Here is a 288,358-nt window from a genome sequence, read left to right on the forward strand (position 1 = left end):
GGGAGGACTGAAAGGTCAGTAACAAACAGAAGATGATAGATGGTGTGGATAGGCTGTAAGAGACCTTGAAAATAAAGACAAAGTATCTTATGTTTGTGATACAGGAGAGGAAGCTAGTGGAGGAATTCAAAGTAGTGTGAAATGGTCACAGTGATGGACTAGGAAACTGATGTTAGTAACAGCATTCTGAATGGATGTGAGTGGGGCAAGACTGCATTTGTCAAGGCCAGAGAGAAGGATGTGGTGTTAATTGAGACCTGAGATGCTGAGAGCCTGGATGAGAGTTTTAGTTGGGTGGATCGATAGGATTGCCTCTTTCTTGGAGGTGTTATGCAGAAATAATCTGCAAGATATAGACAGACTTCTCTCTAGGTTTTCACATCTAGGCTGAATCAAAGATGATGCCCAGTTTATGGGCCTGAGTGACAGGTGGGATGGTGGTGTTGTCCACAGTGATTGAGAAAGGAAGTAGCAGGGATGGCTTGTGGGTGGGGAGTGAGAGGGGAGATTAAGAACGGTTTTAGCTTTGAGCTTGAACTGATGGCTTGACATCCAGAAGACAGACAGGCCAAGAAAGTACAAGCAGAAATATGGATCTGGAGCAGAGAGGTAGATCCAAGAGTCACCAACCTAGAGATCAGAATTCATGTTTGCAGAAAAGATTCGGCAAATATATGCTTAGAGGAAGAAGAGGAGGTGACCAAGGAGAGAGCCCTTTTGAACGTTCACAGAAAGTTGGAGGGGGCTAAGAAGTATGCTTTCTGGAGGACACATTGGTACATCTATGCTTTGAGCTGGAGGTGCGATTCCCAACTTGAGGAGGCATACCCACATTAGCAGTCAAACAATTGTGCTAAAAATAGAACGTAGCAGCAGCCATCCTAAGTACGTGCCTAGTGTCTAAGATGGGTATGTTCTCAGGGTACCTAGTTCCTCTCACAGCTCACGCTGCCATCGTTACAGGCTGTTTAATGCACTAGGTCTATCAGAGCTAGTGCAAGTACATCTCCTCTAGCTGGAGGTAGAGAGGTAGGAAGAGAACATGGAGAGGACAGAGCCACAGAAGCCAAAGGAGGACAATTTCAAGAGCATAATCAGTGGTGCCAAAGGTGGCTGACCAATCAAGGATGAAGGTGGACTTCTGGTTCTGACCTTTGGAAAGGAAGCTATAATCAGGACTTTGGCAAGGGCAGGTTCCTTGGAGTGCAAGGGCACAAGCTGGATTGGATAAGACCTAGGATGGAATTGGAGGAGAGGAACTCCAGACAGTGATTAAACTCTAAGCTCATTGAATGCTGTCTAGATAAAAGGGAACTGGGGTGGTAGTTGGAGAGGCAAGGGGGGGTCCAGGATGGGTATTTTTTATATGGGAGAGGCTAAAGCATGCTTACATATTAAGGGGGGAAAGGACCAGAAGAGTGAAAGGTTAAGGCAAAGAGTAAGGGAGAGGATGAAAGGAGGCACAAGGAATATCAGGGGGAGGGAAGGGATCACTGGGAAGAAAGCAGATAAGCTTCTGTGACGGGGAAAGAAATCATGGAGAGGAGGAGTTTAAATTTTCTCACTTTTGAAGAAATTGGCAAGATTCTGTGTGAAGAAAAGTAGAAGCAAAAGAAGGGGAGAGTTTAAGGACTGAGACAAAGGTGTTTTGAAAAGGCAGCTGGGATTGTGGGTCTGAGATTCAGTTAAAATGGATATGTAGAGTAGTCTAGTTAGGTAAGTGGCAGAACTGAAGGAGGAGAAAACAAGTTTGTAGTGAAGGAAGTCAGTCTGGTCACAGGATTTCCACCAGAGATACTCCACAATGCAACAGCAGGAGCAGAGGGAGCAAATGTTGGAGATAAACCAGGGCTGGCAGGGCAGACTTTGCAATGGGAAAGAGGGGCAAAAGAGTCAAGGGTGGAAGAGGGCAAAGCAGGGAATCAATCAACAATACTGATGGAGAGAAGAGCTGGCAAGGAGGAGAGGGCCAACAGCAGCTGAGATGTCATCAACATTGAAGGACTAGAAGTCATAAGAAGGCCAAGATGCAGCAGATTAATGAGGGGGCTGATGCTCTGAAAGGGGGAGCTCAGCAACAGAGATCAGAGAGAGATCAGGCTTAGTAAAGACAAAGTCAAGTGAACAGCCTTCTCCTGCTGGGGACACTTCCTCACGGTTAGTGTGAATGCAGCAGACTCATCCAAGCCTTCCCCATCTGACCAGTGTCGAGATCTATTTCCTCAATAGGCTGAATGGGTGCAAATAGTTACTTAGACACCCAGATAGAGGATCAAGTAGGAGATGGGTGTGACCCTAAGAGCACCCCAGTGCCAGAGGGCTCCCTGGTACATAGCAGTGAGTCTCAGATGGCCTGACCAGCTCAGTGCACCCCACACATTGTTATCATGATAGTTATCTAAGACATGTCTTGTAATATAGCACTGGAAAACACTAGTCATTAATAGTCTTGTGTGATAGCATGTACAGCTAACATGCTGAGAACTATACAGATCTGCTGGAAATATGAAGAGCGTGTTTAAACAGGCATGTCAGGAAAAGGTGATAAGACAGGTTTTCCTTAGACCAAAGGTTGTGAATTCCTGCTGTCTACCTCATTGTAGAGGATGGAGATACCTCCACAGTAAATGAAGCAATCAGCTCCCAGGCAGGCAGAAGACTTGATTTGCATTATAAAATTGCAGCAGGAACCATCACATAGGAACTCATCAGAAGAGGAAACTGATGAAGATGGTGTAACCCCTTGGAGAAGTCTGAATCCCCCAGAAGACATTCCTGGCTTTTGACACCAGCATAATGAACTGCGGGGAATATATGGAACTGGAAAAGGACTTTGGGTTGTCCTTCACCTGTGGAGAAAAAGGAACCAAGCACTTTTGGCTCTCTGCTGGATCCTGGCTAAAGACAGACCAGCTTCAACTTGTTCTGCTTTTTCTATAAAGTAACTCGGTGCTGTGTATTGAAGTGAAGGTGTGTTACCCCATGTGGCGTTGCACTACATATGATTTTATGAAAATATGCTAATGAGTGGAAATATAATGTAACTGGAATATGCTTCATGCAAAAGGTGTCTTGTAAGATATCATTACAAAGTTTATAATCTACTGAATGTGGTCATCCTATTTGTATAAATGTATCATTCTTGTATATGAAACTAAAAATATGAAATATAACTCTGAGGTCCTATTGTAATTATGCGAAGTGTGGGCCACTGATTCCAGTGTTTGGAATTTTGATGGCTCCCATCAACAAGGACAATTGGTTGTAAATGGCTCTGTTTACTTGCAAGCCTTCCTCTGAGTCAGGCCAGGAAGAATGAAGGCTTGGGGTCTCACAGGGCATGTGACCATGTCACCTGGTACTGAAATCCATCTTAAACCTAGTGCTTTTCCATTTAGAAGGAGGGGTGGGGACCCAGAGCGACAAAACTATGTAAGGGGGTGGAAAAGAACAAAGCAGGTTCCATTCATGAGAAATCCCCTAGTTACTACCTGAGCTGGAGCTAACAAGAACTGTACGGGGGAAATGATTGGGCCCAGACTAGGAAGTCTGTGAAAGAAGCTTATTGGAACATCTCTGAGGGTGAGATTTACCTGTATTCAGTTTCTTACTGTATTAGGCTTAGACTTGCGTGTTTTGTTTTGTTTTTTTGCTTGCTAACTTACTTTATTCTGTCTGTTATTACTTGGAACCATTTAAATCCTATTCTTTATACTTAATAAAATCACTTTTGCTTATTAATTAACCCAGAGTGAGTAATTAATACCTGGGGGAGCAAACAGCTGTGCATCTCTCTCTATCAGTGTTATAAAGGGTGGACAATTTATGAGTTTACCCTGTATAAGCTATATACAGAGTAAAACGGATTTATTTGGGGTTTGGATCCCATTGGGAGCTGGGTGTCTGGGTGCTAGAGACAGGAACACTTGCTAAGCCATTTCCAGTTAAGTCTGCAGCTTTGGGGGCGTGGGTCAGACCACGAATCTGTGTTGCAGCAGATTAGCATATCTGGCTCAACCAGACAGGGTTCTGGAGGCCCAAATTGGCAGATAAAATGGGCTCAGAGGTAGTCTCAGCACATCAGGTGACAGTCCCAAGGGGGTCTCTGTGACCGAACCCGTCACACCCCAGTTAAGTAACAGGCTACTGCATGCTGTATCTTTAAAGGAGCAGGGAACTTGAGAAGGTTTGTGAGTGTTACAGTGAGAGGGGCTGAGCATGGCAGAGAAGTGGTTTTTGGGGAGAACTCGGGGCTTAAAGAGTTGTTGAGGTCTCCCTACAAAGAGTAACTGGGTGGTGAAAGCCAGGGTGAGACCCTCATGGTTGTATATGGGTTGTTGATGTCAGGGTTCTGAGCCACAGTAGCATAGCATTTAAGGCACCCAAGGTTACAAAGCATGTGTTGACTGAGCCTCTTACTGGCCTGAATGAACCCCAAAGTGTTACAATGGGCACCCAGGGAATTTACAAAGGTAGGTGTGACAGGGTGCACAAATCTCTCATGAGCACCCATGTCAGCCAGATGCAATCCTGCACTCATTTTTCCAGCTCTCGGCACCCTCCATAGTCTGTTGCTCTCATCAAGCAGGTCTTCAGTGGCTCAGCCCTCCAGCTAAATCACAGTCTAAAATGGTCAAATGGATGAACTCCTTCTAGGGTAACAAAAGGTCCAACAAAGACTATTGCTGTGCCCTGGCTGGTGGCTGCAGCCCTGCCTCTGGGCTCAGTTCTCAGCCCCTGCTGGGCTAGCTTTAAGTCTGCCCCCACCCTCCTATAGAGCACTGTCCCTCGGGCTTTCTCCCTGGAGACTTTGTCCTCAGCAGTTCTCACTACCCCAGCTCTCCAGCCAGGTCACTCCTTAAGTTCAAGCCCTTCCCAGCAGTGGTTAACCAAGTGGTCAGATGGTCTGTCTGCCCTTACCAGGGTCTTCGTCCCCATCCCTCAGTCCTTTAAATTCTAGCCCTTTGCTTGGGCTTCTAAATGAGCCTGATCCCTTTCTGCAGGCTTAGGCCACTTCCTCAGTAGCCAGTGAGGGGACCCAGGCCACCCACTACTCCAGGTCCCAACCTAGGGACCTAACACACAGCAGCCATGTCCCTGCTTCCCTTAATAATTGCTGCTACTACATTCTCTGGGCTGCTTCCTACTCAGTCCCATTACCTTACAGTCCATGGGTTCTCTCTATCTGTTCCCCTGCTGGAGCAGGGTCTCCCCAAACCTTCATACCCTTCCTCACCCTTCTGGCTCCAGCCAGGAACTGACCTGCTTACGCCTTGCAGCTCCTTTTAACTGAGCCTGTTGCACTCTGGCTGCTTCCCTGCAGCCTCTGAGGACCCACCTTTACTGCTCTTTCCCTGGGAGGGGGCATAGTAGCATGGTAAGGGGTCTGAAAGGGTCTGATACACCCCGTCACACTAGGTTCTAGACCTGCTGTTATCAGAGCACCTTGGGGACTATGTAATCTAAGAAGATGGGTCTGGGGAGTGTCCTGGGGGAGAGGCATACAAGCAACATTTTCATAAGTGGCCTGGCTGTGCTCATGAACTCCTTCTGTTGCTCAGAATTTAGGTCACATGCATGACTAAATGAGGATCGCTGCTTGAACACCTTAAGTTGCACCTCTAGGCTTAATGGCCTGTACCGCATTCACCCCTAAACATACCAAATTGGTATTGACAGAACCATGTCCACCAGCACAGATAGACCTAGTGCATTAAACAGCTTGTAACGATGGCAGCGTGAGCTGTGAGAGGAACTAGGTACCCTGAGAACGTACCCAGCACAGAGAACATGGCCCAGTGGCAGCTGGAGGGAAGAATGGGTCCAGTCAGCCATTTTAAGTTGTTAACCATTATTAAAAATGCATACATAATAAAAGCAAAAACCTGTAATAAGTTATGTTTAAATTAAACTTAAGACATATTGCATCTCAGCTGTTCAGATTTATTGTACACATGGGTGCTCAAATAACTGAATATGTGTCTATATGTATATTTTATTATAGATAGTGCAGGTAGCAATACACATAGTTAAGGATGCCTGACATTTTCCATTATATTCCCTATTTCCAGTTGCTTACAACTAGGGCCCTACCAAATTCACGGTCCATTTTGATCAATTTCACAGCTAGAGGATTTTTTAAATTGGTCAATTTTATGTTTTCAGCTGTTTACATCTGAAATTTCACAGTGTTGTAACCCTGGGGGTCCCAACCCAGAAGGTAACCTGAAGTAGGTCTGATCTCCTTCCTGCCGCTCCCGCCCTGAGCTGCCACGCAAGGAAAGGACAAGTCCTGTCCCTCCCCAGCTCACTAGCTGTAGCTCACGAAAGCTTATGCTCAAATAAATTTGTTAGTCTCTAAGGTGTCACAAGTCCTCCTTTTCTTTTTGTAATTAAAGACTATATCATAATGCAGAAACACAAGAAGGCTGAGTTAAGGTTATGTGGGCATCCTTATGTGGGAAATCCACTAGCATTTCCTAATCCTTGAGTGCTTGACTTTGAAACTTCATGTTCTTTTAAATTAGTTTTTTCTGTGTAATATTAACAGTATATCTTGTACATATTATTAACTCTATATCTATATAGATAGATTGGTAAGTTCTGGGGCCTGAAGCTCCAGAGGAAGGACCTCGCTGTCCCATCTATTGGTCAACAGGGGAAGTGTGGCTACAGAGTGCTTTGTTTGCATAAGCTTCCTACCCAGAATTCATCCTGTGACACTTTGGGAACCACCTTCACTGTATACAAACCCAGAATTGACCTTATCTTGTTGGAAGGACTCTGCTTAAATGTCTTGTGTTCTATTGATTTCCTCTACTATTCTATTTGGGAAGACTCTTTGAGGCAAGACAGCACCAGACCTGAGTGAACTCTGCTGAGGCCCCTCCAGCTACAAAATAAAATTGAAATCACTATAGCTGGTTACTGTGGTAGAGCCACAGGACAGGACAAGGGAGCACTTCCCAAGGGACTGGAGGAAGGCCTCCTCAAGGGCATCTCAGGACTCTGGGACTATGCTACCCACAGATCCCCAAACTGGGGCAGGAGTTAGCAGATAAGGAAGGAGAAAATGATGTAGTAAAGGGACATTTGCTATTGGACTTCAAACTAGTGAGTGAGGAACTGAGTTAGTGGATTACATATTGTGGGGGTGTGTTTTATTATTCATAGAGATAGATTGCTGCTGTGTTTTCCCAAGTTGACGCTATGTTCCCTTTTCCCCTAATCAAGTTTTCCTTGTTTCATACACAGATTCAGTGCTTGTGTATGGGGAAGTATTTCCTATTACAAGCACCTAGAGAAGTGATCACAGAAATCCTGGCTGGAGCCTCAACCTGGTGGTGTTTGTTAGTTACAAGAGTTTGAACTCAGCCTTTGTTGCTGACTACAATACCTGGGAGAATGGCTACATCCATATATTAGAAGAAACACTTCAGCTCTTCCCTTACTACCAAATGAGGCCTAGTTTAGTGTATTACATAATCTTGCGAAACTCACCAATTTACATACTTAATTATTCTTCTGCATCCTTTCGTTGTTAGCATGCATAAAAAATTTGACCCACCTGGAGATAGTGTGTCATAGCTAAGTCAGATATTAGTGTATAGTGAACCTTATTGTTACAGTTTAGACATTCATTTATTTATTATTCACGTGGGTGACATACTGGGGAATAAAATATGTTTTGTAAAAAAGTTAGATTAGATTTTTGGAAAGAAATTACAAAATCCAGAAAAAATGAGATTATATTCTTTTTAAATTTTATGTGTTCCTTGTGTAAGTATACACATCTATAGATGCACCCCCACAGCCTATATAGGATATGTACACACTGTGTCTTTATCATCCTTCTAGTATTAGGGCATGCAAGATAATAAACAGATCTGTTAAAGTACCAATGATGTCTCTATTGACAGACTTTAAAAAGAGCTCAGTGACCTTGGTTAATTAGCCATGTAATAAACCAGAACTGAAAGCCCCTATTCCCACAAACCATAGCACAGCACCACTCCATCCCCCGCTTGTCAGAAGCTCTATGAATAGGAAGTCAGCAGACTCGATGCAAAGTGCAGCCACTTAGCCTTACAGCCTTTTTGAATATATGCAAAGATTAACAAAGAACTCTTCTTCCAACCACTGATTAAGAAACATTCTTTAAAACAGAAAGAACAAGTTTTGTAAATACTTGTGATAGTGATTTCTCTTAGTTTACTGGCTGGTACAGTTTTAGAGGTACTGTCTTACTTTTATAGATAAAAAACTATCCTCCTTGATATTTGTAGAGCAGAAGAAAAGAAAGGAAAAAAAAAAACCTTTAAGAGTTGATTTTTATCCCCTTCAGAAAAAAAGTGCATGTAAATTAAGAATCTACTGTATTTATTTTTCCATTTCCTTCAGCTATTATTGGGATATGGACTATCTTAGTTAATTATTAATATGTATTCTTTAAATATTACATTTTGTTGCCATACTGGAAAACTCATTGTCAAGTGTAAATCATGCTGAACACAAACTGTTGTAAAACCATCTGTTTAAAAATTTCACCTGCTCTTCTCTGGAGTGAGCAAAAAAAAATTGAGCAATATACAATATGCAATGGATGCGTAGGCCTTTTAGGGGAGGGAATGAAGGGAAAGAGAAGAATTTAACAGACTCTTTGGTTCTGTTTTTAAGTATCCGACCAAAATGTTTAGAAATAAAGCAAAATGACTGTTTAAGTATAAATGAGTCATTGCTGTTTTAAAGTCTTCTAAGCGCCAGTTCATAACGAGCACATTCACTATTTGTAGCACAAACACTGTGTTAATATTTTGTGCATTTACAGTACTTTAATTGCCATACAATGTATGTTTTCTTCAGTAAACTTCCTTGAAGCACATGAATACTGTACTTTGATGGCATTCCATTCAGTGCTGGTATTAAACAGCAAAAAACAAACAAATATATCTCGAGTGACTAATGTCACTTTTCATATAGCATGCTTCCATTATCATATGGGACACTGAATGAAATTTAACACCAAGAACACCATCAAAATTAGAATTTTCTTTATTTGATTTTGTTTCCCACCCCCATCTGCTTCTGAATTTTTAAACTAAGAGTGCTATTTTATTCTCTGTATTCCTGTACAGGAAAACAAATGGATAGCATTCTAATTTTGATGTCTATAAATCTACTCACACATTTGGAATTATTCTTGCTGCAATCAAACAATCACAGTAAATATATATATATGAACAGAGACCCAGATACTGCCTTCCATTTCATTGGTGTATGTCAGACAGACTCTCTTTATTTCAAAGGAGTTTCAGAATATCACACACAGTAATTCCATTGCAGTATATGGAGTCCTATACAAATCACAGTGGTGTAACCAAGAGCAGAATATGACCTAGATATTCTTAATGACCCAATCCACGCAGAAAACATGAATGCATTTTGGCAAAGCATATTTGCTAACTCATTCGATTTGTATTGTCTGGGCGGATCAGGAAGATCCTCAGTGCACATACAGTCTACCCCAAATTTGATTTTTTTTTTTTTTGCATTTTTTAAATTGCAGAAATAGGCCCTGATCTGTAAAGACTTACATATGTGAGTATTACACACTTAGGCATGCGAGTAATTGCACTGACTTTAATGGGTCTAAAATTAAGCATATGCATAAATGTTTCAGGATTGGGTCCCTAGATTGCACTATTCTTTAGGTGTTCAGGTGGTATGGTGATTAGAGGAATATAAAAAACCTAGAAAGGTAGCTAAAGTATATGGCCTTACAAAGGACCAATATAAAGCGCTAGTTACAAAAAAAAAAAAAAAAACCACAAACAAGCAAGTAAACAAAAATAAAACCCAAGGGATTGTAAATTAATAGGATGTCAAGTCAATGGGATTTCTCACAGTAGTAAAGTTAAGCATGTGTGTTAACGTTTTCAAGATTGGGGCCTTAAGCCCACAAATTTAGAAGGTATTTAGTCACTGCAGTGCTCAGTATTGCGACACCTAACTGATTGAGGAGCCTAAAGCCTTGTCTACACTTGGGACAGCATGTAGGGTACGTGTAGCTACCTGCCACAGAGAATAGTAGGCTGCATTCTTACTCGCTGCAGTGTGTAGCTACATGCACCAGTGAAAGGCCCTGGCAGCAGGGCAAGCACTGCTGGAACCTTTCCCCGCTACTTACCCTCTGCCAGTCCCTTTCCCCTCTGCTCCGCGGAGCCTTTCACTGCAGTGAGGAAAGGCTCTAGCAGAGGGGAGGCAGCAGGACACTAGCCTGCTAAAAATAGCAGTGTAGACATGGGAGGCACGGCTTGGGTACGTAGAGAGTCACGTAAGGTATATACCCAAAGAGTGCAGGGCACTCAGCTCTACTCACTAAAGCCAGGCCACACTGCTGTTTATACCCATGCTAGCTGGGCATGCAGTGTCTCTACTCAACACACTGCCATGAGTGTAGATGTACCTATAGACTCAGGAACCTAAATCCCATTGGCTGTCAATGGGATTTAGTTTCTTACATGCCTAAATCCCTTTTGAAAATTAGATGTAGACTTCTAAATCAGTTAGGCATGGCAAAGCTGAGCACAGCAATGCCTAAATACCTTTTAAAACCAGGGCCATACCTGTTTAGTATTTTATCATATACTAAAATGTGGTTTGTTAAGTATCGCCCAGCCTACCAGGAAAAGTAGCTGATACCAAAAGAGCCTCAAATGAATTCTGATCTCCTATGAGAGGCCCAGATCCTGCAATTCACTTCACCTTTGTGAAACCCCACTAAAGCCAAAGGGGGTCTGCATAGGCAGCCACACACCATGATTTGCAGGCCTGGGGCCTTATAGGAGGTGTGAGAGGTTAGTACTGTATATCACTTGAGAAAGCCAAGGAATGTATACTTTGGCGTAACCTAACTTGCCATTGGATGTCACCGTTGCTGCATCAAAATATATCTAAGAGCATATTTTCCTGGTTAGAAATAATGTGTGCCCCAAAAGATAAAAGTTTGGAAATGTCAGAGTGAAGTATATCTCTCCTCTGATTTTCAGCTTCTGGAACATTTTTAGTTGCTAAGGATGGAGGATGCCGCCCTCCACTGGCTAAGCTTCCACTTTTCATCAATCATCAGACACTGAAGAGAAATCACTTTGAACACTGAGGCGGGGAGCTAGAGGCAATTACTTGTGATTGATAGCACTAAATATGAAACCGCATGTACCTCATCCATGAAGCATGGAATCAGAGGCATATTGTTAGTGGGGGAGATGAATGGAACTTGAGATAACCTTGGCAAATTAGGCATATGTTAGCATTAAGCTTTGTCAGTAAGCAGGCTATAAATTACAGACATATTGTAACGCCATAAACTCATCTAATGAATTGAATGACAGTGGTAATTTAATGCAGAATGTAACAGTTTAACCCTTTTAAGAATTTAGCTACATTTCTGTATTATGCAACAAGCCAAATTATATTAAAAGGTTGGTGTTTAATATACTATAGATACCACAATCATAAAAGGGAAATGATTACTTCACATTTCAGGGTACATTTTAACAAACAGTTAACCTGAGAATTACTTATGAGTTAATTAAAAAGTAATGGAATAACTGGGGGGAGGAGGTCTTCTATATTCTCTTAGTTTTGTCATTATTTTTCTGTATGATCCAGCTAAATATATTTAAGCAATAAGGCACAGCATGCAGTGCATTTCTGAACTATTACTGAACACCTCGGGTGGTGTTATGCTGCACAAGGCTAAAGGCCGAGTAACTTTAACCACAAGAGAAGTGCAATAATCCCTTCAAAATGCATGGCCTGCAGTGTTTTATTGCTATTATGAAATGCAATTTATAAATAAAAATAAGGGGAACAAAGTCAGGCTCGTGCATTTACTGGTGTTACTGACAGAATTATGGCACCTGTGACAGCTAATCCAGGATTTTGAAGCCATCTGCTAATTTATGGTATATTTCAGTCAGTTACAGAGGAAATCAGTGACAAATCAATGGGGAAAAAAAGTTTTAAAACCTAAATAGGAAAATTAAATGGAATGTCATTTCAAATGTGTGTTGACATATTAAAAAGTATATTTGTTCTTATTCAGATGGAAGTAATTCAAAAAACAGTGGCAATAGGTATAATTATTATACAACCAGTACAGGTATTTGCACTTAATGTTACTATAATAATTTAACAAATAAATTATTACCACTTAATTTTAGGAAAGCACACTCTAACGTACATAATCCTTTATTATAGTTGTTAGCAGAAGACACTGGTTTTGATACTTACATTATAGAGTATAGTGTGAAGTATAATATATTGACCTTTTAGTATAATGCACTACTCCTATGGTAATAAATGATAAGCACATACTGTAATTCTAAACAGGCATTCTTTCAGCATTTACCTAAACTGGTATAACATTTAGCATCCCACTTTTGTGACTTGTTCACCTTAATACACAGCATTCACTTCAAACTGACATTTCAAGTGAAATGAACCACAGCATTTGTTCAAATGGAAATTCAAGACAGAAATCACAGGCTCAATCCTGTGAGATGCAATGCCAAGACAGGGCCTCAGCAGAGGGGACAGGTACATATGAAATCATTAACATTCAGTACATTTTTTAAATTAAGTAAATAAGCATTACTTCAACTTTCAAACAGTAATAATTACCAATCAGGATCAACGTCCAGGGATTGGGAATGAGGCAGAACATGGTCAGAGCAATGGGCAAGGGTGAAGATTTGTGTTACAGCATTTGGGATTGAGGGGAAGGGGGAATGTTGAGGGAAGGAGGTTGCAGTAGTCAAGGTGAGAGATGATTAGGACTGAGAGTGGGTTTATAGATGTGGAAATGTGGAAGAAATGGCACATTTTTTAGATCTTATAGAAGAAAAATGGCAGGATTTAGTAACAGCTTGATGTGGGGGAAGGAGAGAGAGGAGTCAATTTTTTAAAAGTTTCCTGTAGTACTCATCACCGAGTATCTGAGCCCTTCTCACACACATTATAAAATGTTATTCTTCAAACAGTCCTATGAAGCATTATTAACCCAATTATTACACTACACTATAAGGATACTTACCTACTGGAACTGGTTACCAAGGGCAGTTGTGGGATCCCCCTCATTGGAGGTTTAAGAACATGTTAAACAAAAGCCTGTCAGGGACAGTCTAGGTTGACTTGGTCCTGTCTCAGTGCAGGGGGCTGGAGTAGATGACCTATTGAGGTCCCTTCCAGCCCTACATTTCCATGATTCTGTATTGCATTTGAGTGGGCAGCAAGCCATCCAGGAAGATTTATCTCGGGATGGCAGTCAGGGATGTGAGATGCCATCTGGGAGATCCCCAACCCAGCATGCCAACTGGCCAGAGGATTGTACCAGAGTTCTGGTTGCTGTCTGGTGTGAGTATAGCAAGAAACACGATTTTGGAAGATGCACCCAAAATCAGCACCCGTACTAGAGTATCTCCAAGAAGCTAGCAGAGGAGGAGATCAAGAAGACAGCTAACCGGTGTTGAGAGGGAATTAAAAGAACTCAAAGGGTGTCTACTGCAAGGCAAAGAAACCCAAGGCAAGTCTGGCAACTCCCAATCTACCCATCCCTGCTTCAAGGAGTTTGACTGATCAGCACGGCCCCAGGTACAGAGCCCACTGTGCATGGCCAGCTTTTGAGTGGAACAGCCTCCACTGCTATCCCTGCCTGAAATAGTGTTAAAACCAATACTGGCAACAGGCCACTGGTCTAAGTGCCTAAACACCTCAATCAGGCCCCACATTTCCCCCACCCCCTTTTTTTTAAATTTAATTAAATCTAAAATACTGATCATAGTTGCTCTGTAAGCTGGTACCTGCCATGCCACAGTGTCTGAACAGAGATGAACTACTAAAGGCAGACTGAGCAGATAAGCATCAGCTGGTGGTCTTGCCATGATGCGGACTATAAAAGGGGAAATATTTTTTTCTTTCCACAGACAAAAAAATACACTCTTTCATCCAATATATTTTGAATGGAAGTCGGAAGGGCTCGGTCAGCTTCAGCAATTATCTCCTCTCCTTCTGTTAGTATTGCCTGTTAAGCCATACCTTTATTGCTAATTTAAGGCTTGAGGGAAACAAATTCACTCTCTCTGCAATACAGTTTTCTTCCAGCAGGAGAAGGCAGACATTCAGTGGCTCAAATAATAATACGTGAACTGCGTATCTGTTTTATTGGTGTTCAGGGGTGCCAGTGGCATGGGGGTGGTGCTGCTGAAGACATAGTGTGGGATAAGATAAAGTACTAAGACATTTTAGTTATTTAAAAAAATCTGAGACGTATAACTGAATGAGGTAAAGACGCTTTATGTATATAGTGAAAGACCTTAAAGCAACAGAATGCAGGAAATCAGTATAATTCTTGTAGGAGGGGCAGAATAGGAGAAAGGAATTTACTCAGAAAATGATTCAGTTTTCCAACACAAATAGCAAATAATACTTTGCCCTAGATGGTGTGAACTTCACTCAGAAAAGCAATAAGGTAATCATTCAGCAGTGATTGACCTTTCCTCCAGTACCACAGCAAAAACAGGACTTCAGCATCTGTACATTCTGTTGTCAGCCATGTTTTATTTGGTCAGGGAGTGTCTATGTGGCTAGAGAACTGTGGTTACTGAAGAGAAAAAAATTAGAGTGCTGAGAAACAGATGATGGAAGTGCAGTGACCCAGGCTAGGTGAGGCAATGCTAGCTGTGAGGAGAGGCAGAGGCAAACCGAGACAAAAGGGATAATTTTGAAGTTTTAGAACCTGATAAGGGAAGCCCCAAAATTGTAGCAGGAGCATAAATAGACCATTTCCAAGTATTTATTACTTACAGTACTAAACTAAAAGTTACCAACACATTAACCTTTGTGAGCTGGTACACACTACTCTTCCCTACTTTGTGCTGTTAACACCAAATGCATCCTTGTCAACAAGAAAACAACAAATTACTCAACAGTATACTGTGTCACTTCAGAAAAGAGTCCACTTTTCCTCTCTTTGACTGTAAGTCCAATGTGATGTTGCACCCCGCAATGCTTTATAGAAATATGCTTATTAGTGTAAATATAACATAACTGGAATATGTTTTATGCTAAATATGCCATGTAACATATCTCTGCAAAGGTTATGATCTATTGGATATATTCATCCTATTTACATGCACATATCATTTTTGTATTCGAAGTTATGAATATTGGCTATGTACTTGTTTGATTTTAAGTAGCCTCAGTGAAGCAGTTGGTCAGCTTCTTGAGAAAAGACTATTCTCAGTAAGTGCCTGATCAAGAAACACTTAAGCTAACAATGAACTTTGAGAGATGCCAATCCACATCTGAGCTTCCCTGGGAATGTGGCATTGGCTGATAAAGTTCAGAGTCATGCATGGATATGTGACTTGCCCATGTGACTCCAAAACTCCCTCTTGCAGCTGGATTCTGCATAGGAGAGGAGAAGGGGTTTCCACCCACAAGAGAAAGTCTATTTAAGCCCCTGGAAACCCCTCCATTTTGTCTTCAACTGGCTCAAGAGGTAGCTTCTCCACCCCCAAAGGATACCTGAAAGAAACTGGAACAAAGGACAGTAACTACAGGGCCCTGAGTGATTGCTGGACCCAGACTAGAAGGAGACTAGTCTGTAAAAGAAGCTTACTGGAACATCTCTGAGGGTGAGATTTCTTCTGTAATCACTTTCTTACTGTATTAGCCTTAGACTTGCATGTTTTATTTTATTTTGCTTGGTAATTCACTTTGTTCTGTCTGTTATTACTTGGAACCACTTAAATCCTACCTTTTGTATTTAATAAAATCACTTTTTACTTATTAATTAACCCAGAGTATGTATTAATACCTGGGGGGACAAACAGTTGTGCATCTCTCTATCAGTGTTATAGAGGGTGAACAATCTATGAGTTTACCCTGTGTAAGCATTATTCAGGGTAAGACAAATTTATTTGGGATTTGGACCCCATTGGGAGTTGGGTATCTGAGTGCTGGAGACAGTAACACTTCTTAAGCCATTTTCAGTTAAGCCTGTTCTGGGGGACATGGTTCAGACCGGGTCTGTGTTTGCAGCAGGCTAGCGTATCTGGCACAACCAGGCAGGGCACTGAAGTCCCAAGCTTTCAGGGAAAACAGGCTCAGGGGTAGTCTCAGCACATCAGATGGCAGTCCCAAAGGGGGTTTCTGTGATCCAAGTTGCCACATCCAACTCTTCTCTTGCTGTCCTATCCATTGCTTCTCTTTGGCTTGTAGTGCTCCTTAGATTTCAGTGTTCCTGGGGCCCTTTTCAAGCGGGGTCTCTTCACTTAGTGACCCTCGCTTGACCGTTAGGTGCTTTTGAACTGTATTCCTTCTACTGATGTTCAAAAAGTCATTTTCTGTTCATTTACTTTAGGTCCTTTGCCGGTAGGCCTCTCATTCTCTGGTTTCAGGACCTATTGTAATCTAACACAGCTTTGCAATCAGTTACCTTTTTCAGCCACCCTGATTCTCTCTCTGGTACATCTGTAGATTTTATTTTCCTCTACTTCCCTTCTTCAATAGGGTCTGCTAACATACCCGGTCCTGTGTTTTTCTTCTCCTGACCTGAAACCTTTCCTATTTTCCTTCTCACTCCCTACTTTTATTCTCTTGTTCTTCTTTTATTGTATCACCTTACCTCCTACCTCAGCTCCACTTCATCTGCTAACAACATTTAGGTCCTTCTTCCCTCCTTCTCTAAAAACCCTTTTTCCAACAACCTCTCCTTCCAAGGTCGTCCAAGCCCCTTCTCCAGCTCAAGCTACTCTCCCATTGGCTGTTCCCTTCCCAGGATAGCATTTCATGCTGCTGCATCACAGCTTCAGGCCCTAATAGCACCTCAATAACTCTCAGCTGCAGCAGGGCCTAGTGCTGGGACCTGGGTTGCTACAGGAGACACAGCACCTTTCAGGAAAAAAAGCAGCTTTAGGAAACAACCTGGTCACGCTGAACCAAGCGTATTAAGTGCTATAAGCCCTGAAGCTGATAGCCAAGAATATAAAGGAACACTGAACATTACTGTTGGGTTAAAAAGGAGACTTCTCATCACAGCTACACTTTTTCAAGACTATGTATTTATAAACCATACTCATTCACTGTGGCTCTTTGTCCCCCTTTGTGGTGGATAGACTACATGAAGAGGTTCATAAGTCTGTTACCACCAGTAAGGCCTTGTCTTCACTGCACTATTAGCTTGAGGTGAAACTTGAGTGTTCCCCTCACCTGACTCCTGGCCCCACACACAAATCTCAAGCGAAGCAGAGCTTTAAACCCAAGCTAGCTGACTTGTCAGGGGTATAGGTTGAAGCTTGAGTGGTCCTAAGTCTTGAGACAGTCATGCAGTAGGGATGCAGCTACGGGCTACCCCTGGAGTCAGTACAGCCCATCAGCTGCTAATCCAATTACTCTGCTAAAACTATCGAGTCACTCTGTGCAGCAGGAGTGTTATGTCACAGTGTTGCCACTCTTATTTGAGATAGGCTAGCTCAAGTGGCGTAACTGCAGTGTACTAATTCCAGCTAGTGGTTGCAGTGAAGACAAGCCCTAAGTTAATGGAGCAGTAGAGGCATATGCTTTTAGATTCAAATGCCTTGGGTTAAATCACCACAGATCTCCCATCTAGGGATGTCATTACATTTATATGCTAGGGATTCTCAAGGTGTTGTTCGGCAGTCATTTTTTAAATAAAATCAGAAACCAGCCTCTTTCTTAGAGTGTCTCTCTCCAGTTTTTTGATATATTAAATTATGATCGATCTTAAATGTGAAATGGTCAGCTTCAAAAGCTTTGAATGCTTGACCCTGTGCTGCACGATGAAATTTAAAATCAATTACGTGTTACAGCATTCCGAGCTCATCTGAAACAGCACAAAGTGCTCTGACATCAGAGGCACAAAGGATTCTGGGATCAGGCATCACAGGAGAAAAGAATGGGTGTTTTTGGAGTCTATCCTAAAGTCATCCTCTCAGAGCATCCTCTTGTGACCCTTGTGACTCGGGTGGCCCTGCAGGAACCCCATCCTCAGTTTCCTCCACTCAAGAGCATTTCTCCACCACTCTCGTAGCCTAACAACACCCATGTCATGAGGTGATTCATTAATAAGGGCACCTCAACTCACAACATATAGTCCAGTGCCAGAACCCAAAGGTTTAGACTTTACCATCTTCTGTGACTCCACACTCTTCATCAGTCTCAATCATCCTTCAGGCTGGAGCATGCTCAGACTTCACCTCAAAGTCCTCTACTGGACTTCAAAAGCTCAAGCAAAGCAAAAGCGCAAACAATGGCCACCTGTCCTGGGCTTAATGAAAGTGACATCTCTCTCCTGTGCTTCTCCTCAGCCCCTTGTACAGGACAGTGGCACTCCCCTAGGCCTTCCTGTTGTTCCAGAGGCCCCCGCCCCCAGGTTTCCCAGCTTCTGGCCTGTCTCACAGGTAGCAGCCGCAGAGCTTTTTGCTCTCGACAGCATCTCTCAGGCCCTAAGAGCCCCACAGCTGATCTCTCTGCCCCTTTCCTAACTCACCCAGTCTCCTCCTCTCTAGGGTCCAGCTGCCCTCTCTTAAACCCAACTGGGGGTCAGCTGACCAGTCACAGGTGCACTGGCCTCTTTCCTCTTAAAGGGCCATTTTTCACAGAAGGAAAACTCCACAGTCCACTTCTCCCACCCCCCTCAGGGAACATTCGAGCCAGCACAGACACTTCCATACCATACGGATGTGTGAAGACTCCCTTGATATCCACTCTATGTTCACATATACTTCAGAGGCCCTCCATACTTGAAATTCACACAATATGCGTGTGTGGAGGGGACTATGCCATGTGCACAGTTTTCCATCTTCCAGCAAGCAATGTTCTTTTTCTAAAATAATGCATGTTTATGCAGCGTTGTGAGTTCTAACTTACACATCTAATGCTTAAACACTTAAATAATGGCATGACATGTGGATTTCAAAGCTTTTGGTACTTATGTGACCTCTGAATAAAATTGGTGCTTGCAGCTTCATTCTAGAAAAGATTGCTGTGACCTTCACCTTTCCATTTTTCTAATGGTTTCTTCACTACAAAGACAAATTGAATGACTAGCTCAGCCATCTGTAAGATTTAGAATTAAATTTGCCTAGGGCAAATCAATAGAATGGAAATCAAAACTAAAAACCTGAGGTTATTTTTGCAGTAGTCCATGTAATACAACTTCGCATTTATCCTCTGTACTAAACGGTGACTCCATAACGAAGTCACTCACTCAATGGATGTTTTACATACTTTAGAACAAATCAGGGTGAATTTTGCATCTCCAGTATAAAATTCCAGAGTTCTGGTTTTAGTCAGGTGAAGTACATGGAGGCTGAAGAATGAAATACATCCCTCAACACAGCACCATGATTCAAAGCTGCCAAAAGTGCGTGCCACTACTCTGCATCACTTGTGTGTGAAATTAGGGCCACTGTATCTGTGCAATGGCAGATTCTGTGGCCTTGTCCTGGCTCCTTCCATCTCTCCAATGCCATTCTCCACAATAGCTGAAACAAGATGTTGAAGAAATTCTTCTCTTCTCCACAGAAAAAAGGGGTACAGAGGCCACCCAGAACAAAATCTGCATCTGCAGTTCCCCACCACCACTCCCACTGCACTGCTGGAGCCAGTGATGCAAACAGCCAGTTCTGCACCAGAATTTCACACTCACTAATTAGACTTCAGTCTCAGTAAATACTATGATTTGTTCCTCGGTGTGTTTGTTGAAATTTTGGATCTGTTTATCACTGCCCTGGTCTGCTCCTTTTGTATTACTCATTTGGCTGGAAATTTTCCCAGTATCAGAGAGTCCACAGTGAGCATAGATCTAACTAACTTGCTCTTACATCACTGCAGCTCCTCATGCAAGGGAAGGGGAGAAGCAGCTTAAAATGCTGCATTTCCAGGGACCTTGTTTGCTGTACGTGGAATTTCTTGCACATCTTAGGTAGGTTATCATGGAGAATGACATTGGGGTGCTGAAAGTGGCCAGGAGAAGACCACAGAATTTGCAATTATGCAGATTCAGTGACCATATTCTCAGCTGGAAGCTGGTCCCTTGGGAATGTTGAAAGCTAGTGCAGGTTAAAGGAACTCATAGGGTGCTCTAGCTTGCATTGGGTAAGGTGCTGGGCAGAGAACTGAGGAGCTGTAACTGGCTCCTTAGCAGTCCCCCGCCTCTACTTTACCAAGCATAAATTTGGCCATGCAGTGAAACATCGACAGTGACCTACTGGAGCTAAAGGTTTGAATTAAGAGGAACAAACATTTTTACTGTTTACAGTGTTGGTGTAGGTCATTTTGGTCCAGGATATTAGAGCAGTATAGAAAAGACCTGAAGACCTGAAGAAGAGCTCTGTTTAAGCTCGAAAGCTTGTTTCTTTCACTAACAGAAACTGGTCCAATCAAAGATATTACCTCACCCATCTTGTCTCTCTAAACTTTTTTATTATTACTTTTAGAATATTCTCACTTAATTTTTACATTGATATCAATAACATGTGCAATACAAAATAATCCATTCAGTATGAATACTAATGGAGACTGGGAAAGAAAAAGAAATATAATTAATTTTCAATAATGTAAATGGGAACATGCTGAGAGACTTACATCAAATGGCAAAAGATCAAAAATATCTATCCAAATAAAGACCACAATTAAGATGGGGGATTCTAAAAACATTTTTTTAATAACATGTTGCCTACGGGATGAAACACTTGGGGCCAGATTCTGATGTGGCTCACTCTGGTGTTAGGGCCTGGTCCTATTCCTATGAAATCAGCCATTAGAAACAAGACGATCCAAGCTACTCTTTTCTTGGGAAATGAGTAGAAATGGAACTAAGTTTCTGACGTTTCAGCCAAAGCCCCAGGAAAACAGGAATATGAGGCACTTGCAAACATTGCTGATGGAGGGCTCAGTTTCTAAGCACAGTAACATTAGTGTAAATCCCAAATGACTTCATTGGCTGCAATTAACTGATTCCGATGGACAGCCCAATTCTCCTCCCATGACCTTGAACACCTAGTAATGGGAGTCAAATAGCAGCAAAGTACAAAGAGAGAGTTTGGATCTTTCTGGGAGTTAAGACCTGACTTATATGTCATCTTCAGTGATTATTTTGTATGCACTCATGAGACATACAATAGAGTTTAAGACTTAGGCCCTGGTCCACAAAAGTACTTAGGTGCTAGGCTTAAGGACCTAACTCCAAGTTTTAGGCTCCACTGTGACCCTCAAAACTCCAGCCGAATGCTGTAGGCATCTCAACTCACTTGGCACCTAAGTACCTGCCTGTGGGCATGCGCACTGATACCTCGCTCTTCGTGTCCAGAGGCCTGTCACCCACCTAAGCCCCCAAGCAAGCCACGAACCACAGTAAGGTAAGCGGCTGAATGCCTATCTCACTTGTGCAGGGCCCAATCTGGTAGGTGTGCTCAGAGGTCATTGGATTGGGTCCCATTTAAAATACTGGTGCAGGAGGAAGTGGTGCCATTACTTTATCTTAGTGGTTAAATGGCTCACCTGGAACAAGGAAGACCCAGGTTCACTTCCCCATCCCCTCTCTCCCTGACTGGGAGAAAGGATTTGAACAGGAATTCCCACCTCTCTCAGGAGCACATGCTAACCACTGAACTAGGGGATATTCTGATGTGCCACTCCCTCAGCCTTTCCTATTGAAGCTTTTGCACTCTGAATAATGAAAGAATGATGGGTGCAGAGGGACTGGACCCTGGGTTTCCTACCCCCGAGGTGGATACCCTAACCACCAGCTATACAGTTATTCTCACTCTCTCTCTTTCTCTGGCCCAGTGATAGCTGTGCCTTGGATAAATAGAAGCTACTTAGGCACCTAAGCAGCTCCCCACAGCATGCTAGCTTTTGCGGATTGCATTCTAAGGTGCCTGTCTCTCCCCATGCATTGCACAGGAGTTTGTGGATTGGAATGTTGTTCCTGTGATTTTCTAGGTGTCTAAATGTCTCAAGACTCCCATTGACTTTAATGGGGCCAAAATTTTACCCTCTGATTTCAGTGGGAACAGAGTTAGGACAACACTGAGCACTACTGAAAATCCCACCTGTTTTGTAAAGTGCAGTCATTTTGGCTGTCTCCACTAAGAAAGATTTAGGACTTAAATTGGAGAAACGCTTAAGGCGAGGATCAAAGTGACGCAACAACTGTACTAATAACTAAGGTTTCAGAGTAACAGCCGTGTTAGTCTGTATTCGCAAAAAGAAAAGGAGTACTTGTGGCACCTTAGAGACTAACCAATTTATTAGAGCATAAGCTTTCGTGAGCTACAGCTCACTTCATCAGATGCATATCGTGGAAACTGCAGCAGACTTTATATATACACAGAGAATATGAACCAATACCTCCTCCCACCCCACTGTCCTGCTGGTAATAGCTTATCTAAAGTGATCATCAGGTGGGCCATTTCCAGCACAAATCCAGGTTTTCTCACCCTCCACCCCCACACACAAATTCACTCTCCTGCTGGTGATAGCCCATCCAAAGTGACAACTCTTTACACAATGTGCATGACAATCAAGTTGGGCTATTTCCTGCACAAATCCAGGTTTTCTCACATCCCCCCTACCCCCATACACACACAAACTCACTCTCCTGCTGGTAATAGCTCATCCAAACTGACCACTCTTCAAGTTTAAATCCAAGTTAAACCAGAACATCTGGGGGGGGGGGGAGGAAAAAACAAGAGGAAACAGGCTACCTTGCATAATGACTTAGCCACTCCAAGTCTCTATTTAAGCCTAAATTAATAGTATCCAATTTGCAAATGAATTCCAATTCAGCAGTTTCTCGCTGGAGTCTGGATTTGAAGTTTTTTTGTTTTAAGATAGCGACCTTCATGTCTGTGATTGCGTGACCAGAGAGATTGAAGTGTTCTCCGACTGGTTTATGAATGTTATAATTCTTGACATCTGATTTGTGTCCATTTATTCTTTTACGTAGAGACTGTCCAGTTTGACCAATGTACATGGCAGAGGGGCATTGCTGGCACATGATGGCATATATCACATTGGTGGATGTGCAGGTGAACGAGCCTCTGATAGTGTGGCTGATGTTATTAGGCCCTGTGATGGTGTCCCCTGAATAGATATGTGGGCACAATTGGCAACGGGCTTTGTTGCAAGGATAAGTCCCTGGGTTAGTGGTTCTGTTGTGTGGTATGTGGTTGTTGGTGAGTATTTGCTTCAGGTTGCGGGGCTGTCTGTAGGCAAGGACTGGCCTGTCTCCCAAGATTTGTGAGAGTGTTGGGTCATCCTTTAGGATAGGTTGTAGATCCTTAATAATGCGTTGGAGGGGTTTTAGTTGGGGGCTGAAGTGACGGCTAGTGGCGTTCTGTTATTTTCTTTGTTAGGCCTGTCCTGTAGTAGGTAACTTCTGGGAACTCTTCTGGCTCTATCAATCTGTTTCTTTACTTCTGCAGGTGGGTATTGTAGTTGTAAGAAAGCTTGACAGAGATCTTGTAGGTGTTTGTCTCTGTCTGAGGGGTTGGAGCAAATGCGGTTGTATCGCAGAGCTTGGCTGTAGACGATGGATCGTGTGGTGTGGTCAGGGTGAAAGCTGGAGGCATGCAGGTAGGAATAGCGGTCAGTAGGTTTCCGGTATAGGGTGGTGTTTATGTGACCATTGTTTATTAGCACTGTAGTGTCCAGGAAGTGGATCTCTTGTGTGGACTGGACCAGGCTGAGGTTGGTGGTGGGATGGAAATTGTTGAAATCATGGTGGAATTCCTCAAGGGCTTCTTTTCCATGGGTCCAGATGATGAAGATGTCATCAATATAGCGCAAGTAGAGTAGGGGCTTTAGGGGACGAGAGCTGAGGAAGCGTTGTTCTAAATCAGCCATAAAAATGTTGGCATACTGTGGGGCCATAGCAGTGCCGCTGATCTGAAGGTATACATTGTCCCCAAATGTGAAGTAGTTATGGGTAAGGACAAAGTCACAAAGTTCAGCCACCAGGTTAGCCGTGACTGTCAAGCTTTCTTACAACTACAATACCCACCTGCAGAAGTAAAGAAACAGATTGATAGAGCCAGAAGAGTTCCCAGAAGTTACCTACTACAGGACAGGCCTAACAAAGAAAATAACAGAACGCCACTAGCCGTCACTTCAGCCCCCAACTAAAACCCCTCCAACGCATTATTAAGGATCTACAACCTATCCTAAAGGATGACCCAAAACTCTCACAAATCTTGGGAGACAGGCCAGTCCTTGCCTACAGACAGCCCCGCAACCTGAAGCAAATACTCACCAACAACCACATACCACACAACAGAACCACTAACCCAGGGACTTATCCTTGCAACAAAGCCCGTTGCCAATTGTGCCCACATATCTATTCAGGGGACACCATCACAGGGCCTAATAACATCAGCCACACTATCAGAGGCTCGTTCACCTGCACATCCACCAATGTGATATATGCCATCATGTGCCAGCAATGCCCCTCTGCCATGTACATTGGTCAAACTGGACAGTCTCTACGTAAAAGAATAAATGGACACAAATCAGATGTCAAGAATTATAACATTCATAAACCAGTCGGAGAACACTTCAATCTCTCTGGTCACGCAATCACAGACATGAAGGTCGCTATCTTAAAACAAAAAAACTTCAAATCCAGACTCCAGCGAGAAACTGCTGAATTGGAATTCATTTGCAAATTGGATACTATTAATTTAGGCTTAAATAGAGACTTGGAGTGGCTAAGTCATTATGCAAGGTAGCCTGTTTCCTCTTGTTTTTTCCTCCCCCCCCCCCCCAGATGTTCTGGTTTAACTTGGATTTAAACTTGAAGAGTGGTCAGTTTGGATGAGCTATTACCAGCAGGAGAGTGAGTTTGTGTGTGTATGGGGGTAGGGGGGATGTGAGAAAACCTGGATTTGTGCAGGAAATAGCCCAACTTGATTGTCATGCACATTGTGTAAAGAGTTGTCACTTTGGATGGGCTATCACCAGCAGGAGAGTGAATTTGTGTGTGGGGGTGGAGGGTGAGAAAACCTGGATTTGTGCTGGAAATGGCCCACCTGATGATCACTTTAGATAAGCTATTACCAGCAGGACAGTGGGGTGGGAGGAGGTATTGGTTCATATTCTCTGTGTATATATAAAGTCTGCTGCAGTTTCCACGATATGCATCTGATGAAGTGAGCTGTAGCTCACGAAAGCTTATGCTCTAATAAATTGGTTAGTCTCTAAGGTGCCACAAGTACTCCTTTTCTTTTTACTAATAATTAACACACTGTTTTTTGCATCTTCAAAGTGCTTCACAAATATTAAGACTGAACTATGGATGAAGTCAATGGCAAAGTCATTGACTTTAGTTGGGCTAGAATTTCACCCTATTTGAGGAAGCTTAAATACATGATCTACCTGCCATAAATCCAAATCTAGACAGTGCTTTCAGCCTTTCACGAGCACTGAAATGTACCAGACTTACACATACCCCCTTCCTAAAAGAAAAAAAATTATTAAAAAGAAAACACCATACAGCATCACAACTAATTCAAAGTATTTATTTTCAAGTGGACTAGTGAAAGATTGTTATTATTATTTATATTATCATAGTGCCACAGCTCAGGACTCCATTATGCCAGGCACTGTACAAACAGAACAAAAAACATGATCTCTGTCCTTCCAAAATTACAATCTAAGTATAAGACAAGAGACAACAGATAGATACAGCCAGCCAGCCCTTACAGAAAACAATGAGAAAATATGGTCAGCATGACAGGCAGTGGTCTCAGCACACCAGGAACCTTGTTATTTAAAATACTGGCTTTGTTTTTAAGAAAGAAAGAAAGAAAGAAAGAAAGAAAGAAAGAAAGAAAGAAAGAAAGAAAGAAAGAAAGAAAGAAAGAAAGAAAGAAAGAAAGAAAGAAAGAAACGCACACACAACTAGTAACTGGGTACAATGCTCATTAATTAAATTAGGGACTGGAGTTCTTGAAACAGCAGGTAAGGAATTAAGAATTGTGTCATAGTATGAAACATTATAACACAACTAGGATTTAATTTGAAAGGACAGAGTTCTAGGAAAAAGGGCTAATGTTTGTAAAGGGCTATATAAGTACATGCTATAGTTTTTAAAATGTCCTCACTTCAGTAGACATCTTAATGACAGGTAAATAGCTGTGAAAGATGGAACACTGACAGCTTAGAAATGACTGAGAGTCATAAAAAGGCAGTTTGAGAGTTTGCTTTATTTTGCTTTATTTTATTTCTTAAAATCTTTTCATGTTGGTATCAAACTTCTTACTGACAATAATTCCCTATAATAAGCAATAATTCTGATAACATGTTGTTGCCTTTTGGGCCTGGGCAATTAGCCAAAATTTGGAGCCTTGCAGGGTTGTTTCCATTAGTATGAGAAATTGATGGTATGTCAAGTGTAGTCTTGTGTAATATTGTTTATTTACAAAAAACATTCACAGTGTTGGGTTTCCCTGACACAGTAGAAATCAACAACAGCAGGCAGTTTCCTTGCTCAGGCATCCCCAAGTGTGCACGTAGGCAAGCTCTGGGCCCAAGAGGCAAAGCTAGTCAGAAATTTTCCAACCTGAGTGGTTTTCCACCAGAAAATGTCAATTCTTCAAAATAAAACAGTTCATGGAAACATGTTGCTTTCAGTGACTCCTTCAAATAAACAAAGGTAGGGTTCCATGAGGCAGGTTTTGAAACTTACCATGAAGGCTGTCCTGGGGCCAGGAACTGCAGAGCTTTGAGACTCCTGGGCCAGCTGGGTCCCTGGGCTGACCAAGTCCCCTAGTCTGGTCAATTTCAGGACTGCTATTCACCCCTGAACAGGGTGAAACTGACAAAAATCATGTTAATTTCAGACAGCAGCTGCAGGAATGCCAGGGAGCACATTTTATTTTAGAAACACCATGTTTCAACGTTTTGGAAACAAAAAAAAATAATTTAATTATCTGTTTCCCAGGAAATTTCAAAAATGAGGTTTTGTTCCAAATCGGAAATGTCAAACATTTCCGGCAAAACAGGAATTTTGAGTTTCAATCAGCTCTATTCAGATCTGTCCTTCTGCTGCCTCTCCAAATCCTTCTCCTGGCTTTTGTGTTTCTATCACATGCAGTCTGTAATCAATGTCCTAGCCCCTGTACCTGCAACTAAAAAAACCCTTGTAATGTACCTGGGTTAGTTCTGAAGCCTATTGCCTTGGGTGGTTGCCACCACAGACTGCAACTGTTTTTACTACATAAAGGATTCTTGATTGCACCTTCTGTGGAGCCTGAAAGAGTGTACGTGGCACAGTGACTAGCTTGGATCTAGGATCCAAGATCTAGGATAGTCTTTGGTTTCAAGACTCACCTGATGGCAGCCATTAGCATCTTTCAGCATAACAATATAACTGTAGTAACAATGCGTAGGTAATTATATGAGCCAGATATGGAAAATACATTGCATATTGTCTTTGAATTAATTGTCTGCCTCTAATTTGTTGCAGGTGTTTATCTCATAGTCTTGGTACTGTGGCTTCATATGGGGTTCCCTTTGTCTTCTCTCATTATCCATTTCATTATTTATGGTTTTCTGTATAACCTTTTATTGGTATAATCTTTTAATTTATATAAAATAATTAAAACACATCAGGGGAAATTATATATTACAATATAATTACTACTCCTACTTAATGATAATTACAATTTACAACCTCTGAAGGGGTATACAGAATATTTAAGAATCAGGAAGGAAGTGTTAGTAGATATGAAATAGTTAAGCGAATTACTACATAGATGTATGTTATACATTCACATTTCCAGGAAGATTGTACATTAGGTCTATGGAGTGCTTGTCCCATCTTCGGCTACTTATATATTCTTTTAGTAGATTCATAGATTTTAAGGCCAGAAGGGATCATCATGTTCCTCTAGATTGGTCTCCTGTATCACACAGGCCATAGAATTTCACCTGATTATCCCTGTAATGAGTCCGATAACTTGTGGTTGAACTAGCGTTTCTTTTTTAGAAGGCTATGTGATCTTGAAACTGGAATCTTCATTACCCATGTATGGTATAAAGTTGGATAGTTGAAAGTCCTGTCTGGTTTCCTCACAACAGCCTAGCCACAATGGGATTCTGTGCATCCTGCATGCAGGGATGCAAAAGTAAGTCCCTGCCCCTGCCTTCCCTCCCTCAAACACACAACCATCCAGAAGTTGGCCAGAATCCAGCACAAAGAAAACAACATCATACTGGCCAGTATCAATTAAATTAAACTCCAGCGCCATCTCAATGCATCCAATCTTCATGACTGGTCCCCTTGGAATCTGATCCAGTGAAACAAAGTTTACCTGAGAGACAAGATGGGCGAGGTACTATCTTTTATTGGATCAATTTCTATTGATGAGAGAGAGAAGCTTTTGAGCTACAGAGCTCTGTGCAGCTCGAAAGCTTGTCTCTCTCACCAACAGAAGTTGGTCCAGTAAAAGATACTACCTCCCCCACCTTGACTCTGTAATATCCTGGGATCGACATGGCTACAACGACAGTGCATACGAAGTTTACCTGATAAACTGACAAAGGAGATACTGAAAACCTTGCTGCCAGTTGGAGTTTTGCCTGAGTAAGGATTTCGGGATTAAACTAATAGCCAATGGTTAAAACAATTGTTCCTCAGAGTCTCAAAAGCTATAAACGTAAGGCCTTGTCTAGCAAGGTGCTCAGCAGCCTCAACTCAATAGGAGTGCAAATGCTCAGCACCTTGCAGGATTGAGCCTTAAAACTTTGCTAGCAAGTGCTCCTGCTGAACATTCAATCATATTCAGAGAAATCCTGGCCCCCATTGAAGTCAATGGGAATCATTCCATTGGCTTCAATGGGGTCAGGATTTCACCCTTAGGGTGTTTGTGAATTAATGTACATCTATTTTGATGTACCAATACCTCCACATATCCTCCATCACACTTGTTCTTTTTTTTAAATGAACTCTGACTTGTAGTCTAAATTTATTTTGGAATGAAGCTAATCTGAGACTACAGTTCTATGTATAAAAAAGTGGCAACTTCAAATGGCAAGAAAAATGAGCTAACAGAGTGGGAATCATTAAATACACATTAACTACATGTTGTCACACTAACTATAGGGTATAGCATCAATTTTCTCTTCTTTGTCATGAACTATCCCCTTTTTTTGGTACACATTGTACCCACCGTTCATGTGATATGATGTCCATGATCTGTCTCTGCTTTTGCACTTTTCTTGTGGATTATTTCTCTATTGTTATTTCTCTGTCACCAGCTTTATCGCTCACCCAAAATAAATATTGTTGATTACAATTACATAAAATTAGTACTAGTAGTAAAATAAATTCTCCAGTCTACTGGTAATTTGTAGTAATATTTAGGGATTAAATACTAGCTTGTTCACGTAGGGTGAAATGCATCCCTGCCTGCTTGATTATTTTGGCTTTGTGCAGGGCACTAAGGAAGGGTGGAGGAGAGGAAAACACCCCCTCTCCCATTCTTCCAACCTGCAAACAGATGCCAGGGCTTCAATTCAGCCCTTCTGTATGTTAGATTAGCAGCTGTCATCTGTCCACAAGTCCTCCATGGAAATTGTGGAGCTCTGGCTCTGTGTACATCCAGGTACTATGGCCCCTTCCATACCTCTGCAGCACTCCTTGCACTAGCCTATTCTAAACCTGAGCCAAGACTGCCTCCACAATGTGTTGGGTTTGCAGGGACTATTCTACCCACACACACACACAGCAGACATGCCAAGCCCATGAAAAAAAAACACAGAAATTGGGCTTGCTTTTGTCTTAATTGGCTTGTGAGTTGCTTGTTGGCTAGTTTTTGGCTTGTAGCTTGTTGCTTCTTTTCTTTGATTGGCTCCCGGCAAGCAGGGGCAAGGATGGGAGAGAGTCAGGAGTGCACAGTGGGCCTAACACAGTCCCAGACTGCATGCTGGGGGGATCTAGTCACCTAGAGTGTTGGAGTTCTTAGGTATTGGCTTGTTTTGGCCTTGTTTTGAAATGGGATGAGCTTGATTTTTGGCTTATTGTGAAAGTTGAGGGGCACATGAAAGTTAGCAACTGTGACACACATGATCAGCCCAACCCAAGGGCTTTAAGTAGGGCAGAGATCCTTGTGGTGTCTCTCTCACCCAAATAAATGTCACCTTTACTGAGTAATGTTCTGATTTATGGTGTTTATCATGGTCCTCACTTATAAATATTATTTTGTAACTAATATAAGTACGTTTAAAAAATGATTGATCTTAAGTCATCCTTACTAAATGCCAATAAACAATAAACAATTGTTTTACTTTGTATCAGTAATTAAAACAAGTAATTTTCTGCTTGGAGTGATGAACAGGCTGTAGTGTCAAATGGGAAGATAGTCTTTGTTACATTGTTCATAGAGGAAAATGTTGGACGTTAGGACCCTAAATAAAAGAAGGAAGGAAATGGGAACCAGAAAGTGGGAGGAGTGAGGCAGCATGCACAGTGAGATGAATTCTGAGAGAATTTGTGTTTGGCTGTAATAAAATGACAGATAGTTGTGTAGTAAAGTGGCTGTTTTGTTATGAGAAGCTGACTGTCTTTTCTTTCTGCACACTTAGCATATAAGAACTAAGGTTCCAACTCTGAAAACACACAAGCACTTAAAGTCAATGGGGCTACCCAGCTAAGTTACTTTACTCAGAAGGGTAAATGCTAGGAGGACTGCGCACCTACAGATCCCTCAAAATACACGTATGCCTATAACTCAGTGTTTCTAGAAATAGTGCTTACTTAATGTAAGTACTGGCACAATAGAACATTAGCTCTCCTTGTTGTCATATGCTACCTCTTGCCATTATTCTGTTCAGAAAATACCTGCATGTCTTCCAAACAGGTTGTGCCTGTGTAATCCATTTGCCTTCCATTAATGGCATTTTCTGCAGGGTGAGTCTTTTTCAATAGTTGTGACCAGAATTTCAATTATGTAAACCTCTCTAGCTTCTAGGGTCCCTCAACAATGTTGTCCTTCTTGGGTTCTATTCTTCTGCATATTGATATAGAATACAAAGCTTTCTATCCACACTGGGGGATATTTTCAACGGCATAAATGCGAGTTTATTACTGAGCCTCCCATTGAGCTTCAGTATGGTTTGGGTGCCAAACTGCCCTGAGAGACTTTGAAAAACACCACTATGTCTGTACTCTTTGGTGCATTTCATTTTGCTGTAATGTTACATTTGTCAGTCACATACAAAATGGCAGATGAAATTCAGTGTTGATAACTGCAAAGAAGTGAACATTGGAAAAAATAATCTAAACTATACATTTAAAATGACAGGAGTCTAAATTAGCTATTACCACTCAAGAAAGAGATCTTGGAATTATTGTGGATAGCTCTCTGAAAATGTCTGTTCAATGTGCAACAGCATTCAAAAAAGCAAACAGAATGTTGGGAACCATGAGGAAAGGGATAGATAATAAGACAGTAAATATCATAAATCCACTACATAAATCCATGCTATGCTCATACCTTGAATACTGCATCCAGTTCTGGTCACCCCATTTAAAAAAGATATATTAGAATTGGAAAAGCTACAGAGAAGAGCAACAAAAATGATCAAGGGTATGGAACAGATTCTGTATGAAAAGAGATTAAAAAGAATGGAACTGTTCAGCTTAGATGACTAAGGGGGAATATGACAAAGATCTTCACATGGAGAAAGTGAATACAAAGTGTTATTTACCCCTTCACATAACACAAGAGCCAGGTGTCACCTGATGAAATTAATAGGCAGAAGGTTTAAAACAAACAGAAGCAAGTACTTTTTCACATAACGCACAATCAACATGGAACTTGTTGCCAGGGGATGTTGTAAAGGCCAGCACTCATCTTCCAACTTGGGCCTCTTGACTGTCTCGTCCTCTCTCTATGTCTCCAGTGATGCCACCAACAACCCAAAAGGGGTTAAACAGAAGAAAAAGGGGTTAAACAGAAGAAAAAGGGGTTAAACAGAAGAAAGGTAAAGAAAAGCCTCCCTCCAGGCTAAGAGCCTCTCTGACTTCAGAGGGGCCCTGAGAGTGTCAGAGTTCACTGAGCTCCAGTGAAAGCCCCAATTCTTTCCCCCTTTTACTCAGGGGTTCTGCAGCCGCCTTCTGCAAGGGCAGGGGCTGTGCAGGCTGTTCAGTGCTCTCTCCAGGGCTGGAGAAACTCAACAATCTGTTCCCTTCCCAGGCTTGCCCTGTATGTTTTTAACTCCCCCTCCAGTCCAGGCATGACCTGCAGGTACACTGGGGAATGAATCCGATGCATCCGATGAAGTGAGCTGTAGCTCACGAAAGCTTATGCTCAAATAAATTTGTTAGTCTCTAAGGTGCCACAAGTACTCCTTTTTTTTAACAGTGAGAGTAATTAAATATTTGAACAATATACTAAGATTGTGGTGGGTTCTTCACCATTGACAAGTTTTATATCAAGTTTGGATGTTTCTCTAAAAGACAGGTTCTCCGAATTATTTTGGGGAAGTTCTATGACCTGTGTTATGCAGGAGGTCAGACAACATGACCACAATGGTCCCTTCTGGCCTTAGAATCTACGAATTCAGAAAAGCATTTAAGCTTATACTTAAATCCATCGCAATTCAGGAATGCACAATTAATTTTAGGCATGTGCCTAATTTCCGTTGACCCCATTGCTTACATGCTTTCTTCAATCGAGGCCCAAGTCCTGTACTCAGACCATTAAGGGTATGTCTACACTACAGTTAGACACTCGCAGCTGGCCCATGGGACCAGAGCTAAGGGTCTGTTTCATTGCGGTGTAGAAATTTGGGCTCAGGCTGGAGCCCAGACTCTAGGACCCTGCACGGTCCTACATAAATTGTTGGGCAAAAGTCAACATGGTTTCTGTAAAAGGAAATCATGTCTTACTAATATATTAGAGTTTTCTGTAGGGGCCAACAAACATGTGGACAAGGGGGATCCAGTGGACATAGTGTACTTAGATTTCCAGAAAGCCTTTGACAAGGTCCCTCACCAAAGGCTCTTATGTAAATTAAGTTGTCATGGGATAAGAGGGAAGATCCTTTCATGGATTGAGAACTGGTTAAAAGACAGAGAACAAAGCGTAGGAATAAATGGTAAATTTTCAGAATGGAGAGGGGTAACTAGTGGTGTTCCCCAAGGATCAGTCCTAGGACCAATCCTATTCAACTTATTCATAAATGATCTGGAGAAAGGGATAAACAGTGAGGTGGCAAAGTTTGCAGACGATACTAAACTGCTCAAGACAGTTAAGACCAAAGCAGACTGTGAAGAACTTCAAAAAGATCTAAAAAAACTAAGTGATTGGGCAACAAAATGGCAAATGAAATGTAATGTGGATAAATGTAAAGTAATGCACATTGGAAAAAATAACCCCAACTATACATACAATATGATGGGGGCTAATTTAGCTACAACTAATCAGGAAAGAGATCTTGGAGTCATCGTGGATAGTTCTCTGAAGATGTCCATGCAGTGTGCAGCGGCAGTCAAAACAGCAAACAGGATGTTGGGAATCATTAAAAAAGGGATAGAGAATAAGACAGAGAATATCTTATTGCCCTTATATAAATCCATGGTACACCCACATCTTGAATACTGCATACAGATGTGGTCCCCTCATCTCAAAAAAGATATACTGGCATTACAAAAGGTTCAGAAAAGGGCAACTAAAATGATTAGGGGTTTGGAACAGGTCCCCTATGCGGAGAGATTAAAGAGGCTAGGACTTTTCAGCTTGGAAAAGAGGAGACTAAGGCGGAGTATGATAGAGGTATATAAAATCATGAGTGGTGTGGAGAAAGTGAATAAGGAAAAGTTATTTACTTGTTCCCATAATATAAGAACTAGGGCCACAAAATGAAATTAATGGGCAGCAGGTTTAAAGCAAATAAAAGGAAGTTCTTCACACAGCACACAGTCAACCTGTGAAATTCCTTGCCTGAGGAAGTTGTGAAGGCTAGGACTATAACAGGGTTTAAAAGAGAACTAGATAAATTCATGGAGGTTAAGTCCATGAATGGCTATTAGCCAGGATGGGTAAGGAATGGTGTCTCTAGCCTCTGTTTGTCAGCGGGTGGAGCTGGTTGGCAGGAGAGAGATCACTTGACCATTACCTCTTTGGTTCATTCCCTCTGCGGCACCTGGCATTGGCCACTGTCGGCAGACAGGATACTGAGCTAGATGGACATGTGGTCTGACCCAGTATGGCCATTCTTATGTTCTTATGTTCTCATGCTCCTACCCAAGCCCAAACATCTACACTGAAATTAAATGGTCCCTTAGCCCAAGCCCAAGCAAGCCTGAGTCAGCTGGCAAAGGCCGTCCGCAGGTGTCTAACTGCAGTGTGGATATACCCCAAGACTAGGTTTTTCTGTCTTTACATTTAAATTGACAACATTTGTAACTTCCTATAGCTCTTCTTCCTGAGTTTCTGTCAAAAATTGCTTGAGATCAGCAGCAGGAACTGTACTTCATAAGAAATTTCCCACTAAAGGAAAGCATAGCATAGTCAAATGGCTGCAAAGGGCCACAAAACACACAATATTTTGTCTAACACTTCTCTCCACTTTTACTGCTAAACATTCTGAGGGTTTCTAGAGGTAGAATCACTGAGACAAGAGGTGCTATTATTACCTGTCTTTAGAGAAGTTGATGAAAGCTGAAAGGAGCATAGCACCTCCTTGCACTCCCACTTCTTTTCAGTAAAACAGGAAAGGAAAGAAGATTAATTTGTACAACAAATGAAAAAACTATGTGATTTTTGATATGGCTAATCTATCCTAGTTACACTTTACGAGAAAAGACAAAAGTAAAAAGGACAATTAAACAGACTGTGTAGAGACAAGCAACAAACTAAAAAGGCCAACAACAATATATCACAAACAGCTCGGTAAATAATAGTGCAATTTTCGTAGCTAATAGAATGGTTTAACACCTGAATACATTCACATGCCTGATTAAACAGGAACAACATAAACCCATAAAAGAAGATTATAAGTTGTAATATCTCTTTGCAAGTAGTCTCATATTAACCACTGTTGTATACTTCTCCAATTACATTCCTTTAATTCTTTTCATTAGGAAAGCAGTTCACATTATAATAGTCAACATCACTTTTGTTTTAAAACAACTGAGGACATTATATGTACAGTATATTGCCAAATTGCAGGTATACGTATTGGCCTTAGGGCTTGTCTAAACTTATAAATTAGATTGACCCTAGCTACATCACTCAGGGCTGTGAAAAATTTCACACCCTGACAAAAGTAGTGAGGTCGACCTAACACCAGTGTTGATGTGGCCAGATCGACAGAATCTGCCTCGGAGAAGTGGATTCAGTACAGGAACGGGAAAACCTTTTCTGTCGACGTAGGAAGTGTCGACACTATGGCATTACGATGGCACAACTGCAGCAGTGTAGCTGTGCTGCTGTAATGTAGACACAGCCGTCACACATTTTCAAAGTGAAATAAAACGGAAAATGTGTAATGAAGGTTTGAAAGTAAGAAATATGGAACAAACACATTCCGTTGGCAAACCAGAAGGAGGGTATGTTCAGGTTTCATAAAGAGGCTTTTTAAAAGCAAGGAGGGAAAAAACAAGAAGTAAAACCTATATAGAAATAATAAAAATAATAAAAATCCAGACTGCAGCATATAGACGTCCCCCAACCTCAGAAAACTATACCTAACTGAAATCTCTAAATATCTAGGCCTGGGAGCTCTATATAATATACTGGCAATCAATAAGGAAAACAGATGGGTGGCATTGGCACTAATTCACCCATTGCCATCCTAAAAGGAATTTGAATCTTAATCACCTGTCCCTCCTGAAGGATGTTTGTGGTTTGAGCATTGGCCTGCTAAATTCAGGGTTGTGAGTTCAATCCTTGAGGGGGCCATTTAGGGATGTGGGGCAAAAATTGGGGATTGGTCCTGCTTTGAGCAGGGGGTTGGACTAGATGACCTCCTGAGGTCCCTTCCAACCCTGATATTCTATGATTCTATGATAATGTTCAGGAAGGCAACAATCAAATCTTCACATGACCTTGAATCACAACTCTTCCCTCATCAGGTCTACCTAGACTAATTACTAATCGAGAGTATTTACTAGCTTGTGACAGGACGCCTTCTAAAGGGCATTTCGTGATGCTCTGACAGGCAGCGCCAGCCCTCACTTACTTGTTTGGGCCCAGTGTGCGCTAGGGCACCCTTGTCAACAAAAGGAAACAGAACTCTTGATGCTGATGTTCAGCACAAGAGCTACTTTGTCCCTTACCTCATCAGATGTATTTTCTCACTCAGCTGAACTACCTGCCTGTCACTGCCAATACAATCTCTCCTTTATACCTCAGTGCTATACCTATGGTGCTGTACAATAATAAATACAAGTGCAATAAATATCAGCTATTAGGAGTGAGAGAGAAAATACTATCCCCATTGTCTTCCTTTGTCATCATCCTCTTTCATCTCTTTCCGTTGCCCTCTTCCCTAGTTCTTCACTTGATATTTTTTCCATCATGCTGTGCAGAAGCAAGAGGGAAAGTGGGTCCACAGAGATTTCTTTAACACCAGACAGGAGTCAGGATAGGCACCCTCCTATTAATAAATTTGTATGGTGCTATTCAGAATTATAAAACATAATCCCTGCTATAAAGAGTTTACAAATTGGAAGAGATGAGGACAGGAAATGATGTGGGTGAAATTTATTTTTAGCAAAGAAAGTAATAATAAAAATTCCTTAATTTTGTTAAGATATGATTTAGAGTTTAGTATTATGAAAAATTTACCTATTTTAACCCCCAGCAATCTCACTGGAGCAATAAAGAATAACTTGCCATGAAATACACTGAGACAGTTAGCACATGGACTAGAGTCAAAATCTTGAGTCTCTAAATTACACATTTTGGGGGTAGGGGGAGGGGAGGAAAGCAGGGAAGAGGAAAGAGGTACAAATTTAAATAATTTAAACTTTCTTTATAAGAGACATAGAATTTGCTATAACAGAGCTGACCATTGGTCCAGGAAGTCCAAGTCCTACCTCTATGAATGGCCAATACCTTATGTTTTGGAAAACAGTGAAGTAAAACTCATAATACACCTAACTGACTCTGTAGTGGCCAGTAACAGATGCTTCAGAGGTAAGAACCCCAAAGTAGGCAGTGTGACAGATATGGCAATTTCCTGCAATATCCTTGAAAGATCTTATTCTATTAAGAGTTTTTATTATTGTGGGGTGGGATTGTATGTACCTTCTCTAAGGGGAAGTGTAGACAAATGTAAGAGTTATCAATAAATCAAAAAAGACATCAATAATAATGCAGAAAAGGCAGAAGTGTTCAATTAATATTTCTGTTCTGTATTTACGGAAAAAATAGATGATATAGTCTCTGATGATAAAATTCTTTCCAATCTACTAGTAGCTCTGGAGAATGTTAAACAGAAGCTATAAATCTAGACATTTTAAAATTAGCAGGTCCAAATAACTTGCACCCAAGAATTTTAAAAGAGCTGCCTGAGGAGAATGTTGACCAGTTAATGCTGATTTTCAATAAGTCTTGAAGCACTGGGGAAGTTTCAGATGACTTGCAGCTAGCAAGAGATGTTAAGAGTAACAAGAAGGGTTTCTTCAGGTATGTTAGCAACAAGAAGAAAGTCAAGGAAAGTGTGGGCCCCTTACTGAATGAGGGAGGCAACCTAGTGACAGAGGATGTGGAAAAAGCTAATGTACTCAATGCTTTTTTTGCCTCAGTCTTCATGAACAAGGTCAGCTCCCAGACTACTGCACTGGGCAGCACTGCATGGGGAGGAGGTGACCAGCCCTCTGTGGAGAAAGAAGTGGTTCGGGACTATTTAGAAAAGCTGGACGAGCACAAGTCCATGGGGCCGGATGCGCTGCATCCGAGAGTGCTAAAGGAGTTGGCGGATGTGATTGCAGAGCCATTGGCCATTATCTTTGAAAACTCATGGCGATCGGGGGAAGTCCTGGATGACTGGAAAAAGGCTAATGTCGTGCCCATCTTTAAAAAAGGGAAGGAGGATCCTGGGAACTACAGGCCAGTCAGCCTCACCTCACCCCACCTGGAAAAATCATGGAGCAGGTCCTCAAGGAATCAATTCTGAAGCACTTAGAGGAGAGGAAAGTGATCAGGAACAGTCAGCATGGATTTACCAAGGGTAAGTCATACCTGACTAATCTAATTGCCTTCTATGATGAGATAACTGCCTGTGGATGAGGGGAAAGCAGTGGATGTGTTGTTCCTTGACTTTAGCAAAGCTTTTGACACTGTCTCCCACAGTATTCTTGCCAGCAAGTTAAAGAAATATGGGCTGGATGAATGCACTATAAGGTGGATAGAAAGTTTGCTAGATTATTGGGCTCAACGCATAGTGATCAATGTCTCCATGTCTAGCTGGCAGCTGGTATCAAGTGGAGTGACCCAAGGGTCAGTCCTCGGGCCGGTTTTGTTCAATATCTTCATAAATGATCTGGAGGATGGCGTGGATTGCACCCTCAGCAAGTTTGCAGACGACACTAAACTGGGAGGAAAGGTAGATACATTGGAGGGTAGGGTTAAGATACAGAGGGACCTAGACAAATTAGAGGATTGGGCCAAAAGAAATCTGATGAGGTTCAACAAGGACAAGTGCAGACTCCTGCACTTAGGACGAAAGAATCCCATGCACCGCTACAGACTAGGGACCGAATGGCTCGGCAGCAGTTCTGCAGAAAAGGATCTAGGGGTTACAGTGGACGAGAAGCTGGATATGAGTCAACAGTGTGCCCTTGTTGCCAAGAAGGCCAATGGCATTTTGGGATGTGTACGTAGGGGCATTGCCAGCAGATTAAGGGACGTGACCGTTCCCCTCTATTCAACACTGGTGAGGTCTCATCTGGAGTACTGTGTCCAGTTTTGGGCCCCACACTACAAGAAGGATGTGGAAAAATTGGAAAACATCCAGCGGAGGGCAACAAAAATGATTAGGGGACTGGAACACATGACTTATGAGGAGAGGCTGAGGGAACTGGGATTGTTTAGTCTGCGGAAGAGAAGAATGTGGGGGGATTTGATAGCTGCTTTCAACTACCTGAAAGGGGGTTCTGAAGAGGATGGATCTAGACTGTTCTCAGTGGTAGCTGATGACAGAACAAAGAGTAATGGTCTCAAGTTGCAGTGAGGGAGGTTTAGGTTGGATATTAGGAAAAAAATTTTTCACTAGGAGGGTGGTGAAGTACTGGAATGTGTTACCTAGGGAGGTGGTGGAATCTCCTTCCTTAGATATTTTTAAGGTCAGGCTTGACAAAGCCCTGGCTGGGATGATTTAGTTGGGGATCGGTCCTGCTTTGAGCAGGGGTTTAGACTAGATGACCTCCTGAGGTCTCTTCCAACCCTGATATTCTATGATTCTATGATTCTATGACTGAAAGAAAGCTAATATGTGCCAATTTTTTAAAGGGCAAATGGGATGATCTGGGTAATTTTAGGCCTATCAGCCTGATATCAATCCCAGGCAAGATAATGGCGTAAATGATACAGGACTCAATTAATAAAGAACTAAAGGAGGGTAATATAATGAATATATTAATATAATTAATGCCAAGCAACAGGAGTTTATGGAAAACAGATCCTGTTAAACTAATTTGATATCTTTTTTTTTATTAGATTACAAGTTTGGTTGATAAGGGTAACCGTGTTCACATAATATACTTAGGTCTCTCTAAAGTGCTTGACTTGGTACAGCATGACATTTTGATTAAAAAACTAGAATGACTTAAAATGAACATGGCACACATTAAATGGATTAAAAACTGACTAATTGATAGGTCTCAAAATGTAATTGTAAATGGGGACTCATCACTGAAACCTATCAGAGCCCTAGCATGCATGTAGCAACTTCTATTGTTTTTAATGTTTTCTCTGTAACGCTTGTTTCTTAAGAATAAATTGGCTTGTTTAGAAAGAGCCATGTGGTAACTTGTAACTACAAATACAAAGTGCAGATGTTGACCGGCTTAGGCAGACTGGCTTCCTAGACCTACCACAGTGTAAGGCAGGGAACTGTAACTTTAAAGTCCTGGTCAGAAGTGAGTGACACACAGGTCTGCACCCAAGACAACTGGGAGCCAGAAGCAGGTACCCTTAGTAACCTTGGAAGGGGGAATACAGATGCAGTTACCCTGAAACTGACAGGCAAATGTGAAATAATCTGCCCCACACATTAGGTCTCATCCTGATCTCTAAGAGTTAAATTGTCTTAAACCCTGAAGCCTGACATTTAATATCCCTTTCAAAATTTCTGTTATAATTAAGGCTACATTTTAGTCACAGGTATTTTTAATAAAAGTCATGGACAGGTCACGGGCAGAAAACAAAAATTCACGGCCCATGACCTGTCCATGACTTGTACTATATACCCTTGACTAAATCTTGGGAGTGCAGTGGGTGCTGGGGGCTCCTGGGTGCTGGGGGGGGGGTGGCCTGGGGGCTCCGTGGGTGTGTAGGGGCCGCAGATGCTCGGGGGGAGGGGGGCATGAGTCCTCAGAGAGGGCGATCCGGGGGGCGCCGCAGATGCGCAGGGGCTGCACGTGCTTGGGCGGGGGGCATGAGTGCTCAGAGAGGGCGGTCTGGGGGGCGCCGTGGGTGCTCGGGTGGGAGCAGACCGGCGCCCCCACTGGTGCTGGGGGCGGGGGTTGGCAGAGCTGGCAGGATCCCTACCCAGCTTCTCAGAAGCAGCGACATATCCCTCCCTAAGCTCTAGCTCCATGCGCTACCAGCTCCGCAGCTCCCACTGGCCGAGAACTGCAGCCAATGGGAGCTGCAGGGGCACTGCCTGCAGTTGAAGGCAGCACACGGAGCTAGAAGCTGAGGGAGGGACATGTTGCCACTTCTGGGGAGCTCCCACTAGGTAAGCGCCGCCCAGAGCCCGCACTCCCTCCTGAGCCCCAACCCTGAGCCCCCTCCCACACCCAAATTGCTCTTGCTGCTGCTGGGGGAAGGAGTCACAGTATCCCAAGAATGCCCCAGCAGCGTCCAGTGAGACTGGCCTAGGGGCTGCCTGAGATGCTCGGGCAGCACCGGAGCCAGCTGCACCGGCTGCTGCAGAACTCATGGAATCCATGACTTCTGTGACAAACTCACAGCCTTAGTTATAATTATGATAATTGTGGATATTCTTTAAATCTATAGAAATATCCACTCTCTTTTTTGAATCTTGTTAACTTATTGGCCTGAGTGACTTCCTGTGGCAATTTACCTGGATTATGTAAATAAAATAAAGATGTCAAGAAATGGGTATTGAAAAAGGAAGTGTGTTTGGCACTAAAGATTAAAAACAAGTTTCTCACTGCCTTAATTCACTATGAAAATAAATCTACCTGGGGATCTTCACACACAGCTCTGGACTTCAGTGGCAATGTGGTGCTTGGTGGCAGAGATGCTCAAAGGTATCTTTCGGATTTGAAATTCTTTCCTTCACACCTGTAAATTCATCACATTGCTCCGAAAGCTGCTTGAAGGCTTCAGAACAAACAGGAAATAAAATGTTTACAACCCTACCACTAACAAAATACACAAATACATTTTGAATTTATTTAAATTTTATTGCAAAAATACATCAACAATGTTTTACAATTAAAAGGAAAATACTAGTAATACACTGTCTTGAGAATGAAATTCATCTGGGTACAAAGGACCTGTGCAAGGCACTCTACACCAGTAAAGAGCAGCATTTACCCTCTGTGGGCTGGGCAGAAGTGGAACCGCCATAAAGGGAGCTGTGTACACACCAAGCATCCCACAGAATGGAAAAATTCCATTTCTTGTATTTCTAATGATTTTTAAGCCACTTTGTTATTGATGGGTTATCTTTTATGAACCAAAGTATTATAATGTATTCCTTTGCTGGTACTGTCAGTAATTTAAGACTAAGTATCTCTTTGTTTAAAATATAGTGGTAATAACTCCCAAGATCATAATAGGGTGTGTGGGGTGGGGGGGAAACAGCATACATCATAGACTCATAAACTCTCAGGTCAGAAGGGACCATCATGATCATCTAGTCTGACCTCCTGCACACTGCAGGTCACAGAACCTTGCCTACCCACTTCTGTAATAGACCCCTAACCTCTGGTTGAGTTACTGAAGTCCTCAGATCATGATTTAAAGACTGAAAGTTCCAGAGAATCCACCATTTACACTAGTTTAAACCTGCAAGTCCCCACGCTGCAGATCAGTGGTCCCCAAATCATGGGGCATGCCTCCCTAGGAGGACACGGAGGAACATCCGGAGAGGCACGCAGTGGGGCCCAGGCCAGCCCCCACGGGGGGCAGGGGGCGAGCACCATCCAGCTCCAATCTGCCCCCAGGCCAGCGCCGCCTCTAGTCCCAGTTCTGTCCCCAGCTCTGCCGTCAGCCCAAGGAAGCTGTGGCTGTGTAGTAATGGAGTGGGGGGCACAGACAAAGTCCATTACTGGTAAGAGGGGGCGTGATGGGAAAAGTTTGGATCCCACGGCTGCAGAAGGTGGTGAAAACCCCCCAGGGTCTCTGCCAATCTGACCTGGGGGGAAAATTCCTTCATGACCCCAAATATGGCAATGAGTTAGACCCTAGGCATGTAGGCAAGACTTGGGAAACAATTCTCTGTAGTAACTCATATCCCTACCCATCTAATGTCCCATCACCAGCTGTTGGAGGTATCTGCAGCTAACAGATGCCACTGTAGGCAGTTCCATCATGTCATCCCCTCCATAAACTTATCGAGTCTTGAAGCCAGTTAGATTTATTGCCTCCACTGCTCCCCTTGGAAGGCTGTTTCAGAACTTCACCTCTCTGATGATTAGAAACCTTTGTCTAATTTCAAGCCTAAACTTGTTGATGGCCAGGTTATATCCATTTGTTCTTGTGTCCTCATTAGCATTTAACTTAATAACTCCTCTTTCTCCCTGGTATTTAGCCCTCTGATGTATTTATAGAGAGCAATCATATCTCCCCTCAGCCTTCTTTTGGTTAGGCCAGTGGTTCTCAACTCGTGGCCTGCAGGCCGCATGCAGCCCAATTAATACTCAGCTGTGGCCCAGCTGTGTGCTAAAGGCTACCCAGTTCCAGCTGCCCTGCCACCTGGTGCGGCAGGATCCAGGGTCCTGGCTGCACAGCACAGCAGGATCTGGGGTCAGGGTTGGGGTTGCTCAGCCCTGCGTGGCAGGGTCTGGGGTCGGGGTTGCCTGGCCCCGCACCCAGGGCTCTGCTCCTGGCCCCATTCTGTGGAGGGGTCTCTGGATGGGGGCTGGGGTGTTGGGCATAGGGGTCCATGGGAAGGGTTGAGGGAAGCTCTGCGGTTCTCACTGTGCAGCCCAGGTAGCACATTATGGGCCGCATATGCAGCCCATAATAATAAATAGGTTGAGAACCACTGGGTTAAGCTAAACAAGCCAAGCTCTTTGCGTCTTCTCTCATCAGGTAGGTTTTCCATTCCTCGCATCATAGAATCATAGAATATTAGGGTTGGAAGAGACCTCAGGAGGTCATCTAATCCAATCCCCTGCTCAAAGCAGGACCAACACCCACTAAATGATCCCAGACAGGGCTTTGTCAAGCCAGGCCTTAAAAACCTCTAAAGATGGAGATTCCACCACCTTCCTAGGTAACCCATTCCAGTGCTTCACCACCCTCCTAGTGAAATAGTGTTTCCTAATATCCAACCTAGACCTCCCCCACTGCAACTTGAGACCATTGCTTCTTGTTCTGTCATCTGTCACCACTGAGAACAGCCTAGCTCCATCCTCTTTGGAACCCCCCTTCAGGTAGTTGAAGGCTGCTATCAAATCTCCCCTCACTTTTCTGTTCTGTAGATTAAATAACCCCAGTTCCCTCAACCTCTCCTCGTAAATCATTTGCTCCAGCCCCCTAATCATCTTTGTTGCCCTCCGCTGGACTCTCTCCAATTTGTCCACATCCCTTCTGTAGTGGGGGGACCAAAACTGAACGCAATACTCCAGGTGTGGCCTCACCTGCCAGCTTTCTATCAACCTGATCATCCATTCATCCAATCCATACTTTTTTAACTTGCTGGCAAGAATACTCTGGGAGACGATATCAACAGCTTTGCTAAAGTCAAGGTATATCACATCCACCACTTTCCCCATATGCACAGTGACAGTTATCTCACCATAGAAGGCAATCAGGTTGGTCAGGCATGGCTTGCCCTTGGTGAATTTATGTTAACTGTTCCTGATCACCTTCCTCTCCTCCAAGTGCTTCAAAATGGATTCCTTGAGGACCTGCTCTGAGGCTGACCAGTCTGTAGTTCCCCGGGTTCTCTTTATTCCCTTTTAAAAATATGGGCACTATATTTGCCTTTTTCCAATCATCCGGGACCTCCCGCGATCACCATGAATTTTCAATGATAATGGCCAATGGCTCTGCAATCACATCAGCCAATTCCCTCAGTACTCTCGGATGCATTGCATCCTACCCCATGGACTTGTGCATGTCCAGCTTTTCTAAATAGCCCTTAATGTGTTCTTTCACCACTGAGAGCTGCTCACCTCCTCCCCATATTGTGTTGCCCAGTGCAGCAGTCTGGGAGCTGACCTTGTCTGTGAAGACCAAGGCAAAAAAAGCACTGAGTACTTCAGCTTCAGCATCATCTCTGCACCTGTTCCAGTTTGAAATGATCTGTCTTAGCCATGACAGACCAAAACTATACACAGTACTGCAGATGAGGTCTCACCAGTGCCTTGTATAACAGTACTAACACTTTCCTGTCTCTACTGAAAATACCTCGCCTGATACATCTTAGGACTGCGTTAGCCTTTTTCATGGCCACATCACATTGGCAGCTCAGTCATCCTGTGATCAACCAATACACCTTAGTCTGTCTCCTCTTCTGTCACTTCCAACTGATAAGTCCCCAGTTTATAGGAAAAAATCTTGTTGTTAGTCCCTAAGTGCATGACCTTGCAGTTTGCACTATTACATTTCATCCCATTTCTATTACTCCAGTTCTCAAGGTTCTCCAGCTCTTCTTGTATAATATTCCGGTCCTCTTCAGATTGGAACTACTTTCCAACTTTGTGTCATCTGCGAAATTTATTAGCACACTTTTTGTGCCAAGGGCATGAATGAAAATTTTAAATAACATTGGTCACAAGACCGATCCCTGAGGAACTCCGTTAACAAGCTCCAGCCAGCCTGACAGTTCACCTTTCTGTATGACCCAGTTGTAATCTCCCCTTTAACCAGTTTCTTATCCGCCTTTCAATTCTCATATTAATCCCCATCTTCTCCAATTTAACTAATAATTTCCCATGTGGAACTGTATCAAATGCCTTATTGAAGTCTAGGTAGATTAGATCTACTCATTATGTCTAAAAAGATCAGTTATCGTCTCAAAGAAGGAGACTAGGTTGATCTGGCATGATCTACCTTTTGTAAAACCATATTGTATTTTATCTCAATTACCATTGACCTCTATGTCCTTAATTACTTTCTCTTTCAAAATTTGTTCCACGACCTTGCATACAATTGAGGTCAAACTAACAGACCTGCAGTTGCCTGGATCACTTTTCTCCCTTTTTTAAAAATAGGTTCTATATTAGCAATTCTCCAGTCACAGCGTATGACCCGAGTTTACAGATTCATTAAAAATCCTTGCTATTGGGCTTCCAATCTCATGTGCCAGTTCCTTTAATATTCTTGGATGGAGATTATCTGGGGCCCCCAATTTAGTTCCATTAAGCTGTTTGGCTTCCACGTTGGCTGCAGTAATTTCTACTTCCATATCCTCATACCCATTAGCTACCCAGCCTCTAACCCTAAGTTTCTCACTACCCTTATTAAAAAATGAGGCAAAATATTCGTTTAGGTGTTGGGTCATACCTAATTATCTTTAATCTCCTTAGTGCTTAGAGATCCCACTCTTCCTTTCTTCAGGTACACAAATTCAGAACAAAGAGGTCCCATGTGTTTGTGTCATCTAATTCCCTCCAGCTACTAGATTATTAGTATTTATTATTTGCGTTATTGTAGTACCTAAGAACCTTAGTTATGGACCAGGGCTCCATTTTGCTATGCACTGCTTGGGTTGAATTTATTAATAATCAATTACATATAAAGAAAGTATGGGACTAATGTTCACTTAAAAGCTCACTAGGAAATTAGTAGTAATAATGTTAGAAAGTATAACTGTTCAGATACCCTGTCAAGGCTGATTCCCCACTCTGGCACCTCGAGTGCGGAAGGTGGGGGCCCACAAGGATTCTAAAAATTAATACTGGCCACTCCAAGCTTGTATTAAACTCCCAAGGTTACAGCTTCTCTCTGACCTTGCATGGGTAGATGCTACCACCATGCAAAAGCAGAACCCCTTTGAGAACCCAGGAAGGTGCACTTGGAAATTCCTTCCTGTGGGGTCCCCTCAAGCCCTTTCACCCCCAGCCCCCAACCCCTCCAGGGACGAGCTGAGAAAGAAAAAATCAGCTGTTGCCTCCAGCTAATTACACAACATGTGCACAAACCTCTTAAGACACAAAAATACAATTCTGTTCTTAAAAAAGGTAAATTATATTAATAAAAGAAAGAAAGAAAATACATCTGGGAATTTAGGCATTTGCTAGATTTAAAAAACAACCAACTACAAGGATTAAGCATCAAGAATAGCTTTCGTGAGGTCTAGCTTAAAGGTTACAAGCAAAACAAAAGCATCTGGGGTTAGCAGAGAGGAGTCCACAAGCCGTAAAGAAATAGAAAGAGATAAACCTAATCGCATCTTCCTAGACATTTCCTGATCTACTTACATATCTGGGATTTCAAATGAGTAGTTTCTAGGTATGATACTGATGATTTTTCATACCTGGTCCCAAGCTTCTTACAGCATAGTTGCTGCCCTATTCCCTCTTCCTGGGAGAACCACAACAGACAGACAAAAGGGGAGTCTTTTTTAAAAAGTTCTAGCCTTCCCATTGGCTCTTTTGGCCAGGTGCCCACTCCCTTCCTTTTACCTATGCACAGCAGTGAGACTTTTTAACCCTTTACAGGTAGAACAATTAGAGAACAGCTACTAAGAGGGATTTTATAGCTACTGGCTGGCTGGGTGTCCATAAAAGGGAGCTACTCTCCTCCCCTTCATTTATCACATACCCTCAATAATTGTTCAGTAATTCAAATTTCCATTGTGTATACTGTATAACTAGGGCTTCTGATTTTAGGTTTTAACTGATAAACACTGATACAAAAAATGAAATTGGTATTTATGCAATAAACACTGGAAAAAAATCAGAAATGGTCACTTGCCTCTACGGACTTGTCCACACGGAGCAGTAATGTGGACTACAGGGGTGTGATTTCTAAAGCGCACTCACATATTGCACATTAATTGGTGCATGTAGACCCTACTGGTGAGCCCTAAAGGTTCCCTAATTCACTTTAACATAGTGCTGTTCAAAACAGTACTGTTAACGTGCACTAGGGAACTGTACAAAGAGAAAAGGAGTACTTGTGGCAGCTTAGAGACTAACAAATTTATTTGAGCATAAGCTTTCGTGAGCTACAGCTCACTTCATCGGATGCATTCAGTGAAAAATACAATGGGGAGATTTATATACATAGAAAACATGAAACAATGGGTGTTATCATACACACTGTAACAAGAGTGATCACTTAAGGTGAGCTATTACCAGCAGGAGGGGGGGGGACCTTTTGTACTCATAATCAAGGTGGGCCATTTCCAGCAATTGACAAGAACGTCTGAGGAACAGTGGCTGGTGGGGGGCGGAATAAACAAGGGGAAATAGTTTTACTTTGTGTAATGACCCATCCACTCTCAGTCTCTATTCAAGCCTAAGTTAATTGTATCCAATTTGCAAATTAATTCCAATTCAGCAGTCTCTCGTTGGAGTCTGTTTTTGAAGTTTTTTTGTTGAAGAATTGCAACTTTTAGGTCTGTAATCGAGTGACCAAAGAGATTGAAGTGTTCTCCAATTGGTTTTTGAATGTTATAATTCTTGATGTCTGATTTGTGTCCATTTATTCTTTTACGTAGAGACTGTCCAGTTTGACCAATGTACATAGCAGAGGGGCATTGCTGGCACATGATGGCATATATCACATTGGTAGATGTGCAGGTGAACGAGCCTCTGACAGTGTGGCTGATGTGATTAGGCCCTATGATAGTGTCCCCTGAATAGATATGTGGACACAGTTGGCAATGGGCTTTGTTGCAAGGATAGGTTCCTGGGTTAGTGGTTCTGTTGTGTGGTGTGTGGTTGCTGGTGAGTATTTGCTTCAGGCTGGGGAAGCTGTCTGTAAGCAAGGACTGGCCTGTCTCCCAAGATCTGTGAGAGTGATGGGTCGTCCTTCAGGATAGGTTGTAGATCCTTGATGATGCGTTGGAGAGGTTTTACTTGGGGGCTTAAGGTGATGGCTAGTAGTGTTATTTTCTTTGTTGGGCCTGTCCTGTAGTAGGTGACTTCGGGGTACTCTTCTGGCTCTGTCAATCTTTTTCTTCACTTCAGCAGGTGGGTATTGTATTTGTAAGAATGCTTGATAGAGATCTTGTAGGTGTTTGTCTCTGTCTGAGGGGTTGAAGCAAATGCGGTTGTATCGTAGAGCTTGGCTGTAGACAATGGATCGTGTGGTGTGGTCTCGATGAAAGCTGGAGGCATGTAGGTAAGAATAGCGGTCAGTAGGAGACTGCTGAATTGGAATTAATTTGCAAACTGGATACAATGTCTAGACTGAACAAGAGGGTATGGAAAAACAACAAACTGACAGAACACACAAAGATCTGTGTCAGGTTTCAGAGTAACAGCCGTGTTAGTCTGTATTTGCAAAAAGAAAAGGAGGACTTGTGGCACCTTAGAGACTAACAAATTTATTTGAGCATAAGCTTTCGTGAGCTACAGCTCACTTCATCTTTTTTTAAAGATCTGTGTGTATCATGCATGTGTTATTAGCACACTTTTATATGGGAGCAAGACATGGACCTTATACTCTCATCAGGAAAAGAGGCTCAACAGCTTTCATATGCATTGCCTTTGTCGAATCTTTGGAATCTTCTGGAGGGAGAGAGAGAGTCACCAACATTCAGGTGCTCAAACAGGCCGGCATACCCAGCATGCACACTCCCCAGACAAAGATGCCTCTGTTGGCTTGGGCATGTGTGCTGAATGAATGATGGGTGCATCCCAAAGGACATTCTCTACGGCGAATTGGCATCTGGAAAAAGACCCAAAGAATTCCCCAAATTGCATTTCAAGGATGTGTGCAAGTGAGACCTCAAAGAAATAGACATGGATGTGGACAAATGGGAAGATCACACTCAAGACCGCAGCCTTTGGAAACAAAAGTTTAATAAAGGTCTCCAGAGTTACGAGAGAAAGCAGTCCAGATTCGCAGAAGAGAAAAGAGCTCACAGAAGGCAGAGCCCAAAGGGTCAAAACATCACCTTTAAATATGACAGATGAGGCAGAGATTGGATTGTCTCTCTCAAGTGGGTCTCTTCAGCCACCCTCTTGGCTGCCATAAAACCAACTGAGTAAATTCTTTACCTCTCAGGGAGGCATACCCATGGTCTCTTGAGACTGAAGGATGCCTACTACTATGATCTGAATCTATGCAGTGTGGTGGTGAGAAATATCTGAGATCAAGGCCAACAAACACTTTAAGTGAACTGCTTGACATTAATAAAGATGGGAGGAGAAAATCCCCACATTTTTCTTTCTGCCCTGAGCAATTTAAACTTAATTCTATTCCTTCTAATGTCCTCTTCCTTCCATCCTCTTTCCTCTCCACAAAAAACGAAGAAAAACAACATTACGCATTCTATTTAATAATGTAAAAAACATGTATCGACCAGAGTCTGCCTTACTCATGCTAACTAGCACTTTCCTCCACAAGTATGAGAATATAAAGGAAACATGAGAAGAAAGCCAAAAAAGTAGTAAAACATTCATTCTAACAATGTTTTTTTCCCTGCTGAAGACAAAGGAAGAACTTGAGCACCAATTCATCTCATATAATGTCTTCAAACTGTACGAGGAACATGTGAGGAAAACACTTACAAAATAAGGCCCCAATTCTGCAGACTGCTCCATGAGCCACATTGACTTTGTTGGATCATATTAAAGAAGTTCTGTATTAAAATCACAAATGAGTTTGATTCCCCACAGTTTAAATTCCAGGGTATTACTAATTAAGAGGTCTCTTGGTTTTTGGTACTGTTTCTCTCCCTCTATGTGTGAAACTTGCAAGCTGCTAATTGCGTTAGTACATTCTAAGACAGAGCCTGTTCTCAAAGCAATTCACACAGAGAGAGACTCAAAGCAATACTCTGTAACAACAGAAACAGCACCCAGAGACTCCCCGCCCCTTTGTTGTATTAACAATTTTGATTAAAATAGAGATAGAGGATGTATGTGGATGGATGCTTGGTGTGGATAATAACTGAATGATCAGGGAGGTACCAGCCTAAGAATCCAGTGTCCATCGGCTGAAGAAGGCGTCAAGTGGAAATAACCAGAGGACCTCCCGGAGGGCAGACTGGAATCCACCCAACAGCCTCAAGAATGGGAGAACCAAAGAACAAAATAGCATCTAGCAGCACACAGCCGTCAGAAATGTGCTATCTGCTGATTGATTCAGCAACAGCATGATGAAGCAATTCCCACAGACTGGCTTAGGAATAAATTCCTATAAAAATAGACTCTAGAAAGTGAGAACTTTGGAGGTCTGATTCTGCAAACCAACTTCCAGAAGCATCAGATGAGCACCTGACAAGGCCCTGCTCCCTCCTCATGTCCAGGCCACCTGGCCAGTGGCTTGGCATGAGCAACTCTAAGGCTGGTAACTATGATAACAACCTTGCAGAACCTGTGTGTGTGTGTGTTTGTGTGAATGAATGTGTGAATAAATATGAGATTGAATGGAATGTTATAACTATAACTAACTGCTTACTATGATTCTTTCTGTATTTACAGTAAATGTGGTATTTTGCCTTTTTCCCTTTAATAAGATCCTGATGGTTTTTAATTTATTGGTATAACAACTTCAGCTGCAGTTTGCAGTATCATGCCCTCAGGCTTGGATCCTCAAAGATATTTAGGCCCCTCAATGGAAGTTATGAGCCTAAATATCTTTGAGGATGTGGGCCTAAATCCCAAAGTAAGTTACACAGGCCATCCTATCCCTTCCTTCTTTTCCATTCACTCCTTATCTTCTCCTTTTCCCATCCACTTTTATTTTTTCCTGTTCTTTATCCTGTCTTTTCATGTATCTATTGTACACTGTATGAGCAGTTGACAATTTTTTTTAAACTACTCTGGACTAAACCCTCATGGACTTCAAAGCAAGCAATGCTGGGCCCTGTTTGCACAGGACCTACTCCAAAGTAATGTTTAATGTTCTTGTGCTCCTGTTTGTTCTGCAGAAGGTAACTAGAAAACAGTATTGCCAGAACTGTGCACATGCCTAGTGTCAACATAATCACTGATTAAATTTGTGCACAAAATAGGGAAGAAAACAATGGAATCAGGTTGGCTTCTCTTCCATTAAAAACAAAGGAAAAAGTTCTGAGAGTGCCAAGTGGATCTGGACAAGATCACTAAGATCAAGGTCAAATTCATCTTGGGTGTAACTGCAGAATGTAGTTCAGGACAGCTAGGATGAAATTGGACCATTTTATTTAAAAGCTTTTAACAACAGTAAAAAGTTCCATACTTCCAGTGCCCATTTACGATCATTTCATTTTGTAATAAGCAACAAAAAAACAATTATTTAGTGCTGATGCAATACATTAATTATGCGTTTGAATGCAAATACATATTGTATGCCCATCAAGCGTACTCACTTATTCAAACAACTACTACAGTAGTAGACTGAAATACTATACCTAGAAGGTGTTTGTTTAATTTAATGTCAGACTAAACTAAGGAAACTGAAAAGCTTAGTGGCACAGTCAGAGCTTTTGAAGGGATATTGTTTACAGGCATCTTCCTATTTGCATTGTGAGAAGATAAGGGTCCAGTCTGATCTAATCTGCTGACACTGTACAAATGCACAGGACAATGTGGTCCATATCCCAAAGAGGTTTACAATCTAATCTGTAGTATACTGATAATAAATCGTCCTTTTTTACCCCACCACCTTTAGGCACTTGGCAAACCTGGCCCTTCTTCTTAGATTTGACAGGGCATTTATAATACTGAAATACTTCTGAGCTTTCTTTAAGATCAGGCTTGACAAAGCCCTGGCTGGGATGATTTAACTGGGAATTGGTCCTGCTTCGAGCAGGGGGTTGGACTAGATGACCTTCTGGGGTCCCTTCCAACCCTGATAGTCTATCATTCTTTCTTATTTGTACCTCAGCGATGCCCAGAGACGCCAGGGGCTGATTCATTGTGGCAGAACCGCCCAAGCGAGTTTAGTTTTTCTGGGACGCGCCAGCACAGAGGAGCGCGGGGGGCTGCAGCCCCCAGCCTGTGGCGGGGGAAAGGGAAGGCGAGGGCCCCACGCAGCTCCACCGACTGGGCACGGCGCCCTCGGACGCTTTCAACCGTCTTCTGTTTCACAGCCCCGTCCATCGCTTGTCGGGGAGGCGCCTTTCCAATCCACCCCCAGCCCTGGACTAAGGGAAGGCTCTGCCCGGCCCCACACCCCGAGCCCCGCAGTCAGCCTCGCCGCTCTCCCAGACCCGCGGGGCACCAGGGCAGAGCTGCCCCCCCCCGCCCCCCCCGCTCCCGGCGCGGGGGTTGGCGGCGGAGCCAGGCAGGGGCTTCCCAGGCGGGCGCCGCACGACCCGGCGCCATTGTCCCGGGCGGGTGAGGTCACAGAGGGCCCCGCGTTCTGTGCCGCGCCGTGTCCTGGACACCGAGCCCCGCCGCGGGGCAGGGAGGTCGGAGGCGCCGCGGTGAGCATGGTGCGGGCCAGAGGGGCTGCGGCTCCCGCCTTCCTCCTCCTCCTCCTCCTCCGCTCCCTGTGCGGGGGCGACACGCAGGCGGGCCCCCGGGGGGAGCCTGGCCCAGGTAGGGAGCCGCCCCTGGCCCCGCGTGGGATCCGCAGCCCCTCGGGGAGCCCACCCTGGGCACCGCAAGACACTGAGCTGCCGCCCCACCAGTGCAGCCTGGGGGGAGGCTGAGCCTGGCTGGGAGCAGCTCCCCCCAGCGGCTGCGCCCTGCAAGGCCCGGCTTTCCACGGCAGCTGCCCCTGGAGGCAGCCTGGCCTGGCACTCAGCGCGCCCCCCGACCACAGGTGCTGATAGGCCCCTTGCCAGGGCTGCGGCTGCGGCTGCTGCTCCTCCGCCCTCAGGGCTTCACCTCCAGCTCAGCACAGGCTGGGGGCAGAGGATGCAGTGGGTTCACTTGATACAAACTGGGCGAGTGGCTAATGGAGTCCCCTCAGGTGGGCAGAGTGTTGAGACTCCCCTCTCATCTTGGGGGATCCTCTCCTTAAAGAGAGAGCAAGGCCGGGCATGGAAGCGTGAAGAAGCAAACTCTGAGTGGGCCTGTATATTGGGCGGGGCAGGGACTGTTTCCTCCAGGGATTTTGTGCAGCCTCCAGCCCAATAAAAAGGTCTGGGTGGTGGCCCCTGGCTTCTAGTGTAATACAGGCATGGCTACACGGCGAGGTGTGATTGCAGTATGTGTAGATACCAGAGTTAGCTTTAATCTAGCTAGCTCAGGTAACAGTAGCAGTGAAGCTTCAGCAGCACAGATGTCAGCACAGGTTAGCTTCCCAGAGTACGTTTCCAGGTGGGTTTGTACAGCCCCTGCTGAGGCAGCTTTGTTGATGTTGGTTCCCTGGGGTAGTTAAATTAATGCTAGCTCAGGTATGTCTACACAGGCTGCAGTCACACATCCTGACCGCAGTGTAGACATACCCACGATAACAACAACAGGCAAGACATTCGTGTTTTGTTTATCCGAGCAGCTCTTTATGGGAGAAACCCTGCCTAAATAGAAACCCTGATCAAACTCTAGTAATATTCCAGGGGTGTTCTACAAGTGTTCACACAGTACACTACTAAAGTAAAATTGTACAGTTTTTGTAGTTCTCTCAAAAAATGTAAAATTTACTTCCCAACAAGATTTTTCCTGCTGTTCTTTTCCACTGATACTTCCAAACTATTCAATGTGATTATTCATTATTTACTCTCTGATACCAGTTTCTTCAAAAAGTTTTATTTGAATAGTCTAGAAGGAAAGAGGAAATCTAGTCCTCTGGAAGTTGTGTGCAATATCAAAAGAGTACAAATATTGGAAATTAAGTGATTTATTACAGTAATTCACTGGCAGTGAATAGTATATTTCAAGTATAAGGTCTGCCAATAAATAATGGCAGCAGGAAAAGTAATAAAGTAACTGCATTCCGTAATGCACTGTTAAATACCATATAGTTATTGTAAAAATATAAATATTTTCCTGCATATGCTTGCTGACTGCTTTGCACAATATCTCTATTATAATTATGGGACAGACACAAAGTGAAAAGAATATTTTTAACAAGGGCTCATATGATGCAGCTGTATCCATTCTTAATCATTCATTAATGTCTCATCAAAAGAGTACTGTACTTTTTGTTTGTTTCATTTACCAAAGGTCAGCATACTTGGAAGCAATTGTCATACACCATTACAGACCTTTTTACATATTTTTCTGGTATTGTTCTAAGCCATCATGTGCGTAAATGAGTCAATTGGTATGCAGATTGTCTATCATTAAAACCATTTCAAAATCAGCTTTGTCACTGGTTTAGAGTTGGAACTTTAGATTCTTGCATATACTTCTTGAATATATTGTGGTGTTCATAATGGGTATGGTAGGTGGTTATGTCAAACTCTTAAGGGCCCAGTATTTTCAGTGGGAGTTTTGCTTGAGTGATATAGCCTTTATAATATAGATGAGATTACCAATGGTACTTTAAACTGCAGTAACCTGTGCCAAAGGTTCATGCTCCCTGAGCTACAGTATCAGAAATAGCAGGGTCAGAATCACTATTAGAAATATCATTAGGTTTGGAGACTCTAGGAGCATAGGAGGAACAATAGCAATGAGCACGACATTCTCAAGTTATCAATTGTCCTTTTATTAAGAATTTCGTTAAGCACATGAACAAAACCACAATTACTGGAGGCATAACGCAGAGATAGAAATAAACCACAAAAGATCTAACATCAAAGATTTTATACTCACATCCCCAAGGGTAGCACCGTAGAGATGAGTATGTCTCAGCAGGTGGTCATTTGCAGAGGATCTCCTTCCTGTTGGATTCTTCCTCCTTTATTCATGTTGGGGAACCCCTTTTCTTTTGCGTTTCAGTCATAACCCCTATGCATATACATGAGGGTTCCAACCCCTTTCCCCTTATCTGGACTTCCACACCCCATTAATGTTGTGGTGCTTCCTTTTCATAGACTATCCTCTTAGCTCTCCTTATCTTCATTAACATTTATATCAACATGTCCCAATGGTAACTTGCTGTCAGGGCAGTTTCCCATGATATTACAATCAGGCATCTTGCGGTAGTGATGGGCACATTGTGACGTATTTTCTTGAACATCACCCATTAGTACATCTTTTACGATAATCTTACAACTTTACTGGTACAGGGTTACCCTTGGGTCTGTAGTCATGTCAGCTTCTTTCGGGCCTAAAGCTTGATATGGCTAAGCTAAAATTTGTCAGCCTGTAGGCCATGCTTTATTTACAGCTTTTCCTTACTTATATACCTAACAAATTTTTACTAATAATATATGCTTATTAATCCTATACTGCTATAATACTATCCTGCATATTCCTACACTTCTACATACAACTTAAAATTGTTCATCACACATTGGTTACATATGAATTAACCACAACAACAGATAACACAATTATATAAGACGTTTAGCTACAGTAAAGCCTGCAGGATTAAATATGCACAACTTTCCTTTTCTGGCCTGATAGCTCTATAAACTTTATGTATGCAAATATCAATGAGTATTTACAGGGAACTGATGAAAGATATTCTGTAACTGTAGTAAAAGGGAGTTATATTGTGTTCTGAGAAATAATGTGGAAAGTAGTTTATTTATGGAGATATCTCATCACTACTGCCTTTGGAATTCTTAGATTGTTTAAATAATAAAGCAATGGAAATGGCCGCTGCCCCTCAGTTTGCCAGAGCTGTTGCTTTTGGCGCAGAGAAGCACCACAGCATTCCCACTGGATTGAGCACCTGCTAGCACAAGGGATTATGGAGCTGTCACATTGGCTTCATTGAAGGAGCCGACCCTTATTACTTGGTGTAATAGATACCATGGCAAGAGTTTTAGTATGACTAGTTATATTTTGGAAATAAAATCTTAATAATATTTATGATTTATATAATAGATTCTTATTGTAAAGTGTTTCATTTTCAGATGCACATGTTCCAGTCCTTTCCAAAAATAAAATTAAATCAATGATTAAGTTACTCAGTAAGTAGCATTTCTTTTATCTTAATTTACAATATTTATTAATTACTGTGTGCATGCAGTCTAGAACGTTAGGTCTTCTGTTATGCTTAAACTATAAATCCATCACAGAAGAGCACTCAGCGAAAGATTTCAACGATGACGTAAAAATGGGTCAAGACAATCCACAAAATAAAATATCCGTAATAGATCGGGCAACAATTTAAAAGTGTTTTTAATAATTCTGCTGCTTCTTGTAATGTCGGGCACATCCACAACATAGATGAAAGGTGTAATTCCGGCTCAGGTATATGTACACCACTAGCCCTGCTCAAGCTAGTGCACTGAAAACAGCTGTGTGGCCACAGCAGCTCAGCTTAGCTGCCCGAGTATATATGTATGATCTCAGCCGTGGCTGTCCTTGCGTGGTGAGCCCGAGCTGCCACCCATGCCACTGCAGTCATACTACTGTTTTCATTGTGCTAGCTCACGTACATGCCTGCCCAAGCTGGAAATCACACCTCTCTGCCACAGAGTAGACAAACCTACTATTCGTGGTTCTTTTATTTCCCTGTTGTTATTTTCCCCTTAGACTTCATCTCTCTTCAGAGACTGCTGTCGTTTACAATCTGAATATGAAACAGGCTCTGAGATTTTTGTACTGAAGAACTAAGTGTTTTAGAAAACCACTTTGGCTTTTCTTTACCCATGCAGAAAGGACAGCAGGGGGATATTTTAGCTCAGAGGCTGTCTAAATAGAGTACGGAATGCATTAATGCTCGTTATAAAGAAGTTGGTGTCCAAATACCAAAAAGGCAAAAGGTCTCAAGACCACTGGGCTCACTACCAAACAGACAGACAGATCACAGCAGTTTCTAAAATTCTCAATTGGAGCTCTTTGCATACCTCCACCCAATATAATTGTATAGATTCAAGGCCTAGCTCAGATGCCCACTTTGGGAAAATGCTTCTTCAGTCCCTCTTCCATTTTCCTATCATCTTCAGACTGAAAGTGTGTGTCATACCAGATGTTAGCTTCATCTGTGGGAGTAATTTTATGAAGGAGAAAACTAAAGTTACTCACTTAATAGCTGGAGTTTGATGAAAATCTTAATGTCACAGATTCACACTGTGCCTCCTTTCACCCTGTCACAGTTCCCAGGTAACAGCACCTCTGACCCCTCCTTGTCTCTTTGAACATTCCAACCTCTCAGGCCACCCTGCCTGGGGTGGAACCACACAGTTCTCTCACTCTCAAGCTGGGCCCTGGATGACAGTTCCCTGGTACTAATCATGGTTGACTCAGCAGGTCTGACTTACTGCCTGCAGTTCTGTTCCCTCTGGAAGCAATGACAATGGTAATTAGAGACCAAACAGCCTTCTTCAAGCAAAGTATTAGTTATTAGAACAAAGGCAGTTCAGAAAAAATACACCTTAAAAACAATAAACCAGCTTATATGCATGCCTGCTTTTTCCTAAGGTTTATCATTCCCTGCATCTGGAAAGGCCCAGCTCCTTCAGACAGTGCTACAGAGCCTGTGCTCTGGTCTACACTACAAACTTATGTCTGTATAACTACGTCAGTCAGGGGTGTGGAAAATCCATTCCCCTGTGCAATGCAGTTATACCGACCAAACCCCTGGCATAGACAGCATTATGCTGACAAGAGGGCTTCTCCTGTCCATATAGCTACTAGAGGCAGAGTACCTACACCAACGGGAGAAGTTCTCCCATCAGCATAGGTAGCGTCTTCACTAAGTGCTACAGCCGTGCAGTGGTGTAAGTGTAGACAAGTCTTGTCAGCATGTCTCCCTGTCAGAGCTCACTGACAACTGGCTCTCCTCCTTCTCCTGAAAAGTGCTTTTTAGCTGTTTACCGTCTAGTACCTAGCCTGGGGCTGGAAGTATACCATTGTCTTGTAATTGGCACCCTAAACCGGTTGTTCTCAACCAGGGGTACGCAGAGGTCTTCCAGGTGGTACATCAACACATCTAGATCAGTGTTACTCAACCTTGGGGTTGTGATTCCGGGGGGAAGGTCATGGGATGGGTTTAGGGGGGTTGCAAGTGCAGTGCCAGAGTTGGGGAGTGGCAAGCAGGGCAATTGACTGGGGCCCCATGCCACGGGGGGCCCCACAAAACTAAGTTACTGCTTCAGGCCTGGGCAGCAGGGTTGGGCTTTAGCCCTGGGTGGCGGGGCTCAGGCTTCAGCCCTGGGTGGCGGGGCTCAGGCTTCAGTAGTCTGGAAAGGTTGAGAACTCACAGCCCTAAATGTTTGGTCAGAGGTTGCTTATCCAGGAAGCCATTGTGTTCTCTTCCTGTTTTTACCTCCCACAGCCCCTATTACACTAGATGAATACATTTATACAGGAAAAAATTGTTACATCTCAGTATTTCCAGACTAATGCACAGCAACTCTGACAGTATTCATAAGATTATTACACATCAGCTCTACTTCTGTCATATATCCCAATTTGGAGTCTCCCTATTATGACTGGTTGATAGGAACTACAAGGGATTGAGCTGTAGTAACTCGTTTACAGACACAGTCTCAATGTGATTATACATCTGGGGTGTGCTTATTCTGTGTGTATGGTGCACAGCTCCAAGAGTTCAGTTCTGTAGAGGCAATAATTGCAGGAAACTAGTACCCGGTTAATGAGATACATTAGTTTTTCACCTCAATTTACATTTCATTTTGTAAGGTTACTCTTGACGTAAGGATTTTATACTCACGTTCTCGGTTTCTTTAAAGTCCTTGATAATCCACACCTTCCTCTCATGTACATTGTTTCTCTTATTAAATCCTTTTATATAAAAGTTTTGGGGTTGTTTATTTTTCTTCTCTCCTTCTGGATTAGAGATATATTTCATTGCTAAAAATTAGAAGAAATATTTTATGGTCAGTAATTCTCATTTACAATTTACTGTAGTATTTGACACTTTCAAAACAGTTTAAAATACTGTAAATATTTTCTCTCTTTCTTTCGCCTTTTCACAAGTAGTCATTCACCTATTTTATTTTAGATCATCGGATCCAAGTTCTGCACCAGAAGCATATGATGCATGAACATAAACTTTCAGAAAAACAAGATGAAGTGTTAAGCACACCTGTGAATATGACAGACATAAAAGGCAAGTATTCCCAGTTTTTAAATTTCTTATCTATCCTCTTCCGATAAAATTCATCCCTGTGCAGAGGGCCAGCACAAAGTCTGTGCATTACTTCAACTTTGGCACCAGCCTTGTGCTAGCCATCTGAATTTCATACATACAGAATTATGATTTTAATATGTACAATTATATAGTTTCAGGGCCATCTGTAAAAACACAGTTATTACCAAATGGAGTGCAGATTGATGTGCAAGAGATGCTATCTTCTAACAGCGTGACAACAGAAGCAGCTCAGGTATCTAACACTTCTTCAATGCTGATTATTAACAAGCTGCAGAAGATTTTCCCAAATATACTTTTGGACACTCGGACAAAATATAAGAAAGTGGATAATGAAAAAAAAGAAGAGGGTAAAAAGAAAAGGATGTTGTTTCCTGATTTGGAGCAAGATAAAAATACTGGTAATAACAAAGACAGATTAACAAGAACTAATATTACTATAAGATTCCATTCCAATGATAATTCAAGCCAAACTCAGATTGATATTTACAATTTAAAAAATTCAAGAGTGAATCCTGAGGTGCATATTGTCGCCAGCAATATTATTGACCAACAAAATAAAATAAATTCAGTAGTAGTACAAGATGATGTTTTGCAAGTGACCGTAAACAGTTCACTGGATAAGAAAATACAGAATAATAAAAAAGTAAGAGGAAAAAGTCTTGCAAAAATTGAGGCTGGAAATGTGGAAAGAAACTCCACAGGTAGCAACAGGAAAAAACTTCTTATAGCAGGTATGAAATTCTTTTCTCTTTTCAATAAAACATTAATTCCCTATGAAAAGCTATATCTACACTGTTGCAAAGTAAAATGATTTTTACTATTATATTATTTAAAGACAGATTGTAAACTCCTTACTCACACTGGTGAGTAATTACTCAGATGTAGTCTCATTGATTTTAATGGGACTACTCGTGAGTAAATGCTTACTGAATGCAAGTGGTTCTCAGTGTAATATTTAGATTGTAAATTCTTTAGGTCAGGGACTATCTTTTCATTATGTATGTGAAGAGAACTAGCACAAAGGGAGTCCTAAGCCTTGATTGGGTCTTCTAGTTGCTACTGCAATAAAAATATTCAATGCAAACAATAATATCCAAGGACGTGTACTTCATGAAAAGCTTGATGATTCAGCAAATCACCTGCGCAGCATACTGGAGATCAACTTCAGATAAATTTTAAATTTAAGCTTTTTTCTGAATTAAACTTGAAAATGAGTAGTCCAATCAGTGAGACAAGGTGGGTGAGGTAATATCTTTTATTGGACCAACTTCTGTTGGTGAGAGAGAGAATCTTTCGAGCTACGCAGAGCTCTTCTTAGGGTCTGGGAAACTAACATGGCTACAACAGCACTGCATACATAATACAATCAGTGTAATAGTCCATGTGTTATAAATTTGATATTAAATTCTATGTACGCTGGTCCAGATCTTCAAAGATCTTTAGGTGCCACACTCACCTAATTCCCATCAAAATCGATGCACCCAAATACCTTTGAGGATCTGGGCCTCTGTTCCTAAATTTGTAACACAGGAAAATTCTGCAGCACTCTGAATTTAAACCACAACTGCAATGTACAGGTTGTCAGAAGAAACTGGAGGTTTTGGCAGATGGGGTTTTGGCTCTCACAAAAGAGTGTAAAGATGATTTGGGATTTCCCATGTAAACATCTGAATGTGAAATTGATTAATTTTAAAACTCCCAAGTGGTGAAATTGACCAAAATGGACCATGAATTTGGTAGGGCCCTTGTAATAGTTAATATTGATATTTAATTGCCATCATGTTTCAGAGTTAACACCCCATTCAGATGAATGAGAGTTGTTCCAACTTTCCAGAGCTGCTATTTCAGGCTCTCTGCAGAATCAAGGATATAGAACTGCAACCATTTATGCTTGCCTCATGTTTGGAAGGTTTTCTTTGCAACCATAAACTCTAGAAATTCTCTTCTTTTTAATATAAGATTGCATGCTGAAGCACAATTCTGGAGTAGAGTAAGGATTCTACAGCATACGTCTGTAGAATTATAGAATACATAGGATCATAATATTATCTTGTATCTTGATTTCAGCTGAAGTTTTTGAGTTTGGATTAGTGGCAGTGTGTGGTCTTTATTTTGTAACTTCATAATATCAGGTAAAATTTCTCCCACAAAGGAACGTAAATGCAAATAGTATTACCCATGGAAAAGAAGCCCTTGAGGAATGAGGAACTCTGTCCACATATTTATTCAAGTGACACCACCATAGGACCTAATCACATTAGCCATGCCATCAAGGACTCGTTCACCTGCACATCCACAATGTGATATATGCCATCATGGGCCAGCAATGCCCCTCTGCCATGTACATTGGCCAAACCAGACAGTCTCTATGCAAAAGAATAAATGGACACAAATCTGACATCAGGAATCATAACATTCAAAAACTGGTAGGAGAACACTTCAACCTCTATGGCCACTCAGTTGAAAGATTTAAGGATGGCAATTTTGCAACAGAAAAGCTTCAAAACCAGACTCCAACGAGAAACTGCTGAGCTTGAATTAATATGCAAACTAGATACCATTAACTTGGGTTTGAATAGAGACTGGGAGTGGCTGGGTCATTACACATATTGAATCTATTTCCCTAAGTTAAGTATCCTCACCCTTCTTGTCAACTGTCTAAATGGGCCATCTTGATTATCACTAAAAAGTTTTTTTCTTCTGCTGATAATAACTCATCTTAACTAATTAGCCTCTCACAGTTTGTATGGCAACTTCCAAACTTATCTGTATGTATATATATATATATATCTTCCTACTATATGTTCCATTCTATGCATCCGATGAAGTGGGCTGTAGCCCACGAAAGCTTATGCTCTAATAAATTTGTTAGTCTCTAAGGTGCCACAAGTACTCCTGTTCTTTTTGCGGGTACAGACTAACATGGCTGCTACTCTGAAACCAGTATTTTTTTAATCTTTCAATTTTGTTTCAGAATTAAGTAAAGTTAAAGAAGTTGATATAACAAGTAATGCACAAGATTTTCCAGTGCTAATAAATAATTTCACTTTGAATAGTTTGTACAGTGTACAAAATCAAGGGCCTGGTAAGTAGAAAATGTTATGCTTGGTAAGGGTAAAATTATCCAAAAGGTCTAGATTTGTAAAACAGATTTTCCCATATAAGCAATATGATGGAGATATCATGAAAGTGATGCCATTAACTGGGGGTCAGTCTGAAAAAGCAGTTCTCTGTTGGCAGCAATAGTGGAAACCATTTTCTGCTATCAACTATATTAAAAACATTATGAAAGTTGTAAAGTCAAGCACTCAAAGATAGGAAATGCCGAAATAAGGGTTGCCTGTTTAGTGGGGTATTTGACAGCACAGGAGAGACAGTCTCTCTGCTCTCAGTTCCAGTGCCCAGCCCTGGGATCCACTGGGAGCAGCAATTACAGGGAGAGTCCCTCTGAGCCCTGGGCTGGTGCATGCTTAATTGCTCTGTGTGGATGGCAGATGCACAATCGGGTCAGCACTAGGAGCTGTGAGAGGCATAAGCATGGTCAGCAAAGATTGCATCTTCAGAGATTTTAGCTGCTAAAATATGTCTCTAATGAGCATGTGCAAACTGCAGTTTATCAAAGACTTATGATGTGATTAAACTTGGGGGAATTTCCCGAGGGATAGCAAAAGGCACGTTCCTGACACACAGGCCATCCCACTGCCAAATTTCAAGTCCCTACTCCAAAATATGGGGGTGCTACAGCATTTCAAAGAAAACGTCTCAAGAATTTTTTTTACATTTTTCCTAGTCTTATTCTCTGAAATGGCTGAACTGTTTTGGCTGAAACCTATAACTAAACTAACTAACCAGCCCAAATAATTAAAGTATCGCAAAGTTATAAGCAACTAAAACAGGAGCTAATAATAGGAAGCGTCAAGGCAACCTTAATAATAAGCAATGGTATCAGCCCTGCCTAAAATAATAATAATAAATAATAATGATGATGTTGAAGGGAGGGATGGAGGAAGAATTATGAAGGGAGGAAACATAGCTTTCAAGAAAGGTGTTTCACTCTTTTGTAACCTCCCCTCCTTCAATTTATCTCTTAGCAACTGAATTCCTAACTTAATAAATCTCAGCTGGTAGCTGGAGAGCTGCTTGATTGAGGTGAGCAAGCAATGGATAGGAGCAACAGCAGTAAAAACTGAAGTTCTATACGATCTCAAATCTTTGTGTATGGACACATGCACTTGCTGCTGCTCAGGGTACCCTTCAGTATTGCCTACTGGGGGAGGCTGATCTCGCTGGCTAGGTCCAAAACTTGGAAGGTGCTCAGTCCCTTCAATTCTAGTTGATGCCCGTGAAGGTCTGATGCTGCTTTGGAACTCCTGTTGCAAAGGGCATATGTAAAGTCTTTGAAAATGGAGCAGATGCGCCACACCAGTTTACACCAGCTGAGGATGTAGATTGATCAATTTTAATTAACAATTGTGAATGAAATTTATTCTCTCTCTGTTTTTCAACTTTTCTGAGTGGGATAGTGCTCCAGTAGTAGACCCTCTAGAGATTTGGGGACAGGGGAATGACCAGAATTTTCCTTTTGAAAAGTCTAATCCCTGGATAATCAAAATGTTTTTTTACACAGCAAATGATTTTTTGTTGATGTAAAGCCAATACATTAACCAAATCATAGCACTGATTTTCATTTTCACCAAATCAATTTTCAAAAATTTAATATTAAACATTGTACATTTACAGATTTGACAACGAATAGTATGAAACAAACAAGTAGTCATTCACCATTTTCTGAAGAAACTTACCCAACAGAGAGCAAACCAACAGGTTAGGAAAAAAGATATTTTAAAAAAAATTGTATGTGTTTTCCCCCTTCAGAAACATTGTATCATGAAGAGCTTGACTATTTAACAACATTTTCCATCCCTGAATATTTCCTACCACAGAAACTGTGAAAATTGGTTCTACTTCCAGTTAATCATCAGTCTGCTACAGGAAGCCTATTAAAACTTCTTGTACTTGGCTCAAAATTATCAAACTTTGCAGAGGGGACAGAGAAGGGTATCTCATTCATAGAGAAGCCCATATGTTCCCTTTTATGGCTACATATGTTTTTTTCAGCCTTAATTGCAGCTTAAAGTTTCCTCTGGGAATTTTGTAGAGATATGATTAAGTCACACAAGGAATTTTTGTGACAAAGGTGTTACTACAATTTGAGTAGGGTACCTATCTTTTGGGCCGCCACAGTGGGTGTAGGATAGAGATTTGGAAGCTGTTCTCCTAAAGCCTCCCTTTTTTGTCTCTCTTAAATACTGGTGTGTTGTTGAATTTGGTTATGAAGAGGAGCAATTTTCCCATTCATTGGAAGGAATTTTGCCCTCCAGAACCACCTCCTCCCATTGTTGCTCTGTAACCATAGTTGACGGAGAAGCCTGTTTCTGAGATCAGTGATGGAATATATAGCAATATAGAGATGCTTCCACCACCATCTCAGTGGTAGCAGACAGAGGCAAATTGCTAATAAATATAGCTTACTTTTCCCGAGACGTGTCAGCATCAAAAGTGTCAATAAATCAGGGAAGAGTTTATTTGTGTTTGGCATTTATTTAGTTTAGGATTCCTTCATTACTTCAAGCAGAAAACAACCTCAGTATGTTATCCAATTAGTGTACATGGTGTTAAAACATAAAGATAAATTTGCAAATTATACTAATGTAACCCAGAAAACCTAACATTAAGCCCTACCTAACATCATTGCGTTTACTGTAGTAAGTTGCCCACCATATGTACAGAAGTACAGTAGGCTGAATTAACGTTTAAATGGCAGTTTTACCTTTCACAGGCGAATGGGCGTTTGTACAACTGAAGTGCAATTTATTGTTTTTATCATCTTGTGCTGCATTCCCCCCCACCCTTTTTTCCCCTCTTTTCTTTCACGCATTTTAGAAGCCTTTTAATGAGAAAGGGATATGACAGGCAAGTTTAATTTTTCATCCCATTTTTACAATAGCAGTGGATGTCACATAAGAATTATAGCTTCAGATGGAGATTACAACACTTCCTTCAGGATGTCAAATCCCAACCTTATGGGCTTCCAGTTCCAACAGACAGCTTTGAAAATCTTAGCCTGAACACGTTCCCCATATATTTTACATATTTATATTCTAATAAGGGACAGTCCAGCTTTTCACTGAGCTCTGCAAGAAAGGAAAATTAAGATAATTGGACTCAGTAGAAATTATGACCAGTGCTTTTTAAATTCTGTTTTATTTTCTTTCCTATGAACTACTGGCAACTAGTGGTTTTATTACTCTCAAAACTAAGTAGAAAAGTGTTCTGCCTGAATGTTTACCACTGAGAAATCCTGACTGCCATCTCCAGAGTGTCTCTGACACTCTAGTGTGGCTTGTTCTGCCATCGTTGTAAGCTGCCAATCTAACAATCCTGTTTTTATTTCTGTCTACAGAACATTCTTCCACTGAGCCATTGCATTGGTGAAGCCATTTAAATTTTAGTTTTGTTATCACAGTGTTCTCGCAGAAGCCCTAAAATCCATTTGCAGCTACTCATTGTATAGCACCTACCACTTTACTAGCTACATAATTAAATCATTCCAAAAGATATTTTCATCCTCATTTTTGGTTGGCAAAAGATCTGTTCACTACAATTAAAGTATGGAAGAATTGACCACAAGTGTTTTCATATGTTTGTTTGCAGATCTGCCTGAATCGGCTACTTTTCCATTGCGTCAGTTGAACCATATTTTACAGACGCTGGAAGATCACATGGGTAAATCTAAATATTTATGGTATAACTTTTTAAATATAAAATTCAATCACTTTCTAGTAACTTAATGTTTTTTATAGGTGTTCAAACATATAATTTCCAAAGTGTAAAAGGAATCCATTCTCAAATGTCAGTGAGGATGCTGAAGAATGTATTACAGGATTTACAGAAAGAATATAGTATGTATATTTCACTCTCCATTAATCTTTATATTTTATATTATAGCATTGTTATTTTATGGATGAACACAGTTTAAAATACTGGAAACAGAGAGGATCAAATCCTCCACTGATGTAAATTGGTGAAGTGCCACTGAAGTCATTATCGATTTACATCAGCTGAAGATCTGGTACGAGACCTCTATCTTCAGTTCAGTTTTAACTTGGGCTACAGCCAGATGCTATATAAACTTCACACAGTGGAAGAGGTATTGGTAAATAACATTATTAAAATCCAGAAAATATGAAATAGTGTGCTGAATGCCTCCAATAACCAGGATAAGAGACAGGTTTCAGAGTAGCAGCCGTGTTAGTCTGTATTCGCAAAAAGAAAAGGAGTACTAGTGGCACCTTAGAGACTAACAAATTTATCTGAGCATAAGCTTTCGTGAGCTACAGCTCACTGCATCCGATGCTGTAGCTCACGAAAGCTTATGCTCAAATAAATTTGTTAGTCTCTAAGGTGCCACAAGTACTCCTTTTCTTTTTTCAGGGTAAGAGAGGCAAACGTTACCAGATAAGAAATGTAACTACGTTTACATTTCTTGAACAGAGAGAAAAAGGCATGCAAAACAAATAGCCATCCCCTCTTTTAAGAACTTACAAATAAAGGCCCTGATCCTGCAATTGCTTATGTACCTGCTTAAGCTCAAGCACATGAACAGTCCCATTGATTTTAATAATGATTTCAATAGATACAATCAATGGGACTTATTAATGGCTTAAAGTTAAGTAGATAAATAGGTGATTGCATGATCAGGGGCTTATTTATTACCCCTAAACTATGTACACAATGTAATTTAAAAAAAGAAAGCCTGCTGTAAAAAAGCTCCCTCAAATGCCATACCAAACGTATTGGTGGCTATAGTATGTACACACATAAAAACCCTGCCGCCACTGAACTTAGATCACAAGTACATTTCACATAGGCCTAGAGCTGGTGCTAGGGGCATGCAAAGAGTGCAGATGCATGCAGCACCCTATTTAGTAGCCCAAGCAATTAAACAAATAGGAAGGTGCTAGGAGGTGAAACCTCCTGTTAGGGAAGGGAGAGCAGTGGTAGTCAGGGAAGTGCCTGAAGAAACTGATGCCTCTCTCAGCAGTTCTCACACTTCCTCTGGAAAGAGGCAGAGCAAGCATTGTGTAGACCACTGAACAACCAGTCATCAGCTAGTATGCCGTGTTCAGTTTAGTGATAGAAGAGGCGCCATGCCCTGTTGCCATTGAGTTTACTGGCTTATCGATCCTACTATTATTTCTGCTTTTAGAATTGGATCTGAGAAGTCATTACAGTAGAACAATGGGTAAATGCTTTTCTTTTTCAAGTACCTTTTCCAACACTAGAAAGAATTCACCTCCTCATACACATTTGTGACATTGAAAAGTATAGTATAACCACGCTCTGCTCAGGGTAGCCCTTCTTAAATAAATATTATTAAATCCTGGGGAAAAACACTGAAAACAGACAATAAATACTGAGTAGAGAATGTTGCTTTAATGGATATTTTGCCTGAGTAAAGACTTCAGGAGTTGGCCCTGAGAATACAGAACAAAGACTCACTAGTAAAAAATAAAAATGAAAATACAAAGAAATATACAAAACCGAAGAATAAAAGAAAGGAAATAAAATATTCCTGGGCCTGATTTATTAATATCTTCAAAGGGTCGTTCGTTATGGATTAGGTTGAGAACACTAATTCCCCAAGTTGCACGTAAGCAATGAAATACAACAGTACTGCAACTTGTCAGTGCAATACTTTTGAGTTTACAGGAGTAAAAACATTTTTAAAATAAACATTTCCCCCCCACCCTTGTTGTTATAGAAACACAGGTGCCTGTATCAGTTAGTGAGAGTATGAACTCTTCAGTCATGGAAAGCATTCTTCAAAATTTAAAAAAACATAAAGGTAAGGGAAATGTGGATTGATTGGACATAGAAAGAAAATAGCAAACCAACATGCATGTTAATAGGGATGTAATTACAGTAGCCCTTGACTATTAGAAATCTGCTTCCAACAAGTTTCATTTTCAGATTCAAGGCTGACAAGTGTAAATGTCCTTCTAAGATAGTAAGTATTTTAAAAGCTACATAAGAGAAAAAACATGTTTTGAAGTTTTTACTGAAGCAAGTTAAGAATATACAGCATTCCTAACAAAAGCTCATCACATGTAATTTCCAAGGCCATCAGTTAAAATAGGCCCTGATACAGGAAGGTACTAAAACACTGGCTATCAGTTAGTTAGAGAGAGCCTTCTCAACCCCATCATTCAGAGGTATCAGAAGAGACACCACTTCCCCAGCATCACTCCCTGGCACCCCCACTACAGTGTTTATAGCAGTGGTGGTGGTTTAGGGTTGGGGGCAGAGTCCATAGGGCTGGGTGATCTCAGAACAAGTTTATTAATGTTCCTCAGGAAGCAAGTAGTGCCCACAACTATGGAGGCTGGCCAGGCATGGCTCTCACTTTGGCTTATTATGATCATACCAAAATTCATGGACTGTAAAGTATTCATTCACATAACTCTTGGGGTTTCAAGCAAAATTTGGTGTCTTCACAGCATATTTTACATTATGTATTATTTTAAAAGTGCGCTAGGAAAAGTAGCTTCACACAGGAGTAATGGTTTGTGTTTTTAATTTGGTTTTGAAACTTAATTGCGTAAGGGACAATGATTATTTACATTCAGAGAGCACTCTCAGCCCTGCTTAATCTCCTGCCACTTGTCACTTAAATTCATGTCACTTTAAGTATCCATGAATGAGTCTTTCTCCCAAGGGAAAATGGCTCAGAACTGCGTATGGGCATGTGCTGCCTGATGTGCACTCCCCTGATGGAAACCTCAGCAGTGAAGACAATGGAGAATGGACCCTGAATGTTAATAAACTAGTTAGTTAATCCCAAACCATCTATCTGCAAGAGGCAGAGAGTGAGCAAGGTGGGGCACTCCATCTTTTCTGCCCCATTCCCACCCAGCTGCTGAAAAGAGGGCTCTACCCTCTCATTCCTGGCTGCTGGGAGGAAAGGGAGGCTTTCTGCTACTGTACCCTGGCAGCTGTCTTCTGCCCTCTCTATGACTGGGGGCAGAGACGTTTTGGCAGTTATAGCATTGCTAGGCATTTTGACTGAATGCTGGAGCTGTCCATCTGCCTGATCTATGGGCATGGGGCAGAGCAGGGAGTGCTGCTGTGATTGTCACTGCTATAGCTCTGCCTAGATACGAGCAAGTGGAGTATCATTCAGTGATAGCAGCAGCAGGACTCAGGGTTTGCAAAAGCCAGCAGGTGGCAGACACAATGGGCCCTTTCAGAGTGCAGGCCCTAATTACAGGCCATCACTTCTAGCTTCCCTCCACTACTCGATATATCGTTAGCTACTATTTATTTTCTTAGAATTTTTACTATCATAGATTTAGTTTCTACTTTAAGGGACAGCTCCAGCATGACCCAATATGCTAAAAGAGTCACAATTGAAGACATTAACTTTTTTATGCAAGATGTTATACAATAGATCTCTAAAGACAGGAATCTGATGCCATTTGTAGTGAACATTGTAGAGTTGAATCAGCCTGGGGACAAAGAAAACAAAAAATGTTTTATGATAGATAGTTTATCGTATATACTGTAACTATTTGCCTTGTACAGTGTTTATCCTTCCTACTAGAAACAATCTGTTTTTAAAGGGGGTACCTAACTCAAGAGAGAGCTTTCATTCTGTGGAATTTCCTTAAATTAAGCAAATTTTAATTAACAGGGAACAACAGAAATATTTGTTGTGCTATCCTTCTGCTTGCAAATTATTCTGTATTTGAAACACTAGATGCTAGCAAGTCCTTCTGTGATTAGTATGTACAAAAAAAAAAATCTTTCAAGGGACAATTAATTTTCCCCCTAAAACATTTATACTAATCTAGTTCTCTCATTATTGGACCAAATTCATCCCTGGAGTAACTTCAATGATGTCAGTATTATTACTCTAGAAATAAATTTGACCCAAACATTTTTAAAAAGTCATTCTATAATGGTTTCTTTATGAACCAATTTTTTAAATTATCAAAGCTGAGATTTGAAGTTCTCCGTGTTGGACCTTTGTTCCTTAAGGCACCATAGTTGCCAAGCCATTCTCTCTCATTGCAGCTTCAGAGACAAAGTGCAATCCTACAAAGTTCCAGCAGGCTGCTGAACTGTTGGGCATTAAAACTAAGGCAGGATTAAGGCAATTCAGGGCCACACTTTTTGGCCAGGACCCTTCCTCCCACTTGAAGTGGTAGTGGTTGAGGGCCCGTCTCCCAGAGAGGCAGGGATATGGAGCCCCCTTCCTCCCATCCCTGCCCCCCCCGCGCAGGAGCAAGAATAGGGTTCTCCCCCTCCGCTTAGGAGTAACAGGATTGTTTTGATGGGTGGTCTTGCCCAGAACAGTAGGGCTTAGAGCTAACATCCTACGGTGGGTAATTTTAGACTGCAGGCACTGGCTGTGATTGCAGCTCAAGCAAACATATTTGAGCAAGCTTTATTCTAGCTAATGCAGGTCTTGGATCAGCAGGGCTGTGGCAGCACGAGCTGTATGAACTTGTCTAGAATGCTGGGTAATTACACATGGGGTTAGCCTGTGCTGAAGGTCATGCTGCCAGTTTCACTGTTCCAGGACCCGAGCTAGCTAGAATAAAGCTAGCTCACGTACGTCAGTTCACGATGCAGTTACACTCTACACTGCAATAAAAGACCTGTGAAACAGCTCCAGCTAGCCCGGATCATCTGACTCAGGCTCATGGGGCTTGGGCTGCAGGGCTACAAATTGTAGCATAGATGCTTAACTGGAAGCTGGGCTGTGAAACGCCGCAGTGGCAGTGGATTTCAGCACCCCAGCTCTAGCCTAAGCCGGAGCGTCTGCTATTCTGAGCCCCACAGCCCAAACCCAGTAAGCCTGAGTCAGTTGACCTGGGCTTTGAGACTTGCTGCTGGGGTTTTTTTTGTGTAGTTTAGACAGACCTGAGCTGTCTGGTGTAGTTCACACCTCTTAAGCTATTATTCCAAGCTGTCAGTTTACTTAGGCAGGCCTCACTGCATTGGTTACACACGACTAATGTTTTCAAGCTTTTTTCTTTGGAAGCAGGAGGGCTAGCCATTACTTTTTGGAAAAAAAAGAAAAAGAAAAGAAAAAGAAAAGAAAAGAAAGCTGAGATTGTGTTATCATAATGTGATTCCTGGAGCTGGGGTCCTAGGCGAGGGCTTTAAAAGTTCATTAATCCTGCCCTGATGAAGTCCTATTTTCAGTCATGACTGACACATTAAGCCTCTGGGTGGCTCATGTTTTCCACAGTTGGTTCTGGCCAAAGGTGAATTCTGTTTGGTTACTTTGAGCAAAAATAATCCAACCACTTTTTTTTTTTTTTTTAAGTGAGGGGAGAATGAGGAAAGCATATTTTTCTTACTTTGAAATTCTTGCAACTTTTGGTGTTCACTACCCAACAGTCAAAAATGCCGTGCTTTGAATATGGCAGTTTGTCATGGAAATAATCCTCATTGACAAATAGTACATATGTGGACTTACTCTGGAGGAAACTGGTTTGGATTTGGCAAGTTCTGAGTGTTTGAAAATTTCACAACGAGAAGATAGTAGTTTTTTTGCTAAGCTTGTTAAAGATGAACCTATTACATCTTGTGCAATCATAAGAGGACAGTGACCCTATCGTGTGGTGGTGCTTTTTTGGAATACTACCCCTATGCACATATAGTAGGTATCCACAGAAAGTGACTGACCAATGTTCTTGGGCTTGCTTTCACTCCTACAATGTAAGTAACTGGTCCCCAGATCTGCCTGAAGAGCACTTTCTGTTCCTGTCCCTCCCTCCCCAAAGAACCTGGAACCTGTGAGATAAACTCAGGGAAAAAGTGATCAGAAAGTCATATATCTAACTCAGGAACAATATGTATGATTGCTTCTTTCATTCATCTGAGAAGATCTAGGTATGCTAAAGACCAAATTGCAGATTTAATGAGGTGTTACTGTCCCAGTTATAGAGAGCAAAAACAGTTCAGGAGAATTCAAGATATTCTGGTGCTTTGGAACAAAACTATTTCTCTTTCAATACATGCAAGTTTGATTTTTGGCATATGCAATAACAGTTTCCTTCATATGCAGCCATCCTCTATTGAAGCCTGCAAATTCATTAATTGCATGATAAAAAAGCTTTATTTCACTTACTTATAATTGCTTAGTGAAGCTTTACCAGAGAAAGATTTGTTTTTACTTCCATACCTGGAAGAGAGATCAGACCATCAGACTGATTTTGATAAATGTGCCACTTGGCCTTTTGTTAGAGACTGCTGTTTCCAGTACAATTAGGGAAACCCAGGTAAAGATCTTATAAGTCAGAGTAGCTCATTTCCTAATTTAATGCTATTCATCTTCCCTCTCCTCCTTACAGGTCCCTCATAATTGGTGACTGTGTTCCCATTCATACGATTTTGGGCTCCCACAGAAAAGCTTACATACATAGAATCATAGAATATCAGGGTTGGAAAGGACCTCAGGTCGTCATCTAGTCCAACCCCCTGCTCAAAGCAGGACCAATCCCCAACTAAATCATCCCAGCCAGGGCTTTGTCAAGCTTGACCTTAAAAACTTCTAAGGAAGGAGATTCCACCACCTCCCTAGGTAACGCATTCCAGTGTTTCACCACCCTCCTAGTGAAAAAGTTTTTCCTAATATCCAACCTAAACCTCCCCCACTGCAACTTGAGACCATTACTCCTCATTCTGTCATCTGCTACCACTGAGAACAGTCTAGATCCATCCTCTTCAGAACCCCCTTTCAGGTAGTTGAAAGTAGCTATCAAATCCCCCCACATTCTTCTTTTCCACGGACTAAACAATCCCAGTTCCCTCAGCCTCTCCTCATAAGTCATGTGTTCCAGACCCCTAATCATTTTTGTTGCCCTCCGCTGGACATTTTCCAATTTTTCCACATCCTTCTTGTAGTGTGGGGCCCAAAACTGGACACACTACTCCAGATGAGACCTCACCAATGTCCAATAGAGGGGAATGATCACGTCCCTTGATCTGCTGGCAATGCCCCTACTTATACATCCCAAAATGTCACTGGCCTTCTTGGCAACAATGGCACATTGTTCACTCATATCCTTCTCGTCCACTGTAACCCCTAGATCCTTTTCTGCAGAACTGCTGCCAAGCCATTCGGTCCCTAGTCTGTAGCAGTGCATGGGATTCTTTCGTCCTAAGTGCAGGAGTCTGCACTTGTCCTTGTTGAACCGCATCAGATTTCTTTTGGCCCAATCCTCTATTTTGTCTAGGTCCCTCTGTATCCTATCCCTACCCTCCAGTGTATCTACCTCTCCTCCCAGTTTAGCGTCATCTGCAAACTTGCTGAGGGTGCAATCCACACCATCCTCCAGATCATTAATGAAGATATTGAACAAAACCGGCCCGAGGACCGACCTTTGGGGCACTCCACTTGATACCAGCTGCCAACTAGACATGGAGCCATTGGTCACTACCCATTGAGCCCGACAATCTAGCCAGCTTTCTATCCACCTTATAGTTCATTCATCCAGCCCATACTTCTTTAACTTGCTGGCAAGAATACTGTGGGAGACAGTGTCAAAAGCTTTGCTAAAGTCAAGGAACAACACATCCACTGCTTTCCCCTCATCCACAGAGCCAGTTATCTGATCATAGAAGGCAATTAGATTAGTCAGGCATGACTTGCCCTTGGTGAATCCATGCTGACTGTTCCTGATCACTGTCCTCTCCTCTAAGTGCTTCAGAATTGATTCCTTGAGGACCTGCTCCATGATTTTTCCAGGTGGGGTGAGGTGAGGCTGACTGGCCTGTAGTTCCCAGGATCCTCCTCTTTCCCTTTTTTAAAGATGGGCACATCATTAGTCTTTTTCCAGTCATCCGGGACCTCCCCCAATCACCATGAGTTTTCAAAGATAATGGCCAATGGCTCTGCAATCACATCCACCAACTCCTTTAGCACTCTCGGATGCAGCGCATCCAGCCCCATGGACTTGTGCTCGTCCAGCTTTTCTAAATAGTCCCGAACCGCTTCTTTCTCCACAGAGGGCTGGTCACCTCCTCCCCATGCTGTGCTGCCCAGTGCAGTTGTCTGGGAGCTGACCTTGTTTGTGAAGACTGAGGCAAAAAAAAGCATTGAGTACATTAGCTTTTTCCACATCCTCTGTCGCTAGGTTGCCTCCCTCATTCACTAAGGGGCCCACATTGAAGGAATTAATCTTGCTTCTATTTTGCAAGTTTTTTTAAAAAAAACCCTATTCCTGGGATTTCCCCACATAGAATATTCTAGGTAATTTATATGGGCCTCCAATCACACTGCTGAAGATCAGTCTGTACTCTCTTGCATGCGTTCATTCTTTCATCTACAAACAAACTGTTCCCAGCCTATCTGGGATGTCCTAGTTATGGAAAATTAGACACATGTGGAAACGATACTGTGGTTGCCATTAAAAAGAAATAACTTGCCAGTAGATATTAAGGCCATACATATAGACGATAGTGACAGGTACTTTAGAAATGTAGGTAGGTAGTTACCTATCTGCAGTAGGTACTACAGTGTCCCACTATTCTTGGAATAGGCAATATTTGTGGTAAAGGGTAGTACAGGTTGGCAAATATCAAATTTTTAAGTGGTGTCCACTGTCCATAAATAAGTTAGATTGCTGTTTAAACTCCTTTTCAGAGAGAAGGATGTTTGCTGGCCAGTACAGTGTGATCACTGCCGCTGCTATTTGATAACTGTTACCGATGGACTAAGAATTGCACACTACACTGCTCTGTACTAAAACTACTATTTTTTTGTCCCCCACTCACTTGTTTACCTCATTCACTTGTTATATCTTGTTCTTTTTTTTAGAGTGGAAGCTCTTTGGAGCAGGTGCTGTCATTCACCTTGTGTTTATACAGAGCTTAGAGCACAATGGTATCAAAGCCTCTAGGGTTCACAATAATAATGATCCACAAGGTCTTTAGAACCTTTCCCATGAGACCCTCCCATTACTCCACATCTTCCTCATGGCTCTTCTTTAATGTCACTTCTCCCCCAACCTTTTTGTGTCCCTGGCAGCATATGGAAGTTTGTAGTAGGAGCTGAGTCTAATAAATTGTTAGTTTTGTGTTGAATATTGCATTAGCGGTTATAAACTTTTCAGTTACATGACAAATGTTTTGTACTTTTACTTTGTTACCAGTGTTACTTTTAGCATTTATACTGATGTAACATGTTATGAGCGAATGTTTCAGTTATCCATTTCCTCTTTGGTACATTAATATTATGGGATTACAAACTTTTTGAAATATAAAACATTTTAAAATATTTTACCAGGGTGCCTTGAATATATGTGGGCAGTGATTTGGCTCTGTCCACTTTCTAGCGGGATATTGTGCCTATAGTGGCAGGAGTCTACATAACAGGACTTGCTTCTACAAAATTGTGGGGTGGCGGTTGTGTTTCTGTTAATAAAATATTCAGCTTCTTACTGTAATTTGCTAAAAATGCAGTAACTGGAATGTAAAGTAAAATATATGCAATGTGGAAGTCACCCAATGTGTCTGGTTTACCTATCTGCATCAGTTAACTGGATTTTAAAAACTATTATGTAGTTTAATTTCCTCCAGAAAAATAGGTGGTTTGTTTGTTTGGGGCTGGACGGGTGAGATGACTCACTCACAAAAATACAAAATGATCTTTAACTTTTAAAGCTGAGAAATATTACATCATTGATATGGTCATCATCAGCTAGTGAAGACTTAAATGCCATTTTAAAATGAATTGTTTTCTCTTATTAAAGAGAAGTCAGAATCCAGTGAAAAGGAAAACAAGACACAGACCCCTTTTGAGGGACATAGTCGCAGTCTACAAGTCTCAGATGAAAATCTAGAACAATTTAAAGCAACACCTGTGCCAGGTAATAAAACGGAGTACCAAATGAAAAGGTCTGCTGTACGTAATGGCTCCAGTTTTATCTCCTCGTATAACCACCACTCAATGGCTTTTCACTTCAGTTGTTTCCTGCTAAAGAGACCACTGCCTACACACCACTGGCTGATTTTATATTAAACTACAACAGACTGCACCCAAATCTGAGGGGTCAGTCTGTGCTTGCCTCAAACTGAACTTCAAAGTGGTACCTGAAAGTTTTGCATTCACAAAGCACGTAGTGAGACATGTAACTACCCCTGCAGGTGTACACAGTGTCAGAGGCCAGGCTTTAAAATATTAGTACTGTAACTGTCAAATTTTTCAAAATAAATCAGAAAAAGCTTTTCTAAGTTTATCTTCCTGACTTTAGTGTCCAGATATCCCTGCCATAGGTGCATTAGAAATGCCTGTACTGGCTCGCAACATCTCCACATATAACCTGTTAGCATGTCACAGTTATGGGCTGAATAAGTGATTGCTGAGACGCCATAATTTGCCTTAGTGGTTATTGTACTACTAATTACGACTCACACACTTTGAATTTACTCTTTTTTCCCCCCAAACAGAGCCTACAAGTGTCACAACAAAGGCAAACATGAAGGATGCCAAACGATTTGAATTTTTTAAAGAGCATGAAGGTAAAATATTGGCTGCTACTTATTTTAAAAAACAATAAAGCTGCACATTAAGACAAGGGTTTAGTGTAGGCAAACAGATAAAATACCAGTTTGCTCTTCCTGCCCATCTCAACAAAACGTACTGTAGTTTAGTTAAATGGAGTCTTACCTAATGCAACAGGGGTATAATTTCAGCTTTGTTGTCCTGTATTTATTGACTTAGTAAGCTACTGCTATTTTTAAACTCTTGATTTATGCCTTTCAGTAGAGTTTTATTCAGCTAAAATGTAGCGTGTGTGTTCAGCTGAAAGAGGGCAAACATTTTTCTATGGCTATGGCAATTTGTTTGCATAGACCTCAATTACAACATTAAAAGGGCAGATTGTGTTGTTGTTGGGCTGCTTAGATTACAATAAAAGCATCTAATAAAGTGAGACATGAGAAATCAGAACTAAATGCTATACAAAAAACTGTGGTCTACCTATTTACTACATTTACTTTTGTACTCAAGCTGCATGGCTTTGGTTTCAGAATTCATCAAACAAGTCACAAGAAAATAATTTACAGATGGTTCACCGATAAGGCTCTTGGTTAGCAGGACTTCATCTATGGAATAAAGTTCAGCTGACAGATAAAGAACAGTTAAATAAATGCAGTATTGCTATTTTTAATATGAATGCAACAAATAAATGGGTGTGGATGTATTTTCTCCTCAAGTAGCCAATCATCCAGTTGAAAACCTACAGCCTCCGATTCCTAGAAACTAGACCGAGGGAAGAAAGGACTACTAGTGCCATTTATTGGAGAGAATAAAGTGGAGTCCAGTAGCAGCACAGCTGGATGGTCGCGTCTCTCTAGACGCACTGAGAGATGTCTATTTACGTTCGTAGATTTTAGTACGAGATATATGCTAAATTACTGCTGTGAGTGCTGGCTTTTGGATTCCAAAGTACTGTGGCTGCAGATTAGGTTGCCAGAATTAAGGGTGCTGTTTCTAAGGAGTAGATTTAGTACAATATGTGTCCAGCTTCTATGCATACTGATTTTTCTGGGCTTCCAAAGATTCGTTCTGAAGCCAAATGTTTACTGGCAGAGCATCGGAGTTCAAGGTCAGATTATGGCAGAGGCAGTACATATAGCCCTGAGGGAAGAAAATCATCTCTCTGGGGACAACCTCAACTCAGCTGCAGGAGCAGCACTGATTGGCTTTGAAGGGGGAATCATCACAATGAATTATATTAAGAGTAGAGAGATTAAGTAAAATGTTGAAATGGGTCCTACAAGACACCCCTTGCTTTCCTTCTTCTCTCTAACAAAACAAAAAGGAAGAGCAACTAAGAAGGGGTGAAGGAAAGCAATACAGACACTAGAAGGGAGATGGAGACTAGTAGGAAAAGGGTCTGGGGAGAAGAAATAAATGAAAATCAGTGTGTGTATGGGGGGGCGGGCAGGGTGGAGATACAAGTCATGGAAGCAAATAGCTTACTTATAGAGGCAGGACTGTTTGACAGAAACTCAGAAATTTCTACCCCTAAATCTTACTCTTTGAAAGAGATAGAGGGGTGTTTCATTATTACACATAACCCCCTACAATAGGATCAGACATTTTAAACTATGGCTTGTTGCTATTATAAATATATTTATTAAGCATGACCATCTATTCACTCATCTCAGTTATTACGATGCTTCTATGCATTTTGATTACAAGAGAGGAGAGTTAGGAGGAGCTATTGTGTGACAGAGGCACATACAGAGTAGTGACGAGTCCTGTTTTAGATCTCACATAAACAAGGTTTAAAAGTATTTGGAGAGAAACAGAGGGCCACATTCAACATGAAGTAAATGGTGGTAAAGCCAAATTTAGCAGATATTTAAAGAGTGCTGTAAATTAAACATGTTTAGGGCATGAAAAAGTGAAAGTTGCAAGTTTGGCTTTCATTGCCTATGCAAAACAAGTGTAACTTCATGCTGATGGAGTGGAAGAGTGTTGTAATGAGCAGGGAAATGAAAGCTGCCCTCCCATTCCCACCCACCCACTCCCCATTCTAATTTACATCCACACCATCCTCAACACATCTGAGAGAAAGTCCAGGCCCAGCATAAGCCAGTGCAGCTACCATTAACTTCCACACAAGTTGTATCCACTTATGCTAGCCTTGAATTTGATCCGGAAATACCAAATCAATGGTTACACTCATTTTTACACACCCACTGAGGGTTTAGCTTAGCAAGATACATCACTGCTTGCCTAACTTTCAGCATATGAGTAATCCTAATTGTAAGTCAGACTCAGTATCTGTTTACACTTTAAATAGTGGTGTAAAATGCATGTCAGGTGTAAGAAGAAATATCAAACTTGCACGGTTTTGACATTTAGGCCTCAATTCATGAAGGTTCTTAAGTACATGCCGAACTTTAAGCATGAGTAGTCCCAGAAGTCTATAAGCTTAAAGTTAGGTACACGTGTAAGAGTATCTTGATGAATCAGGGCCAAAGTGTCACATCAGTGCAAGTTACAATACTTCACTTCTTGCACCTGACATCTAATTTACCCCATCATTTAAGTCGCTGATGAGTTGATCCACAATGTGTCGTTTGAAATGGTCCTTTGTTTGGATAGGTTATATGACAGCAAGATTCCAAGGCAAAGATAATTTGTATTTAAAATTGGTCCAACAATGTAAACACTAAATACAGTGCTTGGTTTAAATAAATAATAAAACTTTACAGCCTTCCTTAAATACTGAAATTACAGTTCACTTCCTGTTGAGATTTAAGGCCCAATACTGTAGTCCTCACTAGCAAAGCTTTACTGGCATGAATGGGAGAGAATGTATGCTTGTCTGTTAGCTGATCTGAGTGATTGGAAAGGGAGTAGAGACAGGAGGGAATTTGGCTGCATCCTTACTAGTCGATCTATACAAAATATTTAAATTGCCATAGTCATGAGAGCAATTCAAGAAAATACCAAAATATATCCCAAAGGGCATAAGTTGCATAACTTTAAAGAGCTCTGTTTGGTGCTACTTTAATGCAAAAATGTAACAGGATTTTTACTAATACAAAGAAATTACAAAAGGAGAAGAATGTTTTACTATTATTTGCAGCAATGTTTAGAACACATTGTTAAATTATTAATACTACACATTTTCCCCTCTAATGTGGAATTGTATAATTTCCTTTAGGTATTCATGACAAGAAAAAAGCAAAAGCTGCAGATCTTAAAGGCCTTCTCAAGCACATCATCATAGCCTGTGTAGCAGTCACTGGTTTGATATTGGCTGTAATAGTGTTGATGCACATATTTACTTCGATATTTCCGAAGAACAAACAGTGAGTTGTTGTTTTCCCCCCCATTATATAGTACATGGTTGCTATTGAATAATTAAGATGTTATGGTTAAATACACATCACGGTTTTTTGAATTCTGGAACATAAAGTGTTAATTCCTCAAAGTAAAAGACAACATCAGACTGTAAATTAGGTTTCTGCTGTAAGATCATTTTTAAATTGTTATCCAAATTCATAAAAATGTATATTGGTTTCTGAACTTATTTTTATTATTGCAGGGAACCAGTAATAACTAATACTTACAACATTTACAAAAGAGAAAACCCAACAAAAGATGAAGCCAAATCAATCTCGGAAATAGATTGCAAAGACCTGAAAAGAGACATTGCTGTAGTGAAAAATCAGTGTGAACATAGTAACCTGAATCAACTACCAGCGCATTTATCAACAGAAGAATCTAAAGAAAATGGTAAAGACTTAGAACCTTCAAAAAAACAACCAGGCCATAATCCTTCCTCCATTAACTCACCATCAAAAAGGACTGATGAAAGAAATAGAATTCTGTCAACGTCAACTGAACCTGTAAAATGTAACCACTCTTCACAAATGCCTCCCGACAATTGTTCGTCTTCCGAAATGAAAACATGCAAGAACCACAGAACTAGACCTAGAACTTTAAAAACAAATCAATCTTGTTGTCACAAACCAAGACAACATTGTACAGAACCAAAAGAACATGGCTATAAAAGACTACGGGATAAAGATATCGCTCTTCATAGAAAGCATTTAAACCATCAAAGATCATATAGGCATGACAAACATAGATCAAAGTCTACAAAATGTAATAGAACTCATGCAAATTGTTCACTCCTAGATGGATGTTGCAGTGACTCAAGTCCTAGCGATGACTCTTCATCAGATTTATTCATTTCTTCAGATACAACTGCAAACACACACCTGTCAGACACATCTCAACATGATGGTTCAAAGCGTACATGTTCTCAGCACAGAAAGGGTTCTTGTAGCTCTGATTCATACTCTGATTAGAACATTAGTAGCATTCAAAGGAGTAAACATGATCATTCTACATGATCAGTGAGAGCCAGCAGCATGTAGTACCAATCATTTTATCACGTGTGATCATGATAGTCCTGAGAGTCCTGGAGGTGGTTTTCTTTTGTAATCATGCTAATAAATAAATATTTTTATATTAGGCGTCAGTACTTGCTAATGTAGAGATTAGTTTCAGGTTTGTTCATGACATTTTATAAACTATTAAGCTAACATGCACATTTTCTTCATATGTTTGAGTTTTCACAATGCCCATAACTAACATTGCAATACTAATACCGTAAATGAGTGACACAGAAAAGACCCATACTGAATGTGAATCTCTCAAGCCTTTTGGATTTTTTTAATCAAACGTTTTTGTCTCAATTCCTCCAACCCCAGTGATCATCCTCTGTAGAGGTAAGGAATCTGAAGAGTTCAGTTTACTGATACCTGCGTTCTAACAAAATTAAATCCTTTATCCAGAACTGGTCCAGTTCCAACTAAGCAAGAAGAGATGGATGCTAGACATTAGAAGACATTTACCCCATCCCAACACCAGAACTGTAAATATGAGAGAGAGAGAGAGACCGCACATTGTAAAGGGCTTGATTCAGCAAAGCACCTTTGCACATGCGAAACTTTAAGCATGAGTGGTCCCACTGAAGTCAAGTGGACTGCTCAAGTGCTTTGCTGAATCAGGGCCTAAATAAAGAAACATTTTGAAAGATGAAGTCTAATCATACACAACAACAAATGTTGACATACAAATAAATATTAGAACAGATCATCAATTTAAGCTGTTCTGAAGAGGATAAAATTTTCAAACTTGTGCATAAATCTGTTTAGTTTTCTTAGTGCAGAGCAACAATTGAATGTTTACTTAAATACATAAAACATCTACGTAGTATTGGACTTTCAAAAGCTTTCTGTGTTGGCCTATGTGCTCCAACTGAAGTCTGAGTTAGGCCTGTGTTCTGAGGGCTTTTAAAATCCCACCCCTATTTTTTTTCCCCTTATGCATTACTTTAAACCAGTTCCATAGATATTAATCAAGGTTTGTGTTCATCTTTTGGATGAAACCAAGCATAAACTTCAGCCCAAAATACGGAGTTGGTTTTTTGTTCTGTTTTACATTATTTATAGATAGATAGATGATTAGATAGATAGATGATTAGATAGATAGATGATTAGATAGATAGATGATTAGATAGATAGATGATTAGATAGATAGATGGATTTTATGGCTGATAAGGATTTAGAACAGAAGCTCCAAACTTAACCTTCTACAACATTTGTACCAATGTTGTAGAAGGTTACGTTAAAACTGTACATAAAAAATTACCCATCACCTACACATGTGTACTTTTACCCCTCTCTAAAAATTATCATTGGTAAGAATATAGTCAGCTATTTTAGGGCATATAGGCCCCAATCCTGCAAAGACTTGCACCCATGCTTAACCTTAAGCATGAGTACACCTCCATGAAGTTAAGCATGTGTGTCAATCTTTGCAGGATTGGAGCCTTGCTGGTTAGGCCCCAATTCAGGACTGCACTTAAGTGCATACTTAACTTTAAGTACATGATTAAGTCCCATTGACTCATGTTTAAGTGCCGTCCTGAATAGGGATGTTTTCTGAAGCAGGCCTTAGAGTACTGCCGTGGGAGAAAAGTCTTAGTGAGAGCAGGTCTGACTAGAGAGCAAGACAACAGAAAAATAGGAAAAAGTAGGTTTATTTTATTTTTTATAGTCCCATTCTTTAAAAAAATGGTGCAATGGGGATGGCTAACAGTTTCAAGTAGAAGGAAAAGTGACAAATGAGTTTTAACTCAGAACAAAGTATCAACTTGTCAGAGTTTGCCAAGAGTCCAGTGAAATTTTCTAGGAAAACCACACTATTGGGCTGAAAGGATTAAAATATAAAGGGAATAGAAGGAGCTTGGATGGGAAAGAGAAAGACAGTGTAATATTAATTATTAGAAAAATTGAACGGAGAATAACAAATTAAAAATACCCATGGAAATAGCATTACTCAGTTCCATGCAGTCAATATATGAACACTGGAGATAAAACAGAAAAGCTAACAGCAGGCTGATAAAGAAATATTCAGAGGAAACCCTTGGAATCATATCCTCTCTCTAAAATGAACTAATGTTGACTGTTTCCTTTCCAGAGGAAATAAATAAAATACTTCCAGATTCTAAAAAACAAACAAAAACCCCCACAACACTCACTCATGTGAAATTACAAAGAAAAAAAGGAGGAATGAATTATCTAATGGAATCCAATTTCAATAGCGTATCAAGATATAACCCACCACCAGCAGACCCGCCAGGGAAATCCAGAAGGCCATAGAAGACCTATTGTTTGAGAAAAGCCAGGACTGGATGGGCTACCTATCAAATATTACAAGAACTCACTCTTCAGCTAGCCCGACATTACCACTCTGATGGGTCAGAAAGAACCAGACCACCCCTCCCCCTGCCACATTCCTCCCACCATACTTGACTGTTAAAATACAGGATTTAGCTTATCCACAAACCTCACACTCCACACACACACTACAACTAGTCTTCTCTCAGAAGAAGCAACAATAACACTGCTGTAGGGAGAACTCAGACTATCACATTACAAAAACAATGTCACTTATACAGGGCTTTTCCACGGAATAGCTTACAAAGCACTTTCAAAGGTGGGCAAATACAGTTATCCTCATTTTGTCACTGAGGTGCAAAGAAGATCAAATGACTTGACTCACCATGTAACAGAGCAATGACACTCTGCCAGACTTCCTGTGTGGCCTCGGGGCAATCACTTAGACTAGTGGTCCCCAAACTTTTCAGGGTCATGTCCCTCCCCATCCATGCCCCTGCGCGAGCCGCGGCTGGGAGCAGGGCTGCGGCTCCCGGAGGTAGTGGGGGATGCGGCCGGGGTAAGGGGGCCAAGGCTAGGGCCGGGAGCAGACCTGGCAATGGAGTCGCATCCAGGGGCTGAGGGCAGGGCCAGGTGAGGAGCTGCAGCCAGGCTGTGGCTGGGGGCAGGGCCAGGAGCCGCGGCTGAGGCAGAGCTAGGAGCGGAGTGGGGCCGAGTCGCATTCGCTCTCCTCATCCCCCAGGGGGGCTGGCCCAGGCCCTGCCACGCACCCCCAAACGTTCCTCCGTGCCCCACCGTTTGAGGACCTCTGACTTGGGCCCTATCCAACAGAGCACTTAAATCACTTACATGCAAGCAGTCCCTTTAAAGTCAATGGGACTATTCACATTGATTAGAATTACACAGGCCTTTGAGCTTTGCTGAACCTGTAGTTTTGTGTCTCCGTTCCCTACTTGTGGGAAACTGGGATAATAATGGTTCCATACATCCTAGGAGTGTTATGAAGATAACTTCGTTCACGCTTGTGTGGCAGTCTGATATGATGGTAACGGCGCAAAAACATTCAGAGAGAATAAGATACGGAATTTAAGTCTCCAGTTGTCTGCTATGTCCAGTTCCATAAGTCCATGTGATGTAACCTTTTCCAGGGTGGACTCTATCATGTAAACTCCTTTGAGAAGATGGAACAGGGGCACAGGGCCAGATGAAGGTAAACTGGGGACCTAGGCACGCTATGACTGGGATTGCCTGGGGTTCAACCCTGCAACCCATAGAATGGAAGTGGCAAAGGGGCTTCTTCTCTTCCAGGGAAGGAGGGGCAGCAGGATGGGGTCCCCAGGCCCACCAGGAACAGCAGGGGTGGTTGTGCAGGGGTCCCCCAGTACTTACCTTGGCTTCCAGGATACATTGGCATAGGTGGGGAGACCAGACTTCCTGCACACAATACTCTACTGGGATGGTGCTGATAGGTGTCTTGGAATTAATATTCCATTAAGATACTTGGGACAGTTCCCCTCTCTCAAAAACTTTTGTTCCATACTGTCTACAGACTCAGATCCTTGCATCAGTTACATTTTGGTCATGTTCTCAAGCCACAGATGTTAACTCAGTATATAACTTGTTAAGTATTTTATCTAATGGGGACTAGGTACCCACATTGTGAGCATGTTTAAACTCAAAATTCTAAGCAGCAAGCCTGAGTGGGTTTTAGACTGGCTTACTGGGGAGACAGGTGGAGATTTGACCTAAGTTGTCAGGGGAAGAGGTAGATTTGCAAGTCATTGTAAAGGTGGCAGTTGAAAATAAGTGAGTTAAATTGCAAAGGAGAAGAAGACTGTGAACATACCCAGAAGGGACATCACAGTGGGAGGAAGGGAGGAGGAAATAGGATCCTCCAAAGTCAACACAACAGGCTCAGTTAAGCAACATAGGAGAACCAGGAAAGCAGGGAGTGAATCAAGGAAGCCTATATAGGAGATGGCCTCAAGGAGGAAAGGAGCAACGGCCCACAGTGCTGAAGAAAAATAAAAGACATGAGTGTTTATATGGATGAAGTATATGCTGTTTTACACTTGGCAAAAAGATTGTCATTAGGGCAGTTTAGGTGCAGTGAAGGAACTGAAAACATTATTGGGGGGTGGGATTAAGGAGAAAGTTGAAGAAAATGCATCGACAAAATCCTTCCTAACACAGGAAGCCATTCAATTAACTTGAAAGGCAAAGCATTTAAAATTGATGAAGGGCAGTATTTTTTCACACAATGCACAGTTAGCATGTGGATCTTATTGCCACATTTAATTCAAGGGGCTAGTAGGATTTATTAAAAAAAAAAAATCAAATTTTTATATGGACAATAGCCAGAGTTGTGATAACAAGGATTTAAAAATCCCAAGAGTTTTGGAAGGGATATAACCCCTCAGACTTCAGGGCATAAACCAGCCGTTAGCTAATAGGGATTAGGAAGAAACTGTCACTGTGGGTAAATTGAGTACTCTATGGTTAGGGCACAGCTTTCCTGGCAGGGCAATGTACCTGTTTTGATGGTTTGCCCTCAGAGGTTAATTGAACCTGGACATTTCCAAACAAATTGAAGAACACTGTTCCATTCTCAGACCATTCTACTGATGATTGAGTATGACTTTATACTGTACCAGACTTGTTTTCCATCAGTGCACTGGCCCTTAGGCATCTTAATCCATAGCTTCATTCTCACAGATCACCTTGATCTGCAACAAATGAACCAAGAGGAAAAAACAACTAAAACATCCGTGGTGGAAGTCTCAGGATGAATCCGGCTGATTCTGTTGAAAATGCTTGACATCTTATATTGTGGCTGGGAGGGAGGCAAAAAAGTTTCTCTGTCTACTTTAGGAGCCACAAGGTCTTGGTCAATTGATTTGTTTCAAGTTGACATTCTGATTAATTCACTGTCTCCTCACTTCATTTCTATTTCAAGTGCCTCCTGTTGTGGGGCAAATTTATAGTTTTGAAGAAAAAAACTGATGATTCAGGCTGAACTGTGTTCATAGTACCAGGGCAATACTGAAAATGAAAAAACTTTGTCATCTTTGCTCAGTGCTTTAGCTGCCTTTTTCAGGTACTGGAGTTGAATGACCTTTGTACCACAACTTGTGATTTAGGCTCATGTTCCTCTTGGCTGATGACCTGAACGATCTCCTTATTTGAAGGACCTTTCCTCATTGATACCACTACACAGTCAGTGGGGGAGCTTGAACTGAAGCACCGATGTTTTAAAGTAGGCAAGGCTGTTGTGTGACAGGGTGTTCTCAAAAATGGAATTTTCCTCCCTCTTGATCCAAAGTAGCCCAAACTTGATAGACAAAGGGGCTTTACATCATGCAGTGTAGGCTGTTTTCCCCATATGTTCAGAGAGGTGAAGGGAAGGGGAAAGAGGCAAGCTTTGGAGTACTTGATCAAGTGCTCTGATCACATGGGTTGATTTATTATGGGACTGGGCTGTTGGGATTTCAGTGTAATTATGTTATAACTTTTTGTAGAATTGTGAACTTAGTTGATGTGAGCATACCAAGACCTGCTATGGATAGGGATTTTGTAATTAAAAAAGATCAATGCATATTGTTATGCAATTTACCCTTTTTCCACCTTCTCCAAAAATGTGTCATTTTCCAGTCACAAAAAACAGCAAAGTATTTGAAAGATAGTCGTGTTTTTATTTTTCTAAGCTTTTACTTGTGGAACATAATAAATGGATACTTAAATGACTTGATATAATGACATCTTTACAAAAACCATTTCCCCCTAACATCTGGACAGCAATATATAAATATTTACAATGGAAAAATAGGCAAGAAAGAAATAAGTAGTCTTCATTATCCAAGTCAATTCCTCTCTAATCATAGGATTTTGACCACAAAATACTTCATTCACTTCTATCCATATTTACACATTTCTTTACTTCACTTGGGCTAGCACTAAGGTTTTAACTTCAATTTTAGGATGCTATATTATGTGATACATGTCACACCTGTTATGGTCCTGTAATTTGCTTTTGTATAGTAGCAGAATTTGCCTGGAATAACAAATCAAAATTTTGAAAATGTTAGCTTTGAAGAGAGAAAAAAATTTAAAACGTATGTAAAGTTTACATACCAGGATACAAAGTTTCTCACACAAATACATCACAACACTGAAAATCAGTATAGTAAAATGTTTTTCTTAATATGGATATTAGGTCTCGATCCAAATCTCTTGGTTTTAACAAAAGCAATATCCCAATAGAACAAATATATATAGAAAAAATAACGCCCTCTTATTTTACTGTTAAAAAAGGAAATGGAGCCTTTTGAAACAAATTAAGATGTGATTTCCTGGAGACGAATGTAAGTTACAGTGAAGAGAGCTTAAAAAGCCCCAAATAAAATACGGTCTTCATTAAGAGGAAGATTTAGCAGATCAGTTGGAACAGTTTAAACCAGCCCATTTAATTTTGTAATATTACAAACGTTAATGTAAAAAACAAGACTTTTTTGCTCTCTGTCCTACAGTGTCACACAATCACGACTGAAAACATATTGCCTGCAGAAATCATAGACACCTACTGCATGCCATTTGGTTTTAGTATGTAGACACTGACTGCCTTGTCCAATACCAGGTTTAACATCCTTCAGAATTCCAGGAAGACTCATTAGAAGTTGCTTTACGTATGTGAGCTGCGTCTCCCTCTAGTGCCCAAAGACATACGAAGTCTTGGTTCTCTTGCTTTATAATGTTCATTGAAGTCCAATCTAAAGCTAAGAAATCGAAGGCTTTCATCGGAACTGGTTGTCAGTAAGATCAAAAACTGTTGCACAATGCCCTGAATGAAAAGGGAAAAAGAGGAGATTCACCAGAATGTACAGATGGTGTCATTTGTGTGCAATAGTATTTGTTGACAAACTGAGGATCTGAATGGTAGCACTGTATTAGAGGAACAGGGAACTCTGAAAGGAAAGGCAAGCAGAATGTTTATAATTAATAGTTCACAAATCAAGTGGAGATGGTCATACAAAAGTGCAAAACTAAGTATAACAAATCCACAGCTATATACAGGGACTTCATGACTGAAGTTAAAAATAGAAAACCTATAACCACAACAGCAGAAGCTCTACGCCAGTTGGGCACTGCTTATTCTGAGAAGCCTCTTCAGCTTTGTATCCCACACCAGAATCACTGCAGTATGAAAGCACTGATGTCGCAGCTGCACCATTGCAACTGGTTCTCCTGCAACCCCTTCAGCAGCTACTTTACAATGTTTATTACACTATCAATTACTTTTCTGTTTCAAGGTACTGCAGCTTATGTAATTATATGCACATAAATTGTGTTCTGTTAGCTGCAGTGCATGCACTCAAGATTTTGATTGTTTTAAAAATGTTTTATTTATAATCTCACAGAAAAATGGTTAAACTAGCTTTATTATGGTTGCAAAGTCACGCACTCAAAAGTTAGTAAATATCAGAACTAAGTTTACCTGTGAAACCTTAATTCACTCCCCTGTGCATATGCATTATATGATGCTAGCTTAATTACATGATCATATGCTATTTTTTACCCACAAGTCCCTGCCTCATTTGCACAGAGCAGACAGTGCCCACTTAATTCAACTGTCTGTTTTCTCCTCATAGTTCAATGGGTAACCCTAGGCCCTATTTACTACACACTATTCAAACTCTGTTCTGAAATCAATTATTAATTTCCTCCTGGGCTTTTCTCTGGTACACATCTCTACAGTGTCTGAGTGCTTCACAAACATTCAGTAACTTATTTTCATAACACCTCTGTGCAGTGAGGGAGTGATATTATCCCAATTTTACTGATGGGGAGCTAAAACAGAGAGATTAAGGTCAAAAATATCTAGTAAATGTAGGCGTCAGCCAACGCCTAGTAGCTGACTTTTCTATAGCAAATTTTATATGTTCAAAGCAGGGTTCCCACTGACTTCAATTGCAGCTGTGAGTGCTCAGCACTTCTGCAAATCAGACCCAGGGTCTCAAGTTGGGGACCCAGAAAATGAGGAATGCACTATTAGTGTCTACCAGTGAAAAGTCTGGATTACATGACTTGCCCAGCATTACACAGAAACTCCCTGACTGAGACAGGAATTAAAATCTAGTTCTCCAGGATGGTTTTCAACCACTTTCACCATCCAGAGACTGAGACCATTAATTTCTCTTCCAGCAATCCTCTGCCTCATTCTACTACACACCTTCCAAATTCTACAATAAATGAGGCAGGGGCCCTACAGCCAACAGTTTCCTTCACTATACAATCCTGATTCATCCCCAGATGACATCAACACATACCACAAAACTTGCAGTGAGTTGTAGCAGTGCCCCCATGGGATGTTACTGCGTGGCAAGCTGGTGCCTTCTAGATTCACAGACTGGGTTGTCTTTTTTGCAACACTAAGCCACCAGTAGTTCCACCATTACTGCTTGCAAGGATGCATCATGTCTACACTAGCCATTCTGGCTGTTATAAACCTGTTCAACATGTTCTTGCACAGCACTCCTCCATCTTTTGCAATACCAATTTGTGGGTATCTGGCTCATTTGTGAAATTCTGCACAAAAATTCACCCCAAGGCAGACAGCCAGCATGGAAATTTTCAGCCCAAAGGGTTAAAATTTCACGAAGTTATAAGCAACCAAAAACAGGGTCTTAGGAAGTGCCAGACAACCTTAGTAGCATCAGTATTTTAGGTGGAGCTGGTATTATTTAATTTTACAAAACGATTTCATACATTAGACATGCTAATTTACAAGATTCACATTTTAAAAGCATTTAGTACAGAACCTTGCCAGTTCTGGCAGTTACTATCACAAATCCAACTTTGGAGACCTGGGTCAGAAACGATGAGCCAGATACCCACAAATTGGTATTGCAAAAGATGGAGGAGTGCTGTGCAAGAACATGTTGAACAGGTTTATAACAGCCAGAATGGCTAGTGTAGACATGATGCATCCTTGCAAGCAGTAATGGTGGAACTACTGGTGGCTTAGTGTTGCAAAAAACAACCCCCTACACGTGTTTTATTGTCTAAGGCCTACATCAGTCCTGGTAACAACAATGCTGTATAAATGCAGAACGTGGTTCACTTAGAAGAAACCTCTGCTGTCTCCCTAACTCATTGATCTATTTTTATTTAATAGGTCTACATTTAACATCTTGTATTTTGTCTAATGTACTAAACATGTGGGAAATTATAAACAGCAAAACAGGAAGAGAACTGGCTCAACAAGTTTAGTTAGAAACATACATTAAAACATACATTATGAAGATGATATCACCGTAATCTTCAACATCTAATTTTATATTTTATTTACTGGCTTTTGAGTAGTTATCGCTAAAAAATACTGTCCTTATCCTACACAGTGCTCTTTGCAGGGGGTTTCAGAAAAGTACACGATGAGACATTTCAAATAAGCTTTGACAACTAGACACAACAGGGCAAGTTGAAACTGAAAATCCATCCTTGACAATCAATTTCCTGACCTTCGTAAATTGATAGAAGTGTGGCCCTAACGTTTTATGGTAGATTACAGTAACGTTAATTTCCTTAAAAAAAATCCTGTGGAATGCTTTGCTTGAAATGTAGCTAAGGGCTTCCATAGTGAATGGTGCATTTGGAATAAAATGTAACTAATTAAGAGTAAGCCTGAATAATTCTCTTTTCACAGCATGTGACTCTGCATGCTTTCACTTAGCTGCTCAGACACTACCCATTTCAACATCCCTAAAAGAAGAACAGAAAATGACTGTTTCTTTAAGAGAATTATTTGGGTAGTAATCATTTGCAAAGATTAGGAAGGTAAATGGAATGCAATTGGGATTATATGGATTAAGATTACTTTTAAAAGAGCTATTAAATCCATTATGAAACAAGTATGAGACTTAACACAAGAGGCTATCATGGTCCATCGTGTAAGTAAGTACTTGCTTTCAAAGCTCATTCAGAACAGCTACTAGAAGTTCCCAAATATCATCCACCTACAAACTATCAATTTTCCTACGGCTGATGTTTTCCATGGAGCCACTCTTGAATTAATTAAAACATATTTAAAAAGACAACACACTGTATTGAGGACTAGCTGACACGAATGCTTTAAAACAAAAAAAATTCAGATCATGGACAGACGAACATTCATATTGAAATTGCAGGTAGTTTTGATTTTTACAAATTCAAATTATACAAAACTGGCAAATTTATTTTTTTGGTACAGATTAAACAATCCTTATAAATCTGAAGGTCACCTGATAGAAATGTGTAAGTATTCGCAGCTGTGAACACATTTTTGGTATAGATTCTTGAAACTCTCTAATCCTTTTGTTCTCTTCTTCCTCTTCGGAAGTAGTTACTCCCCACTCACCCTACAGAACAAAGTGAGAGAGATGTTTAACCTCACATGTATAAACTATAGGTCCAGCAAACAACTGGACTAAACTGACATGTTCATACATCGAAATTCATCATAACAATCCACATATTCAGCTTCTCATATTGTGACTGTCAACCCCCTCACACTGGTTATGCAGCAAATATAACTAACTAGTTGTGTTAATCGACAAAAGGTGACAAGTTATAAAATGTACTGGCCAAGAATTATTATATGATAGACAACGGTAAATGAGAATTCCGTAAGTTTGTGTGTGTTTAGGAATGAGCTGGTTTCATCGCATATCCACTCTTCCAATTGAATGTATCTGTATGGTGGAAGGGAAAAGGATTCGACTTCTAGATTTAGGCAAGACATTTTCCAAGAGGGGTTCAGAGCTCTGAACCTACTCTCCACTCCTCAGTCTGAAACATCTCAAAAATGGCTGACTTTCAAGACCTGCTGCAAGACCTTCTATTTAACTTTCTATGGAGTATGTGGAAGCTGCTGATATACTCTCTCTCTGACTATATTTTTAACTTTTGGCAAAGGTACCTAACAACCTTGGATGTCTGTTTTGTCTTAAAAAGCACATCCACTTGAAATTAAAAAATACATTGTTCTTCCATCTGTTTCAAATAATTGCCACCCATAATTAAGGCTAAGATTATGTCAGAGAGGTCACTGAAGACACGGAATCCATGACTCCCAGAGACCTCCATGACATTTCCCATTTCAGGCCCAGGACGGCCAGGGCCGCCCCCCGCAGTTCCTAGCCCTTCCTCCCCCTTTTGTCAGTTATTTTAAAAAGAAAAAGTCAGGAACAGGTCACAGGCTTCTGTGTATTTTTGTTTATTACCTGCGACATGTCCGTGATTTTTTACTAAAAATAACTGTGATAAAATCTTAGCCGTACCCATAATACATTACACTGGCAGCCTTACTGTACCTCAAGTTCACGCTGCTTCTTTTTCTCTTCAAACTGCAACCTCAGCTGCAGCTCCTCCAAAGCAGCTCTGTACATTACATCTTGAGCACTCTGAAGCTCAATGATTTGATCAAAAATGGCTCGAAGCTGGTTAAGAAGTGTCTGTGAGAAGATTCAGAAAGAGTAAAAAAGAAGAAAATTCTGGATATAAAGAGGATTTTAAAGCTACTGTTACATTTGTTGAGATACTAAAGAATTATTTAGCTGGAAACAAATTGGTAACCTAGGGCACAACTGTGCAAAAAACCCTGATTCAGGAGAAACTTTAATACACTTCTTACCAGAACTAAAAAGGGCCAGTCCATATTGCAATAGCAACATGCTTCATCTCAAGCTCTGTGCCTGCATATGCACCCCAAATGCAAGCCAAGTGACCCACTTTTCTATCTGAAGATTATCACAATGGTTAAGAACATTAAGGGGAAGAGTGGAGTAAAACAGATGGCCAATAGTCCACTTCTAGGTCCAAAATAATTATGTTACTGCTACAGAAAGTCTGGAAAGAAAGAAAGAGCGAGAACATTTCGCAGTTCCTCTTTGTTCTCCTAAAAGATTCTTTTTAAATTCTTACCAGTTGTACAGCTCTTAGTAGCTGTGTAAAACAACTGAATTTTTAACATGAAGGGCTTTGCTCTGGTATTGCCCTTTTCCAACTCAAAAGCAGCTTTTTTGGCTAATTGGCCCATCAAGGAAATAATTATTTGTATTACAGTAGTGCTTGGAGGCTCTCAGTGTGTTATGTGTTATACAGAACAATATAGTACCCACCTCAAAGTGTTTACAATATAATCAAAGCAAGATGCAGAAAGTGGGTGGATTACACTATCGAAATAAATATGAGAGAGGAGATGAGGGCAATGGTAATGAGAACAGGCATTTACATAGGTCAAAAAGATAATAAACATCTGATGTCTCTACTGGCTATCTATCTAGTAGTTATCTGTTGGGAGATTCCCATAAGCATCGTGGAAGAACAAGTCTTGAGAAGGTATCTGAAGGAGAACAGGGTAGTGGTTTCACATTCTAGTCTGCAGAGGGTATTCCTCACATAAAAGGAGGCACGGAGGAAGGTGTGAAGATTCTTGTGGGAGAAGTCGACAAACATGCCACAAGGATGGAATCAGCATGTGGAGAAATGTGATAAGATACAGAGCATGTAAATATTTAGGGACTTAAAAGGTAAATGCTAGAAGTAAAGCTGGTCAAAGCCGGTCAACGTTTCAGAAAGAAAAAAATTTCAATACAAAATTTACAATTTCCTCCCTTTTTTCCAACCAGGTCTAATCTGAAGCTTGTATTTGGTGTGGGGGAGATGGTAGTGGAGGGACTCAAAGCTGTGTGTGTCATCAGACATGGTCAGAATGATGCTGGAGCAGGAGTTAGATGATACTCAATGGACACTATCTTCATTCTTCTCACTCAATCCTGTGATCAGTGACACAGAAAGACAGGGTTGGGGGGGCCACAAAGAGTTCAATTTTGGCCCTGCAAAGTTTAAGTTGATGGCAAGACATCCTGGAGGAGTTAGACGGGCTGAGATACAGGACTGGACAGAGGCAGACAAATTAGGGGTAGGGTGGTAGATTTGAGCCATCAGCCTAGAGTTGGTGGAAGCCATGTGAGCAGAGGAAGTCACTTCAAGAAAGGGGTAGCTGGAGAAGAGGATTCAGTGTAGGCATTGGGCATAGCACCGAGTCCAATAAGGCTCTGATCCCGGGGGGGAGGACTCTAGGTGCTACTGTAATATAAAAAAAATATTTTTATAATTTAAGCATGAGCTGACATAACAAAGTTATGATTTTATACAAAGAAAAAGGCTTACTCTGGAGTCGCTATCCAACAAACAGCGAGAGATGATTGTGTCCAAGAAAACTTCATGAGCAGCGATGATGTGATCTAAGTCCTGTGCTTGTTGGACCTTGTTCCAGAGCTCATCCCATGAACATTCAAGGACCTAGAAAACAAGGATTCAGGGCTAAGCTGTTCTATATTTGATAGATTATATAGTTACTCTTCTACTCTAAATAGAAGACACATAAGTCACCTTGGTTATTAAATGTGACTATTCTCCCTTTTTAACAGTAACAAATTAGATGGATAAAGTGTACCTCAAATGTAATGTAATACTGCATTTGATGAATGAAATGGACCATTTCTGATGCCAGCACGTGGCACTGATGCAGCACCCCAGAAAGCTCTGTAAAAAAACCCAGAGTTTATATATTAAAACAGAGGACACACACACCAGCCAGTGTACTAATATTGCTTTATCCAACATACTAAGTAAGCTATAGCAAGACAGTCATTGGTCTTCATCACTAGCTTTAATACTAGCTAGTAATACTTGAGTAAAGATCTTTCTCTAATGAATTTCTATGCAATATAAGACAAACAAGGAACCAGATGTCTAATCATATAGCATTTTATGGCTTTGCATTATGTAAAAGCCTTTTGCTTCTCAAATCCAAGAGACAGAAAGAAATGCATTATAACTGTACGCAATATTTAAATATGAAAATCTTACAACTCAATGTCTCGAATAAACACTTACTATCCTTCAGGGTTTTTGGTTTTTTTTTAAACACACAATTCTTCTGCATACTGTGCATGAAATATATGTGCTCTCTCAGATATTTTGAGGCAAAAGAGAAGGATGGTCCAGTGATTAGTGCATTAGCCTGGAACTAAGGAGCCATGGGTTCAACTCTCTGCTTCACCACAAATTTCCTGCATGACCTTATTAGGTAAATCACTAAGTGTCTCGCTGCCTCAGTTGTCCATCTGTAAAGCAGGGATAATAGCACCTCTTTACCATACCAGGTAGTTGTGAGAATAAAATACATAAAAGACTGTGAGATGCTCAGATACTACACTAATGGGATTATATAAGTAATGCAGATAGATTAAAGAAATAACATTTCATTAACTGCAAGGTAATCTTGCCACCCAAGAAAAATATGAAACTTTGAAATAGGTTAAGGACAAGTTAAGACTGTGGTGGTGGATTGTTGTTGTTTTGGTTTTTTTAAAACACTTTGTGAGTTTATAAAACCATCAAAAGATTTGAGGGTCTACCAATGAGTACCACCTCTGGTTCTTCACTCAATTTCTTTGTTCATAAGCCATTCCTAGCACATTACATTACATTGATGCATGTGAGGAGTCAAATAAAAAATAAATCTCTAGTTTCATAATAAATGGATGGGTCTGCTACTTTGTTTTTTAATACATATTGTATCAATTTGCTACCCTCCCTGTGACCAAAGTATGTGGGAGCACAAAGAGACAGGACAAATAAAGGTATATTCAGTTTCTTTGTTTGTGTAACTTGTTTTAGGCTGAAAATAGGCATTATGCTGGGAGCCAGTGTCGAAGTTCCAGCACAGACTGTGTGTGACAACAGGCATGTCATTTACCTTCTCCAATCATGAGGTTCTCCATCTGTAAACTGGGGATACTGATATGTACCCATATCATAGGGAATAGGAGCCAAAAGGCATAGCTAAGTGTTAGTCACTCACTATGTTAGAGAAAATTATTAATTTCTTCCCTCTGCAGCTTTTTAAGGAAACACTACTTTCTCTTGGATGAGGATCTGGCTATAGAAGTTGATGCATTGTGAATCTCCCAGACTGGATTATAATACATTGTGTCTAAAGCTGAAGATGGACAACACAACAGCATATCTTCATATCTTTTGTAAGGAATTACTTACACTTACAAAAATAAAATAATCCCAAAATCAAAAGACATGGTGAAGAAAGCTTTGGCAAATCAGGTAGAGACAAACAGCAGAACACACTAGGATGCCATTCAACGCCGGATTAACCTTTTGTAGGCCCGGCGCCAAACATAATTGTGGGCCCCCATGGGGACAATGGAGCATGGCGCAGGGGGGTCGGTCCCCAGAACAAGGGACCAGCCGGGGCAATGGGGCACAGCATGGCAGGGGTGGCCCTGCTCCACCCAGCCCAGTGTGAGGGCACTATTTACAAACTGGCAGTTGCCAGATGCACAATAGCCCACCCGGCTCTGTGCTGCCAGCATGCCCCTTCCCCTCGGGGGTGGGCCCATGCCGTGCCACGCAGCCTCCCTGCCAAACACCAGAACACGCCCCCTTTCCCCCGATTCCCTATGGCCAGAGCCCCCACCAGATCCTGCCACAAATGCATAGCGCCCTGCACACCACCATAACTGCCCAGCACCTCACACAGAACCCCCACTCCCTAGTGCCCCAACACACAGATCTTCCCCGCTCCCTCACAGCCATGCACCCACCCCCAGCCCTCCAGAGACCCACTCCCCCACCCCCCAGCCCCACTCACCAGCCCTGCTGGGATGTGACTGTGTCTGCTCGGCTGAGCCACCAGCGCAGCCAGGGCTGGTCCCGGGGTGGGGAATCGCTCCGGCCCCTTGCGAGTGGCAAGATCAGCCAGACCAGGGCCTGCCCCGTCCGGGCTCCCCCAGGACCCACTTGCCTGGAGGGGCCCAGTCAAGCCCCTCCCCCCACTCCACTGTTTCTCCCCACAACTGACCGAGACTGGCCAGGCTTCTGCACCAGACCCAGGTGGCTCAGCTCCAGGTAGACAGGTGGTGGGAAGCAGAGACTGACCGGAGCCGGAGGTGCACTAGGCTCAGGCCAGGAGGCAGAGAGAAGCGGGCAGGTGGGGCCAGGGGCTGGAGAGGAGCCCTCGGCCAGCCAGCGGGCAGGCCAACAGGAGCAAATGGTGGAGGGGGAGCCAGTGGGCTGTCAGGGTCTGAGGGCACAGTGAAAGCAGAGCAGGCCAGGGCCCCTTCTGAGCATGGGCCTGGCTCCATGGAGCCACTGATGCCATTTATGGACAGTGTTGCGTGACTCTATATTGCTGAGTAAAAACAACGAGGAGTACTTGTGGCACCTTAGAGACTAACAAATTTATTTGGGCATTTTATATTTTATATTGCTGAGTGTAGCACTTAGACACCAGAAGTGATACTATTCTAGAAATACATAAAGGGCAGCCAACGGCAGAGGTCAGTCTAGAACTCCGGTATATTTTGCTCCCAGCCATGTGCAGACTTTTTTAAGCTACGGTTTCATTCCTTTAGGGCCTTCTGGGTCTTTTCCCAAATCTTCTGAGAATGGTTAAACTAGATCACTAAACACCAGCACTGTACAAGACAAAATGAAGGTGGTCCTTGTCCTGAGGGACTTGCAACCCAAGAGAAACAAGAAAGTCAGGGAATCCTGGGAAGGCCAAAGGAAAAGGACTTGACAGACTCAACGTATTTGTTGGTTTAGATCGGGGTCGGCAACCTATGGCACACGTGCTAAAGACGGCGCACAAGCCCATTTTTAATGGCAGCTGCCAGCTCTCCTGCCTCTTCTCACAGTGTGCTGAGTTCCTGCCCCTCTTCCTCTTCATCCCTCCCTCCCTGTTGGCCCTTGCGAGGGAGGGGGTGGGGGAGGAGCGGAGTCAGCGTGCTCACTGCTCCCGACGACGGAGGCAGAAAAGAAGCAGGGGCAGGGGCAGGGCATATCCCCTCCAGCCCCCTGCTGTGAGCACCCCATAACCCCAGCCCTCTGCCCTGAGCCCTGCAGCCCCGCACACCCCCAAGGCCCCTGTCCTGAGCCTTGTACCCCCCTCACACACACCCAGCCCTCTGCTTGACTCCTTTACCCCCCGCCCCAAGACCCCAACCCTGACTCTGGCACCCCCACACATACCCAGGCCCCCGTGCCCTGACACCTGCACCCCCCTCACATGCCCCCAGCCCTCTGCCCTGACTCTTGCACCCCCCCACATCCCCAGCCCCCCCCCACCCCATGCACCCCCCACATCCCCACCCCCACCCCAAGCACCAAACAGGAGCTCCTGCACCTCCCCCCCCCACATTCCCACCTGCACCCCTCCCAGCAAATGGGAGCTGCCAACTACATCATCAACCAACTACACCATCCACCCTATAGCAACTTCATCTAGATCATATTTCCCTAATTTCTGTATGAGACTGGCAAGCCTTACTAAAAATTAAGGTCTCTCAAATCAAAAGCTTCCCTCCTTCCCCTCCACAAGGCCAGTAACCCTGTCAAAGAAGAAAATTAGGCTAGTCTGGCATAATTTGTTCTTGACAAATCCATGTTGGCTATTACTTATTACCCTAATTCTTTAGGTGCTTACAAACTGACCGTTTAATAATTTGTTCCATATCTTGCTGGGTGTCATAAAGTCAGGCTGATTGGTCTAGAATTTCCAAGGTCCTCTTTGTTATCCATTTTCAAGATAGTTACTATATTTATCTTCTCCATTCCCCTCATGAGTTCTCAAAGATAATCGCTAACGGTTCCAAGATTGCTTCAGCTAGTTGCTTAAGCACTCCAACTTGAATTTCATCAGACCCTGCCAACTTAATTACATCTAACCTATCTAAATATTCTTTAACCTGTTCTCTCTCTATTTTAACTTGTGTTCCTTCCTCCTTGTTGTTACTGTGAATTGTGTTAAGTATATGGTCAAAATTAACCTTTTTAAGTGAACACTAAAGCAAAATATGCATTGAATACCTCAGCCTTTTTGAAGTCACCTGTTATTAGCTCTCCTTCCCCACCAAACAGGAAGGGCCTATACATTCTCTCATCTCTCTCTTGCTCCTAGTATATGTATAAAGCCTTTTCTTATTGCTTTGGATATCTTTTGTTCGGTGTAACTCATTTTTTGCCTTAGCCTTTCTGATTCTGTCCCTACATGCTTCTGTTATTCTTTGGTATTCATGCTTAGCAAGTTGACCATGTTTCTACTTTTGTAGGATTCCTTTTGATTTTCAGGTCATTAAAGAACTCCTGATGGAGCCATATTGGCTTCTTTCTTCCTATCTTTCCCTCACATCAGGATAGTAGGCTACTGTGCCTTTAATATTGTCTCTGAGAAACTGCCAGATCTCCTGAACTCCTTTATACCTTAGATTTTCTTCTTACAGGACCGTACCTACCAGCTCTCTGAGTTTGTTAAAGCCTGCTTTTTGAATTCCATGGTGCTTATACTGCTGCTCTCACTCTTTCCTTAGAATCATAAAATCTATCATTTCATGATCACTTTAACCTAAATTGCTTCCACCTTCATATTCGCAACCAATTCCTCCCTGTTAGTCAGAATCAAGTCTAAAATGGCTGCCCTTCGGTTACTTCCTTAACTTTCTGAAACAAGAAGTTGTCCAGTACATTCCAAGAACTTTTTGGAGATTTTGTATTTTGCCATATTACTTTTCCAACAAATATCTGGGTAGTTCAAGTCCCACATAGGTACAAAGGTATGGGGACCTTTAACATTTCAACACTTTGTATAGGAAAGCTACCTTATGTAAATTTTATAGGTTTCTATAATTAGTAATAATCTAATTCCCCTTTCTAAATCTTGTACAGTTGGACACCTGATAATAACTTAGCCTGCCTTTTCAGGTGTATGGTGCAGGTGTGTGTGTGTGGGGGGAATATTAAAAAACCTCTAAAAATAAAGTTAAATTAATTTTTTTCTAAAAGTTCTCTATTTGTATTTGGCTCTTCTATGACTATGTGATATAAATGCCAGTGAAGACTTTCTAAGTCCCTCATACCTTTGCCAGTAGTAAGTATGTGGCCAGCATACTGACAAAAAGCCTTACACCGCAGCATACATACTTCTCTCTCATAGTATTATTATACAGCTTTGTTTACACTCAACTTTTATTACATACAAAGAAGCACCTATCCATTGTTCTAGGCAATCCTTCATATATTTTAGAACAATTAAAAAACCCAGACTCTTCCAGTACTCTCACTTTGTCCAATAATTAATACATTTATAACCAAGCTGCTACAATATGTAACCCATCTTTGTGATCTCCCGGTGTCTCAAAGCCAGAATACACACAGTGTTGGATCAGATAGGATGTAGGAGGGGGAGAAGCAACTTGGAAAGCGGAATGGCCCTCAAGGAGAACACCCCACCAGATGTCTCCCTCACTTTTATATGAGTGGAGCTCCAACTCAGACACCTCCACTGCTCACAACAGTGACTGCAAGCCATGGGGAGAGAGGTGTTCGGTCACACAGGTATCAGTCCATTTAGGGCTAGATCAAAATCAATAACAAATTTTAGCCAATACCTAGTAGGTCGCCAATATGGATCCAAAAAACACTGCTGTCGTGTGCTCCCAGAAAGATGTACACTATAAAAAGAGTACTAAAATTCAAAATCAGCTTCAAACTTCTGAATAGATTCAGGATCTAGCCACACAGAGCACAGTACAATGGTTTATTCTAGAAGTGACAAAGGTGTGACTAGTCCATTCATATCTGAAAAAAATGGCAGCTTCCTGGCTGTAAATAGATGAAATAAAGCTGTTCTGGCCACATCTGATATGTGCTCTTTTAACAGCTGGAAGTCCAGCCAGACTTCTAGATTGTTCACCTGCCCCACAAATGAAAAACTAAACCAACCAACCAGAGAGGGGCAAATTTGGATTCCTGCCAGCTAGCTGTCCCAAACAATATTTTCATTTTCTCTGGATCGAGTATTATTTTATATTTCTCTCTCTCTCTCTCTCACACACACACACAGCAGAAACACAATACTATGCCAAAGCAGCAATGAACTAAAATCAGACTTCTAAAGACTAACAAGTACCATCTTCTGTAAAATTAGACAAGAAAACTAGACTATATATTTGGCTCTGTAGATGGGAAACACACTCTGCTAAAACCCATTTGTAATTCTCTTCTGCCCTCTAAAGGCTGTTTCAAGATTTTCAACTTTGTAGTTTGGATGATTAAAAACAGGTGTATTACGTATATCTTTGGACTAGACATTATCAAAATAGCCACAAAAGGTTGATATTAATCTGAATAAGACAAAAGAGGTTTTTTTTGTTAATACTATAGATTTTTTACCTAACACATGCAGTGAAGCAGTCGTAGCTCAGAGTAAGGCTGTGGCCAGAACTCCATCTTTGGCATGAACTAGAATCCCCAAGTATTCCAGCACACAAAAATGTAAAACATAACCCAACAATTCCCCCCAAGCATAAATGATTAAGGTAAGTTTTCCACGTAATACTTAGTTTTGCTGTTAATTAACACAAACAAGGGCTTTAGTGTTACTTCCGGTTTTGCATGCTGTCAGGGTTCCCTCCCCACTCTGAACTCTAGGGTACAGATGTGGGGACCCGCATGAAAGACCCCCTAAGCTTATTTTTACCAGCTTAGGCTAAAAACTTTCCCAAGGCACAAATTTTGTCTTGTCCTTGAACAGTATGCTGCCACCACCAAGTGACTTAGACAAAGAACAGGGAAAGGACCACTTGGAGTTCCTATTTCCCCAAAATATCCCCCCAAGCCCTTACATCCCCTTTCCTGGGGAGGCTTGAAAATAAACAAGTTGAGCACAAATCAGCCTTGGATTTTTAAGACCCAAAAAACCCACTCAGATTCTTAAAAAAACAGAACTTTATTAGAAGAACAAAAAAAAGATAAGAGAACAACTCTGTAAGATCAGAATGGAAGATAATCTTACAGGCAGTCAGATTCAAAACATAGAGAATCCCTCTAGGCAAAACCTTAAATTACAAAAAGACACAAAACAGGAATACACATTTCCTCCAGCACAGCGAATTTCACAAGCCAAAACAAAGAAAACCTAATGCATTTTCTAGCTAGATTTCTTACTAACTGTAAAGGAGCTGGAGGGCTTGCATCCTTGATCTGTTCCCGGCAAAGGTATCGCACAGACAAAAGCCTTTCTCCCCCCTCCAAGATTTGAAAGTACCTTGATCCCTCATTGGTCATTTGGGTCAGGTGCCAGCCAGGTTACCTGAGTTAAACCCTTTACAGATAAAAGTACTTTGCCTCTGGTCAGGAGGGATTTTATAGCACTGTATGCAGAAAGGTGGTTACCCTTCCCTTTATATTTATGACACATGTGCATAACCCACAGGTCAAATTAAGAGGGAATGTAAGCAGGTGTCAAGTTAGGCCTACTTAAACTGATGTAGCCATTGAAGTAAGATGTGTTGAAATTGGCAATGTAATTTACAAACCAAAGAACTGGAAGAAGTCATGAGTTAAAGTAAGTGGCCATCTACTTTAATATAACCCTTCTTGCATCCTCTTGTTCGTTGCCTTGCTTGCTACACTCCTCTTCCAGCCCCTCAGCACATGCATTGCCACTAAATCAGACTTCACTTTACTGAAGGGACAGGAGGCGATATGTAAAATAGGATGCAAGTTAAAAAACTAGTAATGGAGCTACATCTGAAGTAAGTCTAAGGGGAGCTTCTGAGAGCCTAAGTTAGTGTAATGTACATATTTGTGGAGGGTGGGAGTTGGAGGGGAAGAACTGAAAGGTTTAAGATTCAACAGTTTCAGACTCTAAGACGCATATCTCAATTCATTACGCTGAGGCAGAGGAAGAGGAAAAAAGAGAAGGTTAATCACCTTGCAATAACTGAGATTTTTTGAGATGTGTGTCCCTGTGGGTGCTCCACTCCAGGTGACGGTGCGTCCTGGCGCCATTGATCGGAGATGTTTGGTAGCAGTGCCTAGTCGGGACACACACACCCAGCTGTTCTCGTGGCATCATTAGGGTCTATCTGCGTGTGCGCGTCCCGCAACCCCTCAGTTCCTTCTCTACCGTAGAGTCATCTGATTCATACTTCAAAGTAGAGGGGAGGAGGGTGGGTAGTGGAGCACCTCGAAAAACCTCAGTTACTGCAAGGTGAGTAACCTTCTATTCTTCTTCGAGTGCTGTCCCTGTGGGTGCTCCACTCCAGATGAATGTGAAGCAGTACCCACTATGGTTGCTGGGACTTTGGATTTGCGTCATTGATACCGGAAGACAGTACTGGATGTCCTACTATGGTGTCTGCTGTGGTGTCATAGAATCATAGAATATCAGGGTTGGAAGGGACCTCAGGAGGTCATCTAGTCCAACCCCCTGCTCAAAAGCAGGACCCATCCCCAATTAAATCATCCCAGCCAGGGCTTTGTCAAGCCTTACCTTAAAAACTTCTAAGGAAGGAGATTCCACCACCTCCCTAGGCAACGCATTCCAGTGTTTCACCACCCTCCTAGTGAAAAAGTTTTTCCTAATATCCAACCTAAACCTCCCCCACTGCAACTTGAGACCATTACTCCTTGTCCTGTCCTCTTCCACCACTGAGAATAGTCTAGAACCATCCTCTCTGGAACCACCTCTCAGGTAGTTGAAAGCAGCTATCAAATCCCCCCTCATTCTTCTCTTCTGCAGGCTAAACAATCCCAGTTCCCTCAGCCTCTCCTCATAACTCATGTGTTTCAGACCCCTAATCATTTTTGTTGCCCTTTGCTGGACTCTCTCCAATTTATCCACATCCTTCTTGTAGTGTGGGGCCCAAAACTGGACACAGTACTCCAGATGAGGCCTCACCAATGTCGAACAGAGGGGGACGATCACGTCCCGTGATCTGCTCGCTATGCCCCTACTTATACATCCCAAAATGCCATTGGCCTTCTTGGCAACAAGGACACACTGCTGGCTCATATCCAGCTTCTCGTCCACGGTCACCCCTAGGTCCTTTTCCGCAGAACTGCTGCCTAGCCATTCGGTCCCTAGTCTGTAGCTGTGCAGTGGGTTCTTCCGTCCTAAGTGCAGGACCCTGCACTTATCCTTATTGAACCTCATCAGATTTCTTTTGGCCCAATCCTCCAATTTGTCTAGGTCCCTCTGTATCCTGTCCCTGCCCTCCAGCGTATCTACCACTCCTCCCAGTTTAGTATCATCTGCAAATTTGCTGAGAGTGCAATCCACACCATCCTCCAGATCATTTATGAAGATATTGAACAAAACTGGCCCCAGGACCGACCCCTGGGGCACTCCACTTGACACCGGCTGCCAACTAGACATGGAGCCATTGATCACTACCCGTTGAGCCCGACAATCTAGCCAACTTTCTACCCACCTTATAGTGCATTCATCCAGCCCATACTACTTTAACTTGCTGACAAGAATACTGTGGGAGACCGTGTCAAAAGCTTTGCTAAAGTCAAGAAACAATACGTCCACTGCTTTCCCTTCATCCACAGAACCGGTAATCTCATCATAGAAGGCAATTAGATTAGTCAGGCATGACTTTCCCTTGGTGAATCCATGCTGACTGTTCCTGATCACTTTCCTCTCATGTAAGTGCTTCAGGATTGATTCTTTGAGGACCTGCTCCATGATTTTTCCGGGGACTGAAGTGAGGCTTACTGGCCTATAGTTCCCAGGATCCTCCTTCTTCCCTTTTTTAAAGATTGGCACTACATTAGCCTTTTTCCAGTCATCCGGGACTTCCCCCGTTCGCCACGAGTTTTCAAAGATAATGGCCAATGGCTCTGCAATCACAGCTGCCAGTTCCTTTAACACTCTCGGATGCAACTCATCCGGCCCCATGGACTTGTGCACGTCCAGTTTTTCTAAATAGTCCCTAACCACCTCTTTCTCCACAGAGGGCTGGCCATCTATTCCCCATGTTGTGATGCCCAGCAAAGCAGTCTGGGAGCTGACCTTGTTCGTGAAGACAGAGGCAAAAAAAGCATTGAGTACATTAGCTTTTTCCACATCCTCCGTCACTAGGTTGCCTCCCTCATTCATTAAGGGGCCCACACTTTCCTTGGCTTTCTTCTTGTTGCCAACATACCTGAAGTCCTGTGTGATAGCGTCATGTTTGGCAAACGTGTGGTCTGATGCCCATGTGGCCGCCTTGCATATGTCAGTAACAGTTAAGTTTTACAGGAATGCAACGGATATTGACATCGCTCTAGTAAAGTGTGTTCTGATGCCCTCGTGGGGTTGAGCATTCTGGGTCTGGTAGCAGGACCTAACACATTCAGATATCCACTTGGAGAGTCATTGCTTGGAAATAGCAGCACTCTTCGATTGCTCAGTAGTGGACACAAATAGTCTAGGGGGATTTACGGAATGCCTTAGTTCTGTCTAGATAAAAGGCAATTACACGTCTGACATCAAGAGTATGTAATGCCGCTTCTTGTGGGTTCTTATGAGGTTTGGGGTAGGATGCAAGTAAGTGTATTGGCTGATCGAGGTAGAAGGTAGAGGCTGCCTTGGGAAGGAATTTGGGGTAGGGTCACATCGTAATCTTGTCTTTAAAGAAAATCGTGTAGGGAGGGAAGGCCGTTAGTGTGCTTATTTCCACGACCCTTCTCACCAATGTTAGGGTGACCAAGAAAGCTACTTTCATGGACATGTGTAGTATGGAGGAAGTAGCCAGTTGTTCAAAGGGAGGTTTCATAAGACCCCGGAGAACTAGATTCAGATTCCAGGTAGCTGAATCTCAGGGTAAAGGTTTTGAAGGCCCGTGAGGAAGCATTTTATGGTGGGGTGGGTGAAAACTAAAAACCCATCCAGCATGTCATGGAAGGTATTAACTGCCGCAAGGTGTACTCTGATAGAGCTGAGCGATAGTCTCTTTTTTTTCAGTTGAAAGAGGTAGTCCAAGGTATCAGGGAAAAGCATGGTCTGGGTGGCAAGTTTCTGTGGGAGCACCATATGGAGAACTGTTTCCATTTTTGCAGGTAAGTCTTACGAGTGGATACTTGTCTACTGTGGAGGATGATGTGTTGGACCTGCTCCGAACAAGCTAGTTTGTGTGTTTGGAACCATGAAGGAACGACGCCATCAGATGGAGCTTCTGCAGTTGTGGATGGAGAATCTGACCATTGCCCTGGGAAAGCAGATCCAGACTCTTGGGAAGAGTTCTTGGAGGGCGGATGGACATGTGCAGCAGGTAAGGATACTATGTCTGTCTGGGCCAGGCTGGGGCAATAAGTATGACCCTGCCTTGTTCTCTTTGATCTTGCATAGGACTCTGTATCAGTGGGACTGGCAGAAAAGCGTACATAAGTGTTTTGTCCCACGGAATGAGGAACGCGTCTCCAAGGGACGCGGTCCCAAGTCCCGCTTTGGAGTGGAATAGATTGCATTTGTGCTTTTGTGTTGTGGCAAAACAGGTCTACGGACGGGGTGCCTCAGTAGGAGAAGAGCTGTCGTAGTAGCGTGGGATGCAATTCCCATTTGTGTTCTTGTGAGAAGTGTCTGCTGAGTGTGTTGGTGGTAGTGTTCTGACACCCAGGCAGGTAGGAAGCAGTAATCTCTATGGGACATTGTATGCACCAATTCCATAGTTGGATAGCTTCTGTGATAGGGAGTGCGACAGCGCCCCCCCATCTGTTGATGTAGAACTTACATACTATATTGTCTGTCAAGAGCTGAACAGATTTGTTCCTTATGATTGGGAGAAAGTGGAGGCAGGCATATCTGACTGCTCTGAGCTCTAGAAGATTTATGTGCAGACGTGTTTCTGATACGAACCATCAGCCCTGTGTTGTGAGAGCTCCTAGGTGCACTCCCCAGCATATCAGGGAAACGTCTGTCATGATCATGAGCACAGGGAATTTTGATGGAAGGGGACACCCGTGCACGTGTTTCCCGTTTTTGTCCACCATTGGAGGGAGGCGAATACCTTTGCTGGAGGAGTTAGCATCATGCGGTGGCTGTGCCTGCTGGGTTTGTATATGGAGCTGAGCCAACCCTGAAGGCATCTCATATGTAGTCTGGCATATTTGACCATGAAGGTGGTGGTTGCCATGTGACCAAGAAGCTGCAGGCATGTTTGTGCCTCTATTCTGCGGCAAATGGACAAGGAGTGTATAATGGCAAGGAATCCGGTGTGTGGGAGTGAGGCTCTGGTCAAAAGTTGAGTACAGATGAACCCCGATGAACTCGACTTGCTGTTGGTATCATGGTGGACTTTTGGAATTTTATTTGCAGGCCTAGACTGTGGAAGAGGGAGATGGTAAAACAAGTGGCCTCTAATGTCTCATCGTACGAACGGCCTTTGATAAGGCAGTCGTCCAGGTAGGGGAAAAGTATAATTCCAGGTCTGCATAGGTGGGCCACCATTACTCCAAGACTCTTGCAGAACGCTCTCAGTGCTGTGGAGAGTCCGAACGGTAGCACTCTCTATTGGAAGGGGTCATGCCCTACTGCGAATCGCAGAAAGCATCTGTGTGCTAGGTGAATAGATATATGAAAATAGGCATCCTGTAAGTCGAGGGCTGTGAACCAATCCCTTTGTTCCAGCGCATGTATTATTGTGCCTAATGTGACCATCTTGAATGTCTGTATGCGTACGAATTTGTTCAGTCTGCATAAGTCTAGTATAGATTGCCATCCTCCGGCTTTCTTCTGGGTCAGAAAATAGTGAGAGTAAAACCCTTTTCCCCGATGTTGCACTGATACAGGTTCCACTGCACCTACCTGTAGAAGATGAGTCACCTCTGCTCGAAGTCGGTGCTCGTGAGAGGGGTCCCTGAAGAGGGACGGGGAAGAGGGAAAGGTGGGTCGGCATGAAATGAAAGGGATGGAGTAGCTCAATTGTACTATTTCCAGGACCAGCGGTCCTGTGTGACCTGTTGCCAGACATGGTGGAAAAACTGGAGGCGGTGGCCAAATGGGCAAGTAAGCAGTGGTGCCAAGGGATGGTCGCGTAGACCCCTGACCAAGGCTTCAAAATTGTTTGTTTCCCAATGTGTGGGATGTAGTCGGTTGTGCACGGTTTTGTCTGCGCCGGGGAGGTCTGTTGTGGTTCCTCCCACTATCATACGGTCTCGACTGGGGCCGGTGATATTCTTGTGCATGGGGCCTCTGATAAGGCTGATACCATTGCCTCCTGGGGAAGCAGGGGTATATCCTCAGCTTGCGCAGAATGGCCCTAGAGAGTCTTTCATGGTGTGAACGACTTCATTATTTTTTGGAAAAAAAAAGTTTATCCTCATCAAAGGGAAGCTCCTCCACTTTGGTCTGCAGATCTTTAGGGATGCCAGATGCAGACAGCCAGGAAGATCAGCACATCACTACCACGGTGGCAGTAGTGCGGGCTGCTGTGTCCATGTCCAGGGATGCTTGTAGCGCCATCCTAGACACCAGCTGACCTTCGATGAGGACTGATTTAAAATCCGCTCTTCTGTCCTCTGGGATATGGGAGGTAAAGTCAAATAACTTCTTGTACTTGTCATAGTCGTAGCTTGCGAGGAGGGCGGAATAATTTGCAATTCTGAATTGCAGAGTGGAGGAGGTGTAAACCTTGTGGCCCAGGCAGTCAAGTCGTTTGAGGTCCTTATCTTGCAGAGTGGGCCGGTATTGTGGCTACTTTGTTCTGTGGGTCGCTGCATCCACCACAAGAGAGTTGTGCTGTGGGTGGGAAAATAAGAAATCTACGTCCTTAGCCGCTACATCATATTTCCATTCAGCCCTTTTACATATTGGTGGGATGGAGGCAGGGGTCTGCCATATAGCGTAAGTGGGTTCCAGGAGGGCCTCGTTTATGGATAGAGTGCAATCTTTGATGGAGCAGAGGGTTGGAGGATTTTCAGGAGTCTGTGTTGCGTCACCTGCACTTCCTCTAATGGAATGTCCTGGCTGATTGTCATCCCTTAAAAAGTTCCTGGAACTGCTTAAAATTGTCCACGTTCTGTGGTGGTGGTGGCATGAGAGCTTCATCTGCCGCTGACGGAGAGTTATGAGCAGATGATTCAGGGAAAGGTTCGTAGCCCACATCTTCAAGGGGGGGCTCAGGAGCTCTGGATGTAGATGGAGCTGGAGATAGAGGTGCAGAGCGGGTCTGCGGTCTGGTGGTCCGCAAGAAAGATTGCCGTCATGGGTAGACGAAGGGACCACTGAGGCCAGGAAATAGGATATGAAAAGTGGGGCCTCGCCCATGGTAGGTCAAAGTAGGGAAATTGGTGGGGAAAACTCTGCCTGCTGCGGCATGTCATTCTCACTGTCAGTGAGGGTGGCCAGGTCAGGTGGCGAGAGCGGCTGGTCAAAGAGTGAGCGCTCAGTGCCTAGGAGAGGGGAGTCAGGCTCTGGGGCCACGGAGATGTCAGCATGATTTAAGAATGGTTGCTGATCCTTGAGCTGCGATGCCACGGGTCTCGGAGCATCAGCAGATGTCCGCAACAATTTTTGCTTAGCCTCGGTGGGTGCCATCGGCCACCTATAGGTGCCCTGCGAGGATGGTGTGTCTGCAGCAGGGGTCATTGTCAGGCTTGGTGCCAACATTCTTAGTCAGCACCGGGATGGACAGCGCTGCTGGTACTGGGTCCATCTGTGGTGCCGGCAGGGCTGGTGCCGAGGAAAGCTGCCGGAGTTGGGGGGGGGGGGGGCGGGGGGCTCGAGTCCTGGTTTCTGCACCTCATGTGAGCCATGCCTACGGTGCTGGGGCATTCAGCTGTGCCGGTTTTTGGTGTGGTCAGCACTGGGGGAAAGTGATTTCACCAGAGACCTTTTTTGTTTCTGTAGGTCTCTGGGTGGAGAGGTTGGGGCTTCCTGCCTCTTCGCATGAGAGGGTGAAGCCAAGCTCCTGGTTGGTGCCGATCTGGCAGGGGAGTGTGAGGGAGAGGGTTTACTTGTGCCTGTCTCCGTTGGTGGCTGCAGAGATTTCTCCATAAAGAGCATTTTTAGCTGCAGGTCTCTAACTGCGAGCCCTGGTTTTCAGGCTAGTACAATGGACACACTTAGCAGGGACGTGTGTCTTGCCTAGACACTTCACACACAGTGAGTGTCCATCAGACCGCGGCACAGACTCATTGAAGGAGCCGCATTTTTTTAATCCAGGGGACTCCGGCATCATGAAGCTATGATTGCCTGAGGGGAAGTCTCAATGGGAGACAAATGTGAGAGAAAAAAAAGTGTTTGTTTTTTTTAAATCAACAAACAAGGAGTAACTATTTTAAAGGGAGGGAAAGAACTGGGATACATCTAACTATTGCTACTTATTTCCTTCAGTGACCAGGGAAGAGGTTCAGCACAGCCTCAAGTTCAGTCTTCAGCCGAGGATGGTTGAGAAGGAACTGAGGGGGTGCAGGTCATGTGTGCACAGACAGACCCTAACGACGCCATGAGACAACAGCTGGGCGGGTGCGCCCTGACCAGGCACTGCTACTGCAGATCTCTGATCAACAGCGCCAGGTTGCACCGTCACGTGGAGTGGAGCACCCACAGGGACAGCCCTCAAAGAAGAAGTAATGTTTATCAATGGAATAGCTCTGCCAAGCTGTGGCCAACAATTATTGCAAATGGAATCCTTTGAACTCCTATACAAGTGTTAATTCATTGATATAACTGTATGCCCTTTTTGTGGAACCTCTCTCTATAATATAATTGTTTTCCAGGTTGGACATCACCTGACTTTCCCAGACGTCATTTCACAGCACCTACATTGCAACAGTATTTCCACGTAAACTAAATCAAGAGTGCAATGATCTCTCACCTACACACTTTACAGATGGAAACCTATAATCTTGAATGTCCCATTGATAGAGCCCTGCACAGATATAAAATTTTTATCCCCATCTGATCTGCAAACATGGTCTGTGGATATAAAGTGGATATCCATGGATTTGCAGGGCTCTAGCAACTGTGTTTGTTGAGTCCTGCTGTACCAGCACTGAGTACTCAATACAGTATAATTATCTTAGTTTCGATCCAGTGTTAGGGTGCTTGATGAAATGGTAATGTTGTGTATGTATGGTTTATTGTTCACTTTACGTCCTATTTTGGCACTGCCTAGGACAGTGGGGAAGCGAACACTTCATAGGAGTTTAGTATAGATCAAGACTCTGACCATATATCTGTCAGTGTCTCAGTCTTGCCTTTCTGCAGTTCCTGGAATTACAAAGAATTGGAGAAGTCTGTCTAATCAGAAGATGGAACAACCTGATTTTATTTTAGAACTTGTGTTGCCCTATCACTACATTTGGCTCCATTCGCATAAGATGGAAATAATACAAAAGCAATATCTCCATCAATGGTTTTATGCCAGATGCAACTGAACCAATTTACAAGAATCCAGAGCGCATTCTGCAACATATCCTAAAAAATATTTCTAAGCAAGCTTACAGAAGCAGGAGACAAGTCCTGCTTTTCAAATGCGGGGTGCAGGCAACAAGAATATTAGAAAGCACTGTCAGATTCATCTCCATCTATGTTTTATTGGAGACTTCTCCCCACTATACTCATTGCAATAAGTGGAGTGACTTCACTCCACTTTCATGCATGTGAAAAGTGCACATTGTGCAGGCTCAGGTAATCCCTTACCTCAAGACCACACACAAATACATTTGGGTACAATCCTGACATGAAGAGCCTATAGCTCTCAAGCCACAGAGTTACAGCTTCCACACACAAATACATTTGGGTACAATCCTGACATGAAGAGCCTATAGCTCTCAAGCCACAGAGTTACAGCTTCCAATTTTAGATTGATATGGAAATGGTGTAAAGTTCCAGAGACTGCTGCCCCAATAGATAAAAGTATGTTGTACTGGGGTGGTCACCCAGCTCCGGCCCTGAAGGGGTGAAAGCAGCCCTGGAGAGGGCTGTGGCGGGGAATAGCTGGGCTGATTGGGGGAAGCAGACACAGCTGGAACCACGCCTCAGTCAGGCCACAGCTGGCCCTTATAAGAGGGCTGTGGGCCAAAAGCTGGAGGAGTCTCTTTAGCTGAAGGGAGAAAAGGACCTGGCTGCCTGGGAGCTGAGCAGGGTACCTAGAGTGGAGCAGGACTGGGGAAAGGCCAGAGGAGATGGGGAGCTCCAACCTGGGAAATACCTAGGCTGCAGGCCTTGGTAAAGGCCCAGAAAGGTACTGAGGCTGCAGAGGGGCAGCCTGGGAATAGGCAGAGGCACCTGGTCCTAACTCTTTGCTGTTGATGAGTGGCCATTACAGACTGCAGTCTGCCCCAGGGAAAGGGGGCTGGATGACGATTGGCAGTAGCCACTGAGGCAAGGTGGGTTTAGAAGGTTGGGGGTTCCCCTGGGAGGGGAGACCCAGAGCGTGGGGGTACAGCTGGGGCAGAACCCCAAGGTAAAGGGCACCGGGAGCAACACAGGGCCAGCCGCAAGTGAGACACTGGCCTGCAGAGGGCGTGCCGTAAGCTGGAAAAGAGCTAATTACCAGACAACCAGGAGGCGGCACTGCCACCGGTGAGTTTTGTCTTGCTACACGTGTTAATATTTGTGAAAAGCCAACAAAGTGAGGAAACAGAGGGTGAAATCATTATCATCGGGTGAGATTATTATCATTATCTCACCCGATTGTACCCAAGTATTGCAGAGTTCTCATTGCTTATAGGATGTGTATCATATCCCACGTATTACATTCACACACCATAGGAAAGTAGTCTCAAGGTAGCCATCTTGACCAGTATAAATCAAACTTGAAAATTCAGAGGAACTGGGAGAAAAGGGAGGTAAAGACTAGGCCAATACAATATATGGACACTTCTCTACCACCCAGTCTGTTCACTACCACATTTCCCGCAGGGAAGAGCAGATGAATTGGAGGGCAACAAGTTGTTGTGATTCTTGTTAGTGCTAGTATGCTTCAGAGCTTTCAAATTTCACTCCTACCCTGGCAGCTCTGCACCTCCTCCCTTCCCTTATACCACTTTACTCTTAGCAATGGAGTGGAGTAAGGGTGGCAGGCAGGGAAACTACTAAGCTTTGAAGGGTGATTCAAAGGGTCTTGCTACTTTCAACTATAACTACTCCCTTTAGCTGGGGAGTGGAACACCATAAAGAGCATGTGGGAAAGAACAGGAGGAGGAGGAAAAAAAGCACTACAGGGAAGAGACAGGCTGAGGGGAACAAAGGAAAGGGGAAGAACAGGTGGTAGCAGGTGCGAAAAAACAGAGAATTAGAAAAAAAAACCAGCAAAGAAAAGAGAAGTCTATGAACATAGGAGAAATATTTTGTCATACTCCTCATCAAAAAAGGAAAAATTAGAAACCAACAACTGGCAATATCTCCAGGAGCAGCAGATGTTTTTCTGAGGATGGGCCTAAAACAGCGGTTCTCAAACTGTGGGTCGGGATCCATAGTGGGTCGGGACCCCATTTTAAGGAGTCACCAGGGCTGACTTAGGCTTGCTGGGGCCCAAGGCCAGAGCCAAAGCCTGAGCCCCACCGCCTAGGACCAAAGCTGAAGTTCAAGCTCCACCACCCAGGGCCAAGGCCCGAGGGCTTCAACCCTGGGTGGTGCGGCTCAGGTTACAGGCTCCCTGCTAGAGCTGAAGTCCTTGGGCTTCAGCTTTGGCCTCCCCACCCTGGGCGGTGGGGCTCGGGCTTTGGCTTTCACCCCTCGACCCGGGCAGTGGGGATCAGGCTTTGGTTCCCCCCTTTTAGGGTCATGTAAAAATTTTTGTTGTCAGAAGGGGGTCATGGTGCAATGAAGTTTGAGAATCCCTGACCTAAGAGATTTAAGAGATGATGCCTTTTTTCAGGAAGGCAGGGTCTCTAATAATAATGGACCCAATTCCCTTTGCAAGATTTTGCCAGCCAAGAGGGTCATGGATCCAAGTTACAGATTACAATACAACGTTATTATATGAACAGAACTAACAGCTTTGCTGATAGCTGTGAAGACAAGGGCTCTGCCCCATTTAGCGTATTGTAATCGAAACCAGTTGAAATTTAATTAGGGAAAATAAAATTTGTAACAAACAAACTCAAGTGTTTGTAGTTCAATACTGATGTTGTTTTATGCTTTCCTATTTTTTTTAAAGTACTTATTACATAAAACAATGAAAACTTTATCATCAAGATTAGTTGTTCTATTACGACTGCCTTAGTTTATTTTCCATGTGTTAAAACTACAAACAAAATAAATACACCTCAAAGCACATTTAAAACTGAACAAACCCTCCACCCTCTGCCTCTTGTGCTCTCATTTAGACAAACAATACTGGCGTTATGCTCTTAAATATTCCAGGTTATAGTTATCACCATGTATGCAAGGGCAATGGAGTATCTAATTTCAGTTTTAGCCATACAACAGAATTTTCTTTTTAAATACAGTTCCAAATTTACTGAACAAAATTAGCTTTTGCTCTGCACAATAAACAGAACAGTATCTTATTTATTACAACTAAGGAAGATATTTAAAAACTTTATTTTTTAAATTAAAATACACTAACCTATGAATAGGTGAAAAACTATTTCAGACATCAGTGCTGGGCCTACAATATATAATGGACAATGTGAGACTAAAACTGTCCACGTGGAACCCTACTGAAGCCAATCAAGCTTCGCCTGGGTGTAGCTGTCCACCTTCATGTTGTCCCTTGCAGGATTGGGACCTTAATTATATAAAAGGTTCAGCCATCTAATAATCTGACTGTAGTAAAAGAAACTGCCACACCGTAGCAAACAGTACTGGCAAAATACAAAATAAGTGATTTAATGTATTCTGAAAAAATTGATTAAAACCTTAATATATACAATCTTGATTGTGAGATCTTTTTAAAAATATACATTAGTAGGCCTAGTTTAGAGTTTAGCTACTTCTGACTGATGCCAAGCTGTTTTGATGCATCTTTTAAAAACAACTGCATTGATTTTCATCTTTTCCCTCCCCTGAAAAAAATAGAAAGAAAGCGAACAGAAGCCTAAGAAGTTCTCAATGCCCAATAATTCAATGGCTGAAGATCAACAAGCAGCAATACAAAAGTCATAGGATAGACTTTCCATTCCCAACTACCTTGCCATTTCTTCTTCACTCAAAATTTCTTATGTGAGCAAGTTAAATAATAAAAACAAGACATTTCTGAGTAGGTGGCAACAAAATGTTATTTATAAATTCTTTTTTATCTCCACTAGCTGGATTTTTCTCGTGTACAATTTTAGCTAAATTGCATCTAAACACCAGTTAGCACGTTACCCATTTTGTTTTTCCCCTACCTGGCATACATTTCAGGAGCTTTGCATTGCACATATGTCCTTTCCATATGTCTGTGAGAATATATTCCATCCGCTTTGCTCGCCAAAGGAAGTTAAACACCCTTAGGTAGTGGCTCATGCACTCTCGTGTAAATACCTGCAAATAAAATCAATATAACAGCTTAAAATAAAATTACCAGATTTACTATCTGTTCATTTGGTTTCTTTAAATCGTTCTATGCTATCCCAAACAATGTATACAGGTTTTACCAGCAGATTACAACAGGAAATAAACCCAAAGCTCTAGGGAAGTTACTCCCTCTGTGCAGGGAGCTCATCTGGCTCAGTCATCAACGGCCCAAGCAATAGGCAAAAACACCATTATAAAAGCTGAATCAGAAAACCATTAGAGTAAAAGGCTCCACTACACTAAAATAAAGTCAAAGTCTGGACTGGCACAGGAGGACTTCTCAAAACCAAGTGATCAGGCAAGTCTCCAGAATCTCTCTGTGCAACAACAGTCATAGGTTGGCGTACGGGTGAATAGGGGAAAAAAGATTTTCTACAACGTGCAGAAACTGCCTCAAGGCAGTTTACAGACTACGTCAAGTCAGCAATGATGTATCTAAGGCTGCCCAGGTGGGCTTTAGAGCACTAGAACAGAAACATCCCTTTTCAGACTCAGACAGCCCCAACAATGAAACAAGCCTTGAATAATGAGAGTTTCTTTACAATGGACTGTGTAACCTTCCCTAAGGTTGTCAATACAAATAAGACACTGATCCCTTTTAACCTGTTAGACTTTCTTAAGACCCCTAAAGAGAAAGCAAGAGCTGATCTGAATAAGGTAACTTCAGAACCTATTTTCGGACACACACAGAGCTCTTTCAGTGTATGAAGACACTTCTCTCTTACTTCATTGGGGTGGACAGGAGAGGGAGAGAAACTTGAGTCAAATGGAAAAGGGAACCCATCTTGGGAAGGACAACAGGAAAAAACAATGATTAAGCCTATCCCGATGATAAACCAGGAACATATCCCTGCATTAAAGAGCATAAGTTTCCCCATACACCCATCATCAGGCAGATAGCTGCCAGAAGATTAAAGGTGAGTCTCTCAGATGTTCCTAGGGACCGTGTCACATGGTGGCTGGCTCCTTAAGGGGAGAAGCACCTAACACCACCTATGACCAGCTTAATTCACTTCCCAGGTAAGAAGAATGAAGATTCTGTGACAGGTGGATCAGGTGACCAATCAAGCCTCTAATTAGGAAGAAGAATGTGGGAGAGGAAGAAGCTCAAGTGGGAGCCTCTAACAAACCATCTAAGATAGATGGGAAGGCTAAACAGGACAGAAGCATGGGAGCCTGGCTTGAGGAAACAGCTTCAGGTGAGTGCTGCAGAGAGACAGAATGGCTCCTTCACAGAATAAAGGGACTGTTTGGATGATAACCCAGCTCCAGGAAGGAGAGCTGGGGGGAAAGAAAGACTGAACTGTGACCATTCTCCAGGAAGGAGGGCTGAGGCCTCTTGGTTCCCAGACACTGGACTTCATTATGAAGCACCTACTCTTCCTAACCCAGCCAAAAAAAAAAAACAACACCACACCAACATGTGGGAGTGGGGTGTGTGGCCCATGAACCCCTCAATGCCAACTGGCAAGAGGGTAACAAGAATATCCTGATTCTGTTATGTACACTCTGGGTCACCAAAGAATGTCACATGGGTTCTTAAATGAAAGCCAGGATCACATGGGTTCATAGAATCATAGAATATCAGGGTTGGAAGGGACCTCAGGCAGTCATCTAGTCCAAGCCCCTGCTCAAAGCAGGGCCAATCCCCAATTAAATCTTCCCAGCCAGGGCTTTGCCAAGACTGACCTTAAAAACCTCTAAGGAAGGAGATTCCACCACCTCCCTAGATACCCATTCCAGTGCTTCAACCACCCTCCCAGTGAAAAAGGTTTTCCTAATACCCAATCTAAACCTCCCCCACTGCACCTTGAGACCATTACGCCTTGTTCTGTCATCTGCTACCACTGAGAACAATCTAGATCCATCCTCTTTGGAACCCCCTTTCAGTAGTTGAAAGCAGCTACCAAATCCCTCCATTCTTCTCTTCTGCAGACTAAAGAATCCCAGTTCCCTCAGCCTCTCCTCATAAAACGTGCTCCAGCCCCTTAATTTTTGTTGTCCTCCGCTGGACTCTTTCCAATTTTTCCAAATCCTTCTTGTAGTGCGGGGCCCAAAACTGGACACACTACTCCAGATGAGGCTTCACCTATGCCGACTAGAGGGGAATGACCACATCCCTCGATCTGCTGGCAATGCCCCTACTTATACAGCCTAAAATGCCATTAGCCTTCTTGGCAACAAGGGCACACTCTTGACTCCTATCCAGCTTCTTGTCCTCTGTAACCCCTAGATCCTTTTCTGCAGAACTACTGCCTAGCCACTCTGTCCCTAGTCTGTAACCGTGCATGGGATTCTTCAGTCCAAAGTGCAGGAGTCTGCACTTGTCCTTGTTGAACCTCATCAGATTTCTTTTGGCCCAATCCTCTAATTTGTCTAGGTCCCTCTGTAACCTATTCCTACCCTCCAGGATATTTCCCACTCCGCCCAGGTTAGTGTCATCTGCAAACTTGCTGAGGGTGCAATCCACGCCGTCCTCCAGATCATTAATGAAGATATTGAACAAAACCGGCCCCAGGACCAACCCTTGGGGCACTCTGCTTGATACCGGCTGCCAACTAGACATGGAGCCATTGATCGCTACCAGTTGAGACTGATCTAGCCAGCCTTCTATCCACCTTATAGTCCATTCATCCAGCCCATACTTCTTTGACTTGCTGGCAAGAATACTGTGGGAGACCATATCAAAAGCTTTGCTAAAGTCAAGGAATAACACATCCACTGCTTTCCCCTCATCCACACAGCCAGTTATCTCGTCATAGAAGGCAATTAGTTTAGTCAGGCATGTTGCTAATATTGTTTTGAAATATATGTACAGATGCTATGTAAGGGGTTACGTATGTATACTGAAAATATGTTTTAATGTATGTATTAATGTACAGTTCACAAAAGGATTTTCTGACAGAGAAGCCACCACCTCTGTTGGCATGTAAATTAAGCATTGTCAGATACCACAATGGAGATTCATTTACATATGAATCAACAGAGGGGCAAGCACACCAGAGAATAAGCCACAGAGGGTTATCCTGACTGAGTACAAACAATGAACTTTGGGGGAAATATAAGGAGAAGGCAAGGAACACACCCCTTTATCCTGCACCTAAGGAAAGTAATTGGGCAGTGTGATTATATTCATGAAAGTGGGATTAAAACAGCCTTGATTAAAACACTACAAAGGACATTTGGGGTGAGATAACAGGCTAACCTAAGGAAGGTTATGTTTAGCCTCTAGAAAGCTTGTTATGATTTTGTTTTGAATGTAACCTTTTTGGATCCACTAACCCTACTCACCATCTCTTCAACCTTTGATAGCAAAACTTATTTATAGTGAAAACGATACTACAGCTTAATGGTGTGGTATTATACAAGCTGCTAATCCTGAGCTGAATCAAATAGGCTGGTGTGTATGTTGTTCCCTTGTGGGCAGCAGGCCCAGTATTTCTGTGAGTGTTCAATGGAGAAGGGGCTGGACACTACAAGGGAATGCTTCAAAGGAACTCAGACTGGGCTACACCTGTTAACCTGCAAGCCAAAGGAAGGCATAGCCCAGAGGAGACTGCTTAGGTGGCTAACAGGCTGATGATGTCAGTAAAGCACAAGTAAGGCACAAGCAGGTTTCCCTCACACTGGAGCCCCACAGGGGGATGGTAACAAGGTGATGCAAAGTCCTGGGTATCTTGAGAACTGTCACAGGAGGAATCACCAAAAGAAAAAAGTAATAGACAAAAAAAATTGAGACCCAGATTTCAGAAATGCACATGCTCAAACGTTGTATGTCTATTTACCACAAATGAATGTGCAATCCTGGTAATTATGCATATGCCATTTGGAAAATCTGGGCCCAAAACCCCAAGTCCAGCTCTCTTGCTTTGTTCTGTCCACCTGCTGGAGACAGGAAAACAATTAAGCAGGATTGGACAGATATCCTCTTTATAGGAAGAGATATGTCCTAAGAACTTTGCTCCCTCCCATCTCCATCTTCTGGTATTACGATCCGTATCAACTATCTGCGTTGGTCTATGGACTCTAGAGTGCTAAACTATTCTTTTTGCTTAATCTCAATGGTTTTATCTGCAGATGCTAGAGGAGAATCAATCTCTCGCTCTCTCTCACCCACACGCTCCTGTAAGTTAAAATATAGTTGAACTGTAGTCCATTAAGAATAGAAGCCTTATGTATACAGAGATCTGAAGCACTAGCAGAGATATTTTCCAATGCGTTCGTGAGCTACACACAGTGCTTCTCTAGAGCATTTTCCTCTTGTTAACTGAAACAGCAACTGCAAAGCTTTCCAAGTACTAACAAAACATTTCAGACGGCAGAAATGTAGCATTTTCATTTATCCAGAGTATACCTACACTGGACATGCCTACACCTTATGTATTTTTATTTTTACATTTTCAACAGTGAAGAGGCGTCTATAACACACTTTAAGACATACATGAACAAAGATCAACATTACTATATTGTTATATTCTTGACTTGATTAGGAATAAGAAATATAAATGCATTAAATGTTATATAGGTTTCTATACATGAGATTTACAGATTACTGTATGATAGCAAGTTACATCACTTCAAAAGTTTCCAATATTTCTATGGATGCTCTTGCCATTTTCAATTTATAGCAGGACCACAAAGCTCCATTTTAGTTACGGTTCCATCACTATTCCCATTATAAACACTTGGGCTCTGTCAGACCAGAAAGCACTTCTTGTTCTTGGGAGGTTTTGAGCACCTTTCAATTCCCAATAAGATAACTGGGAGTTGAGAATGCCCAGCACTCTCCTAGAAGTGCTCAGTAATTGGACCTTTTACTATGCATATGGAGTTTTAATATTCCTCTTCACATGTGACCTTCCAGGTCTCCCAAACAAAGGCTTGCTGGCTGCCTTCCCTGTAATTTAAAAATGAAGTGACATTTTGTTCAAAGAGCTCAGTAAAAAACAACCTCAGGATCTACTGAGACTTTAATCCTTCATAAAACGATGCTAATTTTTCTACACTGGTTCCTAAAAATATCACTTTGCTTGAGAACATGAGGTGATACTATCAGCAGTGACACACAGCCCTTCACCAAACCTAGTTTCTAGTGGTCAGCTGTACACCTCAAACCCCTCATACCTGATTTTCCTCCTCTACTCAATGAACTACTCTGGAATAGCAAGAGTTGCAGATATGGGGACTACAGTGCATTTGTGGAGAAGCCTGCATACTGGTTGATGCATGGGGGATAGACAGCAGTGAATACAATCAAAAGTATCTGAGCCACCCAGAAAAAAATTCCAGGGAAAGAGACCAAATTTCTGTGTATGTTAAAAGAAACTCACAGGAATCTTTCAGAGTAACAGCCGTGTTAGTCTGTATTCGCAAAAAGAAAAGGAGTACTTGTGGCACCTTCGAAACTAACCAATTTATTTGAGCATAAGCTTTCGTGAGCTCACTAATCTAGAGTTTTTACTGTGGATGAAGTAGCAGGGGCTGGTAGGAATAAGAACTTTTTTTTTATGTCCTGTTTAAATCAATTACCTGTATAACGTTAGGTACATTCTATGTGTTTAATTACTTGCTCAGTTGTCTACCTCCCTGTAACTACCGCTTTGAAAGGTAAAAAATTATGTAAACAAAAAATTATCATGAACCATAAAAGTGAAAAAAACTGATTCAATAATAATAGAGACACTTTCTGTGTAAGTCATTTCACCACAATTGAGGTTTACACCATGTTTCCCCAAATGGTAATGTCAAATGGTCAAAATTAGCTTAAGGGAGGTGGTTTGAAGTATAAAGTTTATATGGATGAGTAATTAGCAAAAGAAGAATCTGCCCCAAAGTATGGGGAATGTGAGAATGGATGTACAAATTAGAGGCCCAGAGAGGTATTTCTCTCCTTTCTCTAACTATACATCTATGTAAAATACCTTCTGCTGGTCACTGAGACCTTGTTTAAAAGAAAAAAAAAAAAAGAAAAAAGCACTGAAATTCTTTACATATGGTAAAAGCATTTTGAACAATAGTGTAACTATTTTCTCATCAGTTTTAATGAATACTACATATCAAATTTAACTAGTATAAATAGATTTCCCTAAATATATTTTACAGTTTCTTGCAAATTATCCCAAATTAGTTGCTACAGTCTAGAAATAACATCAGAAAATGAACAATCCATTTATTAAGTACTTGCTAAAATTTTGCTGGAACAAATGTATTATTTATTTTAAGTAATGAATGTTTTAACTGTAGCATTTTAGCACTCATTAATAATTTAGAGAAACAGATTCTGGTTGAACTGTTAATACAATCGGTGCATCTGACATGCCAAATCTCTTTAATCATCCATTTCTAGAGTAAAAAGGCTATTTTAATAACAAAGCAGTTAGCAATCTAAGTGGATATCTGAGAAATCTACACAAACTACAATATAAAGCCTTACCGTTGCAATTGGCCCATCCACATGATAGTCTAGACTGAAGACATCCCATCCAGTATCACCAGGAGACACCTATATGAAAAAAAATGCTACATTTAGTCACGTACCAAAGTCTGCACACTGCTGAAATCTTTACTGTTCCCCCAAGAAATATGAAAAAGCAGTTACGTTTGCCAAAAATGGCTTTATCAATATTATATTGCTAATTTTCACAAAGAAATACTATAACAACTTTGTTTCGTTGGTTTAATAACATGTAGATTAGACATCTTTTGAGGCTAAGCACCACATTCCCTCACTAAACTCCCATAATTTACAGAAGTCTCTCTGATGCAAGGCTGACCGAGAAAATATTCACTGTTCATTTTCTTCATAATTCCGTACCACCAGTGTCACAAAGACCCTGCCTCCGATTCTCAGAGTGGCAACTGAAGAAGCTAATTTCAGCCCCCTGATTCTGGACTACGAGCCCCTGTATAAATTATAGCAGGACTCTCCCTACTCTCTCTCTCATACTGCTCGTGTAAGGGACCTTATATCAGCAGAGGTTCAAATTTAGCAGAGATAATCTTATACTTTTGGGGGTTGGCGGTGGGGAGAGGAGGGAACAGTTGGTTTAGAAGGAGGCTGTGTGTCATCCACCAGCTTTCCACCAAAGATTCACTCTAATATTGGGTGCGGAAAGGCAAGTCTCTGCTGGGAATCTCCAGCCAGGATAAGGCCAGTTTGTGCTGTGTGAGCAATACAAAGTGACCTTAGTGGGCAGAAGAATGTGACTCAACATGAATAGAAACTAGAAGTTCACCTGATGCTGATCCAAGAGCTAATTTTAGATATTTATACCCAGAAAATAACTTTCATGTCAGGAGCTGAAATGACCCAGAGTACCTCCAGAAGTCTAACATCCAACCGTTTGAGGATCTCAGGATTATCAAACTGTGCATTAGTTGCCCTGACAGCTGTTTCAAGGATTCCTGTCAGATTATGCTGATACAAAGTGGTAGCTGGTCGGGCAAGCTCTGGCCTAGAGGTTACAAAAATAAAGTCATTATATACAGTTTATGATATTGTATAGTAGTTACTTTGCAGTATGGTAGCAATTGCAGTGAGTCTGTACAACACTTAAACATTTGTCTCCAAATTGTATTTTCAAAATTAAGGACAACTGCCTACATTCACTACATGAACGACAGAGAAATGAAGCATTAAATAACATTGAGAGATTTTAAGTAATTTGCCTATCTGTGTATATAACAAACATCAGTGCTAGTACTAGATTCATTACCATTTAATGCAAGTAATTACTTTAAAAATTGTATTAGTATCTAACACAAAACTATAATTTTAGTCACATTTACAATCAGAATGAACTATTGTTTATTTGTAGTGCCTTAATATGGCAGCTACAACCAGAAAGCCACTAATTTTAGTTAGTGGTTATGAGAGACTTGTACATACTAATCTGAAGTGCTTAGACTGGCTGATGAAAGTATCTAAAGCCTATAATCCTCAGTTTAATGGGAACTTTTTAAAGTTCTACATCAAGAGGTTGTTTTTCCCCACTAATTATGCGTTTAAGGCATTATTGATTCTATACATGATCCCCAGTTTTTCTGCTGCACATCATTTGCTTTCTTAAAAAGTACAGACACATTATCAATAAAAAATGTTGGCCAAAGTTGTTTTTGATGTTTATCAAGTTAATGGAAGCTTTTTAATATACAATCTGTTTTGTAGAAAAGGAGAGCTGCTTAATGGTTTTTTTAATTCTTGCACATGAAATTTCAGCAACATGACCACGAAATAAAATAAGATGCTATGCAAGTATGCTTCTTACAAACTCAGCTGGGCACTTATGCCTGCAGTTGAGGGTGCCAAACGTTAAAGATGTGAGCTGTCAGTTGAAGCTGTAATCATAAATCTTACCAACATACTCTAAACATTTTGGAAAAAAAAGGAAGAAAAAGAACGAACGAACGCAATACACTTAAAAGGATGTAGAAATGTTGTATTTATAGCCCTGCTCATGAGTGGTGTTTTAAAAGTACTAGAAAGTGAGACAGAATTTAGAAATCACAGAGCACGGGCACTGGAAATGCAGGCAGCCCAGAGCACATCAGGAGGGAGAGGGTAACAGTAGTTCAGCTTTTAAAGATCTTGAAATTCTTTTGTACTTACTACTTACAGGAAAAAACAAATTTCAACTACTATTAAAAGGTCAAAAAAATCCAGTCTAATATTTTGTTGAATCTAAGGATGTCTATAATAATAAAATATTAGCTGCATTAACATATTTTCTTTTTAGAAAATGATCTGTTGTACATTTGCAAATATTCAAAATGCAGTATAATTGTACTGCATGTCGTCTTACTTAAGCAAGTCCATTAAGTGTCTTATAAAATCTCCTTGACCGAGAAGTAAGTAGCGCCTCATAGCCTGCATGTGCTCCAGTAAATTGTATTTTTTATTGAGAACATCCAGCAAGTACTTGCTGGTCTCAAAGTAAGCTGCATCGATTTTTCCCTGAAATGCATTTTCCAAATCTGTGAACAAGTCAGCAGCTGCAAAAACAAAAACAGAAAATACAAGGTTATTAACATACGTATTTAAGAAAAACACTGAAGATGAAAAAAATTATACAAATGTAGAGGTATTACCACTTCCACAGATTCTAATTCTCTATTTCTGAACTGACCTATCCATGAAAAATAGAGAAATGTCTGGAGTAGCCCGTACATCAGTGTCAATCAACATTAGGCAAAGATCATCAATATTGACCTTCAAATTAAGAACTCATACTATTTCATAATTTTTACAGAAAATATCTGTCTACTTTCGCCATCTGCTGTGATACTGTGGTAGCCAGGATCACACACTGTTCTGTAACCATCCAATAGAACATACAAACAGGATGTGTATGCAAAAGGGGACAAGACAAAATGTGCTGCGATGGCTAAAACAAGTCTTTAAAAGTTGAGAGAGTTGTGGGTTAATAATATAAATTAAATTTTCAAGAGTTAAATTGTAATCCCGACATTCTACTTAGAGCTGAAAACACTTGTCAGACCAAAGAAATTGTATAAAGGGACAGAAGTTAGAAACAGTGGCAGAAATGTAACAGTGAGATTTAAATGCAGGGGAAGAGGCAAGCAACCAAGAAATGATATACTTGGGGGAAATAGCTGAAATATATACATACCAGGAGGGAGAAACCTAGGAAGCACCAATGTTGCAAGAGACTTAAGTGTGAGTGGAAAGTAAATTCAGTATTACCAATCATGAGCGTGCAAAAGCAAGTGTCAGGCTAAAAAAGTCATGAGATTGACTAAGAAGTTGTGAGATTTTTAGAAAATAATAAATGTATGTTCGTTTATATGCCTTCTATTGATTGAATCTATAGAATTCACATTCCAGCTTCTCTCTACAACCATGGAGGCTATAAAATTACTTTTTTTTTTTTAAATAAAGAAAGCTGAGATTCTCATGTAATCACATGAATCCAGGAGTTGGCGCTTTAAGCAAAAACACCAAATATCACAGGACTCACAATACAAGTTACAAGAGCTGGCAGCATCAAAATTAAATGTGGGTTTTCAGTGGCAGGGGCAGAGATGGAAAAAGGAGTGACCAATACACATATGCTTCAAAACTGCAAGGGAATCACATCAATGAATAAGGAGGCAATAGTCCATCTCTACATGACTATGGTACAAGTGCACCTGGAATATTGTATTTATAACCTTCACATCATGTTACCATTGACATTGATGAAATTCAGTGAGAAAAACAACAAAAGTTACCAGGAAACTAGATTACATTTACAAAGAAAGATTAATAAATATGCATAACTAGGTAAATGAAAAAATGTGTGTGTGGTGGAGCTATAAGCAGCCTACAGATATTTTAAAAATAAATGGATATAAGGGACTCAAACTAGAAGAAACTGAACAAAACTAAGAAATTGTATAAAGGGACAGAAGTTAGAAACAGTGGCAGAAATGTAAGAAAGGGAACACTGACAAAATATGAAAAATTTCTTAAGAGTGAAATATGTTAGAATGAGATTCTCCAATGGGAAAGGGTTGTTCCATTTAAAGTTTAAGTGGACAAAAAACACAAGAAAGTGAATTGTAGGGAATAATCCTGCATTGTCCGATGGATGGCGTTAGTGATCTGGTAGTTTTCCATCATCTCCAACGTTAGTCAATTTGGAGGTAAAAAGGTAATAAAGGGAAGAAAGTATTACCTGAAATATGCATTTAAATAAATGGTGTTATTTTACACTTTTGTGCAAATACAACAATGCCATCATCTCAGGCATTGGCACCCTGACAGCAGGATTGTCTGGCTATGTAGACTCCCTCCTCAGGCCCTACGCTACCAGCATTCCTAGCTATCTTCAAGACACCACTGACTTCCTGAGGAAACTACAATCCATCTGTGATCTTCCGGAAAACACCTCCTAGCCACTATGGATGTAGAAGCCGTCTACACCAACATTCCACAGAAAGATTAACTACAAGCTGTCAGTAATATGTCGATAATGTCATGGCAAACCTGGTGGCTGAACTTTGTGACTTTGTCCTCACCCATAACAATTTCACATTTGGGGACAATGTAAACCTTCTAATCAGCGGCACTGCTATGGGTACCCGCACAGCCCCACAATATGCCAACATTTTTATGGCTGACTTAGAACAACGCTTCCTCAGCTCGCGTCCGCTAACGCACCTACTGTACTTGTGCTACACTGATGACATCTTCATCATCTGGACCCATGGAAAAGAAGCCCTTGAGGAATTCCACCATGATTTCAACCATTTCCATCCCACCATCAACCTCAGCCTGGACCAGTCCACACAAGAGATCCACTTCCTGGACACTATAGTGCTAATAAGCGATGGTCACATAAACACCACCCTATACCGGAAACCTACTGACCGGTATTCCTACCTACATGCCTCCAGCTTTCATTGAGACCACACCACACGATCCATTGTCTACAGCCAACCTTTACGATACAACCGCATTTGCTCCAACCCCTCAGACAGAGACAAACACCTACAAGATCTCTATCAAGCGTTCTTAAAACTAAAATACCCGCCTGCGGAAGTGAAGAAACAGATTAACAGAGCCAAAAGAGTACACAGACGTTACCTACTACAGGACAGGCCCAACAAAGAAAACAACAGAACACCACTAGCCATCACCTTCAGCCCACAACTAAAACCTCTCCATCATCAAGGATCTACAACCTATCCTGAAGGACGACCCATCACTCTCACAGATCTTGGGAGACAGGCCAGTCCTTGCTTACAGACAGTCCCCCAACCTGAAGCAAATACTCACCAGCAACCACACCACACAACAAAAACACTAACCCAGGAACCTATCCTTGCAACAAAGCCCGTTGCCAACTGTGTCCACATCTCTATTCAGGGGACACCATCATAGGGCCTAATCACATCAGTCACACTATCAGAGGCTCGTTCATCTGCACATCTACTAATGTGATATATGCCATTGTGTGCCAGCAATGCCCCTCTGCCATATACATTGGCCAAACCGGACAGTCTCTACGTAAAAGAATAAATGGACACAAATCAGATGTCAGGAATTATAACATTCAAAAACCAGTTGGAGAACACTTCTATCTCTGTGGTCACTCGATTACAGACCTAAAAGTTGGAAATCTTCAATAAAAAAACTTCAAAAACAAACTCCAATGAGAGACTGCTGAATTAATTCCAATTTGCAAACTGGACACCATTAAATTAGGCTTGAATAAAGACTGGGAGCGAATGTGTCATTACACAAAGTAAAACTATTTCCCCATGTTTATTTTCCCCCCTACTGTTCCTCACATGTTCCTGTCAACTGCTGGAAATGGCCCACCTTGATTATCACTACAAAAGGTTTTTTGTTTTTCTCTCCTGCTGATAAGACCTCACCTTACCTGATCACTCTCCTTACAGTGTGTATGGTAAAACCCATTGTTTTATGTTCTCTGTGTATATAAAATCTCCCCACTGTATTTTCTACTGCATGCATCCGATGAAGTGAACTGTACCTTACGATAGCTTATGCTCAAATAAATTTGTTAGTCTCTATTTGTTAGTCACAAATACTTCTTAACATTTTTTTAGTTTATTTTAAACTTCAAAAAAAGGTGGGGGGATTGGAATGGGGCTACTGGAATAGGGAGAATATTTTTGTTGAGGTTTTGCGGGTCCAGAATCTGAGACCATCATTGGCTTTTGGGATTAGGAAATACCAGGAGTAGAACCCCCAGCCCTTTAGCTCTGGCAGAACATTCTCCACTGCTCCCTCCCTTATGAATGAGCGCACCTCTTGGGCTAGAAGCTGCTCTTGAGAAGGATCCCTGAAGAGGGACAGGGATGGAAGGTGGGAAGAAGGGGAACAAAAAAACTGAAGAGTGTATCCCAGTGCTACCATGCACAGACCCATCGATCCAAGGTGATACAGGCCAACGCTCAACAGAAGTGGGATAACAGGTCCACAAAAATGGGGGAATTTGGATCCATGAACTGTCTTGGCACATCATCCTCAAAAGTTCCATCAAAATGCCTGCTTTGACCCCACCGAGGGTCTGGGGGGTTCAAGCGCAGGTGAAGACTGTGGCAGATATCTCCTTCTCTAGCCCCTGATCCTCCTCCCACTATAATCCTGTAAAGGGGGGAAAGAAGGGGGTGGAGCGAGGAAGGGGAGGAAGGCGGGGCGAGCGAGCAGTCAGCTGTGTCCTGTGGTGCTTCCTCACAGGGGCTGGAGTATGAAGGCCCAAGGACTTACGTGTGGCCCTTGAGTCCTTTAAACTGTGAAGTTTGGAGTCTGTCTTCTCAGAAAAGAATGACATACCCTCAAAGGGGAGGTCCCACAAAGTTTGTTGGACCTTGTGTGGCAAGATTGAGGATTGAAGCCACGAGCTTCTCCACAAAGCCACAGCTGAAGACATGGATCGGGCTGCAGAGTCCAGCACATCCAGGGCAGCCAGTAGTGACGCCTTTGCCATGGACTAGCCTTCCTCTATGAGTGCCACAAACTCTCGTCTTGACTCCTGAGGTAGCAACTCCTTAAATTTTTGCATAGAGTCCCAGTAGTTGAAATTGTACCTGCTCAGGAGTGCCTGGTGACTAGTGATCCTTAGCTGGAAACCTCCACCAAAAAGACCTTCCTCCCAAAAAGGTCCAACTTTTTTTCATCTTTGGCCTTAGGTGTCAGTCCCTGTTGGCCTTGCCTTTCCCGCTTGTTGGCTACTGCCACCACCAAAGAGCCTGGTGGTAAGGGTGTATACAGGAACTTGAACCCTGTCACCGGGACAAAGTATTTTCTTTGTCTCTTTTGCAGTTGCCCTGATGGGGTCTGTGATAGCATCATTTGGCGGGGGCGGGCGCAACGTCACCCTTGCAGGATCAATTGCCGCCAAGACGTTCACAAGGGAGTGGGAAGACTTTCTAATTTCCTCCACCTGGATACCCAGGTTCTGAGCTACCCTCCTTAGCTTTGGTGCACCCTATAATCCTCCTGCAGGGGCACAATATCAGTTCCCATGACCGCCTCATCTGGGGAACAGGAGGAAGACACCTGAACCAGCACCGAGCCCTGCTCTTCACCCTCAGCACTGGCTAGGTCCTGTGATACTGCCTCTTGGTACACGGTACCAGAGCCTGGATCGTGTTCTGGTGGTGGAAGCAGTCTGGGCTCTGAAGCCACCAAATATGACCTTTTGGAATGGGAACCTGCCTGCGCTGGAAATGCCCAGGGATTCCAGAAAGGCCATTGCATGGGGAACTGCCACTGTCCTGGTGGCCACACCACAGGTCCAGGAGGGGCACGGGGCCAGCGGCAGGTGAGACACCAAACAGCAGAGGGCACTCCTGGCTGAAAAGGGCTAATTCCCTAGACAACCAGCAGGAGGCGCCGCAGTGGTGAGTCGTCGCCCTGCGACACATACACATTAAAAAAACCCTTAAAGAATATTAAAGTTGCAAATTGAACACAGACATTTCACCCTGTGGCATAACACTGACACCCACATGGGTCATTATCAAGGTTGGAACCTTTGGATCCACCACACAGACCTCTGTCACTTGACATAAAGTAATTGACAGCAACAGTTGGTCGTTGTCCTCTGTGTGGTCAAGCATCGAACAGGGATGAGAGAGACACTTTTGCCAGAAGGTTTCACAGATATTTGCTGACAGCAGAGAAACAGAAAGACTCAGAAACCTTGGGTTCCATTCCAGGCTCTGAAGGAAGTGTTCTCTAGCAGTCACAGACTGTTCTGTCAGTTCCTTTACAAGCTTGACCCCTTCTGCCCTGGTCCCCACAACCTGTCCTGATACTATGTCTTCCCCAGTCCCCGGCTCCTCAACCCAGTGCCTGGTTCCTCAACCCAGTGCCCGGCTCCTTGACCAGCCAGTCACAGTTCCCTCCGCCACTCCAGTTTGTCATCCAATTTCAGTCCCTCCCCTCATTCAGTCTCCTTGACCAGCCAGTTGCAGTTAACCCCCGACAACCTGGTTCCTTGACTGATCGGTGTCTCTTCCCCCCACCTCTGTAAATCCCCATCACCCCACCAGTGGTCCCAGCCTCAGCCTGTTTGTCCAATCAGTCCCAGTCTTTCTTCCTAGTTATCCCCACGCCCCTACAACTCCCACCCTCAGTTTCTCTACCCTCACCCAGGCCCCAGTTTCACCAGAGTCCTCATCAATCTACTCCTTTCCCTCCTCCACCTGGTCTGGCTCTCAACCTCTCTGCATTTGAGTCAGGCAGATTATTTCTCCAGGCTGTGTGAAAGCACAGGAGAGACACAGGATCCTAGCTCTCATTTTTGATGCCATGACCCACTTTGTTCCAGGGCAGCTAGGAGCTCAGCTACAGTTATAGCGAAAGTCTGGCTTCATCCCTGTGGCCCTATGTTGGAACATGCTCAGTCGCTCTGTGGGGTAGTGTACGCGGAATCTGGTCAGCATTAGAAGCTGTGAGGCAATGGAGTATGGTCAGTAAGCAGAGTCTTCAGAGATTTTAGCTTCCAAATTCTACTGCGCATGTGAAAACAGATTTTTCAAAGCCTGTAATTCAGCCAAATTTTGGAGATTTTCACAGGAATAGCAAAAGGCACATCCCTAAGACGAAAAAAGCTTCCCCATGTTAAATTTCAAAACCCTACTCCATATCATAGGGGCACTAATTTCTCACAGAAAAAGTTGCTTTTCCCTAGCTTCATTCTTGGAAATTGGTGAACTGGTTTGGCTGAAAATTTCCTAAAAATTCAACCTGAGGTACACTCCTGGCACAGAGTGTTCATGCCAGAACAGTTTGGGAAAGTTAAAAGCAACCAAAAACAGGTTCTGATAAGGGAAAGTGGCAGAAAACCTTAATTACCAGCGATGGTGCCAGCTCTAGCCATAACAGTGGTATCTGCAGTAACACTAGCTACGATAAGAATTCGTAAGTGTTAAACCATCATGCATTAGGGCACAATGCCTGTTCATTATAGGGGTTCTCACAACTTCCTCTGAAGCACCAGGTTATAGTTACTGTTGGATAAAGAATCCTAGACAAGTTATCTTACATGGCAATACCTATATTCCTAGGATGCCCAAGACTGACCAGTCCAGGTAGGTATAAAATAACTGGAGGAGGTTGGGACTATCAATAGATACAATTGTATTATGGCAAATGGTTGGAGGTGACATGTCACCAGAGAGGCCTGCTCAATTCTAATGGTCTCTCATCAACCATGACCTCCAGCCAATCCACCATTATCTTCAAAATGTGAACTGAGGCTTACAGGAGTTGTCTGTGCTGGACCACTTAGTACTGTCACCCATTTGAACTGCTGCATGCCTCAGTTGTTAACTTTGCCATAAGTTCATGTTGAAAAGTAGGAAGAAAAATCTTCAAGGGCGGGCGAGGAGGAGAGAAAAACAATGTTATGCCAGGTCCACCCCAAAGTCCATGCATTCCAAAGCTCAGTCCCTGAGGAGCCACTTCCTTCTACAGGGTGTTTTGAGCCCAAGTGGAAGGCAAGACAAAATAGCAGACAAATCAGCCAGAAAGGAGCTAGAACGTCTAATCACATGACCTAAGCTCAGACCTTGCATAATACTTCTCTTTGATCAACAGCTGCATAGAGTGCCATTTCTGTTCTGGGTGTAAGGCAGCTAAGTGGGGGTTATTGTAAAAGGATTTCTTCTTAGCATATGTGCAACATGCCTCAGGTGGCATGTGATGAGGATTCATCACTGAATTTGGTTCGCTGATTAGATCATTAGCTTCCCCAGCGTGGGCCAGGTACTAATAGGGAGTGCGACGTGAACACTGAACAAATACGTATGTGCGTTGTATAAGAACAACTTCCTTTTATCAGTTTTACATTTGATTCCTTTCTCAATTTCATACATTGAGCTCTCGTTCTAGCATTATGAGACAGGCAACCTGAATAACCTTCTCTACACTTCCTATAAATATCTCTTTCCATGGATACAAGTTTAAACATCCAATGATTACTGTCACCTGTTTGGAAATTGCAACTCTAGTATGGCATTGAGCTTATTTCACTCATTGCACTGCCATTGCATCACAAGATGTAATGTAATTTCCCAGACTGAACATAGGAGCCAGGAACTCAACACTTTTAACCCCAACTTTGTCACACACAAGTCAGTCATAACCTCACTCTCTCTTCTCCATTCCACTAGGAAACAGGTACCACTTAAGTAATTATGTAGTATGACAAACTGGCTACTCTTCAAAGTAGTAGATTCTTGAAGCCAAAAACAAACAAACAATGGCATTTGCAAAACCTTTAAGTTTAAACATACTGGAATTTGAAACCCTACAGTGATATAGTTCTCTACCTCCATGAAACCAAGTTCTGTTTGGGTGTTTTTTGTTTTGTTGTGGGGTTTGTTTTTTTTTGTTATCAGCACTGATAGTAAGCAGGTCAAAGTAATGACCAAACAGAGAATTACAACTTTATGCAGCAAGCTTCACTTTCATGTTATATAATAAGTAAACATACAAAAGTCTAAGTATACCATCAAGAAAGCTTACAATTAATTTATATTACAACAGTAAAGTCATTCTATAATTGTTCATCAAAAATATCAAAAGTTAAACGAGACTGACAAGCTCTCTTTCCAATCACATCTGGTATCATCTGGAAGTAATTAGAGAATGCAGGAAACCTCTTTTACAAAGAAAGATTAGTAAACTCAGCACCACATTAGGAACTATGTGATTCTAGTGGTGGATTTATAAATTAAAAAGGGAACTAATAACATAGCTTATGTCTGACAATTTGTCTTCAGTTACAGCTACTGTTTTTTAAAATTTCTGTTGTAAATAAACTTATTTCTAGTCATTATAATGACAGTATTCTACAAATCACTATATTTCCACTGCACTTAAGCTACCTGGGTTACACCCACTCACTGTCAGAACTCAGTGTTAGTTTAAAGACAGCAATTTTATGTTTGAATAAAATAATTTGCTAAAAACTTAACCAGTTGACTTCCCTTTAAGCCAAACTTCTAAAAAAATTGGTGAATTTAGACTGTGTTTGTCAAACTAATATCAAAATGTGTCAGTTTTTACTCGTTTAAAATTTGCTTAGGCGTAATGAATTCTAGCCATGCAATTTTCCTGTGAAAATTACAATGGTAAAACTGTACTGATTGTGTACCAACATGGACTGAACTATCTAAATGGGAAACGACGTACAAAATTTTGTGCAAAATCATCACATTACTTCAATATTTGCCTTCACACATGCATCTAGGTTGCAATGTTTTGCAAAAGTTAACCCTAAAAAGTTAAAAGCTAATTAAAGCAATAAAGCATATATTCAGGTAAAGTTAAGGATTTGATTTAAAATGACAAAAGCAAAGGAATAAAGAATTAAGACTGGAACTCTCTTTAATTTGCCCTATTATAATTAATTATATAAAGGGAAATTTCACAACAGTGGCAGATTAAGCAAATAAGAACATATGCACAGGCAGGGCAGGATGAGTTAGAAATGCAGTTTCACCACTGACAGAATTTTCTATTCTTGTGTGGATGGGCAAGATAACCATTGCTATGTTAATTTGTATAATTTCATTTTACCATATCATTTATACTTAAATTGTAAACTGGTAGGGGCAGGGGCTGTCTTTTTGTTCTATGTTTGTACAACATCTAGCATAATTGACACTACAGAAACAAATAAACCAAACCAAAACAAACTGTGTATTGAGGTTATAGTCCCCAATCTTGCCAAGATCATAATAGAGTAGGACTAGAGTGGAGTCAATTTAAAAAACAAAAACAAAAAACCTACTGCTGTCTGAAAACATTTTAACTAGTGTCATTTGTAACATCTAAAATTACTGCAATTGAAAGATTAGAGACTTTTTTTCAAGTTTGTTTCCTTTGTTCATTGAAACTCAAAAATTAATTCCCCCATGTAAAAGGGTAGCTTGCTCATGTGCTGGAGAACCTGGGGCTAAACTAGCTCAGATTACAAAATTAGTCCCACCAGAGTGGAATAAGATTATTCGAATATAAAAAGCAGCAGGAAGCAGGAGGGAGTATAAGGAAGAGGTCAAGCTCCTACAGTGAGGGAACTGCAGAATGAAACTGCAGGGAAAGAGTCTCCTGCAGAAGAATCAAAAGTTGTTTTGTTTTTTAAATTCAGTTCAGAAGTAGTCAAGAGAAGAAAGGCAAATTGGATGAAATTTGAGAACAGGTATGGTAGAAAGGAGATTTTACCAGATGTCAGGAACTTCAGAGGATAAAGCTTTTACACCCACAGAATTTAGATTACATGAAAAAGAGTTAGGAGGGGATGGAAAAAGTGCATAGGGTTCATATGCCCACAAAAAATCATGATATTCAAAATGCACACTTTGATCAAGTATGCACAACATAGTATTGGGAGTCTATTTAACAACCATAGAAACATCATGGTTTAATTTTTTGAAAGGAACATTTATGAATGTTGATAAATGCAAAGTAATGCACATTAGAAAACATAATCCAAACTATAAACAAAGTGATGGGACCTAAATTAACTGTTTCCGCTCAAGAAAGAAATTTTGGAGTCATTGTGGATAGTTCTCTGAAAACATCCGCTCGACACGTGGCAGCAGTCAAAAAACCTAACAGAATGTTAGGAACCATTAGGAAAGGGACAGATAAGACAGAAAATATCATAATGCCTTTATATAAACCAATGGTATGCCCACATCTTGAATACTGCGTGCAAATCTGGTTGCCCCATCTCAAAAAAGATATATTAGAACTGGAAAAGTGCAAAAAAAATGATTATGGGTATGGAACAGCTTCCAGATATGATAGAGGTCTATAAAATCTTGACTGGTGTGGAGAAAGTGAGTAAGAAAATGTTATTTACTCCTTCCCATAACAAAAGAACGAGGGCTCACTCAATGAAATTAATAAGCAGCAGTTTTAAAACAAAGGAAAGTACTTCTTCACACAATGACTGATTGACAGGGGATGTTGTAAAGGGTTCAAAAAAAGAACTAGATAAGTTAATGGAGTACAGGTCTATCAGTGGCTAATAGCCACAATGGTGAGTGATGTGACACCATGCTCTGAGTGTCCCTCACCTCTGTTTGCCAGAAGCTGGGAGCAGACAACAGGGGATGGTTCACTAGATTATTGCTCTGTTTATTCCCTCTGAAGCACCTGGTATTGGCCACTGTCCACAGACAGGATACTGGGCTAGATGGACCATTGGCTTGACACAGTATGGCGGTTCTTATGTTCTTAACTACACTTTTCTATGTATAAATGCATTTTGCACATTAAAAACATTATTAGGGAAAGTTTTCTATAAGCAAAAAAATCCAGTTAAATTTTACTTTGACAAAATCACTTTTCTGGATGTGGTAGGACCGTAGGTATTGCATGTTATTCACCTTTGTTTAGTTTTTAATAAACAAACATAACATTTAGAGTAAAAAATATTTTTAATTATGAATCTGGTTGGACTTTCACAAGTATTCAACAACAGGACACTCTTCCAATCACTGTAGGGGATATGTCATCATAAATGAGAACAAGAATTTACTATGTTCTCTCTCATAAGAGTGCCATTTTAATAAATCACATTAATTCTCTTAAAAAGTTATCTTATAAAATATTTTCAAATTACTTAGGTTAGAGTGTAGTGTTGTTGTTGCCATGTTGGCCCAGATTATTAGACAGACAAAGTGGGTGAGGTAATCTTTCTCACCAACAAAAGTTGGTCCAATAAGAGACAAGCTTCCACAGAGCTCTTCTTCAGGTTGTACTCGTTTCCCAGACCTGAAGAAGAGATCTGCATAAGTTCAAAAGCTTCTCTCTCTCACCAACAGAGGTTGGCCCAATAAAAAAATATTACCTCATCCACTTGTCTCTCTTACGTTAGAGTGCTCAAACACTGACTATTATGTACTGTTAAAATCAGATCTGATGGAAGTTGACGACTCTTTTGTAGGCCACATATATGTTCTGCGCCTTTCACCATGTGTCCAAGTTTCTTATCACAGAAAGGTTTTTATCCCTCATGTCTGTACCGTTCATTCTTTTAATTATAACAGTGAGAATAATTTCAGGTATCATAGAATTTAACAGCTCTCAGAATTATTACAAAATCTTGCAAAATTAATCTGACAAAAGGTCACTAATTATCATGAGGATTTTTATAATAAACTTGAGTGATTAGAACTTTACAACAAAAAATTTGTCAAAAGGTGGAAATGGTTTGATTTTTGCCTACACTTCTCATTATATACACAACTACAGAACTAAAGAGGGAAATTACATATTTACATCTTCCTGAGACATCTTTTGTAGAATGACTTAAGATACAGGTTTTAAGGAATACACAGGAATTTATTTATTTATTTATTATTTAATTCCCCTTCCTGGTCTTCCCAAAACCAAAAAGTTACTCCATAGTTTAAAGTCACATACTGTGTAAGACTAATTACAACAGGTCTGAAGTTCAAAGGTACAATTAAACTATCAGTTTTGATATCATACCATCTTTTGGTGATTCTGCAGACTTTGCCACAGCTATCATCTTTGTAGATGGAGTTTGGTCATGACAAACCTGATGTAAGAAGTTTATGGATTTTCCTATTAGAAGGACCTAAACACAAGAGAATAACATTTTAGAAATTATTTTTATATAAATAATAAAAATGAGATGTTGTCTGTAAGTTAATTGTTGCTGCCTCACTCCCAACCCCTGAAAAATAGACGAACCCGTGGATGTAGTCAAATATATCAAGCACAACTTGTTTTTAAAAGTCCTTTTTTTTCAAAGTAATTCAATTACACAAAACAAAGTTTCTTCCTCCATCTCAAAGTAACAATCCAGGCTATCCACACACCTTTTTCAGACAACATGGCAGGTTCAGAACATTTGGCTAAATTTATGTTCTTAATGTTATTCCAGCCATAAACAGCAGTAAAGGGTCAACGACACATCAAACAAATAATCCTTTTTCCCATACCTTTTTTGATTGATCCATTGTAATGAACGAAGGGATCATGGATTTTCTCAAAGTGTACTTGTCATGCCACAACCGGTCAGCTTTAACTGTAGGATCTGAAGCTACAAAAAACTGCAGGTTGACCGAAGCATTAGATATAAAAGGAATTTACCTGATATTTACGTTTCATACACATACACCCACTCTTGTATTTCATTTCTAAGGGGAGGCATATTACATATACATGTCTATTTATAGTCCCATGTCAAGTAGGTGTTGCTGCCTTTGGGCTTTTTTGGGGAGTGGATTTCTTTTGTTTTGTTGTTTCCTTGAATAGTTCATGCACATATTACATAGAAGTCAAACTGTACTTTTGTATAAGCATTTTGGTACTTTTATGCTGTGTAGGCAGTGTTTTTTGGTGGACAGCAGCATTTTGGCACACAAAAACAGCCATAGTTGAATCCACCAAAACTAGCTCATTATTTCTCCTGAGCTTCTCGTCAGAAGGATCTTTCAAGGAAGCTATGCCCTTATGGGAAGAGTCGGCGATATGCACAAAAAGGACCACATCTCTGGTCTCACAGAATCTCTGACAGGTGGTAGAAAAAAACCCAGCATATTGCCAGCTGTTCCCTTTGCCCAGAGAGTCTTTTTGAGAGAAAGGCCTTTTATTTGACTTGAATAGTCTCTTCACAGAGATCTGAAGTCTTCTATGGAAAAGACCCTGGCTTGATCTGGAGAAGCCTTCATCTGGGAGGGCATACACTGGATCTGTCTCAGGTATGATCTCTTTCATGTGGGCCATTCTGCCTAACCAGTCCCTACTTGCAAAGGATGAGGCCAATGAGAAGCCAGGAGTTTGGGAGGAGGTAGCTCCCTTTCTGGGCACTCTCTTCCCACCTAAGTTCTTTAAACAAGGACTTGTAGATCTATCATAAAAGAGTTTAACTGGAAAGTCAGGATCAGGCAGCTACCCGCAATAATATAACAAAGAGCAACAGCCCAGACTGCAGACTGGCAGGCTCTTCCAAGCCCCTCCTGCCTTCCAATACCCTCTACCTCAAACATGAGTGAGAGATGTACAGATAGGATAGTGGGCTGAGGGAAATCTGGTCTGTTTGTAATGATGCAGTCTGAAGAACGAACTCTAACACTTTCATCCCCATGAGGGGAGAGTTATGGTTGTGATGCATTGTCTGTAATGAGGTGTGTAAAGGGCATGCATAATTAGATGCTTTAACTTACAATTTCTTGTTCTTTGGGATTGGTGTTAAGTGTTATGTACAGACTAACCTTCATTAACACACAACATACTGTTTTATGTATTTTCTTGTTTACTCAGATTCTGAAGGTACTGACAACACAGCAATAGCTAAATTAATTAAAAAAAACAGGATCTGCTGCTGAGCTGGCTGGGGCACTTTCATTAAGATCCTAGTATTTGGTAAATTAGCTGCTGCTTTGTCAGTTCCTGTTCTTCATTAAACTTAGTTGGTTGATTAGTAGATTGATAGTATCCAGGAAAGATGATGCGACAGGAATACACCACATACTCATGAAACCTGAATGTGTCTACATAGGAGTTTGGAAAGTGCCTAACAGAAGTTTCCAAACTGTGATTCATGGAGAGCTGACTGGCCACATAGTACTGGTTCTCCTACTTATAGCCAACTGCTAAATCTCATTAAAAACAAATAGGAACTTATAAAAATTATTTCCTAATGTCACTTTGTCTGGTAGGCAGGCATGCTAAATTCCAATTAGGCAAGCAATGTGATCACAAAGGGGAAGGGACATTCCCATAAGGGACATTCCCTACTCCTATGTAGACACATTCAAGTCCTTGGTCTCCATTAAGATGTGGTTTACACTATCAAAGAGTTTTTGAGAATTCCTGGCTTACTATTTAAAGTGTAGTCCAAAATGTGGTAAGTGCCACATTCTATATTCAAATTGGGCAGGCTTCTGCTGGGTTGGTGATCTAGAATGCTGAGGTTTCCATCTTGTTCTCAACCAAGTGCAGTTGATGCAAAGATGCCTGTGCGAGCCTGCAGAAAACCTGAAATAGTTCTGGGAAGTGTGAACTAACATTTATCTCAATGGGGTGCCCACTGAGGAAAATTTAAATGTCAAAATTGTTCTCAGTGCCGATCAAAACATGTAAGAAAGAAGAGTGACAGTCATATCATGAAGTACTTCACAAACTACTGAGTAGCAACTCAACTTGGTGCCACAAGTGGATGGCACTTGGAAGAGTACTATCAGTTTCTTCCTCTGAATAAACCTGACCTGTAGAGCTAGAATGCTAGATGTGAGGAGCTGAGGCCAGGGGAATGAGAAACTCACCAAGGGGGAGTCAGTCAGTCAGAGGTCAGGAAAATATCCAAGCCTTGTCCCCACATAACCAAAGTGGCCTCCTCTGCACAAGCCAGATAGCTTTCTCCCTATAGCTAGTAGTTGCTGCTGTTCCTCCTCCTCCTCTGCACGATTTTAGCAGACATTGTTGCATCAGTTACAATCAAGTCACATTTTCAAGCTTTTCTTTGTAGCTATGAATGTTTATGAACGTATTTTTAAATGAAATCGATTCTGATGCTGTGACATGACTGAGCCAGGGGTCTAAGCAGATCCCTATTCTGCCTAGGCCTTAATCCAGCCTTACCCACAGATGTAAATGAACCTCAGTGAGCGGGAGCCAGGATCTGAGAAGCCTAGCAGTGGATATGCTCGGTAACTCAGTAACCTAAGCGTTTTTTAAAAATGGAATTTAGGCTTCTAAATCTCATTGAAATTCAAAATAAGATTACATAAACAGAGTTGTAGCCTGGCAAGGAGAAAAGAAAGCTTGAAGATGACTGAGGTAAGTGTAAACATGTACAGTTAACAGTGAAGTGCCAACAAGATCTGTGAATAAAAAGCCTTATGTAAGAGTTGAATACTCTGATGATTAATTTTGTTAAATGATAGAATAAGGAGGTACTATGAAGGTGATGTTCTAGTTATTCATGTATTAAGGATGCATTTTATAGGACTCTATTACTGCAAAGGTCAAAGCAAATTTTGTAGGACTTTTAAAGGTATTTCATTCTCAACATTTTCTACAGAATTTGAAAAAGTGAAAACTCCAAGAGCTCAATCTATTTAGCTTAAAAAGAAAGGTCGGGGTGACCTGATTACACTTTAAATATCTACATCTGGAACAAATATTTAATAATGGGTTCTTCGATCTAGCAGAGAAAGGTATTCCACAATCCAATGGCTGGAAGTTGAAGCTAGACAAATTCAGACTGGAAATAAGGCATTAATTTGAGACAGGGAGTGTAATTAAACATTGGAACAATTTACCAAGGGTTGTGGTGGATTCTCCATCACTAAAAAGTTTTAAATCAAGACTGGTATTTTTCTAAAAGATATGCTTCAGGAATTACTTTGGGGAAGTTCTATGGCCCATGTTACACAGGAGGTCAGATTAGATGATCTCACAGTGGTCCCTTCTGGCCTTGGAATCTATGGAAATTATTAGCACTAATGCCTAGGATAACAGTAGGAACTGTAAACATAAGACACTAATAAAAATAAACTACAAAACAAGAGAAATAGTCAAACCTCATACTTCAGGCACAAAATGGATTGCTTGCAAGGGCTAGAACAAATTTTGTACACCATAATGTTAGGAGTACACTTTCCAGAAAGAGGTTGAGAGGAGCTGGGCTCTCTAACACCAGTTTTTTGCCACGAGTAGAGGCAGCATGCTGGACTAGATGAATCAGTTATCCAAATCTGTCAGGTCATTACCACATGTAGTTTAGTTACATACACAGTAAATTACACAGACAATTTCATACTTTAAATGTGCAACTGAACTATTCTTATGCTCATAGTGGGTTCAATCCTGCAGTTCTCACTCAAACGTCTCATTGATTTTTACTCAAATAAGAACTAGAAAGAGGTCTCAACATTACTAAAACAACGAGGAGGTCTTTATAGCACCTTAAAGACTAACAAATTTATTTGGGTATAAGCTTTTGTGGGCTAAAAACCCACTTCATCAGATGTATGGAGTGCTGATACAGACTAACACAGCTACCACTCTGAAACCTGATAACATTACTAGTTACACATAACTTACTTCATGGTATGTGTCCTCCAGCTCCCCATCATAAATCCAACGGTAAAGGAAATTCAAGACAGGATGGGACACTAGGCCAAGAATGTGTTGTACCAGGGATCTCATATAGGGATCTCCTGTTTTAGTGTAGGCATGGACAGCTGATGCTAGTTCACCACCTTTTCTTCCTAAGGAGACAGGCGAAGGAAAGAGAGCAGGTTCTGATTATGTACTTTATACTTCAAAAATAACTTTTTTCAGGCCTTGATGACTAGCTGTATGTCTGTCCATCTCTGACCTTGTTATACAGCAATTTTAAATCCAATGCATATAAACATTTAGGCTATGTCTACAATGCATGCCACTTGCAGCAGTGCTTAGGGTATATATAGCTACATTCTGTGGAGAAAAGCAGACTGCAGTCACACTGTGGTGTGTGGCTTCACGTGTCAGTGGAAGCCTCTGGCAGCGTGGAGGCATAGGAAAAGTCTTGGCAGCAGGGAGCTGCTGGAATCTTTCTCTGCTGCCCCCCGGCTAGAGCCTTTTCCCACAGTGGTAAAAGGCTCTGGCAGCTCCCTGCTGCAGGAAGAGACTGGCAGTAGGGAGGCAGCGGGATACTACACTGCTAAAAATAGCAGTCTAGATGAGGTCAGTGCAGCTTGCACAAGTAGAGAGCTATTTATGGTACATACCCAGGTACACCACATGGTTTAGGTGTGTCTTTTAGTCTACTCACCTAAGCAGTGCCTCATCATCTGCACTGCTATTTATACCCCTGCTGGGGGTAAAAGGGGGTCATGTAGCGTATGTACTCTACACACCACCAAACGGAGTGTGCAATGTAGACATACATTTAGAATTATGACAATTAAAAAAAAATTAGAAGGAAGATTTAAATATTAAATATCGAACTGTAATCTCAATTTTAACATTTGGACACATCCACTGATAAGCTCTGGTTGTTTTATGCCACCCTGAAGCAAGCAAGACCAAGCTTGCCAGTTAGTTTTTGCTTTATACTGCTCTGGTGAAGCAAACCAACTATAAACCCAGCTTGAGGGTACATTTCAATTTCCTCTCTCGTCCCCTAAATTATCCTTGCCTCTTGCACCTCCCTACATTCCTCTGTGTGCATGCATGCACACACACAGTTCTTCCCCTCTCTCCAATCCTTCCTATCTTCCCCTGAAGAGTTTCCCCCTTCCTCTTGCAATCTGAGTAGCTTTAGTAATAAAACACTTAGGATTAATGGTCTCTCTTTACTGTTATGTCACGTAAGTGAAAGTCTGTCAGCACAGACTGCTACATAAAATCTTTTTCTTCAGAGAAACTCAATGAACTCTCTGTTACAAAATGACTATCATTTCTCACTGTTCTCTGTGGTACCGAGGCCATATGCATTCTTCCATTAAGAAAAGGTTTCAAAATGACCATAGCCTCCCACTGTTTCCAATGAGAGTGAAGCCAAGTTTTCCTCAGTGCAGATTATACACCCTACATGTCAGAGGAACACTCAGACCCACTACAGCAATGGGAGATGGCACCCATTTTGAAAGAGGGTAGCTCTTAGTGTAATTCTCCAAAGCAGAACATTAATCTTCAGGTTCCACAGAGTAAGAAACTTGTGAAGAACATGAAAAAGTGACCATTAACCCTAATTTTTTTTTCACATGTATCCTGTACAAGAGATTTCAGTGAGTTTTAGTTAGATGGGCAGTTTGAAGAATCTGCATTATTTTGATAAGAAGAAAGCTTCCATTTATGCACAAACATTTATGCTGGTAACCAGCAACAACAGGAAAGGAAATAAAGTAAATAATAATTTAAATGTGTTTTTACTAAGTAAATTTACAAAAGTGCATGAGAGTATTACTACGGTTATGTAAATAACTATTTAAAATGCTGAAGACAGTCTGATGGATCTACTGCTTACAGACTTGTCTGAAGGAAAGGTGAACATTTTTACCTGGTAGACACATCACTACCAGAAATCTACTAGTTTAATCTCAAACATAATTAATATAACTGGCATCCATGCTTGGCATGCACAATCACTCCTGAAGTTACAAAACTTGAAAAAAATAAAGAAATACATTTCAAAATAACAGACCTTGACAGTGATCAACAAGTGCTGCAAGTGTCTTGAGTCTTATTTTAGGATCATACGTCCAGACTAGAAGACGACGAAGTGTTAAACTGCTCTCGAGTCCCAAATTTACACCCTGATCATCTTCAAGTTGCAGCTGATCAAATTAAAACACACAGGGCACAGTCAAAACACAGCATACAACTACTGGCAGCAAAACAGATATTCCACATTTTTGTTCTGAAGTTAGCTTTGTTTAGTTATTTTATTACATGCAACTAGTCAATATGTACATTTTATCGTAAAATTCTTAGCCTGCAACTTCACAAACTGACATGAGAAGAAACCAAGAATCAAGTGTAGATGAAAGCACAGAGCAAAATGTAAAAATAATGGATCTGACAGAAGAAAGAGGGTAGGGAAGACACAAGGGGGAGAGTATGCAACAGAAGCATCAGACAGCTTGATGGATAGGTAGTTACAAAAGCAGCGAAGGACAGAGAAACAATGTTGAAGGATAGCAGGTGGCAATCAGAGAGGCTATTCAGAGATGAATGGAAAGAAAACAAAAATGTGTAAAACAAGAATCCTGAGAGCAACAGAATGAATAGTGAAACTTCTACCGTGACAGCAGCAGCTTGATTTTAATTCTGTATGGGACAAACCCTCTTGAAATTTTCCTCCAAAAGTCACCAAAACAAAGCAAATAAGTTAACTACAAAGTTCAAAGATGGAGTACTATTAATATATAGGAGCCTAAGTCACTTCTAGAAATGGAACTTGGGTGCTTTTGAAAAAGTTTTACTTCAGATTTAATGAATAGTGCTTAATTAAGGTGTGAATTGAAATCCATGTGGCTGCTCTGCAAATCTTCCCAAAGGGCATCCGCTCGAAACATACACAGAAGCATCTGTATCCTATGTGGGTGGGCACCAACCCCGTTAATAAGGGGACCTAGCCTGAGAGTACACAATCAAATACATGAAGAAATACATGGCTGTAGAGTGGAAGAACGCACTGGACAAGATGATGGTATGCCAAACTTGTAGCTAAATGGCCTTTTAGCAACAGGACTAACTCCTTGAGGTATCACAAGTAATCCATATAAGGGAACACAGGAGGACCCTGGAACAACCCCTGTAATAGTCGCCCAAGTAGAGAAACTCTTCCATCTCTGACCCTAGCCCTTGGGAAGGGCAAGTGCCTAGACTGGAAAAGAATCTCTTATTCTTGTAGAGCAAGAGAGGGCAGAACTAGTTAAGAGTCTATCATCCAGGTAGCCAAATATAGCAATTCTAGATCAGGGTAGAGGATACTCTCAAGTATCTGAGACAGCAGTCTGGTGTTGGATGAAAGCTATATGGCGGCTCCTGGGGGAAAGTGTACCAGAAAACCAGCATACGAGAGCTGTCTGGACTACACTGATGCATTCAGAAGAATTTCTGCACTGCCTCTCTGGATCTTTTGTAGGAGTCTGGATCCGAGAGGCTTTGGAGGGAATGCCTATAAAAAGGTCTTTGCACCAACCAGGAGGAATGAATCTGTGAGGGACTCCTGATCTATAATTGCTCTTGAGCAAAAGTCGTGACACACTGTTCTCGCTGGTGGCGAAGATCTATTGCATGTGTTCTCCAAGGGCAGAAGTAATGGTAAACCATTGATGTTTTCAGAGATCACTCATTGGTCTTGTCATCTTCTGCACAGGGAGCCTGCCTGGACATTTTATATTCCCAGTAAGAATAGCGCTATCAGATGAATGTACCATCAATACAGCTCCACAAGGGGAGAGGCAACTCTCGATCTAGTCCTGAGTGGAGCGCATGATCTGGTCCAAGAGGTAACTATAACAGGACCGCTTGGAAATGGTGACCATAATATAACAACATTTAACATTCCTGTGGTGGGAAGAACACCTCAACAGTCCAATACTGTTGCATTTAATTTCAGAAAGGGGAACCATGCAAAAATGAGGAGGTTAGTTATACAGAAATGAAAAGGTACAGTAACTAGAGTGAAATCCCTGCAAACTGCATAGACATTTTTCAAAGACACCATAATAGAGGCTCAACTTAAATGTATACCCCAAATTAAAAAACACAGTAAAAGAACTTGTGGCACACCTTAGAGACTAACCAATTTATTTGAGCATGAGCTTTCGTGAGCTACAGCTCACTTCACGAAAGCTCATGCTCAAATAAATTGGTTAGTCTCTAAGGTGCCACAAGTACTCCTTTTCTTTTTGCGAATACAGACTAACACGGCTGTTACTCTGAAACCAGTAAAAGAACTAAAAAAGAGCCACCGTAGCTTAACAACCATGTAAAAGAAGCAGTGAGAGATAAAAAGGCATCTTTTAAAAACTGGAAGTCAAATCCTAGTGAGGTAAATAGGAAGGAGCATAAACACTGCCAAATTAAATGTAAACATGTAATAAGAAAAGCGAAAAAGGAGTTTGAAGAACAGCTAGCCAAAAACTCAAAAGGTAATAACAAAATGTTTTTTTAAGTACATCAGAAGCAGGAAGCCTGCTAAAAAACCAGTGGAGCCCCTGGACAATCGAGATACAAATGCAGCACTTAAAGACAAGTCATGGCGGAGAAACAAAATGAATTCTTTGCTTCAGTCTTCACAGCTGAGGATCTTAGGGAGATTCCCAAACCTGAGCCGTCTTTTGTAAGTGACAAATCTGAGGAATTGTCACAGATTGAAGTGACACTAGAGGAGGTTTTGGAATTAACTGAGAAATTTAACAGTAACAAGTCACCGGGACCAGATGGCATTCACCCAAGAGTTCTGAAAGAACTCAAATGTGAAATTGCAGAACTATTAACTATAGTTTATAACCTGTCCTTTAAATCAGCTACAGTATCCAATGACTGGAAGATAGCTAATCTAATGCCAATATTTAAGGACTCTAGAGGTGATCCTGGCAATTACAGACCAGTAAGTCTAACGTTAGTACCGGGCAAATTAGTTGAAACAATAGTGAAGAATAAAATTGTCAGACACATAGAAGAACATAAATTGTTGGGCAAAAGTCAACATGGTTTCCTGTAAAGGGAGATCATGTCTTCTAATCTATTAGAGTTCTTTGGGGGGGAGGGGGGTGTCAACAAATATGTGGACAAGGGGGATCCAGTGGACATAGTGTACTTAGATTTCCAGAAAGCCTTTGATAAGGTCCCTCACCAAAAGCTCTTACGTAAATTAAGTTGTCACGGGATAAGAGGGAAGATCCTTTCATGGATTGAGAACTGGTTAAAAGACAGGGAACAAAGGGTAGGAATAAATGGTAAATTTTCAGAATGGAGAGGGGTAACTAGTGGTGTTCCCCAAGGGTCAGTCCTAGGACTAATCCCAGGACCAATCCTATTCAACCTATTCATAAATGATCTGGAGAAAGGGATAAACAACCAGGTGGCAAAGTCTGCAGATGATACTAAACTGCTCAAGATAGTTAAGATCAAAGCAGACTGTGAAGAACCTCAATAAGATCTCACAAAACTAAGGGACTGGGCAACAAAATGGCAAATGAAATTTAATGTGGATAAATGTAAAGTAATGCACATAGAAAAAATAACCCCAGTTATACATACAATATGATGGGGGCTCATTTAGCTACAACTAATCAGGAGAAAGATCTTGGAGTCATCATGGATAGCTCTCTGAAGACATCCATGCAGTGTGCAGTGGCAGTCAAAATAGCAAACGGGATGTTAAGAATCATTAAAAAAAGGGATAGAGAATAAGACGAAGAATATCTTATTGCCCTTATATAAATCCATGGTATGCCCACATCTTGAATACTGCGTATAGATATGGTTTCCTCATCTCAAAAAAGATAAACTGGCATTGGAAAAGGTTCAGAAAAGGGCAACTAAAATGATTAGGGGTTTGGAATGGGTCCCATATGAGGAGAGATTAAAGAGGCTAGGACTTTTCAGCTTGGAAAAGAGGAGACTAAGGCGGGGTATGATAGAGGTATATAAAATCATGAGTGGTGTGGAGAAAGAATTCATTTGTTCCCATACCATAAGAACTAGGGGCCACCAAATGAAATTAATGGGTAGCAGGTTTAAAACAAATAAAAGGAAGTTGTTCTTCACACAGCGCACAGTCAACCTGTGGACTTGCCTGAGGAGGTTGTGAAGGCTAGGACTATAACAGGGTTTAAAAGAGAACTGGATACATTCATGGAGGTTAAATCCATGAATGGCTATTAGCCAGGATGGGTAAGGAATAGTGTCCCAAGCCCCTGTTTGTCTGAGGGTGGAGATGGATGGCGGGAGAGAGAGAGATCACTAGTTCTGTGTGGGAGGTAGGGCTGCTCTGCAGTGCCCCCTTGAGGGTCACATGTGATATTGCAGGTGCTCTCTGCCTTTGTCCGCCAGGTTTGGCTGCTTGCTTGGAGCAGGGTAACCTGTGCTGTAAGGTTGGCAGTAGTCTCTAATCAATCAACGAAACAGCAATTCAGGATTTGGCTGTCTGAACTAAAAAACAAACAAAGAAAAAGGCTTCAAAATGACAGCACTTAGCACTAGGCCCTGGCCTGACTGCAGAATCCATGTGTGTAAATCTTGGAAGCAGGCTGCCCATCCTAGTTTGGAGGTGTCTGTCATGACTAGGGCTGCAGAAGTTGTTTATATTCAAAATATACTGCTCCTACAAAAGGAGAGTTCCTGACAAGTGAACCGTTTCAAATTTTGCCGGTTGATTCTGAGTCCAAAATGGTATGTTAGATCAAGACAACAGAAGAGCCCCTGCTGTGATCTGGCCTTGAGAACCCAGTCCTTTAAAATATGGAAAAACATGTACTCTTTCTTAGGTGGGCTGTCATTACGGCCAGAGACTTCGAAAAAAAAATACCCTGCACTACTGACTTCTTGGAGGGGACGGTTTTTCTCTTCAGCAAAAGCTCAGGTATTCCTGTGCAACTGCTCTGTACCAACATGAAAGTAGACATCTTTCAAGTCAAGAGCCACATAGCCTCGTTGGTATGGAGATCAATCATCGATTCCCTATGGTGATCGTCCTGAATTCTGAAGTTCTGATGTATTTGTTTAGACTTCTTACATCTAAGATTGGGTGGAGGCCATCAACCTTCATGGAGATTAGAAGTATAAGTCAGAAGAGAGTAACTTCCGTGAGTTAATAGGCAGCAGGTTTAAAACAAACAAAAGGAAGTATTTTTTCACACAATGCACAGTCAACCCGTGGAACTCCTTGCCAGAGGATGTTGTGAAGGCCAAGACTATAACAGGGTTCAAAACAGAACTAGATAAGTTCATGTAGGATAGGTCCATCAATGGCTATTAGCCAGGATGGGCAGGGATGGTTTCCCTAGCCTCCGTTTACCAGAAGCTGGGAATGGGCAACAAAGGATGGATCACTTGATGATTACCTGTTCTGTTCATTCTCTCTGGGGCACCTGACATTGGACACTGTCAAAAGACAGGCTACTGGACTAGATGGACCTTTGGTCTGACCCAGTATAGCCATTCTTATGAGTGTATTCCTAAAGAGGGATGGGTAACAAGGGTTGGGAGGCAGTCTGATGAGGATCTGTATATGGAGTAACTTTGAATTAAGGCTTCTGGGTACTCAGCAATCTGAAGCAATTTCTTTACACCAGGCATCATAGAACCTCACAAACCCTTCTCCAAAGAGACAGGGAAGAGATGGTGTCAGAAGAGAGGATGAAAGGCTATTGGAACAGGTCTCCTAACTGCAGTGTCAAACCTGTTGTCTGGACTCAAACAATACAGAAGATTAACTAGGACAAGATGAATGTGGAGGCCTGTTATACAGTGAATATCTGTGACCTGATGCAATCTAGAATGGTCTCTGGTACCAGAAGCCAATGTAAATTGATTTTTTCTTTACTTAGCTGGTAGGAGACTGGGGCCTCAAAAAGACCATGGGAGCAAGCCATTGCCATTGTCGTTTCAGCCTCACTGAGGTTCATCATTCCCTCTGTTCCCCCTCCCCACCACACAAACACTAAGACCACCCTGAGTTTCACAGGTTAAATTCTCTCTTCATCCTTGTTATTCTGGAACAGGGCTCAAGGAATGAAGCCATGGATAATCTATGCAAACTGACTTATGTGGCCAAGACTCCGGAGCAAGAATTGGAGGAGTCACAGGTCCCAGGGAGGCACAGTGGATCATAACACGGCCATCTGCAGCAGGGTGTTTTGTTACCTGTCTCTGGTTTTCAGGGATTGAAGCTATCAGCATATGGACAGTGTATCCGGTAACTGTGTAAATGTTTAAGCAGCATACATCCAGGGGACTGGACTAGATGACTTCTCGAAGTCCCTTCCAGTCCTATGATTCCATGCCCAACACATCTCAATGAATGAGATTTCTGTCAGCCATCACTCATCCAGATAAGGATATAGATCGGTCTCTTTTGGGTAGGCAAGCTGCCACTATCACATGCATTTGTTAAATACTCTCAGAGCTGACAACAGACCGAAGGGTAAGATGGTTAATTTGTAATGGTAGTCTCCTACACTGGCCATGAGGAACCTCCTGTGGCCAGGATGGATCGCCTCTTAGAAATGTGTGTCCTGAAAGTTGAAGGCAGTATAATATTCTTCTGGATCGAGGGAAGGGATGATCGTAGCTAAGGACACCATACAAAACTTCATCTTCTTGATGTATTAGCTGAGGTTCTAAATGTCTAACATGGTCTGAGACCACCTCTGTCTTTGGGTATCAGAAGGTAATGGGAATAAAATTCCCTGCCCTGATGACACAAGAGCATGCCCTCTATGGTTCCAAAGAATATAGAGCCTGTACTTCTTGTCTTAGCACAGACTAGTGAAAGGGATCCCTGAAGAGGGACTTGGTAATAGGTGGGAGAGGAAGGAGGGAATTTCCATCCAGATTCCATTATGCTGAGCACCCAGTTCTTTGAGACAGGCAATGAATTACCAAGCACAGAGAAAATGGGACAACCTGTCCCAGAAAGGTGGGGAAGGACCAGTGAGATCCAGACTGGACAGTACACAGTCCTCAACCTAAAAAGTCAAAATGACAGCTTGGAGGCCTTTGATTGCTGAGATGAAGAGAAAGGCAAGGGCTTCTCTCTTTGTGATCTTTGCCTCCTCTTGGATTGGTCAGGCTGCTGGAAAGGATAGTATTCCTGTCTGAGCTGTTTGTTCAATTTTAGGCCCAGAATGTTGGAGACTCAGGATTTGGTGGACAACGACCTGCACGTGACGTTTGGACTGTATAGTAGCCAGGGCAGTACCTGAGACCTGGACTGGCCTCTTACTAGCCAGTCATCTATGTAGGGGAATATGTAGATGGCTGACTTTCGCAGGAATGCTGCTACCACAGCCATGCACTTTGTGAACATGAGGAACTACTGACAGAGCAAAGGGCAGCACTGTGAATTGGTAGTGGGATTTATTGATCATGAACCTGAGGAATTTTCAGCGCCTCTGGTGAATAGCCATGTGAAAATGTGCATCTTTTAAGTCAAGAGCTGCATACCAGTCACTGGAAGAATCTAGGGAAGGGATAATAGAAGCTAGAATGACCACCCAGAATTTTATTTTCTTTAGGAATTTGTTTAGCTATCTTAGATCTAAAATAGACCTGAGACCCCCAACCTGCCCCCTTTGCTTTCAGGATTAGGAAGTATTGGGAATAAAATCCCATCGCCTAAACAACAAGGGAACTTCCTGTATGGCCCCCACAGGAGGAGAATGAGAAACTGGACCTCCTGAAGCAACACATTCTTGTGAGAGTGGTCCCTAAAGAGGGACAGAGAAAGGGGATAGGAAGGAGGGAGAGAAACAAATCGGAAGGTGTATCCCAGTACCACCATGCTTAGGACCCACTTATCTCTGGTGATGCGGGCCCAAGCAGTCAGGAAGTGGGACAGATGGTTGGCAAATACTGGGGTGGAAAAAGATGGTACGCCGAGGAATGACGGTACGCCGAGGAATGACAGACTGCTTTTGACCCATGGGTCAAAATGTTTGTTAAGAGGACCCAGTTGCCTAGATGAACTGGCAGCTGCAGAAGAGGAAGGAAGAGAAAGATGCCTCTTGTAACTTTTGCCATTATTTCTGGACAGATCTGGAGGGATGAAAGGCAAAGATCACTGGGACTGCTGAGGGTGGAACTGCTTTCTTTTTGTTGCTGGTATAAATCACCAGAGACTAAGGGTCACCCTTGAATCCTTAAGACCACATAGCCTCTTGTAAGTCTTTTCAGAAAAGAGTGAGGGGCCTTCAAATGAGAGATCTTGGATAGCTTGTTGAAGCTCTGGGGGGAAGACCGGTCAACTGCCAGCAAGATGAGTACTGCATAGTGATGATGAAAGCCATAGCTCAAAATGCAGAGGCCATCACAGCTAGACTTGCCTGCAAGGCCATTCCAGCAAATAACTTTCTCTTCACCACCACAGCAGTGAACTCCTGTTTTACCTCATCCAGAAATCTGTCCTTAAATTGACCCACAGACTAAAACTGTACTGACCTACGAGAGACTGCTGGTTTGCTATTCTAAGCTATAAACCTCCAGTGGAATAAAGCTTTCTTCTGAATAGGTACAGCTTCTTTCATAGAATATCTGGGTTGGAAGGGACCGCAGGAGGCCATCTAGTCCAACCCCCTGCTCAAAGCAGGGCCAATCCCCAATTAAATCTTCCCAGCCAGGGCTTTGTCAAGCCTGACCTTAAAAACCTCTAAGGAAAGAGATTCTACCACCTCCCTAGGTAACCCATTCCAGTGCTTCACCACCCTCCTAGTGAAAAAGGTTTTCCTAATATCCAATCTAAACCTCCCCCACTGCAACTTGAGACCATTACTCCTTGTTCTGTCATCTGCTACCACCGAGAACAATCTAGATCCATCCTCTTTGGAACCCCCTTTCAGTAGTTGAAAGCAGCTATCAAATCCCCCCTCATTCTTCTCTTCCGAAGACTAAACAGTGCCAGTTCCCTCAGCCTCTCCTCATAAAACATGTGCTCCAGCCCCCTAATCATTTTTGTTGTCCTCCGCTGGACTCTTTCCAATTTTTCCAAATCCTTCTTGTAGTGTGGGGCCCAAAACTGGACACACTACTCTGGATGAGGCTTCACCTATGCCGACTAGAGGGGAATGATCACTTCCCTCAATCAGCTGGCAATGCTCCTGCTTATACTGCCCAAAATGCCATTAGCCTTCTTGGCAACAAGGGCACACTCTTGACTCATATCCAGCTTTTCATCCACTGTAACCCCTAGGTCCTTTTCTGCAGAACTGCTGCCTAGCCACTCTGTCCCTAGTCTGTAGCAGTGCATAGGATTCTTCCGTCCTAAGCGCAGGAGTCTGTACTTGGCCTTGTTGAACCTCATCAGATTTCTTTTGGCCCAATCCTCTAATTTGTCTACGTCACTGTATCCTATCTCTACCATCCAAGATATCTACCACTCTGCCCAGGTTAGTGCCATCTGCAAACTTGCTGAGGGTGTAATCCACGCCATCCTCCAGATCATTAATGAAGATATTGAACAAAACTGGCCCCAGGACCGATGCTTGGGGCACGCCGCTTGATACCAGCTGCCAACTAGACATGGAGCCATTGATCATTACCCGTTGAGCCGGATGATCTTGCTTCTTTCCTTTTAGATGTTGAGGCCAGGTGTCCCTGCCTCTCTTTTTCATTAGCACCAGAGACTACCAGGAAGCCAAGAGAAGGAGAGTTATAAAAGTGTTCAAATCCCTGTAAAGGGACATATCTTCTCTCCATCCTTTTTGCAGTGGGAGACAGGGGAAGACTGGGTCTGACATAATACCTTGACAGGCTCCTGGATAGCCTCATTATTAAGGAGAGCTACCCTAGATGGTCCCGCCGAGACGAAAATGTCCATCAACCGTTAAGACTTTTCCTGTACCTCTTCCAGTTGGATGCCCAGAGCTGCAGCCACTCTCCTCACCAAGTCGTGATGAGCTCTGAAATCATCAGGTGGGGGATAAGCAGACTCTTATCACCACCTCATCAGGCAACAAAGAAGAGGAGGTGTGGCACAAGAGTATGGCACACAGGTCACATGCCACCCCCCGCACCCCCCCCCATTTCTGCAAGTGCAGAGCTGCCCAGCTGAAAGAGACTGCCGCCCGGCTCTGCTGACTTTGCAGCTGGACACTGCCTTCTGGGTCCTAGTGTTGTTCATGCTCCCCTTCCGTATGCTGGGAGCCATCCTGTTTTCTGTACAACAGTGAGTCCCCACAGTGAGGCAGGGTGGTGGAAAGAGCCAGTGGGGAAGGAATGGGGAGGGGATGGGGAAGAGAAGGGAATAAGGGAATCAGGGACAGCAAGGGGAGCAGGATTCCAGCATAGGGCATCCAGCTGGGGCTCCCCCATTAGCAGGCCCATCGAACCCCTACCCTATTTGAGCTCCAACCACCATCACCTGGACCCGCTGGCCAAGTCCTATTGCCCCTGCAATCCCGCAACGAGCCCCTGTGCATCCAGATCTCCCAACTGAGCCGCCCTCACCCAGACTGCCCCACATTAAACCCTCTTACCCCATAACAAGCCCCTCTACACTTGGATCCTGCTAGTGTGAGCCTCTCTGTGCACACCTGGCACAGAGGGTATTTCTGGGGCAGGCCTGACCCTTGCGCTGTGTCAGGGTCGGGTACAGCCTCACCACCAAGTTCCTTGTTTTGGGGGGTGGAGGGGGAAGGCAGGTGCAGGGTGATTTCCCACCTCCATGCAACCAGTGGCCTGTGCTCCCCACTGCCATGCTGGAGCCTCCACATTTATTTATTGACAAATAAAATTTGCAGAATTTTGCAGAATTTTAAAATATTGTGCCAGAATTTTTTTTTTTGGTGCAGAATTCCCTCAGGAGTATTGGCTTAAGGATTGTTTCTGGGAGTGCCTCTCTAAGAACACTTCTGTGTCCTTGTCTCCACTCAGTGCTTTCACGGAAGATTTAAGATCTCAGTACCAAGTGTTAAACTTGCCTCTTCTTCAGTACAGGCAATGAAGATCTGCCTCTCAACTCAGTCAGAGCAGAGGGAGCACCCCTAAGAGATGAGGACATGCTTGGTATGTGCTCTGTGCAGAAGGCTCTGATGCTGGGCAAAACATACTCCATGAGCAAATACTTGAGTCAGGTTGCCCTGTCTTTCTTTGAGCAGGGTTTGAACCCCCTACAAATCTGACATTGGTCACTCACACGTACCTGTCCCAGACACTTAAGGCAACTGGGGTGCGGGTCACTCATTGGCATACACTTCTTACATGAATGACAGGACTTGAAGCCAGGAGAACAAGGCATGGGTCTGGTACTGGTACCCAAATGGGAACTGGTGAATCCATGCTACTACATAATAATCTAAATTTACTCTTGTATCTAAATTATGTATAAAACCTCTAAACTAAAACTAACACAACAGGTACTATTTACACAAAAGAGGGCAGAACTTGCAAATCCAAGGATAGCAGCTCCAACAACAGTCCTGGGCAGCAGAAAGGAACTAAAAGAGGTCAAGGGCAGCTCCACCTGTTATACTGCGTGCAGTGGTCCTAGGCAGCAGAGGGTGCTCACATGGCCCTAACAGGTACTACTGAGGGAAAAATCTTCAACAACTGTGCATGAGGCATGAACATACCTACAATGCAATGGACATGAGCAATCACTCAGAGAAGAAGCTGACGTCCTTCTGCAGGGCTCCTGATGCACCTTAGAGACATACAGTACCAATACCAAGGCTTCATCGGGCAATGACGACGATGGCCGTGGAGGTACTAAGGGAGAACATTCTCTAGGCTGCTTCTGTGGTACCAAGAGAGAGATTGTGGCTCCAGGATAGATGAGAAAAAACGAGGGCTGCAGCATCCACTGGTGGATTTGTACAGACCCTGACTAATTTGTCAGTACTGGTAGGAGAAGGGTCCCCCCCATAGATTTACTAGAGTGAGGGATCGGTGAAGTAAATCTAGATGCTAGAGGCATCCCCCATAGCATCCGATAGGATCACTGAGGGGGCTAGTATGATACCAGGCACTCCTGGCTCAAGCTTCCCAGTCTCTAGAAGTCATCTCAGAACTCCACCAACAAGCATGGGAACAAGGGCAGGAAGAAGCTCTTAGACTCTCGGTACCAAAGCACCCAAGAGCCAGCAGTCCAAGGGCAAGTGTTGGGTGGTACCAAGATTTGTCCTCTGTAACTGTGACCAAGATGTACATCCAGGGCACAATAGTGGACGTAACATGGAAGGCTTCCTAGCCACTGGCAATGTGAATTGTGAAGGAGTTGTTACCGACCCCAAAGGAATAGGGATAGGTACCAAGGAAGGCAATGCACAACTGGAGTGCTCCAGCGCCGATGATCTCAATTGCTGTACCGATCCCATAGGTGGGTCCTTGAAACAAGGGAAAAGGCAGTACCGACATGCACAGTAAGTCTCTGGCCGCGGCATTAGCCCGCGGAGTAGTTAGAACAATATAGGCTGTTGACCTGCAAAAATGAAGGATTACTTTATCATCGTCAATGAAGTTGCCAGTCTCAACAGTCCCTGAGAGGGCACTCAGGTCTGTCTGGATGAGTTGGTACCAGGGAATGGCAAACCAAGGGGAGCACTTGATCATCGGTACCAGGCCGAAGTTCTGCGGAGGAATCCCCAGCTCTGGACTTCGAAGAACCAGTACTGAATTATTCTTATGTTTCGGAGGTCAGGACCAAGGATTTCCCTACAGCCGCCTGAACACCCTATCTCCCCCTAGTGGTCAACTAGGCAGTGTTGTCAATTTAGTCATTTTCGAACCCCCGTGGCAAATTCAAACACCCCCTTTAATTTCAATTCCTGGGGAAAACATTGGTCAAGACTGTTCAGAAGCCCTAGACTTCAAAGATAATGGACCTGGTGATGGGGCTCTGCTCTGGTGGTAATGCTGGGGAAGCATTTTGAGAAGGGTTACTGAAGAGCTTCCCTTCAACGACCAAGGGCATTCCAAAGCCAGTCTCAGGGCTACCTTCACCAGGATGCAGTGGAGACACCCCCCCTCAGTTTTTGTTTTGGTCTTAAAAGCATGGTAAATGGAGCACCTGTCTCTAACATGACCCTCCTCCAAGCACTTCAGATAGCACAAATTGGGAAACTGATGGGCACAGGTTTTCTGCAGCCCATGCAAGGCTTGATCCTCAGGGACTTTGGTATAGGGTCATCCCAGTACTGGGTGGGGCCCAGAAGCCCTGCTAAGCAAACGTTAGCCTGAAAACTAAAATAATCCAAATAAAATACTAAAAAATGGATTAATGAAAGTTAGAAATTAAATATATATATATTTTTTTGCTTAAAAGAGTACCACTACGAACACTGACTCTGACCACAAACTTTTTTGTGAGAAAGAACTGAGGGTGGGGTGACTCCACCCTTTCTACCCTCACTTTCCAACACATGGAGCTTGGCAGTGGGCAGGGCCACCTCTACAGGTACCACTAAGGAAAACTCTCTTGCACCAGTGCAAAGAGGCATGCACAGACCTACACTGTAATGGATATATACAAGCACTAAAAGAAGAAACGTGCACAGATTTAATTCATGAAACCAAAATGGCTGAGAATTTAAAAATTGGATGGTAAACTGCAAAACTGAGTGATGATTCAACCTGATGATATTCTGAACATACGAGTCCTCAACCATGCTTGTAGCCGTTTCCATTACTTCATACAATCGCTATAGACATTCCAGGCTTCAGAGTGACACACCTGGTGTCTTACTTAATAGTTGCCGGACGCCCACATAGTTAGACCCTTCACCAGCCAGATTTCTGCTTTTACAATGCTCATATTGTATCAATTAGCTAAATAAAAACTGTCTAACCAAAAGTCACAATCTTCTAGAAGTGATTTGTAAACACCAAAGGGTGAACTCATTAACCAATCAGAAGTATTAATTTACCTGGGAGTGTAAAACAGAGAGAAGCCTGTAGTATTCTTTGAGTTCCTGGTGTAAGGCAGCACAAAAACTCTGAGGGGGGGGAAAAAAAATCAAATAAATGCTATTTCCATTTTCACTTTTATCTAACATTTTAAAACACGGATATTAAGATTGCGTCTTTTTTAAAAACCACAAACGTAACTAAAGTGTCTTTAAGAAAGTCAAATTAGGTATCATCCAGAAAGATTATATGAATGCACCAACTGCTGCCTGTCTCTTCAGCATGCAGCTAACCGGTATATACATTGTCAGTCAGGGAACAAGAAAATTTCTGCTGGTTGCCAACTTAATTCTACTGACAGTCTAAATTCTGACATCAATACCCTAAGTAATTGGGTTCTCAAATGGTTAAAAATAATAGGAGAAGTACAATAGCATTGTTCATATCAGTTCTATGAAGACTATAGACTTCTTGGGAGCAAGAATGGCATTTGCAGTGTTTGTACAGTGCCTAGCACAAAAGGATCTCAACTTGATTGAGACCTCTAGGCATGACCGCAATATAAACGTTAAATAATAAAAACATACAGTTAAAGACTAGTATCTAATATAAAGAAGAGGTCTGTATACATCATGACAGTACATTCTTCTGTCATGCTTTGAAAAGAATTAATATTCCCTCTTTAGGTGCTATTTAAATTAGTATTGTATATTTTGGCATTGGAACACACGATAACTGCTCGCCACTCCTCACCTGACACTGAAGAAAGGAAGACCAAGAACAATGAAAAAAGTGTAAATAGTCTGAAAGGTGTACTCCATGATGATGTGGTCAAATTTACAAAGGCCTGACCCAAAGCTCAAAGAAATCAATAGAATAATGGTTTTCAAAGTGGGGTACGCAGGCTCTCATCGGGGAATGCAAGAAAAATCCTATAATGGCAGACAATGTATTTTATTTAGTGGGAAAGCAGGATACCGGGAGGAAGCACAGGCAGGAATGTCTGTGAGGGTAGGGCTCCTGCCTCATACTGAGAATGAGGGGCGATCAGCAGGTTATCTCAAGTGCTTATATACGAATGCACAAAGCCTTGGAAACAAGCAGGGAGAACTGGAGGTCCTGGTGATGTCAAGGAATTATGACGTGATTGGAATAACAGAGACTTGGTGGGATAACTCACATGACTGGAGTACTGTCATGGATGGGTATAAACTGTTCAGGAAGGACAGGCAGGGCAGAAAAGGTGGGGGAGTAGCACTGTATGTAAGGGAGCAGTATGACTGCTCAGAGCTCCGGTACGAAACTGCAGAAAAACCTGACTGTCTCTGGATTAAGTTTACAAGTGTGAGCAACAAGAGTGATGTAGTAGTGGTGGGAGTCTGCTATAGACTACCGGACCAGGGGGATGAGGTGGATGAGGCTTTCTTCCGGCAGCTCGCAGAAGCTACTAGATCACACGCCCTGGTTCTCATGGGTGACTTTAATTTTCCTGATATCTGCTGGGAGAGCAATACAGCGGTGCATAGACAATCCAGGAAGTTTTTGGAAACCGTAGGGGACAATTTCCTGGTGCAAGTGCTAGAGGAGCCAACTAGGGGGGGAGCTTTTCTTGACCTGCTGCTCACAAACCAGGAAGAATTAGTGGGGGAAGCAAAAGTGGATGGGAATCTGGGAGGCAGTGACCATGAGTTGGTTGAGTTCAGGATCCTGACACAGGAAGAAAGGTAAGCAGCAGGATACGGACTCTGGACTTCAGGAAAGCAGACTTCGACTCTCTCAGGGAACGGATGGGTAGGATCCCCTGGGGGACTAACATGAAGGGGAAAGGAGTCCAGGAGAGCTGGCTGTATTTCAAGGAATCCCTGTTGAGGTTACAGGGACAAACCATCCCAATGAGTCGAAAGAATAGTAAATATGGCAGGCGACCAGCTTGGCTTCACGTTTAAGATCTGCTAGGATTTCACCATAAAAAAGAAGCTTACAAGAAGTGGAAGGTTGGACATATGACCAGGGAAGAGTATAAAAATATTGCTCGAGCATGTAGGAATGAAATCAGAAGGGCCAAATCACACCTGGAGCTGCAGCTAGCGAGAGATGTCAAGAGTAACAAGAAGGGTTTCTTCAGGTATGTTGGCAACAAGAAGAAAGCCAAGGAAAGTGTGGGTCCCTTAATGAATGAGGGAGGCAACCTAGTGACAGAGGATGTGGAAAAAGCTAATGTGCTCAATGCTTTTTTTGCAAAAAGAAAAGGAGTACTTGTGGCACCTTAGAGACTAACCAATTTATTTGAGCATGAGCTTTCGTGAGCTACAGCTCACTTCATCGGATGCTGTAGCTCACGAAAGCTCATGCTCAAATAAATTGGTTACTCTCTAAGGTGCCACAAATACTCCTTTTCTTTTTGCGAATACAGACTAACACGGCTGTTACTCTGAATGCTTTTTTTGCCTCTGTTTTCACGAATAAGGTCAGCTCCCAGACTGCTGCGCTGGGCATCACAACATGGGGAATAGATGGCCAGCCTTCTGTGGAGAAAGAGGTGGTTAGGGACTATTTAGAAAAGCTGGACGTGCACAAGTCCATGGGGCCAGACGAGTTGCATCTGAGAGTGCTAAAGGAATTGGTGGCTGTGATTGCAGAGCCATTGGCCATTATCTTTGAAAACTCGTGGCGAATGGGGGAAGTCCCAGATGACTGGAAAAAGGCTAATGTAGTGCCAATCTTTAAAAAAGGGAAGAAGGAGGATCCTGGGAACTACAGGCCAGTCAGCCTCACCTCAGTCCCTGGAAAAATCATGGAGCAAAGAATCAATCCTGAAGCACTTACATGAGAGGAAAGTGATCAGGAACAGTCAGCATGGATTCACCAAGGGAAGGTCATGCCTGACTAATCTAATCGCCTTCTATGATGAGATTACTGGTTCTGTGGATGAAGGGAAAGCAGTGGACATATTGTTTCTTGACTTTAGCAAAGCTTTTGACACGGTCTCCCACAGTATTCTTGTCAGCAAGTTAAGGAAACATGGGCTGGATGAATGCACTATAAGGTGGGTAGAAAGTTGGCTAGATTGTCAGGCTCAACGGGTAGTGATCAATGGCTCCATGTCTAGTTGGCAGCCGGTGTCAAGTAGAGTGCCCCAGGGGTCGGTCCTGGGGCCGGTTTTGTTCAATATCTACATAAATGATGTGGAGGATGGTGTAGATTGCACTCTCAGCAAATTTGCGGATGATACTAAACTGGGAGGAGTGGTAGATACGCTGGAGGGGAGGGATAGGATACAGAGGGACCTAGACAAATTGGAGGATTGGGCCAAAAGAAATCTGATGAGGTTCAATAAGGATAAGTGCAGGGTCCTGCACTTAGGATGGAAGAACCCACTGCACAGCTACAGACTAGGGACCGAATGGCTAGGCAGCAGTTCTGCGGAAAAGGACCTAGGGGTGACAGTGGACGAGAAGCTGGATATGAATCAGCAGTGTGCCCTTGTTGCCAAGAAGGCCAATGGCATTTTGGGATGTATAAGTAGGGGCATAGCGAGCAGATCGAGGGACGTGATCGTCCCCCTCTATTTGACATTGGTGAGGCCTCATCTGGAGTACTGTGTCCAGTTTTAGGCCCCACACTACAAGAAGGATGAGGATAAATTGGAGAGAGTCCAGCGAAGGGCAACAAAAATGATTAGGGGTCTGGAACACATGACTTATGAGGAGAGGCTGAGGGAACTGGGATTGTTTAGTCTGCAGAAGAGAAGAATGAGGGGGGATTTGATAGCTGCTTTCAACTACCTGAGAGGTGGTTCCAGAGAGGATGGTTCTAGACTATTCTCAGTGGTAGAAGAGGACAGGACAAGGAGTAATGGTCTCAAGTTGCAGTGGGGGAGGTTTAGGTTGGATATTAGGCAAAACTTTTTCACTAGGTGGGTGGTGAAACACTGGAATGCGTTACCTAGGGAGGTGGTAGAATCTCCATCCTTAGAAGTTTTTAAGGTCAGACTTGACAAAGCCCTGTCTGGGATGATTTAATTGGGGATTGGTCCTGCTTTGAGCAGGGGGTTGGACTAGATGACCTCCTGAGGTCCCTTCCAACCCTGATATTCTATGATTCTACTTAGTAAGATTTGGCAATCTAATCAAAGGTACATTATGTCCCTCTCTCAGATGGGGGTACACAGTAGACTACATTATTTGGAAAGGGCCTAAAAATTTTGAAAACCACTGCAACAGAAAGACTTTCATTGACTTAAATGAGCTTTGAGCAGTTGCAAATACAACACTCCATCAGAAGCAAAAGCATCACAGACCATTTTGTCATCTTCTTCCAAGAAGGCCTATATTGCTAGAGTATAACCAAAAAATAACTGAACTACAGTTTTGATTAAATATTTTTCTAATGGCAGTTGAAAACATTTTCCCAGACATTTTTTTATTATTATTTGGGTAGAAATAGATCTAGGCGAGGATATGAAATATTCTCCATTATCACTATTTATTAATTCTGTTAACCTGGCACAGTAGGCTAAAAAGACTAATTTAATTTTCAAAAATTGATTACCATTCTTGAACTGTGACAGAAGTGTGTGTTGCTTTTTAATCTATTTCAAGTAACAAATGACTAACACTTTATGAAATATCTAAACTACTTTGCTAATCAAAGTAAATCAGCAATTTTGATATATGCCTTCACAGATTTAACTGGAAACAGTCCAGGTTAGTAAATTTACATAAAGAAGTCTGCTACATCATATGCAGCTAAGTGAAATTTTTCTACTCCCTACCCCCTTCAGCCTAAAACCAAGTCAAGCAAATCCAAAGTAAAAAACTGGAGCTAACAGTACTCTGTAAAAGTAAACTAACTATTTGCTACCTTAGGTGTACCCCACTGAATAATTATTACTGACAGAAGGAAGAGAAATCCCAATTTTCCTTCCATAAATTTAAGTCCCTTATCAAAAGAATCATCTTCTTTCCAGATTAAGAAAAATGTGACCAGTCTAAAGGATAGGATCAAATGTCTAAAGTAAGTGAAAGTGTTCCTCTCTCCAATTTGATTTTATGAGAAAGAGAAATGCGCGACAATAAATTTATGCTAATCCAGAGAGGGGTCAAGAGTTATGTACAGATTGCTGAAGAATAAAAACTCCACGACATATAACCCTACTTTCCATTTCTTCTCACTTGTTTCTCCAGTACAATTTAGTAATCTACCAAAGCAGTGCCTATTAAACTGAAGGGCAAAGTAGGGTCTATAGTAAGATAACATTCAAAGGCACTAGTTAAATGTTACTTCTCCACATTCCTTATGTTAAACATTTCTAACTTCAATACTCAAAGCATTTACAGTCATACTGGACATCAGATTATTGTAAAAGAAATTAACTTTAATAGTTCAAATTTGCATTCAGTGCCAATTGCAATTACCTGGTAAAATAGGGTTTGGAATATAAAGTATGCAATGAAAACTGGATATTATCCTAGAAGTCTCACATGGCTAACAACACAGAAAGAAGGGGTTTCAAGGGGAAAGTAAAACTTGTGCTTAAGAGAGGGAATTTAAAATGCTTAGCACCTCAACCCTACTTTGATATTTTCTTTGAGAATGTGTGAACATGTAAGGTAATTATATTCCACTGCTGATTATCCTGGAAAAGCAGCAACAATTAAGTAGCGTAGGTGGAAAAATAAAAGGTCAATGTGCAGTGTATCTAACACGTACTGCTAGTAACTGACAGACTAGTTTCTGACCCTCATATTTCAGTCAAAAAGCTAGGTTAACAGGAACACATACAGGTGGTTTAGGTTTAAAATAAATGTGTAATTTTCTGTGTGCTCTAAATAAGGATGAGATTTTCTGAGACAGCAAATTAAAGAGGCTTTCAACTGCACAGTATATTTGCAATAGTAAGTTCTTAATGCTGAGCATGCAGCATCTGAAATTGTCAAATAAAGAAGTGTTCAAGAATGATAAAACATGATCTTTTGCCTAGTTACTGACAACTTAAGTAAATTATACAGCTTTATCTTCATACACTGGTGCCATAGAAGTCGCACAAATGCTAGTCTCAGACACAAATCATGAATGGAAAGCTATACAGATACACTTGATGGCCTATACAGCATTCTATACAGGCCTTGAAACTTGCAATTGATGTCGGAGATATAAACATTTAATTTACTCATGAATTTAAAGTCTCTTGTTTTGTGAAATGAAAAACTAAAACCAGAGACAGCGAAAATAAGCATAAGCAGGAAACTATTCTAGGAAAGAGGGTAGGAAACCTCACCTAGAAATTGAGAGTTTTTTCACATTCTCAAACACTCAAACACACACACACACACACACACACAGCCAAATAAAACATGGATGTCAGTATTAGCCTTTAGAAAACAATTCTTAATATTGTATTATATATATTTATATAAATATATATATATTTAGAATGAAAAAAAGACAGTCAGAAGGGGACAGAATAAAAACGACAGAAAAGTAGAAAGCACCATAGTGTCTCTACTGACCTCAAGAAAAATTAGACTGAAGAAAGGAGCACTTCACTTTCTTTGCAGATTAGGTAGGATCTTATGGCTAGAGGCAGGGACAACAACATTTCTGACGACTCAGAAGGGATAATATCCAGTTTTACAGAGGGAGCAAGTGAGAGGAAACGGGAATGTCTTAGCGGTAAATGTGGTTTTAGGTTTTACAGCAGCTGTGATGTTACTGCAGATTATAAATCATGGTGATGGAACCTATAAAAACAAAAATTGACATTCTTTTGATGTTGCATTCAGAAGAGATGGCAGCAGATAACTGGTGATTTGCATTTAGCCTCAGTAGTGCAGTATTTTATTTATCATTAATGATCATCATCTATCAGCTAGTCAAGTGTTCCCTTACACATTTTTCACGGGGGAACTACAAAAGTAAAGCAGAATCTTTCTCCTAACAATGCAATTGGGCACACTTTAATTAGCTCAGAAATGTCACTATGCCATTCCTGGATTTTTTTTTTTTTAAATATAAAAGTAAACTTTAAAAAAATTAAATTTAAGTCTATGGAGGAGGCACTCCCAACTAGGGATAGAAGGGCAAGACAGCTCCATAGGACTCGCAAGAATGAACCCTATTATGATTCAGCTGAGAGTTCCTTTACCCTACACCCAGACTTTGGCTCATCGCCAACAATGACAGTTCACACAGGAGTAAGTCAAATGATATGGAACGACTCCAAGTTATGAATTCTCCAGAGTCTCCCCACCATTCCCACATTGTATTTCTAGATCCAGCAGTTCCTAAAGGGAATGAAACCAAAGTATTGTAACCGAGCCAACATACCTGACCTACAAGCCCAAAGGCACGATCCAAGCTCCTTTGGTCTGTGTATCTTCTTATTTTATTGTGTAGCCATCCTAACTCTGCGAGTCTGCTTGTAGTGTCTCTGAGCGATTTGGACAGGCTGACCTACAAAGTTAGCAAAACAAGAAAAGCTCATTAAGTCTGGATTAAAAAAAACAAAACCAAACCCTCCCTATTTCCCCAAGTATATCTTTGCTCAGCAGAGAGCAAATTCATACAGTGAATGTCATTCATCCTATACCCTGAAGAAGGGATTCTGCGAGGGGAAGAAAAAAATGTGAAGACTATCACAATGTACACATACAAGGTGGCAGCATTAAGGGTGAACAAGCAATGTTAAGCCTTTGGCCTTCAGAATGCTTGACTTTGAAACCTCAATGTTCTTTTAACATAGGTTTAATGAATATTCCTACTTTTTAAAAATGCAAAGCAGAAAACACACAGAAATTGCATCATGTGGAACTATAGAGAATCCCAGGTAGGTGAGCAGCAGAGTTGCAACTTTCAGATCCACAAACCTCTAGTACTTGAATTAATGAAGTAAATAGTACACTATTATCCTCTCTGTGGACCAGCCACTAGAAACAGATAAGATACACACTTTGCATTTACTAGACAGCAGAGACTCAGGAATCAAGAGCTCAATTCCAAGTCCTGGATAGGGAGTGTGTTCTTAGTGGTTACAGACCCTTCTACTCCGGTCTTATAGCATAAACCTCCCTAGCTTGTCCCTTTCTGTCTGGCTCAGTCTTCTCCTATTTATCGTTATCCCCTTTCACCTCCTCCACTAACCTGCCTCTGTCCCATCCAGGTACTCGCCTTTCTGTATTTGTCAGGCTGCTTCCTCCTCCACATTATCTAGGTACCAACAGAAGGAGCAAAGAGCACAGGAGAGATGGCTTTGTTATCAGTTTTGCTGCTCTGTGCCACAGCAGCTGGGATGAGCAACTGCTGGAAAAGTCCTGGTCAGTCCTGGGCTAGAACATGCTCAGTGCAGACAAAAATCTTTGGAGAATTTAGCTGCCAAATGCTAACGAGTCTCTGAGCATTTGCACATGGCCATTCAGAGGCTTATAACTCAGGCAGATCTGGTGCATTTTCATGGAAACAGCAAAAGGCATCTGACTTTAGAGCCCCTGCCCTGCCAAATTTCAAACCCTGCTTCTAGGCTGAGAGGTGCTACAGCCTCTTTGTGAAACCATGGTAAGACTAACATTGACAAAACACAGTATTTTCCTCTCTGCTCTCATAAATGGCTGAACAGTTTTTGTAGAAAAACACATTAAAAAAAAAAAAAGATTCGGCCTGAGACAAAAACCCAGCATGGAAAATTTCAGCCCAAATGGCTGTAGTTTGGCAAAGTTACAAGTAACAGAGCAGGGTTTTATCCTGGAAATTGTTTACAATAAGTAGAGCTGGCAGCTTCACCCATAACTTTAGCACAACAGATGACAAGAGCAACACATTTAGAATTCCACAAGCAAGAGCACTTAGTAAGGAGTGACTGCTCCTCATGACCCTCAGTATGAGAGGAAAGAGCAAAAACAGCTTAGTGAGATTATATCCACGCCAACTAAGTCAAGTTGGGGACTCCACAAGCTCACTAACTGCTGAATGTAACCAACTGGCTTAACAATATTCATATGGATATCTGACCTGTCTATATACGTTCTAGAGTTCTGGAAGTGTGTTTTTACTCTGAAAAGTTACCATGTACAAAAGGCACTTTCTTACTAAATAAATCTGCTCCTGTGTATTTGGATGGGTTTCAGAGTAACAGCCGTGTTAGTCTGTATTTGCAAAAAGAATAGGAGTACTTGTGGCACCTTAGAGACTAACCAATTTATTCGAGCATAAGCTTTTGTGAGCTATAGCTCACTTCATCAGATGCATCCGATGAAGTGAGCTGTAGCTCACGAAAGCTTATGCTCGAATAAATTGGTTAGTCTCTAAGGTGCCACAAGTACTCCTATTCTTTTTGTGTATTCGGAGGCATACCTGCTCCCCTCATGGGCAAATGTAAGTTTTGACAACTTTTTAATTTGATTGGTAATGCACATCCAACACAACTACAAGCAAGGGAATTGGATTCCATTCTTTCTTGTACATTAAAACTGCTTACTAATTTTATCACTGAGGGCAAAAGCCAAAGACATTGGGGCTGCACAGATGTAACTGAAGGCACAATTCACTATGCAGAACTTTTATTACTGGCACTGATGCATACGAAGGGAAGAACCCAGTTTCACTCTCAGAGCAGTTTGTAATTTTTAGGAAGAAAGGACTGGGGGAGATTTTAGGCTCTGTATTCTGCAAAGGCAGAAGGAAAGCTTTATAAAAGCAAGCTGCTAAGAGAGATTTACCTGGATATGAAAAATCTCCCCAATTATTGTTTGGATAGCTGACCATCTCATGAAAGGGCAGTTTATGAATTCCACCATGTGCAGACCCCCAACCAAAAGAACAAAAAGCCCAACACACACACAAAACTGGACCAGATTGTCATTTATGTTATGGCCACTCTACACAGTTTTGGCAACATGAAGTCGCCTGAAAGTAATTTTCACCCTCTATAAGGCTAAGTTACACTGCCAGAGCAGCGAAGAGTGCATGAGAATCAAACCTATTATTCTTCATTTGAATAAACACTTAAAGGCAGTTGAAGGACTGTCACTGTACTCATGCTATAGGCAGCATCCACCAGCTAAAAACTGTAGAAGGGGTTAAGAAAAGCATTTAGACGCACCCAGGGGTCCACTGCTCCCCCCCACACCCCTATCATTTTTCTGGCTCCTTGCCCCCACAATACAAGCATACTCTAGTCTCCTTACAGCCTCAAAAATGTTGATCCTTCATCTCTCTGGCCATTCCAAGCTTGGGTCCATCTTTAGTCTTCATTTCTAAACTCACTGGATGCACCATTTACAATCATTGCCTTGTGGTCCTCTCCTCCAGCTCCACCACAGATCACCCCCAGCCCATATCTGGCTTCCACTCTGCTTCACTGAAACTGCTGTCACCAGACTCTCAGGGCCACTATTCCATCCCATTTCTCCTTGACTTTTCTGCTGCTTTTAATACAGTTATACTCTCCTTTCATGGCATCTTGTCCCCAGCAACTCTGACCTCTCCTGGTTCTCCTCTTACTTCTTTGGAGATTCAGTGTATTTTAAATGGGTAATCCTACTATATTCCTGCTTTCCTAAAGTTCGGTTTATGACCTGTCATAAATATAAAGGGAAGGGTAAACCCCTTTGAAATCCCTCCTGGCCAGGGGAAAGCTCCTCTCACCTGTAAAGGGTTAAGAAGCTAAAGGTAACCTCGCTGGCACCTGACCAAAATGACCAATGAGGAGACAAGATACTTTCAAAAGCTGGGAGGAGGGAGAGAAACAAAGAGTCTGTGTCTGTCTGTAGTCGTCTTGGCCAGGGACAGAACAGGAATGGAGTCTTAGAACTTTTAGTAAGTAATCTAGCTAGGTATGTGTTAGATTATGATTTCTTTAAATGGCTGAGAAAAGAATTGTGCTGAATAGAATAACTATTTCTGTCTGTGTATCTTTTTTGTAACTTAAGGTTTTGCCTAGAGGGGTTCTCTATGTTTTTGAATCTAATTACCCTGTAAGATATCTACCATCCTGATTTTACAGGGGGGGATTTCTTTATTTCTATTTACTTCTATTTTTTATTAAAAGTCTTCTTGTAAAACACTGAATGCTTTTTCATTGTTCTCAGATCCAAGGGTTTGGGTCTGTGGTCACCTATGCAAATTGGTGAGGCTTTTTATCCAACATTTCCCAGGAAAGGGGGGGTGCAAGTGTTGGGAGGATTGTTCATTGTTCTTAAGATCCAAAGGTCTGGGTCTGTAGTCACCTAGGCAAATTGGTGAGGCTTTTTACCAAACCTTGTCCAGGAAGTGGGGTGCAAGGTTTTGGGAAGTATTTTGGGGGGAAGGACGCGTCCAAACAGCTCTTCCCCAGTAACCAGTATTAGTTTGGTGGTGGTAGCGGCCAGTCCAAGGATAACGGATGTAATATTTTGTACCTTGGGGAAGTTTTGACCTAAGCTGGTAAAGATAAGCTTAGGAGGTTTTTCATGCAGGTCCCCACATCTGTACCCTAGAGTTCAGAGTGGGGGAGGAACTGTGACATGGTGGCACAGTGGTGGGATTAACCTGAAATCATTTTGAGATCCAGTTGAGATTTTTTGAACTAGAAATACAGATTTTAAAAAGGAATTTTTAGGAAGTCCAGAAAGCAGCTTTGAAACTGAAAGCAGCTTGGTTTCTCTCTGCTTTGTGGCCAAGCAGAGACAAAAGGGGATTATCTTGTGAATTGCAGGTTTTCTTTGCCTGGAGGCAGGGTACTTAACTCCTGCAGGGAAATTCACAGTCTTCCAACCCAGAGGTTTTTTTTTCTTTTCTTCCTCAAAGTAAATAGAGGGTGTGTGCTCTACCCATTTGCCTGGAGACAAAAGTGGCAGGGTTTTTTTTAGGATTTTGATTTTTTTTTTTGTTTTACAAGGAGCACAGGTTTGAAAAGAAATTTTTTTTTCTTTGGGCTGGGTAAGCAGGTTTCCAAGTAGTTGGAGGTTTTTTGCTTTAATTTGGGCCCAGAGCAGAGACAAGGGAATTGTCTTTTTCTGTAGGCTGACAATCACTATCAGAGAATAGGTATTCTATTCCAGCACAGCAAAATTTTACAGCCAAGTTTTGTTTGTTTATTTCTAAACCTCGGGTGTAAAGTTAGTTAAAAACAGAGAGGTTAGAATGGCCAAATCCTCGGCTCGACTACAGATGGAATTAGCCAAATTTCAGGCTGAGGAAAAACAAAGGGAACATGAAAGACAGATAGAACTCATGCGGCTGGAGAAGGAGGTACAGGAGGCTGCCCACAAGAGGGAAATGGAGGCAAGGAAGCATGTGGAGGAGATGGAGAGGATAAAGGCCCAGCAGAATATACCAACAAACCCTAGCAATCCTTCTCCAGGTACCACTTCCCATCCCAGAAAGTTCCCCACCTACAAGGCAGGTGATGATACTGAGGCCTTCTTAGAAAACTTCGAAAGGGCCTGCCTTGGGTACAACATCTCTACTGACCAATACATGGTAGAGCTGAGGCCGCAGCTCAGTGGACCCTTAGCTGAGGTGGCAGCTGAAATGCCTAAAGAACATATGAACAAGTATGAACTGTTTAAATCCAAGGCGAGAGTCAGAATGGGGATAACACCCGAGCAGTCTCGTCGGAGGTTCCGAGCCCTAAGGTGGAAACCAGACATGTCATTTACCCGACATGCCTACCACATTGTGAAACATTGGGATGCCTGGATATCAGGAGCAAGTGTTGAATCTCCAGTAAATTTGCCCTTCCTAATGCAAATGGAACAATTCTTAGAGGGTGTTCCTGAGGAAATAGAAAGATACATCCTAGATGGGAAACCCAAAACTGTAATCGAGGCAGGAGAGATTGGAGCCAGATGGGTGGAGGTGGCAGAGAAGAAGAAAACTGGTCGCAGTTGGAGCTGAGACCAGAAGGGACCACCCCAGACCATACCCTATTACCGGGGGCCGCCCAAAGCCCCACCTACCTCCCAAAGAACCCTCCAGACCCCTTATCGTCCCACCACCCCATTCTCCAGCAACCCACCTCGCCCCGGTGACCCGTCAGCTGGACGATGTTTTAAATGTAACGAGCTGGGGCATGTAAAGGCCAACTGCCCCAAGAACCCCAACAGATTACAGTTCATTGCACCGGAATCACACCAGAGGTCCACAGGCCCAGATACCTCCCAGATACCCTTGGAGCGGAGGGAAACTGTGAGTGTGGGCGGGAAGAAGGTCACCGCGTGGAGGGACACCGGAGCACAAGTGTCAGCTATCCATGCTTCCTTAGTGGACCCCAATTTAATCAACCCAGAGATCCAAGTGACGATTCAACCCTTCAAGTCCAACTCTTTCAATTTGCCTACAGCCAAGTTGCCTGTCCAGTACAAGGGCTGGTCAGGAATGTGGACTTTTGCAGTCTATGATGATTATCCCATCCCCATGCTGTTGGGGGAAGACTTGGCCAATCACGTGACGCAGGCCAAGAGGGTGGGAACGGTCACCCGCAGCCAGGCTAAACAAGCCGTGAGGCCTAGCTCTGTTCCGGAAACTTCTATCAGGGCCCGGTCAGAGGTGATGGACCCGGACCCCAGGCCAATGTCTGCAACAGCAGTAGTGGATCCAGTCCCAGAGACCCAGACGGAACCAGTCCCAGAACCGGAACCAGCCAAACAACCAACACCAGACCCCGTGCCAGCACTGAATCCAGTACTTGCAAGCTCAACACCAGAGGGCCCCACCGAACCTGAACTGGCAGCAGCCGATAACCCTACACAAGAGGCTCAGCCGGAGCCTGAATCCCAACATAGTGCACCAGCGGAGAGCGGTTCACAGTCAACAGAAACAGCTCCATCCCCTATATCGCTTCCAGAGGGACCAAGCCTATGTCCCCAATCCAATGAGGAACTGATGTCTCCAGCATCAAGGGAACAGTTCCAGACCGAACAGGAAGCAGATGAAAGCCTCCAGAGAGCGTGGACGGCGGCACGGAGCAACCCACCGCCTCTCAGCTCTTCTAATCGATCCAGGTTTGTTGTAGAAAGAGGACTTTTATACAAGAAAACTCTTTCTGGGGGACACCAGGAAGACTGGCATCCTCAGAGACAGTTGGTAGTTCCAACTAAATACCGGGCCAAGCTCTTGAGCTTAGCCCATGATCACCCTAGTGGCCATGCTGGGGTGAACAGGACCAAAGACCGTTTGGGGGGGGTCATTCCACTGGGAGGGAATGGGCAAGGATGTTTCTACCTATGTCCAGTCTTGTGAGGTGTGCCAAAGAGTGGGAAAACCCCAAGACCAGGTCAAAGCTCCTCTCCAGCCACTCCCCATCATTGAAGTTCCATTTCAGCGAGTAGCTGTGGATATTCTGGGTCCTTTTCCGAAAAAGACACCCAGAGGAAAGCAGTACATACTGACTTTCATGGATTTTGCCACCCGATGGCCGGAAGCAGTAGCTCTAAGCAACACCAGGGCTAAAAGTGTGTGCCAGGCACTAGCAGACATTTTTGCCAGGGTAGGTTGGCCCTCCGACATCCTCACAGATGCAGGGACTAATTTCCTGGCAGGAACTATGAAAAACCTTTGGGAAGCTCATGGGGTAAATCACTTGGTTGCCACTCCTTACCATCATCAAACAAATGGCATGGTGGAGAAGTTTAATGGAACTTTGGGGGCCATGATACGTAAATTCGTAAATGAGCACTCCAATGATTGGGACCTAGTATTGCAGCAGTTGCTCTTTGCCTACAGAGCTGTACCACATCTCAGTTTAGGGTTTTCCCCATTTGAACTTGTATATGGCTGTGAGGTTAAGGGGCCATTGGAGTTGGTGAAGCAGCAATGGGAGGGATTTACACCTTCTCCAGGAGCTAATATTCTGGACTTTGTAACCAACCTACAAAACACCCTCCGAACCTCTTTAGCCCTTGCTAAAGAAAACTTACAGGATGCTCAAAAAGAGCAAAAAGCCTGGTATGATAAACATGCCAGAGAGCGTTCCTTCAAAGTAGGAGACCAGGTCATGGTCTTAAGGGCGCTCCAGGCCCATAAAATGGAAGCATCGTGGGAAGGGCCATTCACGGTCCAGGAGCGCCTGGGAGCTGTTAATTATCTCATAGCATTCCCCACCTCCAACCGGAAGCCTAAGGTGTACCATATTAATCATGTCACGGTTCCTCCCCCACTCTGAACTCTAGGGTACAGATGTGGGGACCTGCATGAAAAACCTCCCAAGCTTATCTTTACCAGCTTAGGTCAAAACTTCCCCAAGGCACAAAATATTACATCCGTTATCCTTGGACTGGCCGCTACCACCACCAAACTAATACTGGTTACTGGGGAAGAGCTGTTTGGACGCGTCCTTCCCCCCAAAATACTTCCCAAAACCTTGCACCCCACTTCCTGGACAAGGTTTGGTAAAAAGCCTCACCAATTTGCCTAGGTGACTACAGACCCAGACCCTTGGATCTTAAGAACAATGAACAATCCTCCCAACACTTGCACCCCCCCTTTCCTGGGAAATGTTGGATAAAAAGCCTCACCAATTTGCATAGGTGACCACAGACCCAAACCCTTGGATCTGAGAACAATGAAAAAGCATTCAGTGTTTTACAAGAAGACTTTTAATAAAAAATAGAAGTAAATAGAAATAAAGAAATCCCCCCTGTAAAATCAGGATGGTAGATATCTTACAGGGTAATTAGATTCAAAAACATAGAGAACCCCTCTAGGCAAAACCTTAAGTTACAAAAAAGATACACAGACAGAAATAGTTATTCTATTCAGCACAATTCTTTTCTCAGCCATTTAAAGAAATCATAATCTAACACATACCTAGCTAGATTACTTACTAAAAGTTCTAAGACTCCATTCCTGTTCTGTCCCTGGCCAAGACGACTACAGACAGACACAGACCCTTTGTTTCTCTCCCTCCTCCCAGCTTTTGAAAGTATCTTGTCTCCTCATTGGTCATTTTGGTCAGGTGCCAGCGAGGTTACCTTTAGCTTCTTAACCCTTTACAGGTGAGAGGAGCTTTCCCCTGGCCAGGAGGGATTTCAAAGGGGTTTACCCTTCCCTTTATATTTATGACATGGCCCCTCCTCCTCCTCCTCCTCTTTTACTTAGATGAGCTCATCATATCACATAGATTCAACTACTGTCTTTAGAGTGGCAACTTACAGAATAGCCTTTCCACTCCTGACCGTTCCCACATCTCAGCCTACCTAGAGCCTGTTTGGATAGATCACCAGTAACAGGGATCAAACGTGAACTCTTTAGACCCATACCTACCCCATCTCTATCTTCTAACACTGCTGACAATACCACTATACCTGACTCCCCAGCACATGAATCTGATTCCTATCTCTTGAGCCTCACCATCATGGCCATGTCCATATCTTGCCATTTCTCCCATAACACTTAAGATTTGATTTTTTCCTTTCTATACACACAGCTAGAAATCTTGTCGAGGCCCTCATTTCCTTAGGTGAGCGGCAGACACCACCAATTTGGTTGACGTAATGCACCCTCTCTACACATGCACATCATACATAAATTTGAAAGCTTATTATGTCTACCTTAAGATGAAGTATGATGTGGTGCTGTCAAGTAGTGCTGATACCATAAAAATAGGGATAAAAAATAACATCAACACTTTCAAATGACCATGGTGAAATATGTGCATTAATTTGTTAGTTTAATGACTATTTATAATTTGGAGAGACCAAATTAGATTTTTGACCTCAAAGCATAACAACAATCTTATTAAATTTGCACAAGTATCATTCAAATATAATAGCACTGGTGACATTTCTAGTCAACATTATCATCATCATCTTGTTAATCATTATGATCTCTGCCAAGACTACAAGGGTTATCACAGTCTTCATTGCCTTGGCATGAACATGGTTCTGTACAGGGAAGATTGTGACATAGTTGATTGTGCAACAAACTCTACAGGTACAAACCCGAATAAGTTTTGTAGAAGCTCGGGTGCCATTGGGCCCTTGAAATATAGAAGTAGTTCATCATCCACATTTTTCTATTTATTTTGCAATGGTGATCCAGTATCTGGCGAGAAGACATCCAAATCTTTGTTTGCAAAGATGCCTCTTTTGACATGCTCTTCAAAACTGTCTCACATGGTGGGAGTTTGGCCAGTGACTTGTCCTTTTTGATAGCTACATTCAGACACAAGCAATTGAAGTCTCTGAGCGTCCTTTTCTTTCTTGGCCTGGTCATACAGCACTGCTACCAACTTTCTTGCTGCAGAAATTGGGCCTTGTCCGTCATTCATTCCCAGTTTAGCAAGATCTCTTAAGCAGAAAGCTCCTTATGTTTGTGTTTAATGTTGTCAAATCCCCCTCCCTGCCCCAAACCAAATAAGGAAGACAGAGTCACACCCTGTTAATGCATGTACAGGGGAAAGTATCTTGCACAAGACAGGAGTGAGTGTGTCACAGATTGCATGCACAGGTATAAAGTAATACTTGTCAGTTGTACTGACAGGTCAGGTGTCTGAAAGTAGTGAACAGCAAGGACCAAAATATCTGTATCAGGTGACCTACCTAATTACTATGGTTCCTTTCACACCAATAGATAAAAAGCCCTATTGGCACAAGCAGCATGCAGAAGCACGCTGGTGTCTGTTTCCTCTTGAGCAATGTACAAGCCCTGGGCTTCTTCAACATTTCTACTGGTGATGGACTTTGTTGCTTCACCATTGGAAAAGCCTCCAGCAAGGAGGAGCGTTTTTGCTGGGTGTGCTCCTACACACAGGTGCATTTTGAACAATATATTCAGAGGAATGTTACAAGTGACTGCTTGCTGGATGCCACATTTAGAAACTTCTTCCATGGAGGCACAGGGCTTCCAGGAATCTCCTGGTATTTCTTGCATCCAACTTTAGACTCTGTCTAGCACTGTCGGTCTTACCTGCAGTTCACAGTTACTGTTCCCATATCTGTCAAAGACTTAGATTACAGAATTAGCTTTGTCAATCCTTTTAGGACCTGCCTCAATTACTCAGCAGCCGATCAATCAATTTTGTGGAATTTGTCTCCAGCCATCATTTGTATGACTGCCATGGCATGTGATGTACACTATGGTTTCTTTGTTGCATGCTCTTAGCTCATACATTCTTTCAGCTTGAGCTTCCAGCTAATACCTTAATTCAGCTTTGTCTGCTCTTCTCATTCATCAGCATGGAAGAGGAACATAGGCAGAGGTCCTAATAGGTGACAATAACAGTTGCCATTGAAACATCATCTCTGCTTCTTGATGAGGAAAGGGCTCTGCAAAAAACAAACTTCTGGACTGATGGCTGCTGTGACTGTTCATCACTTACCAGACTTAAATTTGGTTGTCTTAGTTATGTTTTGTTGCCAGACTTCTCGACTGGGCTGAAGAAGCTACGTGTCCCATCAGAATCAAGAGCACTTCTCACAAATCTGTTTGTTCTTCATCAACATCTGCTATTTTCACAAGAGACTCTTGTACATCTGATGCTACATGCAGCTTAGTAGATATGTTGATAAGCATCTCTGGATGTGATTCATGGTTACATGACTTTGCCATATTGTTGGTGATGTGATTGGTAAGAGCTGTAACATGCTCTTCATCCCTCTTCAGTGTAGAGGCAAAGACTTGTTGGGGACTGTCTCTTCACTATTTCTTGTTACTTCACTTCTTTCTGTCTTAGCTTTTGCATATCCACTCAGGACATGTCTTGTGAGGGTCCACCTGACAAAGGCTGGCTTCCTTCCTGTCAGTCCTACAATCCCATTACTGCCCTTTGAGTCTTTGATGACACTCAACTGTTCCCACATCACTCCAAATTCCATTAAAAGAATGAGGAGTCTGGTGAACAGCAAATTCCCCAGGTTCAAAGGCACTGTGTACTTAGAACGAGATTTAACACATCAAGAATATAGACGGGTTTCCATCTGGCATAGCTGGGCCTGTTAGCAGTAAAAAAAAAAAAAAAAAAAAAAAAAAGCATGGAAGTATGACATATTATGTGTGTAGATGAAGTTTCCAACCATCCTCTCACTCTGCATAGACCATTTAGAAGCAGTATCTCCATAACCTGGAGAAAGCAATCCCAGAACTTGAACGTAGTAGATTAGGCATATCCCTATGTCTGAAATTCCTCCAGTAGTAGAAGCAGCATATGCTGAATTACAGCATCATCAATCTCTTTAATGACTTGTTGTAAGGAGGACTCAATGCCTTCAGACTCGGCACATGTTGTGAGTGGTCAGCCAACATTTGCCAGACAAAATGCTAGAAATACAGGAGTAACTCCTCTCTAGTCACACCATTTAAAAAGTGAACAACATTTCAGAGCACTCAGGTCCTCAAATGCTAAAGTCAGCCAATATAAAAGCATGGCTGAATTGCTTACCACCAAACATTTGATTTGCAGTACAAGCCGCATACACATCAGAAACAAGCAGTCCTGCATCTCCCCAAAAATGCAATAAAAAAAGCACAGGCTGTGAAAAACTACTCAGGCAAATCACATTGGTACCAAGCTCATTTGGGAGAGCCCATTTCACTTGTTGAGCAACAGCATATGGCTGCTGCTCCATGGTCTGAATGGCATGATGCTGTTGTAGAGCTGATGAGATTGCCTTACATTGGTAAAGGACTTTGTACATATCAGCTGGTCTGGCATCCACAATAAGTGCACATGCAACTTTTGTGTAGGTGCACTTAGTTGCAAGCTTATGGCTGAAATCAGTCCAGACTGGAATCACCTGAGCATGAACAATGTCAACCTCAGCAGTCATAAAAGACAACAGAAGAGATTTCAAACAGCAGTCGTTTGTAGGTGACAAGAGTTTATTTTCTCAAGTACTTTTTCCATGGTGAGACAGTTCTGGACATGTTCTAGGTTTTTCAAATGCTGCACACTGCACAAGAGACTCATTGCCTGGAGAGAGTAAGTGACTTTTCTCTCCAACACTTCAGTGATATTTCTGGTCATGCTGGACTATCTGCAGCCTGTTCTTGAAATACCACTCTAGCCTTTCATTGGAAAGTATTCTTTCCATCAATGGCCTCTACGCTGATGTCTATCAAAATCTCATCCATGAAGGAGATGATAATCTGTTAAATACTATGCACTCCGCAACTAAGAGGCATCTTCTTTGAATGTCTTCGGAACTGTTGGCTGAATTATGTGTCTCAATCAACCAACCAAAAGAGACACTTCTGTTCCAACTGGGGCACAAAAGCAGATGACCTCTGACAACTACAATGACCTAGCTTTGAATAATATTCTGAGGCATTCATTTTGGCTATTTCAGACACAAGGATTGAAATGGCATTATACAAAGCTACCTGTTCATTTAAAAGCTGTTCATCAGGCTCACTCGCCAGAAGAACATCTACAAACGATCTCAATGACTTAAGTTCCTGTTTCAGATTACTAGCAGCTTGACTAAAGTCAGCTAGTGTTATTGATCAGTATAGAATAAGGATAGACTTGTTTTGTCCATGCTATTCATGGCATGAAGTTTCAGAAGTTGCATTTTTCTAATCTTGCCTGTAATTTGCTACTGAAATAGCTTGCAGGATCTACATCTAAGAGAAATAGGGATTTATATCTTTGTAGGAGCTTGGAAAGGAGAAGAGCCTTCTTGCTTTACATAAGATCATTGTCTATCTCTTCAATCAGCTGATAAAATGCAATGTCATAAGGTGATTATTGTTGCAGTATAACTAGATGGCTTTGCTTTAAGATTCATTTTACTCAAGTAGGAAGAAAAAGGCATGTTGAGTGATAAACTGCATCCTTAGCAATCAAGTCTTACATAGATATTCCATGAAAAGTCATCTCCTCTTCGAAGTGATGCCTCCCTTAGTTTGGTTGCTCTCTCATATATTTCTATTTTATGATGTTTCTTGTCCATATTGTGTGCTTTGCCTCAGGCCAACAATGCAACAGGAGCAAATGCTGGAGGGTGTGCTTGCTCTGGTGGCTATAGAAGCAGATGAATATGATGCTCTCTGATCGGATTCAGAGTCTATTTTCTTTCCTGGGTTCAGTACAACTCTGACATGTACCAAATTCTACTTGCTTATGTATTTCTGAAAGCAAACCCTATGAAGGCGTATAGGTAGCACATCATCTAAACTAGAAAACTCATCCAGTAGCTGCCAACAGAATTCATCTCTCCTGGCTTCTGCTGCCAGCACCAAGAATTCTGTACAGCACTGGTGGATTTTGACAATTTTACATTCTTTTGATTTTCTTGACAAATAACATTTTTCGAAGTTTGTGGAGAGTCTTTTTCTATTTGATGTAAGCTTTAAGAGCCTTGCATTCGCCATATCTTCATATACTGTAACATCCCTGTAGAGGTAAAATTCCCAAAGGATTAGCATTACCACCACCACTTTTCATTTTGTACAAGTATACAAATATATGCTAAATTAGATATAAACTAGATCTGTTAGTATCAAAATGGCCATTTTTGTTTGGTGAGCACTTTGAAGTCCAATATGAAGCTGTGTATTGTCATCTCTAAATTAACACTGATCTGTGCATAAGTGTCACTGGATTAAAAACCTAGTTTTCAGAATTATTTCAAAGGCTAGTACTGCATGCACAGGCAATGACAAATTAAAGCCATCTGTCAGGCACACTGGATGCTACATTGTATGTACAACGGTTTACAAATGGAGAAGCATTACATTAGGAATTCATGTGCATTTACATGTACACGTAAATGCACATGAATTCCTAATGTAATGCTTCTCCATTATGTAGTACAAACTACCTAGTACATTATATAGTACAAACTATGGGAAACTGATCTGGTCAGCAAGTTTCAACGGAATATATACAAAACTATTATAATCGCTTGGTAGATACTTGGACAATTAAGAATATGTGATGTGAAAACATTTCATGTTAGCATATTGCAAAACGTGGATATTCGCCATTTTTGCTACAGGCATTTTTGCTTCATCATTTCTGGAAAAAAAATACTTGTCCATGCAAAACTAATAAAAATATTTTAATACATTGTCATTTGATAGCTTTAACCAATAAATACCACCTTAAGGTGTTGAAATTAACGTAAACAGTAAAACCTGTAGTCATACTGCAGTGTTTCTGGTACTGTGCAAAAAATGACACTAACTTCGTTTCACCCTGCCTAAAGGCTTACAGCATCACTTTACTGCTCCACATCATACCTCATCTAAATGTATATATAATAAGATTTTAAATTATATAATGATGTGGGTGTGTGTAGGGTGGGTACATTAAGCTCCAAAATATGGCCCTTTCTGGAGAACTGCTACATGCTTATCTTCAATAATTGCTGTAGCCTGCAAACACCCACATTGCCCTTTCCCAGACCAACAAAAATTCTACAGCTTAGATAACGTTCTTTGCTTATTCTTCTCAACATGTATCTCTCATACTCCCCTTCAATTTCCTCCATTAGCTCTGTGACACAGAGACCCATTGGTACCAACAGGCAAAGGATTCACTGTTCTTTACAAGCAACCGTCTCAGACCAGACAAACTCACTACACCTAATATACAAAACTTTCATGGCATTTATCCAAGCAGGATATCCTGTGAGGTCTCTATTGTAACTTACCAATACTCAATCATTGCGAGATGGGTGTATAATTAATATTTAAGAAATAACATAACTATATTGAAAATTATATCCTTTATGGTCTTGGAGTTAAAATGAGTCACCAGGAAACCATAAGGCTCAGTGCTAGCCCATTGAAGCAGGAGGAAGTTGTTACCTCTCACCGGCTAGCCAATTAAGTAATGTACTGCTCAACTGTCCACTGTTGCAACAGCCCAGAAAGGTCAATGGAAAACCATGAGAGAACCATCAAAACCTGTTGGAGGTAAAAAGGAAACTTAACAGACAGGGGATCTCCCTGTTTGTTAATAAAGACAAAAGACTGATTCAGTATATCACAGGGTGCAGAAAGACACTCTGATTCCATTCACTGAGGAGACATCTTGTTGAGCATGGTTGTTTCAGGAAAGATTGGATCATGGTTCCTGTACTATGTGTTATACAGGAGTGGTGATTTAAGGTAAAAATGGTAAACTGGGGTGCACTGCTCCTTTGAGAGCAGAAGGCTCTGGGATTTCTGTGAGTACCAAGTGTCAGGGGCTGGATATCACAGGGGAACACTTAAAGAAGACTCAAGGACTTAGAGGCACTTCTTGTTAACCTGCAAGGCAATGACAGGGCTGGCATAGCCCAGAGGAGAGTGCTTCCATGGCTGAAAGGATAGAGATGTTAGGAAGCTAACACCCAGCCACTATAGGCAAGACTCCCTCTTGTTAGAGGGAGCCCTGTAAACTGCCATAAGTTCCTCTTTATCCATCATATACAATTGCTTGTACTTACTTTCATGGCCCTTCACAGGTCTGCACCTTCCCAATTATCCACCCCACCTCTTAACACACCTAACATCCAACAATACTAGCCTCATCCACTTTGATGGGATCATCTCCATCCTTTATTCTACACTGCCCCTTTACGCATACAATGCCCTCTCTGAACTAGTTTTTAAAGCCACTCTCCTCCCCCATCTTTTTGCAGGCAGTACACAAGAAGTGGCCTTGAAGATGGTTTGACCAACAGACAGTGGATAAGTTTAGAGGCTGTTGGGTATTACTGATAAGTTGGGTTTTCTTAAAAAATTAAATTGTACATAAAGTGTATATAAATATTGTACATTCCAATGGTATCCCTCTCCCCTAAGCTTTCCTGCCTGTTCTGATTCCATTCATAAATAAAGTGTGATAGCAACTGTACAGTACCTTTCCTTCTACTTTATAGCAGTTTTCAGAATTACACATTTTGATGTTTTTGCCATCTATTCCCTGGAAGACGTACAAAATATCTCTTACAAGGTTTGCTTCAGTTATTTCAACATTGCCTAAAAAAAAGAGAACATTGGTTAAGACTGTTTAGATTTGTAAGGTTTCAGAGTAGCAGCCGTGTTAGTCTGTATCCGTAAAAAGAAAAGGAGTACTTGTGGCACCTTAGAGACTAACAAATTTATTAGAGCATAAGCTTTCGTGAACTAAAGCTCACTTCATCGGATGCATACTGATGAAGTGAGCTGTAGCTCACGAAAGCTTATGCTCTAATAAATTTGTTAGATTTGTAAGGATACTTAGATTATTCTTTTTAAAAGTTACGTAGAAGTTGAATTGAAAAACAAAAAGACTACCTTCCATTTATTTTAATTTTTCAATGATGAAATTGTCCTGAGGAGGCACAAAGAAAGCCATATGCCTATACCTGAAAACATACCAAAGCAGTTCAGCCACCAGATGTGCGCACTCTAAACTTAGCACAACATTCCAGAGACTATGAAAGGAACAGACAGCCTTTAAGGTCAACTCCATTTTGATCTTACCATAAGTGAAAGTAGCCCTGAATAATTCCTTGTCCTTTCTTGACAGCACAGTTGAAATTTGTTTGTTGTTTCAGAGTTAATTTTTTAATAGTCTCCTTTGGAGACAATACAGCTCATCCATGAAGGAGATCTGCTTATTAAAAAAATGTTTCTTGTGAAATCAGGATATTTTTCTTATATTAAAAAATTACTCCAGTGTTGGGTGCTGGGAGATCACTCAAACTTTGTCACTTTACAGCCTTTAAATCCCAGGTAAAGTAAACACAGAGAAAAATTTAAGTTATCCTCCTACAAAAAAATCTAGCTCTTGATTCAGTAGAGCTTAAGGTGCTGGAGCATCCAATTTGTCCTCTAGTTCACAGCTCTGATTGAAGTCCAGACTGCTTTTGTGCCTCAGGCTAGTTATCAATTTACAGAAGGCAATTCAAGATAGCGAGCAGCTTGTCTTCATTTGCTGGTCTTACAGTATCCTGTACTTTTGTGACCCTATTTGAGGCTAAGAACAAAGCCATTTCAGTCTTGATGATGTTCTCAGTATCATCTACAGATTCTGTCCTAATAGGACGCTGCCTCTTCTGGAATTGGCAAGAGATCTGTCCTGATTTGGGAACCCCAATGAGTTCCTTTACCATCTCCCCCAATTTTTGTAATAAGAAACAGGTGTGCTGGTTTAGGCTAAGGAAGCCAGCTGGGTCATCTAAGGATACAATCTACAGAAGTCAAGAGAGGCTGGCTTCATATCAACATCCAGAACCTGTGCTATAAGACTTATTTAAGTGTAGCAAGGTTTTCTGAACACCTCACAGACAAATAAAGCTAGTCTATGTTATGCTTTAAAAACACTCCCATCAGCTAAGAGGGTACAAATTCTCAAACATAGCTGAAAAGTATTACCTGAACAAGTTTATTTCACAACAGAGAAAATAAAAGGTTCTCCAAAGTCACTGTATCTGCAGATCCATATGAACTTTCTCTTCCTTTCTCCCTTCTTCAGAAAGTCAATAGTCTGGAGGAAGGAGAGAGGAACTGAGGGCATATGACAGTGTGGTGGGGGATCCTTTTACAGATTCAGCTCAAATGGGGGTGCACTCTTACATCTAGCATTTCAACTGTTAGACAGCTCTAGAACAGGTTCACAACTCCTGAACTGTGCATTTGCAGAGGCAATATCAGAGAATGCCAATTAACAGTAATCAGCCTATTTACAGAGCTCTGTAATTATCTGTATGTTTTGTAAATTTCAATAGCTGCCTGTTCTCATATTTGGAATGTGGTTTTACTCCAAAAAGTGACTGACACTTCATGTACACTTAATATAATTTGTTCCTTGTATAAATTAAGAGTCCTACCTGCTGGTACACTGAGAAAAATAAGTTTTTACTACTTTTTAATCGTATTAGCATTGAAAAGCTAGCATGACCATAAGAGACTGGGCTAAATTATATATTTCCTCTTGTGCATTCACAGTATTGTTAATCAGATTCTAATTGCAAGGCCAAATTCTCTCTTCAGTTACAAATGTACACTCCGTTTGGTCTATTCTTTTTTTCCTAGCCACAATACACAACTGGAATAACTCAGCTTGATTTTCAAATCCAGGATACATTTTGCAGGGTTGGCAGCTAGGAGATCTTTTATTTGCTAACTGACCAAATTTATTCAGGAAGCAGTTGAAAAAAAATGGCATTGTGAGGCACCTTGTCTCTTTTTAGTCACTGTTCAGCGTTGATCTTGTTAATACGAGAATGGGAGAGGTTTCTGAATACAAGTAGATGGAAGGTTAACTTTCCTCAACAGCTCCTCCACAGTTGAGTTAGCTACTTAAATTGGCCAAATGCTTTGTTCAGTTAATGTAAAACCAAGAGTGGCTCCTTCAAAGTCTATTCAGTCTTATATATGTGAATATAAATAGTTCTATATGTTTTGTGGTTTTGTCCCCCTTGTTGTCCTTTTCCCCTGAGGCTTTTGGTTATCATTATAGACACTGCAGCTTTTAAAAGCATATTCATTCACAATCCATCTGCTCTGCTACTTGGTCCTGCTGTCCACAGCAATGGATTAGGTCTATGATACTTGCAATATCAAAGAAAAGAGGAATTTGGAATGGGGAGAATGTGTACTCAAACCATTTTTTTCCACCCCACAACAGGAACAGAGGAATGTAGAAAAGTTAATGGTCAAATACACTGCTCTTTTGTATATGTGCTGTCTTCCTACCTTCAAATCTGCCCTTGTGGGAAAGTTCTTCACATATAGTAACACGCAATGGAACAGAAGCTATTCCCAGGAAGAGTATAGAATAGTCACAACAAAACAAGAAAACAAAAAAGTTGCAGGAAGAAGAAAAAAAACTTTAGCAAAAAGCATCTTGCTCACCACTTGTCTCCCCTTCTCGCCTTGACCTTGGCACATTGCGAGAGACAGTGTTTGGAAGGCCTTTTGAGGTAGAGCTTTGTAACGAAGGCTGGCCAGCAGTTAGAGCCCATGCAAGACGTGAACCCAGCTGTTGACGAAGGCAGTCTCCCACCCCTGGAGCTTGATAGGATTGTCTAAAAAGACAGGAAGAAAACAATGTTAACAGGACAGTGTATGAAGTCTGCACAACTGCTGCCTCTATCATAGCTGTTCTGCAGATAAACCGAGGACTTCATCATCCAAGACTGCAAGGCACGTAAACTTCACAGGCACCAAGTTGAAACAGAGTGTAATGCAAAAGAGTGACATGAAGATATTCACTAACAGGAATTGTGAACAAGTTAACCATATATTCCTTCTATTCCTTCATTCAGCCATGTAGTCGATAAACCCATAACAATATTTTGAGGTTTGCTGCAGTGAAAATGTATGTGGATACCCATACTGAACGTGCTTATCACTGTAAGAAATTTGAAATCACTGGATAAAAATGCTAAGTAATATTAAAAATATTTATCGAAGTCTTCACTATAGGGAAGATTTAAATTACCCTGGAAGGAGGGACTGTGGAGTTGGCGTTGGCCCATTCAGGGCATACATGCTTATGCTGCTGATCCCACTGCTCGCCATACTGCCCACACTCTGGGCAGACTGAGCATTGCGGTCCTGGTAATTCAATGGAAGGCTTTGAGGCCTGGCATAGTAGTAAGGGGTTGAGTGAGCATCTCGCGGCAATGCTTGAGCAAACAATGTGGCATAACTTGACACCTTAAAGACAAAACACAAATTGAGAGTTACTTTAATCAATCACATCAGTAGCTAAAATATTTTTTCTCCAACCGTGTGTCTGAACGGCTATTGCCTTTCCTAATAGTAAATTAAAGTCAGGTATATACTAGAAAAGGTTTGCTGGTATAGCTATATCAACAAAACCCTCTTAATGAAGAGGCAGCTTATACCAGCCAAAGAATGCATTTGGCAGCATTGTTCATTTCACTTTCCAAACTGGTATATACCATCCCAGCAAAAGCACATTTTTGCCAGTATAACTGCAACTACACTAGGACATTTGCTCCTAGCAAAGTGTTGCCAAAACACCATACCCCCAACCAAAATTGCTATATCAGCAAAAACAAAACACACAAACGTTCAGTATGGACTTGACCTAAGTTAAATCTATCCAAAGTGTTCCAGATAATGACTACCTTGCATGTTTAATTATTCAGTTTTATGCTTAAAGAGAATAGCTTCTTTAATTCTCATTGTTAGAATATTTACACAAAATACATTTTTAAAAGCATCCTTATAATTAAAAATTTCTTGCTTCCAGCCTTTCCAAGGACTTTGCAGATACTTTCCTTTTTGAAGATATTTGTTTTAGTCTGGATATTAACATCTCTTAACATTCCCATTTGGGATTTGTACTGAATTTTAAATATTTATGGAAGAAACAAAGAACCCCTTACCTACCTTGTTAGACTGCTTACGTGGGTCTTCACTAAGGCTGAGCAGGAGGTAGAGTATTGACCATTTGTTTTTCAGGACACCCTATTCAGAAATAGGCATGTATTAGATAATATCCAGTTAAAAACAGACATTGCTCCACAGTTATTGCCAGAGTTTATTGCATTTTTACCCCTACCTCGCAACCTAGATCATAAGCAACTCATTTCTATGTTGTAGTTGTAAAGAGCAGGCTAAAACTTTAACAAAACAAAACTACACATAAACATAATTTAAATATACACAGGGAGGATGTCTGAAGTCATGTTCTCAAGGTAGAGACACTGGAGTTTATATGTCAGTTCTATAAAGAAAACTTCCTCCAGCATTCAACTTTATTGTGTCAAATTCTCACATGCACTGAAAGAGGTCAACTAATCAGCACACCAAATTTTAAAATTCATAGCTAACTATAAAGGAAGTTTACATACTGCTTCATGTACGCCATACATCAGTCTCTCTTTGATCTAAATCAGCATCTTGGATTAACCCCTACTTTCTACAATAGAAATGAGGTGGAAGACCCAATCCCAACCTCTGAGAAATTTAACAAATAGCTGCCCTTTCTCTGCTGATCCCCCTTCAAGGAGGCTCCAGAATAAGAGGGATCGAACCTGGGATTTCTATAATCTCCATAAAGAACACAGAGACAAAGGAAACTACCAAACTATTTATGAAGTCAGAGGCACAGAGATCACATAGCTGTACTCAACTGTGGATTGTCCCAGAACAAAAATCAAGAGAAAGGAAAAGTGGAGCTGTGTAGGCTGCTATCTTGAAACACAGCATTATCAACCTTTTAAATCTCAATAGGAAAGTTGAACTGCAGGAGATAACTTAATGGTACATCCGTGTTAGATGAATTCCAATGTCACCTTGTAAGGAGTAATAAAGACAATTGTATAAAGATGTCCTTGTTTTTGCTGCACATTAATACACTTGGAACCATATACTCTATTCTATACCACTAACTAAAAAATATAAGGGAATATGGTGGCTGACCACTTTCAAATGAGTTGATGATGTATCACTTCATGGGGAATCAGTTGCAGAGTTGAGGAGAATGAGATTCCACAGAATTTTCCAAAAAACTGATTTTTTTTCCCTTCTAAATTTCATTTGTCTAAATTCTGTACCAGTGCAACCTTACCAAATCAGGAAATTCAACTGTATGTATGAAATCTTTACAATTTAGGTTTTGCACTTAACTCTAGTAATTTGACTAAAACCGAAGTGTTACAATCATGAAAATTTTGACAGGTTTCAGAGTAACAGCCGTGTTAGTCTGTATTCGCAAAAAGAGCCACAAGTACTCCTTTTCTTTTTATCATGAAAATGGAGACTATTGTGTTCCATGCACTTCTACCTTTCCTTTTCCATATCTTCAATAGAGTCAATAGAAAGGCCCTTAACTTTAATTAAATTAAATAAGTCAGCAGTTTCCAACATCCGTCTCTGTGTAGAATACACAGAGATAGATGATCCAAGTGAGATCATATGTCCAATTGCTAGATTTCTATGGTCATTGACTCTTTGTCTTGCATCTTCTGAGACATTTTATAATGAAGAATCCCTAGATAATTTTGGTAAAGGTCACTTTCTAGAACAGTCTTCTTTAATTAGAGGCTGGCAGGCCAGATCTGGCCGCATGGGGCCTTCGCTTGGCCCGCTGGACATCAACTATGCCGCTGGGGGCTCCACTGCAAGGACGGTCCCACTACCCAGTTCCAGTTCACCCCAGGCTTCCAGCATCTCTGGCCCCTGTGCCACCCTGCCAGTCCAAGCTGCAGCATCCCCATGCTGGCCCACCCTCTAAGCGCCCCCACACTCCCCACCTGACCAGCACCTGCCAGCTCAAAGGATGCTCTAAAGCAGTGTAGGAAAAGGGGCCTCTTGGAGTGGAGCACAGGGGCCCGAGCCGCCAGGAGCAAACTGGAACTGGGTGTTAGAGAGCTTATTCCTTCACTCTCCCACTTCCCTGGTCCTTCTCGCATGAACAGAGAGCAACAATACCCAAAGTCCGAAGGTGCAAACAATTCGATGTTTATTGGGGTGAACTTCCAGCAAGCTTAAATACAAGTTCCTTTTTCCTTATTTTCGAATCCCAACTTGCTTCCTGTTTGCCCCTAATTTATATAGTAATACTCTTAGCTATACCTTAACCAATCATTCTACTGAAATTTAACTAACCAATCCTAACATATTGTAACATGATTAGCTAACCAATTATATCCCACCACCTTAATTAGTTTACACCCAGCAAAATTAATTATACAGCAGACAGGAACAATCACAGAACCAGACAGATTATACAGACAAACAATAGCAAAGTGGGAACTATAATGACAAAACAATACAGAAGTGAGGATTTCACATCCCAGCTATTGATAAGTGAGTTCTTGCCAGACAGGATGCTATCAAACTAAGTTTCCTTTTACATTTTCTAGGCACTTCCCTTTCTCTGGAGGTGATAGGAATACAATCCTGTCCTGATAGTGCCTGACAGCCCAATAGCACCTTATTTCAATGTGACTAGTTTGGAATGTGAGGATGTGACTGTTCGCTTCCTAGCTTATGGCTGCCTCTGCTGCTTAGCCAAAGGCCTTTGCCTAAGAACAGGGCCTCAAACTGTCACAGTAAGAGAAGGCCCTTACACCAGCAGACAGTGATTTTGATTCTCTCTTTTATACCTCTAGAACTAGCCAAGTGATAAGAATACCCCTAAATTCTTAAAGTACAGGCCTTTGCAGACAGGCCTGAATATCTATATCCTAACACTGGGTAGTGGGGTCACCCTCACAATAGAGCCCCCAGTGGGGACAGGATGGAACAGGTGACACCCAGAAGGACCTAGCGAAGTCAGTACAAACTAAAATTTCATACAAACAATGACTTGTTTATACTGCTCTATATACTACGCACTGAAATATAAGTACAATATTTATATTCCAGTGATTTATTTTATAATTATATGGTAAAAATGAGAAAAGCAAGCAATTTTTCAGTAATAGTATTTTTAGGTCAGATTTTGTTACCCTCTAGGTGCTTACAAATTGATTGTTTAATAATTTGTTCCAGCAACTTACAGGTACTGAATTTAGGCTAACTGGCCTATAAATTCCTTGGGTCCTCTTTGATCCCCTTTTTAAAAGATAAGTATTTATATATACAGCAGGGGTGGCCAAACTTACTGGCCCTCCGAGCCACATACAACAATTTTCAGAAGTTCAAGTGCCGAAGCACACCTGCCAAGAGCCAGGGCTCAGGGCTTCAGCCTCGCTCCTGCTGAAGCCCCAAACCCTGGCAGGTGTGCCCCGCAGGGCTGAACCCCCGAGACCCTCCTCCCCACTGGAGAGAAGCTCCTGCCCACCACCCCACTGCAAAGCAGAAGTCCTGAGCTTCCCCCCGACTCAGTCTGGTAGCGGAGAATGGGGAGTGTGGAGGGGGTTTGAGAGCCGCACTTGAATGGTAAAAGAGCCACATGTGGCTCGCAAGCTACAGTTTGGCCACCCCTGATATATACCCCTTTCCTGTATTATCATAGCACCTAGAAGCCCTAGTCAGGGACTTGGACCACTGTGCCAGGTGCTGTAAAAAAACAAAATGTATGTTAGAAGTCCTCATAGGTCAGATGACGACTCCTTTCTGCAATTAGTTCAGATATTCAGCAAACTGGGCAGGGCATCCAAATTCTACCTGCTGGAAACAACTGAACCAGCAAAGACCTCATTAACAAAGGGGAAGCAGGAGGAAGAAGAATTACATAAGGTTTTGATGTATGGGCTAACCATGATGTGATAAATCTTAATGTCAACTGATGAACAACAAATATAGCTTGTTGGATTAGATATATCCCACTAAATACATATGAACTGGCCTCGTGAGCCCAGGGAAGGGAGATGGAATTCACAAGTACTAAGCAGCTTTCACTTTAAAAGGTTACACACTGAAGGAATCTAGGAAAAGTAATTACTACACTTTTGAAATAGATAGTTTCCAAGACTGTTGCAAAAAAAGTTAATCATAAAACACATATCTACACCATCACCACCAACATATAAATGTGGAGGGAAAGGATTTCCATGGCTAATACTACACTTAACAGCACAAAAAAAATATTTCTATGGAATCAGTTGTGTACCTACTGTAAGCAGGGGAATGGTCTTGCTATTGTGGGGAACTTTCCTGGCTTCTGCACTAGCCCAGTGGAATCAGACAGCAAAAGGATCTGAGTCCCTTGCTCCAACTCCCTTTACCCAGACGCCTGCCTGACCTTGAGGACTTCCCTTTCCCGCTCCTGTGAGGGAGAGTCCTTGTAACCCTGATAATGTTGGATCCAGGATTCCTGAGAGGCTATGCCCCCAGTCTCATCATGGTCACTTAGGACAGGGGCTAAGATGTCCCCACCTCAGGGTACTCCCTCCACACCAGTCACTTCCCTGGCCCAGTGAGCACTACATTAAGTTCAAACCAAATACAATTTATCAAACAGCAAGAAACACTAAGAAAAATAAGGAAAAAAAAAATCAGAAAGATTAAAGGAAACAAGTAACCCCACCCTGTGGGCAGAGGGAAACCACAAACAGCGGTCTCTGGAACATAAGAAAAGTTCACAGTCTATTCCTCACATGTCCCAGGCCTCCTTCCCAGGCCCTGGCTGCACTGTAGTGATACCACGGGTCAGACATGCTCTGGTGGTGGCCACATGCCCTCACTCTCTCCCCAACGCCAGCCCTCCCTCCAATTAGGGTCACGACCCCACTCCAAGTCCAACCTGCAAGACTTTGTCTGGCCATGTGTCCCTGCGCTGGGCCCTCGCTCGCCCCAGCTGCTCACAGCACTCAACACCGGTGCTATTTACGGCACAGCACGCATACACTCCCCAGCTCTGGGCCCGCAGATTCCCACTGTAGCTCAGCCGTGGCTGCTCTGCGCTGCTCAGCCTCCAGCCCAGCTCTGCTTTCTGGGCTGCTTCTCTGGCCCCCTCTGCTCTGCCTCCAGCTCAGCTCAGTTTGCTGCTCTCCCCTTAGATCTATGCTACTCTGGCTCAGGCAGCTCCAGCTCACATGGAGGATGAGACCCCAGGCTCCTGACTCCCTCACTGGCCTACCTGCCCTGTCAATCAGGTTAACCTGGACTGTTGGCCTCTCCCCATGGGCCCTGGGGCCTGTCAGTCTCAGGATCTTGATCTCTCATTGGCCCTTCCCCTTTCTTTTGGAACTGGGAGATGGACAACCAAATAAATCCCACTAAGTTTCAGCAAGGGACCAACAGTCCCCTTACACTACTATTAGCATTCAGAAATCAGTGTGTGCACTTTTCAAAAACAGAAAAAATAAATCACTCTAGCGCTTAGACACTACAATGACAGGCATTTAAGAGAGACTGCTATAGGGAAACGGGGAGGAGCGGAAAAAGTTCTAAACAATGCCCTATGAAATAGTTATCGGCTTGTTCTGGTAGATGTCAACTAACAATACGGGGGGGGGGACGGGGGGACAGAAGGTTAAAGCCAGCTTAAAAGTTTAAGTAGGTTATAGTCACATTCTTGTAATTATGCTCACATCGTCTATTATTCTGCTTCAAGCAATGTATGTATTGCTTGTGTGTGTTATAATGGGTTAAATTTTGGTCATTCTCATATGCTGTGTGTCCATACTACTCTTGCCAAATGCTAGCTATGATAATACCACATTAGATCAATAGCAAAGCATGAGAGTGTGTGTGTATTTTACACATATAAAAGCTATCTTAAAAGAACAAGGTAGCAAGACTGCTGACAGTAGGACTGAGGACAGCTGCAAGTTAGTGCTGCTGAAATGGAAGAGCTGATGATGGACCCTACTGCAACCTGGTGATACTGTCCATCACTACAGAAGCTGGAAAAGATATCTTGTAGACATGTGGAATGCATGGGGAAGAGAAAAAGGAGTAAAGGTGAGCTGATAAACTTAGCAACAACATTGGTATTTTCAGGATTAGGGCCTTATTTTTCTAAAGCATATGCGTAACTTTAATGACTTCTTAAAATTGAGTACTGTTTGCAGGAGTGGGACCTAAATGCAACAGTCAGATTGACTGAATGGGTCTCATTTGCAATGAGACAGGTATTACCCACCAATGGCCCATAGAGTCTAGTATTTTTTCTGACAATGGCCAGTACCAGATGCTTCACAAAAAAGTGCAAAAAGTCCTGAAGTGAGCAGCTGCGGAATAACCTGCACACACGGAAAGTTTCTTCCTAACCCACTAAAGTCAGAGACTGACTTACACCCAGAAGCATGAGGGTTTATATTCCTTCCAAACTACTGTATGGAATTTTTGTTCTTTCTGAATGGAACACTGGATTTTCTCCACATAAGTGTCCCATTTTTACGTGATCTTACTAAGCTCTTTTTTCTCAATTATATTAGCCTATAGAATTCATTGTCACAATATAAAGTTCCTTAGTAGAACCTTTTTTTTATCCTACTTAACTCAAGTTACTTTTCCCCTTTAAGATAAGGGGGGTGGTCACTGAAACATGTTAACAATCCTCTATTACAGTGGTTTTCAACCTGTGGTCCTCAGACCTCTGGGGTCCCACAAATTATGTCTAAGGTATCTGCAAAAGTTGACGATGAAAACAAAAATTTCAGATCCCAGAACAGGCATTCCGTTTTTCTGATCAACCAAAAATATGTGAATACCCCCACCTACACGTCAAAACCCAGAAGTATTATTATCATAGTAGCCCACAGTTTAGCGCCCTTTCTCATGCTGCGTTAAATGCCATGCCAAGCATGTGCAACATTTATAGTTGAATTCTGTTAAGTCAGTTTTCAGTCTCAGACTTCTATGGTAGGGGTCGACAGACCACAGGTCAAATTTCCAAAGGGGTCTGCACCTCAATTCGAAATTTTTTAGGAATCCACAAATAAAAAAAGGTTGAAAAGCACTGATCAACTACACTGGAAATTTTAATCCTGCATATTAGTTTTTGACAACTAAAAATATCCCTATATTATTTCTCCCTATCACACTATACAAAACAGATGACTTAAGATACTGTCTTATTAGCTATCTCAGTTTCACTGAGATTTTCATCAAACATGACAGATGTGCAAGTTTGAGAATTCAGGACACATTTAAAGTATTGATTTCTTTCCATCTCGTCTAAAGTTCTAGCCTAAAGCTTTCCCTTCTTCTGATACATAGACTCTACAGATCACCTTCTATTGTCAGAAAAGACTAACATACACTGCTCTTTGGTAAGTGCTTGTGTGTTAGCAGAACTCTCAAAGTCAGCAAAACCCTTAACCTTCAACATGAAAACCTCAGATCACTTAAATACTCAAAATAAGAGGACTGCTTAACTTCTAATCAATACATCGATACACTTCAGGACACATTATCCTAAAAATAAGTGGCAGTGAGATAATCCTTCAATTTTACACATAAAAAAGTAAACACTTCTATTTTTGCAAAGCTACTTCCTTCCCATAAAATGTCCTTTATGCAGTAATACGCAAACCAAAAGACTGCTGATATTTTTCAATTTTATTTTAATCCGAGCTAGTTTCTTACATTTTGAACAATAGGAAATTTAACAGCAAGTCCAGAAGGAACACATTGTAAGACTGAAATTATTGGTAAAGCCACACATTACTATACCTGCGAATGGAGTTTTCTGTAAAGTTCTGAAAACAAAGCAGCATCCGCTTCCCTTCTTTGTCGCACAACTGTTAAGAGGAAAATGCTTCTTAGGGTATGAAACTAAAGAAGTCAATTATAGTAACAACATTATTTTGTATTGATACATTTGTGCAATTTGTGGGGTGGGAGGAAAGCAAGAGGATAAAGAGACAGTTCACTTCCCATACACATGCACTCCTTGGCCTCCAAGGGTACATCTACAGAATAATCAAACACCTGCAGCTGGCCCAGACTCCAGCCTGAGCCCGAACATCTACACACCAATTTTTAGCTCCACAGCCCAAGCCCAGATCAGCTGATCCTGGACAGCAGTGTCCATGCCGCTGGTCTTTTACTCCAGTGAAGACATATCCCCAGACTGCAGGCAAAGGTCCTAAGAGTTATTCTATTTTTTTCTGCAAAATGGCATCTAGCAAAGATCATCTATTCACTTCACAATCACTATACAGGTGTTAAATGACAATGACTTTAGGTCCATACCAGTTGGGCCATAAGTAAGCAAGCCACTGACAGAGATAAAGTTGTATTCCATTACAATTCTGAGGTGTTATAGCTCTTCCTGATTATCTAAAACATTCTACTAATAAATATAGGTAAGGACTCGCCTATACAGTAACTCCTCATGTAACATCCTGGTTATGTTATTGAAAAATGCAACTTTAAGCAAAACAATGTTAAGTGAATCCAATTTCCCCGTAAGAATTAATGGGAATATGGGGGGTTAGATTCCAGTGAAATGTTTTTCGCTAGACAAAAGACATTATATACATATACAATTTAAAATTTATACAAACAATTTAATACTGTATTCACAAATGATGATTGTGAAGCTTTGTTGAGGCAGGGGCATACCAGGGTCAGGGCACAGGGGCTTGCCCCACTCTACCGGGCATTCCAGCTGTGGAGAGGGGTCAGGATGCGGGGGCTTGTCCCATTCCGACCACCTGGCACTCTTTCTTGGGAACAGGGTGGGGGTTGCCTGCTCCCCGGCTGGAAAGCTGGGTGGGCAGAATGGGGGAAGCCCCTGTGCCTCCACCCCGCTCCCCAGCGGGAGCACTGGGCGGGCAGAACGGAGCAAGCCCCTTTGGCCCGACCCTGCTCCCTGGCTGGAATGCCCGGCAGGCAGAGCCGGGGGTGGGGACCAAACAACATTATAAGGGAACATTGCAGGATTTTAAAAGAGTATGTTCTCTAATGGGTCAGCAACCTAATAACGAAACAACATTAACCAGGACGACGTTAAGAGAGGAGTTACTGTACAGCGACACTCCAGAAAATATTAAGTCAAATCAACTAAATGTAAGAAGTAAACACACAAGTTAAAACCGCATGTGGATGTTTTTATTCAAGAGTAATGTGGTCTTAGCATGCACTGACTTTGCACCTTTAGTTGAGTCACCTTAACTTTCCTGAATGTTCCTATATAGACCTGGCCTCACATTTATTAAATTGTACTTATGCTCTCATGACTTATGTGTCTCCACTTCGAAGTGTCTTAATTTTTTTTTTATATCAATTGCCTAAGTATGAGATTCACAAAAGCCAGTAAGCTGAGTAGGGAGCTGCCTAAGCTAGCCAGTAGGAAGTGCTGGGGAGAAGGTGGTGGTTGTCCGTTTATACTCTATAGCCCACTGGTTAGCACACTCCGAGTTCAAATCCCCACTCTGCCTGATGTCCTTATGTGAAGCAGGGACTTGAACCCAGGTCTTTCATATCCCAGATGAATGCCCAAACCCCTGGTCCAGTGGGCATTCTGGGAGGAGAGTGAGTCAGTCACACTCAAAGCTTTTTTACTTTTTAAATAATCAATCATTGGAGCAGGGACTGGAATTTGGGTGTCCAGCATGAGTTCACTGATCACTGGGTTACAGTCACTCATTCGGTCTCTGGTCCAATAAATATTTAAATATTTTATACAAAGTGGAACAGCTTCATATGGAGGGTTGGACAGACCCACCCCCCGCGCAGAATATCCAATACCCCAATAGTTAGGGTGCTTATCTGGGATGAAGGAGACATGGGTTCAAGTCTACACCTGGCAGAGAGGTATTTGGAACCACCATCTCTACATCCTGGGTAAGTGTTCTCACCTCTGGGCTATTGGGTATAAAGGGGGTGGTGTGGGAGAGAGAACTACATCACCACCAGTTCTGTGCTGTGTGTGGAGGCTGATCCAGTTGGCAGCCTCTGAGCATCCTATTGGATCAGGCCCTGGAGGCAGGATGATGTGGGAAGGCCTAGTTTGAGGAAGCGACCAGGATTTAGGCACAAGTTAGACACTGAGCAGTTCAGTACTGTCAGAACTTAGACAACTTTGTGCAAGCCCACCAACAGAAATTTAGATGAGTAATGGGATTTTCATAGAATATAGAATATCAGGGCTGGAATGGACCTCAGGAGGTCATCTAGTCCAACCCACTGCTCAAAGCAGGACCAATCCCCAACTAAATCATCCCAGCCAGAGCTCTGTCAAGCCTGACCTTAAAAACCTCTAAGGAAGGAGATTCTACCACCTCCCTAGGTAACGCATTCCAGTGTCTATGATTCTATGAAAAGCAAAATCATCATTCCCATTCTACATATGAGAAAAGTAAGGCACAGAGAAGTAAAGTGATTTGCCCAACATCACACAGAAAGTGAAGAGCATAGGTGGAAATAGTTTAGCATAGTACTTCAATACATCAGAAGAACGTACCTTAGTCTCAGTCATCTAACTAGTTAAACAGGAAAGCTTTCTCCAGGAAATTGGAGTTTTGTCTTAAGCTTTAAAGTGGTCATTTGAAAGAGCAAGAGCACATTACAGTAAAAATAGTCAGACTCCAAATCAAGCAATAATCTACAGAAACCTTTACAGAATAATAAAAATAAAAATGTGTCAAACACTCTACATGCCAGTATTAAAAGCTACCGATAAAGACATTTTTGCAACTAAAGTCACTTCCTGCACCACAATTCTTAAGTGAGAGTTAATAAGAAGGATATAACCCACTACTTCTTTTCATGAGGGCTCACTCAACCCACAAAATCAGGGGAGGGGGACAAGGTGGGGAGAAATGGAAAGAGTAAGTTTATAAACTCTTGGTGTCAAATCTACTGCATAATCAGGTGTGTATGCTGCATTATGTAACGATGACCAAACTACATAGAAAACCTTCAGTGCTGAAGATCCATACTGAAGAATATTTGTGCTTTGAAAATTTGAGTTGGAGAATTCTGAAATTCTTCTTTGGAGAAGGCAATATGAACTCTAACCAAGATATTCTTTAAGAGGAGTTCTAACCGACGATGTATGTTAATCCTGATCCAATATAATAGGTTTACGCTTAATAGCTCTGAATATCTACCAACTGGGAGGTTTACATGTAATTAAAATATTCCCTCACACAGCTTGCTCACACATTTTACTATGAACTCAAGAATCTGTAGAGAGCAAGTACGCTTTTTTTTTTTTTTTTTTTGCAGAGGGATGTACTGCATCCCTACTGCTTTCATACTACATTTGGTGCTCTTGTATCAAAGCACAGAAAGTGCAATAGAACAGAGTATATCTAATTTTGTAGTTAAAAAAAGTGTATTTTGTATCTGAGGGGTGTGTGTTTTTGTAGTTAAAAAAAGTGTATTTTGTATCTGAGGGGTGTGTGTGTGTGTGTGTGTGTGTAAGTAAGTAAAACTCACTTTGGCATTTCCTGACTTTAAAAATTGCATGTTAAGAGTCAAATTTAAGGTTTATGGTGAACAAGTTTCACCCTTATTACTTATAGAACTAGTTTCTGGTATTTGGAGTGGTATTTTAAAACACACTTAGAATATTGTTACAATTTTCACCCTCAACAAAACAATGATTCATTTTAAAATTATTCAGATCTAAATTACTGAAGATGAAAGGAAGCCAGACATACGTTCTTTCTTGATTTTCTCCGCAACAAGAAATTCATCTCTTTCAACAGTAGGAGCAAAGTTGCTTCCAATAACTCTCACTGCATATTGAAACTGCTGGGCTACATCAGCTGAAAGAGGGAGGGGGAAAAAAATTAGTTAAGCCAACTTTTAAAATGAAGAAAAAATAAATAAGAGCTGCCATGTTACTAAGTGATTAAGTCAAATAAAAATGCAAAAAATGTAGACGTTTCAGATGAGAGATCAAATATGATAGTGACTAGATCAAATCTTTCCCCTAATACTACCTTGCACTGATATTTTGTCCTGTAAGCTCTTATGCAGAAACAGTCAGGCACTTTAAGAGCACAAATCCAATCATGGAAGTAAACTACAACTTAAAAGTGCTGGCACCTCCTTCTGTCAGCATATTTCTTAGCATCTTGCTTCATGCGGCAAACATCAGTACTACCTACAAACATGAACAGTTCAGTCAATAACATGTCTTTAGTATGGGTCAATATTCACACAAACACAAAAACGAGGGGGCATAATCTCCTTTCTCCTCCCCAGTCTAAGCATTCTTCAAGTCTGAATTCCAGGCTCCCCAAGAGCAGATTTGAATCAAACTGGAGATTTACTGAAGTCAAACTACAGAATTCCATGGTAATAACATAACATACTGATTAGTAAAACTGCAAGAGATCTGCTTTAACTCTCACACCATGTTTATTCATTAGTTTTGACAAATCAATTAAACCTACTTAATTTTGGTAGGGTGAAAAAGTATCTTTCAGTTTCTTAAACTGTTATGTGCAAGGACCAAGTACTTTACCCCAGTAACTTTCTACCAAAAAAATTAAAAGTACGCCTCCAGTTCAATTTAAAACCTACAAAATCCAACTAGTCAGCAATCAATTTCATTATGATCACAATAAACTTATCATATGCTTATTTTAGGAATAAATTTAATAGTGGAGGCACTTAAGTATAGCAGCATGCTAATCAAATGGCAGATAAGGGCAAGGCGTAGAAAAGCCACTAAACAAAGACTGAGCTCATCTCAAATTGGCAATGGAAGACAATGAACCAGAGCAATTAACGATCAGCATCTCTGAATGCTAGATGTTGATCAAGGTTAAACAAACACTAACAAAGGAAGAAGCAGCTTAATCCTCAATTTTTCCACCCACAAGAAGCAACCCAGAAGCGGGTACCATCTGAGTTGCAGAAAGGAAAAACCCAGCAAAATTCCACAGGCACTAGGATTCAGCTTAAGGGAGGAAGACTACATTCTCCCCTCCTTCTGCCCTAGCACTACCTCTCAAATACCACTTATCCAACCCCAACCACTCTCCAAGGATCTTTGCAGCAAGCTCAAATGAGAGGGCTATAGAATTTGAGCAAGTCCTGAAATGCAATAGCTGGTGGATTTGAGGTCCCAGGTGGAAAAGTCTGACAAACTGTATTATAGAACACTGCCATCATATTATTTGAACTTTTGTGTAAGTATTCAGATATTACTAGTTGTTATGACAGGTTTGGCTCTGTATATGTGCAGAGTTACATAAAGGTCTTCACTTTATGCTTTTGCAAATATATTTGTAAGTCACAGAAGTTGAGCTACAGCCATATCTTAAAACAAAAAAAAATTGTTTCAAAAGCTTTTGAGGGTGTTAAAGTACTAGGTAAATCATCGCATTTTCATAAATTCAAGCACTTAAGAGCAGGTACATCAAAAATCTTCCACTGGCCATGCACACCACATTTTTACTATTATAAATAAATGCATGTTTTAATTACAATACCTTAACTCTGAAATGGTAAGTGAATGGAAAGTAAATGAATGGTAAGTGTACTACTTTGTTATCTAGAGATACTTTTAAGAGAGATATGAGAGAGCAGTCAGTCAATATCTCAAAGCTTGCCTCTCTTACCAGCAGAAGTTGGTCCAATAAAAGTTGGTCCACCCACCTTCTCTCTCTAATACCCTGGGACTGACACAGCTATACCACCACTACACATCCCCCTCATTACCGGCAGTAGAACTTTTGTTACAGCACCTATTTGAGAGGGAGTTGCATATAATCACTGTCCTAATAGACTGTATAATATGGTATGGCACCACTATGGTATGTGGACAGGCATTTGAAGCTGATCAATGCAATTTCTATTTTTCAAATCTATTGCATTTATATTTTGAGTTTACCAGTAAAAATAACATTTAGTTTGGTCACAGTTAATGGTGTATGTGTGTTACTATTACAAACACATTCCTTTGTAGCAAGTAAAACCATATTGCTTTCTGTGTGTCTAAGAAATTGCTGTTATTTCAGAATTAAACATTTTGCTGTCTGTGCCCTTGAAAACTGCCTCTGCATCAGCCAATGTATAGTCTACCTATGTTTCCAGTTCTGTGGTGCAATATGACTTTGCTGTGCAGATTATGGGACAAAAGACATGGAAGCAAAAGTTTCTGAACAGTTATTTTGAAATCTTATCCGTATTCAATCTAACAACAAAATTTAAAAACAAATCCTCACCAGTGAGAGACTTAACCCTAAAGAGGATATTTTGGGTTATCCTGACTTGGAGAGACCATCTGTTTCCAAAATGATAATTCAGTCTCCTTATCCATTTAGTCCTTGCTCTCTGCTAAGACTGAATCAATGAACTTTTGGCCCCTCCTTTAATAATTCAAGACTAATCTTCAAAATTTGAGACTTTTCTTAAGATTTATATTGGACCTGCAGTTATACAATCGCTTTGAACCAAAATGGTTTACCTATCCAACCAAGATTTCAAAGTCCTTGATTTGCAAGAGACTCACTTTCTGTGGGAGCGCTTTTGGTGTCACACTCCTGACTTCACGTACAGAACAAGTAAGATGGCATACAGAAGTCATAAGAATTAAAGATATATTTTGCAGTAAGATGTCCAATAGCAACACACACAGGAAGTTTATTACATAAGCAGATGTCCCCCATGAGACATTAGATGAACTTAAAAATAGATGTGTACACACGATACACACATTGCATAAACATGTAAACAAGTGCAACTGCTATGCAACACTGCCATCTTGATCTGCCTAATAGATGAGAAGGATGAAATTGTTTATGGAAGATGTGATTTAATTTTCAGTGTTCTGATGTGAGCTCTTTATCCAGAGGAAACAGAAGACTCCAAATTCTAAAAATTATGAATAGAAACACAGCAGAATAATGCTATTAATTATAAGCGACTATATTTACCAAATACATAAAAAACAGTGTGAAAAGCTTGCTACATTCAGAGGAGGGGAAACAAACAAACAAAAATCAATAATTCAAGATCTATAAAATCTTAATTTGAGTTGCCTAAAGTAGATTCTTATGTTCCATCTGCAAATGCAAATTTCTGATGCTTAGTAGACAATGTCCTTTATGCATGCATCTATTCCTCCCCTCCCCCTCCACACTGTGATCTATCAGAACTGTATGATGCAGTTTTCATGTTCCATTTCAAAGCCTAAAAGGAGCTTTAAACAAAGCACATGTGAAAAGTGTAGAAAAACTAAAGAGGAAAGGAGGGAGAATCCTTAGTGGGCAAAAACAAGGAAAAATAGTAAGAAATGGTGTAATTTAAAAGGGAGGAAAATCAGAGACAAATACAAGAATTTAATTATACTGGCTAGATAATTTTTATTTCCAGATAAGCCTGATAAACTGGAGGACAGCCTTCCGGAACATTCCTTTTATTAATAAGCAACTGATCTGCTTCGGTGCACTTCCCAAAGTTAGTAATATCAGACAACTCTCACACCTTTCAAAAGACTATAGCTATTGGAAGAGAAAGTCTTGCTTCTTATGCTGATCGATACGAGCAGTTCCAGATCGCCAGAGAAGCGGGGCAAGCCGGAACAAAACGGGTGGAGGGAGGAGAGAGAAACAACCCTGGTTGCAGTTGGAGCGGATACCAGAAGGGACACCCTCAGACCACACCCTACTACCGGGGGCAGCCCAAGACCCCAACTACACACCAAGGAATACTCCAGACACCTTATCATCCTGCCACACCATTCTCCAGCAACCCACCTCGCCCTAGTGACCCGTCAGCTGGACGATGTTTTAAATGTAACGAGCCGCGGCATGTGACGGCCAACTGCCCCAAGAACCCCAACAGACTACAGTTCATTGCACCGGAATCACACCAGAGGTCCTCAGGCCCAGATACATCCCAGATACCCTCGGAGTGGAGGGAAACTGCGAGTTTGGGCGGGAAGAAGGTCACCGCGAGGAGGGACACCGGAGCACAAGTGTCGGCTATCCATGCTTCCTTAGTGGACCCCAATTTAATTGACCCAGAGATCCAAGTGACAATTCAACCCTTCAAGTCCAACTCTTTCAATTTGCCTACAGACAAGCTGCCTGTCCAGTACAAGGGTTGGTCAGGAACGTGGACTTTTGCAGTCTATGATGATTATCCCATCCCCATGCTGTTGGAGGAAGACTTGGCCAATCATATGAAGCTAGCCAAGAGGGCAGGAATGGTCACCCGCAGCCAGGCTAAGCAAGCCATCCCACCTAGCTCTGTTCTGGAAACTTCTACCAGGACCCGGTCAGAGGTGATGGACCTGGACCCCATGCCAACGTCTGCATCAGCAGTAGTGGATCCAGTCCCAGAGACCCAGACAGAGCCACTCCCAGAACTGGAACTGGCGGAACAACCAGCACCAGACCCATTGCCAGTACTGAATCCAGTATTTGCAACCCCAACACCAGAGGGCCCCACTGAACCTGAACCGGCAGCAGCCGATAACCCGACACAAGAGGCTCAACTGGAGCCTGAACCCCAACATAGTGCACCAGCGGAGAGCGGTTCACAGTCAACGGAAACAGCCCCATCCCCTACATCGCTTCCAGAGGACCAAACCTAGGTCCACAATCCAATGAGGAACTGATGTCTCCAGCATCAAGGGAACAGTTCCAGTCCGAACAGGAAGCAGATGAAAGCCTCCAGAGAGCTTGGACGGCGACCCAGAGCAACCCACCGCCTCTCAGCTCTTCTAATCGATCCAGGTTTGTTGTAGAAAGAGGACTTTTATACAAGGAAATTTTCTGGTGGACACCAGGAAGACTGGAATCCTCAGGGACAGTTGGTAGTTCCAACTAAGTACCGGGTCAAGCTCTTGAGCTTAGCCCACGATCATCCTAGTGGCCATGCTGGGGTGAACAGGACCAAAGACCGGTTGGGGAGGTCACTCCGCTGGGAGAGAATGGGCAAGGATGTTTCTACCCATGTCCGGTCTTGTAAGGTATGCCAAAGAGCTAGAAAACCCCAAGACCAGGTCAAAGCCCCTCTCCAGCCACTCCCCATCGTTGAGGTTCCATTTCAGCGAGTAGCTGTAGATATTCTGGGTCCTTTTCCAAAAAAGACACCCAGAGGAAAGCAGTACATACTGACTTTCATGGATTTTGCCACCCGATAGCCAGAAACAGTAGCTCTAAGCAACACCAGGGCTAAAAGTGCATGCCAGGCACTAACAGACATTTTTGCCAGGGTAGGTTGGCCCTCTGACATCCTCACAGATGCAGGAACTAATTTCCTGGCAGGAACTATGGAAAGCCTTTGGGAAGCTCACGGGGTGAATCACTTGGTTGCCACCCCTTACCATCATCAAACAAATGGCCTGGTGGAGAAATTTAATGGAACTTTAGGGGCCATGATACATAAATTCGTAAATGAGCACTCCAATGATTGGGACCTAGCGTTGCAGCAGTTGCTCTTTGCCTACAGCGCTGTACCACATCCCAATTTAGGGTTTTCACCATTAGAACTTGCATATGGCCACGAGGTTAAGGGGCCGTTACAGTTGGTGAAGCAGCAATGGGAGAGGTTTACACCTTCTCCCGGAACTAACATTCTGGACTTTGTACCCAACCTACAAAACACCCTCCGAACCTCTAAAGCCCTTTTATTCCAGAGAATTAAAGGTTTGTCAGTTTACAGCCCAAGGAGGAGATGACGCTGAGTGGCCTGAAGGTGTCTACTATGAAGGGAAAAGCGCTGGTGGCGTGGAAGAGGTGAACCTCTCCATGACCCTTGGGCGTATGCAGCGACAGCAGATCAAGGAGCTGCGCATTAGCTACGTGCCAACATTCTCAGCCACCCCAGGACTGACTGAAAGGGCATACCACTCCATTGACACAGGTAATGCTCACCCAATTAAAGTCCAACCTTACTGGGTGTCTCCTCAACCTAAAACAGCTATAGAACGGGAGATCCAGGATATGCTACAGATGGGGGTAATCCGCCCCTCTGGCAGTGCACGGGTATCTCCAGTGGTTCTAGTTCCCAAACCAGATGGGGAGATACAGCATTTAGCTTATGGTAGTCCACGCAAAAACGTAACTCGCCCAGACAACTATCCAATGCCACGCACAGATGAACTATTGGAGAAACTGGGACGGGCCCAGTTCATATCTACCTTGGACTTAACCAAGGGGTACTGGCAGGTACTGCTACATGAATCCACCAAGAAGAAAGGTCAGCCTTCACCACACATCTCGGGCTGTATGAATTTAACGTACTCCCTTTCAGGCTGCGGAATGCACCCGCCACCATCCAAAGACTTATAGATGGATTGGGAGAAGTCGCCTACCTTGACGATGTGGCCATATTTTCGGATTCCTGGGCAGAACACCTGGAACATCTACAAAAAGTCTTCGAGAGCATAAGGGAGGCAGGACTAACTGTTAAGGCTAAGAAGTGTCAAATAGGCCTAACAGAGTGACTTACCTTGGACACCAGGTGAGTCAAGGAACTATCAACCCCCGACAGACCCCAATGTGGACGCTATCCAAAAGTGGCCTGTCCCAAAGTCAAAGCAACAGGTCCAATCCTTCTTAGGCCTGGCCAGATATTATAGGAGATTTGTACCACAATACAGCCAAATAGCTGCCCCACTGACAGACCTAACCAAAAAGAAACAGCCAAATGCCATTCAGTGGACTGAAGAGTGTCAGAAGGCCTTTAACCAGCTTAAAGCGACACTCATGTCTGACCCTGTACTAAGGGCCCCAGACTTTGACAAACCGTTCCTAGTAACCACAGATGCGTCCGAATGTGGTGTGGGAGCAGTTTTAATGCAGGAAGGACTGGATCAAGAATTCCATCCTGTAGTGTTTCTCAGCAAGAAGCTGTCTGAGAGGGAAAGCAACTGGTCAGTCAGTGAAAAAGAATGTTACGCCATCGTCTACGCTCTGGAAAAGCTACGCCCATATGTTTGGGGACGGCGTTTCCACTTGCAAACCAACCATGCTGCACTACAGTGGCTTCATACCGCCACGGGAAATAACAAAAAACTTATTCAGTGGAGTTTCGCTCTCCAAGATTTTGATTTAGACATCCAACACATGCAGGAGCTTCTAACAAAGTGGCTGATGCGCTTTCCCGTGAAAGTTTCCCAGAATCAACTGGTTAAAATCGTCCTTGAGATGTGGAAAATATTGTTAGTCTTTATATACACCCTGAGTGTCACAGTTATACCAACCTAACCCTCCTGGTGTAGAAAGCACTATATCAACAGAAGAGCTTCTCCCACCGACATAATCCACCTGTGCGAGAGGCGGTGGCTAACTACACCGACAGGAAAAGCTTTCCTGTCAGCACAGTAGCATCTTCACTGAAGCACTATACCAGCACAGCTGCACCACTGCAGGGTTTTAGGTGTAGACATGCCCTAAGCAGCTGCAGACAAGGCAGGGACTCAGCCTCTAGCAGCAACTAAGTACTTAGTACTACTGATTAAAGCCTGGGGGCAGCCACACAAATCTGTGTAAGTGAGATTGGGTCGCATGTGGCCCAACTAGCACACAGCTGTGGCCCAGCTCAGTTGTGCGCTGAAGGCCAGCCCATGTGGCTGGGTCCAGGTTCCCAGCTGCCCAGCACAGTAGGATCCGAGCTGCCCCACCATCCAGCGCAGCAGGGTTGGGGTCCGGTCGGGGCTGCCGGCCAGCCCCACATGGCAGGGGGTCCGGGGCGGGGCCTGGGCTGCCGCTGCCCGGCCACTCAGCTCCTGCGGCCCAGGTAACACACTGTGGGTCGCATAAGTAAGTTGAGAACCACAGGTCTAAGCCAGAGGTGGGCAAACTATGGCCCACGGGACCATCCTGCCCAGTCCCTGAGCTCCCGGCCAGGAAGGCTCACCCCCATCCCCACCCTGGCCGTCTTCCCTCCCCCGCAGCAAAGCCGCCACACGGGCAGTGAGGCTTGCACCCTCCCACCTCCCAGGCTTTCAAATAAGCCTGTCCTGCCGCTCTGAGTGGCATGGTAAGGGTAAGGGGGGGGGGAGTTAGATAAGGGACAGGGGTCCCGGGGGGGGGGGAGGGGTTGGATAGGGTCCTGGGGGGGTGGTGTGGTTAGGGGCAGGGGATCCCAGGAGGGAGTAGTCAGGGAACAAGGAGCAAGGGGGGTTGGATGGGTCGGGAGTTCTGAGGGGAGCATTCAGGGGGTGTGAAGTGGGAGGGGGCAGATAGGGGGCGGGAGCCAGGCTGTTTGCGGAGGCACAGCCTTCCCTACCCAGCCCTCCATACCGTTTCGCAACCCTGATGTGGCCCTTGGGCCAAGAAGTTTGCCCACCCCTGGTCTAAGCCCTTATAAAACCTCATTCAGCTGATGGAAGAATTGCTTGACAGGATAGGAGCAAAGAAGAGCGTATGTGATGGGGAAGGTAGGAAAATGAGGACAGGGAATTGATGGAGAGGGTTGGAAGTGCTCTCCTTATATATTTCTAGGAACCAAAAGAGAGAGAAAAGAGGTATGTCCTTCCCCATAGAAGAAGAGAGTAATGAGCCACCCCATGCCCCATCTTCCAGGGGGGAGCATCTCTCTCCAGAAAGCAGCTTTTTCTTTTAAGGCCACGTCTATACTAGAGAGCTTACAGCAGCACAGCCCTATCGATGCAGTTGCACCACGGTAAGGTCTCTCATGTAGTCACTCTATGCTGATGGGAGAGAGCTCTCCCATCGACATAATTAAACAACCCGCAACGAGCAGCGGTAGCTACGTCAGCGGGAGATGCTGTCCACACTGGCAGTGTCTTTTTTTCTTCCCATACCCCTGAGCGACATAAACTATACCAACAAAAGAGGTAGTGTAGACATAGCCTAAGAATCAGCAAGAGACAGGGGACTTCAAAATTTTACACCTACAGGCCAAGGCTCTGTATGCTGCCAGGAAGCACCTAGCCCCAGGGAGCACAGCCTTTCAGCTGGGTGTCTAGCCAGCAGGCAGCTAGCCCATCGCTCCAGCCCAGAGCTGGCTGTTGCCAGACCCAGCACAGGCCATCGGCAGGGCAGAGCTAAGCTACAGGAGCGGGCTAACACAGCAGGGTGAACATTCTCACAGAAGAGGTAAGTGGGACACACCTTCAAGGCAACCCCCAGGGCAAAAACCAAGCACACAGCAGTTGACAGCGTTTTATGGCTGTCCTCAGGCTCTGAGCAGCAGAATTAAACTAAGCCCTGGTCTACACTACACGTCACTATAAGTACATCACTCAGCAACATGGAAAATACACCCCTGTGCAATGCAGTTATACTGATCTAACCCTGAGCGTAGACACTGCTATGTTGACAGGAGGCCTTCTCCCATTGACATAACTACAGCCTCTCAAGTTGGTCTACACTATTGCTTAAATCGATGTAACTTACATCACTCAGAGGTATGAAAGACATCCTTCCTAAGCGATGTAAGTTACATCGACCTAGTGCCGGTGTGTTCAGCATTTATGTCGGCAGAAGACGCTCCCCCGCCAACACAGCTTCCGCTTCTTGCGGTGGTGGTGGCGTAAGAAGCTTGCCGACGACGGGAGCTCTCAGGAGTAGTGTAGGCTTGCTCTCAGGGAGGTGGAGCACTTACACCGACTGAGGAGAGTCTTCACTGAGCGCTAAAGCAGCACTGCTCCAGTGCTGTAAGTGTAGACAAGTCTTAAGTATTTTGCTGCTGTTGCTAAAGGCTGAATCCCTGCCTTGGCTGCAGCTGCTTGGAGGGAGAGCAGGAGACTGAGACACTCCCGGGTTTCCCCTTTTCCCCAACTACCACAGCAGCAGGCAAATGGAAGTTTCGCTCTCTCCCCTGGGGAAAGTGGGGTCTCTCTCCTCCCACTTCTGGCGCCTCGAAACACACAGGGCGAGCACGTCCCACCCTCTCCATCTATTTTCCCTGGTCTCCTTCTCCTCCCCTTCCCCAGGGCCATGGCACGGAGCAGGCTCTCAGCCGCCGCCCCACCCCTCTCCCTTGGGGCAGGGTCTCCATCAGCCGGCCCACGCCTGCCTGCCGCTCAGGGCGGGCACGGCCCCGCTACTCCAGTGAGGAGCAAGCTGACAGCAGCAGCCGCCCCACCCAGAGCAGGGGGCCTGGGTTTCAGCCGCGGGACGCCGCGCGAGGCGGCTCCCCGTTGGGCTCGCGCTGTCCCGCGAGCTCCCGGGCGGGGGGAGAGGGGGGGCTGTTACCTTCGCTCTTGCCCAGGATGCGGCAGCACAGGTTCTGTAGCAGAACGTTGGGGGATTTCTGATCCGGACACGCCATCCTCACCCCGGGGCGTGGGGAGGGGGCGGGGAACCTCCCTCTGCAACAGCCCCCGCGCGCGCGCCCTGCGCCTCACAGCCTAACGGCCGCCGCCTCTCATTACCTAGGGCGCCATTTTAACAGAACCCGCGGAAAGCAGCAAGCGCCCACAATGCCCTTGTGCGCTGGGCGACCCGGAGCGCGCAGCGCCGAACACCGCCCGCTCTCCTCACACAGCCCCGGCGGAGAGGTTCCGGGGCACAAAGTGACCGCCGGTCCTCTCAGCCAGATACTGACCCCAGACCCACACGTAGAGCCCGTTACCATCGCAGGGGGCGGCTAGGATTAGCACAAAAATCAGGACAGGAATATGCAGATCTCCCCGCCCCCGTCCCCTCGGTGCTGACGACAGGTTTTTTGTTTGTTTGTTTGGTTTTTTTTGGGGGGGGGTCTACAAGGCCCCTGCCAGACCCAAGACTCTCCTGCTCCTGCCATGGTGACACCCCAGCAGTGTTTCAGGCTGTCACCCGACCTGCTCTATGTCGTCACCAGCCTCACGACCACCCAACGATGTCACCGAGTTATGTCATGCTGCAAATGAGGGCTGGCCAAAATACGGCCCCTCCAGCCACCAGGAGATTGCAAAATGCCAAGACTTCTGTTTCCATCCTGAAATGGGATGAAAAATCAAAAGCTCCGCTGCCCTCTCCAAATGCCCTGTTCCCCAATAGCTCCCTGCAGCTTAGCAGTGTGATCTTTATATTATACATTACACCATATTTCATAGAAAAGTTGAAATTATAAATCTTACTCTAACAAACATAGAAAAGAAATATTTTGATAATTTCCTGTCACACATGCTTGTTATCAATTCACCGTCCTGTGGAACATTTCCATTTTGTGGAATCAGAATTTTCTGACAGAAAACTGTCCCACTGGAAAAATTTCAACTTGTTCAATGCAAACAAGGTTGTGGCCTAAAAGAAACCAGCATATGATGCCTGCACTGCTTGTCCACCTTGAAACAGATGCAGGATCTGATGGAGATTTGCAGCCTCCATAATCTCTGGAGTTTGGTCTCCACCCTGGCTCGGTTCCACTGCTTAATCATGATGTTGAGTATGTAAGCAGTGTCAGGATGAGCTCCACCCTGACATCTGGTGGTGAGGTGTGGCAAGTTGTGGAAAAGAACTTCAGGGGCCGATCTCATTTGCATAGGCACACCCACCCCGCCTAGAATGAGACCATAGCTGCCCAAATGGTCAGTTTGGCTGCTGTGGGATCCCCAGTGTCTCTGTTATTGGGGCAGGAAGAATAAATTGTTATTACCCTGATTATGGGAACTGTGCCATAGGAGTGCTATGGCACTGTACGTGGCCTTTTGTTATGATGGAGGGATTCACCATCATCTAAGTAGCACTCGCTAGCCAAGGGTCATGGGTTCCAAAACTCTGTGAATGGAGAGAGGCTGGGGACAAGTATTAATACTTGGTGGTATGGGCCTTACATACTAATTGCACTTCCTTCTCTCTCCACTGTGGAATATCAGAGCTAATTTTGATTTCATTAGAAGTCTAGTTATAGGCTGCTGAGCTGAATTCACCTAAGAGCTGAAATCACTGAGTGTTGTGTTAAGTAGTGGGGGAGCCTGAAGATATATTGTGGAGCAGTTTGCGGGATGGCTGGAGTGCCTTGTGGACAGGCTGGTGAAGCAGTTTGATGCGGAGCAGATCGTGGATGGCAGGAGCTGCTCGTGGGCCGCGGAGCGCAGTTGACCGAAGGAGTTCGTGGGGCGGCTGGCGGAGCGGAGCGCAGCTGAGCGAAGGAGTTCGTGGGGCGGCTGGCGAAGTGGAGCGGAGCTATGGGGCGGTCAGCTTCAGATCATGTAAGGTGCCTCTTACCCCTGTCCCATCTCCACCCAGGTTGGGAGGTAAAGCTCCGCAGATAAACTTTTGAACTCTGGGGCTGCCCTGACCAGGGACAGAGACTTTTGGGTCACTGGACTTTTGGGACTTTGGGTGATTTGAGGTTGCTGGACTCAAGAACCAAAGGGAAAAGGGCATGCCCCAATTTGCTTGGGGTGGGTTTTTTTTGCTCATGGGTTGTGTTATGAATCCTGTTGGTGGTGTTTCCCCAACATAATGCCACAGTGTTTCTCTCTGTTATTAAAAGGCTTTTTGCTGCACTCAGACTAGGTGCTTGTGAGAGGGGAAGTATTGCCTCTTGGAGGCGCCCAGCGGGGGTGGTATATATTTGTCCCAGGTCACTGGGTGGGGGCTCAAGCCGGTTTGCATTGTGTTATTGGAATGGATCCTCTAGATATTGAACCCAGCCCTTGTTGCTGCCAACTCTGATGGGCAGAAGGGTTATAAGTAGAAAAAAGAAAGAGACACTGGGAAAATTTTATCATTTGGAGGGAGGTGGCTGAGGATGTCAGGAAAGGGGGAAATGTCAGGCTTTTCATTTTCCTCTTGAAGGCAGGTATGCATATGTGTGACCCCTCCAGATGGGTTACGGGCCACCACCTTGATCAAAATACTAAGGGCCCAAGCACTAAAAGCAGGAGTCTCTACTTGAGCTAATGAGCAAGCGTCTCTAGCCAAGAGCTGAAACAGACCCACAGACTGTGTCAACGCAGCAGAGGGATGTCACACATAACACACACTGACACATGGGTTACATGTTTATATTTGCAAAATGCTGCTTGCGTGCATCTGTGGTTAAAAGAAGACTAAGGGCCCACTCCTGGAAATTCTTACTCATGTGGTCTTTACTAAATTATAGAGGGAGGAAGAAGTAACCCATATATTTACATTACACAACACTTTGTAAAAGGTTCTTGTGACTAGCTTTTGAAAATCTCTAACACTTCTATCATTTGCAGCAGGCCTCTGAAATACAACTTGGAGAAAGCTCTCAGAATAGAGAAGCACCTTTCCTTTTTCCCCTGAAAATCTGTTCATGTTTAACGGAGTTATAAACTGTTAAAAATCACCATTTCCCTTAGCACACTTACATTCCATAGGAACATTTTGGGATCATATCAAAATAATAATTGAACTTGAACTAAATCCAAGATTGTGTTCAGGCCACCAAAGCAGCAGCAATAGCCCTCACTGTAGCAGTGGTGAAGAAGGAGAGGGATGGCTGGGCTGGGCTGGGCTGGGCTGTCCCCCACCCCTAACCCTGAGCTGGCATGGCACATAGTCCTAGAATTCCATCCTCTCCTCAGGTGGTCCCACATAGGACAGAAGCTCCTGCAACTCCTGTAGAGATTAGAAAGAGATGGACCAGGCTCCCATGACCACCCTCTGGAACTAACAGAACATCACACCTGCCCCTCCACACCAGGACAACAATTTTCTCCTGCAGCCAGTTAATGTAGTTATTGCCATAGCTCAAGTGCTAACAGTCTGCTCTTCAGTGCTGAGTGTTCAAGGTCTAAAACCCTGCTGATAATGCATGATATGGGAGTTACATTTGTACGTAATAAAAATGTTTTTAACTGATTCTTTAAAAAAAATCTATAAAAATGATATAAAGGAAAATTATGTAGTTGCAAAGTCAAGCACTCAAAAGTTAGGAAATGCCATTGTTGTAGTTACCTGTGCAACCTTAATTCAGCTCCCTTATGTGTATGCATTATGGTACAGTCTTTAGTTAGATGATCACTTATCACTTTTTCCACAATCTTTTTCCTCCTTCAGTGCACATGATGGATGCACAAAGAGGCAGAATTAATGTTGAATGGCTTATCATAAAACTGGCATTTCCTGACCTTCAGATGTTTGACTTTGTAATGTAAATACATTTAATCTATCAAGGCAGATGCGGGTTACTCATATACCATATAAAGAACATTGACAATACAGTGCCAGGAAACATTGTTGCTTCACAAAATCTTTAGATCCCAAGGAAACCCAACAACTAGCAAACATTTTGGTACTGACATAATTTCAGTTTGTAAAATGGACACACTTTAACTATAACAAAAAGAACGAGGAGTACTTGTGGCACCTTAGAGACTAACACATTTATTTGGGCATAAACTTGAAGTGGGCTAAAACCCACTTCAAGCTTATGCCCAAATAAATGTGTTAGTCTCTAAGGTGCCACAAGTACTCCTCACTATTTTTGCTGATATAGACTAACATGGCTATCACTCTGAAACTTAACTATAACAGTTTCTGCTCCTGTTAATCATTTCTAATTATGACTATTATATAGGTCATGGCTCTAAAGCTAAAAAAAACATCATGGAACAGAATAATAAGAACGCACTGTTAAAATGCACATACTCATGCATGAGTGAACACACATGCAATTACCCATTTAGGTTTCCAACTCCTAATCACAACAAAACCATATTCTTTGTTTATGATTCTGAAATATCGTAATGGGTATCATTATTATTAATCATTTGTATTACCATAGCAGCTAGAAGCTTCAGTCATGGACCAAGACCCCATTGTTTTAGGAGCTATACAATCACAGAACAAAAAGACAGTCCCTGCCCCACAAAAGCTTATGATCTAAGTATCAGACAAGAGACAACAGATGGATACAGACAAACAGGGGAGTACAATGAAACAATGAGAAAATATTGGTCAGCTTGATAGACAATGGTCTCAACATACCAGCAGCCTAACAGTTGCCAAGTTTTTTAGGCTTCACAGCAAAGGAGAGTTTTAAGCAGGGTTTTGAAGAAGAATAATGTAGTAGCCAGGGGCGCCAGAATAGGGATGCCAGGGGGCCATGGCCTTCCTACTTTTTGAAAGTTTACAGGCCTGAACTGTCCACTTTTTGATATGGCCCCTTGGCCCTCGCCCCTCCCCTTCCCCCCAAGGCCCTGCTCCATCCCCACCAGGCAAGCAGCTGGAGCCTGGCCAGAGAGCCCAGGCAGCAGGGGGCGCCGCGCCATGGACCTTCCACCTGCACAGGCTGGGCGGGGGCGGGGGGCTGAAAACAGCCCCCAGCTTGTGTCCCCACCCCTGAGCCTGCCACTTAGGGAAGGCGGAGGGTTTGCGGCTCCTCACAGCTGCCTGGCCTCGCAGCTCTTACTATGGCTTGGCTGCAGCTCTGAGGCCCCTTCCCCCGGTCAGAGCTAGGTCAGGGTAAGAGCCACGTGGGCAGCTGTGGGGACCCACAAACCCTCCACCTGCCCTGGGCGGGGGGCCCACAGGGTTGGGACACGGGCTGGGGGCTGCTCTCAGCTCCTCCACCCCAGGTAGGTGGTGGGTCTGTGACTCCTAGCTCACTCCGGCTTCCAGGTTGGCCAGGGGTGGGGCAGGGACGGAGCCACAGAGGAGCAGGGGGCCCCCACACATTTGGAAAGCCTCCACCACGGCTGAAAGTAGCTGTCTTGACGTTTTCTGGGAGCTCCTCCCAAGTATGAGGGACAGCATAGGAGAAACCATAAAGTTGCTTGTTCAAAAAATTTAAAAAGAGGGCAATGGAGGCTGGAGTCGACATCTTGATAGTGAGTGAGAGATGATAGGGTGGGTATAGGTCACGCAGTTAACACCTGTGACTAATTGAAAGCAAAATTAAAGTGTTAATTTTTTAACGTGTTAATTGCATACCTGTGGGTGGGGTGGGAGTCATTGGTGGTGGGGAGGGCTGAATCATCAACCCCCAGCTCCGTGGGTGGCAGGGGGGAGAAGAAGCCCCAGCCCGCAGCTCCAGAGGCAGCAGAGGGGCTGAAGCAGTCTCAGCCCGCAGCTTCCCGGGTGGTGGGGGTGAGCCCCAAGAGCAGCTGAAGCCCTGAGCCCCAAGAGAGGCTGGAGCCCCCAGCCCTACACCCTGAGAGCCCCACGCACCACGGACGGCTGGAACCTCGTACTCCATGCCCCGAGGAGGGCTGAAGCCCAGAGCTTCCAGCCCTGACCCTATATTTGAAAATTAGAAAAAAAACCAAAATATTGAAATAAATGGTATTCTAATATTGTTTAACAGTGTGATTAAAAACTGCAATTAATCACAATTAATTTTTTAAACCTTGTGATTAATTTTTTTAATCATTTGACAGCCCTAATAATAATAGCTTTTGCAATTCTTGAGTAGGTTGCATTGCTCTGAGTGCAGAGAACACATCAGTGAACACAGATAAATACATATTTTTAGAATGTCTACAGTGACTTACAAGGAAATTTAATTTATCCAATAGTAGGTTACGCGGTGACTTGATCACAGTCTACAAGTAACTACATGGTACTTGATCATTTGATAGTAGACATCTCTTTAATCTATCAGAAAAAAGTATCTCATTGGAAGGTGAAGACTGATAAATTCAGACTAGAAATAAATCATAAAATTTTAAAACAGCAATGGTAATGAACTATTGGGACAACTTACCTAGAGATGTGACACTTTCTCAATCTCTTGAAGTCTAAATCAAAACTGGATGTCTTTCTGAAAGTACAGTATTACTGAAGTTCAACCATGAGACATGGGCTTGATGTAGAAACTACTGGGTTAGATTCTTTGGCATTATCTCCTGCAAATGTAAACTAACTTGTTTTTCTGTGTGATTGGCCGAACAAGAAATAGGACTGAGTGGACTTGTAGGCTCTAAAGTTTTACATTGGTTTATTTTTGAATGCAGTTATTTTTTAACATAATTCTAGTTTTGTAAGTTCAACTTTCATGATAAAGAGATTGCACTACAGTACTCGTATTAGGTGAATTGAAAAATACTATATCTTGTTTTTTATAGTGCAAATATTTGTAATAAAAAATATAAAGTGAGCACTGTACACTTTGTATTCTGCGTTATAATTGAAATCAATATATTTGAAAATGTAGAAAACATCCAAAATATTTTAGTAAGTGGTATTCTGTTGTTTAACAGTGTTATTAATCATGCAATTAATAGTGATTACTTTTTTTAATTGCTCGACAGCCCTAATTTATAATATAATAAAAAATCAAAATTAGTAAGGCTTCAATTTTATCAAAACAAAATATTTCTGTGAGGTTGTTTTATGTTCCTGAAACAAAACTTTTTGGAAATTTTGTTTCGTCGGAAATTTTTTAATTTTGAATATTCATTCCAATTGGGGATAACAAGGACATTTTGAAGTGTCAAAATTTCCCATGGAACGGAAAATTTGAGTTTTCCAGCTTTAGTCACATCATTTTCTAACTCAGGCTTTCATGTTAATCTTTCTGAGCCTTGGAGAAAGGAAGAAAGAGTATTAGAATAAAATGCTGAATACAAAGAATAATTGGTAAATATGTAACTCTATATTTGTAGTGAGATATTTTTGTAGAGATGTGAAAATACCACAAAGCTCCTAACATACATAAATAGCTCATTAAAATGACCTAAAGTCAATAACCAAGCAAATAATGTATCTGAAATGAATTGCAAATCTGTACAAGAAAATATACAAAGTATGCTTAAAATCCTAAATCAAATACAATGAACACATAAGCTGGAATTAGAGATTGTTGCATTGTAAAACATAGGTGAAGATTTTTTCTGTACTTTACTAACCTTACTCTCTTTTCTCATGTCCCCAAGTGACTGTTCATGGTCCCAACTGCAAATCTCACATCAGCTTGGGCCCCGTGACTCAAGGTCAGGTTTCAGTGTTTATTCTGTAACAGCTGATGGTAAAACAGCACCAAGACGGTTATGGAGGAACTGATTTTTCAGATATTTTCTTTAAAATGTTAATTTCAATTTAAACTTTTGAAACAACATTTGTTATCTTGAATTTCTTTGAACTAACTCACTTTTATTTGAAAAAATTTCTAACAGTATGTTCTATAAAAAGTGTTTCTTTGAATGTGTATGTGTCTATCTGTATTTGTAAGTCCTCTAAAAATATTTAAGAGTTTTCTGCTCTCCTGTTGATTGCTAGGATTTTTTCAATTAGTCATTTTCTCCCTTGCCAACCAACTATAGAGGGAAACAGGAAAAATGACTATGCCTAAAGTTCAGTTAAATGCACAAGCTAAACAAACTGAAAATTAGAGGAAAACATTTTTTTCAGCTGGCTTTTTTCAGCTTTAACTGTCTTTGTTGTTGTTCATGACATAGTAGGTACAACATTTTTAGACATAAATGATTGTCAAGTTAACAGCATCACTTGAAGTCTGCATTTTGAGCTTGATCCTACTTCCCTAAATGTTAAAAGCAAATCTCCCATTCACTTCAGTGGGACTATTCACATGTATCAAACTAAGCATGCATTTAAGTCCTAGCAGGACTGAGACTGTGGATCATATTTCCAGCTCAGCCACGTAGATGATATTTAGGCAAGTCACTTAACTTTCTGTGCCTTTGTTTTCTCATCTGTACAATGGGGATAATGCTTACACCTACCTCACAGTAGTGTTGTGAGGCCTAATTAACATTTGTAAAGCTTCTTAAAATTGTAAAGTATTATATTTTAATTCCTTAGAACTGTATTGGGGTGTCCATGTCTCATCAGTCATAGTGCTACATCGTTCTCTTCCATCAGAATTAATAATGAATCTAAGATGCAATCCTAGTGTTAGGAACAATCACGTATGTATTACTGGATGTTTAGGATGAAAGATAAAAATGAGGTTCTGAACAACTGAGGTCACTGAAAAAAATCACATGGCACTTTTTGTTAGAGTAGGGGTATAATTCCCAGCGTCCCTGCCAACTTCCCATTTGGTTAATAACATCCTGTCTATCTAAATTCTCCTTGCAGTCTTATTGAATGATATTTTTCTTCATTTGCTGTATTAAACTATTGAATCATTTTGCTTTACATTGTTAAAAATCTGCTTTATTCTACCAAGCAAGTGGCTGCACTGTAGCAGTGTAACTAAATAAATATTAAATAAAAGGTAAGGATATTCAACATGCTTTCAAATCCTCAGATGAAAGGTGGTATAGAATTGTGAAGTATTAATTATTATCACCACTGTTAAATCTGTAGCAACAGGAAGGCCTCAGCCAAAAAAGGAGCTCCAATGCCCCATTGGTTTGGTTGTCCTAAAATGCACCACATATCCAGAAAAACTTTGCTTGGTTCCTGGATGTGCTGGGGAACTTCTTCACTCTTTGACAGCGTAGCTTGGCAGCCAAATTAAAGTAGCTAACATTTGCTATGCCAAAAGGTACAAAGATTTTTTAAAAGGACCTACTGGGTGGTGGATCAGGAGCTCACATCAGCAGTTCCTTCATTTTAAAAAGCCTGAATGAGATGAAAGAGTTGCAAGCGTATTCCAGGAGAGTCAAGGACATGGAGAGATATACACACATAAACAGACGCATTAAGCAAGTAATCAAAACCTTTGAGAATGATTTTTATTAACTATATTTCTTAGGTTTCCTAATGTAGTTAGATTAATTTTTTAACTGAGAGGCTAGTTAGAGAGGGCCTATGTTTTCCATTTATAACAATACTTTGTACTTATATAGCACCTTCCATCTCAGAATATCTGGTACTGTACAAGTCTTACAGAATTATTTTCAACATCCCTTTGAGGAAGGTAAATGTTATAATCCCCATTTTACAGATAAAGAAATGGAGGACTGACAGGTGAAGTAACTTGCCCAAGGGCACACAGGAAATCGGTAGAAGAGCGAGGACTATAACCCAGGTCTTCTCCTTATGTTGTTCTTTAACCACAAAACTATCATCACTTCCTATTTACAACTCTTTGTTCTGCAGCATTTATAAATATTGCAATTATCTTTTGGCTGCATTCTATTTAAAGAATATGCACTCAGCATGTCTCTAGAAGGCACATGACCATCATGCATCCATTCTGTGCAGATCTTTCAGTTTTCATAAACTGGGAAAACTGATCATTATTTTTAATAAGCTGAGCTGCCCCTCCCCCCAGAGCTCTGGCACCCTACAGGGCAGAAACGCCCCCATGCCCCCATGCCCTGCATGGGGCAGAAACCCTGAGCCCCAGCGCCTCACAGAGCAGAAGCCCCAAGCGCACCCCCCACTCCATGGCTGAAGCCCTGCAGGGATAAAGCCCCAAGTCCCCCCTTACCTCCCTGTGGCTGACGCCAGGAACCCTGAGGCCCCCCTTCCACCCCTCCCCAGCTGGGCCATGGAGTTTTTATAGCATGTTGGGGGAGCCTCAGGGAAAAAAAAAAAAAGGTTGACAACTCCTGCACCATGGTACAATCTTGACTGATGGACAGCTGTGTCCCCTCAACTCTCCAACGAGGAGTGCCTTTTATACTGCTTTGCGGGGAGAACAACCACTCCTGCTCTGTTCTCACATGGCCTCTAGCATGAAAAACACTCCCAGCTGAATATATAAGTGCTTCTGGTCAGCCACTCCTAAAATATATTGGAAAGCAACACAGCAAATTCCCAGTCCTAGACTTGTCCCCAGAAAAGTACAGCTTGTACTGCCCAGCTCTTTCCTTCTGTGCAGAACAAGCTCATAAAAAGTTGGTCATTTCATTAATAGAAAATAATATGCACAAATCTTATCTCAAATGGAGGCTCCCAAACATTTCAACCCAAACACCTTGTCCTATAAATAAAATAAGTTTATTCACTACAGAAAGATAGATTTTAAATGATTATAAGTAATTAGGCATAAAAGTCAGAATCAGTTACAACAAAATAAAAGGTAAAAAACAAACTAATACCTAATTTGTCAAGTAAGTGAGTTTAAAGCAAATGGGTTACTCTCACCATGTATTCACAGCAGTCTGGCTAGATTCCTTCACGCAGGAACACTCCCCCAAGTTCACTGATGCTTCCTTTGTCTTTCAAACATTGTTGATACCGTGAATAGAGATGAGGGGAGAGAGGTGATTTGGGGCCTCTATTCTTCATTTTTATGTCTTTTTCTTCTCTTTGAGAATAATCTCCAACTGGGGTTCAGGCGACAGCAAGTCTGTTTGCCAAGATGTAAATTTCTCACTCGCACCCTTCTTCCTGCCAAAGAATGGCTGCTCAACCCGGTAATAGTCCACTTGATTATGTTGACACCTGGCTGAGGTACTGGCTAACCTTCTGTCTCTGAGGAACTAGTTTGGGCTGCTTTTCTAAACTTGGAGCATATCTCAGTAATGTCATACAGTAAATCTTATAACTTTACATACAATGTTGCTATACACATGTAATCAAGACAACAATGTTCAGTAGATTATGAGTTTTCAAATGATACCTTACAAGGCATACTTTGTACAAAATTTATTGTAATCTTGTAAAAGTGGTGAACATAAGGGTACAGTCTGTCACAATCTTCTCTCCAGCATAAACTACTGAAGATGCGAAGCAGACCCATTAAAAAGGCCTTCATCCAGGGAGACTTTCTCCCCAGCTTTTTTTTCTTGGGATCTCTTCCCCTTAACAAGCAGGCGGATCTCATTTGGAATCTACTCCTGCATCTCAAATCTGGATATAGCAGACCTAGCTGTGGAAGAACTTTGGAAATCAGTAATGATCTCATTCATTTTTATACTTGTGTTCATGATTTGAAGTCCCTTGCTCTTGTTGAATAATACTGATCACACTCCTCAGTTTCTTCTTGTATTTGAGTTTGCTGTATTATCATCCTACCTGATACAGAGCCTGTTGCACAATTAAATATGTGATCAAATCTCAAAATAAAAGTATCGTCCAATATTTGATGCTGTGACGTCATTACAGAGAAAACCCATCCTAATCATTTCCCTCATTAGGGACATATATAAATGCTGGAGTGTCTATTAAGTCCAGATCTCTGACACCAAACAGTTGAGGCAGAAAACATCACACACAGTAATATGGTTGCAGGTCTACTTTCTGAAAATCAAATAAGGGAAACTGATCAAGAGCTGTGTGTGCTAAAGGCCTCTTAAAATCAGACCACTTATTTAGGTGCCTAATATGAATTTAAGTGCCTGACTTTAGGCACCTACATACAAAAAATTTGGCCTAAATATAAAACACAGAGTATCAGTAAAAATTTGCTGGCCACCCAGCTTCACAAAGCTATTTGCCTCACGCCCAGACCTGCACCTAAGAAAAAGAGCATTGCACATCCATTCACAACTAACTTCATTTTAAGAAAAGGAGTACTTGTGGCACCTTAGAGACTAACCAATTTATTTGAGCATGAAGTGATGAAGCGATGAAGTGAGCTGTAGCTCACGAAAGCTCATGCTCAAATAAATTGGTTAGTCTCTAAGGTGCCACAAGTACTCCTTTTCTTTTTGCGAATACAGATTAACACGGCTGTTACTCTGTAACTTCATTTTGTAATCAACTGCCTTATCCCCTCAACTGCCTGTGCTACTGGTTAAAAAGAAACTATATATCACACAATTCCTGACCAAATTATTAAAATACCTCAGAGAAAAGGAAACTTACATAAAAGTCTGTCAAAAATATGCTGGATATTTGACAACGACATTAGTGTAAATATAACTTAAAAATATTACAAGTAGCTACATATATATCTAAAGTTGCAGAAAAATATTTAATGTTATTTAAGACAGTTTGGGATCATGCAATTAAGACTGTAGCATAATAATATATATGCACAAGAAGCAAAGTTAAGGCTACACATTCAGCTTGGAACTTGCCATTTCCTGATTTTTGAATTATCGGAGAGAGAGCATGCCACCTCATAAAAGTAAACAAACAAAGGCCAAAGCACAAATTGAGATTAAACTAGCTAGAGACACAAAGGATAACAAGAAAACATTCTCTATATACATTAGAAGGAACAAGACGACCAAAGACAGGGTAGGCCCATTACTCAATGAGGGGAGAAAGAAAATAACAGAAAATGTGGAAATGGCAGAAGTGCTAAATGACTGTGTTTCAGTTTTCACCAAAAAGGTTAGTAGAAATCGGATGTCTAACATAGTGAACGCCAGTAAAAATGAGGTAGGATCTGAGGCTAAAACAGGTAAAGAACAAATTAAAAATCACTTAGAAAAGTTAGATGTCTTCAGCATGGCAGGGCCTGATAAATACATCCTAGAATACTCAAAGTGCTGACCGAGGAGATGTCTGAACCATTAGTGATTATCTTTGAAAACTCCTGGAAGACGGGAGAGATTCCAGAGGACTGGAAGATGGCAAATATAGTGCCAATCTATAAAAACGAGAATAAGGACAACCCAGGGAATTACAGACCAGTCAGCTTAACTTCTGTACCCAGAAAGATAATGGAGCAAATAAGCAAATAATCAATTTGTAAACACCTAGAAGATAATAAGGTGATAAGTAACAGTCAACATGGATTTCTCAAGAACAAATTATGTCAAACCAACCTAATAGCTTTTTTTGACAGGGTAACAAGCCATGTGCATACGGGAAAAGTAGTAGATGTGGTATGGTATATCTTGACTTTTGTAAGGCTTTTGATACTGTCTCGCATAAGGTGGGTGCAAAACCGTTTCCAAAGAGTAGTTCACAGACAAGCTGGAAGGACTTCTTGAGTACGGTCCTGTTCTGCTCGATATCTTCATCAATAATTTAGATAATGGCATAGAGAGTACACTTATAAAGTTTGTGGATGGTACCAAGCTGAGAGGGATTGGAAGTACTTTGGAGGATAAGATTAAAATTCAAAATGATTTGGACAAACTGGAGAAAAGGTCTGAAGTAAAGAGGACGAAATTCAATACGGACAAATGGGAAGTACATCACTTAGGAAGAAACAATTAATTGCACACATTCAAAATTGGAAATGACTGCCTACAAAGGAGTACTGTGGAAATGGATCTGAGGGTTATAGTGGATCACAAAGTAAATATGAGTCAATCGTGTATCGCTATCGTTAAAAAAAAATAGGCAAATATCTTTCTGGGACGTATCAGCAGGAATGTTGTAAGCAAGACATGAGAGTAATTCTTCCACCCTGCTCCACACTGATAAGGCCTCAGGTGGAGTGCCTTGTCCAGTTCTGGGTGCCACATTTCAGAAAAGATGTGGACAAATTGCACAAAGTCCAGAAGGGAGCCACAAACATGATTAAAGGTCTAGAAAACATGACCGATGAGGGAAGATTGAAAAAATTGGGTTTGTTTAGTCTGGAGAAAAGGAGACTGAGGTGGGACATGATAACCGTTTTCAAGTACATAAAAGGTTGTTAAAAGGAGGAGGGTGAAAAATTGTTTTTGTTAACCTTTGAGGATCGGACAAGGAGCAATGGGCTTATATTGCAGCAAGGGAGGTTTAGGTTGGACATTAGGAAACACTTCCTAACTGCCAGAGTAGTTGTGCACTGCAACAAATTGCCTAGAGAAGTTGTGAAATCTCTGTCATTGGAGGTTTTTAAGAACAGGTTGGACAAACACCTGTCAGGGACGGTCTAATTATTACTTAGTCCTGCCTTGAATGCAGGGGACTGGAGTAGGTGATCTATTGAGATCCCTTCCAGTCCTATGATTCTAATCTGCACCACAGTACTTGTAGTTAGCACCAAATGACAGTGCCTAGATTTAAATATGAAGAGAGTGGTGGTAGGGTATTCTCAGCATGTGTGGGCTCCCTGACTCTGGAATTTTTTTCTACAACCAGTTCAACCGAGTCCAACTTTGAAAACAAGCAAAACCTATCTATTTAAATATGGTGGGGTATTTTTTGAGGGGGCTGTTTAAGATAATTTGTTTCGTAATGGAGCTCTTTGTGTTAGTAAGCCTTGGTTTAACTGACATACCATGCAGTTTTATTTATTGGAAGTGTACTCTGATGTTAACGATAGGCACATTTTATAAATGTAAATAAAAAATTGTTAGCAGGAAAGGCAACAAAAAATAAAATTTTCCGGAAAAGGAAAAGCCTTTCTTAAAGCAGAATATTCAAGTGACAAATAATGGAGTGGGTAAGTACTGTAGCAGGCTCTATGTTCTACAATGATGGGCCCTGAAAGTTTTGCTGCTTGACTGAAATATACCATGTGGTCTGTTTGTTTGGGGGAACATGTGCTGAGCCCAGCGGCCTGCTAGGCAAGGCTGAGAGCTTCTTAACGAGGCTTTGATCCCCAAGCCCTTTAGCACCTATCAACCCTTAACCAGGGGGCAGGGCTACTCAGGAACACTGGGGCTTTAAAAAGCCCACTCCTAAGTGACCAGAGAAAGCTAGTGAACAGGATCAGCTAACAGGGGAGTTTTGCGAAGGAGTTTAGAGGGAAAATGTGAGGGGGGGTAGATACACTTAACATTATTTAATCTTAAAGCCCAAAACATTCCCTGATAAAAACAAAACATCAACAAAGGAATGAGCTGCAGGAGTAAAAAGAGAATGCAGGCAGAAGTCCAGCAATAGAGTGGGGGCTATCCAGTTTATTGCACCAATGCAGCATGTATGATTACCTGCCGTATGGACAGGTGGTGTATGCGTGCATTCAGTGTAGGGAGCTCCTGGCCCTCACAGACCATGTATGGGTTTGGAGACCAGCGTGGCTGAAACGGAGGAGCTAAGGGAGACAGAGAGATACATAGATACACTTTCCGGGACATAGGAGAACTATTCCACCCCCAGTCTGACAGCCTCTGTGTCATTGAGGAGGATGAAAGTCTCAAGAAAGTTGAATATCCAACTGGAGCAGAGAAAAACGATCCCATAGTTAGGACCCTCCTTCCAGATGATGTCATGGTATCTTCTTGCACTGAGGGTACCTCCCCAGGGGAGGGAACTCCAGTTATTAGGAAGAGAGAGGTAATAGTTATGGGGGATTCGGTCATTAGAAACATAGATAGCTGGGTTAGTGATGACTGGGAGAACTGCATGGTGACTTGCCTGCCTGGTGCAAAGGTTGCAGCTCTCTCAAGACATCTAGATAGATGTATGTGTAATACTGGGGAGGAGCTGGTGGTCATGGTACATGTAGGTACCAATGACAAAGGGAAGGATAGGATAGCGGTCTTGGAGCCCAAATTTAGGCTGCTAGGTAAGAGATCGAAGTCCAGGACCTCTACGGTAGCTTTCTCTGAAATGCTTCTAGTTCCATGTGCAGGACCAGTTAGACAGACAGAATTGCAGGGTCTCAATGCATGATGAAACAATGGTGTAGGGAGGAAGGATTTCGATTTATTAGGAACTGGGAATTTTTTGGGAAATGGGGGCCCTATATCGGATGGGTGGGCTCCACCTAAACCAAAATGGAACCAGATTGCTGGCACTTAAAGTAAAAAGGTCAGAGAGTAGTTTTTAAACTAAGGGCTGGGGGAAAGCCGACAGGTGCGGAGGAGCATTGCTTTCAGACAGAGGCATCCCTTCGGGGAGGATCTATTAATGGAAATTCTCTATATCCCATCATGTAATGGCAGACGGCTAAAAAGTGACAAGTTTTTAAAGTGCTTATATACAAATGCTAGACGTCTAAATAATAAGATGGGTGAACTAGAGTGCCTCGTATTAAGTGAGGATATTGATATATTAGGCATCACAGAAACTTGGTGGAATAAGGATAATCAATGGGACAGTAATACCAGCGTACAAAAAATATTGGAAGGATAGAACAGGTCATGTTGGCATTATGTGAAAGAAAGCATAGAATCAAATGAAGTAAAAATTTTAAATGCACCAAACTGTACCGCAGAATCTCTGTGGATAGTAATTCCATGCTCTAATAATAAGAATATAGCAGTAGGGATATACTACCAACCACCTGACCAGGACGGTGATAGTGACTGTGAAATGCTTAGGGAGATTAGAGAGGCTATAAAAATGAAAAAAACTCAATAATAATGGTGGATTTCAACTATCCCCATATTAACTGGGTGCATGTCACCTCAGGACAGGATGCAGAGATAAAGTTTCTTGACACCTTAAATGACTGCTTCTTGGAGCAGCTAGTTCTGGAACCCACAAGAGGAGACGCAATTCTTGATTTAGTCCTAAGTGCAGCACAGGATCTGGTCCAAGAGGTGAATATAGTTGGTAATAGTGACCACATAATTAAATTCAACATCCCTGTGGTGGGGAAAACACCGCAGCAGCCCAACACTGTAGCATTTAATTTCAGAAAGGGAAACTACACAAAAATGAGAAGTTAGTAAAACAGAAATTAAAAGGTACAGTGCCAAAAGTGAAATACCTGCAAGCTGCAAGGAAACTTTTTAAAGACACCATAATAGAGGCTCAACTTAAATGTATACCCCAAATTGAAAAAACATTGTAAGAGAACCAAAAAATGCCACTATGGCTAAACAACAAACTAAAATAAGCAGTTAGAGGCAAAAAGGCTTCCTTTAAAAAGTGGAGGTTAAATCCAATTGAGGAAAATAGAAAGGAGCATAAACTCTGGCAAATGAAGTGTAAAAATATCATTAGGAAGGCTAAAAAAGAATTTGAAGAATAGTTAGCCAAAACTCAAAAAGTAATAGCCAAACACACATTAGAAAACATAATCTCAACCATACATATAAAATGATGGAGTCTAAATGACCTGTTACCACCCAAGAAAGAGATCTTGGAGTCATTGTGGATAGTTCTCTGGAAACATCCACTCAGTGTGCAGCAGCAGTCAAAAAAGAGAACAGAATGTTGGGAATCATTAAGAAAGTGATAGATAAGAAGACAGAAAATCTCATATTGCCTCTATATAAATCCATAGTACCACCCACATCTTGAGTACTGCCTGCAGATGTGGTCGCCCCATCTCAAAAAAGATACATTGAAATTAGAAAAATTCAGAAAAGGGCAACAAAAAAGGGGCATGGAACAGCTTCCATATGAGAAGCGGTTAATAAGACTGGGACTTTTAAGCTTGGAAAAGAGATGACTAAGGTGGGATATGATAGAGGTCTGTAAAATCATGACTGATGTGGAGAAAGTAAATAAGGATGTTTTAATTACTCCTTCTCATAACACAAGAACTAGGAGTCACCAAATGAAATTAATAGGCAGCAGGTTTAAACCAAACAAAAGGAAGTATTTTTTCACACAACGCAGTCAACCCGTGGAACTCCTTGCCAGAGGATGTTGTGAAGGCCAAAACTATAACAAGGTTCAAAAAAGAACTAGATAAGTTTATGGAGGATAAGTCCATCAATGGCTATTAGCGAGGATGGGCAGGGATGATGTCCCTAGCCTTTGTTTGCCAGAAGCTGGGAATGGGTAACAGGGGATGGATCACTTGATGATTCCCTGTTCTGTTCAGTCCCTCTGGGGCACCTGGTACTGGCCACCGTCGGAAGACAGGATACTGGACCTTTGGTCTGAATGGACCTATGGTCTGATCCAGTATGGCCATTCTTATGTTCTTATATTTTAATGACTAAGAAAGAGTTGGACTTTTGGAGGTTTTAGCTTCAAAACAGAGACTCCAATGTGGAAGTCTAGGGTAAAGATAGGTATTAGTAGACTATTAAAGACTATTAGTAACTAACTAATCTCTGTAATGAAATGTAATGAAGACACTAAGATAGCTGACTGAATGATGAGAACAGGTTACAGATTGCTGGGAAAGAGCTGAAGTGCTGGGCTCATTGGATTGTATCACTGAACTAGATTGCTTCAAAATCAGCAGCCCAAGTAGAGTAAAGCAGTGTAACCCTTCTGCCCGTCAGAGTTGGCAGCAACAAGGGTTCAATATCTAGGGGATTCATTCCAATAACACAATGCAAACCGGCTCGAGCCCGCACCCAGTGACCTGGGACAAATATATACCACCCCCGCTGGGTGCCTCCAAGAGGCAATACTTCCCCTCTCGCAAGCACCTAGTCTGAGTGTAGCAAAAAGCCTTTTAATAACAGAGAGAAACAATGTGGCATTATGTTGGGGAAACACCACCAACAGGATTCATAACACAACCCATGAGCAAAAAAACCCACCCCAAGCAAATTGGGGCATGCCCTTTCCCTTTGGTTCTTGAGTCCAGCAACCCCAAATCACCCAAAGTCCCAAAAGTCCAATGACCCAAAAGTCTCTGTCCCTGGTCAGGGCAGCCCCAGAGTTCAAAAGTTTATCTGCAGAGCTTTAACTCCCAACCTGGGTGGAGATGGGGGCGGGGGTAAAAGGCACCATACATGATCTGAAGCTGACCGCCCCACAGCTCTATAGGCTTTCGCTCCGCTCCTCTCCGCTCCACCAGCCGCCCCACGAACTGCTTCGCTCAGCTCCGTGGCCCACAAGCAGCTCCTGCCGTCCCATAAACTGCTCTGCATCCTACCAGCAGCTCCCGCCATCTATGAACTGCTCCACCAGCCTGTCCACAAGGCACTTCAGCCGTCCCGCAAACTGCTCCACAATAGCTCTTCAGGCTCCCCCACTACTTAACACAATGCTCAGTGATTTCAGCTCTTAGTCAGTTCAGCTCTTCGGTGAATTCAGCTTGTAGTAAGGGAGCCTCAGTGCTGGTGCACCATTATCCCAAAGTGAGCTCAGCAACCTGTAACTAGACTCCTAATGAAATCAAAATTAGCTCTGATATTCCACATTGGAGAGAGGAGGAAGTGCAATTAGCAAGTAAGGCCCTCACCAAGGGGCCCATGCCACCAAATATTAATACTTGTCCCCAACCTCTCTCAATTCACAGTTTTGGAACCCATGACCCTTGCCTAGCGAGTGCTACTTAGTTGATGGTGAGTCCCTCCATCATAACAAAAGGCCAAGTACAGTTCCAAGCACAGTTCCCATAATCAGGGTAATAACAATTTATTCTTCCTGCCGCAATAACAGAGACACTGGGGATCCCACAGCAGCCAAAGTGACCATTTGGGCAGCTATGGCCTCATTCTAGGTGGGATGGGTGTGCCTATGCAAATGAGATCAGCCCCTGACCTCACCACCAGATGTCAGGGTGGAGCTCATCCTGACACTGCTTACATCCTCCCCCCAGTCGAGAATTTGTCGTCCCAACAAATCACACTCCCTTTATACCAACTCATTGGTTTCCTCCAAAGGGCCTCAGAAAGCCCACTTTAGCTTCCACAATCCTGTGTGCTAAATGTATTGGCTCCTCACTAGTCACCCCAGGTGCATCATAAAAGTTAACCGTTTTACTGGTCTTATCACCCTGTCTCGTCTATTGAGAATCTCTGTTGCCGAGGTAGGGGGAACATCCTCTTGATTGACGGATGGAGAGGCTTCCTTTGAGGGTCCCTTGCCTACTGGCGTAGGCCCCTGCACTCCTAGTTCTAACGCTGGAGGGTCCAAGGTGCCCAGGACATCCTCTACCTGTGTGTCTCCACTGTCCAATAACCTGTGTGTGTCATCACACGGGGGTCTCATCAGCGGCACAGGGGTGTCAGAAATGGGCCTAAATAATTCCGCCATGGGGTTTAGGGGGGAAGAGGGAGAACTCTCGTTTGGTTCAGCTGATCGAGACTGAAATCTTGTGTCCATCCCAGGATACACCAGGGTTGTGTCTTCCTCCTCAGACTCACTCTCAGGTGTGCAGAATAGGGGTAAGGTAGCTGCAAGAGGCCCGCTGTCTGTGTTGGATGGTGGCTTTGGTCTAGCACTTCTGTTCTGCCCGGCTGCCCTGTCATGGCCCATCTCATAAGGGGTGCTTACCAATTCCCCCATAGGGAGCAAAAGAGTTCTATGCACCGTCTTTATTTGCCCTGGACCGTCTTCAGGTTTGATCTTCTAGACCGGCAGATCTCCCAGCTTTTCCATCACCAGGTAAGGTATTGACTTCCATCTGTCAGCTATCTTGTGTTTGCCAGCAATACCCAAATTTCGCAGCAGGACTCTGTCCCCCGGCTGGAGCTCCTGCAAACGCACTCTAGCATCATATCGATGTTTGTTGCGGTCTGTGTTTTTCCGAGCCGCAGCGGTAGCTAAGCGATAAGCATCCCGCAGCTTTTCTCTTAGTCGGGATACATATTGCTGATGAGTTTCATAGCTATCTCCATCCTCTGATACACCAAAGCACAAGTCTATGGGTAATCTTGGTTCTCGCCCAAACATCAAGAGATAGGGGGTGACTCCCATAGCATCGTTCTTTGTGGCATTGTAGGCATGCACCAGAAATGTGACATGCTGACTCCAGGTTGCCTTCTGCTCTGGTCGCAAAGTTCCCAACATATCTAATAGGGTTCGGTTGAACCTCTCTGGCTGAGGATCACCTTGGGGGTGATAAGGCGTTGTCCTAGACTTTTTAATTCCTGCTATCTTCAGCACCTCCTTCAGAAGGTGACTCTCAAAATCCCGCCCCGATCAGAGTGTATCCGAGCTGGGAATCCATAGACTGAGAAATATTTGTCCCACAATACTCGAGCGACGGTGGTGGCCCTCTGATCATGTGTGGGATATGCCTGTGCATACCGTGTAAAATGGTCAGTCACTACTAGAATGTTCCCAACATTCCTCTTGTCCACCTCTACAGACAAGAAATCAATGCATACCAATTCCAAAGGTTTGTTGCTGGTGATGTTCTTGAGATATGCAGCCCTCGTGGGCAGAGTTTTCCTTTGAACACATCGAGCGCAAGTCTCACATTTCCTGCGAACATCTTCAGCCATTCGGGGCCAATGGAACCTACTACGAATAAGTTCCAGGGTCCTCTCCATCCCTAAATGCCCAAAGTCATCATGCAGGGCCCTCATGGCCAGGGCTCTGTACTCTTTTGGCTGTACTCGTTGTGCTCGTTGCTTTTGTAAAGGGTCGGTGGTCATTCGGTGTAGCACTCCCTGAATCAGTTTTAGTTTGGTCCATTCTCTCAATAGTAGTTTACCCTCCGGGTTAGGTGGGACAAGCGCAGCTGGGCTTCGCCCCTCCCTTTTGGCAAGTAGTGTATCACGAATGTCAATATCTTGCCGCTGGGCTTCTTGCCAGTCAGCCACATTGAGCATGGGCAAAGGAGATTGGTCCAATGCAATATAGTTCACTGAAGCAGAAGGCATGCATTCAGGGGGCAGGCCCAAAGCTTCTGCAACACATCCCTGAAGGCTCTCACGGGCCTCTGGCTCTCAGTGACTCACACTGCAAATAGCTCTCACTCCATCTGTGGGTATCACAGCAACTTCTGGAGCCTGCGGACGCCTGGACAATGCATCTGCATCTACATTGCTTCTCCCTGATTGGTACTGAATGCTGAACTCATAGCTAGCCAAGGCAGCCACCCATCTCTGCCCTGTAGCATCCAGCTTAGCACTTGTTAACACATAAGTCAATGGACTGTTGTCTGTCCACACCTGGACCTGAGCACCATACAAGTAGTCTTGAAATTTCTCAGTGATGGCCCATTTCAAGGCCAAGAATTCCAGCTTGTGGGTGGGATAGCGAGTTTCACTATCAGACAATCCTCGGCTGGCAAAGGCTACAGGTTTATGTTTGCTTCCACTTCCTGGTACAGGACTGCTCCCAGACCCTCCAAACTGGCATCAGTATGCAGGATAAATGGTTTGCTTGGGTCAGCAAAAACTAGGACTGGAGCATGAGTTAGGCAAGTAATGATTTCTCGAAAAGCCCTTTCACATCTCTCATCCCACCGTGGCCCAAATGGTTCAAAGGGGCCATAGTGTCTCTGCACAGGAGGCTTTGGGGACCTCCCCTTATTCTTGGTCTTAGATTTGTTCTTGCTGGACTGATGTCCCCTGGTAAGATCGTTCAGAGGCTTTACAATCGTAGCATAGTTTTTCACAAATCTGCGGTAGTAGCCACTAAATCCAAGAAAGGTCTTGAGTTCTTTGTAGTTACTTGGACGTGGCCATGTAGTGAGTGCTTCTATTTTATCAGGATCAGTACTCACACCCTCTTGGGACACAATGTGACCCACATACTTCACTGAGGTTCTGAAGAACTGGCATTTGTCAATTGAAAGCTTCAGACCATAATCCTCCAACTTATCAAGCACTTTAAGAAGTCTTTCTTCATGCTCCTCTAAGGTTCTTCCAAACACAATCAGGTCATCCAAATAAACTAACACTTGCAGTAAATTCATGTCTCCCACAACTTTCTCCATGAGACGTTGAAAGGTGGCAGGTGCTCCAGAAATCCCTTGGGGCATGCGTTCGAACTGATAAAACCCTAATGGGCAGATGAAGGCTGTCTTCTCCTTATCTTCTTCTCCCAGAGGGATCTGGTAGTATCCACTTCGAAGATCCAACACAGAGAACCACTGGCTTCCCAGCAAACAGTCTAAGGCATCTTGCACTCGAGGCATAGTGTACTGGTCGACCACAGTACGGCTGTTTAGGGTGCGGTAGTCAATACACATCCGGATTTTCCCATTCTTTTTACGGACTACCACAATGGGTGAGGCGTATGGGCTGCGGGACTCTGTAATGATGTCATTCGCAGCCAGCTCCTGAAGATGATGTCGCACATCTTCCATCTCAGAGAGAGCAATCTTCCTAGATCTCTCCCTGAAAGGCGAGAGTCATGTAGTCTGATATTGTGCTCTACTCCTTTTGCACATCCCACATCCCACCTATGCAGTGAGAACACCTTGGATCTTTCACAAAGTTTCTTCCTCAGGCAATCTTTCCAGTCCTCGGACACTGGTGAATCTCCAAAGTCAAACTTTGCTGGGTCTATTGTCGGAACTTGAGTTTCACACTGGGGTTTTACAATCGACTCGGGCTCAAAGAAGTCTGCTATCTTTGTCCTTGCTTCACAACAACATCACGACTTGTTTCATTAGCAATCAGTATAGTCACCCTTTCCTGGGCTTCAACAGGTAGGGTTATGACTCCACTGGGGACCAGCACTCCTTCAGGGAGCTCTCCTCCCATCGGCTGCTCTATCATTGCTAACGTCCGTTTACTGCCTTTCAGCCAGGTACTCATAACAAGCACTTCTTGCTCTGTCCTTGCAGGCACTACTAAGGGGGTTGTGCCCGCGTACTTCAGTGCCCCAAGCAGTAGCTCAGATGTGTCCCTTTTAGCGCTCTCAATTTTCCTATAGGCTTTAGCACAAAGCGTATGGATCATCAGGGTATTCAGGTACTGGTCCCCAGCCTGCCTTCTGCAGTAATCTGCGAGTACCTTGAAGAGACTGGAGTTAGTCCCTATCAGCACAGACACATCAGAGGTCCCTTTAGGGTCAGGGCATATTAAGGCAGCTGTGTCTAGCTCTTCTCTTACCCCAGCAACCTCCTCTGGGAATTCCAGGTGCACTATGACATACCCTTGGTAGGGGTATTCATCCATGCTGAGGCCACACAGGCCAAGGCCAGTCAGTGGCTGTATAGGTAGGTGCCTAAGCATCTGTTGGTAGAATGACTGAAATATAATAGTCACTTGAGATCCAGTGTCAAGCACTGCTTTACACTCCACCCCTTCGATCCTCACCATGACCTCTGCTCGAGGCCCTATCAGTCCTGTGGGGATCCCAGCTGGACAGTCTTTTCTGGGGGAATCTTCAAATCCTGCAGACCTAGGGGGTCCCCGTCCCCAGACCCTCTGGCAGCTACCGGATCTCTCCCAACTGATCCTCAGCTTTCCATACACTAAGGAGGGGTTTTCTTCATTACAGCACTTGGCAGCACTGTGTCCATCCTGACCACATCGGTACCAGAAGAATTGACCTTTCCCCCTTCGCCTGGGTGGGATGGTGGCTCTAAGTGCGGGCTTCTCAATCGCCACAGTTTGAGGCTTCTTATTCCTGGAAGTCTTAACTCGGTCAATGGTACTTTGCAGCTCAGCTATCCGTTCCGTCAGGACCTGCATTTGTTGGGCAAATTCCTCTCTGGTGCTCACCATCAGTACACTGGCCGTTTGCAGTGGTGTTGTGCTGGCTGGATCCGATGTTTGGGCTTCCCAAAACTCACTGGCAGCCTGCCTTTCTTCCTCCTCTCTGACCTCTTTTATCAGCTGGGAGTAACTTGGGGGATGTTCCTGTTGTTTTCTTAGCTGGAGATGAAGTAGAATCAGGTTCTGATACTGAGTTCCTCTTACAATTTGAGCCAGGCTGGTCTGATCCATCTGCTCAGCAGTCACTGCTCCCCTCATGACAGCTCTCTGAAGCAGTCTCTCCAGTCTCTGTATGTAGGCTGAAGCCTTCTAGCCCTTTTGCTGTCGGGAATTAAGGAACTTACAGTAGCTGTTTTCAGGGACCCCTACACTCCCAAAGGTGTGTTCAAGGGCCTCTAGGCAGTCCTTCACACTGATCCCAGGGTCAATGAGTTTCAGGGTGCGAATCACATCTAATTCTGGGCTGCCAAGGCTCTCTATGAGGCATCTTCGCTTTTCTGCATCTGGTACGGCCCATTCTTGCAGCATTTCAGCGGTATGCTCTAACCAGGGTTCAAACTCCTCCTCCCCAGCAAATAATCTTAACTTACGACAAGAGTTTGACGCAGCATGGGACAGCACAACCTTTTCCAATGTTTGCCCCAGAGCTTTTGTCCAATCATCAGCCGAGGCTGCAGCCTCTGAGCTAGAAGCTGCTGAGCCAGGGCCCAACAAACCTGACATATTAGCCATTATACAAACAGTAATTTCCTCAAAATATAAGCACAAACAAACAAAATATAAATTGTTTCCCAATGTAGTGGATCACTCAACAGGTGCTTGTGAGGGGTACTGATCCAGGGATCCCGGACGAGCCCCCAAAATTGTAACCCTTCTGCCCATCAGAGTTGGCAGGAACAAGGGCCGGGTTCAATATCTAGGGGATCCATTCCAATAACACAATGCAAACGGGCTCGAGCCCCCACCCAGTGACCTGGGACAAATATATACCACCCCCGCTGGGCGCCTCCAAGAGGCAATACTTCCCCTCTCGCAAGCACCTAGTCTGAGTGTAGCAAAAAGCCTTTTAATAACAGAGAGAAACAATGTGGCATTATGTTGGGGAAACACCACCAACAGGATTCATAACAAAACCCATGAGCAAAAAACCCACCCCAAGCAAATTGGGGCATGCCCCTTTCCCTTTGGTTCTTGAGTCTAGCAACCCCAAATCACCCAAAGTCCCAAAAGTCCAATGACCCAAAAGTCTCTGTCCCTGGTCAGGGCAGCCCCAGAGTTCAAAAGTTTATCTGCAGAGCTTTACCTCCCAACCTGGGTGGAGATGGGGGCGAGGGTAAAAGGCACCTTACATGATCTGAAGCTGACCGCCCCACAGCTCCATAGGCCTTCGCTCCGCTCCACCAGCCGCCCCACGAACTGCTTCGCTCAGCTCCGTGGCCCACAAGCAGCTCCCGCTGTCCCACAAACTGCTCCGCGTCCCACCAGCAGCTCCCGCCATCCTATGAACTGCTCCACCAGCCTGTCCACAAGGCACTCCAGCCGTCCTGCAAACTGGTCCACAATAGATCTTCAGGCTCCCCCACTACTTAACACAACGCTCAGTGATTTCAGCTCTTTGTCAGTTCAGCTCTTCGCTGAATTCAGCTTGTAGTAGGGGAACCTCAGTGCTGGTGCACCATTAGCCCAAAGCGAACTCAGCAGCCTGTAACTAGACTCCTAATGAAATCAAAATTAGCTCTGATATTCCACAGTGGAGAGAGGAGAAAGTGCAATTAGCATGTAAGGCCCTCACCAAAGGGCCCATGCCACCAAGTGTTAATACTTGCCCCCAACCTCTCTCAATTCACAGAGTTTTGGAACCCATGTCCCTTGCCTAGCGAGTGCTACTTAATTGATGGTGAGTCCCTCCATCGTAACAAAAGGCCAAGTACAGTTCCAAGCACAGTTCCCATAATCAGGATAATAACAATTTATTCTTCCTGCCCCAACAACAGAGACACGGGGGATCCCACAGCAGCCAAAGTGACCATTTGGGCAGCTATGGCCTCATTCTAGGCGGGGTGGGTGTGTCTATGCAAATGAGATCGGCCCCTGAAGTTCTTTTCCACAACTTGCCACACCTCACCACCAGATGTCAGGGTGGAGCTCATCCTGACATTGCTTACAGTAGGAATGTAAGGAGTACCAGAACAAAGATAGAGAGGGAGATATGTAAGCAATGAAAAAAAACTATGAGGCATGAGAGCTGACAAAAGTGACTCCAAGCATCAGAGTCTGATATTGATGATATTTTGCTTTTGAGGAAAGCTCAATTAATTTGACCACACAGAAAATGGTGCTTTTCTACATGGAGGATTATATGCAAGCAGTGTTATGAAGCTACTATTGCTTCTCAATGTGACACCTAGAAAATGACAAGAGTTTGGAGTCTCAAAGAATACACAGGATGAGTGGATGCCAGAGACGAGTTGGCTGCAGCAACAGGGCAAACTGCCTCTGTGAGACTTACTGGTGATTTTGCAAAGGAAGCTGTGTGTACTTCAAACCTGTCAGGAAGGTACATTGTCTATGAAATTCGGAAAAAATTATCACTGTGGTTGAAATAGCTTGCAATTCCAAGTAAAAGCACCAGATGGCAGTGCTAAAGCTAGGAAAAAAGTAGCAAATTTAAAGCAATTCAATAAATGATGCTCAAGCAGCCTTGAGCCTACCTACCCTCTTGCTAAATTATTATTTTGGTTGTACTAAAATGATGGCATCACTATCAGTGACAATATGGTTTGTCCCACATGGATGCTACAGACCAGGATCTAAAAGACGAAGAGGATGGCACATACTATGATGTGGTAAATGTATATATGAATTTCTGTTTGTTTTCTCTGATCAGGAATCAGACTTCTTTGTGTACAGAATGTGCATAACACATATTTCTGGATCCCCACCTCTGCCAACAATCTAGACATTTTGTGTTGTGCTTCTCTTCCTGCACGTACCTGAGGCAGCTCAGACTTGTACTCAAAATTCCAGAGCTTGCCCACACCCTTTCTGCCTTTATTCCAGCTTCTCGGCTTCTTGTCAGACAAATAATGTAGCAGCTCAGCTCTCCAGCCTTACATGCTACTATTTCAGATTTTAAAAGCCAAATTTTGGGGCAGCATTGTGGTATTCCTTCCCTCTCCCCTGTCTTTCATCTGTGGGATGAAATTTGGGAAGGGAGGTATCATTACTGAAACAGTCCCACTTGTCAAGCTCCTTTCCTCCCCACCCCGAACAGTGAGGCTAGCCAAATAGAGCAGGCGAAAGGTCAGGAAGAGACCTTCTAAAAAGGCAAAGAAGAGTATATCTGCCACAAGTGCTCCCAGTATGTGTCCTTGCTATGCAAGAGAAATGGGCTCTCAGTTTGCACCGATGTTCCTACAAGACTAGCCAAGACAACTCCACCTCCTAAAGCAAAGGAGAGAATTCAAAGGTAAATAAAACTGCAGAGACAAGATTTGTTAATGATAAATGTGGAAATAATCACAACACATTGCCAAGAAGTGTTCATGACAATGGGTGCAATTCCATGAATGCAATAGAAGCAAACCCTTTATCATTCTCAAGACATATTGTAAATTCAGTACAAAAAATACATTCATGAAAGTACAGCTGCTGGACAAACCTCTGATGAGGAGAATGGATGATACAAAGTTCATTGTTGGAGTTTTTTACAATAAATGTACAAAGAACAGTTACTTACCTTAAAATAATTCTGGTTCTTCGAGATGTCCTGTCCACATGGATCCAATTCTTGGTGTGCATGCACCCAATCCATATGAGATTGGAATCTTTTAATGAGCAGTGAGTTTTGGGGCTGTTCACACTGCCATTCAGCTATTTTGCCACACACAATCCAGAATAAAAGGATTCCCTAGCAGTGAGAAAGGAGGATGTGGGATCCATGTGGACAGAATATCTAAATAACCCACTATAATCCCCAAATCTGTGCTCCCAATTGCCACCCGCACAAATCAACACATCTCCCAGCCCAACCCCCCCAACATAAATCAACACAACCAACTACACAAAACAAAACAACAATCATACAGAATAACCCCAAACACACATTTGCCACCCACGCAAATCTACACAACTCTCCACAGGCTGAGAAACCCTATCCTAGGCCATTGTGAGATCAGAGGTGACTCAACCAATCACCTCCCTTACTCTACAGTTAATTTGCATGCAACAATTTTATTGGTTGTATGAGATATACAGCATTGATTGTGGATCACTGAGGACCAACTGGCACACCCCTGTGACAGCACAGGCTTTCAGCTACTCATCCATATAATAAGATTCTGGGATTGTCATTCTCTGTGTCATGCTGAAGCCTAGAATGTCTGGGTCACTGTGAAGTGATGGAAACAATTACAAGTAGAGCTGAGAGCTCTTTTTGTTCTGATTCAATTTTAACTGGATTGCATGGTCTGTTACCATCCAATTTTTAAGTTCTTGTCCATTTTGACTTTACAAATGTATACCTATGCAACAGCAAGGCATGTATACACACCATGCCAAGAATCTTAGACCATTGTGATATCAGAGGTAACTCAATCAATCACTACACTTACTCTACAGCTAATTTGCATGCAACAACTTCACTGGTTGAATGAAGGAGCCTGCATAGATGGTGGAATACTTGACGCAGCTGCCACAGTTCTTCAAAACCGCCTCCACAACACAACCAGCACACGCGACAACCTCAAACATACATAGGCCCTCAGAGCAGCACATCCCCTCATTTGCCACCTACATAAATGAACACAGCTCTCCCAGGACAACACAACCCCCACACAAATCAATACAACTAGCACACACAATAATCCCAAACATCACTTTGAAGCCTAGAATGTCTGTTGAATCAGTATGAAGTGACAGAAACAGCTACAACCATGGCTGAGAGCTCTTTTTTGTTTCAAATATTAGCAGGTTCAGTCATCACTAGGACTCATGGTCTGTTACCACCCAATATTTAAGTTCTCAGCCATTTTCAGCTTTTTTACATAGCACTACATGTGAATTGCACCTGTGCAACAGCACAGGCTTTTAGCTACTAGTGAGATTTGATTGGGGGGGGGAGCCAATTTGTTCAGATAAAATCCTAATGCAATCTGAGATCTATTACAAAAGTCTCTGTGTAGAAATGGCTTGTCCTCAAGACTTAATTCCAAAGGCTACAAAAAGTCTGAGCGATGTGCATAACAGTTTCAATTAAGGGAATAAGAAAGAGCTCTCAGAATATCTTAAGTACAGAGTTTTGCCTTGCCAGATGAATGAGGCTGGGGCGGGGGGGGGGGGGAATCACTGGTAAGTGTATATAATTGTTCAGGTGAAAGTCTGAAACTACTTTTGGTATAAACTTTGAGCAAAATCTTAGTCATTCTTCTGTTCTTCTGGAAAATAGTATGTGGAAAGCCTGCCTCCTTCAATCATCAGAACTTGATGCAGTGGATAAACTTGTTCAGCCACCTGAGGTCCAGAATAGGATGCCAACCTTCCTTCTCTGAAATCAAGAAATATGGAGAATAGACTCCTCTGTTCCACTCTGGAAAAATGAACACACCACACCTCCTGAGTTTGTATCTTCAGAGGTGCTGGGGGCGGGTGAGGCAGAGAACACACCATACCTCCTGAGTTTGTACCTTCAGAGGTGCTGGGGGTGGGGGAGTTACACAAATCTTTTTGCTGATGCAGTCAAATTGCCCGGAGGCAAAAAAAATGTTTTTATTGGAGAAACCTATGACTGGTGAGCATGACTCAGAAACGCTTCCTGTGAAAGTCTGTTGTTCCCTCTTCAAAACTGGAGTTACCTAGTGCTCCAGTCACGAGCGTGGTTACCCGCAGGCACTCGGGGAGCAAAGAGACATCATACCATGGGCAGATTCTCCAAAACTGTGGTGCAGATTGTCACAGTTCAGAACAGCTACACCTGTATTTCCCCTCAGTGGTCCAGAAAAGGCACCAACTCTAGGCTTCTGGCTCCCATCGTCTTCACCTCTCTTGGATGGAGACCTGCATCTATCCCCCTGCTGAACACTTTCCTGTCTTCACTGTGTTATTCCCAGCAAAAGACAGATTTGTGTAACCCCTACCCCTACCCCCGGGGTGCCTCTGAGGGTACAAACTCAAGTGGCTGGGGATGTGCTCTGTATCCTGAGATCCTGGGTCATTCTGCCAGCGTACGTCTCCCTTCTGAACTTATGACTGCCTCTTCCTGTCTGTCCCATCCCCTCCCAGGTGTTCTGGATTACTCGGACTGCTACTGTAATAATGATGCCTTTGGGAAATGACAGGTAATCCATCCTAACAGTGGTTACCATACTCCCTTCATAAATAAGTACACACTTCTCGAGTTACAAAACAACTCCAATAAACTTTATACAAACAATAGAAATTATGAACACAAAAATGCTAGAACAAGTTACACTAAATTAACACAAATATGGCTAGATTTTTAAAATATACATCCAGAACCATTGGTAGAGGATGCCATAAACTTCCCTCCTCCCCCTTTTTGGTCATTTAACACAACCACTCACAGTTTCCTGGCATGACTCTAGTTGTTATGTTAACCCCCCTAACATGTCAGTCTCAAGTCCAGGTAGATGTCAGTGGTGCTCTTGTAGATTTTGCAGGCACTGTGGTCCGGTGTCTGTCTTGTCTGAGGGGTCCAAATATCTGCATGCCCATATAAGAACACATACCACTCAGTTTGAAATACTGAAACAGGATGTCCCATTTGTGCTTGAGTGGAAGAGCAATCTGCAAATGCAGGTGATAGAATGGGTGCATAACTTGTCTACTGAACAAAAATGCAAAAGAATTTCTTAAAGGATTTGGATAAGGAGTTTAAATAATTAGGATGAGTTAAGGATATACAGTAATATATCACACAGATATAAATCTTAGCCCTGGTCTACACTAGGACTTGAGGTCGAATTTAGCAGCATTAAATCAATTTAACCCTGCACCCGTCCACACAACGAAGCCCTTTTTTTCGACTTACAGGGCTCTTAAAATTGATTTCTTTACTCCACCCCCGACAAGGGGATTAGTGCTGAAATCGGCCTTGCCGGCTTGAATTTGGGGTACTGTGGACGCAATTAGATGGTATTGGCCTCCGGGAGCTATGCCAAAGTGCTCCATTGTGACTGCTCTGGACAGCACTCTCAACTCAGATGCACTGGCCAGGTAGACAGGAAAAGGCCCGTGAACTTTTGAATTTCGTTTCCTGTTTGGCCAGTGTGGCAAGCTGCAGGTGAGTGCAGAGCTCATCAGCAGAGGTGATCATGATGGAGTCCCATAATCGCAAGAGAGCACCAGCATGGACTGAACGGGAGGTATGGGATCTGATCGCTGTATGGGGAGAGGAATCCATGCTATCAGAACTCCGTTCCAGTTTTCGAAATGCCAAAACATTTGTCAAGATCTCCCAGGGCATGAAGGACAGAGGCCATAACAGTGACCCGAAGCAGTACTGCATGAAACTTAAGGAGCTGAGGCAAGCCTACCAGAGAGGCAAACGGCCGCTCCAGGTCAGAGCCCCAAACATGCTGCTTCTGTGATGAGCTGCATGCCATTTTAGGGGGTTCAGCCACCACTATCCCAACCATTTGCTTTGACTCCTTCAATGGAGAGGGAGGCAACACAGAATCAGGTTTTGGGGACCAGGAAGATGATGATGATGAGGTTGTAGATAGCTCACAGCAAGCAAGTGGAGAAACCGGTTTTCCTGACAGCCAAGAACTGTTTCTCACCCTGGACTTGGAGCCAGTACCCCCCGAACCCACCCAAGGCTGGACACTCCAGGCAGAGAAGGGACCTCTGGTGACTGTACCTTTTAAAATAGTATACACGGTTTAAAAGCAAGTGTGTTTAATGATTCATTTGCCCTGGCATTCGCGGCCAGTACAGCTACTGGAAAAGTCTGTTAACGTGTCTGGGGACGGAGCAGAAATCCTTCAGGGATATCTCCATAAAGCTCACCTGGATGTACTCCCAAAGCCTTTGCAAAAGGTTTCTGGGGAGGGCAGCCTTATTCCCTCCACCATGGTAGGACACTTTACCATGCCAGGCCAGTAGCACGTAGTCGGGAATCATTGCAGAACAAAGCATTGCAGCGTATGTTTGCTGGCGTTCAAACAACATCCGTCCTTTATCTCTCTCTGTGTTATTCTCAAGAGAGTGATATCATTCATGGTCACCTAGTTGAAATAGGGTGTTTTTCTTAAGGGGACATTCAAAGGTGCCCGTTCCTGCTGGGTTGTTTGCCTGTGGCTGAACAGAAATGTTCCCCGCTGTTAGTCATGTGGAGGGCGGAAGGAGAGGCAAAATGCAACCTTGTAACAAAAGCACAAGTGCTATGTATGTAATGTTAACAGCAAGGTTTACCGTGAAAGAGTGTACCCATTGTTCTATAAAATGTGTCTTTTTAAATACTACTGTCCCTTTTTTTTTCTCCACCAGCTGCATGTGTTTCAAGGATCACAGGATCTTCTCCTTCCCCGAGGCTAGCGAAGATTAGAAAGCGAAAAAAACGCATTTGTGATGAAATGTTCTCTGAGCTCATGCTGTCCTCCCACACTGACAGAGCACAAACAAATATGTGGCAGTAGACAATGTCAGAGTGCAGGAAAGCACAAAATGAATGCGAGGACAGGTGGCAGGCTGAAGAGAGGGCTGAAGCTGATAGGTGGCGGCAGCGTGATGAGAGGAGGCAGGATTCAGTGCTGAGGCTGCTGGAGGATCAAACTAATATGCTCCAGCGTATGGTTGAGCTGCAGGAAAGGCAGCTGGAGCACAGACCGCCGATACAGCCCCTCCTTTCCAAGTTCCATAGCCTCCTCACCCACATGCCCAAGAATGCGGTGGGGGGGGCCTCTGGCCACCCAGCCACTCCACCCCAGAGGATTGCCCAAGCAACAGAAGGCTGGCACCCAATAAGCTTTAAAGTTCTGTATGGCCTTGTCCTTCCCTCTTCCACCACCCCTCCCAGGCTACCTTGGCAGTTATCCCCCTATTTGTGTGATGAATTAGTAAAGAATGCATGAATGTGAAGCAACAATGACTTTATTGTCTCTGCAAGCGGTGATCGAAGGGGGGAGGAGAGGAGAGGGTGGTTAGCTTACAGGGAAGTAGAGTGAACCAAGGGTGGGGGTGATTCATCAAGGAGAAACAAACAGAACTTTCACACCGTAGCCTGGCCAGTCATGAAACTGGTTTTCAAAGCTTTTCTGATGCGCACCACGCCCTCCTGTGCTCTTCTAACCGCCCTGGTGCCTGGCTGCACATAACCAGCAGGCAGACGATTTGCCTCAACCTCCCACCCCTCCATAAACTTCTCCCCCTTACTCTCACAGATATTGTGGAGCTCACAGCAAGCAGTAATAACAATGGAAATATTGGTTTCGCTGAGGTCTGAGCAAGTCAGTAAACTGCGCCAGAGCACGTTTAAACATCCAAATGCACATTCTACCACCATTCTGCACTTTCTGTGGTTGAACAGCTCCTGACTACTGTCCAGGCTGCCTGTGTATGGCTTCATGAACCATGGCATTAAGGAGTAGGCTGGGTCCCCAAGGATAACTATAGGCATTTCAACATCCCCAACAGTTATTTTCTGGTCGGGGAAGAAAGTCCCTTCCAGCAGCTTTTGAAACAGACCAGAGTTCCTGAAGATGCGATCGTCATGTACCTTTCCCGGCCATCCCACGTTAATGTTGGTGAAACATCCCTTGTGATCCACCAGTGCTTGCAGCACCATTGAAAAGTACCCCTTGCGGTTTATGTACTCGCTGGCTTGGTGCTCCGGTCCCAAGAGAGGGATATGGGTTCCATCTATGGCCCTACCACAGTTAGGGAATCCCATTGCAGCAAAGCCATCCACTATGACCTGCACATTTCCCAAGGTCACTACCCTTGAAATCAGCAGATCTTTGATTGCATTGCCTACTTGCATCACAACAGCCCTCACAGTAGATTTGCCCCCTCCAAATTGATTCCCAACAGACCGGTAGCTGTCTGGCGTTGTAAGCTTCCATAGGGCTATTGCCACTTGCTTCTTAACTGTGAGGACTGCTCTCATCTTGGTATTATTGTGCCTCAGGCTGGGAAAAGCAAGTCACAAAATTTCATCAAAGTGCCCTTACACATGCGAAAGTTTTGCAGACACTGGGAATCTTCCCAGACCTGCAACACTATGCGGTCCCACCAGTCTGTGCTTGTTTCCTGGGCCCAGAATTGGCGTTCCACGGCATGAACCTGCCAAATTAGCACCATGTTGCCCACATTGCCACGGCCCGTGCTTTGAGAGAAGTCTGTGTCCATGTCCTCATCACTCACTGCGCTGACATTGCCTACTCACCAGGTTTCGCTTTGCCAGGTTCTGGTGCTGCATATACTCCCGGATAATGCGCGTGGTGTTTAACGTGCTCATAATTGCCAAAGTGATCTGAGTGGGCTCCATGTTTGCCATGGTATGGCGTCTGCACAGAAAAAAGGTGCAGAATGATTGTCTGCTGTTGCTCTGATGGCGGGAGGGAGGCGACTGACGACATGGCTTACAGGGAATTAAAATCAACAAAGGGGATAGCTTTACATCAAGGAGAAACAAAAACAACTGTCACACAGAATGGCCCCCTCAAGGATTGAACTCAAAACCCTGGGTTTAGCAGGCCAATGCTCAACCCAATGCTCAACCCACTGAGCTATCCCTCCCCCTGAATCTCCATTAAACTTTTCAAGGTGCCTCTGACAGACCTCACCGAAACGATTGTCGGCCATTGATTTCACAGATGGAGGGAGGGAAGGGGGAGCAAATGAATACAAAACAAATCTGGTCTATTTCTTGTTTTGATCCACTCCATCTATCTTCTGCATCTTTGGCTGGTAGCAGATGGTGCAGTAGGACTGCTAGCCATCCTCATCTCCTGGCTGCTCGGCAGAAGATGGTGCAGTAGGACTACTAGCCATCCTGATCTCCTGGCTGCTCGCCAGAAGACAGTGCAATAGGACTGCCGACAGGACTAAAGAGAATGACCTGGTCGAGTCACTCCAATTTCAGTCCCTGCGCCCATGTCTGCCCAGGCGCTCCTGAACGACCTTACGAAGGCGGCCAGGAGCACCTCAGACATTATAACAATGGTTATCAGGCCTATTGCACCATCTGCTGCTACAAGGCAGGGAGCTGGTGCTGTGTAGCAATGCAGTACCACGTCTGCCAGCACCCAGGAGACGTAGGGTGACAGTGAGCTGAGTGAGCTCCATGCTTGCCATGGTATGGTGTCTGAACAGGTAACTCAGGAAAAAAAGGCGCAAAACGATTGTCTGCTGTTGCTTTCACAGAGGGAGGGAGGGTCTGACGACATGTACCCAGAACACCTGTGACAATATTTTTGCCCCATTAGGCATTGGGATCTCAACCCAGAATTCCAATGGGCAGCAGAGACTGCGGGAACTGTGGGATAGCTACCTACAGTGCAATGCTCCGGAAGTTGATGCTAGTCTTGGTACTGTGGAAGCACTCTGCCGAGTTAATGCACTTAATGCACTTAGAGCATTTTGTGTGGGGGGACACACAATCAACTATATAAAAACGATTTCTAAAAAACTGACTTCTATAAATGTAACCTAATTTCATAGTGTAGACATACCTGTAGTGTGCCACCAAAATATATGGATAATGTAAACTCTCATAGAACTGAGTGATAAAGTAAAAGCTCTACTTGACCATAGACGCGATTGAGCAAATTCAGATACCGACTATGTTAATAGTGCAGTTATTATAATAAAATCAAACATGTCAAAGATTTGTACAGAGCTAAAAGATTTCAGTAAGGACAAGAAACATGAGCACTACCTTACAACTGAGGAGGTGTAAGCTGAAGTTGTAGCAGAGGTTATGAACAGTTTTCCTATGTACATAAATACACAGAATCATAAAGACAAGTCTCTATACATATCTCATAATGGCCATCAAGTTCAGAACCTTACAAGCTTTCTTAAAAGACCTTTCCTGATATTCTGATTTGCATACTGTATTATTGGACTATAAAAGTTGTTTCAACTGCTCATATTTGGGATTTAAATCTTCTGTTCGCCTCTTGGCGTTTCTGGACACTGATTGTCACATATGGGGAGAAGACTTAAGATTTATTGGATCTACTTTTTTGAAGTTTGTGTTTTTCATGTGTAATGAACCTAAAGTATGAAATAAGCACATAAATCTAAATAACTAATTTCCTTCAGAGGATAAATTCCATCCTGTCATCTCTACTAATTTGTCTTCATTTAAAGGGAGGAGGAGATCTATATTAGAAAGAAATGTTTTTAGCTTTTGGAAGTTAATGTTAATAATTTTTTTAATAAATATCTAATAGAAACATGAACAACTCTGGAACTGACCTAATGTCTTTGATAACACTCTGGAGTAGAGTTGGTAGAATCATACACAGAACAATCTCTGAATATTTTTGTCAGTAAAAGGAACTTGACTGAATAAAACTTGTGACTTTGGGTTTTAATTTGTAAGATCATTTATTAGTTCATGCATATTCAAAATATTCATAAAACTTCTGTAATTTGTGAAGTTTAGCACAAGTGATTAATTTATCAATAAGTTCAAATTGGAAATACTTTATTCACTACACATTATTTGTCTTTTTTCCTATTTTAAAAGTATGTCATCTGATTACAGATCAGAAACACCATGTGACTTAGGTGTGATTAAGCATACCTAACAAATAATGAAGTCAAAGCGAACAGTTTGTGAACACCCATGTGCTGATGTTTTTGTGGTGGAGGTCAGCGATGCCGGCTTCTAATATTCCCCAGGGGTGCTCAAACCCCAGACCCTGTCCCCACCGTTTCCCCTAGCCCCCATCTCCTCCCTTCCCACCCCCATTCTGCCCCCACTCCACCCCTTCCCCCAAGGCCCCACTCCTGCCCCTTCCGGCCTCCTCTCCTGAGTGTGCTCCGTCCCTGCTCCTCCCACTCCCTCCCAGCACCTCCTACATGCCATGGAACAGCTGATCCGCAGGGAGGGAGGTGCTGGAAGAGAGGGGGAGGAATTGATCAGCAGGGCCGCCAGAAGGCTGGAGGAGCTGAGGGGAGGGAGCTTAGCTGACAGTCAGTGCTAAGCACTCACTAGGAAAGCTAGTCCACAAGTATTTACAAAGAAAGTCCTCAATCCTGCAGTGAGCTCTGCAGAGGCACAAGGACCCACCCACCCAGAGCTCATTGCAGGATCAGGACCAAGGAATTACTCAGTCCATACATAAAACTTGCACGTAGAAAAGGGGATGGATATTACTACAATACTAAATTCAAAATTCAAGAGTTGAGCTGACTGAAGTGTTGCAAATGTCTTAAACGGAACAATATTAACAAAATTAAACTTGCACGAGTTACATGCCCTTTAAAATGTCTTACATCAGTGCCCTTTAGACCATGTTCAGGTAGAGATGTAGACTAACTAAAAGAACCAACATTCTCTACAGCAGTGTTTCTCAACGATCAGTCCATGGACTGGCGCTGGTCCCCGAGATCTGCCCAACACCAGTTTAGGAAGGCAGCAAGCTGGTCCCTGGTGTCAAACAGGTTGAGAAATATTGATCTACAGGATTTAGTTTACAGTTTATAAAAGTTCAGCATTCATTGACCTTTCTCTCATCAGTGTAATCCCTGCTGCTTCTTCAACCAAAATAGCTCTCTTTGGTTATAGCACTTTTAGTTTTTCTAGACACAGTCGTACAGCTTCAGTATTCCATTCAGTAAACAGAAGCCTGTAGCTCAGTAAGAGGTGGATGAGGGCGTATCTTTTATTGGACTGATTTCTATTCATGAGAGAGACAAGTACACAGAGCTCTTCTACGAATTCTCTTCTTCTTTTGAAGAGCTCAAAAGTTTCTGTCTCTCACCAACAGATGTTTGTCCAGTAAGAGAGATTATCTCACCTGCTTTGTCTCTCTAACATCCTGGGAGCACCATGGCTACAACACTGCATCCAGTTCAATAACATTTCCAGTGGCAGATTAGCCACTGGTCCAAAGGCCCCAGCCAATTGGGAGATCCCAGAAAAATTGGCGTCCCCGTGCACCGACCTGCTCTGCCCACCTGACCAGCACTCCTGCTGGGGAGCAGGGTCAGTGTGCGGGGGCTTACCCTGCTCACCAGCCTGCCTGGCACTCCTGCTGGGGAGCGGGGGAAGCCCCTGCTCCCCACATCCGCTCCCCAGCACGAGTGCTGGGTGGGCGGAGCGGGGCAAGCCCCCGCACTGCAGCAGGAGTGCTGGGTGAGGCAGTGGAAGCCCCTACGCTCCAACCCCATTTCTCCAGCAGGAGTGCAGGGTGGCCCACTTGCTTTGGCCCAGGGCCCCTGAAAAACATAATCCACCTCTGAACACGTCTCCTGCTTTCTATGGTGGGGCTGATGTCAGGGAACAAAAGGATTTTGTTGTCCTGATCTTGGAGATTGTGTTGCTTGAGTTGCTTTCACAACAGTCTATCCTGTTCTCCGATTTCAAACATAGATGAAATAAAAGTATTCCGACTGTCACTCACAGTCACATTCTCCTCATTGGTATCCTACAGCACTTTCCCCACATAAAAATGTTCCTTCTTGACATCCGTTTCCAGAAGTTCAGCAAGAGTTTTAGTAACAAATGTAATAGAATCTGCTCCCTTTGCATCAAAGGGGAATCCAAGGATGGGCAAATCTCCAGATCTTATTTGGTTTTCAGTTGCCTCTAGTCTTCTCTCTATTGTCTTCTGACTTGAGCCTGCCACACACTTCACAAAGGAGGCTCTGTACACTTCAATCTTTAACTATATGTTTTGCATTTTAAAGGTGTCTTTCAGCCTACCTCACTGCACCTGGCCATGCCATCAGACTCAGTCAGAAGTTTTCTTCGTTGGTCCTCAAGGAACGTTAGAGAGAATGCTTGATATCAAATGGGACACTTGTAATTTTGTATTCTGTCACAGCCTAGAGCACTCACACTTCCCAGGTCCTGGCCCCCGGCCTTGGTGCTCTGCTGCTGGCCTGGGGTCCTACTGCCAGCCCCGTGCCACCCAGGGTCCTGTCCACCAGCCCTGGGTCCCAGCCACCGGTCCTGGGGGCTCTGCTGCCATCCTGGGGTCCTGGCCTCAGCCCGGGACTCTGCTCCTGGCCTCGGCCAGGGCTCCGCTCCACAGCTGTGGCCCACTGGCTCCAGCCTGGGGCAGTGAGAGGTGCAGACAGGGGCAAGGGAGGGCACAGCTTAGCACCCCCACCTTAAAAACTGTTCCAGTGCCACTGTATTGGGATATTTTTAAGTCCTGATTTGCTGCTTACATCACTATCACATCATGTGGAACAGCACACTGCGTTTGACATTGTGCGTGCTGTCTGTCGCGATTTTTTTTGAGGGGGTACATTTGACAAAATATCAGCTCCTAAGAAAGCAACTTAGATGTCCATTCATTTCAGACTTCTTGGACAGACACATTATTCAAAAGAAGGACCATGCTGATTTGTGCTTTCTGTTGTGAAAGCGTGGTTTGTCATACATCAAGTGTTCAACGATATTTTCAAACAAAGCATGAGAAAACCTTTCTTGATGAAGCGGACAAGACAGAATTGATCAAAAAGGCAGTAGCAGGATATGAGAAGCAAAGCAGTGTTTTTAAATGCTTAAGTGTAAGTAAAAATCAAGCCACAGAAGGAAGTTACAAGATTGCACAGTGCATTGCAAAAAACAGAAAGTCATTTACAGATAGGGAATAGATAAAAAGCTTTTCTCAGCAGTTTGGAAATTTTGTTCAATGATTTGCCAAATAAAGACACGATCATATCTAGAATAAAAGAACTGCCTGTCTCTGCCAGAACAATTGAGAGATGCGTAAGCGAAATGGCAGAAAACATTAACGAAAAGCAGACGACTGCATTAAAAGACACAGCAGTGTTTAGCATTGCAGTTGATGAGAGCGTGGATATAAATGACATTCCACATTTGGCAGTGGTTGCAACCTATTGTGCTTCCAATAAAATCCAAGAAGAACTTTGTTGCCTAAAACCCCTGCATGGCACAACAAAGGGGGGAAGATATAGTGGAAACTTTTGTAAACCGTTTTGAAGAACGAGGCATTGACATCAGAAAAATATTTTGTGAGACAATAGATGGTGCTTGTAAAGTTACTTGAAGATCAAATTGGCCACCCAACAGTCAAATTTCACTGCGTCATCCATCAAGAAAACCTGTGTGCTAAAATTTCTAATTCAGAGCTTAATAATGTGATGAATACAGCAGTGAGAACTGTGAATTTCCTTGTTGCTCTATCTGCTTTGACTCACAGACAGTTTCAAGCACTGACAGAAGAGATGGACAGTGCTTATAATGACATTCCACTTCACAGCAATATTCGGTGGCAAACTCATGGCAAGGTTTTGGTGTGCTCTGAAAACTGTTTTAATGCAATCAAGGCCTTTTTGTCAGAAAAAGGACAAAACTACCCAGAACTGGATGATGACAAATGGCTGCGTAAGCTCAGGTTTCTAACTGACATCACCGCTCACCTAAACGAACTCAACCTCCGTCTCCAGGGTGCAGAGCAAACAGTTCTGGATCTTTATGAAACCTGGAAGGCATTTGTTCTAAAACTAGCAGTTTTTTCTCAGGATATTCGAACTTTGACTTTCTGCTACTTCCAACCCATAAAAGAACTAACACCACGTTGCACTGTCAGTGTCGATGAGATTGGAATGTACATGCAAGAACTGGAATCTGAATTTTCTGACAGATTTGAAGATTTCCAGCTATTTGGCCCAATGCTTTCTTTTCTAAATAAACCTGAAAACTTCAATGAAAGTGACTTGGATTGGTCTGTATTTCAGTGGATGGATGTTTAAGATTTCAAAATGCAGCTCATTTAGTTAAAAAGCTCAGAATTGTGGGCATCAAAGTTTGGAGATCTGAAGAGTGCATTTGATGCTACCAAGAGAGATCATGGGGTCTCTATTCTGACCTGCTGGATGTCCCTGCCAGTGAAATTCAACTGTTTGAAGAAAATTGCGTTTGCAATGCTTTCAGTATTTGCATCCACATACCTGTGTGAACAGGTATTTTCACACATGAAATCTGTTCTCTGACCCTCTTCGAGCCAGTTAACAACTGATCACTCAGAAGCTGGTGTGCACCTTAAAGTATCCAAATACGTGCCAGACATTGGAAAACTCAGCAAGGAAAAGGAAGGGCAAGGATCACACTAAACTGGTAAGATCTGCATTTTAATTTAATTTTAAATGAAGTTTCTTAAACATTTAAAAAACTTTATTTACTTTACATACAACAATAGCGTGGTTATATTGTATAGAAAGAGACCCTCTAAAAATGTTAATATGTATTACTGGTACGCAAAACCTTAAATTAGAGTGAATAACTGAAGACTTGGCCCACCACTTCTTAAGGGTTGCAGACCCCTGGCCTAGAGTGAAATTTCCTGCCTCACCAGTCCTACTAGTGGAGACCTCAGGGAAGAATCTATTGTATAAAGTGGTATCCTCGGGGAGCCTCAGAGAGACAGCCAATGCCCACAGTTCAGGTGTTGCCCCTGATCTTGGAAGCAAGGGAGTTTTAATTAGGAAAACTAGAAAAGATTTATACTAATTACATAATGGGAAATTATGTGCTAAGAAGATTATGGGAAAATTTTTCAAAAGCACCTATCTGATTTAGGAGCATAAACCTCAGATTTTTATAGATATTTAGTTTTTGGTCTGCATAGTATTGCAAGGTCTGACTGATTTAGGAGACTAACCCTCATTTACAAATGTAACTCATGAGCCTAAGTCCCATTGGTTTTCAATAGAACTTGGATTGTAAGTGCCTAAGTCACTTTTTAAAATGTGACAGGCTCCTAAACCATTGAAATGTTTTTGAAAATATAAATTTTAGCTTTATTAAGCCTCGTATCGTAAGTGATGCAACATTGTCCAAAACAATACATTTTAATGTAAACTGTTTAAATTAATATTCTCAATATTGTTAGAGCTAAATAGAAGCAATTTTGTAAAACTATAAATACTGACTTGATACTGGACATTTTTGAGACCAACGTCTGTAGAATCCCTAGAAGCAGTTTATGGTCTGTGTGAGCGGGGGTGGGGTGGGAGCCCTGTTTCTCGAGCTAGGTCGTCACTGTTGGCCCAGTGCAGGGTTGGTATACTCCATCACCCAGTCATCAGGATTCCCTGTTAGAGCAGGTAATTGCAGCACGGTGGGTTCCGGACCCCTGGTGGGGCCTAGCAAACAAACAGACCTTAGCCCGAGCCTCAAGGCTGAGGCCAATAACAGTTGGGAGTTCTGGCCCTCTGGGCAGGGAGAAATAATGATCAACCTGTAGCCCTGGGTGGGGCGAGGCAAACAAATAGTCTGTGGCCCCTGAGCCTATTGGCCTGTAGGGAGTAGTAGGGGAACCCAGCCCTGCCCGCGCCACCAGGTTCTGACCCGACCCAGGGCCCTATGAAGACTTCCACGTTAAGGGTTAAGGTATTGGCTTCTACTACATCCCCTGGGTCAGTTCCTACCACAAATTGCGTCTGAGGCATCTCCTCAGCTGGAGGAGACCTGGTGTCCCCATCAGTCTCCACAGCGTAGTCGGGGTCCATGGGCTATGCCGCCTGGAACATCACAGGCACCTCTGCAGGAGCCTGCAGTACACATTATTCCTCCTCCTCAGCCAGCCTGACTGAGCTGGGTTGCCTCCTTTTATCCGGCTCTTCCACCTGAAGCATGAGCAGCAGGGGAAAGGGGGCGTGGCTTCCTAGGCCCACAGTGATTAATTTGTCCCTGTTGGTCCCTGTCTGTTATGCAGTAAACTAGATTACATGATTATAATGGTCCCTTCTTCTCTTAATATGTGTAATAGACCTTAATATCCTTTTTGGGTAATGTGTTAACCAAGTGTTCATTAAAAATGTTACATATATAAATAATAATAATTTCTCTAACCTAGGAGTCTTTGGCAAGAAACCACAAATTAGGAGGGACAGAACCACAATTTTTATCACTAACAGTCTGAAAATAAAATTTTGGCTTGGTATTAAAGAACATTTTAAGTATGTCATGTATACGTTTTTTAAAAATTCACATCCAAAATATTAATGGAGAGCGGCGCTCCATGAGGTGGTATATCAGGCGCCGACAGCCCTGTGCCCTCTCAGTTCTTTCTTATCGCCTGTAACGGTTGATTGGAACGCCTCGTCTTGCTTAGCAAGAGCAGTAATGGTTATCCATTGACTGGTTTCATTGTTTTTGTACATTGTTTCATAGATAGTTAGCTGATAGTGTTAGTTAGTCAATAGAGTCCCATTTGGGACTTTGCTCTGAGCAGCACATGCCCCGCTCCCCCGGCTTCAGGCCATGTGCATCATGCAGCAGGCTGATGCCTATCAGCAATCTGTACGATAGCTGTTTTAAGTGTCTGGGGGAAGACCATTGCAAAGACAAGTACCGCATCTGTAATACATTTTTCCCATGGACCCAAAAAGAGCGGGATATCTGCTTGAGGATGTTATTGATGGAGGCTGCTCTTCGTCCAGCCTTGGAATGCTCCACCGTGGTACCCATGCCCAGCAGTTCGGCCTCAGTGCGCAATGCACTGCCGGTGCCAGACTCGGCCCGGCATGGTTCCATTTCGCCTGTGCCTAAGAAGAGGCTGATGAAAAGAAGCCCTTGGGCATCGACGACAAGTGGGACCTCAGGTAAAGGACCTGTGTCAGGCCTTATGTCCACTACAGGGTTCATGGGGGTATCGCAGAGGTCGGACCCACCAGCCCCGCAGCGGCAGGGGCTCTCAGCTAGTGATGGGGCCTTCAGCGCTTGAAGCAGTCCTGGCGGCCAAGGAGCAAGGCCAACCGGCTCCAGAAGTGCCATGCCAGGTGACTGATAGGGCTCTGCTTGCGGCACCAAACGGGAAAGCCACCAGGGTGCTGCAGCAAAGAGTGGCGGAACACCCCAGATCATTGGATTGCAGGCGCAAGTCCGTGTTGCTCCAACCTCGGGACCAGGCACCGCAGACTAGCCCGTCAGCCAGAAGACCTAGATCTGCATTGAGATCCCCGCCTACTAGGCAAGGGACTCCAGATTCACAGTGCCGCTCCCCATGCCGCTGGTACTGACGACTGTCTGGCCATAGGTCACCTAGACACTCCCAGAAGGTCTCATCATTGTCGGGCTCTGTCCTGGAGGGCTCGTTCAGGATCTCAGTGTCCTTCGCGTTCACCCTGGTACTGTTCCTCTGGCAGGCAACTCTACTTCCCATCCCCTAATTGATCGCCTACCAGGGTCAGTAGGCAGACTCAAGCCTCAACGGCCCCACCGTGGTCACTGGAGGGACAGTGATCAGGGTCGGACAGCGACTTTAGCCTGTCGCCGAGACGGACGGACTCCCTTCTGACGTGGGACTCCGGCCATGGTGCTGACGCAGCAGGGGCTGTGGGCCCCCCCAGTGGCCATACTGGAACTTGGTGGCGAGCCGGTGGTTCCAGTCCAGTACTCCCACCCCTCACTGGCTGCATTGGACAAACCAGTAGAAGTACCAATGGTACCGCAAATCGGAACACAGCACCACGACGGAAGCAGAGCCCGCACACCGTACCCCCGCACTGAGGTAGCCTTCCCCCGACAAGGGAGGGGATGACACCATCCCTCGGGTGGTACAATCGTCCTCGTTGTCCCCAGACAAGGCAGTGCCCAGACTCTCCCACACCAGCAGTCCCCCAGACGATTTTAAGGAGCACCAGGCCCTCCTTAAACAGGAGACTGAAAAGCTTGGCCTGCAGATTGAGCAGGAGGCAGATGACCTCTTCAATGTCATCTTGGCCACCACACCGGCAAAAATTGCCTTGTTCGTCCACCCAGGGGTGCTCAAAATAGCCAAATCGGTGGGTCAAAGCCCCTCATCTATACCACCAACGTCCAAGAAAGCAGAAAAGAAATATGTCCCTGCAAAGGGCTTCAAGTATCTGTATACTCATCCCCCCCCACAGCATCACTGGTCGTGTCCACGGTGAACGAAAGGGGCAGGCAGGGCCACCCCAGCGAATGCCAAAAAATAAGGAGGTCAAGAGACTATTTATTCAGCAGGAAGGTTTATTTGATGGACAGCTTACAGTTTAGGGTCTCTTAACCACCAGGCTGGGATGTTATAACTGTAACCCGTGGAACTCCCTTAATAAGTTCACAGAAGCCCTCCCACAGGAGCATACCCAAGAGTTTGCCACGTTGGTGAGCGAAGGAATGGCGGTGGCCCAGGGAATCCTCCAGAGGGCCTGGGATGCGGTGGACTCAGCTGCCAGGGCGGTTGCGTTGGCTACAAGATGCAGCTCCTGGTTGCAAGCTTCTGGGCTGCCCCAGGAGATGCAGGCCACTAGCCAGGACCTGCCATTCGAAAGTTTGGGGCTCTTTTCTTAGCTGACTGTAGGCTCCCTGAGCTCAAGGACTCAAGAGCCACCCTCCGCTCCCTGGGTTTGCACACCCCTCAGCAGCCCAGGAAACTGTTCCGTCCTCTACCTACTCTGATGCAGTCTAGGTCCTGGGGGGCTCCCAGGTCTGTCTCCTACAGAAGGAAGGACAAGGACAAAGGGCCTAAGAGATGCTACCCATCCTCTTCCCACCCGGCTGCCCAACCTGACCCTCCCAGAAGTTAGGGAGGGCAGAAGCAGTCATTTTGAGGGTGTGCTCAAGGACGTCGCCCCAGCCAATGTACTGGATCCAACCCTCCCTTTCCTCAGCACCGTGTCACCTCGGACCAGTGGGTGCAAGACACGCTTTCTTCAGGCTACACCCTGCAGTTTATAGCCGATTGTTCCTCCCACCCCGCTTCCCCATCCTTCTTCAGGGACCCTTCTCATGAGCAACTCCTCGTTCAGGAGGTTGAAAGCCTCCTGCTCCTGGGGGCAGTGGAAAAGGTTCATCGGAACATGAAGGCAGAGAATTCTACTCCCACTACTTCCTAATTCTGAAGGCAAAACAGGACCTCAGACCCATCCTAGACCTGTGGGGCCTCAACAAGTCTCTCAAGAAGTTGAAGTTTTGCATGGTCTCCTTGGCTTCCATCATCCCCTCCCTGGATCCAGGAGACTGGTACGCCACCATCGATATAAAGGAAGCTTACTTCCATATTTTCATCTTCCTGGGGCTCCGGCACTTCCTCTGCTACATGTTGGGTCAGTGCCATTTTCAGTTTACAGCAATGTCCTTTGGTCTCTTGTTGGCCCTGAGAGTGTTCACAAAGTGTATAGAGCCAGAGGCCGCTTACCTGAGATGACTGGTTGACTCAAATATACCGGTACCTTGATGACTGATTGATAAGGGATCAGTCTTCGGAGCAGGTGCGGAGACATCTCGACCTGATATGTTCCACCTGTTGCAACCTGCGGTTGATAATGAGAAAAACTCAACCTTGACACCAGCACAATGCATAGAATTAAATCGGAACGGTCCTCAACTCTATTCGGGCCAGGGCCTTCCTCCCGAAGACTCGGTTCCAGACCATGGCGAACCTCATCACGGGCTGCAGGCCCGCCCACTCACCACTGCCCATGCATGCCTGAAGCTGTTGGGCCACATGGTAGCATGTACTTATGTGGTCGGGCACACACGGCTCTGCCTCAGACCTCTTCAGATGTGACTGGCATCGGTCTATGTCCCCAACTGGCACAGCCTGGACCGAGCGGTCAGGATCTCGGACAGCGTACTGGTCGTCCCTCCTCTGGCTGTAGGATCCCAAGTCGGTGTTGGAAGGAGTTCCCTTTGCAGCCCCAGCCCTGTCAGTGACCCTTGTCTCTGATGCCTCAGACCTGGGCAGGGGAGCCCACCTTGGCATCTCAGCACTCAAGGTTGCTAGTCCAGTCATGATAATTCCCTGCATATCAATGTCAGGGAGCTCAGGCCAGTTCGGCTAGCCTACCAAGCCTTTCTACCTCATATACAAGGCAGGGTAGTCAAGGTCCTGATGGACAACACGACTACGGTCTTCTATATCAACAGGCAGGGCAGAGCCAGGCCATTTGCCCTCTGCCAGAAAGCCCTCTGGCTCGGGGACTTCGGTCTCCAGCACAGCATCCATCCCGTAGCCGCTCATCTTCCAGGGACTTAAAACACTTTGGCAGATTGCCTCAGCGGGATGTTCTCATCTCGCCACGAGTGGTCCCTTCATCTGGAGGTGGCCAGTTCCATCTTCTGCAGGTAGGAAACTCCCCGGGTGGACCTGTTTGTGTCCTGGCAGTACAGGAAATGCCACATCTTCTGATTAATTGGGGGCATGGACAGAGGAGCCCTATCCGACGCCTTTCTGCTCCCATGATCGGGGATCTGATGTACGCCTTCCCTCCGGTGCCATTACTACCCAGGGACCTCATGAAAATCAAACAGGACAGGGTGAAGGTCATCCTCCTACCACCAGTGTGGCCATGCCAACACTGGTTCAGCACTCTGATGGACCTCTTGGTGGCGACCCCATTCCAGCTACCACTCCGGTCGGACCTCGTCCCAGAACCATGGCTGTCTTTTGCATCCCAGCCTGGTGGCATTACATCTGACAGCCTGGCTGCTCCATGGCAGGAGCAGCAGCGCTCGGCTGAGGTTCAGCACATTCTCCTGGGAAGTAGGAAGCCCTCCAGCAGAGTGACTTACCTAGCCAAGTGGAAACGGTTCACCGGCTGGATTTCAGACAAAGGTGTTTCTCCTAAGTGGGCTTTGCTGGAGCTTATTATGGACTATACCTCCTGCAACTCAAGCTTCAGGGCTTGTCTCTCTCATCGATCAAGGTCCATCTAGCGGCCATCTCAGCCTTCTACCTGCCGTTCAAGGGCAGGTCGGTTTTTGCTCAGGATATCACAGCCAGATTCCTAAAGGGCCTGGAGCGCCTTTACCCACACACCAGGGACCCCGTTCGTCTGTGGGACTTGAATCTGGTGCTGTCTCAGCTCGTGGCTCCTCCTTTCAAGCTGCTGGTTTCCTGCTCCCTCCTTCTCTTCTCCTGGAAAGTTGTGTTCCTGGTTGCGGTGACATCTTGGTATCTGAGATTCAGGCGCTCACCTTGGAGCCGCCACACATGGTCTTTTACAAGGATAAGGTCCAACTAAGGCCGCACCCAGCTTTTCTTCCAAGGTAGTCTCTCAGTTTCATTCAAGCCAGGTCATTTACCTACCAGTCTTCTTTCTGAAGCCACATAGATCGGAGGAGGAGTGTAGGCTACATGCCCTGGATGTCAAAAGGGCTCTGGCCTTCTAGATTGACAGGACTATGCTGTTCCTGTAGTTGACGCAATTATTCGTTGCTGTGGCCGACAGAATGAAAGGTCGCCCTGTATCCATTCAAAGAATTTCTTCTTGGATCACTGCCTCCGTTCGCTTCTGCTACAACCAAGCGAAGGTGCCCCCCCAGCGATTGTCACTGCCCACTCTACCAGGGCGCAGGCCTCTTCGGCAGCCTTTCTGGCCCATGTGCCTATTCAGGACATCTGTAGAGCAGATGGTCATCTGTCCACACTTTTACATCCCACTATGCACCGACGAAGCAGGCCCAGGACGATGCTGGCTTTGGTAGGGCAGTACTGCTAGCTGCTAAGCTGTGAACTCCAAGCCTTCCTCCGTGGATATTGCTTGTGAGGCACCTAAAATGGAACTGACATGAGCAAGCACTTGAAGAAAAAACAGTTACCTACTTTTTCCTTACTTGTTGTTCTTCGAGATGTGTTACTCATGTCCATTCCATTACCTGCCCTCCTACCCCTATGTCGGAGCTGCCAGCAAGAAGGAACTGAGAGGGCATAGGGTTGGCGGCGCCTGATATACTGCCATGTGGGAGCACCTCAGCCAGACCTACAGAAACCACTAAGGCAGAAATCTTCGACAACTGTGCACGTGGGTGAGCACACACCTAAAACGGAATGGACATGAGCAACACATTTAGAAGAACAGCAATTACGAAAGGGTAGATAATCGTTTTTTTCTGGTTTTTTACAGTGCAAGTACTTGTAATCAAAAATAAATATAAAGTGAGCACTGTACACTTTGTATTCTGTGTTGTAACTGAAATCAATATATTTGAAAATGTATAAAACATCCAAAAATATTTAAACAAACAGTATTCTAATATTGTTTAACAGTGCAATTAATCACGATTAATTTTTTTAATCGCTTGACAGCCCTAGTGCTCAGACAAAAAAAGCAATTTCAATGAGCAGTTGTTTTTTTCCAAACCATCATGTTTCAACAGTTACAGCAAAGATTATTTCCCTAGAGCTTTCAGTGGTTAAGCAGGCCCATAATTTATTCTATTTGATGGGTCCCCGTGGGGAAAAAATATCCACCTGGATTTGGGACAAACTAAAATATTTATTAATTTAGAGAGAGATTACTGTGCCTCTGTAACAATAAAGTAATGCATCAATGTTTTCTCATGAGGTGTTGCAGAGGACCTAGAAAATACGTTCTTCCAGTCCATTGTCCAGCTTCCTCCCCACAACCACTACTCCCCCAACCCCACACATTCCCTCATTCCCTGTAACTGAAATAGTGTTTCCTGTGACATACATCCGTATTTAAGGATAGAAGATAGAGGAGCCTGGTATGTAGGTTACAAACTAAGTGTCACAAATGATATTTTTTCAGCAGTATAATGGGTACAGTGCCAGCACTTGTAGAAACTCATCTTCTAAAATAAGCATAGCCCACATGCCCTAGATATCTCAGAGTCTGATGTCACTGAAAAAGTGGTACTTGCTATCTGAATTTCCAGATGGCTGTGCTGAGAAAAAATGGGTGCAATTTTCTTTTAAGATGTGAAATCATCATGCTCTGACTCAGGGTCAAGGAAACTTTTTGGCCTGAGGGCCACATCTGGGTATGGAAATTGTTTCGCGGGCCATGAATGCTCAGAAAATTGGGGGTTGGGGTGTGGGATCTGGGGTGGGGCCAGAAATAAGGGGTTCAGGGTTTGGGAGGGGGCTCCAGGCTTGGACAGGCAGTTGGGGTGCGGATGGGAGGGTGAGGGCTCCAGCTCGCAGTGCACACCGTGAGGTGCAGGAAGGTGGGACTGAGGGGTTCGGAGGGCGGGAGGGTGATCAGGGCTGGGGAAGGGGTGCTGGAAGTGGTCAGGGGTGCAGGCTCCAGGCGGCGCTTACCTCAAACAGCTCCTGGAAGCAGCGGCATGTCCCCTCTCCAGCTCTTACTCAGAGGTGCAGCCAGGCAGCTCAGCATGCTGCCCTGTCCGCAGGTGCCGCCCCTGCAGCTCCCATTGGCCGCAGTTGCTGGCTAATGGGAGCTGCGGGGGCGGCGCTTGGGGCGGGGGCAGCGGCAGTATGTGGAGCCCCCTTACTGCCCCTACACATAGGAAACAGGGGAGACATTCTGCTGCTTCCAGGAGACGCGTAGAGCCATGGCACGCGCAGAGTGGGGCAAGCCCTGGACCCCGCTCCCCGGCAGGAGTTCGAGGGCCTTATTAAAATGTCTGAAGGGCTGGATGCGGCCCCTGGGCCATAGTTTGCCCACCCCTGCTCTAACTGAACAGTTTAGGCACACAGGAGCTCACAAAGGCTGACTGATGACAATATCACCACAGACGGAGACCCTAACAGGAACAATGCTTGTCAGTTCGTGTCTGTCAGAGCTGTAAGATGTCATTTTCTGGGTGTGTATTATTTTACTGGTTGACATTATATATATATATACACATATACATATACCTATGTCAGCTTTCACAGATAAAAAAAATGAGGGAGGTGAAGGGCACAGAGGTAAGATATTTTCTGACATCTAACTCAAGAGAACTTTATGAACAGTTTTTGACAAGGCACATATGAACAAGTTTATTTACCATTAAGGAGAGGGTTCTTATAGTTTGTGCATAGTGGACAGCTCCTTTATAAACCCCACAACCACAGTACCGGGATTAAATATGTGCTGCCACATGTCTCCTAGTGCATACCACAGAAGACACACTTATGTCATCAGGAACTCATATAATTCTGTTCCCATTTGTCCAAATTCAGTCCTGAGGCAAATTCATGCACTTCAGTGAAGTTTTTCCTTATTTACACCAGGGATGATTTTGGCCCATGCCATGTACTTCAAATTCTGCTGCTGCCCTATTTTTCATAACATGTGTCACGCTGGCTGGAGTGGCTCACAACGGAGAGTGCCTACCCAGGGCACACTGGCAGAAAACAGGGCAGACAGCTCCAACCTGTGGAGCGTTCTATAATTAGATTTCACCAAGACGGTAATGAATGTGAATTCCTGGATCATTGTACTAGTCTTACCACGGAGTCACAGACAGTCCCCTTAGGCTCTCCAATCTATCTTGCCACTCAGACAAACTGCACTTTGTAATAAAAGATCACTTACACCAAAAATCATATCACATTCAGGTTACTCCCAGTCCCAAGAGATCAGTGACTTACTCCAGATCAACTGGTACCCTAGGTCTTACACCAAAAGACAAGATGGTAGCCAGTTCTATAGTTAACTGAAGGTTTATTAGCTAAGAAAAGGAAATGAGAGTTATTGAGAGGTTAAAGTAGGTAAAATATATGTACAAGTGAGTCACAGTCTATAAATCCACATTGTAGCAGAGATGTAGTAATCTGCCAGTTTCTCAAAAGTCTCTTAGGGCTACCCAGAATCTCTGTCTTCTCATTCAGCTATTCCACTCTGTTAGAATCCAAACAGTCCAGAGATGCAGGATCTTTCCCTCAAACCATACTTATAGCTTCTTCTCACAGAAAACAAGCTGACAGGGTCACTACCCACATGGGCTTTTCCTTTGTTGACAGAGAGTGAGGAATGCATTTTGAGACTTTGACCTCCGATCACCACACATAATGACCACTTGCTTTGCAATTATCACTTTTCTGTTTAAGTTCTTCATTTGCATTCCACAAGGCTTCTTTCTCATTTGATGGGTTATTTAGTTACAGGAGTAAACACAATATAAATGTTTGCTAGTACATTATAATGGCATACAGATAAGTGATGCTAGTTACATCCCATTAGTTTTCATGAAGTTTAAACTCCAAATACACTCTTATACATTTAACGGATCACTTTGATCTATACTCATACACAGGTGAACTGTCCTGGGGCTTTGGCATGAGCTAGCACCTGGTTACCAGAATCAGAACAGGTCACCATCTTCTCCTGCCAAACTCAGTCATCATATGACAGGAACATCTAAAGAAATGTACACAACCTAGGTCCTCTGTCTTCTCTATGGCCTCCTAAGGACACCATCAAGGAGGCAGAATACCAAAATCATCTACTGTACTCTGATTAAGTATGGTCCAGCATTACAGAGGCATTTCAAAGCCATTCCCAAAATAGCAAAAGTGTTTTCAAAATTGATTTTGAATACCATGAACAATTGTACCCAGCAGAAGTCTTAACTAACAAAAATCCTTACCTATAACACCCGGAACAATCGAAAGACTTGAGAAGTATCCAAAGTAATCATGCAGTATGCTTTGGGGAATCCAGAATGCTAGCTGGTTGATGAATTTATAATACAGCCACACTATGTGTTTTGCCAGAACTAAAAAGGGGGTCGTGTGTGTAAGTAGGCTTCAGAGTAAAAAAGTTCTTCAATAAGTGAAGAAAATATTACTGATGACTAACTGTGTAAGTCAAAGGCCAGCAGTTTATGAGTCACATTGTGAACACATTTCTGTATCTAGTTTACTATATGCCCTGAATGAAAATGGAAGGCAAGGCAAGGAAAATATTGACCCCAATGACTAACTGAGAATCTTGACTTCGAGTCTAATTTTCAGCCAGATCTGAAAACCTTAGCTAACTGCTACGGTTTCTTACCTCCCCAAGGTGACAAGTATTTATTATTGATGGACAAGATGAACCTTAATAGAACCAGTTCTTAATATGGAAACACTGATCTACATTCCATTCATTTAGAATGAGAATTACTCCTATAAAATGAACATGTTCTGATATGGCTGTTAAAGGTTTGAAGTTAATGGAAAGAGTTTGTCTTAAAATATATTAATTTTGATCATCTCTCCAAGACTTCTCTGAAAAAAAAATCTGTCTTATCTATACTGAACTTTTAAAAAGATACATTCCACCCCCACACCTCCATCCCAGGATCATTACACAGAGATACTTACATAGTGGTTTAAAAATATGTAGGACAAAGTTTAATGATGGGAGCAGCAGTCATTGTGTTTTACAATGCAAGTCTAGAAGGAAAGAAAACTGATGATATTTGTTTAGTTCTTCCTGTCTTCTTATCTGGCAGCTATTTCAGGCCTCCTACTTTAACTATAAAGATAGAAGTAAAAATAGTTCTTAAATGGGTAATATTTTAATATTTAACACATCAGAGCTGATCTAAATCAGCACATGGGCAAAGAACATTTCTTGCTCTTATAAAGCCCTGTTATAAGAGTGGTGAAACTAGTTGCCAGTTCAAGTGCCAGGTAATTTCACAGAATAATTACCAGCCTTAAACAAAGGGCCATATTCATCCTCTCATAGGGCCAGGAAACTCCATGAGTTTCCCCTCCATTCTTCTATCCTGGCAGGATGGCTCACTGGGGAAGGAAGCAAGGATCTTACCCACAAATCAGAGGCTCGTTCTCCTGCACATCTACCAATGTGATATATGCCATCATGTGCCAGCAATGCCCCTCTGCCATGTACATTGGGCAAACTAGACAGTCTCTACGTAAAAGAATAAATGGACACAAATCAGATGTCAAGAATTATAACATTCATAAACCAGTAGGAGAACACTTCAATCTCTCTGGTCACTCGATTTCTGATCTCAAAGTGACTATCCTTCAAAAAAAAAAAAAAACTTCGAAAACAGACTTCAACGAGAGACTGCTGAATTGGAATTAATTTGCAAATTGGATACAATTAACTTAGGCTTGAATAGAGACTGGGCGTGGTTGAGTCATTATACTAAGTAAAACTATTTCCCCTTGTTTATTCCGCCCCCCACCAGCCACTGTTCCTCAGAGGTTCTTGTTAACTCCTGGAAATGTGCTGGAAATGGCCCACCTTGATTATCACTTCAAAAGGTTTTCTCTCCCCCCACCCCACTCTCCTGCTGGTAACAGCTCATCTTAAGTGATCACTCTCCTTACAATGTGTATTTTTTCATGGTCTGTCTGTCTGTATGTATAAAATCTCCTCACTGTACTTCCCACTTTATGCATCCGATGAAGTGAGCTGTAGCTCACGAAAGCTTATGCTCAAATAAATTGGTTAGTCTCTAAGGTGCCACAAGTACTCTTTTTCTTTTTGCGAATACAGACTAACACAGCTGCTACTCTGAAACAAATCTCATGTATCTCTAGGAATCTGTGGCAAGCATGAAGCGCTGTGCCTGAAGCTCTACCCTGTTTCCTGAAAGTACAGCTCTAATGGAGCCGCACTTCCAAGACACAAAGGGAGGCTTGCCAGCATGGAGGGGGTGTCCCGCAAAATTTTCTACAGTCTTTGCTAACACTCCTGACTAATCTCCACTGTGTGTCAGCGAGGAAATAAAGCACATCCTTTCCCTCCCACAAACCCACTCATTTCTTCCCCGATACATTTCCTCTCCCCTCCACGCCTATGCAAAGTAGCGGGGCCCTACATTGGCAAAACTTCCCCTTCCCTCAGAGCCATAGAGGCAGCTGTCCCTCTCCCCTTCACAAGAGAAGGGGGAAGTCTTTGCACAGAGGGAACCCCTCACATGTACAACCTCTGAAATGCTTCCAGTTCCATGCACAGGGCCAGTTAAGACAGGCAGAACTGCAGTGTCTCAATGTGTGGATGAGATGATGGTATTCGGAGGAGGGATTTAAGTTTATTTGAAACTGGGGAACCTGTTGGGAAAGGAGGAGCCTATTCAGGAAGTATAGGCTCCACCTAAAATGAATGGAATCAGATTGCTGACATGTAAAATTAAGAAGGTTGTAGAGGAGTTTTTAAACCAGTAGTTCTCAAACTTTTGTACTGTTGACCCCTTTCACGTAGCAAGCCTCTGAGTGCGACCCCCCCTTATAAAAATACTTATAAATATATTTAACACCATTATAAATGTTGGATGCAAAGCTGGGTTTGGGGTGGAGGCTGACAGCTTGCAACCCCCCCCCATGTAATAATCTCATGACCCCAAGGGTCCCAACCCCCAGTTTGAGAAACCCTGTTTTAAACTAAGGGCTGGGGGAAAGCTGACATGCGTGGAGTACCACACAGTTCAGACAGAGACGTCCCCTAGGTAAGGGAGATACTCTATATCTGTGGTTCTCAACCTTTTCAAACTTACGACCCATTTGTAAATGTTTATGGCCTGTCATGACCCAGTAAATAGTCGGGGGTGGAAGCCCTGGGGCAGAGATGTAACTAGTCATTTTAACACCCAGAGCAAACAAGCATATTTGCACCCCCTACCAGAGGCGAAGCATGGAGGGGGCATGTGGGGGCACGTGCCCACCCTAGATTTTTTGGTAGCTTTCTCCTTCCCCCAACCCAGAGAGGCTGAGTGGATCGCAGAGGCAAGTTGGAGGTGGAGGTGGCACTTCCTCCCCGAGCTCTGCCATGCGGGGCTAGCCCCATGGAGCCCCACCGTGTGGGGTTGGCCTGAGCCACCTGGCATCACCGGCCTGAGCCAGCCCCGCGGCTTTGCACCCTAGATGGCTGCCTCATTTGCCCCACCCCGATTACAGCTCTGCTCTGGAGTGGTTTCAGTCTGATCCTGCCCCACCCGGAGGATTGGGTCCTGCCTGACACTCACCCCACAGTAATGGCTTCTGCAGCTCCTGTGCTGTGGGGCAGGCTGGGCCTGGCTCTCTGCTCTGGATGTTGCAACCTTTGGGGTTGAAGCACCACTCAGGTTTGGCCCCATCATGTTGACTGGACCAAATTGGTGTGAATGGAGTTTTGACATGGCTCATGGGGTTGAAGTGCCACATACTCAAATTTGGCCTACCCAGGCTCCCGTCATCATGACGACTGGCCCAAACCTGAGTGGTGCTGGGACCCCAGAGGTTGCAGTGCCTGGAGCAGGGAGGTGAGCTCAGCCAGCCCTGTGGGACAGGAGCCACGGGAGCTGCCACGTGCCCCTTTGAAACATCCTGGCCACTCAATTTTGAGTTCCGACCAATGGGTTGAGAAACTCTGCTCTATATCCTAGTAAAGAGGAGAGGATAGACATTGATAAAGTACAGGTAGGAACTGAAGAGAAACAGTAAAACTAAAACGAGTCCCATTCAATTACATCACATGAAGACGGGCAACTAAATACTGACAGTTTTATATGTGCTGGTATACAAATGCTAGAATTATAAATACTAAGATGGGTGAACTTGAGTACCTGGTATTAAATGAGAATATTGATGTAATAGGCATGGCAGAAATTTGGTGAAACAATGATAATCAGTGGGACACGGTAATCCCAGGGTACAATATATATATTGGAATGAGAGTAGGTTGCACTGGTGAAGGAGTGGTTCTATATGTAGAAGAAAGCATAGAGACAAAGAGAGTAAAAATCTCACATGAATCAAACTGTACCATACAATCTCTATGGATAGTAATTCCATGCCCTAATAATAAGAATATAGCAGTAGGGATATATTATCGACCACCTGACCAGGATGGTGACTGTGATTGTGAAATAACCAGGGAGATTAGAGAGGCTAGAACAAACAGAAAACCCAATAATAAAGGGGGATTTCAACTATCCCCATATTGACCTGGTATATATGTCTCCTCAGGCTGGGATGCAGAGATAAAATTTCTAGAAACCATTAATCACTGCTTTTTGAAGCAACTAGTTCTGAAATCCACAGAGAGGCAATTCTTGATTTAGTCCTAAGCAGCGCAGAGGATCTGGTCCAATAATAGCAACCATAATGTAATTAAATTTAATATCCTGGGAGAGGAGGGGAATACCAAGGAAACCCACCACAGTAATATTGAACTTCAGAAAGGGGAACTACACAAAGATGAAGAAGCTATTCCAATAGAACTTAAAAGGAACAGCCACAAAAGTGAAATGCTTGCAAACTGCATGGCAGCTTAAAAAAAACACACCATAAAGAGGCTCAAAGTAAATGTATACCCCAAATAAAAATAATTAAAAAAACCCCAAGAGATCAAAAAAAAAATGGCACCATCGCTAAACAGAGTTAAAGAGACAGTTACACACAAAGACATCCTTTAAAAATTGGAAGTCAAATCCTACTGAGGAAAATAGAAAGGCACAAATTCTGGTAAGTCAGGAATAAAAGCATAATTAGGCAGGCCAAAAAATAATTTGAAGAGCAACTAGCAAAAGACAAAAACAACAAAAAATTTTAAAGTACGTCAGAGCCAGGAAGCCGGCCAAACACTTAGGGGGGCCACTGGATGATTGAGGTGCTAAAAGGCCACCTCAAGGAAAACAAGGCCATTGCAGAGAAACTAAATTAATTATTTGCATTGGTCTTCCCTGCAGAGGATGCGAGGGAGATTCTCACACCTGAACCATTCTGTTTAGGGGACCAGTCTGAGGAATTGTCCCACACTGAGATATCCATAGAGATGGTTTTGGAACAAATTGATAAAAGAGTAGTAAGTCACCAAGAACAGGTGGCATTCACCCAAGTGTTCTGAAGGAACTCAAATATGAAATTGCATAACAACTAACTGTGGTATGTAACCTATTGCTTTAAATCAGCCTCTGTACCAGATGACTGGCAGGTAGCTAATGTAACACTGATTTTTTTAAAAAGGTTCCAAAGGTGAACCTGGCAAATGCAGGAAAGTCAGTCTAATTTCAGTATCAGGCAAATTGGTTGAAACTACAGCAAAGAACAGAATGATCAGACACTTAGATGTTGGGGAAGAGTCAACATGGCTTTTGTAAAGGGAAATCATGCCTCACCAATCTATTAGAATTCTTTGAAGGGTAACTTTACCCACTTAAATACTGCCATTGAATTAGTGTGTGTAAAGTTAAGCACATGCATAAGTTTCTACAGGATATGGGCACTCACTCAGAGCTGTTAAAAACTGCATGATTTTGAATCATCACTAGCCACCTGATCAGGATAGCTAACCCACCCTGGCTGGATTTCAGATGGTTGGTTATCCTTTCTTTTAGGCTTTAAAACAACATTTCCAAAGATCACTACACAGCTTAACAGTTATGAATCCGTGCCCCTACAACCTAGGTCCTTGATCCTGCAGACTTATGCATATGCTTAATTTTACACACATTAATTCAATAGGACTACTCAACTGGGTAAAGTTAAGCACGCCTGTAAATCTTTGCGGTATCACGGCCTAATGTAAGACAAGACACAAGAGGTGTGGGTTACAAATAGCAGCATAGAAGGGGGAAGAGAGGAAAAGGGTGACAATAATAAATTAACATTAATAACTTTTTAAATTAACATGAAAACTCACTTGTATTCAAACCATTAGTGTCCTCCCATGATAATCTGCACTAACTGTAACAGTTTAATTGTTAGGCAGGATTATTTTTTGTTGGTTTAGAGAAATAATCTACTTTTTGCACTGAATTATATTTTGCATTATTCATCTCTCCGGTATTGTTCACACAAAGGCCTCACAAGGGTCAATTGTGATGATTTGGGTAGTCTATGGAACAGATATATTACTGTAGTGAATATAGCACTGCTAATATTCTGGCTGTTCCAGCATTATTCCAGATAGCTATGATTTTATTACTGCTAATAGTATTGTGTCTAATCTGGATGTCCCAATATTACCTCCAAGATTTAGAATGGCATATAGGAATACTTCAATTGTGGAAATGTTTAACCTCTAAGTATCAAAGGAGTTATTCAGTGTTAAGATTTAAGAACTGCATTAGACCTCTGGAATAGAAAGAAATAACATGAGCAATGATATTATCAACAGTGGACTGTACTGAATCCAGAATCATGGAAGGATCTTTACATGAGAAACAAACAATAAAGTCATTTTTTGTTAAGAACAGTAGAATGGCTTTATGTGGAGACAATTAATTATAGGTTCAGATGTTTTATAAATGAAATCTCAAAGTGTCAAACAAAAAACAAAATAAGAGATTGACATTTACTAATAAATAATTGAAAATGCAAAGTAAAATATTCCTTCTCCTCTCTCCCTCAAAAAAGGGAGGGAAAAATCAAAATACAGGTTGTGTGGAGCAAAATACTTTCAAGAGTCTTAAATAATGCTCTGTGTAGTGCTTTGATTTAAATATTGGAGAAATTACCTGTGTAAAAGTAAATAAAATTGAGTAAGCAATTCATGTGTCTGGCTTGAATGTGTCTATGAATAGCTGGCCCAACTGCAGATCATTTGTGAAAAAAAGCTAACCATTATTAGATAAAATACACACACAGAGGAGACTACCGATTGGACTCAATAACATGGCATAGGTTCCCAGTTCTGGTTCTCTGGACTGTGGCAGATGCCCATGAAATATTGTTCATGCTGGGCAGATGGGTATCTGCTGCAATCCACGGGACAATTATTAAGAATGCATATGATTAAATTTTATTAATAGCAGATTTTTTCATTAAATTGTCTGAACATCTGCCACAGTATTGGATTGCAGCAGTGCAATACTTTTTGGAATTTGCATGTCAATTTTTTAGCCAAATACCCAAAGGAAGAAAAAACAGAGCTGATGAGAGTAGTTTCTCTGTAGGATAAGACTTTAAATCCTTTTACTCTTTGTTGACAACAACAACACCACAGAACAGCCATGCTTATTTATCCTAAACAAATAATAAAAATTGTAACAGTCTTACAAATGGCAATTCATATTCATTAGTTTAACATTAACATATAATCAGTGAAGCATTACCTTTAAGACTTAATTGAAAACTAATTGCACAATACATAACTATATATAAAATAATTTGCTGTTACATCAACTATTAAGGCTTGTTACTTAAATAACTCTTTGCAAACATTAGGAAAAGTAATCTTCTCTGGCTGGTGCCAAAAATACTTGGCTAGTTTCAATCTTAACAGCGAAGTGATTTACACATCACCATAAACATAGATGTACTATGCTCCTGTAAAAGAGATTAATTATGAACGTAGCAGATAAAAATCAAGAGGCCTTTTCCCAGGATTCTCCAAACTATTGCAATGCAGAGTTATAAATACTGTAAGGCATACATCGTGTTACCGTGATTTTCAATTCAGACTCAACAGATTTGAATTTATAGAATTGTAGGACTGGAAGGGACCTCAAGAGGTCATCTAGTCCAGTCCCCTGCACTCATGGCAGGATTAAGTAATATCTAGACCAGGGGTGGGCAAACATTTTGGCCCAAGGACCACATCTGGGTATGGAAATTGTATGGCGGGCCATGAATGTTCATGAAATTGGGGATATGTGTGAGGGGGCGAGGGCTCCAGCTGGGGCCAGAAATGAGGAGTTCAGGGTGTGGGAAGGGGCTCCGGGCTGGCCCAGAGGGTTGGAGTGCAGGTGGGGGCATGAGGACTTTGGCTGACGATGGGGGCTCTGGGGCAGGAGGGTAGGACTGAGGGGTTCGGAGGGCGGGAGGGGGATCAGGGCTGCAGGCTCCGGGCGGCACTTACCTCAAGCAGCTCCTGGAAGCAGCGGCATGTCCCCCCTCCGGCTCCTACATGGAGGCATGGCCAGGGAGCTCTGTGCACTGCCCCGTCCACAGGCGCTGTCCCTGCAGCTCCCATTGGCCGCCGTTGCCGGCCAATGGGAGCTGGGGGGGCGGCACTTGGGGTGGGGGCAGCGTACAGAGCCCCATGCCTGCCCCATGCATGGGAGCCAGAGCCAGAGCCAGGACATGCTGCTGCTTCCAGGAGCCGCGCAGAGCCACGGCAAGCGTGGAGTGGGGCAAAACCTAGACCCCGCTCCCTTGAAGGAGCTCAAGGGCTGGATTAAAAAATGTTTGAAGGTCCAGATGCGGCCCCCGGGATGTAGTTTGCCCACCCCTGATCTAGACCATTCCTGTTTGTCTCACCTGCTCTTAAAAATCTCCCATGGCAATTTTTTCCAGTGCTTAACCACCCTGGCAGTTAGAAAGTTTTTCCTAATGTCCAACCTAAACCGCTGCAGTTTAAGCCCATTGCTTCTTGTCTTATCCTCAGACTTCTGAGAGAAATAGAAAAATCAATGCCAACAGCATGAAGTTACTTAAGATTTAACCTTTAGTTATCCTCTTGCTCTTTGCCTCTCTGGACTTCAGCTTCTTTTTAGGCTGTGCCAGGACAATTTTGAAAGAGTTGGTCTTCTTCAAACAGTGTCACCTCTTTGCCAGACCAGCAATTCAGCAAATATTACCCTTTAGCTCTGTTTATTTCTTCCAGAATTGAAGACAGGAAACAAATCTCTTCAGGAACAGTAAAGACCGTGTTTTCTCCAATATAGCAGTCAGAGGCTAAGTCCTATTTGAGGAGACGAAGGGAGGCATTTATGTAAAGATACATGGAACAATCAGACAAGAACTGGACTACTTGTGGCGCCTTAGAGACTAACAAGAACCACAAGTACTCCTGTTATTTTTGCGGATACAGACCAACACGGCTGCTACTCTGAAACCAGACGAGAACTGGTAGATCTTTAAAAGCTACACTTTTTCCAATTAACAGACAAACAGTTAAGGTGTGTTTATACCATGGAAAGTACAATGTAAGACCAAGGAATATAAAAGCATGGACCTGTGACTGCATTTAAAAGTACAGAAATTAACAGTTCAGGGAAGGTAGGTCTTGTGAAATAGCACATGGCACTTTTCAAAAACAGCTTGAATTCTTCCCCTGTATCCCTGTAGAGACTGAGCCCACAGACATGAAGCTTTCTTTCACCCATCCACCTTACAGAATATAAGCTTCCCAATATGGGGTACTGACTCTCACAATCCACCATCTATGCACACCCACATATGTCCTCCAGACCATCCTTCCAGTTCACTGCTGCCATTGGTTAGAGAAACTGTGACAGTCCGGTAAGCTCCTGGACAAACTTTACTGAACTGAGTTAAAACTTATTGACTTGAGTTTAATATCTTTGGAGTTCACCATATTAAAACTGCAATTGTCTATGTGCTATTGTGTGATTGTATGCATTGCCATGGGAAGAGTAAACAGGAGAACAGCAGAGAGTGATTAGACAAATTCACTCGGGTTGTAACATCTCCAGAGAAACACTTCTCCCTCGAGAGGTCTGCATAGACTAGTTCAAACTAGATTCTCCAGGGACCAACAGATAAAGGAAGGATTTTTGGATAAATAGCTTGGTTTTAAACTGGCTCAGGGCCTCCTTCCTGATCAGCAAGCGGACAGGACTTCTGGTCCAAGGTGAGCCCCAATCCTTAGGTAAGTGTTGGAAGGACTTGTCCTACTGAGGCCCCATAAGAGTGGGTGCTAGTTCTGAGCTAAGGATATTATGAACTTGTGAGCACAAGAAGCCCCTTTGGGGAAGCAGGGGTTTAGGGACTTACCTGCCAGAGCCCATGTTGGAAACAGTTGGAGTGATCTCTGGTAAACTTATTCACATGTGTGAAGGTTTTTTTAATAGGTTTTCTCTGTAATGCTTATGCCTTTGGAAATGCTGTGTGGTAACCTATAACTGTTTGCAATTACTCTGTTATTAGTCTCTGAAGAGAAAGCAACCACACCTGTTTAGGCAGATGTTCTTGTGTTGTGAACAACACAGTAAAGGCAGGGAAATGTTCGGCCTGGAAATACCCTGGTCAGGAAGGAGAAAGACATAGGTCTCCACCCAAGAAACACAACAGCTAGGGAGCCAAAAGCCTGAGAATGGGTGCCCTTGCTGAACCACTAAGGGGAAACACAAATGCAGTTGCCCTGAACTGTGACAGACACCATCTTCCCTCTTTTCTCTCTATATCCAGGTGTCATTGAGATATGACCATGCAGATCATTGATCATATATTGGGCGACAGGAAATGGATCACCCAATGATTGCCTGCTCTGTTCATTCCCTCTGAAGCACCTGGCATTGGCCACTGTCAGAAGACAGGATACTGGGCTAGATGGACCATTGATCTGACTCAGCATGGCCGTTCTTATGTTCTTACGATATTGCCACTGTTAGACAATTGCAACAAATCTTGTACAAAGTTTGACATATAAGGTGTCACTGGAAAAGTTATGAATTGCTAAATAAGATTATCCTGTTTAAATCTAAGTTATATATCTATATCTCCAATATTTATATCTCCCAAATGCATTTGTTTCTGGGGTAACACCCACAACGTACACTGGACCCTCGCTAGAACGCGGGATTTGGGATCCGTTAACGCAGGGATCGCGTTATAGCGGGGACCGAGTTAAAATGAATTCCAATTAAAGTAATGAGATTTGTGATCCATGGCCACAACCGCCTTATATGCGAATTCGCGCTGTATAGACGCGCTTTCTAGGGGGGGGTCTGGTGTAGTTTACATATCCACGCTAGCCACTTATTGTGAATGGACTACTCAAGCTTGATGACCCATTAATGACACTTCACTCTAACAATGGGCCATAGAAGAAACTCATTCTGCCCAGATATCTCTTCTTGCAGACGCCTCAGTCTCCAAGGGGCCAATGGATACCCATGGTGAGTCATCAAACCTTGTAAGGACATGCGATATCCTCATTTGACCCTGGACTTGATCTTATGCCAATAACTTTCCAAAAACTGGGCTGTGAGCTTTCTTTGAAACAGAAAATTTCCAGGCACATAGCAAAAAGTATGAAAGACCCCTGGGATGACTTCATTTGCATATTTTCTGCTCTCAATCTCTGGACTGTGGATTTACAACTAAAAGGAGCATATTGGAAGGTCCTTAGACCACAGTTCAAACTTTTGGAAGTTACCAGAGAGATTTTACAAGTAGGGTTGCCAACCCTTCAGGATTGTCCTGGAGTCTCAAGGAATTAAAGATTAATCTTTAATTAAATATGATGTTATATGATGAAACCTCCCAAAATACATCCAACCAAAATTGGCAACTCTATTTACAAGCCAGCAGTCTATTCCATCTACAAACCTGATGTAAGGACATTGCAAATATAGTATGTAAATGACTAACGGGGCTGCGACTCACCAATGCTTCACCTCCTGCTGGCTGTCCCAGGGATTAGCTCTGCTAGCCAGTGTGCCCTCTTCTGGTGGTGTCTCACCACCGTCACTTCTGCTCCAGGACCCACGTCACTCCCAGAACCACAGCATCCTCTTTATGACACAGCCCTCCGGCTGTGCCACACTCTATGCTCCCCCTTTTCGGGGCACCTGCAGTCCACCATCCAGCCACTTCCCTCAGATGTGACTGCAACCCATTGTCTGGCCACTTCCTCAGTGGCAAGGGTGTGGGGGACCCAGGACCACCCACTACTCCAGGTCCCGGCCCAGGGTCCCTGTAGATGGCTGCCACTTGATGTGCCTCCTCCAACTCCTCAGTTCATTTCCCTGGGCTACTTCCCTGTGGCTCCCAGCACCTTCTTTACCCTTGCCTCTGGGCTTCAGCCTGCCAATCTTAGCAGCTAGCCAAGTACTCTCTCTAGCTTCCCTGATCCCTGCTGGCAGTACTGCTCTGAGAGAGGTGCCAGGACTCCTTTCCGCTAGGAGCCTGGTCTTCCCTCCGCAAGCTCCAGGAAGCTATTGACGCTGCTCTGCAGACCTTCTTATATGGGCCAGCCTGGCCCTGATTGGCTGCTCCTTGCAGCCCCTCTCTAATTGGCTGCCTTCTCCACAGCCTCCGTAGGGCTCTGTTACCCCGTTATGGGCCAGCGTAGAAAGGCACTCCATCACAGTGACCTATTAACCGTTTTAACTCGCGTCTTCTTTTCTTAACAAACCTTTAGATTTTAGTTACTAAAGGATCGGCAGCAGTGTGATTACTGGGTAAGATCTGAGTTATATATTGACTTGGCCAAGTGGCACATTTCTTGGGATTAGAAGGACCCTACATTTGATTAAATTGGTTTTCAATAACCATTCATCTTAAAGTCTAGTGTCTGAGTGGTGAGACAACAGCTGGAATACCTAAGTAGACTGCATTTCTGACTTCTTGTTAATCAGCGTGTAGAGAAAGAAGTTTATTGTTGCTACTGGTCGGTATAATCTAATGAGAGAATAACCACCAGTTTGGGGTAAATCTGCCCTATTTTTCTGCAGTTAGTCCTGAATCTGGCATTCTTAGCTGTGACCCACTGAGGCACAATGACACCAGGTCAGAAACATGACCCTATTCCATCCAACAATCCCTGATGCTCAACAGAAAACACACACTAAAAATCATCTCTCATCATATATAATAGAGAAATAGCACCCTTCCTGTCATCTACTACTATGATGAGATTAAAAAACCCCTCTGCCCCTTTCTCCCATCCCACACAGGCTGGAAACCCGTTATATCTATACACATTTTTACATGATATAAAACCAAATAATTTCCAAGTATCATCACCACTTTCACATTCAAATAAAGCCTCAGTTTAAAATTATAAATACACATATTAAGGCCCTGATTCTGCTGCACAGAGAACCAAATAGACAGTGACGCTCAGATTGTTCTCATTGCAGGACAGCAGAGCTTCCCCAGCTCCCAACCCGAAAATCCATTTACAAAAACTGAGCTTAAGACTGATTGGATCAGCTAAAGAGATAAAAGGTTCCCATATTATGGAGCACTTAGGAGTGAAATTCATCAATAATTCTGCCTTTCCTCTTCTCTTCTAACTTTTAGATGTGTCTAACCAGAAATCTCTTAGCATACAACACACAGGCATCCGTCCAGCAGAAATTAATTGAAAACTGGAAGCCATATTAATTGACTCCTCTTCCCATCTCCAGTCCTACTTTTTTGGAGACACTGGTTAATGCTCTTTTAGATCTTTAACAGAACAAAAATGTGGAGAGTGGGAAGAGAAGGAAGAGGAAAAAGTGAAGAAGATGGGAAAAGTAGAAAAGAGGAAGGAAAAGCACAGTGAGGAGGAGAATCAAGAGAAAGAAAGGAGAAGACAGGAGAAAAGGAGAGAGAATAGCAGATTAAAAAAAAAAAAAAAGTCTTTCAGACCCCAATTCAGCAAGATACTTAAGCACATGCCTAACTTTAATCACATAAGTAGTTCCAGTGAAGAACTACTCACGTAGTTAAAGTTAGGTAAGTGCTGAGGTACCTTACTATATTGGGACCTAGAGTTACACACACCGAACAAAGCCAGAGTAAAACAGGAATTTTAAGTTATGCAACTGGGGAATTAAAAGACGGACTTGGGAACTCGTACAGGTCCATTCAAATTAGAAGTTATGGCCAAGATTTTCAAAAGTGTCAGGTGATTTTGAGTGCCTTGGTTTTGGGGCCCCCTTATCACCCTTACAGAGGCCTGATTTGCAAAGGCTAGCACTGAGCACTTTCTGAAAATCAGGCTCAGTTAAAGCCTCTCAAGTTGGACACCTAAAATAATGAGTCACTTTGGAAAATCTTGGTCTAAATTTAAAAGGAGCCGCAAATAATCAATATTGAACATCATGTCATGCTCAATATTTTTTAAAATTAAAAATGTAAGGAAGGAGTTGGGAGCTGTTTCAAGTCTGATTTAAGATTCTCATGTTACTGCATCAAATTAAGTTTTATTTTCTGGAAAATTAAACCTATTTATAAAATAATTCAATCTGGATGACACTGTGGTTAAAGCATTAGCCTGAAACTTGGGAGATGTGCATTCAATTATCCTCTTCACAAGAGACTTTCTGTGTGACCTTGACCAAGTCACTTAGTCACTCTGTGCTTCATTTGTAAAATGTGGACAATAGCACTCACAGGGATGTTGAGAGGATACATTATAGATTGCATAGTGCTGAAAGAAAGGTAATGTAAGCCATATAAGTACCTCCGGAGGCACTTTAAGAGGTCTTTTGCTACCTTGTTTTCTAATGCTGCTCCAATTAGACAAATGAAAGACATATTGTATAATATTTGTTGTACAGTATTTTAGCTGTGTCATTTTTTCCATTATACACTGCAAAATCAGGCTGACAGTGCGGTGGTTCCTTTAGATTCCATACTTTACCAAACCTTATATCCACTGACAGTTTTCAAGAAATCTCCCATCAGTGCTAGTGGGGCATTCTCAGAGCCAATAGACCCTGGTAAATGGGGGAATTCAAATCCCAAACATTTCTTGAATGTGTCACTTGTGTAACTCATTTCTCATCAGTACTCATTAAGCATTGTCTAGGTGTCCCTCAGACTGCAGCCCTGTAAGCAACACACTCTGGGTATGTCTTTGCTGCAGAGTTAACTCAGGTGTGGCCCCTAATTCCACTTCCATCCACACATAAAACCTCCTCACCCAAATCAAGTGTTGCTTTTAACCCAGGCTAACTGGCCCATCAAGAGCTAGGTTGGGTGCCCCTTTCACCTGAGCTAGAAGCCAACCCATTTCACAGTGAGGACACAGGCTAAATCACTCAAGTGCTAATAGTCCTCCAGTGCCTTCCCACAATTCCCCCTATATGCTCAGGGCACAAAAGTTCTCTTATCATTCACTGGGAAAGCATCAGCTTACTGGATGTGCCCCCAGAAGTACTGACCCCACACGTTAGGGAGTGCAGCACTAATGAGAACAGAGTGACGTGAATAGGGTTTTGTGGTGTGGCTGCTCACACCCAGACTAGGCTAACTCAGGTGTTGATCATCTGAGCTAACTGCAGTGAAGGCATACCGAAGAGGACTTATTAATCTGTACCCTTTCGGCTGAGAATCTCAAGTGAAAGATGCTCTGCCTTTTCCACCCTATCTTAGAAGTTGAAAATTATTTCAACTTTCTAAACAGTCTACATAAAGCTCCTAAGCAGCAGTCTCAGGCTATGTCTACACAAGAGCCCTTACAGCAGAACAGCTGTATCCAGTGGTAAGCTGGAGGTGGTTCGCACCGGTTCACGCGAACCGGTTGTTAAATTTTGAAGCAGTTTTAGAACCAGTTGTTAACCTGCTTCCCTGCAGGGGGCGCTGAGGCTTTGATGGGCTCCAGCTGGAAAGTGATATAATTCCTCCTCCGGCCGCCGGGGGCACTGCGGGAGCCATGTGGGCTGCCACCTGGCCCTGGGCACAAGCCCTGTTGCTGCTGCTGCTGCTCCCCTGGCCCCGGGGCTCCCGCTGCTGCCTGGTGGGTCCCGGCTGCTTCTGGATGCTCTCCCTGTGAGTACCCACCACCCTGCCCGGAGCCAGCCCCTGCCTCCAGCCACCCCCGCACCCCCTGCCCTGCCCGCAGCCAGCCCCTGCCGCACCCCCTGCCCTACCTGCAACCGGCCCGTCTCCAGCCACCCCCGCACCCCCTGCCCGCAGCCAGCCCCTGCCGCACACACCCCCTGCCCTGCCCGCAGCCAGCCCGTCTCCAGCCACCCCCGCACCCCCTGCCCTGCCCGCAGCCAGCCCCTGCCGCACCCCCTGCCCTGCCTGAAACCAGCCCATCTCCAGCCACCCCCGCACCCCCTGCCTGTGGCCAGCCCCTGCCGCACACACCCCCTGCCCTGCCCGCAGCCAGCCCATCTCCAGCCACCCCTGCACCCCCTGCCTGCAGCCAGCCCCTGCCGCACACACCCCCTGCCCTGCCCACAGCCAGCCCATCTCCAGCCACCCCTGCACCCCCTGCCTGCAGCCAGCCCCTGCCGCACACACCCCCTGCCCTGCCCGCAGCCAGCCCATCTCCAGCCACCCCTGCACCCCCTGCCTGCAGCCAGCCCCTGCCGTACACACCCCCTGCCCTGCCCGCAGCCAGCCCGTCTCCAGCCACCCCCGCCCTGCCCGCAGCCAGCCCCTGCCGCACCCCCTGCCCTGTATCCAGCCAACCCCTGCACGCTGCCCCTGCCCTGCCTGCACCCTCCTGTCTGCAGCTGGCCCCACGTCCACTGGTGCCCTGCAGTTCCCAGGGCAGTAACCCTGCACACCTGCTTCAATGAGGGGGGCAGGGAGCAGTTGGGACCCACACATGTGCACACCCGAGGGTGACCAGACAGCAAGTGTGAAAAATCAGGACAGGGGGTAGGGGGTAATAGGAACCTATATAAGAAAAAGACCCCAAAGTCAGGACTGTCCCTATAAAATTGGGACATCTGGTCACCCTAGCACACCCCCAGAGAGAGTGGCAGGGACCCACACATGTGAAACGGAGCTCATTTCTAGTTTAGGCCCATCTTTTTAAAAAAGAACTTTAGCCAGGGTTAACATACATCCGTATTTTCCTGGACAGGTCCGGCTTTTTGGTATTTAAATCGCCATCCGGGAGGAATTTTTAAATTTTAAAAACTCCTCCCGGGAAAATATGGATGTATGGTAACCCTGTTGGTACAAAAAATACATACTGGGGCACATCCCTTAAATCAGAACTTTTTATAGGGAACCGGTTGTTAAGATTTTGGCAGCTCATCACTGGCTGTACCAATGTAGCTGTGCCACTGTAATCTCTCGTGTAGCTCCTGTATGCTGACGGGAGAGTGCTCTTCCCTTGTGTCATGGGTTTGATACACTCATCACCCTTTGCAGGGATGGGGTGGGGTGCATTACAGCCCTGTGGTTGCATCTGTAGGGCTGCCCCAGGTCTCAGGGCCACATGGCCTTAGTCAGACACCCTTGCGATCAAGGCAGTGCGGCCTGATGGCTGGAGTCAATAATGGCCCCTGCTATTGTGGTATTGAGTTCCAGCGGCCAGAGTCAATAATACAGCCCCTGCTGTTGGGGCAGTGCAGCCTAGCGGCAAGAGTCAATAGTGCTAGGGAGCTGAGCCACCACCCCAGGGTGAGCGATGGCCAGGATAGGGGGACCCAGGCCCACCTTCTCCATCAGGTCCCAACCCAGGGCCTGTTAGTGGTGGAGTTGCCCACCACCCACTCAGCAGGGATCCTATCGAAACACGCCGAGCCTGTCTCCTGTTCTACAGCCGCTTCCCTGCCAAGTTTCCCTGGGTCACTTCCTACCCAACTCTCAACAGTTCGCCGTCTCTGGGTCTCCACGGTCTCTCCCCTCTCTGTGGCATCTCGAGCCGGTGTGTAGGGGTCCATCTCTGGCTGGCTGGCCTCCATGTCCTGCAATGCAGGTAGTCCTCCCCTAAGAGTCAGCAGCACACCTCCTTCCTCACAAGTGGTCAGCCCAGACTGCGCCACTCTGCTGCCTTTTATATCCTGTCTGCAGTTGGAGCATGCCCAAAAGAGCTGAGGGGGCCTGGCCTCCTCAGCCAAGAGAGAAGCGTTAACCCCTGTTGCATCGGTTCGGGGTTGAAACACCCTGTCACACCTTGACATAATTAAACCACTCCCAATGGGTAGTGGTAGCTATGTCAGAGGGAGAAGTTCTCCTGCCAACATAGCACTGTGCACACTACAACTTATGCTAGCGAAACTTATGTCGCTCAGGGAGGTGGTTTTTTCACACCCCTAGGCAACATAAATTTTGCCAACATTAGTGGTAGTGTAGACATGACCTAAGACTCAAATACTTAAATTAAATCAACCAGGTTTATTAAGAAAGAAGAATGAACATCTGATTGAAATGAAAAAAAAAAATCTCCATATATTCATTCTTATACTCTGCAAGAATTGAGCTAGGGTGGTACAACTTTGGATAATCTACAGTGAAAGAAAGGATATCTTACTTCTCTGTGCACCCTATCAGTGAGACCACCTCTTCCATCAAGGTAGCTGTCAAACTTTTCCCACTTTGATCCACTCAGCCATCTAGTATCTCAGAGAAACAGCTTCTGGTTTCAAGTGTCTTCAGTTCCCCTTCACTCTTGAATCTGTCCTTTCACCACGAGGTGAATATAGCTAAACCACTTGGTAATAGTGACCATAATAAAATTAAATTTAAGATCCCTGTGGCGGGAAAAATACCACAGCAGCCCAACACTGTAGCATTTAATTTCAGAAAGGGAAACTACACAAAAATGAGAAGTTAGTTAAACAGAAATTGAAGGGTACAGTGCCAAAAGTGAAATCCCTGCAAGCTGCAGGGAAACTTTTTAAAGACACCATAATAGACACTCAAACGTATACCCCAAATTAAAAAAACACAGTAAGAGAACCAAAAAAGTGTCACTACATCTAAACAAAGTAAAAGAAGCAGTGAGGCAAAAAGGCTTCCTTTAAAAAGTGGAGGTTAAATCTTACTGAGGAAAATAGAAAGGAGCATAAACTCTGGCAAATGAAGTATAAAAATATAATTAGAAAGGCCAAGAAAGAATCTGAACAACAACAAGCCAAAGACTCAAAAAGTAACAGCAATTAAAAAAAAAAAAAAAAAGTACATCAGAAGCAGGAAGCCTGCTAAACAACCAGAGGAGCAACTGGATGACTGAGATGCTAAAAGAGCACTCCAGGATGATAACACCATTGCAGAGAAACTAAATGAATTCTTTGCATCGGTCTTCATGGCTGAGGATGTGATGGAACTTCCTCAGATTTGTCACCTAAAAAGAATGGCTCAGGTTTGGGAACTGTCCCAGATTGAGATGTCATTAGAGGAGGTTTTGGAACAAATTGATAAATTAAACAGGAACAAGTCCCCAGGACCAGATGGTATTCACCTAAGAGTTCTGAAGAAACTGTGAAATTGCAGAACTACTACGTAGTTTGTAACCTATCATTTAAATCAGCTTCTGTACCAAATGACTGGAGGATAGCTAATGTGACACCAATTTTTAAAAATGGCTCCAGAGGTTTATCCTGGCAAGTACAGACCGGTAAGTCCGACTTCAGTACTGGGAAAATTGGTTGAAACTATAGTAAAGAACAGAATTGTCAGACACACAGAGAAACATGATTTGTTGGGGAAGAGTCAACATGGTTTTTGTAGAGGGAAATCATGCCTCACCAATATACTAAAATTCTTTGAGGGGGTCAACAAGCATGATCCAGTGTATATAGTGTACTTAGATTTTCAGAAAGCCTTTGACAAGGTCCCTCACCAAAGGCTCTTAAGCAAAGTAAGCTATAATGGGATAAGATGGAAAGTCTTTTCATGGATTGGTAACTAGTTAAAAGATAGGAAACAAAGGGTAGGAATAAAATGGTCAGTTTTCAGAATGGAGAGATGTAAATAGTGGTATCTCCCAGGGGTCTTCACTTGGAATAGTACTATTCAACATATTCATAAATGATCTGGAAAAAGGGGTAAACGTGGCAAAATTTGCAGATGATACAAAACTACTCAAGATAGTTAAGTCACAACAGACTGCGAAGAGCTACAAAAGGATCTCACAAAACTGGATGACTGGGCTACAAAACGGAAGATGAAATTCAATGTTGATAAATGCAAAGTAAGGCACATTGGAAAACATAATCCTAACTATTCATATAAAATGATGGGGTCTAAATTAGCTATTACCACTCAAGAAAAAGATATTTTGGAGTCATTGTGGATAGTTCTCTGAAAACATCCACTCAGTGTGCAGAGGCAGTCAAAAAAACCTAATAGGATGTTGGGAATCATTAAGAAAGGATAGATAATAAGACAGAAAATATCATATTGCCTCTGTATAAATCTGTAGTACGCCCACATCTTGAATACTGCATGCAGATGTGGTCGCCCCATCTCAAAAAAGATAGACTGGAATTGGAAAAAGTTCAGAAAAGGACAACAAAAATTTTTAGGGGTACAGACAGCTTCCATATGAGGAGATAAGATTAATAAGACTGGGACTTTTCAGCTTGGAAAAGAGATGACTAAGGGGGGATATGATAGAGGTCTATAAAAATCATGACTGGCGTGGAGAAAGTAAATAAGGAAATGTTATTTACTCCTTCTCATAACACAAGAACTGGGGTCACCAAATGAAATGAATAGGCAGCAGGTTTAAAACAAACAATAGGAAGCATTTCTTCACACAAGGCGCAGTCAACCTGTGGAACTCTTCCAGAGGATGTTGTGAAGGCCAAGACTATAACAGGGTTCAAAAAAGAACTAGATACATTCATGGAGGATAGGCCCATCAATGGCTATTAGCGTGTCCCTAGCTGGGAATGGGCAAAAGGGGACGGATCACTTGATGATTGCCTGTTCTGTTCATTCCCTCTGGGGCACCTGGCATTGGCCACTGTTGAAAGACAGAGTACTGAGCTAGAAGGACCTTTGGTCTGACCCAATATGGCCATTCTTATGTTTGTTATAGTCTGACTTTTTCTGAGTTAAAGGCATGACAGAAATCAGGCATGCCGATGAAGTTTACATCAGCATTTCACCAAAGTAATGTTTGATCATCTAGAGTGGGGGAGAGATGGTAACAGTCCCTGTTTTCTGTACAACCACTTTTGTTTTCTCTATCTTGTAACAACATTTTCCTACCTTCCCACCCCAGGGTGTGTCTGCCCTACTTTAGTGCTGGAGTATTTCACAGTTTCTTCTCTCAACAGCAAACATTTCAGATGCCTCTTTGATCTTGCCTGCACTTGAGTGAGCCCAAAGGAGCAGCCTGATTGGGCCCAGATTTGCATGTCAATTGTCCATAGTTGGACTGAATCAAACTCATGGTCTTTAAAGCAGCAGGATTTGCAATTTTTGTATAGTTTAATTTGACCAGATATGTACTGACAGACTAAAGTCCACCTGTATTGGTAGGGCAACGATTAAGATACAGGTAGGGCCCTACCAAATTCAGTCCATCCTGGTCAATTTCATAGCCAGAGGGTTTTAAAACTGGTCAATTTAAAGATTTCAGATGTTTCACAGTGTTGTAACCCTGGGGGTCCTGTCCCAAATTGGGATGGGGGGGAGGGAGAGTTGCAAAGTTGTTATAGGAGGGGGCTGCTAGTCTAGTGACAGAATAAGGCAGGGGACCCCAGCCAATTTGGGCCTCTGTGCTCCCAGCAGCAGGGGGAGATCAGATTTCACGGGGAAGGGCTGATTTAACAGTCTGTGACATGCTTTCCATGGCCATAAATTAGAAGGGCCCTAGATATAAGTATTTTAGTCCTATTCTTCTTAGAACTTAAGGGAGCTGGACTGATTAGCTTTAAGACTTCTTTCCAGCAGGGCTCTTAGCTGAATTAGTGTCCCAGATGTATTAGACTTTTTCCATCACGGATATGCTGAAACTTTGCTGGGAATAATATAGCTGTTCCTACTCCTGGTTTTTCAACTGCCCATTTAAGAGGCACTCTTTCTAATGTGCCTGTGAGAGAGGACGGAGCTCTGGGAAACAAACAACATGGCCTTGATGAATTATCATATTTGTTTAGCTATTTTCAGACTTCGTAACAATCAGAGTCAGAGTAACAATAGCCATAACTTTGTTATTAGCCTTTTAGGTTTTGAACATGTGGATCTGTGGTGATTTTCACTTGTGGGGGGGCACTGCTAGTGGTCAGGGCTTTGACCTTTCAACATACGGGGGAAGGGAGGCACGAGACCCTCCCAGTCCACCAGGCTCCAGCCCAGGGCCCTGTGAGGGCAACACAAGGGTCTCAGACCCAGGAGCATCTTAAAGCTGCCCTCCCTGGGCCACTTCCTATCACCCTGCTATTGTCCAAAGTTCACAGTCTATCACAGGAGGGTGAGAAGACCGTCAACTCATAAATTGACATAGTTTCTTGGCCAGGCATGGTGTGATAGTTCTCTCCCTCTTCGGGCAATTGCTACCTCCTCATGTCTTGGCCCTCTGGCAAGTGAGTTCCAAGTCTCTTCCCTTCCAGCGGAGTCCATAAACAAAACATGGTGAATCAATGCAAATAAACTGGGTTAATAGGTGAGAGGAGGAAATACCTCCCTCTCCAAGTATAACAGAAGCAGGTCCTCCCTTTCCTCAGGGAGGGGTCTTCAGACAGTTGTTGAGGAAGAGATCCTGCCTTCCCTCAGCCTTTTTCTCATGAGCTGCAAGGTACAAGTCCTTTCTCATCCCTGGTCTGCCCACATGTGAGCTGTTCTGCTCCCTTTTAGCACCTCCTCCAGCCTGTACATCTCTTGCAAGGGTGGCAGGCTGGGGCTTAATCCCTTGTTGCCCAGTGTGGGGTTTGTATCTACATCAGAGGATCCTGTAACTCCTTCTAAAATATGGTATTTATTGTTCAATGTCAGGGAGTCTGAGCTTATTTTGATGGTCTGGGATTCATAATCAATATCTTCTAGAATTCTGAGGACAGAGATATTTTAAACCCTGACTTGGTGCTTTAGTGTTTCCACTTTTCTTTCCAGCAAAGAATTTTTTTATAAGAATTTTGTAATTCTCTTGAAGTTTCTTTGAGCTCAGATTCCATGCAGCCTAACACTGCTCAGTAGTAAAATCTCTTGGTTCTTAAATTAACAACTTCTCAGAAAACTACTCTATTTTTTCCCCCATGGCAGAGGGGCATTGTTGGCACACGACAGCATATCACATTGGTACATGTGCAAGTGAACGAGCCTCTTATGGTGTGGCTGATGTGATTAGGTCCTATGATGGTGTCCCTTGAATAGATATGTGGACAGAGTTGGCAATGGGGTTTGTTGCAAGGATAGATTCCTGGGTTCGTGTTTTTGTTGTGTGATTGCTGGTGAGTATTTGCTTGAGGTTGGGGGGCTGTCTGTAAGCGAGGACTGGCCTGTCTCCCAAGATCTGTGAGAGTGAGGGACCATACTTTAGGATAGGTTGTAGATCCTTGATGATGCACTGGAGAGGTCACAGTTGGGGGCTGAAGGTGATGGCTAGTGGCGTTCTGTTACTTTCTTTGTTGGGCCTGTCCTTGAGTAGGTGACTTCTGGGTATTCTTCTGCCTGTGTCAATCTGTTTCTTCACTTCAGCAGGTGGGTATTGTAGTTTTAAGAACGCTTGATAGAGATCTTGTAGGTGTTTGTCTCTGTCCAAGGGATTGGAGCAAGTGCGGTTGTATCTTAGAGCTTGGCTGTAGACAATGGATCGTGTGATGTGGTTTGGATGAAAGCTGGAGGCATGTAGGTAAGTATAGCGGTCAGTAGGTTTCCGGTATAGGGTGGTGTTTATGTGGCCATCGCTTAACAACACTCTAGTGTCCAGGAAGTGGATTGCTTGTGTGAACTGGTCCAGGCTGAGGTTGATGGTGGGATGGAAATTGTTGAAATCATAGTGGAATTCCTCAAGGGCTTCTTTTCCATGGGTCCAGATGATGAAGATGTCATCAGTGTAGCGCAAGTAGAGTAGGGGCATTAGGGGACAAGAGCTGAGGAAGCATTGTTCCAAGTCAGCCATAAAAAATGTTGGCACATTGTGGGGCCATGCGGGTACCCATAGCAGTGCCACTGACTTGAAGGTATACATTGTCCCCAAATGTGAAATAGTTGTGGGTGAGGACAAAGTCACAAAGTTCAGCCACCAGGTTTGCCGTGACATTATCGGGGATACTGTTCCTGACGGCTTGTAGTCCATCTTTGTGTGGAATGTTGGTATAGAGGGCGTCTACATCCATAGTGGCCAGGATGGTGTTTTACACTAACCCAGGACCCTATCCTTGCAACAAAGCCCTTTGCCAACTCTGTGCACATATCTATTCAAGGGACACCATCATTAGGACCTACTCACACCAGTCACACCATAAGAGGCTCGTTCACCTGCACATCTACCAATGTGATATATGCCATCATGTGCCAACAATGCCCCTCTGCCATGTACATTGGCCAAACCGGACAATCTCTATGCGAAAGATTAAATGGACACAAATCAGATGTCAAGAATTATAACATTCAAAAACCAGTCGGAGAACACTTCAGCCTCCCTGGTCACTGAATTTCAGACCTAAAAGTCGCAATTCTCCAATAAAAAGAACTTCAAAAAACTGACTCAAATGAGAAACTGCAGAAATGGAATTAATTTGCAAACTGAACACCATTAAATTAGGCTTGAATAAAGACTGGGAGTGGATGGGTCATTACATAAAGTAAAAACTATTTCCCCATGCTAATTTCCCCCCCGCTACCATTACTCACATCTTCTTGTCAACTGTTTGAAATGGACCATCCTGATTATCACTACAAAAGGTTTTTTTCCCCTCCTGCTGATAATAGCCCACCTTAATTAATTGATCTTGTTACAGTTGGTATGGCAACACCCGTTTTTGCATGTTCTCTCTGTGTATATATATCTTCCTACTGTATTTTCCACTGCATGCATCTCATGAAGTGGGTCTTAGCCCATGAAAGCTTATGCCCAAATAAATTTCTTAGTCTCTAAGGTGCCACAAGTACTCCTCGTTTTTTTTTTTTTGTTGATACAGACTAACACAGCTACCACTCTGAAGTCTAAGGCCAGGTCTACGCTAGAAGTGTTTTGATGGAATAGCTATACTAGTATTCTATACTGGCAAAGCCCTCCTAACGTGAACACAGCTCACCCTGGAAAAATGGTGCTTTTGTGGTTATAACTTACTCCAGCCGCCCCCAACGCCAGTGAAATAAGCTATATCAGCAAAAGTGCAGTTTTGCCCGTATAATACAGCTACACTGGGGGCTTTTGCTGGCACAGCTCTGTCGGTAGCAAATCACACCTCTGACTGACTTAGGCCTGGTCTACACCTAAAACTTAGGCCAACCTAGCTACATTATTCAGGGGAGTGAAAAATTCACACACCCCTGAGACATAGGTCAGCTTAACTAAGTCCCCGTGTAGACAGCACTAGGTCAATGGAAGAACTCTTCCATCAACCTAGCTGCCGCCTCTCAGGGAGGTGGATTACTACAGTGATGGAAAGACCCCTTCCACCATTATAGTAAACGCCTACACTACACTGGTGGTACTGCAGCTCTGCCACTGTAGCATTTCTAGTTTAGATATACTCTTAGCTATGATGACAAATATCTGTACTGCAGACCTGGCCTAAGTATAAGACAAAAGACCACAAGTAAATATAGACAGACTAGGAAGCACAAGGAAACAATGAGATAATATTGATCAACATGGTAGACAGTAGTCTTGGCATACCTTAGTGTTTCCTATAGCCTATTATGTACCCCATTAGAGGTGTGTGAGAACAGACCTCTTAATTATTCTCGACAGTCTCAGCTTTCAATAACAAAACAAACAAAAAAAGCCTCTAGCAAGCAGTTGCTATTGCACAGATAGCCTTCAAAATGTGAAGTGTGTTTAAGTGGTGAACAGGCTGCTCCTGAATCTGCTGAGAGCCTGAAACAAGAGCTCTGAGATATGAGCAGCACCATTCATCTTAACTCTTGCTAATTCAGATGACACAGGTCACATTGATATTGCTGAAAATGTTGTTGACGATTTCACTGCTTGTCGAAGCATGTGAGAAAGGAGAAGAAGTTTATTAGGAAGATCTGCAAGTGTTTTTCCAATAATTGTGGGGGAGGAAAGATGTATGAATGAAGATGGGTAGGCCTTTAGCATCACATGGAGCATGATGCATTTCATTTGCCTGAAGAGGGAGAGAGGACACTCAGGTTTCAAAAGTTTGGGAAATATTCATATTTTTGGATGCGGACCATAAATTCTGCAGCAAAAGTCTTGATTTTATTTGCTCACATATACTGGATTTTATGACAAACTATAGTAGCATAAAATAAATGAAAAAAAGTAATCAGATTTTTGTTGAATATTAAAACTAACTACACAATCAATGCAGTATTGATGTTCATTTTAACGCAATGAGAATTCTTTAAGATATTTTTCCATTTATTTTATGCTGCTGCAAAAATTTCACTCAGTCATCATATTTTGCATTGACAATAGGGTAGTGGAGGGATAGAGAAAAATAAGCCAAAGATTTGGCTTGCAAGAGGTTTGGGGCTCTTAAAAGAAGGCTGTGTTAGTGATACAAGGTATGTGAGGTTGCAGGAACTGAGAAGGGTTGGTAACTGAGGCAAGAAGCAGATTTGGAGTTCTATTACCTCTTCCTGTGGGTGTTTGTGGGAGGGAACTTGTGGGAGGGGTAAAATATTTGCCTTCTGGTCCGTGGGTCCTCCTTAGTGAAAGAGCCAGGAGCCTTTGTGAAATCAAGTCATCGAGCAGACCAATCAGCAACACACATTCTTTCTAGGCCT

At 43.0% G+C, this 288,358-nt stretch overlaps 2 protein-coding genes across 8 annotated transcripts; one reads left to right on the forward strand and one right to left on the reverse strand.

Annotated features, from left to right (window-relative positions):
* The first annotated feature begins 52,918 nt into the window (after nt 1-52,918).
* LOC140913503 (uncharacterized) lies at nt 52,919-81,758 on the forward strand. Of its 4 annotated transcripts, XM_073350090.1 has the most exons (12): nt 52,919-53,113; nt 56,491-56,547; nt 59,550-59,657; nt 59,831-60,430; nt 64,440-64,523; nt 66,414-66,485; nt 66,563-66,661; nt 68,524-68,607; nt 76,529-76,645; nt 77,226-77,297; nt 80,462-80,609; nt 80,846-81,758. In XM_073350090.1, exons 1-12 carry the CDS (start codon nt 53,005-53,007, stop codon nt 81,612-81,614), a joined length of 2,319 nt encoding a protein of 772 aa, XP_073206191.1. In that variant the 5' UTR covers nt 52,919-53,004; the 3' UTR covers nt 81,615-81,758. The 4 variants fall into 4 exon arrangements, with proteins under 4 accessions (XP_073206191.1, XP_073206173.1, XP_073206164.1 ...); XM_073350072.1 differs by lacking the exon at nt 68,524-68,607 and having other exon boundaries at nt 53,004-53,113; XM_073350063.1 differs by lacking the exon at nt 56,491-56,547 and having other exon boundaries at nt 53,004-53,113.
* Nucleotides 56,607-208,954, reverse strand: TUBGCP3 (tubulin gamma complex component 3). Of its 4 annotated transcripts, none has more exons than XM_073350029.1 (22): nt 208,729-208,954; nt 198,256-198,363; nt 194,315-194,382; nt 186,629-186,706; nt 185,709-185,926; nt 185,120-185,292; nt 182,139-182,257; nt 165,701-165,826; nt 158,392-158,460; nt 144,498-144,630; nt 142,409-142,575; nt 138,298-138,408; nt 137,822-137,930; nt 125,133-125,322; nt 123,650-123,785; nt 122,765-122,833; nt 116,163-116,298; nt 95,485-95,573; nt 95,199-95,330; nt 93,338-93,478; nt 92,267-92,383; nt 87,665-88,830 (listed from the first exon to the last, which is right to left on the reverse strand). In XM_073350029.1, exons 1-22 carry the CDS (start codon nt 208,802-208,804, stop codon nt 88,672-88,674), a joined length of 2,724 nt encoding a protein of 907 aa, XP_073206130.1. In that variant the 5' UTR covers nt 208,805-208,954; the 3' UTR covers nt 87,665-88,671. The 4 variants fall into 4 exon arrangements, with proteins under 4 accessions (XP_073206151.1, XP_073206130.1, XP_073206122.1 ...); XM_073350021.1 differs by having other exon boundaries at nt 123,605-123,785; XM_073350040.1 differs by lacking the exon at nt 93,338-93,478 and having other exon boundaries at nt 123,605-123,785.
* Between the last annotated feature and the right edge of the window lie 79,404 nt (nt 208,955-288,358).

This window comes from Lepidochelys kempii, chromosome 1 (genome assembly GCF_965140265.1).
Source record: "Lepidochelys kempii isolate rLepKem1 chromosome 1, rLepKem1.hap2, whole genome shotgun sequence".
NCBI classification, from domain to species: Eukaryota; Metazoa; Chordata; order Testudines; family Cheloniidae; genus Lepidochelys; species Lepidochelys kempii.

Excerpts from the sequence above, each read along its gene's own strand:
- LOC140913503 (XM_073350090.1), top strand. The coding sequence starts at position 53,005 with ATGGTGCGGGCCAGAGGGGCTGCGGCTCCCGCCTTCCTCCTCCTCCTC. Across the intron at positions 59,658-59,830 it reads GAATATGACAGACATAAAAG|TTTCAGGGCCATCTGTAAAA; the intron begins GCAAGTATTCCC and ends ACAATTATATAG. Across the intron at positions 66,662-68,523 it reads GGATTTACAGAAAGAATATA|AAACACAGGTGCCTGTATCA; the intron begins GTATGTATATTT and ends TTGTTGTTATAG.
- TUBGCP3 (XM_073350021.1), bottom strand. The coding sequence starts at position 208,804 with ATGGCGTGTCCGGATCAGAAATCCCCCAACGTTCTGCTACAGAACCTG. Across the intron at positions 182,258-185,119 it reads GCGAGAAGGGGAGACAAGTG|GCAATGTTGAAATAACTGAA; the intron begins GTGAGCAAGATG and ends TCTTTTTTTTAG. Across the intron at positions 123,786-125,132 it reads CACTTAATGGACTTGCTTAA|GCCAGAGCTTGCCCGACCAG; the intron begins GTAAGACGACAT and ends TGTAACCTCTAG.